Below are 288,358 nucleotides of genomic sequence, written 5' to 3'. Positions count from 1 at the left end.
CTTCTTCTTGTACACAAACTCGCTCGGATCAGTCATTAGCCCGCATGGTTTTTCATACCACTGCTACGCTGACGACACCCAATTAATTCTGTCCTTTCCCAGCTCCCAGGTCGTCGCACGCATCTCTGCTTGTCTAGCGGACATCTCTCAGTGGATGTCTGCTCACCACCTCAAGCTCAACAAGACTGAACTGCTTTTCCTTCCGGGAAAAGACTATCCCACCCTTGACCTAACAATCAACATCGGCACCTCTGTTGTTCCACCGACTCAGACTGCAAGGAATCTGGGTGTGATCCTAGATAACAACCTGTCCTTCACTGCAAACATCACTGCTACAACCCGCTGCTGATACACTCTTTACAACATCAGGAAGATACGTCCCCAGCTGACCCAGAAAGCAGCGCAACTTCTGGTCCAGGCTCTCGTCATCTCACGCCTAGACCACTGCAACTCCCTCCTGGCTGGTCTACCTGCATGTGCCATCCGACCTCTGCAGCTCATCCAGAATGCAGCGGCTCGTCTGGTCTTCAACCTTCCAAAATGTTCCCACACCACTCCGCTCCTCCGCTCACTACACTGGCTCTCGGTAACTGCTAGAATCCACTTCAAGACACTGGTACTTGCATACCATGCTGCGAATGGATCTGGCCCTTCCTACATTCAGGACATGGTTAAACCATACACCCAGCACGTGCACTCCGCTCTGCATCAGCCAAACGGCTCACTGCACCCGCACTGCGAGGGGGACCCAAGTTCCCATCAGCAAAAACACGTCGGTTTGCTATCCTGGCTCCAAAATGGTGGAATGAGCTCCCCATTGACATCAGGACAGCCTACACATCTTCCGGCGCAGACTGAAAACTCATCTCTTTCGACTCCACTTCGAGCGATAGAATTACTAACAAAGAATTGCTAACAAATCACTTATATACTAATAAAGGAATGGCTTATCTAAAGCCAGTTGAGTAGTAGCACTTGCAATGTTTTGGCTCTATGAAACCTGATGTACTTATATGATTCTGTTTTCTTCAAGTTTGTATCTTCCTGGTCGAATGCACTTATTGTAAGTCGCTTTGGTTAAAAGCGTCAGCTAAATGCAATGTAATGTAATGTTCCTGAGTAGTTAGAAATGACAACAAAAAAGCTGGTAATGATTAGAAAATAATTTGGTTAGACCTCCAATTGCCATAATCAGTCACAGACAAATGGGGATTAGATAAAATGATATTTGAGGCTAATATTATCATGGTCCAATTGGACTACTTTGTCATACTATTTCCAGTAGAGCACACATGTCACCAATTTCTGACGCATTGCTCCCCACATGTTGAGGCTGTATTTCTAGTCATGTGTGTTCATATAGAACAAAACACTCTAACACATTTCAGTATCAAACAATGAATAAGGTTTGGGTTAGGGACAGTATCATCCCACAGGCCATAAGACTATTAAACACCTGAACTTTTGAAACAACATCCATAACATTAATCTGGCTGCAATTTAGAAATTATTTATCCAATATATCATATTCCATTCACTTGTATATAGACTCTTATTGCACTATTTTTCTTTACTTGCACTATTTTTCTGTTTTATTGTGTTGCACTGTTGGAGGAGCCTGTGACCTAAGATTTTCATTGTCCTAACTACAATGTAGCTATGTACGTATGACTAATAAAAGCCTTGAACCTTGATCCTCGATAATGGCAATGGGAGAGTTTTAGGTGTTGACACCTTTATCTTTTAAACTGTCGATTACTCTGAAGATTATTTTCATTTGGGGTATGAAATGCCAATCAGAATGGTTTATAGCACAAGAGGCGCTTTCACACCGCAGTACTTTTCCCACAAAAGGTTCATCAGAACTTAGTTCATGAGAACTCTTTAGTTCTCATGAACTAAGTACAGATCGAGTTCACACCGGAATAAATTCCCGGAGGGTGGATTAGGCAAATGAAGCCGCTGACATCACTTCTTCTTCTTTGGGTTTACTGGCAGGCCGCAAACAACTTCACGGCATATACTGCCACCCGGAGTCCCCGGCCGGAAGTCCCCGGAGTTGGGGAATGGCTTCAGTAGAAGCTGCTGGGACTCACAGCAGCTTCTACTGAAGTTCTTCCGAGTAAATCGCCAGAACCTCCTCATTAGGGCTCGAGCTTAAGGGCTTCCCGTCGTCGAAAAAGTCGGGTCGGGGACGATAAAAAAAAATGTTGGGACGAATTTGGGACGAGAGTTAAAATAAAAATACCCTGCTAACTCTCTACGAACGGCGATGAAAATGAAACTGACTGCACGTTTTGTGTAGCACACAGTTATTAAGCCTCCTTGTCAACATAAACACACAAAACATTTAGCAACCCGCGAAACACACACACCCCCGCAAATTCCTGGCCTGCGAATAATGAGAACTCTCCATCGCATTCAGTCCAGAGCAATATGCTGCGCCTCTCCCCATGTAGGGATGGGTACCGAGCCCCAGGGCCGGAATTATTAAAGAACGTGGTACCGTTAAGCTCCGACGTTATGGTACTGGAGACATTTATAAAATGTTATTAATAAAAATATACGTCTCAAGTATTATTGCTACATAAACATTTAGGGATGCTCCGATCGAGATCGGCCGATACTCACTCTCTACCGATCGATCGGTGCTCTCTAAACATGCCGATCGCCAGAGCCGATCGCATGACGTAAAATACATGACACTTTTCTCTGTGAGCGGCAAAACAAGCTCGCCAAAATGGCTTCACCGGTCTGGCATTATTTTAAGGTGTCCGAAAAAGATAGTAAAATAGCGGTATGCAACGTGTGTGAAGCAGAAATCCTGCAGCTCCGCCCGCCGGACCGGTAAGCACAGCGAAACACACACACAGGGAGAACCAGACCGCAGTTAATTTCCTCATATTCCAAATGAGAAATTACGGTAGCAAATCACCCGGTTCTTTACGACCAGAACTATTAACGGGATAAAAACCGGAGGAACCAGGCATGGAGGGAGGTGGCAGAGACAGTGGGTGAAACTGGTAAGTTTTCGCCTGTTTGGGGAGTTTATATATATATATATATATTGCTCGCATAAAATCCCCGGGGCTTTTGCTTTGTATGTCGGGGGCGGGAGATTCATGTGATTGGTTGTTGGTCGCGTTGCTCGCAAAAAATCCCCAAGCTTTCAGACACGCCCAGCTCCAAGATTTTCAAGATTTTTGAAAAGCTGCTGTGTGGACGTACCGTAAGAGTTAGACCTAACACACTTAGCTATTTTATCTACCTCTGGAACAAGCTAAACTAGTTATTATAAATATATTTATTCTTCATTGTCGGGTCACTCATTACTGGATCAGTGAGCTGCATGAGATACTGACAGGCTGTCAGGAGAGAGAGAGAGAGGGGGAGAGAGGAAAAGAGAGCGCTTCCGCTCATTTCTCCCGTGTTATTATCCAAAGTGAATGTAAACTTGAATAATGTACATCATTTGAATGTAATAATTAAGTTGATTGTTGTTTGTGGAAGCTCCAGTGAATGAGCCCCATTAACTGAGTTTTATGCCCCGGCCACACGAGGACGAAAACGGCTAAACGCATAGGATTAACGCAAACGCAAAAAACCTTCCGTCCACATGCAATAGTCATCCGGATAGTGTCTGTCCACACGAGACCGCTCCGTTTAGCTCCAACCGCTGGAGAAGCTGCAGTACATATGCAGGAGCCTGTACGTGGCGCTGTAACTTCGTCCACAAAAGCAGCGAAGAAGTATGGTTGTCATGGTTGCCCTTCTGTTTATTCTCCGCGGTGGGGGCCGAGGGAACCGGGCAGAGTTTCTCGCCAGTCAACGTGAATTAAAGTTTAAATCTTCTGTCAAAATTATAAAAGTGCCGGTCAAAGGTCTTCTTTGTTATTTATTGAGCTTTAAAACAAATGAATAACGACTCTATATAATATAATAATAAAATACACGGAGCCCTGCTCCTCATCTCCACCGCTCCCATGTTTTCTTTTGTGTTGCCATAAGTTTAGTCTCTCTGCGTTTGAGCGCTGGGATAATGCTAATGCGAGGATAATAAAATGGCGGCTTCACAAAACATTTTGGGAGTTTTACGGGGCGTGGTTTGCATTCCGCCCAGCCAATCAGAAATAGGAACATTTTTCTCCCACGAAAGTCCCTGCTCTCTAGCAAAAGGGGGTAAAAAGGTTCTCATGAACTAATTTTAGTTCCGGATTTTTTGGGTGTGAACGCAACATTTCGGAACTATATCGGAACTAAAGTGGGAAAAGTACTGCGGTGTGTGAACGCGCCTAAGGTCTTCAAACTACTTGTTTTAGCCATCCAACAGTCCAAATCTGAAAGATATTGGATTTACTATAAAACAGGAAAGGTGTGACAATTATTTATTATTTGGCTCTCATTCTACATCTATCAGCACTGAATCAGCTATAAGGATAGGAGGGCAATCTTATAGTGATATAGCCTAAATAATTTCCGATTTTGTAGGAAATGTCGTTAATTGTGTCACAAGCACAGACATTTTCTCCAAATGGCTTCACTAAGGCTTTATACCATTATCGGCAACTAGTTAACTGTGTCACAAGATAATTAAATCAATAACCACAAATGCATTCGGTACATGACAACATTGTTGACACATTGCTTGCTTGAGCATATTTCTCTTTCCCTTTCACCACAAAAGTAGAAATGCCAAAAGAATAAATTCAAGGCTAGTCTTACTGTAGTTGGGAAAAGCAATTTGCACTTCTATGGTCACACAAGCTGTAAAACTTTTTTTTTTTTTTTTTAAACTTCCCCATCTGATAAAAAGAGTCATTAGTCAAACACACCTGAAGATGAAACGATACTCCCACAATACCTCTGCTCACAGCCCTGTGTTCAGGCATGAATAGTGTATATGTAATACCAGTTCAACAGCCATTCTCTCCTTAACGGATATGCCATTGGTTCACAGTTAAGGATGATCGTTCACTGTGTCCCTTTTCAACAGGAATGACATCAACTTTAGGAAGTAAAAACATCCATTTGTTGTTAGGTATTACCCTATATTGCCATGCAGGCTGAGTTTTGAACTATTGAACCTAAATATTTTAGGGGCTGCTTAGGAGCAAATGATTTTAACCTGGGTGACCTAGGCTTAATCCTTCAAAAGATGTATTTGTCCAAGTCACAGAGATATGGAAATAATTCACAATGGAAGCTTTATTGACTTTGGATTAACCATTATGAAACCAGGGTAACATTATTCGTGTGTAATGAAGATAAGGAAACATGACTCTGGTGATTTTGTCGAAGGCTTTTGTAGTTTTTGCTTTCTTTCCGTCAACAAGTCGCACAACAAACAGTGCAATAGAGTGCCTTTGTTAGTTAGAGCGAACCTTATCTTCCATTCTAGATACAGTTCATACAAGGAACTTCCATTGAGGTGCTGTCCACCAACACCTCAATGGAAACATGCCACTGCAGTCTTTATGTGATTTGTGCAGTGTATATAGTGAAGATCAGTCTTGTCATATAATTAGATGAATGATCAAAAATGTAAATAGGGGAAAGGTGGGCAGCATATTATCCAGTTTATAGACAGTACCATAAACTATGGAGACATTTAAAGGTTATATTTTACATATTATCATAAATAACAGGATAATCATCAATCAATGTTATCATGAAGAGCTGGATAATCATCTACTAACAGCTGGCCACCAGCTCTCAGTTTATAGGCCTACAACCATGACAACTGTCAGCTGATAGTCTAGTCTCAGCAAGGATGGCCTTTGAAGGATGACCAGAGTGTATCTGTTTTCCTCCATGACAATGCCAGTCATCCAATTCAAGGTTTGAGATTTAAGGAAGCCTTCTCTGCATTTCAACAAGCAGGCTGGAGGAATAATGTATAAATAACTGGTTTATCTTAACATGCTATATTCTCTATTTGGCAAACATAAAACAGCCCGTCGGTCACTTTTAAGTATTAGTTTATATAAGTTTAGTTTTGGTGTATAGCCTGCACACATGTCATGCTGTCAATAGTGTGTTAAAACCCCACCACAAAGCATTCACAGATGTCATTAAAATAAATGCACCTACGAGTTTCTTTCATTTTCACCGGAACGTTTTGTGCTTTATGATTTTCAGAGATTTGGTGTAATTTCCAAAACAACAGTTAATTCAAAGCAAAAAAAGTAGATGGTGATGCATGGACCTGCTTAAATTCCTAAAAAACAAACATGGAGATTAGCACCGCATCCATCTCAAATCTTAACAGGATTAAATAACATAGGAGTTAAATGGGGATAGTAATCTGATTAGTGAACTGGTGAGAAAATGAAAACGCCGAGATGTTGGGTGTAGATCTCACTAATCCCTCGTCCGTCGAAGGGCTAAAGGTGCTCCGCAACACAAGATGTGACTGCTGCTGCTGTTGTTGCAGTGCAGCTGTTACGTTAGTGATATTGAGAAAGGCATTCAAATATACTCATATTGTGTTGACTAATACTTTAAATGGTACCAGACTGCGCTATATTAGATGTAGGCACTGAGTGGATAAGGAAGCAGTCATTGCAAACAGGCAGACATGTGACGTTACAGCTGTTAACCCAAAATACAGACAGCTGCTTACATTGCTAGTGACACTGACTACCTATTATAAACAAACATAAACATGATTTTAATGATTGTATAACTGATTTAAAATATGTGTTTTTGTAGACTTTTAATTTTACTGAATGAATGGGGGTTTCAATACATTACATTCTAAATGTAAACATGGCACAACATTTAACTTCCTCCAAACAAATAAAAATAAATAAATACAAAATATACAAACAAATATATATATGAAACACACACAAAAATACATTAATTGAAGAACAACAAGGTTGATGAAAAAAGTGCCTCTTACTTTGAAAACAGACACAAACACACACACCAGCTTAAACAAAATGTTTCCCGAGATGTTTGTATTCCGGGTGATTTTGCGGATCTGCATATTTACAGAGTTTCGTAAATTGTGCTTTGGTTGAATAGTTTTTTCGAATTCACTGAATTACTAACATAGGACTCAAGTCGGACAGCGCCAGAATGGGACCTCAACGACGCTGCGCTACGCAGCTAGCCGTAATGTTAGCATGTTGTAAGCCCCCCCCCCCCACACACACACACACACACACACACACACACACACAAACACAGAAACAGTAACAAACAAAGACTCTTACCTGAATTGCTTTCGAGTCAGCGTCTCATTCAACGATATCAGAGTTATGAGCAGGTTGTTAGTATCCAAAAAAAACGTGTCGAGAAGCGGGCATCAGCTAGCTTTGCTTGAGGTTAGTTCAATAGGGGTGTGCTAGTTAGCAGTTAGCTAATGCTGCCCCATTAAAGAGCAACTCGAAGCTGGCCCAGTTCGCACATTCTCCTCAGCAGAGCCGTCCTCAAGTTGTTTTACGTTGTCGTCCCCCACACGTAAAAGTATTCAGCTCACATAAAGACAACTAACCGAACGGGATGAAATTTGAAAAAGATGGTCCTTAATTTGTAAGACTTAATGACACGAGCATTCAAAAAAATCCAAAATGTCCACGACATTCAGCAAGGAAATACAAAAGGCAAAAATGCGAGGCAAAGCGAAACCTTTTCATGTAAAGTACGCCGCTCCCAGATGTTTTCACTCATAATTTCGTTTCCTTGTTGCTATGAAAGAGTCGAGTGAAGCTACATTGAGGCTGTTAAGAGCAAACATGGAGCGGTGGGTTTCTTCTCTGCGACCTCTGTGCCTACATGTAGGAGGAGGCTGTCCACCAGAAGTCTCCTCCAGCTGCACCGAGCCCCGCGGTGATGCTTTCACTATCTCTCCCTGACACTTTTAATGAATCCCCGTATCACCCATCCATTTGCTCGACAATATTTTCTTCCTATCTGATTAGGTTAAGGAAGGTAATCATACAGACGAGAAGCAATGGCAAATAAGACATTTTATTAAACAAACCTACAACCATAAAGGTGTTTGCACTATTTACAACAGTCTCACCAGTCAAATGTACATTATTTCATTTAAAAAAAATGTATTTATCAACAGAGAAAGTGTTTTCCCAACGATAAATGTATCTTTCTTTACTATTTCGAAGTACAATTCCAGTTTATGCTATCTTGTGGCGCCCCCTGGTGTTTATATCTCCATTAATGCAGGAGCATTTTAAATAATGCAAACCTTTTTGTGATTATAAACACATTTTCTTAATCAGTTTCTTTAAATATTTCCTACAAGAGCCTAATCCCCTTTAAAGGAGGGAACTTAATGCAACACATGTATTTACACTAAGGTTTTGTAAGCAATTTTGCCCTAGTATGTGCAGTTTTGAGATCCTAGACTGTCTGCATATAAGAATCTCTGAAAGTTAACCATAGTATCCTATCACCGTCTGTCTGAATCTGTATGCTTATTCTAATACATATTTCAGTTTAATGGAAATTTGACAGGACAACAAATTCAAAGATGCAATAACAAGTGTGTTCTGCATATCCACCTACATAAACTATTGGTAATCTATACATTCAAAAAATCATTATCAATTAAAACAATTAAGAAACAATGTATTTTTACAATGGTAACATGCAGCTGTGCACACACAACTATGCCTTTTTCACAGAAGAAATGTTCACATGTCACAGTAGAAAACAGATGGTGTTAATAATTAAATGAATGCTGACTTATTCACATTTAGCTGCTTGTTTTCATAGTCATAGGGTCATAGGTTTGTGCATGGTGTCTTTTGCTTTGGCTTACTAGGACACTTAAATATAACAAAATCATTGTAAATGTAATTATTAACACTAACATAATTGTACATGCAATCATGGGGATCCTACATGATTTACAGTTTATTTGAAAAAATGCAAGCAGGTAGAAATTATCCAGTTTTCAATACACTTCAAGAAAAGTCTTTTTTTAATCTTCATACAAAAAGTACAAAAATATTAAATAGTTTGACAAAAAAACAGTTCTACAGTATATATATATATATCAAATTACAAAGTCTGTGTTTTCTGTGACTTAATCAGTCCTTTGCTCTGAAAGAAGGCGTCCTGGCAGGGGTCACGGCCGAGGAAGGTTTTCAGCATGTCCATGCCGTCCTCAGATCCACCAGCTTCCAGGATCACCCTTCTGTACTCTTTTCCAACCTAATAAATATATTTTAAAGTGAGATGTGTGCTTACAAGAAAATGTATGATATATTGTAATAATCACACCTACCTTTGGATTCATAATGCCTTCCTTTTTAAAACGGCTAAAATAAATGTCCATGGAGTAAACTTCACTCCACAGATAGCTGTAGTACTGTCCATCATATCCTCCAACCAAGTGGCTGAAACTGGCAATCATATTGGTACCTGCAGAGAACAGAGCTTTGTTATTACATAAAATACAGCTGACATTCACAGAATCAATTAAACACAAAGAGCTTTTCTGTCAATTTGAAATGTAACAATGCAAGTATTTATCCTTATAAGAGACAATTGATAAATAAATGCTCTCAATCACTGAGAAAAGTGTTAATGCATTTATTTCTCTAAATATATGCGTAATCTTGCAAATCTACTGTTGCTAAAGTAACTACTGACCTGGTGTAGCAGGAACACCCAGGATGTCCTCGCAGTGCTTTGCAAACACCTCAGCTGTATCAGCATCTGGACAGCTGTGTAGGGACTGATCAACTTTACCAAGGACTACCTGGCGCAGGTTCATCAGTCCTGAAGAGGATAGAAAAGTCAGAGACCCTTGATTTCTCTATAAATGTTCTACACATTTATTTTTTGAATTAACAGAAAACTCCAGTTTCTCACCGGTATTGGCGACTCTAGATGCAATCAGTTTGTCGAGCAGATTGTCTGGGATTGGGCTGCCGTCCTTGTAGTGGCGGGACATTCTCCTCAGAGGCTCCTTCTCCCAAACCCAGTTCTCAAGCATCTGCGACGGCACCTCCACAAAGTCTGTCTCCACCAGGGTTCCACTGAATTCTGAAAAAGTGGTCTGTAATAAACACAGGACAATCTCCATCACTCTAATTAATATACAATACTATATTAAACTCACACAAAGCTGCTGATATTCAAAGTGACCTACCTTAGAACAGATCTCATGCATAACATGACCGAATTCGTGGAAATAAGTCTCCACCTCATGGTGTTGGAGGAGGGAGGGCCAACCTTTTCTGGGCTTGGTAAAATTAGCCACCATGGCCGCCACTGGAAGCCTGCGTTTTCCATCAGGTCCCCTGCAGCCGGGCTGCAGTCCAAAGCACGCTGCATGGCCATACTTCCCCTCCCTGGTGGAAGATGAAGTTACACAGTCAGACAGCAGGCTCAATCAGAGCATTAAAGGTGGGGTGGGTAAGTTTGAGAAACCGGCTCGAGATACACTTTTTGTTATATTCCATAGAATGCTCTTAACATCCCGATAGCAATGAATATCTTAAGTGCTTTGACAAAAAAATGTCATCTGTAGAAGCCGTAATACTGTAAAAAGTACAACCAATCCGTTTAGCCGGCCCTGTCTGTCAGCCTTCCATCTCGTGCACGCACAAATGTATCTCGTGCCGTCATTGGGCGTGCATTGCAGCAGTACTTCAATGACTCGCCAGCAACAGGCGGCCACTTTCACCAGTCTGCTGACGTCATGTGCGCGTTCATGTGTGTTGGAGGAGGTGCTCTGTAAGGAAGTCTGAAGGAAGGGGCGGATTCTTTTCGGCTGCGTATACTTTCAAATTTTAGTGCACTCGAGCCGGTTTCTGAAACTTACCTACCCCACCTTTAATACTAATGACATTACAAAGATTAAGGGCTATTGTCACCGATAGCCTTAATATTTTTGTTATGATTGTGAATGAACTGATTAGAGCTATACGATAGGTTGATCAACAGCAAATGGATCAGCAATTATTTTCCAAATTAAATTAATCCTTTTTCAAGCACAAATGCCCCAGTTAGGGCTTCTGAAAATATGCAATTTAAAAAAAAATTGGATAATGAATGAAATATGTTTGGATTTTAAACTGTTGGTCAGACAAATCAAGACATTTACATAGAATTGGAATGTTCACAATTGTATGACATTATATAGATGATAAAATCAATCAAAGAATCAAAAATATATCAGGACATTAATCGCTACACTTGTTAGCTGCAGTCCTACGGTGACACTTTCTTTACCTCGGATGCAAGTCCATGTAGAACTGGCCGATCTCCTCTCCAGTTTCAGTGTCCCGGGCAGAATAAAGCTTCACATTTTCATGCCACACATTAGCGTGTTCCACCTGTGTGAATGTGAGACCCAGCAGCTCCTGGTAGATACCAAACAGTCCCTCTGTCACCACGTCAAGAGGGAAATACTCAATGAGTTTGTCTTTGTTCACAGCGAACTTGCACTGCTCCACTTGATTCATGTAGTAGGGTAGGTCCCAGGCATTGATCTGTCCATCATACTGGAAGCCCTTCATCAAGCACTCACGCTTCTTCAGTGCAAGAATATATTTCCTCTCTTTGATTCCAATGGGCTTTAGTGTTTCATAGAAGGTATCTGTAGAGTTAGAACAAAAACAAGATAAATAAATGTGCCAAAAAGTTTCAAATCATTTCATTATTGTTTTTTTCTATATGTCTAATTGTAAAGCACAAAGTCTCAGTCCTTTCTCAGATCTTGTTTGTATCTAAAACAATTAAAACTACTATGAATTACTACTATTTAAAAAGATCATCAATTATCTCTGGTTTATATGGATTTGTAATACAATAACAAGCCACTGACAACACTCAGTCAGCCATTTTTCACTTGTGATATATGACGCTGATCATGAAGGCTACATGACACTACATAGGAGAGGCATGAAGTGCAACATTTACAAAGTTACACTCAACAGGCATGAGGTGTAGGGTTTCTGTCTAACAGCTGAGCCCACCCATCTGTCCAATGAAGTTGATCTTTCTAATGCAAAGCTGTTAAAAGATGGTCTCGTCTTAAATTACATGTCTTTTATGTGTGCGTGTGCCTGAGCGGTGCAATGTCAAAGCTGTCATACCTAAGAAGTCAGACACATTGCCTGCATTCTTGGCCATGTTAATCTCCAGCACATAGTTCGCATAGCTAGTGTAACCAAGTAAGTCTGCAACCTTTGCCTTCAGCTGTATCAATTGTTCCAGGATTGCTGTGTTAACCTGAAATACAAGAAAGTGGAAGAAAGAGATATGCAGATCAAATAATGGTTAAAATTGAAAAAATATCTATTTTAGTCCTGGTTGATTTGGCGACACGTGTGGTAACAGCAGGTGCAGCAAAAATATACAGAAGAGCAGCTGGAGTATCTGTTTACAGTGCAGCATAACAAACTCATATTGTTTTAATAAAGGAATCAATCAATTGCTGGCACTCTTCCATGAGAGTTACAGCAAGGGTCTGATTTCAGGCTGCATAAGTAGCTTTCCACACTGCAGCGTCATGTGAGCAGTGTGCAACCTTTCACCTGCAACTGTGAAGGAAACAGCTCACTGAGGTTGCTTGTTATTGTTTTACATTGTGTTTCACCACTTAAATACTTTTAATTGGCAAGCAGCAGCGGGAAATAACTGGTTTACATTAGCAGTCATTTAATACAGCTACGGCTCCTGGAGAGTGAACAGTAAACAGTACAGCAGATATAAATGAGATGGAATAACTAACGGATATACTAGTGCATGCATGACCTCCTCTGGTACCCTTGTGTGTATGTCTGTAATTACTATTTGGGCAAGGCAAAATATATATTTTTTTTGTATGTGAGAGTTTAGAGAGGTTATATTTTTAAACTTTTAGCATAGTACTTGCAAGTGACAGCACTATTTCTGCAGGTGAACAGTATATGGATGAACTGAAGTTGAAACAGACAGTTCTTACTGGGTTCAGGGAGGTGTAGGAAGCACAGATTTGTTATCGAACTCCACTCACGTCTTTACACCTGCTGTGAAAAGCTGTTTCCATCTTCCTCCTGGTCTCAGGGTTATGACACCTCTTCATCAGCGGGAAGTAATGGGGATATTCAAGTGTCACTTTATACCGCCCGTTTGCTGTCTTGTCCAGTCCATCAAGGAAGCTGTCAGCAAGCCCACCTTAACAGAAAGTTAACAACATCAATTTAAATCAAATCCGGCAGTCCCCCAGGCTTAGTGTATTGTGTATAGGCTTACCGAGTTCATTCTCAGAAAAAACAAGAAACGTATTGTCCTCATTCAGATTCTGGTTGAACTCTATGGAGAGTTCACATATAAGCTTGGATTTTCTTTTTATTTCCTTTAGAAAGAAAAGGAGTCATCAGGAATTATGTTTTTATATATTGTTTTCAAGTATGTGACGTGATAGTTGAAGAATTATAAAATTGGGGGTGAAAAAATATAAATACAGCCAAAAATTCAAACCTAAAATGACCAAATTGCTTTCATTATACAAACTCTTCAATGCAATTTATATGGTCAAAATTAAAGTAGCTTTACTAATTAAGTCACTTATTCTTCTTACCTCTTGCATATCTTTAGACAAGTGCAGTCCTTTCCGCTTTCCCAATGTAACAAGTCTGTCTAAGAACCTCTTCTCTTCAGGTGAAGAGTTCTCTTGGAGCTTGTTCTGTGAACAAATATTCACAAAAACACACATCTTATTTACTCACTTGTAATTATGCTGCAAGTGAGCAAGCCACTCATTCACAGAAAAACATATGGCGTGGGCTTCCATGGAAAATATCAGATTCAATTACTTTCCCATGCTAAAAGAGAACCAGTGGTGGAGTCAAATAAGGTTACTGTATACACACTTCAGGCCTTGCCAATTTGTCATTGGCATAGCTACTTGGATAAATGCACCAACCCCTCAACGAGCTTCAAAATCCATGTATTTTACCGTTAACAATACTTTAACACGATTATCGAGTTGACTGGGTGTTTTACTAACCTAACTCCCCTCATGTCGTGATGTGTATGTTCAAGTGGATGTGATATGAGGCGTACCTGCAGCGCTGTGATTCGCTGGAAAACATCTTCCCTCATACTAATCTCCACGTCAAACTCAGACAGTTTCTTGTCGGCCTCTGTGCTCGCTGCCCGAACCTCTTTAGAAGGACAGACGTACTGGGGGAAATCAAGCACATGGAGCGATGCTAAGGGAACAGAACAGACAAAAAGACAGCATTAACATTGTGCCAGATAGGAAAATGCATGAAGTAACCCATTCTGTTTGTAAAATGTAATCTTCTTAAATGTTTTATGTGAGGGACTGCGGATGGAAATGAGCTCAAAGCTAAATCTGGCACTGTTACGCTTGACACATTTGAATGTTTTAAGTGTTCATTACTGTGCATTGTCCCTGCCAAATAAAACGATTACAAAATAAAATAAATGAAAGATGTTATTACATATATTTTGTTGTCAAAAGATCCCATTAAAAGACCAAATCCACACTTTCACACCCACTATGTTTTCAAGCTGAAAACCGAAACCTTCAAAAATCTGTAAAAATAAATTATTGTGTGTTTGTCTGGGACTATTTTCAGCTGGGGTATAATACAAATGTAGTGCTATGGTTAATACGTAGATGTACAGTATATGGGACTGAAGTAGGCTACTTTAGTTCATGGTAATAATGCAAAGTGTCACGTCGTTTAACAATGAGGCCCATTTATGTGTTTTATATAGCTTAAGGACAACAATGGAGCATATTGGCACACGGTTCTTATCAACAAGAAACATGTACATTATCACCAGATGTATACCTCAACACTTACATGCATAATCCAGCTTGGCATGAGCCAAGGCTTTCAGGGTGTTTTCAACTGAAACATTTTCTATCTTTAGAGACCCGATGTCATCATAGACAGCTTTTACTCTGTTTATCAAGCCGTCTGTAGAGGTCCGGATATCATCCGGGGTCAGGTCCCATCTCAAAGCTTGTCTCTTATTTCCTGCCAGGGAGCAGTCTCTGGCAGATATTACAGATCCATTCTGGATGGTGGTTCTCAGCAGAGGATTGGAGACGCTGTAAAACATTAGACATCTCAGTTTACTACGACTTTGAATCAGAATTAGAGTTCAGATTTAATTTAACAGGTGGCACAAGGCCACTGTAAGCAGTTCATTATTCAAGGTCACACTTGAAACGTGCTCTGCATTTTTTCCATGCTAAGAGGGGGCATTTTCCCACTCAGGGTAGAGTTTCATAGCATGACAGCGGAAGCCTTTCGAAACAAGATCATAAATAGTAAGGGCTGCAGCTGTGACAAACCTCTGCCAAGACTTATAAACATTTCAGCGCTTTCCTTTAAAGAGCAGGAGTGAATGGAACATTATTTTACCATCCTTTTTACTATGATTAACAGGTGGTAGGCTAAATGAAATAACAGCAAACATATAGTAAGTTAATGAAGCAAATCACACTGGTGTTAAATAAATAGTCTTAACATATGCAGCATCATACCTGTACACCGCGCGGCACACTATAACTCTTAACGCACACATGCCAACGGTTCATGCGTTCTCCGTGCAAACGAAAACAAAAGCAGAAAAAAAGCCCCTTTCTGTTCCTCTTACTGTGGCTCAGTCCAAACCATTCTGTGCAGGGACAGAGAGAGCAGCAGCTGCAGGCACCCTCTCCTCTGAAATGTGGAAAAGGCTCCTTATTTCCGCTTTTAAGGCGCATGCGCAGAAGATGCGATCAAATCCGACACAGGTCCTCATGACGCGGCGGCACAGACAGCTGGATAAGAGCTCAGGTAGGTGGGCGGGGGGTTCCGAGTGGCATCCTTTGACACGATGTTATTTATAAATGTGATTTATCGTGCTACGTAGGTGATTTAAGGTCCTTTCCTCCCTCTCCTCCTGCATGTTTTGCTTCCCTGACAGCAGGTTGTGATTGTTTCAGCCTCACAATCTGCACAGTGGCGATCAGCGGATATTATCCTGAAGACAGGCTTTATGCAAACAGCTGCATGCGCCAGTGGTTATGTTTTCTCGAATGCATTGGATTTAGGCTATTCAATAATAATGCTTGCATAATGAATAAAAACACACATCGTCTCCTATGATGGTATTACACCACAGCCTCCGCATCACTGCATGTCCGTGTGTCAGTCTATGGTGTCAACACACTGAGGAGGAGTGGCTGAGCCCGACTATATCAGCCTAGCAACGCATGGCATCAGTGTGATGGAGATATGAGGCAGTGTTTGTTTGTTTGTGTCTGCGATGTATTTTCCTCATAGAGTCTGTTTACATTTTGGTTGCTGAGCCAATCTCTGTGGAACTGCTTCGGTCAGACAGATGAAAAACGGCCATCTTTTTAATGGAGCAATCTTTTTTTTGTTGGTGTGTATAGTATACAATAATAATGTAGCTCTCATCCACCTCTGAGTTGTCTTGGAAACAAGAACCATGCACCGACAGCATCATTTCTTATTTTGCCGGAGTTAATAGAATAACTAAATCAACCTGTTAGCAGCAGGACCCCGGGGCAACAATCTGCTATTGAGCCAATATTGTGGTCATTTCATTTGAGTGAGCAGTGGGTGTAAACCATAGACTGGTGTAAACACAGAGCTCCTTGCGTCCCCTGCAGGGTTCACATTAGTCCATGTGTTATGCAAACTTCTTAACCACTGCAATTTATTAATAACCAACAATCATTTGAGTTGTAGTGAATCTTGAAGATTATTTTGAGGCCTATGTTAATGACTATAACAACATAACCCAACACTGTTTAAGAGTTGGTTGGGATTTGACATAATTCAACAAACCATAAAAAACCCATAGGCCTATTTCACCACCACATAACATATATCAGGATTGTGCAGGGTCTTTGACTATGAAATAATGTACCTTGATCAATAATGGAAACCTGTGACTTAGAAAAGGGATCATTTCCGATCCAAAGATCAGTCACTGAGAGCGCACCTGTTCATATTCAGATAGAAATGTGAACCTGTTTATCAAACTAGTAGTAAGATGCAAAAAGGGTGTGGAACATGAGTTTGAAATAATTTATCATGACATTTATTTGTTGCTGGGTTAGGGTGAGGGTTGATAGGGTTTGGATTAGGGTTAGTGAATATTAAGAATCTCAATAGAGATATTGAAGACATTTATTAACTTAAACCCAGAAATATCTAGCAGGTGCTCATTGACAAATCGACCTAGTATCGATTTTGTATCTGACTGTGAGGTTTACTACTAGAGATAACTTCTGTTGACCCTGGATGTTTGCATCTGACCAACAGTTTAACCATAAGTTTATCTTGCATTATTTATCATGTGGCCACTTTTAGCTATTCATTATCTTACCATGTGTTTATGAATAAATACAGTCATTCTTTTGTGGCTGTCTTTTCTGTTCCATCCCAAACAACTTCTTGTGTGCAGCAGTTTCCAGATAAAAATGGCAGTGGAGAAGCGTCTGGCATTCTCTATTGTGCAGTTCCTACGAGATCAAACACATCAGGGCGCTTTGAATTCTGATGAGCAGGAGAGCCTCGAAGGTATAGGCCAACTCGCTGTGCATCTACACTTCACAAATATAGGACAACATGCTTCAGCTTTCAGCAGAGTAATGCTTTTATCTCACTATCCTTATAAAGCGAGAATAAAAGATAAAGAATCACACTAGACTGGGAATTAGGGCATGGTGTTCAGTACTTGTGGTGGTGTGTTTCATCCTATATGAACAGATAGAAAAATATCTCACTCTGAATGAGCAGCCAAGCTCTGACTCACCATCTCACCAGAAAAATACTGTGAAGACCAATTGTTTGGCTGGCAACTTAAAATCTCACAAATGTTATTTATCTGGTCAACATCTTTCTGTGAATGCAGTTGCCATACAGTGTTTGGAGACGACCTTTAAGATCGGCTCCAGTGACTCCCACCTCGCTGTGCCACAGCCTCTGACAGAAATATTCCTCAACTCCCTGCTTAAGGTGGGTGATGCACCATCCATGCTTTAACATATGAAGGAGGTACGATATTTCATCATTATGTATAGCACATACAAACTCAAAGTCAACACTAAGCCTTTCTTATGGCAGACATATATTGTCAATATAACTGTTACTACATCTTTATTTAAGGAGTGCCTGTGCATGCTGGCTCACTGCCATTAGGTAATGGCCAGCATATAGAAATCCTTAATACAATGAGTTACACCTGCTTTCCCTCCTGTTAAGGTCAAAATCTCTTCATTCAGTCACTATTCACTTAGAAGTAATGACTCTTTTATTTGACATTTACTTAGAATGACAATATTACCATACCAGAGACCTCCCCATCTCCAGAAGACATTGAAAGAGCGGAGCAACTTAAAAATGAAGGTAAAGTCAAACGTTATTTGTTACTATAACTCAACTAAAACTTTGCATTCCTCTGTAGCCTTCCTGGTAGCACCACAAAGTGCTTGTGCTCTGTTAAACAAAAATCATACAGAAGAGGTTACTAGGTAACTAGAAGATAAATATAGAGACAGTATGCCTGTAAATGAAATTCTGATGATATCCATGACAACATTGAGACCTTTACCATGAATATATCTTAATGTTGATATCACGTTCATCCCAATATGAATTATTATTTGTACATCAATTGTTGACACATTTGCATCATCTATTTAAAAAAGCCATGACAAAAAGCAAAACTATGATGCATCTATTATAACTTTGGCAAAAAATGCTAAACAACATATTTTTTTCCAACCCTAACCCCTACCCATTTTATTTTCAGGGAACAACCACATGAAAGAAGAGAACTACAGATGTGCAGTGGAGTGCTACACAAAGGCCATTGACCTGGACCTGAGAAACGCTGTGTACTACTGCAACAGGTCTTTACAACTGCAAGCAACAGGATTTACTGTCAATGTTCTGCACCTAACTTGTACTGGTTTACATATTATATACTACAGCACACAAGCACATTTGAACAGGAGAACTAAATTGTTGATTAAATCCCTTCCTTGTGTTATGTATGTACAACGCACAGTTATAAAGTTAAGCATGGGGTCTGAATGTAACCCTCTGCAGGGCGGCGGCTCACAGTAAACTGGGAAACTACACAGAGGCAACTGGTGACTGCGAGAGAGCCATTGGGATTGACCCTACCTACAGCAAAGCGTACGGGAGGATGGGGTGAGTTTCATGTTAGAAAAATCCTTGTTTTAATAACGCCTGTCTCAATGATATTTCAAGGTCTGAGAAAATGCGGTCTGTGTCTTTATTTTGTGGCTGCAGTCTGGCTCTGACAGCCATGAACAAGTATCCAGAGGCAATCTCCTTCTTCAAGAAAGCTTTGGTATTAGATCCAGATAATGATACCTATAAATCCAACCTGAAGATAGCGGAGCAGAAGCAGAAAGAAGCAAGCAGCCCAGTGAGTAAAAGCAAGCTGTCTTTACCTCATTTTATTATTATGTAACATTAGTTATATCCCATCAAAGCTCACATACATATCAGAGCCATGTTTATTTTTGACCTTTTTAATGTGTGCCACAGATAGCTGCTGGATTGGGTTTCGACATGGCTAGTTTAATCAACAACCCTGCCTTCATCAGCATGGTGAGTCTGAATGTATGCACTGCACATAAAGCCTGAGAGGTTAGCGCTGTTTAGCAAACATTTGTCCTGGAGACAGGTGTTGTATGCTTGTGTTGTCTCTGTGAAGGTTAGACCAGATTCTTTTATCCTAATTAGCCCCATGAGTGACAGTTAGCCCATTAATCAACCGGATTATTGTGGAGGGGAGAGCACGGTGCCTGGGTTTCTGACAGTGCGGACTCGTTAAACGATGACACAAGGGAACGTCTGCCAGGACAAGAACGCTTCTACAAGCATACCAGAGTTTACTGCAGCAACAATGACAACATACATCTAAATCATCTGTCTGTATGTACCGCACTAGATAATCAGAAATGAATCGTCCTTTTAATACATCTATGAAAAACTTGATTTTTGTCCACAGGCTGCAAGCGTGATGCAGAACCAACAAGTGCAACAGCTGTGAGTGTCAGAATGAATTGTTGCCTTCAGAGTAAAGTGCAGAAGAAGCATGATTTGACTGCCTGTCTCTGTGTCTCTGGGGGTCAGTATGTCAGGAATGATGTCTAATGCAGTCGGGGGTCCTGCAGCAGGAGTCGGGGGACTGTCGGACATCTCCAGTTTGATTGAAGCGTAAGTACATAAAAATAGATGAAAATACTTTTGCTTGTTTATTATTAACTGTCGAGAGTTTTGAATGAGTTCAGCATATTTAAATATAAGACATTAAAGTAGTTATTCAAAATGTTACAGTCTGTACGACAAATAGCCTATAAAACCACAGGAATCCATTTGAATGGTTCCAGTCTAGTCTAACTATCTACTGGCAACATTTTTACATTTGTGGTACAATCCTGAGAGTGATATAGATCTTCTCATCTAACTCTTGACAATAAAAACAATGTGAACATTTCTGAAACAATGTCATATGAATATCTGATTCCAACGGGGCATGCTGCCCACTGAGGCTCAAAGCCAGTTTGTGGTGTTAGAGTAGGCCTACTTTTCTGCAGCATCAAGTGAAATTTGATGCAGGAGCAATGCACCTCAACAAGCATTTTTCAAAACGATCTTATACACGTTGGTGGAGGCTAAAACAGAATGTAATAACTCCCTAAATTGAGGTGACATGTTCAGACCACAAACCCCTTAGATATTGAGAAGCAGTGGCTCTGTTGATAGTAGCCTACCACGTAGCCCAGCGTCAGAATACTTTTACTTTTGTCAACAAGGTGAGGAAATAAGGCTTTTATCAAAAAGGAATTTCTTCTACTGCATATTAAAAACTAAGATATTTCTCATCTTGCTTTTTGTGAGCTATTGTTTTAAACACAGTTCTCTGGTTGGTCTGTCAGGGGTCAACAGTTTGCGCAGCAGATCCAGCAGCAGAACCCCGAGCTGATCGAGCAGCTGAGGAACCACATCCGGAGCCGCTCGTTCAGCGGCAGCGCGGAGGAGCACTCCTGATCTGATAAGGTCTTTATACTTTTAAACCAAATATTAGCTGCCCGTAGGCTATATAAATATATATATATCATTAACATGTATTATTTTTATATTCCAGTCTCACATTTTTTTCCTCCAAGGAAGGGCAACCATGGCGCGATTACAATCTCTACACCCATTTCTTGAAATCAAATCCCCGGCACAGCTGGAACGAAGAGACAAGGATCGGGTTGAAGGCACTTTACTGTGAATACAAACTCTGAGGCGGAGAGAGGTGAAGACCTAGAGACTGGACCATGAAATGAAGCATCCTATACATGAAGGGCAAAACACACTTGAAACACTTAATCATAAAAAGAGCCAAGAGGCGCATTCACACCGCAGTACTTTTCCCACAAAGGTTCATGAGAACTTAGTTCATGAGAACTCTTTTGTCGCGTTCACACCAAAAAGAGCCGGTACTAAAATGAGTTCATGAGAACCTTTTTACCCCCACGATGCAGGGACTTTCGTGCGGCTCTCTTGTGAGAAAAGAGCTATATTTCTGATTGGCTGGGCGGATTGCAAACTACGCCCCGTAAAACTCCCAAAAAGTTTTGTGAAGCCGCCATTTTATTATCCTCGCATTAGCATTATTAGCATTAGCATTAGCCCAGCGCAGAAACGCAGAGAGACTAATTTATGGCAACACAAAATAAAACATGGGAGCGGTGGAGATGAGGAGGTGTCGGCGTTCTGGCGATTTTCTGGCTTCAGTAGAAGCTGCTGGGAGTCCCAGCAGCTTCTACTGAAGCCAGTCCCCAACGCCGGGGACTTCGGGTGGCAGTATACGCCGTGAAGTGGTTTGCGGCCTGCCAGTAAACCCAAAGCAGAATAAGAAGAAGTGACGTCAGCGGCTTCATTTGCCTAATCCACCCCCAGGGATTTATTCCGGTGTGAACGCGATCTGTATTTAGTTCATGAGAACTAAAGAGTTCTCATGAACCTTTGTGAGAAAAGTACTGCGGTGTGAATGAGCCTATTAAGCTTGCTTTTACATCCTGCTGAAATTGTGTTTTATATGTGCTGAAAATACTGCCCGCTTCATGTTATGAGTTAGGGATCATTCTGTTTATTCATGATACGTAGAGAGTAGGGAGGACTGCAGGACACATTCAGCGTTTGTTCATAGAAAAACACACCAGGTTTATATTGCATCCAGTTCAATATTATTTTTGTAGACGGCATATAGGCTCTACTTGTGTATTGAAAACACGTTGGACTCACATCACTGCTTTTCAACGAGTAGCCTACTACTTAACTGTTGATTAAGACAATGTAATTGTATAGCAGTGTTTGCAGCCTGCATCATGTTGTTATTGCACTTTAGCAAATAATAAATATACCCCCTTTAAGCATATTTAATTGTTCATTAACTAGAGTACTAAGATTGATCATTTTGCATGCTCTTAAATCTGGTATTTGAGATCAGATGCTTTATGGAAACAAATAGGTATGCTAGGGCAGCACAATGTTTTGTCCAAAACATGTGAATAAATGTCTTGAAATTCAGCAACGTGTCACACTCGTGCTTTTTTGTGATTGTTATTCACTCACCGGCCTCTTTATTAGGTAGGCTACACCTTGCCAGTACCTGCTTCAGAACTGCTTTAATTCTTCGTGGCATAGACAGACTCAACAAGGTGCTGGAAACATTCCTCAGAGACTTTGGTCCATATTGAGATGATAGCATCACCCAGTTGCTGCAGATTTGTCGGCTGCACATCCATGATGCAAATCTCCCGTTCCACCACATCCCAAAGGTGCTCTGTAGGATTTAGATCTGCAGACTGTGGAGGCCATTAGAGTACGGTGAACTCGTTGTCCTGTTCAAGAAACCAGTTGGAGATGATTTGAGCTTTGTGACATGGCGTTATCTTCTTTATTCCAGTTTGGTGAGCCTGTGTGAATTGTAACCTCAGTTTCCTGTTCTTAGTTGACAGGATTTCTCCCATAGAACTGCTGCTCACTGGATGTTTTCTCTTTTTTCAGACAATTCTCTGTAAACCCTATGAAGGTTGTGTGTGAAAATCCTAGATCAGCTGTTTCTGAAATATTCAGACCAGCCCATCTGGCACCGACAACCATGCCACGCTCAAAGTCACTGAAATTACCTTTCTGATGCTGTCTGAACTTCACCAGGTCGTCTTCACCATCTCTCCATGCCTAAATGTAGGCTATTGAGTTGCTGCCATGTGATTGGCTGATGAAAAAGTTGTACCTGTGAGTGTATTATTACTTGTGTTAAATCTTTACATAGCGGGTGATACGGTGGCCGCCAACGGCCCAAAACACTTCCATTAGTAGAACGCTTTCCAGCACAATGCTAATATAAAAACACACATTTGCCAAACCAAAACCAAACCACATCTTCTCCACCAACTTGACAACACATTGCAGCATTTAGAAAACAATCACCAACATTCGCACCATTTACAAAATGCGTTGCATAAACAAAGCATTGCAAATACAAAACGCTGCAAGAAGATAAAAAAAACACGGAAACGGAGAAACTAAAAAGTGATGCACACAGCTGGGACCGCAGCACGTGTTGACAGTCACTGCGCATGTTTCGTCAAGTTGCGCTCCTCATCGGCCGTAGTAAATGCATTCAACATATACCTGACCTCCAGAGAATCCTACCACCAACAAGTTTTTTGTAAAATGTCTTAAAAGTAATATATTGGTCAATTTACTTAAATGCTCGGGGCTTAACAGGTTAATGTATTTATCACCTTCATATGTGCGGTAAATATGTGGTTTAAAATGCCCAAAAATCCCTATAACATACATTTTTAAGAAAATATGCTCAGTGCAGTCAACAAAGGTTCCATAGAAAGCCATAGGAAATCAAAGATCACAGAGATTTTATTAACATTTATGCCCATTTACATCATTCATTTCAAAGAAAGTGATTTATATTATACACAATTCATTTTAAAATACAGTATTATCCCATCAGGTTGCAAAAAGAGTGAAATGTGAGCTTCATGTGCAGAATCCCAAGGTTGGTCCATTCATATCTAAAATGCAAAAAAAGCCAAATAAAATGTTCTAGCACTCATTGTTCGTGTATGGGCAGACCACACACACTTGTGCGATGTCATCGTATTCGTAGGTCCTCTTCAGAAATGTGTCTGTAAGTCTCAATCCGGAAATACTCTGAAACAAAAGATGTAAAGATTATAAGAACAGCAAGAACAGCACGAGGATATGAAGCAACACTTTTCCTAAAGGTTTGGATCGTACCTGCAGACCCTGGACGGAGGAGAGGAGGATGAGGGGCAGAGAGAGGAAGGCTCCAGGACTGAGCTTCCCCAGCTGTCGCCCTGACACCCCGCACCAGTGGATGGACCGGGTGTTCATCATCTCCAGCTCCAGGTCCATCGTTCTTTCACTGCAACATGAGAACGCTGTTGGGTCGTGTCTGTTTTCTCAATTATTGTTTGATATGTTGGGCCGGGGATTTTTACCTGCAGTTGGTGATTTTACAGATAATGTCAAAAGGTTCTTCAAGGTTGACGGTGTCAGGAATCATCTCTAAAGACAGTCTGATGTCTCCATACCCTGGAGCCTGCAGAACACAGATAGAAGCATTACAGAAATAAAGACAATACAAATGAAAACATATTACAATAAATCATTTCTTTCTCCTGTGTTGATGACCTCATAAAGATGACCAACGTTTTTTCCCAGGATAATCTTTCAATGCTTCTTAAATAAAAAATTCATTTGTGAAAAGAATTGCAATGGTTTTGTTGTTGTAATACTCAATTCAGCCACAAGAGGCTGACGGTTACGCCACTACTCCATGTTCTACAAAAACACATTCATGTTCTCACTTGAAACATGATCTTTATGAAAATGATTGAAATGTAAGTAACGAAGAAAGACTTTAACCCTAACCTACTAAAATAACCCAGAAGAGGTTCTTTTTTAAATCAGACTTAAAATGGATGCCATATTTGTTCACTGGATGCTCTGAATGTTGGCAATAGTGGACAATAAATAAAAGAATCCTAATACCATTCTTTGCAGCTGACTGGTCTGTAGCCTCCCTCTCTCCCCGAGGTTGGTCTTCCACACGATGTCCAGCTTCCCGATCACCGTCACTCCCTTGATGACTCCAGCTTTCTCTGCATACTCCGGCTTTGGTTTCAGGCAGTACAGGTACTGCCGCGTGTCCATGGGCTGCAGGTAAGACATTTTCCCAAATGTGGACTCTCTAGAAGTTAAAAGATCGGGTTGAGATTTGAGTGTAAAAAGCTGATGTGGTATACCTTAACAAGAAGGAATATAGATGGAAAGCTGATTTTACCCTTCATCTCCCCCTGCCACCGTGTTGAGCTCGGTGACGTTGTACATCATGGAGGGCTCCAAGGAGACCTTCTCCATGAACATGGGAGAGGTGGTGATATTCTGGATCTGAGCCTCCAGGAACACTTCATCTGTCTGCAGCGGAGAAGCCTCTAGTCACTTACTCATATGTGTTGCTCACCATCAAGCACAAACACGTTATCTCCAAGGTGAACTGAGCAACATGTACACTACTCTTGGGTATTAAAAGGGTTAGGCTTGTGGAAACCCTACTGTGCTAAAGGACAGGTCCACGTCTGTTCATGTCTCATTCACACACCCATATGTTCATTTCAACAGCTGTCCTTTTCCTCCTGTACATAATGATATAAATCAAACGATGCCTTCGTAGTCTATACATAGTTATACAAAACTGTGTCTCCCCTCTGGGATTAATACAAGTTGATCTTAAAACAAGTGTGCAACGTTATTAATATAATATGATTCTTGTTTTACTATCCTTCTGTTGCAGCTTGGCAGGAATAATAAGGGTAAAGATGTTAACTATACTATGACTATACTAAATTACCCACATGATTGAACTCAGATGACTGAAGCCTTATATCAGTGTCAAAGTGACACAAAAGGAATGGTTTTAGTCCATTGGATTTAAAAAAAAAAGTATGAACAGGAGGAATGACTATAACCAGCTTTAACTCTGTGAATGTACACATGAGCATGTGAGCAATGTTTTAAGATAACATGTGAACATATCCTTTGAACTACTTTAAGTGTGGTGAGAGTCATAATTAATCACATTTATTTTGACCGAACTAACATTAAACATATAAACATGAATAACATAAATGTAATTGTATTATGTTTGCTCAGTGTACCTTTGAGGACATTGTTAGTGCAGTGCTGAGCAGCGTGAGTACAGTAGGGGTTGCACAACCAGAGTTTCACCAATCCACAGGCCATAAAGAGGTCTCTCAAACATCAACTCGTTTTGTTATTGATAACTAATAACATCTCATTTCAATATGAAAATGCATTTAATATTATTTAAAAAAAAAAAAAAGTGAGATACTTACCTAAACTGATATGACTTGAACTGTTTAACCTACATCTAAGATAATTGGCTCTGGTGTTTGAACAGGATTGTGGGCAACTAGTTGATGCTTTGGAAAAGTATCACTCAGTGGTCCAAACAACGTTCACATTTTGAGTGCAACCTCTACTATACAGTAAGATACAAGGAGAGGGAAGCAGAGATTAATTCATGCCTTTGCAATCCATAACACAGGAAATGAATCAGAGCCTGTTCTGAGTGAGGTCCATGTTAAACCACAGAGCTTAGCCTCTGCTCCATGCACAGCCATCCCAAAGCAAACCTGAAACCTCACGATCTATTACAAATAATCAGATGTTCTTGCTTCATTAACTCAAACATTGTAAAAGAAAAGAAAGAAGAAGAAATGTTGCTTCTGTAACCCATGACCGTAACAACTCACTCGGCCTGTTGCTTTACACCTTTAACCCAGCAATACAACAATGAATATCAAGATTCAAAGACACCCTCATTACCGTCTGCGATGTTATCTTGATACGTAGAAAATAAGAACAATCATAGAGCATCATCATCATTTCCCCAATGATTATACAGTGGATAATCAGAGCAATCCCCGCCCACCACAATTTAACACCACAAACTTCAATTAAAAGTCCAAGCCCTGTGTAGGATGCGTTTGCAAGAAAGCATAAGCTACCAAAGAAAGGGCAAAAGAACAACAATGGAAAGTTCATGTCAAGGTTTAATGTGTCTACAATCTAGAAGGGCTTTTATCATTTTTAGATGACTTTCCATTCTTCCACTTTGCACCTTTCTATTGGCTGCAGAAAGTCTGCTGCACCAAGAGGATTAGAGAAAGCTAATGTTCAGCGATGAGAACAGAGGGAACATTTACCACAGAACTGAGGTCACTCTAATGGAGAAAATAAAATACAAGACATAATAAACAAATGAAGTTACATGCCAAAGATGATGACAATGAATAATAGCACACCGCTAATATAAAAAGCTACTGGTATGAGAATGAGAAAAATGAAAATGCTTGTTGTCTCTGAGGAAAACGCTTGATCTCCAGCTCTTCAAACATTACACAATTATATTTTTTACATTTCTGGAGGTACAAGGGTTTTCCAGGAGACATTCTTATACTAGCTGCCCCCATTAGCATTTAGCAATGATCCTTGCTAAAAATGGAATATGATATGAAGCATGTTGTATTTGCTACAGCTGTCACACAGCACAGTTCTTCTATTTGTAGAATGGTAACAGATATACTCAGCGTATTGACAGGAGCTCTACATGTTATGCTGTGCTGGTATTTGAAAGCGGCTAACTTACCTCTGCATTGTAGAACTTTGTCTTCACATCCAGCGGCTTCAAAACCTGATTGAGAATAGATTGCAAACTGAATGCTGTGGTTTTCTCACACTGTAACTCCATTCGGCAGAACAATAATCAATATCTGTGGGAAAAGGACTAATCAGACTGGAAATATAACGCTAAAGAAGGGAATGGCGTTTGAGCTCTGACACTGGAAATATGTCTTAAGGAAAGGGAATGGCGTTTGGAGAGTTACAAACTGAGAGACTGCAGGACACTAGATCCACAGGGAGGATGGTAATTGCATTCGCCCTGTTGTTGGCCTGTGACATTTCTCAGGTCTCCTCCAAGCTTACACAGGAGTTTTCCAAAGTCTGTCAGCTAATGAGAGCACTCAAATAGAACCCACCTGGAATTTGAAGAACTTCCGAAAATAGAGCTTTTCCCCGTACTGAGTGGTGTAGCTGACGGCGCAAACTAAGCTGGGAATAGGAAGAGAGGAAAGAGACGCTTAGAAGAGAGAAACCTATGTTAGATGGTTGAAGGTGCAAAGGAGGGTACATACTGGAAAACTCACATATGAGTTCCAATTTCTTTGACTTCATGGTGGATAACATCATCTATGCAGGATTCAGGTTTGAGCTCTGCCACGGCAGAGTTTGAGGCGGAGAGGTTGAGCCTCTGTGAGCTGGTCTGTAGGTCAGCCTGCGGGAGGGGACATCACAGGTGGGTCAAACAGGAGGTGGAATGCAACGTGTTGGAGATCTACTTTTACAGTACCTTCACAAGAATGTCCTTCACTACTTGGATGCTGTCATTGTGCACACTTATGTAACTGGAGAAGGTCTCACCCAGGAAAATATTTCTGTGTAATGCAGAGAGGTGGAAAGTCAGATCTTTTAACTTCCAAACAAACAGGAAGTGATTGAATGATTCTCCAACAGTTGATCAGCATGTATTACCCAAAGTTCTGCGGTAATGTGAGCATCTCTCCCAGCATTAAAGCCTCCGCTCCTTTGATGGTGGACGGGTCCTCCCTCATGAGCTGATCAAACAGATCCCCTACGGAGGGAAGAACACACAGTGTGTATATAGCCTCTGTTGATGAATATCGCTCAACATCATTATCCCTGGGCCAGGGAGAAGCAATTTAGCCAACAAACAAATAGGACTAGGAATTTGGTCAAAATGCAATATGGACAATTTCAATATCTCAATCACAGTAAGCACAGTGTTATTTAAAGGCTACATGTGTGTTTAAATATCTGATGGAAGTATTGTAGCGCTGCAGAGAGGTCCCGACATACAAACAACTTAATAAACACCCTTTCTACAAAAGACAAACAATGATGATGATGATGATGATGAATGATACTGTGAAGAAACATTTCAGAAATAATGATTCGCTCTAATATCGCAGAACAAACCACAATTGTAATATAAGTCCAAAAAGTGATTTCTTTTAGATTTGGCCGGTATAAAAAACGTGTGCACACTTATTAGAAGGATGGATGGACAGAGATAGGTAGGTATGTTATTGATCCCACATTGGCCAATGACTTTGTTGCAGCAGCAATGTATTCAGGCATTAACATGTTCAAATCTTTAAAGGTGGACTTAAACGATACCCAAAATAAAAATGTTCTTGATCATTTAGATTTCCACAATATGACAGTAGCAGAAAACATATACATCTGGTAATATATGTTTTTGACAGTTGTGTAAGTAGCAGTTGAGCCAATTACTTATAAATCGCACCAGAGGATTTTTCAAAGATTTTAAATGTGAGTTTGATGTGAATTCAAGGGACAAGTCATACCTAGTAATATCATATAAAGTGTATTCTGTTATACTTCAGAATCAGATCAGAATCAGAAACGGGTTTATTGCCAGGTAGGTTCACACGTACGAGCAAATTGGCTTGATGTCACGGTGCATGAATGTGACCTAAAGATATGTGAAGTTGGTCACAATATTACACACACCTGTACTGGATGCAACATCCACATATTTATGTTATTTGTGCATTCAAATGCAAGTGGTTGCAAATGTATCAATCAAATAAACTTGAATGTGTTTCAATGAGCTGCCAAAATCACAGTGCGTCCAAACCTGTCTGTTGTGGACTGTGTATAAGATAAGATGTAGACACAGCTCTGACACAGCAAGGTTTTATAAGGGATATATTATACAGTATGTTCTTATAAAGGATTGAGCATTCTGTGCACGGCAGGGAGGATCACAGAGAGGAACACAGCACCTCTGAAGATCAGGTTTCAAACAGTCTGAGCCTGAGGGGTGATATTTAGTTCAAATGTCCCATAGATCTTATGCTGTTCCAACTGACTCATTAACACGACTACTACAACAATAATACTATTTCTACTATTGCTTCAACACTAAGAGCATCGGAAAGAGTCTGCAGAGAGTGCAGGAGGTACAGGTGCTGCATGAGAGCAAAGAGTCAAATAGATTGATGTTTCTAATGTCATATTCAACTCATTTATCTTGGTGAACTTGTGACCTAAGATGAGTCCTCACTTCATTTCTACTCTTGTATAAATAGCGACCCCCTTAGAAGGGTCCTAATCATGATTTATGCTGTGTCATGACTTCAGTTACCAGCTAAAACATTTCTCCTGGCTGTCATTCATCAGAGTGGAAATAAGCAGTGAGGCTCTCAGGAGGCCTGCCATCTAAATGTGGGAGAAAGTTCTGAGAGTGTAAATCTATAATAGTGATGGTTTCCAAGAAAGGGAGGAGGTCGTGTGGCTCGGGTCAGTTTGGCGACACGCGAAGCAACACACACGCTGAAGTGATCCCGACCTCCTGCTGGATGCACTCCTCATAGCCTGCGTGCACTCCTCGTAGCCTGCGTGCACTCCTCGTAGCCTGCGTGTACTCCTCGTAGCCTGCGTGCACTCCTCGTAGCCTGGGTGTACTCCTCGTAGCCTGGGTGCACTCCTCGTAGCCTGGGTGTACTCCTCGTAGCCTGCGTGCACTCCTCGTAGCCTGCGTGCACTCCTCGTAGCCTGCGTGCACTCCTCGTAGCCTGCGTGCACTCCTCGTAGCCTGCGTGCACTCCTCGTAGCCTGCGTGCACTCCTCGTAGCCTGCGTGCACTCCTCGTAGCCTGCGTGCACTCCTCGTAGCCTGCGTGCACTCCTCGTAGCCTGCGTGCACTCCTCGTAGCCTGCGTGCACTCCTCGTAGCCTGCGTGCACTGGCGTGCCCACTCCTCATAGCCTGCGTGCACTCCTCATAGTCTGCGTGCACTCCTCATAGCCTGCGTGCACTCCTCATAGCGTGCACTCCTCATAGCCTGCGTGCACTCCTCATAGTCTGCGTGCACTCCTCATAGCCTGCGTGCACTCCTCATAGTCTGCGTGCACTCCTCATAGCCTGCGTGCACTCCTCATAGCGTGCACTCCTCATAGTCTGCGTGCACTCCTCATAGCCTGCGTGCACTCCTCATAGCCTGCGTGTACTCCTCATAGCCTGCGTGTACTCCTCATAGCCTGCGTGCACTCCTCATAGTCTGCGTGCACTCCTCATAGCCTGCGTGCACTCCTCATAGTCTGCGTGCACTCCTCATAGCCTGCGTGCACTCCTCATAGCGTGTACTCCTCATAGCCTGCGTGTACTCCTCATAGCCTGCGTGTACTCCTCGTAGCCTGCGTGTACTCCTCATAGCCTGCGTGTACTCCTCATAGCCTGCGTGTACTCCTCATAGCCTGCGTGTACTCCTCATAGCCTGCGTGTACTCCTCATAGCCTGCGTGTACTCCACATAGCCTGCGTGTACTCCTCATAGCCTGCGTGTACTATATGTACAAATAGTCATCCTGATAGTCAATAGCACAGTTGTATTATGTTTTGTCTATTCTGTACTCAAGTCCAGAGGCAGGTTGTTTCTATGTGTTCCTTGTCTTTGCTTAAGGACACTGAAATATCAACCACAACAAGTGAAAAGTATGAAATTCACTGTAATATAAAAATCAATAGATCGACAGCCCTGTGATCCTCATCGGAGGAAGCGATATAAAACCCCTTAGCTAATGCAGGTATCGTACCTCCTGTTGCCTTTAAATCAGGGGTGTCAAACTCAAGGCCCAGGGGCCAACTCCGGCCCGTGGCTTCATTTTCAAGAGCTTGCAAAGAACATAATATGTTTATTATACGGTTACAGGCCGATTTACAGAAGCACGTTGCCCATAAACTACATGTCCCACAATGCATCTCAAACTTTATATTTTTCTCAGAATTTGACTTTTTTTCAACATGTTACTTTTTTTTCTAAATGTCACTTCCTTTTTCCCAGAATGTGACTTTTCTTTTTAAATCATTTTGTGACATTCTCACTGAAAAGACTTGCAATTATTTGCCCTAAACTTAGACGTAGTTAATTATGAAGTTATTACCCTATCCGAAAATAATCCAATGCAGAGGCAATAATGTAATATATAATACGTTATTTTATATATATTAAATATTTATATACATGTTTTTATAGTCTTAAAGTTACAACCGGCTCTTTGAGTGCAACCATAATGTTAATGTGGCCCGCGATGAAATTGAGTTTGACCCCCCTGGTTGAAATGGTGGGACCACAGAAATAAGCCTGTTATCATTTGCCCTCTTCTGCTATAGATCTGTTAAATGGAGAATTCAATTAGAATGATTGTGTGTGAAGCTACTCAGGCTTACCTGGCAGGTCTCGATCTTCACATGTCACGGGCAGGTTTGTGAAGAGTGTTGGTTTTGTTAATCGCATCACTGTAAAGTAAAGGCACATCGGTTAGTGATTAGACATATTTCGCTCTTATTTGAAAGTAATCTCTACCACTCAGATGAACAGATCCTGGTGAAATGACTAAAGTACTCATCGTAGGGTAATAATAGGCAATTGTCCTAGCAGAGATTATAAGCAGAGAGGCAGATTACAGTCCAACACAAGAAGACAACCAAACAGCTGATACTGTCTTTGGCTGTAACGCAGAGAACAACAATGGTTGCATTGCAATTGATCCATTTAGCGTGGACATGGTTTGTTTTCTAGGGAATCCACACATAATTGAAAGGGTGAATGTTTGACTGTAATTTGATAATCATGAGTTACTGGTCACGTACATTTCAGCAGCTGCCAGCTTATAAAGACACATTTAACAGGATCCATATGCATGATCTGGGTTCAGTATGTATTCTATCTTTTATTCTTAACACACATTTAATGGGTAACAAAACGGAATCAGGTTTATTGGCTAAGTAGTTTCCTGACACATCATTTGACTGTCAGTAACCTTCCAAGTAAGTACTAATAATACATTGACAAAAGTATATACGCTTGCAGACACATATCAAAGATAACAAAGCTACGGAGTATTTCAGGGCGTAATTCACTCATTCATCAGATAACATTATTGCACTTAGCTAAATTAGCTAACAAAAACGTCATAGCTGGTAATACGGTATGACTCTGGCTCTAATACATTGCTACAGAGTGTATCTCGATCTCAGCAATGAGGTCCAATAGCGACAAACACTTCACTAGTTAAAGATACACCTGGCATTGACTACATGGATTGCATGCTATCTGTAAAAGTGTTACTGTATCAGCTCGCGCTATTAGCAGCTGATAGCAACAACAAATGAAAACCAGGCATTGAACTGGGATATTTATGTCCACTTTTTACCTATACAACAACGTCTAGACTCGCTATCTTTAGGATGTTGTAAGAAGCTTAAAATACCTTTTAAGGCGAGGAGGTGTTCCTGTTTCGCTTGACTTACATCCATTTTGACAGAGTGAATTGTCTTTTCGGGAAGAAGTTAGCTCCTATGCTAGCTGGTGAACTTTGACCTTACAGGAAGCGGCTTTCCTTGCTCGTCTTTTAGTTTGGGAGAACCTCAAGATGAAATGCTGCCTCTAGCAGTCAGGGACGGGAACTACAACAACATCTACTTTTGAATAATTCTACTATTATAAAATGTGTAATTAAATAAATATAATCGTTTTAATTACATTTCGTATTTAAATGTTACGTTCATTTTATTGATATGATGTGTTCCAAGGAATGCTATTTGATAGTATATGTTCCATAATGCAACCCAAGAACACATTGTTGCCTTTGGCATGACAAAAGTAAACACTGTATTATCCATTCTTTCATATTATTATTTTCTATTGATATTTCTCTACATCTCTCTCATTTTACACATGCTGTATCACATTAGGCAAGTGCACACAGTTTATTTATAAATTACAACATAGAAATTGAGCTTGGCAGCAGCAATGTAAACAGCATGGAGTTAATTGCTTTTGTTCGCCTTTTTTCTCATACACTCAAAATGTAAGTAATACGTATATTTACACAGAAAAGTGACAACAGTGATGAGCTCAGAGTTTAGGATATGACAGCATGTCAAACTGAAAAAAGTGCTGCTAAATGTAAAAAATTAAACTGTCATTTTGATTGGCTTTGTGTCTCCTTGAGATGCGAAGTTAGGTTATTTTGTTTGTTCCTTTTGGGACTCTTTGTTGCCTGTGTTTTGTTTTTATGTTAACCTTAACTTCTGGCACATGTTTTTATTGTCTTATTGCATCTTATTTTTTAACTTTTTTATTATGAAGCACTGTGAACTTTATTTCTGTGAAAAGTGCTATAATAAATGAACGTATTGTACTTCATTCTGCTGCTCTACACTGACGTCTAGTGGTAAGATCCTGTATTACACCAGGCTTTAACAACACTGCAGTTTAAATAAGTGACTTATTATTTATACCAAAAAAATCCAATCCCTACAAAATCACACTGATAAGACTATTTAATGATTACACTATATACTTATATTATTTAATTTATAACATATACATAAGTTACATCAGATACAATAAAATGCCATAATAATAATAATTGGCCTGAAAATAATCAAACCAGAGTGCAGAAAGCTCTGTCTTGGGTTGATTATATATCTTATCAACCCAATACTATTCATTTAAAAATATTTGGTTTGAAATAACACCCTATGTAACTCAAAAAATGATTCATAATTGAAGTGTAATCATTAGCTACTAACATGCAATTTTTAAGGTGTCATCAATGACTTTTTTTTCAACACAACCATGTGGAAGATAGAGAACTCTAAGCATGTCATCTAATTTAGCAGCCCTTCAGTCTGAATAAAGCTTCCACTGTTCAGCAAATATCGGCAGATCTGGACTCAAGCAGATGATCAGAGAGGGTCGGTCACGCAAGGAGAGTGACACTCAAGAGGCTTCTCATTACTCAAATTTCCCCTCCTCGACTCCTCGGTCCTCGGTCCTCCGGTAGTGACCCGGAAATGAATTTCAGCGCGCCATTTTGAAGGACATCTCATTTCTCTAAATGCACACCGAGGACCGAGGATCGAGCGTTGAGGAGTCTCTCTGGAGGAGCTCTAACCGAGGATACACTGATGGTTCCTCCACGGATGCATTTCCGGGAACGGTGGAGGCGTGACGCACGGGCGGACTTATCTCAGCCAATGACAGCTCTGCATGCATCCCCTGGATATTATTTTAGAAACTGCTTTCATCGCGTCGCGATCTTTCCAGAGAGAACAGCTGTAAGGTCCGTGCAGAAAGCAGAGCAGTGTGTATAATATATATCACTCAGTATAACAGGCCTACTCTCTTTATTTGCTTTAGTTTAGTAGATATCTACAAACAAAGAGTCGATATTTTTCTAAGACCATTGCTTCACATAATAAAATACACAACGGCTTATGCTTTAGGAGCTGTAGGTGTGTGTGGTACAGTGTGTAGGTGTGTGTGTGTGGTACAGTGTGTAGGTGTGTGTGGTACAGTGTGTAGGTGTGTGTTGTACAGTGCGTAAATGCGGCGGACAGACGGGTCTCAGTTGGTTTGGTGTCCTCTGCTTACTTTTAATAGGCTACTTGTAAATACAACTTTTGGCCCGTAATTTCAATTCCCCATTTTAGCGACCAGAGAGAGGGGGGGGGATATATCCAGTCTCTGATTGTGTTACGTTATTATGAGAGTGCTCTCATACTTTAAATTGTATATATTTATATAAATATATTTGTGTGTGTGTGTCCGCATCTGTAGCCTGTTATTGTCTCATTATACCGCACTCTCAATGAATTCAAAGTAAATATGTGGGGGAACAATGTTCAGCTGATCTAACAGAGATACAGCGACAAAACACTCGACAGCTGATGCAGCTGTTGCCACGTAATAATGAACGGACGTCTCTTTAAAATGACCGCTCAGAGGAGAGGAGTTCTCATTTCTTTAAACGTCTGCTGCTTCCCCTCCTCTCTCCTCGGTTTCCCTCCTCGGTCCTCCGCTCGCATCTCCTGTGGGCGGGTCTAAGTCTCGAGGAGGGGAACCGAGGAGGGGAAATTTGAGTATTGAGAAGCCTCTCATGTCTCGAGGAGGGGAACCGAGGAGGGGAGTCGAGGAGGGGAAATTTGAGTATTGAGAAGCCTCTTCAGTGAATGTGTAACCTCATTTGACTTTGAAATGATACATGGAAAAGCAGGAGGACCGTGAAGCTGAGCAGACATTTTGTTGGAGGCATCAAGAATATAATTCCATATATCATTCAGGTGTTTAATGTTTATTTTAATTATCAAATGAATTCAGACCTACTTATGACAAATGCATTATTCTTCTTAAGCAGAGAATAATAAGCGCATGAACAAAGTGTGAATCTACACATCATAAACCAGCACAGTAACTGGAGCACTCAGCACCATGTTGTGTATGATTTTTTTGCCACAGATATTCATATCATTTTCATCCTCCACGAAGGCAGAGACGAAGTTGTGAGATTCCCAGGGCACTTCCTCTGTCTGAGAGGCCAGGACCCGGATGGAGGCCAGGACCTGGGTGTTGTCCATGTCTTTCCTGAAGAGGAACCTTTTGTCTTCAGGAAGCCCCGCAGAATCAGAGGTGATGAAGGCGTCCATCTCACAGCTCTCCTTTGTGATGAACAGTCGGATGTTTCTACCGCTGAGGTTGCTCATCTTGCATGGAGAGTTGAGAAGATTTCCCATATTGTTCTGTGTGATGTGACTGATGTGATTGGTCAGGGCTGCACGTCTGGCTTAAAGCTGTAATGTAAACATATCACTGATATTCTTCATAGGCAGGATTCAAACAAGAGGACATATAACATGTGTAATATATTCAAAAGGACATCCCAGCCCAGATTATACACTTTTCCTGAAAAGTAGTTCAATACTATCACTTAATTATCACTACTTTTTAAAAATCATTTAAATATTATATTATATTATGAGCATGTGACATTTTATTATTTCACAACCACCCTCTCCAGCATTCGATACATTCTTACTGTATTATATTGTGTTTTGTGGGTACAACACAATTATCCGTTTTACAAATGATACAAGAACAGCATTCTTCCAGTGTTTTGATGGAAAAGAAGCATGACAATTCCTTGGTTTGGTTCACGTTTGATGCATAAAAAAACATATATATATATATATATATACTCAAATCAATGAAAAGACATTGGCTACAATGTTGCCATTTAAAAAGAAAAAGTGAATGAATCTGGTTCTTTTAGTTTTGTTTGAGTCATTCAAACTGACAGGCCAAGACATTACATCTTCTGCTTTTCTCTATGTGCATACACTTCTTTCAGTGAGTGTGTTTTTTACACACTCACTGAAAGAAATGTAACACAGATCAAATGACGAAGGTTAAACCTATTATTTTAGTATGTCTAGCTTCTATAAAACACAAGGACGTCATCTTACCTGCTGCTGAAGGCACTGCTCTGTGACCGTCCTCCTGACCTGAGCACAGTGTGTCTTATGATAAAGTCTGATAATATGCAAACCACTGTTAGCACAGCGAGTGTGAGGCAATATATTATATGCACCTGCTTCAAAGAGCAGGGCCACTTTAGTGTCTTTTACACCTACTGTAGCATCGCCTTTGTTTGCAACCCACACTTAATATTACAATTCAACATCCAAGAAGGGTTATTGGTTTGTGGGTATTTCCCCCTCAGTTTTTAGGATCAACTGTATGTCCAGTAACCTGTCCTGAAGGCCATTAAAGGACAAGGCTGGTGTTATGTTAGTCCCTCTTTTAACACTTTCGGACTTTCTTGCCCTTTCTTGGGCATTCAACCCCCAGCCCATTCTGCCTACAGAAGACCAACATCTCTCAAACAAGGCAACAAATAAATAGTTTCAATAAAACAAATTGTTTTCTTAAACAACTGGGCATTTGACCTTTAAGCAAGCATAACTCTAGCAGGAGTAAAGTGCATTTGTTGGGGACTATTTTTTGTTGCGGATTAATACACAATTTGTGTTTTAGTGAGATTTTCTGACAGCAGGACAGTGTGTGTGGGATCATTTAGAGTTAAGATCAAATGAGTATATTGTTTTTGGACAATAATTGAGCTATCTGTCAAATAAGATACAGTGGGGGTGCCAACCAATCAGTTACATTTGTATAAGAAGTGAAGAAGCTTCAGCACTCAATAAGAACAAAGGTAAGCTTTCCAAAAGCTTTTCCTTCTTTGTAATTGAGGTACATTTTTAGAGAGAGCAGAGCTGTAACTTGCTCGATTGTTTGCATATTCAAAGCAAGATGAGGGAGTGCAGTAAAGATAAGAGTGTTACTGTTGGGTTCATGCTGCCTTCCAGCACTCTTCCTCAGCACAATGAGGCCGTGGCTGCTGCTGGTGTCCCTGCTGCTGGTGTCCCTGCTTGTCTCTGACCTTGGAGACGGGGACTGGGTCATGAATCACTACAGTGGGAGTTTATGCAGTAAACTGCTTCAGAAGACTCCCCTGGGACCTGAGATACTCCAGACTCAAACTGAACATGGATGTACGCACAGAAACTGTGTGTATGTTGCTGTGCAGCACAAACAGAGGAGCCCCCCCTCTAAATGGGCACACACCGTCCATGCTGATCATGGAGGACGTTTGTCACATAAGGAATTTAAAGGAATAATCCATAGAATTCATATTCCAGCACTGGTAGGCTTATTTCTATCATAATTCATGCAAATCACAAGAACATATAGCTACATCTGTACTTACTAAAATAATGTCTTTTCCCCTTTGTTACTTCCCCTGTGAATATACTGAATTGTGATCACATCTTCCTGAGCATGTTTGTGATGTCTTTGTTCTGCTGCTCCTTGGTGTGCAGGAGTCATCAACATAACAGTTAAGTCTGCCCAAAATGATCCCGCTAAAAGTATGAAGCTGATAACACAGACAATAATAAGCAGGTTTATATTTCCACTAATTTGACACTCTTGATAATAAGAATATTTTATATATTTTTTGCAGCTATTAAGATTAGTTATGGGAGGGCAAAAATAACAAATGTGTTTGGCTTGGAAAAAAAACCTTCACTGTAAAACTGCCTTCTGGGCTTTAGGGCAGAAAATACCTTGAAGACTTGGAAACTTTAGAAATCTACACAAAGATGACTTAGAATACAAAGTAGACTATACATCTCATGGTTAAAAAGGCATAGAGGTACTGAAAGTGTAACTGCAACAGTTAAGATGAATAACTCCCTCAGCGATTTCCTACTTACTATTAAACCCAGATATCAGATATGTGTGGGCCTAGTGTGCAGAGGGAACCACCGCCATTAAAGAACAAGCTGAGGGACACACTAAAGCACCACAAAAGTATCATTCAAAGACTCAGCCATGCAGCTAGCAGAGTCAATATCACCATACGGTGCATTTGAGACTTTCCCATTTACAACAAAAAAAGCTGAGATTTTCCGTTGAACTTCATATTCATTGTGTTAAGTATATGTTATGCTGTTAGAAATGGATGTTGGTCAAGCTCCCACACTTTTTATAAATGAATTGCAGGCAGACAATGGACATGCAAACAGCTAAATGTACCCACCCTGTAACGGACAAATTCAAAGTAGAGTAAATACATTGTAATTACATAGTGATTATAAAATGTACATTTTCAGAAAGCTATTTAGTCCCTTTCTCAACAATATATTTCAGTTAATGGAAAAAGTATTTGGATAATAATGAAATTATGGCAAACTATTTGTACCATGTCCACCCTGTCATGGAACTTGCTGACAGGGTGGACATTTTTGGCTAATATTAGCATTTAATGAGCACATGGTGGACCTTCAGTTAGCAACATGATTCAGTTAGCAAGGTGACTGTGTACTGTTTAACACATATATTTCGAATTTCTGAAAGGTTTTTATATGAATTGACATTTCACTATGACAGAGTGGACATGTTAAGCTTGACAACATCCAACTACACACATAATATGATTAAAATTACGAAATATAAGTTTAAATACTTACTCTGCAACTAGCCAATGTCTCAGCCTCCATTGAGGAAAGACAAAATGGTGGTAGTAATGTCACTGAGAACATCAGACGTTACCCCTTAATGACAGGGTGGACAGCAATGTCAGGGACACTTGCAAAATGTACAATATTATTATGAAAATAGAATATACATGATCAAAATGACTCGTTTCATCAAATAACTCGTTGTGGACAATAAAACCATACAATTATTTAAAAAATGTAGTATCATTTAATCACTTGGGATGTGTGGGACATGCCAAAATCCCGTACATCCAATGAAAAAATACAGTATACAATGAAGGAAACACATTTCAAGAGATTTCATTGTACTGATGTGTGTAAATGTTTGGCCATTTATAATAAGACCTCAGAGTTTCATTATTCTGCTACATTTTCATGATAACTGAGTGATTCTGATGGGGACACCAAAGTTACTTTATAGTGATATTGACTCAGCAGCTCTTTGAGGAATTGTGCTGAGCTAAATGCTAACTTCAGCACTTGCTAACATGCTATTGGTTAGAAAAATGTACCTGATGATAGTGCCAGATTAAAAGTCGCTCAAAAAGTGGTTGAGCTATTTCAGTATGGACAAACGATGGATGACATTTCCGTCCTCAGAGCCATGCTGCTACAGTAGCTGAAATGTTCACATGGAGGAATCAGTGCACTTTGGTTGTTTTCATCATGGTTCGTTCATTTGTCTGGTGTCAGTTTTGTAACCAACTCTTTATTTCTCTCATGTTTCAGGTTGTTTTTCGCCTTCATGGAAAGGGAAAAAGTGTTCCTGCATTCCAGTTGAGGTCAGATACCCCATCAGCGCTGAATGTTATTAGTGAAAGCAGTCATATTGCCATGGACATAATAAAAGATCCCCCTGATTCAGAGTCTGCACGGACACTGCCTCCTCCCACAGATGCCTCAGGCTGCAATTTTCAAGCTTTCTTACTGGAGAAATCCAAGAGCTGGGCACCCACCACCATTGTTCAAGGGAAGAACATGCTGACAAAGAGATACTGTGCTGCTGCAACTGTGATTATCTCCTGCGGGTTTAAAGAGGGTGAAATAAGATCAGCAGTGAACATCAAGAAAATGTCCAAAGAACAGTTTGCACAACTAGAAATAAGACGAAAGGAGAGCACACAGCGAGGGATGGACATCAAAGTTATCAGGAAGCATGGTGGACAAGTCAGTCAACATGAAGTCTTTCAAGCTGCTACTTTGCAATCTTCAAGGAAAGCCTCAGTTATATCGCAGTTAGAGATAAAGAGAAATTCAGACAGAATGATAAAGACAATTGAACCTTTCAACTTGCAAATAAGTGCAGAGAAGCAACACCCTTTGAAAAGGGCATCTAGTGGATGTGATGGTGATTGGTTTTATGTTGTGAGGCAACTACTGTTGGTATCCAAGGAGAAGAAACAATCCACAAATAAACCACGGAGCGAGATAAAGGCTTCTCATGGTGATAATGGAGAGGATTTCAATGGGAAGATAATAAGAAAACAAGCAGACTTTCAACACCCAGACGGAGAAAGGGAAACAGAACCAGACATCCTCTTATCTGCACATAAATCCGATAATAATAATAATGATGTTGATCACAAACAAATGCTTACAGAGGCGGAAGTCCTAATTGTGTTACTTCTTCCAGACACAGAGAGAAAGACACAAACAGAGCCATCATCGGGGGAAAAACGTATTCTGAACACTGGGTGGAAAACAGTAGAAATAAAGGATCTGGATGACCCCCCGTCCGCGACTGAAGTTATAAAGGAGAACTGTATGATTGAACCAGAGTGCTTGAAAGGAAGCCTGTTTTCATTAGAAATGTATGAGTTTGATAGAACAGAGAGAATAGATATAAAACCAGCAGAAAGTGCAGCTTCAGTGTCTGTATATACTGAGAAACAGAGCAAAGACACAGAAGGGAACATAGGACACACAGAGACACCTCATGAACGTATGGCCATACATCATACTAAACAATCAGAAGAACCAGTCATACCTTCACCTCCCTCACTCACAATGACAGACAGAGTAACTGCAGTAACAGAGCATATGGAGACAGTTACAGCAAACACAGAGATAACACAGACAACATCAAGTACAGAAGTCTTCAATCAAGGCAGCACACAGAAATCAGACATACTGCCACGCTCAGAGACCCGGAGGACAACAACGAGTCCAGAGACCCACACTCAGCCCAGATGTATCAAATGTATGACAAGGATTATGCAAGTAACATCTGTAAAGTCCTTCTCAGGCCTCAGAATGAGAGAGGACATCCTAGCAGACATCAACAAACTCCATGACAGCTCAGGGGCTGAAGTAACTAACAGGCCAGAACCTGAAGATGTCCAAAATGATCCAAAAGTGGACTCATTTGGAAAACCTTTACAAACAATCCACAAACAACCTGCAGACACAATTCCAAAAGTAAGTGAAGTTGCATTATTAGATTTCTATAAAGGAAAACTGTATTGTGTGAGAATTGAGGCGTGTGGCACAGTGGGTTGTGCATTGGTGTTCGAATCAGGTTCAAACCCCACTGCAGTCAGCATGTCGTTGTGTCCCTGAGACACTTCACCCCAAATTGCTCCTGTGGGGATTGTCCACCGTATTGAGTATGTGAGTCGCTTTGGATAAAAGCGTCTAACATGTAGGGGAGAGTGGGGTAAGTTGAGCCATTTTTTAGTTATGCTGTCCTCTAAGCAAGGAGAAATGACACATAGTAAACATGAAAACACACACCTATAATTCAGGATGTCTCCTATCAATGGCAATGATCATAATTAATATTTGATCAAGGGCAGTGAAAATATTACTTCTAAAAAAAAAAAAGTCTTGTGGCTCAACTTGCCCCGGGTTAGGGGTAAGTTGATCCAGGTCAGGGGGTCAATTGAACCACTGTTCAAACCTGGGCATACCTGTTCAAACCTGGGCATACCTACAACACATCTTAAAGGTAACTATAAACAATAAATAACAAACCAAATACAAGCTTAGTTTTCAAATATTTTCAATATAAATTTCGATTGAATTGATTGATTTTTAACATGTTAAAAGGAAAAGTAATTATACAAATCGTGATACAATTTCATACATCTTACCAATCAAACACAGGGTAAATTCAACTTTAAATGTAGCCTACAATGAGCTCTTATTATCAACTTGGCCTACTTTCATTCATTTCTCCATTGAAAAAAACTGGCTCAACTTACCCCAAAGAAAAAATAGCCTAGCATTACAATTCAGAGTCATCTTTAGCTTAATGATTCATATGGTTTAATACGCTGCCAACACATCAACATATATGTGTTTAAACCTGGATACTTTTTTTTGACATGACCGCTGATATAGCTGACATCTAAAACATGTACTTACCAGACCACAATGAGTATCTCTCTTTCACAGGCAATGAGAAATGGGTGGAGCTTGCATAATTTCTGGTCACTTGATTACAGGCGTTCCCTGGTTACAGGGGGTGGTTACATTTACCCACTGGCTCAATTGACCCCCTTCTCCCCTAATGTTGATAGCAGTCTCAAAGATGTCCTCCTATTGTGAAGCTACAGCTAGCTTAGCACAATCAGTGAAACTAGCCGGAAAAAGCTAGCCTAGCTCAATCCAAAACCTTTTTGCCAAACTAAGCTAATCGACTGCCGTCTGGAGCCTAACATTTAAAGGACAGACATACAAGGGGCATTCATTTATTCCTTTAACCCTTGGCCACGAAGCAAATAATCTCATTTCTCAATATGTTGAACTTTAAAAAGAGATTACAATTAGAGGTAATATAGGAATAAATTACACCCAACTGTGCATAATACAACAGGAAGGGGAAATAGATTGTGAATGCTGCAAGAATAATCACATTTTCTGAGGGAAATAGGCATAATATTGGATATACTTTTTAAAACCCATTTGTATGTTAGAGCAAAATAGGTGCATTGATTATAATCTACCACTTAAAAAAAACTAAAGTTATAATAAACTATAGGCTATTAGCCTACTATAAAAAAAAGACTTTGGATAAAAATAATGTGCCATAATCATATTTTACTTTTTTGGTCACATTTCTCTGCATGCACTGATGCAAAGTTTTCCTCCACAGACTACAGATGTGCCGTTGTGCAGAGGTTTAATACAACGCACTGAAGCTGGGAGAAAACACTGCGAGCAAAGATCCATTAGAAGGAGATGGAACATTCCTTCCTCAGAGGAACCCATGGCTGCATTTAGACATGCAGGACTGCAGGAGAAAGACCCTACATCGACCAGAGACCACGGAGACACTCTTCTTAATGATGACCAATATGATCATTTCTATTATTTTGATGGAGTACTGAGAAGAGTTCCAAATGATTACAAAAGACAAAGACGGAGGAAAATGAGCTCTGATAACACGGAGAGCAATGATTTGACAGTGAGAAACAAAGGACTCACTCGCGAGAATCTCATCAATTATGTCAAACGCCTTGCTTTGAGGAATAAGGCCAGTCACATCAAATGGAGGAGAGAAAATACACTAGAGGAGGAAAGATACGCTAAAATGCAGGATACAGAAATACAGCACTAACAAAGCTGATATCTGTTCTTAGCTGCTGGCCAGAACATTAAATATGAAATGTTGATTGAAGAGTCTTTCATCTCAACAGAGTGTAAAGGAATGACTGGGTGAAAATCCGGCTAAGTGGTCTACACTTTGATATTATCGTTAATTACACACAGACACTTAGAAATTGTTTCGTATATTGATAATTCGTTTTTCCAAATAAACTTTGCTTCCTTCTGAAACTGCACATAATATAAACATCATTTCAGGGCTGCACGGGCTTACATTCATCCAGAGAACACACTTTTGGCCAGGTCAGCTGGATACTTTATATGTTTCTCTGTTGCTAATAGGGTTACGCAATTGATCTTGTGTGACAAACATGAACACAGAAGTCATTTCAAACAGTTCAAAGACACTCATCTGTACAAACCATTTATTTGAAATTGACATAAAAACAGCTTTGACGTATTTGCATAATTTATATCTGAAATTCATGACAAGCAAACAATAACTAAGGGAGAAATCTTAATGGCAACATTGGACAGAATGTTTTTACACAAGTCAAAGGAAGTTAATTGAACAGCTTAGGACTTAGCAATGGAATATGTTACATTCAAATCACAGAAATTATTTCAAAAAAAGAAAGACATGAAGTGCCACAGAGAGAAGAGAAGATGCACTGAAGCCTATCCACTGCTACGCTCCTTCAGGAAGGCTGAGAGGCATTTGAGAAGAGAACTGTGAGAGAAGTCAGGGGGTGTGTACTGTAGGATCCCTAGAAATTGATGCTGGCTGTATTTTCATTGTCTGTCAATAGATGGCAGTGCCAGCACTGTAGCATCATTCTTCAGAAATAATATATAACTCTAACTTTTTCCTTTATACATGAGAGACTGGAGGAAACCGGGCAAAATCTACTTTCAAATGTCACCAGTTCAACAGCCAACTACTCTGCTGGTGTTCTATATTCATTTTGGTTTGTTAATAAAGCTGAATATATACACATATACACTTTGTGAGGCTTCAATGCTCTCTGGGCATTTGTATGTACAAGTGACAGAATAAGGAAAATACATTTGAGCTTTTTAAATCCAGAGGAACTTTCCTTCATTTAGTGTGAGTCTAACCAAGACTAAACCGCCCGTGCCTGCATGTGTCACCACAGACATTTACAGAGGGACTATTTGTTCAGCCGGATTACGTCTCAATAGGTCAATCATCGTATTCAAAGATAGCAACTCAACTCGAATTTGAAATGACACGTTGTGCATTAAGCATCATGAAAGCTTCCACACTGCTGAATGTGGTGTCTTGTGAAGAAGTGCACATGTAACATTGACAGTGTGCACCACAGTGTTTACCCTGAACACGGTAAAGCACAAACACACTAACTAAACAAGTTTAAAACACAACTTGAACATGTTTGATGTCAGTCATTTTACCCTGAAGTTAAAACAGTATCACAACACGGACGCAGTGCGGCTCCAAGGTTGTTTGTTTTTTACAATGGTATAAATAATGAAATGTAATTATTATTCATAAGAATAAATATGTCAATAAATAAAATGACCTTTGAAGTTCTCCAAGTGACATGGAGACATTATGGAAACACTAACCTATTGAAAGCTGTTCAGATGGAAACAGCTTGTAAATGTCTTCTACGATGTCGTGTGTGTGCTAACACGGAACATACAAAAGACCTCACGGTAAAGATTGAAAACATTTCTCCAACGTGACTCGGTTGTCTAAAATCTATGAAACCACTTCGCTCTTTTAACAGAATGAAATCTTGATAACTAAATACATTTAGATTATCGGATGGCACTGAAGAGGTAAAAGGTCTGATTAGTAAGGCTGCAAATGGACCATCATAACAACCGTTTCCTAACATTTGTCAGGAAAGGATCATGATCTGGTAACATCTAACCCTAAATCTATAAAACTAAAGCATGATGGTAGTTTTAAATCCTACATGTGCCAGAGGTCAGTGCATCAGAGAGGCACAGTATTAGCGACATAGCTAATGCCACTGCTACAAACCAGTGTATATCCTTGTCTCCAGGTGATCTGTGAGACACACGCCCAGAGACGTGTGAGCGTTCAGTTCCTTTACGCATGTTGCTTCATTAGAGCCTAAAACATGCCAGTGGAAGCTGACACCTTCATGTTAGTCTGCTCTTTTCATTTCACCACAACACATATTCTTCATTTTTCGTTATCACACCTCCGCATTTGGCAAGTAGTCAACATCTTCAGAGCTCTGATAAATACGGCCCGACCTTCACCGTTTTGTGTTTTCCTTTTTAAAAACTACTGGCTTCTGAATACATGGCCGGTCAGCCACAAAGAGGTAAGCCTGTTCGTGAGACACAATGTCCAGCGACAAGGTCTATGTGCTTTTTTAGTTTTTCTTGGATTAAGTACTTTGTGTTTACTTCATCTGCAGAGCCCGGCCCCTCAGGCTCAGGGGGTATCTGCGTGTCTGTAGTAGCCCCTCCTCAGGGCGGCGGAGGCGATGCTCTCAGCGGAGCGCCGCTGGTCCATGCTCAGCAGAGCCTCCAGCAGGTCGTTGATGTCCGCCTTTAGTCCCTGCCTCTGCATCCAGTTCTTCAGCAGTTCATACACTTTGTCCACGGGGGCTCCGTTCTCCGAAATCCGAATGTGGTTGTCGCTGACTCCGATCATTCTGAAGAACTTGTTATGAATCCGCACATCCAGGTACTCGTCGAACAAATCAAAGCTCTTCTTCAGGGATTTCTCCGACCCTATAGATAACAGATCGTGAGGCAGGATGTTAGCTGCTTACACAGAAACTCTTGAAATGTTTACATTGTATTTCTACTTGTTTGAGTTCTCTTACAATAGACGTACACATCATTGTTGACACTAACTCACAATGAAACGCTTTGAAAACTCACACAGCAATTTCTACAATGACACAGTGTTAACATTGTTCCTATACGAGAACAATCGGGACGTTTGAGTTCATTTTCCTTAGGGGGATACATATATGAAGTGTTTAATGGAGGATCAAACACATCTGTTCAGCTATGTCCTTCTTTAATTCAGCATGAGAAGAAGGAACAGCAGAAGAGAGACAGCATGTTCCAACCCCCGGAAGGCTCGGATGCGGCCTGACTGTCATGAGATTAATAATCTATCCAGCAGAACAAATGTGGGATCTTGAAGAGATCCTGTTCATTTCACTTCCTTGTGGAATGACAAGATGCTGCTTTCTGAGTACAGCTGCCTCTTAAGTTGAGTTGTACCGACATGTTCAGAGGGGAGATCTCTCTTTCCTATTACAAGAATCTTATCTCTTACCTAATAGTGGCACCAAGTGTTGTTGCAGAGGATCATCCTACAAAATAAAACACACAAATCAGAACCAGGTGAAGATTCATCACACATCTGGAATCCTTTGATCCCACCGGGGAAATGTACAGATAAAGAGAACAATAAAACAGTAAGAAATGAATAGGCAACCACATGTTAAACAAACAAAAGTCAAATAAGTATACACTCAACAACAACAATAGATAAGTAGCAGTAATATAAAAAACTAAGCAGAAGATAAACATTTATGAATTACAATTTAGAGTTGAACACAAATTATTTGAGATTGGTCTGATGACTTAAGGCGAGACACCCCAGGTGAATAGGGTAATTTTTTTAACTTAAAAGTATCAGCTAGACATTTCTCCAGTTAATTACTTACAATAAGGCAATTGTTTTTTGTATTACAAGTTTTCTGAAATAGCATGTTTAAATATACAAATTATCCATTTTCTCATGAAATATGCACATATTTTAACACATTTCAGGAATCGAAATCTGAACTTTGGATATAGCCAGATTCAAAATTCTTGTTTCATTTTGTAGTTATATTAGTATCTAAGGCTTTTACAGAAGGGATTTTGGATATCTCTTTTTATCACTCCATAAATCAGAAAATACTGTCAACAGCCCTAAAATATCAATTTTCGCCATGTTTTAGGTATACAATGTTGTATAATTCAGGCTATGAATGATATATGAACAAACCCTTCTGTAAAAGCCTTCATAATATTGATAGGAATATAACTGGAAGGTTTGGTGTATGTACGTGCTACTGAAGTGGAAATTTCGAACTCAGAGTAGGAGAAAAAACTAATTTTGAGAAAACGACCTTTAAAGATTGCAGTGAGGCGCTAGCTAAACCCTCCTGTTCTTTGGATGACAGCTTGCGCCTCGACGCACTCCGTGAAGGTATTTCATGTTCGGAGTCATTTGTTTTTTGTATAACCTTGCGTCGTGCAAGTGACAATTGTTGTCGTCTTCTCTGTGAACGTTTTTTCCCCCGTTCTTTTGCTATTTTGAGATTTCAATTTCTAGCGGAAAGCTAACCAGGAAGTGTTTTAGCACACCACGTGACACATCTGAACGAATCACGTTGTCAGAAATTGACACCAGCCAATGAGATTTCGTTTCTTGGTTTAAGACCCCTTTGTGCTTTCACAATTGGTTGCTGATACAAAGGAAATGACCATATTTGGATCCGATGCGATTGTGCAGGAGAGACACAGCTTTCCAGCGATACCTCTGTTGACATGGTGCACACAGCGGTCGCGGTACTTTATGTTACGTTAGAATGCTAACTTTTGGTGAATTTAGGAGAAATCTACAGACGCAAATAGACACACTATAGTAAAATAAACACTTAAATGTGTATTTTGTACGTTTTCCTTCCAAAAGCCTGAAAGAAAACATGTTATGGAATCAAAATAGCACAAAATCTCAAAATTGACCAGTACTTGAAAAACGATGTTTTTGCCTGCCGTTTCTCGCCTTAAAGACGCCTCCATTGGACTCCTTTGTTTACTTCCGGAACATAGTGACATCACTACATAACACTTGTGCTTCTATTGGCTAGCGCTCCAACACATTACACCTGATAGGCTAAGGGCCGGGACATCTCTTAGCAGCAGACCAATCACAACAGAGCTGGCCAGCTAACCAATCAGAGCAGACTGGGCTCTGGTTTCAGACAGAGGGTGAAAAGAGGTGCTGCAGCTAGTGTTAATTTTGTTGACTAAAACTATGACGAAATATGTTCGTCAACGACATTTTTTTCCATGACGAGAACGAGACGATGACGAGACGGCAGTAAACAATAACTGCAACGAAATCATCATGCAATATCGTTGACGAAAAGTGACGAGACAAAAATGTAGTTTACTAAATAAAAACTATGCCAAAATCTCTCTTTACTTTCGTTGACGAAAAATGGGGAGAATATTATCAAAGATAACGTTACATCTCTGATAGTCCGTTTTTCTCCCAGCAGTTCCATTTCCGGTGCAGCGGCAGGGCAGCAGCTGTGTGTCCGTGCTGCGCGCGGCGGTACATTTGAATTACACCGGGCAGCGGCACAATATGAACTGTCAGGAAGACTCGGGTCTAACTCATGGTCTAACTAACCTTATTTAACAGAAAATGAAATGGCAACAACAGGGCTTGGGAGCAGTGGTCGCACTCGCGTTAACCGAATACCCCCGTCAGCGCGAGTGATTGATAAATTGTGCACTCGACGGGTAATAATGGATTATGACGGAAATGTTACGATCCTGTCCGTCAAAATGACTGACAACGAAAAAGTCTAAAGCCACCACTGCTTGGGAGAAAGAAACGATGTGATATTTGGGCCCATTTTCGCAACAATGAGGAGGAGAAAAAAAGCGAATGCATTGTTTTATCAGAAGGGAAGCAATGTGGCCATAACACAGCTGGTACAAACACCACAAACCTGAGCAGATACTCTCTGCAAAGCTGCTTAATCATTCAACCTGCTTTTCATCCAATAAGGACAAGATATAATCTTATTGTGAAATACGTTTGACTAAAATGACAAATGATTGGTTTTGGCTAGACTAGTTTGACTGAAATGTTCTATATAATCTGATCACTAAAAAAGACTCAACAGTTTTCATTGACAAAAAGTAGACTAAAATAATTAGTTTGCTTTGACTAAAATAAGACTAAAATGCTCAGACTTTTAGTCGACTAAAACTTGACTAAATAAAAACAGGATGAAGGTGACTAAATATGACTAAAACTAAAAAGGAAATGTAACACAGGACTAAGACTAAAACTAAATAAAAAAATAGCTGACGAAATTAACACTAGCTGCAGCACAGGCAGTATGAGAACAATAAAGAGCTCTTTGAACATTAAAGTATGGAGACATGTCCCAGTAGAGACACTACATACTGATATACACCTGCAGATGAGCAGAATACAGGGTTCATACACTTTTTCACCAATGATTTTCAATGACTTTTCCATGACCTTTACCTGATTTTCCATGACCAAAACAATTACTCTTTCTCAGCAAGATCAAGGTTTTTGGTTTATTTGAACATGGAACAGGAAAATAAGGTCTGCATATGAAACATGTTGTGCCGATCTAAAACGAATCAAATAGGCTTACTAGCTCCTACACGCTAAAGCAACTCAAATCTCTCACCAGCAAAATACCTCGTCAGTTAAAAGCCATTTTGCGTTTCATTACTTTACGACACAGTATGTATTATCGTTATAGTATTACTATTTTGGCGATTAACTAAAATATACATTATATTTGATGCAACTTTAGTTACATTTCCATTACTTTTCCAAAACTTTGGGGAAAATATTGTTTTCCATAACTTTTCCAGGGCCTGGAATTTGCATTTTGAATTTCCATGACTTTTCCAGGTTTTTAATGACCGTATGAACCCTGACAATATGTCCTCTTTAACATTTATTTTTCGCCCTCACCATGTCTGCAGGGGGCGTCCTGATGGCAGTGGGGGTCTGGTGGGGGGTGTTGGGGGTGTTCTCAGAGGAGGCTGCTGTGGGCATGGCTGACAGGCTGGTCTGAGAGGAGCTGGTGGTGTTTGGTAAACTGTCTCCCAGCCCCCGGTCCTCATCCTCCAGGGGAGGGGAGGCTTTGGTCATCCCGGCCTGGGTCTCCTGCAGCAGGGGCCGCGACTCGGGGCGAGGCTCCTCCCCCTCCAGACCGGCGTTCTGATCGTTCTGTCTCTCCTCCGCCGTGGCTCCACTCTCGTCCTGCACAGGGAAAAGATGACACATTGTATCACAAATAACTTCAGATAGACCTTTATTCATTTCTGTGGGGAAATGCAGGTGCCATAGCAGCAACAGAATAAAGAAGGATTATTGGAATGAAAAAAAGGGTAAACATGTAAGTAAATGTGTGAATACAAATAATAATAAGATACAGTAAACTAATTAGTAGCTGAATTTGCATATACACAGATCAGAATCAGAATACCTTTAAACTTCCCACAGTGGGGACATTTTGATTGCTACAACAAAAAGAGCCAAAGATAGCTTCATATTATTAAGAAGCATGCTTGAAATATTAAAGATAAAAGATATATGATAAGTCATAAAACACGAGTAACGATAAGTATGAATGAATATGAACAAATGAATACACGTATGCAGTATATCTATGTGCAGGTCTTATGAACATACAGCGCCTTTATTGTGATCCGTAATATACATTATCTATATTATTGGAACAGCTTACACACAGAAGAGACACATTAAAAAAAGTTGACATTATAAGAGGAAACAAACCAGAGCCCAACAATAACTTACAATAGGAATCTTCACAATCTCACTGGAATCACAGTGGCTCGTTAAACCTGTTTAAAGAGGACACAGCATTAGTACTTCATCAATAAGCAAACAGGTGACAGCACACAATGTCTAAACTCACATGGTGTGTCACAGGAACGTCTCTTGAGCCACCACACAGCCAGTGCAATAATAATGAAGAGGATGGCCAGGGAAATGCACACAGGAGTAACTGGAGAACAAAACAGAAATAAATATAAGTGAAGATGAAGAGTTAGGTTTAAAAGACCAGGTTAGGCTTAAGGCTCAACATGAACATAGTCATACCAATGTCTGCTGAAGAAGCGGGTGTTGGTGAAGGGGGGGCTGGAGTTCTTTCAGTTGGGGACGGATCCCGTTTTCGGCACTCTGTGTTAGAAAACGGGGTGCACTTCTTCACCTCCTCCTCCCCAGGTTTACACCTGTAAATGAGTAAAAAGACGTATTGGCAGTTGTGGTAAAACATTAAAAAAACATTACCTTTTAAGCTTGTATTTGTATTTGATTGCAAGATGAATTGAATTAACTAAGTGTTTAAGATTAAAACTGAACAATACAGTACGTCCTAAAGAGTCATCCTAATCTCCTACATTGAGTTAAATTCACACACTAGAAGAGTAGAACTGAGAGAAGTAAATGAGACTTACCTGGCACAACGTTTGCAGACTTCGCAGGCCTGATCGGGCACACAGAAGGTTCCGGATTTACACTGGCAGCGGGTGTCTGTGGTGGTGCTGCAGGGGGCCGTTACAATCTCATCTGAGGAGAGGGAAGAGGCCAGAGAGATGAAGACATGGCGGATAAGGGTGTGACATATCATGACACAAATCTATTTCAATTAAACAGATGATATGTATACAGAAATAAACCCAAGTACAAACTTCTTACTCATTACATAACTTCTTTACACAGGTGGTGGAGGCACTCAGAGTAAAGGCAGAAGTACTATGATTAAAATACACCATTCAAAGTAAAAGTCCTGTATTCAAAACTACTAAGGGATGTTCAGGAGTATAATCAGCTAAATGTACTTAAAGTACTAAAAGTACTCAGCATGCAAAAAAGAGCATGTTAACGTTGTAGTTTGTCATCACAGAGCCAATTTTAGTTACTTTTTTGGTTGTATATATTATTAGTACTGTACTGCATCATATCATTTTTATTTATTTATTTTATTTAACCTTTATTTAACCAGATAAAAGCATTGAGATAAAATCTCATTTTCAATGCTGACCTGGCCAAGAAGGCAGCAACGTTACACATAACACGGACATATAAAATACAGAGAACATAACTAAGAAAACAAAAGAGGAAAAAGCAGTCCCTACATTGAGCACATTAGGACAGTAAGAAAGGTGCACTACTTATTGCTGCAAGAGCAGCTGGTGGTAAGGACCTCAGACAACTTAGGCTATTGGGACAAGTGCCCTCAGTTTGAGGCGTGATTGAAGGTCATTCCAAGACCAAGGACCATAATGAAAAAGACTCCTTTTCCCAGCCTCAGTCCGCACAGCAGGAACCTGGACCCGTATCCAGGCTCTGCATCTGAGGTTGTCACAAACTGGAGCAGATATGGCACATATGTACAGTGGAAGCTTTCCTAAAATGGCTTTATACATTACTGCCTCCTACGCATAGTAAGTGAGGACCATCCAGTTAGGCTGTACAGTGTGCAATGATGAGTCCTATAGGGTGCCTTTGATATATAACGCAGTGCAGCGTGGTAGAGTGGGTCAAGTTTGGCCAAAACAGTGGGACAGGCAAATCTATAGATGTATCACCGTAGTCCAGCTGGGACAGGAATAAGCCAGAGACCAACCTTTTACGGGATGAAGTTGAAAAACAACATTTAAGTCTGAAAAGGAAGTCAAGAGTCAATTTCAATTTCTTAGTTAGAACTTCAATGTGGTGTTTGAAGTTCAGATTACTGTCCAACCAAAAGCCCAGATATGTGTAGGTATCGACAAACTCAACAGAGGGTGTCAATGGAGAGGCAAGAGGACACTGACTTGGGAGCAAAAAGCATTGCTTTGGTTTTCAGAATATGGCATTCATTTATTAAGTTAAGAGCATAAAACCCTAGCCTTTCAGATATGATCAAAATCAGAAAGCACCTACACAGGATGACCTTTACAGACTCTTATTATCTTGTTTTGACCTTTAAAGAACTTTGCAGAGTAGTTTTCTAGATAATCATATTTAGCACTTTATTACCCCGTTCACCTACATGACGACATGTTCAGTCATTTTTTCCACAGCTGACATTTTTCCCTGGATACAAAGTCCATCTCCACTTTGCCACCTTCATAAGGACATGTGTCAGCAGCGCTCTGTTTATGAGCTGAGATTTGATTGGGGGAGCTCTGTCTACACATGTTAGACTAAGTATTTCATGTTCCCATCCAGCAAGAGTAAAGAGAGAGCAATAAGAGTAAAGCGGTCGTCTACTCTTCTTAATTCTTAGCATCTGTCCTGTCATTAATTATGAGCGACTATCAGTGTAATGCTCACCTAAATGTAGCTGGGTAGAACAGGCCTGTAGATAGAACAGCTGCTATGCTATGTAATACTATATATGGAATGACTTGATGGCTCACAGCAACAACTTGGATTGAATGAATATAAACACATTTACAGAGCAGGGACTTGTGTGTTGTATAATAGTGTGCTTAATTCCCCTTTTTGGTCCAAATGATGTCCAAAGTACTGACATAGCTATCTCAAAGTGTGTTCCTTAGGTACATATTATAATGAATTATAGGTACTCCTCCTGGTCCCGTCAGTATTTTAGTTTTTTGGGCTGGCTAGTGTCGGCACTCACTGTTTACACCAACAAAGACGCTGCTATGAAGACTCCCAGACTACTCCTTTAGTGCTTCCGCTGCCAAGTTATGGAGACAGTCCATTTGATTGTCCTCATTTTAATGGTTAAATCATAGAACACTAATTTGCTGAACATTTTTCCAATATAAAACAATTTCTTTTGGGAACGTTTTGTTCCTTTCTAACGACGGGGGCTCTTAAGGACAATCTCCTAAATTGCACGGCTGTGAAACTCTAAACCCTGGAGCAAACTCTCATCTCGCAGTGATTGTAGAACACAAACATATTGGACAATAACTGTGAAAATACAAATAAACATTTGGAAATGTGTTTATACTTAAAAAATGTTGAAGTTTCTCACAATGATGCCTTTGATAAAACAAATCATGGCTCGCTGCAAGAAAAAGGGTCTTAGTGTATCATTTGTACAAAGACTTAAATACTAGTTCAACAAAGCTGACGTGTGGATGATATTGTTGAGTGACTAAATCTGCTCATTCCGTCACATTTGTTTGCCATTTAGTTAATTACATCAAGCTAGAAATAAAGTTGTATAAATGTGTGTTGAGTTTCAATGCCAGAGGAACCATTTCACACACTGTTCACACCGTAGCACTTTCTGCTTCCTTGTACTAAAAAAAAGCACATTTCCACATTGGCCACGTTGTACTGATGCACAGAGACACTGCTATTGTGGCTCAGTGAAGTGAAAAATCATGTTTTTCAGTCTTGTCACATAATTATGCGTAGAGATAATTGGGAAGTAACACATGCAGAGGGTAGGCAGTTTATCTTTGGCTTCATTGAGCAAAAAATGGAGATTAAAATACCAGCATAATTGTGATTCAAGTGGTTCCCCTGGGTCTGGAAAGGGCCAAACAAAAAGGCCAGAACTTAAACATATAACCCTAGTCCCAAAGCTCTCTTCTTTTTGTCCTAAGCCCCCACCCATACAGTAACCTGTAGGTTAAACATTATTTTGGCAAAAAATAAACTGGGTACCCTAATTCAAAAGCTAACAAAAGTTCAGATAAAAAAAACTGTCGACTTCAACATAAAATGCTGAAATATGAAACATTATTTTTGCTAAAAACCATCTGCATACCATACATTTAAATAGGTAAAGTCAAATAATAAATAAAATACTCCAATGAAAAAAAGACAAAAGAACCATTTGTTTTAATAAGCCTCGTTTGAATTAGAAAATATTCAGCGTAATTGAAAAAACAAACCCAGAAAACTACACAGAACTGGCAGCTGGTGTTTTGAGGCACACACTATTATATCTTGATTATGCTATTCTTATTCCATTGGCAGGTGCTTTGTGTGCGTCTGTGTGTAGGGGGGGGGGCTCAAAATCAGAGTCAAGTGTCGGTTCAGCCCATCCCGATTAGGAAAAGCTTTCTCTCTGTACTTTGTGTTTAATCTAAGTAGATCATCCAGTCGACCTAATTGGAATGAAAGCTTTGATGAATAACACCATGTTCAGAATAAAAACCAACATTGACTATAAAGTTTGTTTTTAGAGATACAACATGCTAAACTATGGCTTAGAATGTGAAGAAAGCAAAGTTACAATTAGCATAACATAAGTATAGCACATGTTATTCATTCAAACCACTGCAGCCTTGTTAATGCATGTTTCCCCCCCCCCAACAGGAATGCCAGAGCAAGGTCAAATCTGAAATGTCTTTTAATCCCCTTTGCCACGTTACCATTCATTATAACATTGTCGTAAATAAGTTAAAACTGGAGCGAAACACAAAAAGCTCCATTTTAAAAGCCATGGAAAGAGCACACAAGACATCCTATGTAACAGTAGTCTCTTTTCTGTGGCTCCGTCCTTTCATTGGACACAAAGACGCACAGTGAGGGAGACAATGAGACACAGCCACACCCAGTTCAGCCAGGCTAGGACAGACACAAGCAAACCTCCAGAGACAGGTAACATGGCCACATTCAGCCCCGAAACAAAACAACAGAGACACGCCCTGCTGCTCTGGAACATCACAAGATCACATTTTCACGAGTGGATCTGAAGGCGGGGGCGCAGACAAAAAGGTATCAACTTTCCCCAACAATAAATCTTTGAAAAACGGCATAAAGGCAGGGTTATAGGAATTAAAGGGCAAGTCAGTTTTGTGTAATTTAATTTATAATGACATTTTACTTGTTAAGTTAAGTCATTTTCTTGAAAAAAAAGTTGGTCTCATGTTTTGCCAAGTTTTGAGTTGTTTTTCAGACGAACAAACACATCTGAAAACAACAACTACGCCTCTTAGGAACTTGTATTTGGACCCTTTTTTATATTAGATAAGGTTTTTTGGGATCGAACAACCAATAAAAAGATCATTTCCATTTATTGGATGAATAAAATGCGCGAGTTGCTGCCCGATTTCTGTTTGAATTGGTGGAATGTTTGATCCGATGGATTTGATTGGACGGTTGCATTTCCAAATCTTGGTACATTTGAAATAAAAAGCTAAGAGTGTAAAAGAAAGAAAGAAAAGGTGAAAATGAAATCTGTTATATTGTTTCTAACTCATGCATCATACTGATATATGGGCTTCATGTAGGGGGGCAGAGGGTGGTCACCTGAGCGGCAGTGGGTGCAGGGCAGGCAGCGGTTCATCCCGTTGGAGTGCTCCGTGTACGTCTGTCTGTGCTCACAGGACACACACGTTCCCTGCTCCTGCTCTCTCTCACATACTTTCTGCACAAAGGTTCCTGCAAATAATAAAAACAACCAAAAAATCATCTGATTAATAAACCCAAAGTACAAGCATTTAAAGTCCAGTGAATCTTGTTTTTTGCATTGTGACAGAATCAGGCTGCCTTTGAGCTTTGGGCAGAAGCTTGGGGATATGAAAGCTCATAAAACAGATACCAATGTGGCATTCTGGTTTTCTGGTTGTCCGACATTAACTCATGTTTGCCAGGTTGTAATGTCTTGTGTTTTCTATATTTTGTGTTTCTTCTGTTTTGTAATAATGACAAATGCATTTGTAACGCAATCCACATTTACTCCAGCTTTACTGCAGCCGTGTATAAATGACTTGCACTCAAATACAAATGATGACATTATGTTGATGACCACATTTCATGGGGATTAGAAGAAGAGAATTACACTTGTCATGCTTTAAATTCTAATACTCAGTTCATGTATCCCGTGAAGAAAACCACTCGATTGTCATGTGTTCCGAGGGTTTATCTGATGCACCAATGGAACAAAGACACATAGTATACGAAAAATGCAAAAGAGGGCAAAGGGTTGAATTGATGAAGTAACTGTGGATGGTAAAGGTTTTACAGTTAAGTGTGGACAATCGGTAAAGTCATCTTTCAATGTTGTGAATGCAAGACAAAAGAATCACAATACTTCGAATACACACACTACAAATGTTCTCCAGGTTACAACCAAGCAGTGATGCTGTTTGATCAGTTCATACAACACTTCTGTTTCTTTGTACAAACTGCTGATTTTCTAAAGGAGTCATTTCTATTGTTGCCTTAGATTTCACAAATGAGAAAGCAACAAATGTGTAGGCCCAAAGGTCTGCTCAGTGATAGAAAAACACATGATAGAAGATGTAACCTTAAGTCAATCAATATTTGGGGATTTGATGAATGGGCGTGTGTTTTGGAAACAAAGCACTAGTTTATAAAGTGAACCCAAACTAATGCCAGAGTTGATCAAATACAATTATTTCTCAGAAATCAGATTTGCAAATGAAATAACTCAATCAGCTAGAAATGTCATGCAGCAATTACATCTTAGCTAAATATGTGCGTACATTTAGCTAATTCTTTACAACAAGTCATATGTCCTGTAGCTTAACATACTGGGACTTCAAAGTAACCTCCCCTGCATCATTTCCACGTTCGCCTTCACTCCGGTTGGAGTAGTTCCTCGCCATCATGCATTCTTTCCAGACCATGCAGTGGATATTTGCCAGACTCATTTGGTATACAGTTCAGGTTTTGACATTTAACTTTTTCACACAAAAGGCCATTTAAATGTTAGCTCTAGCGCGCTCTCAGTTCCTGACTGGCAGTTGGTGTTTGATGATACAGGAAACAATAAAAACATGTTGATCAAAGGGGGTTTCAAGTTGAAATGTTGCAGCCGGCGTACTTACACAGACCCAGCATTCCACATGTGTTTCGTTGCATGTAACTGGAGCTGCACTGTCTACTGTATATCCCTCTAATGTGGTCTCCTTACCAGCCTGGCAGTTGAGGCAGCAGAGTCCCTGCTGGAGGTACTGCTCGTTCTCCACACATGTTCTGTGCCGTCGGAGGGTGAGGTTTTTGTAATCATCGCCGGACCACTGAGCGGCCGGAGGTTCTGCTGCGTGACAAACCAGCCCGACGAGGAGCGCTGCCACACACACCTGAAACATCAGTGAGAAAAAGAGGGGAACACAAAGACTGCATTAGTTGTGTGTAACCACTGAAACACGTTACATGAAACACAGCAAGCAGGAGAGTTCTTCTTCATAGGGGAGCCTTGTGTGAGCAATCTAAAAGTTAATTCGAACCATCTGATCTGAACATCTGCCGTGGGAAAGCAATTACAGGAGCCGAGCAGCTGGTCAGAAGTGGAGCAAAACCTCCGTGATGCAGAGCTATACACTGACTGCACGCAGCACAACAGGCAACCCTAACCAAATGATTCTATTATCTTTTTTTAAGTAGGAGGCATTTAAAAAGCAGAGGCTCTAAACAGTTGGTGTAACAGAAAGGGAGTCGATAAGGAATCTCAGCGAACACCAGCTTGGTGCCCGTATCAAATGTGATACCAAAAATCTATTCATGCGCTAGATAATAACAGGCTTGTATAGGTGGGGTAGGGAGAAGAATACGGCCCAACACTTTAGTGTGGCCCCCAGGCGCTGGTGTTTATTCACACGCTTTTCACCATGTCAATGTGAGAAGGCCCCATTCATTGGCAAACAACACACTTTAGTGCTCTACTTCAAATGACCCACATTCTCAAAACCCGGCTCTTTGAATGCCACGACATGTGACACCGCCGTGAAGCGCCCCCAACGCAACGCGACACCTCCTGGGTAAATGAGAGGCCTAGATTTGGAGGTTTTGTCTCTCCTGTGTGTCACCCCCCTTCACATCTACCCCTCCACCAGAAAGGAACAGGTTAGGGTGGAGAGGTAGAGAGGGAGAAAGAGAAGGATGGATTCAAAGTGAGAAACTGTAGACAGCTAGCTGAAGATGTTCTGCAGGGAAAAGGTTGTGGGAGAATGGGAGGAATAAAGACTGAGAACGGATAAACAGAGGTGGGGAAAGAGTGGAGAGCGACTCCTGACGCTAGACTTGGCTCTCTGGAGGACCGCCATGCCTTGTTGTTCAAAAGAACTTTCCCCTCTCCCCTTGCCTTCTTCCTCTCCCTGCGCTCACGTCAGACTTTCCAAAGACGCTGAGAGCGAGACGCGGAGGGCAGACGGCCGGCAGAGCAGTCACAATCACACCATTTAGATCTATCCAAACATTCTGGGGAGGGGGAGACAGAAGAGAGAAGGAACAGGGGAGGCAGATCAAATGAGAGGGGAGGACTAACAGCTTGCATGACACAGGGCGAGTATTTAGACTTGAATACACTATGTGTCTGACTGCGGGGTGGGGGAATGTAAAGAGACATGGACTTGGAGAAAGAGTGGGGCCGTGTGAAAAGGCAAGAGAGAGAGCTGTGTCTGAGCACATGCGCAGTGGAAAGAAAGAATGAGCTGCTCTTAAGGTAACCCTACACTTCTACAAAGCACCAGCAGAATATGACGATGCACTGTATGTCCAATAATGTAATCATATAGCAGTTAGAAAAGGTCATAAATCCCTATTGCCAATCAAAAACTCAACATACAGTAAAACTCAGGTGTGTATGACGGTGAAGATTCATAGACAGCATAGAGATGACCTCATTTCAATTCTTTGTTCATTCCAGGGCGGTGATTCAAAACCGTCCCAGGTGCAGCCGCCCTGAAAGCCAACCTGTTGGACTCCGCAGCTAAAGGCAGAAGATACAGCAAGAGAAGCTGGGCTGCAGCTATGAAATATTTGTATAAACTATTCTGCAGACTCATTTATTGACGATTTGTTTGGTCTATAAAATGTAAGAAAAGATGTCCCCATTAACCCATGGCCACATCTTCAAATGTCTCGCTCTTCTATCCAACAGTCCAAAAACCCAACAATATTCAGATTACAATGATATGAAACCTAAAAAAGCAGCAAATCTCCAAAGCTGGAGCCAGGTTGCATTTTTAAATTATTACAAATAATTGACTGTTCATTTTCCATCTAGCAACTAAACATTTCTTAAAAATAAAAACAGACGGTTTCAAGAGGGAGAGTTCTTCTTGGGTTAGGGAGCAATACAAAAGCTCTTTTCACTGTGCTAATGCGAGAAGCTCTCCTGTTTTCATTTGAGTAATAACAGTAAAAGTTGCTTGTGGTATTTCTTAAAAACATGGAAAGGGAACGCCATTAACAAAAACCCAACTTTACTCCGTTTATAGTTGTATAAGACCTTAAAAAGCAGCACATCCTTACATTAAAACAACAATTGGACTATTATGTTTGTGTTGGGCATCTAAATAATTTATCAACTACTTGTTTATTCTCTAAAAAGAAAGAAAACCTTTATATTACAATTAACAGTGGTTAAAATTAGGGCTGCACGATTTGGGGAAATAATCTAATTGCGATTTTTAAGACAGATATTGCGATTCGAATTGCGATATTAGTTTTTTAGCGACCCAATGGAAGTTTATTGTATTATGCGGCCATAACTCCGGCTAGGAAGGTCGTATCAACGTACTCCCGTCTCTAGCACCCCCGCAGCCCGAGCTACGAGTGAAAGAACTAAACTTACATGAAACTTCCGTTGGGTTGCTTTAAAGTCAAGCTTCAGTTTAAGAGTCACCCTGTAATAGAAACACGTGATGGAGCATTACTAACCTGAAAGCTCCATTGGAAGCCATTTGGAAACGGCAGGCACTTTCAAAAACACTTGGCAGGTGATTGGATCAATCTGTCACCTTCTATCATGGGCCACTTCTGATTGGTTAACAATGGCTGGTACATGTGGAGCACAGCACTTCTGATTGGTGTGGATGACTGACGCACAAGAAGAAAACCATTTTTTTTAATTAAAAAAAAAAAAAAGTTTAAAATAAAATCGCAGGCTTTGCGATTTGATAATCGCGATTTCGATTTAAAATCGATTAATCGTTCAGCCCTAGTTAAAATAGTTATTTTTAAAATAGCAGAGAAATGAAAAATAGTAACACTTAGAGAATCCCGTTGTGTGGTATGTCTTAAAAAGACCCCGCCTGCAGACAAGGAAGAAACGCCATCAACATGTGTCCACAACATGATCCTACGGCTGGTAAACTACATGGATATAAATGAACTGTATACACAAACACTCTGGGCAGCCACAGTGCGGCTAGTTTGACCTCTCACTGAGCTAAAGGAGTGACCATAACCTCAATGTCCAAAGCCCTCCAAACCCACAATCCTGGAAACTCTCCAAGCCCTGCTGAAGAGGTTCAGTCCACTTCACAGCCTTTCATCCTGTACAACGAGTGGGCTTGGCTGCAGACTATGTGGTCAAACAGCGTCCTATTGTCGTGCTTCCCATCTGTATTTATGAAAGGTATTCTTGTTTGGATGTTAAACTAATAAAAAGTTGGAATAAAAGAATGACAGAGCTCTGTTTATGCGACAGTAGCTCCCCTCCACTTCCTCTGAACACCCTGAGTTCTTCCCACTTGCCCTGGCACAAACACTGAAAATGCATTTGTGACTAAATGACAGGACATCCTTTCAGCTGACCTGGGTTATCAATGGGCCATTTAGAGGGCTGCGATCACTCCATATCCCTGAGGGAAGTATAGTGAACTTCATTACAGAAAATAAAGGGCACAACATGCAATGAACTCTCGCACACACAATGCAGACACAATGCACACACATACAAACTACAGGCGGTTAGTTCCTTCATATTGGGCAGATGATTTCAATCGTAGCCAACTGATAAGCAACAACATGCTGCACCTCATTAGAACTGTGTACGGACCTGACTCTCCATAACATGCTTTTCTTATTGGTCAATTCTTCAATTACAATTGGACAATTACAGGGCGTTCAGGATAGTAACGATATTGTTCATCCATAATCTCAGTCATCAAGATAAAGAGGAAAGAGTTATTTTTAAGTTTCAATTGAACATGTTACTACGAATGAGGATGACCTGAGGAGGAGGGTAGAACAAAGATAGAAATCACAATACATGTTTTTAGAAAGAGTATTTATCCAGAAACCCATTCACATGCGTTTTATAATTAGATGAAAACATAAAAGCAACACATTCAATTCATTGGAACCAGGTTACGCTTGAATTGTTTCAACATTTTGAAAATAATTGACGACTGAGTTTTTGCGAGAAGAAGAAGAGTTTTTAAAGATTTTAAATGTTATGAGTGAGTTAAGTGCTGATGATGGTAGAATAGATATAGAAAATAATATATGCATCATACTGTAATACATTACATACACGTTCATTCAGTACATTACATCCTTACCTGCGCAGTGATTTGTTGAGTGAGTGAAATGTGATTGAAATCACTGGATTATACTTGGTCAGCAGCTGGAGGCTCCGTCCTTTACACTGAGACTCAACCATCCATTATACGTCTTCATATTACAACGTTGCTTCAGCGCGTAAGAGCCTGAAGCTCTTAACAAACATGTTTTGGACATCGCTGTCATTTCTTTAGCGCGTCATAGTGACTTATATGACTCTTACGTAACCGTTTTTACGTCTGTCCTAACCACAGCTCAATATTTATCAAACACCACGGCCTCTCACAACCACAGGAAAGACCCCCCCCCCCCCCATCTCATAACGGAGGAGGCGGCGGCACTAACTATTTTCAATTCTCTGTGATTATCCCGTCTCTTAAGAAGCACAATTTGTCCAACGCAGCAAGCCGGCACCTTTAAGAAGTAATGGGAACTAAAATCGTCTTATTGAATCAATCATGTCTTATTTAAACTGTCACAGAAGTATTGCGATGGGTCTTTGAACCAAAAGGAACACTACAGATGAAGTTAGTTTTGAACATTAGGTTAGCAGCAGCTATATATTAAACATATGGCCACAGCCCCGCAGCAGAGGTCTCCTTTAATATCATTAGTTTATCAGTGAAAACCAATGTCCAACGTGAGGTTGGTCATTGAACCAGCATGCACCGACTAATGATTCAAGAGGAGATATCAAATCAAATGTGTGCTAAATGAAACTTTAATTTTCTTTTGGCAATATGTAGTGTGCAGTGTTTGAAGAAAGTGTTGTGTAATGTGGAGTTCAGATCCCTCAAAGCTGACCCTGACAAGACGGTGAGAGCGTTTTCCTCCACAGATAAAGCCTGGAGACAGCAGGGGACCATGCACGGCTTTCCTCGAGTGATGGATTACACCGGCATCCTGTCTTACATGATGAGGGAATGTACGACCCAGTGTCAAGAGAAGAAGTCTGAAACTTGCGACGGCACTAAAGCATCCTTCAGTTCAGCCTAGCTCGGACACATTTATCATTATAAGACTCAAGAAAGGATTTATTGTCATATGCACCATTGCTAACACACAGCTTTGGCAAAACAATGTTAAATCCTAGGCTCCTCCAACAATGCAACATCCAATCAAGTGCAAGAAGAAATCTAGATAAGGCTGTGCAAGAGACACAATGGTGCAAGTAACACAGAGGAATAATAAACATAGATGCAAGACAAGAAAGAGGAATAATATAAAAAGAACGAGGATAACTCCCAAGTCAATTTGAAGCAGTTAGGCAAGAAAGAGCTCGCAGTTTGCAAACGGCATTGTTAAACCACAACAACTGCACACACACACACACACGTATATCACACAAGCACAGATACAGTGCATGTGTGGGAGCGTGTGAAAAGCAGCGGCCCCCTCCTCTCAGGGAGCACAGGAAGCTCCAGACAATACAGAGGCTTCATGCGGGGTTTAGCTCCAAACTGTTCCCTCCTCAGAGCGGGCCCGCCACCTGATTGGACCCACAACATATCCGCTACGGCTGGATATTTATAACTCAGGGAAGCGGCAGCTCCACGACACAAATTCTTGAGTTTCCTCAGGAGATATGCTTCACTGATTACACGAGAGTGACAGTGTCAAAAGCAGGTTAGCTGACATTTAGCTTCGTATCAGAGAGAAAACAAGGATGTGCGATGACGGACAGTTGTAATGAATTTCTTTACAGTCGTGGCGGAACCACAAGTTACTGAAACGACTGAGAAGCTGACGTTGACTTTGACCACACGACCATCTTGTTGTGATGTATGAAAGAGAGAGGGCTTCTGGGAGTGTGCAGGGTTTAAAGGTGCAGGTGCAGCGTGACACACACTTTCCAATGTGTTTGTGTTGAGAGGTCGAGTTGGTCTCTAGTGTGGTCTCTAAAGGGTTGGCTGCTGAGCTCACACAAGCGCAAACCATCACCGTGAGTCATACGGCATATTGTTCAGGGACAGAGAAACGTAACGTCAATCCACAAATTGAATTTAGAGATTTGTTTGCAGCAGGGCTTTTAACTTAGCCTTTTCAAATTCTGATTAGGGACCTTCAGAGAGAAGCTGAGCGGCGACTCATACGAGGGGGTGAGAATGAAAAGAGCAGGAACGGATGACTAATGGATTCAAGTATGTGCAGGAATCCATCACCTCGCCCTGGAGACAATCCCATTAGCTCCATTAAAGCTTGTCTTTGTGTTAAAAGGGGAAGACGTGCACGGAGCGACGGCAGCTCTCTATAAACACATCACAGCAGAAATGTAGAATATGTGGCTGCTGAAGCAGGTCAACAAGGACGTAAGTGACCATCAACAGCTGGAATGTATGTCTTTGTAAACAGAACTCCATTCTCCGGACAAAGGTTGAGTTTGTTCGAAGACTTTTCAACTTGTGTTATAATCTGCTCATTCATCCAGGAGAGCAGGACATCAGAGCATAACCCTTAAGCCACTGGGTTTGAGTATTATGAAGCATTTAAGGTGCCACAATTCTCTGCTGTACAGCGTTGAGCTTTCATGATTCGTCTCTTAGTCAATCTGCAGATTATTAATAACCAACTGTTTTGAAAATGAATTAATAGTTCAACAAAAAATGCCAGATTATCATGTTTCTACTTCTTAATCTGAATACTCGCTATTTTTTTAGTGTTGTATTGAAGTATATTGAATATTTTAGGACTGTTATTTGAATAAAAACAAGCAATGTAAAGATATCAACTTGGGCTTTGTAAAATAATAATTGTCCTACTTTCTGACACTTCCTTCATTACTTGCTTAATGGATAATAAACAGGGATAGCTTATTGCAGTGCAATCTTTTTCAGCTCTTAAGGTCTAAATTAGGCCTGCATTTTTATTCTTTCTTTATTTAATCAAATGATTACTTTCTTGATAAAAGGCGTGTTTGTTAAGTCTACAACTCGTCCAAAAGGAGGTCAAATGTGCATTACATTTCTTGTTCTATTCATTGAAGTCTATTAAATGTCTGAAATTGTTTACAAATATATATGACTCACATTTCTCACAGCCCAAAGGGACATCTGCAAATATGTATTGTCTTCCACCAACTCTCCAAAAGCCAGAGATATCGTTCTCAGTGACGTCAAACAGAACCGTAGCCAATCTTCACATGGAGAACGTTGGTACCAAGCAGACGACGATGACGATGGGGTATTATTTGCAAAAGCAAATAAATCAATTATGAAAACAATTGAAGATGAACTGACTCATTGATTCAGCTCTTCTGAAAATGCCCACATTTGCTTTAGCATTACAGGTTAGTAATAGTGACTGTGTGCTACTTGTATGTATGATGGTCTTCTTTAAACTCAAGTATGTGTCAAATGCTTTCACATCATGTACTACCAACTTATCAAAGACACTTCTATATTATTGTACAGACAACAAAGAAGCAAACACTTGATATGGACATACATGTCATAACATGCCCTCCAGTGAGAATTATACTATTGTATTCAAACATTGTAAAATAATAAAAACAGCTGAAAAAAGAGATTAAAAATAGCTTTGCAGCCCTTAGCAGCAAACAAGTCGTTCCTCAATGTCCTCAAAGACGATAGTAAAGTCATGTGATTTGACCCGTCAGATGACTTGTGCACACATGGGAGAGCTGTGAGTCTCAAAGTGGTTCTCAGTGTGTGTGAATTAGTTTGGGTCTAACAACAACTTCATCGGTTTATTCGTAAATCCTCCCCACTTATCTGGAAGCAGGAGCATTCATGTGTGAGCGCTGACTTGGCCCTGTTGGTATGCATTACACGTGAAGGCAGCACCTGAACAGGTGGCACTCCCTAAGTGAGTCAGCAGGTCTTTGATAACTGTGTAATGATTCACGTTAATAATGCCGACAGAAACAGCAGGCTCCTTCACAATAATCCATCTACCAACAATAAGACATCGCTCAGAGTGTCCGTTCTCCAGCATAAATCCCTGACAGGCAAACACAAAAGGGGCACCGCCACCTGGTATCTGACAGCGAGTTTGTTGCACCACATTGCATCATTCAGTGTCTATGCAGCCTCTCGAGGCCACGGGCTCCGTTTCAACTGTTCACATGGTCACAAAGCCAAGCAGCAATAAGCACAAGTTACAGTATTATAGTAGAGTGGCCCATTTGTTGACCACTGCCCGGCCCCCAGAGACAGAGCTTGGCCTCCACTTGTCCCAGATGTCAGACCTGCCCTTGTCTGTGTTGTCCACAGAGACATGGAGGGATATTTCCTGTGTGAACCCACACCCAGACTCACAGTAAGCAATCACAGATAACAATCTAGCGAACATTTGCATGAGCATGACAATCCTCAGAAGTAAATTGATGCCCGTAATATCAGCATATCTGTGTACTCTTAGACAGGAAGTTTACTGGACGCCCAGGCACGTACACTCACAATTTGAAGGGGTGTGGGGGGGATTAGAGAGGGAGGAATGGGGGTGGATATAGGAGGAGGGGGGGGGTGAAGTTTCTCCATAGTCCCTTAGCAACAAGGCCTGCTGGCGAGGCCTCCAGAATGTACTGCAGTTTACAGAAGAGATAAACATTGACTTTGCCACCCGGAGAAGTAAATCTGATTTCAGTAATGGAACACTGCGTGACTTAAAACACAGATCAGACAACGCAGAAAACAAACATTAAAGCTGCAGGGCCATCAGCAGATGTTTGCTTTAACACATAGTAGGCATGATGTGATGAAATGCCACAACACTGCAGCTGAATGCTAACACTGCTGCTCTTATCAACCACAAAAGCAACCAAGCCTTCATTTGCTCTGTCATTTAGAACTGTGATTCATTTCCCATCTCACACTGTAAAGTATTAAAAGGGAACCTTTCCACAAAAAAAGTAATCACATATTGTGCATTAATCCAAAGAACCTTTAATGAATTGGCCTCACTTTGAGGCTTTACACTACAGTATTTATAGTGTCAGGCTTTAGTGCTGCACACAGATGGAAAAAACAACAGGCGAGGAATGAAAAGACGTCTCTGTGAGGGACTGAGAGTGGAATAAAGCTGACTGGAAAAACTGTTGAGAGAACTTAGTGACTTTAATTGACTAACTGGCAAGGTAAGTTATTGGCTTTTCCAGGGTCAAACTGACTACAGCTTTGGACATGTCTCTGTAACCAGTGCCTCTCAACACACTCTTCACACCATTTGATTTAAAGCTAGCTAGAGCAAAAGTTCACTGCACACAGGCATAGCTGCAGTGCACTTATTAATAGTTAGCCTATAGGGCCAGCTACATCCGCCGTGACAGACCCACACAGCCATCAATGTCTGAACAATATGACCACATGATGTCCAACACAGATGGTGGCTGTAATATTAAAGCTGGGGGAATGAATACTGCAGCACATGTAGGCTACTTTAAAACCAGTAACAGGAGACAATAAGCTCCAAATTAGTCTATTCTTTACAGAAATAAACACTTTAATCAACAACAAACACAATGTTGCTTCCTGTGTATGCGCTCTTGGGACAATGCAGGGGCTTGTTTCATCTTCAGCAAGTTCACAGGCCCGGCCGGGATTTGTGCCCCCATGTGAACAGCAGAGCTTCCCAACAAAAGTCAAGGTTTTACTGGCTTAAGTGTCTATTTAATGAGACAGTCGGTTTTTATTTTTATTAGACCCCTTCTGACTTCGCAGCGACAATTAGAATCAACATGTGAATCGCATTATTCGCTAAATAATGCAACTGTAAGTGAAGCGAGTACAACAGAAAACGATACAAGTTAAATACATATTATTGGCATTTAAAAAAAGACAAATTCATAACAGTGAGTTTTCAGAGGGGTGTATTGTCGTGTTTACTTACATAAAGTTTCCCGACCACCGGTTCTAACTTCATCTTGGGAACTTCGAGATGAGAGGAAATCCCGGCGGCGACTTCGCGTTACAAACCAAGCAGTTTAAAGTCTCTAAAAAGCACAATTATAGTAAAAAAACTAAACAACAACACAAGTCCAGCTTTAAAGCTATCCGTCGCCGGGTTTCTTTCATGAGTTTACTCGGCACTGACAAAACTTTAGACAGTTTTTCTGGGAGCTCAGAGAGACACGGTCTGAGCACCACCGCTGACTTTTTTTAGTTGCCCTAGAGCTCGTGCCGCGTCAGAGACAGAGTTTCCATCAGCAAATCACATCGCTTCGCTGCACCTTGAATATTAATGAGCTTCTCAATAGAGAAGTACTCTTTGGCAAAAGTAACAATACTACCAGTTGTGTAAGTAACTAAGTAGCATTTGGCCAAAATATACGCAGGTAATGGACTTTTTACTCCACTATATTTTTTGACAGATGCCCGATGAAAGCCATGCACCTTAAAATGTGTTCCTTTTGAATTTATTTTACCTGATGTTCCTTTATGTTTTAACAACATTCACCCATTACTAAATAAGCAATCTAGAAAGGCTCTTGCATTAGCTGGAAAAGGCATCACCCCGAAGCAGAAACCAGGGCTTTTTCCGAGCTCTAAAAGTAGACTTCGATGTTATAGAAGAAGCAGCAAATGCTGTAGATTTAACCACCACTCAGTATATAAAGCAGTTAAAATCAGCATATTCTTAAACATTTACTGCAGTACATGCAACATACACATTACTGCAGCAGTAATATTTCAAAACATCATAATTACGTACAATGCAATCACAATTATACGTATTTAAGTCCAAACATATTTAAGCATTAATGAAATATGCACTTTATACCCAAAAGACCAATTACTGAATAGACAAGGAGACCAAACAACAATTTTTTGTATAAAACTTTAAAAATGCAAGACAATTTATTTTTGGAATACGTTTTCTATTATTAATCTGAATCTGAAAAGTAACTTAAGTTTGAAATTAAATGTAGAGGAATAAATAAGTTTAAAGTAGCAGAAAGGTTATTACTTAAGTGAAGTACAAGTACCTCTAAATAGACTCTAGCAAACATACTTCCCACCACTAGTTTTAAATGTGAAACAAAACCACATTTCATTGTGCTTTAACAGGTTGCAACTATTTCTGTGGATTGTACATTGAAGCACAGATTTCTTTAACATTGTAATGGTGCTTGAGGTACATTGAGTAATCAGTAACTCACTCAAACAACTAAAGCCATTAACTAGCCTATGCAATATGTGACTAACTAGTAATAACCAACTCATGTGCAACAGGATGAAGCACTTGATTTCCCACAAATACATTACATGTTACTTGTTAGAATACAACTAATACAAACAGTTTCCCAGAGTGAAGACACTTTCTGGGTTTTTGCACTTGAAGAACTCTACAGTATATATAGAGGAGGTCAGCGGCTATTCAGTGACACTATAACATTATTCCACTGTTTGTATTAGACTATATCAAACAGCAAACATCCTCTCAAATGTGGTTCCTGCTGACAAAATCTTATCTAAAGTGGGTCTGAAGCCTGTCTGTCTAGGGAGGAGAAAGCGGAAGTTATTTGGGAAAACCTACACTAGACCATGCCAGGATAATTAGCAAAACAAACCAACAAATAAACAAATGGAGCCAAAGAACTATATAAATAAATACGATGCAAGCCACTGAGTCAGACAGTTTTATGACAAAACAGGATTGAGCAATAATCGGACACGGAGAGTAAATGTCTGTCTCAGTCAGTCACCAGTTTAGAAAAACATGTGTTATGAAATGTCATGAAGACTGGTTAAATATCTTGTGACCAAAGTCATGATATTGAGGGGTGAGGAACGTAGGGGAGGGGATTCATTATAACAATGTTACATTGTTATAATGAATCTGTCTTGACACAATGCCTCGGTGAATGTAAATAAAAACTGTGAATTGGCCATGTGAGGAATGCTGTTTTTCATTAGAGTATCTATAAATGAGAGATGACCTCATTTCCCAGATAAACATCTGATAAAAACCCTGATGTGAGAGTTGTTACACCACTGTGTTGTTTACTCATAGTACACTGCTCAGTGCATCCTAGGTAATCCCATACTCTAAAAAAGGGAAAGAGTGTGAAAAAAAGAAAAGTTATCAGTGTGTTTGGAGCTTAAAAGAAGAAGTGAATACATCACATATTAAAAAACATGCACAAACAATCATTTTAATCTGGAACAAACAATACAACATCCAGTTTCATAACAGCTGCATCCCATCCACTCAAAGTTAAGCATGTATCTCAACTAAAACTCTAGGAAATCTCTATCTGTATCTTCCACTTGGAGCACATCCTGCTCCTCCTGAGGTCACCAAATACGTGCTCAAAAACAGGAAGTGTATGATTGAGTTATTTGCAGGCTTATCCTGAGCAAGTCAGTATTTATGTCCACTGGGTTGATTAGTTCAGATAGTAGACTTGTGCAATAACAATTATCACTGCAAAGTTGTGCAATTTATCGTCTGTATTTTTAGGGAGAATGTTTATGTCTTTACAGATGAAGTTAGTTGCTAAGGAGTGATTTGCATATCCTGTGTTGGAGTAGAGCGATGGTCCTGAGTGTGTTTGTATATGTGTGTATTTATGTTTGTGTACAGCAGATGGTGGTGAGTCGGAGAGTTTGACCTGCAGAGGAAAAGGCAACAAAATAAAAGGAAGGGAAACCTTCCTGAGCGTCAGTAACTCATCTTGTGACGCCTGCTGGGTATTGTTTCGCTTGCTGTTAAGGAAGGTTGAAAAAAAGCCATCAACTACAAGGAGCTGAACAAACTAAACGCAGCACATAAGCCATTAAGTGATTTTCATAAAAAACCCTCAAAAACCCTCAAAAAAGTCCCTTATTGCAATGTACTCTGACTGACGATTTCTTATAATTGATTTAAATTAGATTTTGTGATAAAATTAGAAGAAAATGCATTTCAGTGACATTCAGGCTGTATTCTTAGCAGACAACAGGACAGGAAATGTGTCAAATGTATCTACTTTCTTGGCCTGATGTCTTTGTTTGAGATAAGACATGTGGAACTTCAAAATGATTATTAATTTATCTACCAGGATGTGCCATTTATATGGATTTAAAACACATAATTAAAACTTGTAAACATGTGTTAATATGATTGGACCCCTCCGTACATCCTTTTATGTGAGAGCTCTCAATAACAAACACAACAACAGCCAGAGGGTCACAGCGGCCTGTTTACTGTCGCAAGTGAACAGTCACAGTGTGAATGCTGTGCTGAGGGGGGGGGGGGGGGGGGGGGCTGCAGCCTGACACAGAAGTTGATTAATTTGTTTATGTGTCATCTATGGAGTATTGGAGCATGACATTTATCCAGAACACTTCTCACGCATACAGTCACACATAAAAAAAAAACATACACATGTGTGGGGTTTTAAGTGACTCCAACAAATGGATTGAACCCATCTATTAATAAAAGATCACATGAGTGCTTGTGAACATCAATCATAATTATATTATCACCTGACTCTGCAGTTCCCCAGATGGAGCGTTTTAGCCTCTTTTAGCTCATGTATTGGATTAAAGGCCCTACACGTATTCTATACTATTTTGCTTCACTCACAATCTAAGTGTCCCCAATTCTAACATGCAGATGTTTAACATGTTTCCTGTTTAACATAGTCACCTATAATGGACCATTAAGCAGCCAAATAGGAGAGGTTATATCCCTGCGGACCCAGAGCAAAAAAGGGAGTGCCTACAGTATCAGGCTTACATTTGCCAGATGGTCACAAACTCCAAATGAGTGCTAATGGTGCTCCGTAGCTGCTGGATGTGGACACAGATAGACACATGTTTGGTAGCATGTTTGTCATAGGAACTTAAAGGGTGATAATTATTACAGTGGTATATTACAACTCGTGTCGGCTGCCCTCCAAGTGGCGACACAATTGATTATTTCAGGTTTAATACTAGAGGGAGGAAATGAATTAAACAGGAAAGGGGACAGCCAGAGTAACAGCTCTGTGTGCTTAGAGCTAAATGTGTCAGCCCGTTAATAGGCTCACAGTGGCAATGCTAACATGGCTAAACTCTCACATTCTTGTATACACTGCAAAAAACAGTTTACTTTGTTTTACTTGCCTTCAAGAATTAGATTTGATAGGGCCAGATTATTTTTGATCTGATTCGAAAATTGAGTTTAAGAAAAATGGCAGAATATTGAGTACCAAAGGCAGACTTAAAAGTGACACATTTGGGGAAATCCTTGAAATGTAAGGATTTTTCAATATAGATCAAAGAGCTTGTGAAGGGTAACGTTATTTATGGTTAATACGATGACATCTTAGAGCCAATTGAGAAAAGTTCATTCAAGTCATGTGACAAAAGCAGAAGACATATCGTGTGGGAGTTCCTGGAAAAATAATACATTGTCAAGTGGTGTATTGTCAAATCAGTTCACACATCCTGACACGCACAGATGTGTGTTCTATTTGAATGTCATGAAGGTGTTTGTTTGTGAGTAAGAAACAAGCCCTAAGAGGTTGAAGCAGGGAACAAGTGGCGAAAGAGAAAAGCCTCTTTTGGTTTTGTCCTGTCGAAATCGGGCTGAATATTAACTAAGTGGATTGCGATTGAGTGAAGAATGCTTTGTCTTTGTTGAGACCTTTGCAGTGATGTCACCAGTACTTTCCCTGGCACCACCTGGCCAGGAGAGGCCAGGCGGTTTATTGCAGCACTGAAGCTGTTGCAATGTGGCCTGATTAGTCACCTGATTGTTTTTTTAAAGGCCTTTCAATACAAAAGACAGGCTTCAGTTAGCGGTGCCATAAAGATTAGCTGCTTAGTGAGCTGTGTGTTTGTATGAGCGGCATGCAGGAATGTGTGTGGGTGTCGGTGTCTGATTTTTCTTGTATATATTCTGTGTGATTTAAGGAAAAAAATGGCATGAATAAATAATAAAGACGGATAACTTTAAGTGATTAAAAATAGAGACAGTGAGCCGGGTTTGCAAATGTGTGTGTGTAGAAAGTGAGAGAGGGTGGTGAAAGAAATCCCAAATAGAGAAAGTATGTTGGAAAAAGACTCAGTGGGAATTAAAGGAGGACTGGTGGCAGAACCCACAGCGCTGATGTTAGCTGTCTGATCCACTGAGAGACAGTTGGCAGCAGACGGTCTACCAGCCGCGAAAGGACAGTAATTCAAAGCATGCAACGTGACGCCGTTCCCTGCAAGCTGGGTCTGCAGTCACACACACACACACACACACACACACACACACACACACACACACACACACACACACACACACACACACACACACACACACACACACACACACACACACACACACACACACACACACACACACACACACACACACACACACACACACACACACACACACACACACACACACACACATACACACACACACACACACACACACACACACACACACACACACACACACACACACACACACACACACACACACACACACCAAAGTGTACCCTGTAAAAGTAACAAATGTACTGAGCGCTCCATTCCACGTGATCCAATTATTCACAGTTACAGCACATTTGGGCTGAAGCTAATCTCATAACTAAATGGTAGGCGCCTCTTGAAGAAAACAGATCTTCCAAACAACTTTAAAGAATTTAAGTCAGTAACTTTACTGTTTCTAAGAAGAAAATATGGCCAATAATATTTGCAATTATGCACTTAACAATGATTCAGTGTTTAGGTTAACACATAAATAAACTTTTGTTTCAGTATTTTGATCTTGTCAACACAGTCAAAGCTCTGAGTTAGACATAAAGATACAATTATGATGAAGTTGCCATGGTAACAGGAAAGAAACAGATTTAAGATAAAAATGTAATAGCATAAGGACAGAGGACGGAAACAAAGGAATAACAGTAAATAGTTGGTGAGAGGAAAACAAGATTCCAACTTTTATAGGTTAGTTCTCATGAGCTTCACATGACTTGCATTTAGCCCTTCTCTTGCCCCCCCCCGACCCCCACTCTTTTCTCCCTCTCTACCGAGCGCCCTCCCTCCCTTCTTTCCTCCACCACTTCCCTCCCCGCTGTCCCCCTCCTCTCCATGCAGCACATAGACTTCCTGTGTGTCCTGGCCTGAATGGTATGTGCATGGAGTGGGTGTCTGGGAGGCCTTTCATCCGGCATGGAAAGAAAAGAGAAGTCAAGAGAGAGACTGAAAAAAACAGAAAGCCAGAGAAGAGAGTCATCTTTAATCCGTTTGAGTCAGAGCAGTTGTCCAGGGACAGAGGGGTGGGGCGTACAGACGGGGTGAGAGGGCTCTGTGTGCCAGGGATGTGTGTGGCGTCTGGAGGGGAAGAGAGAGGCCTGCTGGGACAGCCTGCAGCCTTCCTGGGACAGATGACCTCCGATGGGGCATGGTTTGAACAGTCCAGAGATGAGACTAAACCAGAGCAGGTAGAAAAGATTAAAAGCACCTAAGACAAAATGAGGATTGTGTTGCAAGCTGTAATGGAAAAGGAATGGGAATCCTGTAGCCCTGCAGCCTCGTGCTGCACGGCGTTGTCAGACAGGGTGTAGCTGCTGCTGAGTGCCAGGCCTGTTAGACCCCCCCCCACACACACACACACACGCACACGCACACACACACCACACACACACACACACACACACACACACACACACCACACACACACCACACAACACACACACACAACACACACACACACACACACACACACACACACACACACACACACACACACACACACACACACACACACACACCATTTGAAGGGCACAGCTTGGGAGACTGCCTCATGTCATGGAAACAGCCTACAGTTGTGTGTGTGTGTGTGTGTGTGTGTGTGTGTGTGTGTGTGTGTCTGTTCGTGTATGCACCAGAGGCGTGCACATGCGCACAGTGTCAAGACATGCCTAGACAAGATAATGCTTCAAATGAAGAAAGCATACAGTGCCATCTGCTGTTGAGTTTTAATTGTTACTGTCAGTTAAGTTAAATCAAATAATAATTGTATGCTGCATAATAGATGCTTTCTGTTGTCAGACAAATGTATTATAAGTGTTTGTGGTTTATTTGGAGTAATATATGTAGATAACCAAACATTACATTAGAGTATTTATTTGGTCAGATCATCTTAAAATGCACTTCCTGCTGGCTCAGCTAACTTTACATTGATATGATCATTATTTAGAGAACTTGGATGTAAAAATAACATAAAAAACGTATTGAGTGTTGAGTTTTTATAATTAAATACTGAGGTGAAATCTGCATTTTATAATGGGGAACAAGAAAAGTTTTAAAAATGTAATTCCTTGTTGTTGCCCTTAGCTCTCAACCAGAGACTGCAGATTTATCACTTAAGTGACCCTCATTGCTCATTTAGATCACCTGCTTTTTGGCACTTTTATTACGTTTTATTACATGGGTGTTTCATGTCTCATATAAAACTCCTTCATGTGATAAGTGCTGTACTTTCTTATTTGTCCCGTCTTAAAAGTGTCAGATTGAACTAAGAGAAATGATCAGATACACGGTTGTAATGATAGATGCCAATATATATATATTACAAACAGTAGGCCTATGTTATCTATATTTATAACAGATGTTTGTTCTTGTTTTTAAACTAAATATAATTCTTTGAAAATTCAATTATTATATTGGTTGGTTTTGCATTATTATTATTTACCATCAATTCCTCAGATGTGCAGCTGTATTACCAGAAATGTGTGTTTTTAAACATAGCCTGATAATTCTGTTAATAATGTACATTAAGTAGATTTAAGAATGGAAACTAAATGTTTAAAACGCAGATAAACAGTATCTTATGCTTTCACTGCATATTTATTTCAACACAACACAGTATTTAGAGTTTCAAAATTCCAAATATTTGAAAAAATAAACAAGAAAAAGAATTTGGCTATAGTGAAACACCACCAGTGATAAGCATAACTTTTCACTGTCAACATAAACATCCATATAGCATGTCAATTCAACCAAAGGACAGAAAATGCATAAGGTTGTTTTAAATCAAACATATATAATTGCATTGCTCTATATGTAGACATAGCTATTTAAATAATAAAATAATAATAATGATAACCAGCAGTTGTATTTGATAAATAGAGTTATATGAGAATGAGATTGAAAAGGCAGTAGATCTCGTGCTGGAAAGAAAAGCAGAGAAATAGAAGCACAACCAACAAAATTAATAAATAGAGTTTTGAATTAAACTTTCACCACAATAGATGAATTGATATACTTTCACTTAAGTTAACATTGTTTTCAATTTTTTCCCCAAAGCAATGCAGATCTTAAGATAGTACGCTGTGAGAAAAACACTTTACATCACACGTCTCAACAAGCTGAAATAGGCTGGCTTTTCCAAGGACACTGCTTTTGTGTTCAAGTTACACTCAACTTTCTTTCACACACTCACACACATACACTCTCTGAGTCATTGAGTCTATGTAAAGGACACTGAAGGACACACTGAAAATCTGCATGTGACAGATGGTCAAATGGTTTTCAGTCAGCTCAGCGTGGCTGTAACTTCCTGGAGTCAGAGATAACAGGTTTAAATGCTTCAGCATCCTTAGAAAACACCTCTGCAGTGGATACAAGGTGGGTCGCTGTGCATGGCAATGAACAAAACAGCTTGCATATAACATAGAGTTTCTTTGATATGGTGAACAAAATATAATAACATTCTTGCCAGACTTTCTGATGACACCACATGGAGAGGCACAATTAGTTAGAAAGCTGTGTGATTTTTCGGATTTGGGGCACACGTAACTATACAATCTTTATGATTTTGCATGTGTTTTTGTATTAGTTACTATGTGTTTATGTGAGAGAAAATGGTGCCTTGGAACAGAACAAAAATCCACATTTCAGAAAAAAAGTCCATAGTAGGTATGGGAGAATTTGAACAGATACATTGGGGACAAAAAAGCTGAGTTTTTGAAAAAATATTTGGCAGAATAACACCTTGTTGTCCAAGCTTTGAGCCAAAAAAAGGCAATTTAAGAGAAGTTTCATGGCTTTGCCAACATGATTTCCTTCAAAGTCAAAAGTAATCTCCACTCCAGCCCTGTCCATGAAAATCTTTATGAGGTGGCATAAATAAGAACTTTATCACGTTCAAACTTCATTGTAGATCTGTAGCGAGGTATGGATCCTTTTCTGAATGGAAATCACTCAAAAATGTGTAGTGTATGCTGAGCATACAAACAGAGAAGAGGACTAAATTAAAACCTTCTACTGTGATGTGTAAAAACAAGTAGCCTACTATTTAAATTAGTGTAAAGGTCTTCTGAATATTGTGGTGCCATAACGCATCGGCTGTGTCCCATACAACATTTCCATCTCACGTTCCAGTTCTTTTAATGCAACCACAAACTTGGATGTTCAGTAGACCATCAGCTTTTTAACAGGGCGGTTGTCAAGACAAATAGACTTTTTCAAGCTAAATGTCTTCTGAAATTAATTCCTTGTTAGTGGTGGAGTTTTGGTATTTTCCTAAACTGTCAAGGATGGAAGAACCGTGCCTGACTACCTGTCAAACTACTGCCTGTATACAGTTAAACACCCCCCCATGCATTTAAGTGGCTTTGCTCTTTTAGTACTACAATACCTGCCTAATGGTCTCCAAACACAGGTGGAAAGGAGTGTTGTTGCCATTTTATTTGCTCCAAAAAGCTCTGACTCTTCAGAATCTAAATAAAGTAAAAAGCTTGTATTAAATTTGGAGGTTGCCAACATTGTCTGAGCCTTAGTAGAAAGGTCAACTCATGATTCTGAAGAAGTCAGCTCAGTGATGATATATCAGGGGGATATGTTGTGGAGGAATAGCTCAGGAAACTCTTTCAACTCGGATGATTCTTCTTTTGAGACCAGCTACAGTAATACTCTTTTTCCAGGAAAAGCAACGTTTGTTTGGCACCGTAAGCCAAGCTCTGTAGGAGGTCCCATGTACCACACTTTGAGGAGAAATTACTAACATTACAATGGGTCCATATTAGCCTACCTTTAGCCATACTTACATTTTCTAAAAAGGCAATTACTCTACTTCATAAACTCCCTAAATTCGATTAGATGAGACTGAACAAACTAAAATGGATCATTTTGGTGTTTGTAGTTAAACAGTTTTTAGTCAATCAATAGCCTTTTAACACTGTTGATTTTATGCTTGCTAGCTAGCTCATATAGCCCAACACCATGTCAATAAGGAGGGTTATCCGTCGTAGCGATTAGCTTATTCAAACAAAAGACTGTATGCTAGCTAGCTCATTATATAGCCCAAAACATTGTTGCCGAGGAGGCCAAGCTCTCCACTACTGCTAAAGCTTGTTTAGCACCTGTGCTAATGATAAGCAGTAGCATCAAGAGGCTACATTCGATTTCCTCGAGGCTTGCCTTCAGGCAGGATGGTGATCCCAAAATCTTGGATGGCCTGTTTGATTAAGAACAAATATTTGTTAGCTTAAATGATTTGTAAAGTAGAGCGCTTTTATGGAAATATAGTGCCTAAAATAATCACTAGTTCCAGCTTTTGTGAATATTTGACTTTTGGTAAGACAAAACGAGACATTTGAATGTGTTCACTTTGGCTTTGAAATTTGTATTCCACTATTTCCTGGTTCTTTATGGACGAAATTGATAAAATCATTAAGTTATGATTTAGATCATGCCGTCTGTATAAAGTAGCCTCCCTGTGAGTTAGTTTCTTCCAGGTGTTAATGTATTCCAAGCTTTGGCCTTTCTAAACAGTGACCTTTTCAGCTGATAGTGCAGAATCAGTCCCTCCGTATGGAGTTTTTCCTGTGCATGGTGTCCTTTAATCCATACAGACAGCTTGCTGATAGACTAAAGGTTAGCAATATTTACAGTTTGATTATTCGGCAGTCAGGGCTCAGTAAAAACAGATTTTCATGACCTCAAACTATCGAATGACGAGCATATCTCTGTGATAAGATACCTCGAAATATTTCCATGACTACGCATGGACAGTAATCTGCTTTTTCAGCATGAGCCTGCTCGACTCTGCATCCTTCATTTTCAGCTTCGATAGAAACGGTAAGTCTTAGTTAATTAAAGGGATTGTTCGACAGTTTGAGAAATTATATTATTTAAAATGTAAAGAAAATGTTTATACCACTCTCATATTAGGAATGGCATGGATCTTCTTATGTAAATAGGCAGAAAAGCACACAGCTTATTCATCAAAATGCAGAAATATGCCTCAATTACTTGAAAACTAAATCTGCCATCCAAGCATAACCGACATGGTTCTTTCAAATTTTTTCTAACAATAGGATTTCTTTATTTAATATTTAATTTCTGAATGCAGTTTTAAAAGATTTATTGTAACTGATTTCTCCACCGTATTTTGGGCTTTCAGGTGTTTCAAGAACTGAATTCATTAAGTAGATGAAAAGAGACAGCCAACACAGAGTTCAACACAAAGTCACTTTATCATGTTTTTGGGGCAGGTGGAGCAACTCTGCCTGGGGAAGAGGAGAGAAGGGAGTGGGAGTGAGAGTCGGCGGCGTGTCTCCAAATAATGATCTCCAGGTATTTTTCAGATAATCCAAAAAACGGCAGCTCAAATCAAGCCACACATTAAAAGTCAAAATGTAGATACACAAAAAAAAAAAAAGTCCCAGAGGGTCTTGAAAGTACACACCACTTAACCAGCATCAACACGTAGCAGCATATGTAATGTTCACAATGTTTGACTGGTATAAAGTCCCCTATTACACAGAGAGACATTCATTTTCCAACAAAAGAACCAAAAGCTGATCAGTAGACATTATGGGATGTGGTGCACCTCTGGCTGCATTGCATTATACATTGGGATCAATGATCCTCTTCTGCAGCCTTTGCTTTGACATTGTGTTATGCAAGTGTACTTGAAAATGTTCTACGTGTGGGCGTCTTTAAAAAGAATAGTTCTCTTCTTATACAGCCTTACATTGTTTTTCAGCATGTGGACATCATCAGAACATTTTAAATGCTAATTGTAGTCAGTATCTTTGACCTAAATTCTGACAAAATAAATATATCTGGTATCCATGACTTTCAGTTTCCTCCTCTAACTCCAGCATTCTTTTTACAGATACTTTGTAGAAAAAGGAAAAGAAGCATTAGGAGATATGTTAAATGAATGACAACAAAATGACATTACACTAAACATTTTGACAGCCCAGAGGACTGTTTGTGGGTGAGAGCCAGCACATCTGATCCGGGTAAAGTCACAACATCAGTCTGGTTAAAACACACTCCAACCTACACAGAGAATCCTCTTCACACACCATCATCCTTAAATACAGATATCAAACCTGTAAGGAGACATTTCTCAATCAAAGATGGTTGTGAGATCTCGGTCTAAAATGTTTTGTAAGTGCCTCTCAATAACTCAAATACTTCCCCACTCATTTCCTTCTTTGTCTTCCCTTCGTTCTTCATTCCCATCTGTCTGTATGTGCTATTTGGTTTAGCAGAGGTGTTCCTTTAGTAACAGTCCAAACTGAGTTTCCCTGCTGTCCTCTTTGCGCTCCTGCTCCTCTTCCTCACCACAGGTTAGCTAGTACACCTGATCACCAGTGTTCATGCAGTAAAGGTTCGTAATTATTCTGATCTGCTGCTGTAGACCCGCCCTACCCAAGTGGAGTGAATTCAGAGTCCCGTTCTTCTCTGCTGCAGCCATGAGTGGCGGTCCTGGGGGACTGGACCTTTCCGATTTCTTCAAGGGCGCTGGCCAGAGAGTCCAGGTCCCCCGAGTCCTGTTGCTGGGCTTCCCACAGACTCAGAATCACTGAGGAGGGGCTCTCCTGACATGCAAAGTAGCACAGGTTCCTACAAACCAGGGAAACAGAATTATGTATTACAGTGTGGATCACATGGGAGGAGTAACAAAGGAGAGTGCCAGTTAGTGATTCATCAATGAAGTGATTGCCTTGCACTATTTATGATAAGAAGGCCAAAGCCAACACATTTTAAAAGATGTGCTCCAGTGATCAATCTTCCCCCAAGTTTATTTTGTAATAGACTAAACAGACAGATTTCCTGACTTTTAGCCCCATGTATTGAAAACTCAAAAACAGTGGATCTCACATTTACCACAATACAACTCAATCAAGTTGTCATTGAACATTTTCACTTCTTCAACACTCCAGAGCCGAGTCTACAGATCCACTCTGGGGTCACATGGTAGAAAATAGTTGATGTGTGAATCCATGCCAAATAATAATTTTTGCCTTTGATAGTTCCACAAGTTCACTTCAATATAACGTTTACTGCTAGTGCAGTACTTTGTGTTATATAATAGTATTGCCACTCTTACATTAATAAGGAATCTAGCTTCTTCCTTTACCACTGAGAAACCAAACGACCTATAAATCAAAACAATACATAATTGAATGAATAAATAAATATTCCTCATTTGGTGTGTACCCAACATTTAGACTTTTTCATGTTTAGAATTCATGTGCACATACATTTTGCCTTTTTTTTTTTAATATGGTAATTTCTAAATGCCACGCCTGCTTTCTCTATAGAACCCTTGTCTGTCAGTAATATAGTCAGCATAGATCAAGTCAACTCATTTGTCTTGAGTAAAAGCATTGATGAAGTGAAATCCAGTTACAGAGTGTAGCATGGTTTATTGTATAATAAAGTCATGATTTTCTTTATGTGCTGTTGTTATAACGCCTATCCAACAGAGAGCACTGTTTCCTCACAATGAGATTTCCTCTGTTGCCTTTAACCTTGTTTTCTTTTCTATCCCACGTTTCCATCCCTGGTATAAAGATGTTCCCACACATTCAGAGAAATAATGAATCTTAATTAAGTAGAGACATTTACAATAAATGCTTCTTGGTGAAAGAAATACGAAATCCTTTCCCATTCTTCAGTCCAAGATGTTTGTTCTCAGCTTCGGTTTAAATATAATTCCTTAATCACATGTCGCAGTTTCTCAGTGAACCTTTCCCTCTTATGATTCTTGATTTGGCAGGAAAGAGAGCATTTTCTACTTTCAGTACTTCCTACTACTTTCTCGAGTGCTTGAAGGAGCAGACTGCGAGCCCTTGATTATTGACTCCTCTTCTAAAGCACAAATAGAGACCATCCAATTCTAAACACCTAATATCCTCTGCAGCCTACGCAAATACTGACCTGGCACAACCTCTGAAAAGTTTAGCAGGAGTTGAAGGATGCAAAGATGCTGCTAATGAAGAGTGCTAACATGAACACATTTTCTTGCCGGAGGCTGGCCTGTCAGCGGTCTCAGACCTTCATCTCATTTCTGCAAAACACGGCATATTCACTGCACTTACTCTGACTAAAGGTGGCTTTTACATCCCCCCCCCTCGCCCTCCCTCTCTGTGCATGTGTTACTAGATCTATAATGAAATCAGCAGTGTGGCGTGTTACTGAAGGCTGCTTGGTGATGGAAGATTAAGGCTGACACGGTGCCTACATTCTAGATTAAAAATAGTATTCAAAGTGGGAGCAACGTTTTGATAAACGAGAACATCCAGCATTTCTGCTTTTTATTCATTATCCTGTTATAACACCTTAAAGCAACATACAGGCACATTCATATATCTGAGCTTGTCCTCAGTGAAAGGTAAAAGACACCTGCATACAATAACGAAGGATAATCAAATATAGGTTTCAGAGCTCTATAACTCTGACACCTCTCATACCTGTCTATGTGGAGCTTTTGAGCCAGGAGCTGCCAGTCCTTCCCCTTGGCATTAGCAGTGTCAAATGTAGCGCTGATCCGCTGACGGATGGACAGAGGGATTTTAAAAGCCCTTGACCCTGTCTGAGAGGTGATGGTACAGTCTGACTGAGTGAAAAAGGGAACCACTCCCTTTTCATTCTGGCAGCACGGAGAAAAAAGAAAGAGGTGTCAGGGTGATTTTTGAAAATGCTGCTGAAATTCTCAAAATGAAGACAAGGAGTTATCAAGACAATTTGCAATCTATACATGAAAAGCTCCCTGAGACTGAGAGGCTCATTAAGCAAGCCCTTAAATCAAATCAAGAGTTTTTCAGCGTAATAAAATAACCTATTAACAAGCTGCTTGACTGCCCACGTAGCGAGGACACACTGTCTGCCTCTCACTGCTCACCTCCACCACAGACGTGTACACCTGCAGGATCTGCTCTTCGCCTTTCACCTGGCGGACGCTGATCTTGCAGGAGAGCTGGGACGACGAGTGGCTGTATCGCTCCAGAGAGAAGGCACACTGCAGGGGACACTGGCTACTGGCCCACACCTGAGAAAAGGAGAACTCCTGCAGAGCAGCACAGACGGAGAGAGGACAATGAGAGGATTAGATAGAGGAGACAACACACTCATTAAATCAAAGGCATTAGTTATTTGAAAGCTGCTTTGTCACCCACTTTGCCGTGTAAAAAGATTCATTAAGAGCCAATGAGTGGCCTCTTTAACCAATCAATGGTGTTACCTAATCAAGCAGTTTACCCGTCAGACAGAGCACCAACAGGCATTCAGAGCCTCGGGGACCAAAATGTATCCTGCTTACATCTGGAGAAGCCAGTCATTAGTGCGAAAATGTAATAAAATATACATTATGTTACTGACTGTTGCCTGGGAGAAATAATCCAGTTTCTTGATATTACTTTTACATAATAACTGTGGCTATTCTCACATGCAAGCATTAGGTTAATCTTACAGTCCTAAGCCAGCATCATTAGTCACTGAATTAGTCATTACGCCATCCGCTTTTAGTTAAAGAACAGCCAACAGCATTAATTACACTGCCATGTCTTGTCTTTTATGTTTTATTTTCTAACTTCGGATAACATGCCTTGATTAATCGTGTAAATGCCAAAGTCTTAGATCAGGGACTGTAACGTGATTTTGGAATGAAGACACGGATGCCTTAATTGACCCTGTTGCACTTCCCTGCAAAGTGGCAGTTGGAAAAGTAAGGAGCTTTGGAGTAAATGGAATCGAAGAGCCCAATTTTACCTTCCATTACTAACTACTGTGTGACCCAGACGGTGTCACATGAGAGCAGGTCAAAAACACTGCTGTACGGATGAATCATCCTCTTTTCACATCCATCAGAGAGGAGGATGGCTACTTGTGAAAGCCTCCTTGAGAGCAAAGTGGTGTCTGAAGGAAGCCTACAGTCATCTTCTCTGTAGGACCCTCACATGGCAGCTTTTACTCTCCAAAAAGCCTTGTTGGTATTCTGGCAGCACTACGGTGGGCTAATTCTGCTAATAGGATGTCACTGTTGGGATAAACATCACAGGGCAGAGCAGAACATGCAGTGTGTGGACCTCTAGGAAGATAAGTAGGACATGTGTGTGTGTGTGTGTGTGTGTGTCATAATTAGTTTTATAAGGGTGTGTGAGTGAGATAGCTAGCCTTAGCGATCTCCTGCTGTGCCCTTGCTGCTGTCCTTTTGCTTTGATGTGACCATGTTAGGAAAAGGGAAACTGATAGAGGAGAGGAAGCAGAGCAGATGAAGGTGCATGGTTTCTCTGTGACCCTCATTAAGGGGAGCTCCATTTACATCAGAAGTGCACACACTGTAAACTTGATCGCACTTTTACACTTACTGACACCATCCCATCGTAATGAACTTCCTACCTGGCAGGTGGTGAAAGGCTTGATGCTCCAGAGTAGCTGTGGGACGTCCTGGATGGATACCTGCAGGCTGAACGTGTTCCCCCTGAACAGCATCATTTTAGGCTCTTCCAGCAGCCGCCCCCCCCTACTGTGCTCGCCCACCGCCACCTCCTGATCAATGAGGAGGAGGGCAGAGGTTAGGGTCTATATTTTATTATGTTGACACACTCTGAGTATCAAGCCAGGACTCAAAAGTGCTGATAACAGAAATCTGACTCAAAAACACTTCATCTGTTCCACAGTGCGGACATTTTGATTGTTACAGTAAAGGGAGAGTGCAGATAAAAGGAGAAAAAGCGTAGGTTGGTCAAATAAAGAGGAAAGCACACATGAATCAAATAAGTACATATATATATTAGTGCTGTCAAAATTATCGCGTTAACGGCGGTAATTAATTTTTTGAATTAATTGCGTTAAAATATTTAACGCATTTAACGCATGTGCAGAATGGCCCGCCCCATACGTGCCACCAGTGGCAGCACAGACAGCAGTTAGTAAGATTGATTTCAGTAGCCACGGTTTTGAAAACTTTTGTCACGTAGTGATCGTCTTCTCAATAGAACATCTTTGATAACGGCGTGGTGTTGTTGCAGGAAGTCCCGACGGAGAATACTTTTGCTGTAGTACAGGTAACACATAACTGGTACGCAGGTTATGTGCGTAATCTGAAATGCGTACCGTCACTTGTGTCACAAAGCGCATTTGCTTACCGACGTACTTGTGAAGCTTTTCCAGAAGGCGGTTAGATCACCGGACGACAGAGTCGGTCTCCGTGTGCACAGACAGGGCTGCTGTTAACGTCGGTCTGTACAACGGAATTGTGCCAAAACTACGCCAACCGGCGGCGGAGGGAGACTCCCCCCCTTCACTGGAGAACTGCGCTAAAACAGCTGATCACAACGTTCACACTCTGTGGTCACGAAGTACTCCACTAGCCGCCGCCGCCCCCCCCCCTCTGTCGACTTTCCTGAAGTACTCCCCCGTTGATAGAAATCAACACGTAATGAATTAAGACCCCACGGTTTGATGATTGATAGGTGTGTGGGTTGTCTTTCATTTTGACACGCAGAAAAATGTTATAATAAACATATGTTAAATGGATATATCCGCCTTCTTTCATTTATCTTTCCATTCCCACAACAATATACATAAATAAATGGCATATTTTGGACATAGTTCGAATGGTGATTAATCATGATTAATTAATTTTTAAGCTGTGATTAATCTGATTAAAAATTGTAATCGTTTGACAGCCCTAATATATATAGAAAATAATAAGTAGCAGAGTTATTAAGCAAGTAAACATATAGAATGTGCGAAGTATATGAATAATAAACCAATATCCTCTCATAGAAACAGGTCTGGGAACTATTGAAATGGTTAAGCAAGGGTTTTAAGAGTTTTAAAGAAATGTAAGAAATTAAAAGGACTAATTAAATTAATTGTTGACTAATTTTAAATAAAATAATAGTTATAAAAGTTAAGGAAGATTCTCTATATTCTCGGTAGAACTCTAATAGGAATATTGTTGCAAAATTCCAGTATAAAGAAGAGCAAAAAAAGAAAATAAGAAGAGATTTGAAAAATGTGATATTTGTACATTTAATTTAACACTTAACTTTACTTCACATCTGATACTGTACATGCATATCAATTTGCCACTGACCACGACTTGTTTTTTTTATCCAGATTTTGAACCTGAGTATTTTATATATTTTGTATTTGTTCCTTTGTTATCTATTACATTTGCACTCTTCCCACTACGTACTGCGATTACTGCAGAGCAATTTCCCCCCGGGATACATTCTTCTTACTTTGATCTCATCTTATCTATTCTTGCTTTGAGAAACACTGTGACCATGATGCAAAATAAAAAAATCCTTGCTAAACGAAAAATAAAAGCTGTCATTTTGAACCTTTAAAATGCACCCAAAGCAATTAGCCTCTGAAAGTTAAAGTTAACGGTGGCCCTCAGGAGCCACTGCTGCAGCACGAACATAAATGAAAGAAACTGACACACTGCATGGCTGTGAAAATCAGATGAGGGAAAAGAAAGCAGCCTGATTTGTTATTCACACATATTGGTTGTTGTAGACAAAGACAAGACAAAAACAGAGAAAAATATCTCAACAAAAGTCCTTTGTCAATATTATTCTTTTTGCCTTGCAGACCTGGGATATTGTAATTCTCTGAATCAATAGGAAGCAACAACATCTGTGTGCATAATGTACTTGTTTTTGTTTACATTCTCTGTATCTAGGGAATGCAGGTGTGTGGGTGTGTGTCCGGTAGGCTTGGTGTTTTTCTTCTCAGCACAAAGAGAGGAAGGGATGCAAAGCATACTGTCTGTCCAGAAACTGATCAATTCCTGCTTCGAGCTCACAGGGGAAATTAATTGTCGCATAAAGCACAAACAAAAGCCAACACAAAAAGAACAATGAACAAATAACCATGCCTGACTTATGGAGAGGTGGTTCGGACCGGCTCCTGGTGCTTACAAGCTATTTCTCTTTGTTCACATGCAATTCTAGCATTTGAATGAAGCCAGAAGTGAAGTTCGGCCAGTGGCAATTCAGCTATCAGCACGACTTGAGAGAAGCTGAATGTGTTTAATTAAGGCAGGAGACAAATTGCTCTAGCTAAAAACGAATGTGTTGGCTGCAGAACACTGCAAAGAGGAAGGGCATACTTTTCAACAGTATAAAGACAGACTGGTGCTGCACTTGAAAATGTGTCTGTGTTTTAACATGTTGAAATACTGTGCAAATGGAAAGCAATGCAGAAACACATTTAATTAACAGAGAGCAAATTCAATTACGCAAAGAAAGGGCAGAGAAGCAACCTTGGAGCATCTGTTGTCTTTGTAATTAAAAGTCCCTCTTTGTCTGTCTAGTCATCAAGCATCTACCCCTGGCAGTGCTACTGAGCAGTGGAGCAAAGAAAAAACCCAGACAGCCATTCTCTCAGGCAAAACAAGCAGCCGCAAACTCCCAACCTTTGCAATTTAGATTTCTTCAATCAAATATTTATAATCATACTATTTTAGGATTTGGCGGTTAAGTGGATGGCGATGTTGGCCTGTTGGTCAATCCACCATTAAAAGGATTGTCACAGAATGTTCTATATTCACTATTCCCAGATGATGTATCCTAATGACTTTTGTGATCTTCTTCCAGTAGTGCCACCATAAAGGATGACATTTGTGCTTTTGGGGGAAATGTCAGGACAACTTTTGGATGGATTGTCATTAAATCTGGTTCAAACATTGTTGTTCTGCTCAGGATGATTGTAGTCACATGGATGATCTATATCTTTATATTTAGAGCCAGCAACAGGTTTGTTCTATTTAGTTTTTTCTACAGCTCTACTTTTTCTTCAATGTTAAACTGCTAACATTAGCAGGCTAACACCACTGGCTACAATGCAATGAAGGCAGACCCTTAAGCATGTTAGCATGCTGACATTAAAATGTCACATGTCTAAGTACAGCCCATAGACTGAATATGTGAAATGGACATAGTCACCCATTGCTGTAGACCAGTGGTTTTCAAACTGTGGGGCGCGACCCCTGGTGGGTCGCGGAGGTACTGCAGGGGTGTGCGGGAAGATTTCTTTATTTTAATATTTTCTCCTTTTAGCTTTGTGAAGCACCTTGAGATGACGTTGTTTTTAAAGTGTGCTATATAAATCAAATGTATTATTATTATTATTATTATTAATATTATTATTATTCAATTGTAAACAAACACTGCTCGAAAATATTTCATTGGTCAGAGAGCTGTGGGCATAATGCTGCCTTTTGCAACATCCTACTTGTGTGAGATAAGATTTTCTGCTGTTGCTGCCATCAAAACCAAATACAGATCAAAGCTGAACATTGAGAATGAACTGAGAGAGTCTCAAAACAACAGCCCCGCTTTGAGAAGATCTGCGAGGGAAAGCAAGCACACACAAGTCATTGATGAGCTATGTGTGGAATAGGAATGGTAAAGTGATGTGATCGTTTGCAACCTGCAGTAGAAATAGTAGTTCATTAATATATTTTCCATAAAGAAATTTGAATTTAAAAATCTACTACTCTGGGAAGAAGGCCTGCTAGTTTTAATTAGGCCAAATTAATTCACAGTATCTATTACAAACACTTTTGTTCAAGTGTAATCCATAATAAAATATAAAATTATAGTTGGATCTTTATATCTTCTTATTATCAGCAGAGAAAATGTAATGTTTTTACAACAATATACAATGAATCCTACCATCCTATGGGAACCGGGTTGGGGGGTCCCGAAAATATTTCCAATTACCCAAGGGGGGCCCGACTCAAAAAGTTTGGGAACCACTGGCATAATGGAAGTTTTGCCATCGCATCATTTATAAAATAATCGTTATGCTGATTCAAAGACAACTTACATTTTGCGAATGAGTACATAAACTCATTAGGAAATGTTTGTTGAGGTAATATATGGAGTAAGAAGTAGGGTCATTTCCACATAGATTCTATGCAATCACACTTCTGTTTGCAACCCGTGAAGTTGCTGTTCTTTAGAAAAAAGGCAAGCAGAAAAGAGCAATGAATTGGCATGGGGAAGAACTCTTTTCAGACCAGGAGTTGCCGCGTTGTGCAGGTCGAATTTAAGGAATTTACTTTGCATCTTTCATACAGGAAACAGATGTTTGTACTTTTCTCCTGTCAAATATAACAGTATGGTTTTATGAACTATCTCAGCAAAGTAAAAGATTGTTGTTGTAAATCAGTATTTTTGGAAATATTGAAAAATCTGAACTATTAAATTGTAAGCATATAACTTTCCAACTACATTGAGTCATCCACATTTGTCCATTGTTTCCTTCAGTACCGTCCCTCTCTCATCCTACCTGAAATGCATGGGGGGTGTCGTCCACACAGTAGACCCTGAGGGTGAAGCCCAGAGAGTTGTTGCTGTCCGGACTTCCAAACACAGCCAGCCTCAGCCTCTTGGCCGCCTCCTGGTTCAGCGGCTCTCCCACCAGGGCGTAGCACCCCGGGTGCTCCAGCAGCACGTGGCACCTCTGAGTCTCCAGCAGACAGTAGCAGGACGTGCTCTCCTCATCCACCGACATCACTTCCTGTGGAGACAGCATAAGGAGAGACCAGATTTAGTTCTGATGCATGAAGAACATCATCTGAGCCAAAAATAGTTACATTTAGGTTTCATCATAAGAACAGCTTAATAACAGACCGCACCCTACCATACACAGTGGCACTGAGCATACTGATTCATGATTATTAATATTTCAATGAATGCCAAAAAGTGTTTGCAGAGGCCCTAAAAAGGTTTTAGCTTAAAGAGGATATATTCTGCTGATGTTCAGGTTCATATCAGTATGTAGTGTCTCTACTGGGACATGTCTCCATGCTTTAATGTTCAAAAAGCTCTTTATTGTTCTCATACTGCCTGTGCTGCAGAACCTCTTTTCACCCTCTGTCTGAAACCAGAGCCCAGTGTGCTTAGAGATGTCCCATGCCTTATATATCACGTACACTGTGTTGGAGTGCTAGCCAATAGTAGCGCGAGCTACACAGTGATGTCACTATGTTACTGAATAAAACTAAAGAGTCCAAAAGAGGTGTTTCAGGCAGGGGGGGGAGGGGGGAGAAACAATGCAGGGGATTTTAGCCTTTGCAGACTATTTATATAAAAACCTATATACCACACTACAGGAAAGGAAAAACCCCCAAAAGCATAATATGGCATTTTTAACCATCAAGGTGAAAGCTCAACACAATTCAGCTTGTTTTTATGTGAGTCACGTTACTTGTTGCACATTTGATTCATTAATCCATCTTTCTATCTATTATTTATTACCTGTAAAAAAACAGACAAGGTTATTATGAACCAGGCAACAAGGTGCATAATAACTCTGTTTTCTTTTTAAAGAAGTGGCTCTATTGTTTAAAGATATTATTAACACCCTTGCACAGATAGTAACCTGGAAACTATCCCTAAAGCACCGACTCAGGATGAGGAACTGTGCAGAGCTGAACCCCGGCCAAATGAATAATGACACATCAACTAAACAGATGGGGATACAGTAACACTGACAAAACGGATTAGTGGGGTGCAGATGTATCCGATGGCCAATTGCTCCTCATCTTGTACTCAATCCTCCCTAAATCACCTTTGAAACATAACTGTGACCCACGTGTCCCCTCTGCATATGGCCCGGCTGAGCAATGCAGGGTAATTTAGTGGCCCACAGCTTCCTAAACCTGCTCCATTAGCGCTGCAGCAGACATGAAGGATCTCCATGGCATAGCTCTTCCCCGCCAGGCAGCCAGGGAGAAATGATGGAGTCAAACTCTAGCAGTAGAAAAGTGCAGGCTTTAATGGGAATGGCACTGAGAGGCAGACGGAGCGAGGGGGAAGGGGAAGAGAGGGGAGAAAATACTTCCATCCACCATTATATTGCTAATTCCAGAGATTAGGTTTTGAGTAAGCATCCTTCCTGAGATAAAGGGCTCATTATTTCACAGTGACAGAGACGGGTCAGGCCGTTACATTTTCTCGGAGAATATCTCTTCTTTCTTCGAACCCGTCTGTGTCTCTGTCTGTCTGCCCCCCCTCCCCGGCCGACTCTCTCCCCTGCATATAGCCGTCAGTGATGGCTGTTTTGATCGCTCCCTTTTGTGCAACGCGCCTGCTGGCAAATTACGTCTGTGTAAATGTCACACCGAGTGAAAAAACCAGGCTGGGGAGAGAACATCGGCCCTTCCAAGGTTACGCCGGTGGCTCTGGGGTCACCGTTACTCGATGAGGTCCCCGTAGCTTTTTGATGAGGTTAGTTAAACATTAAAAGAGCATCTTAGATATCTCTATTCTCCTGACACGGCACAAGAAAAAAGGGCCGAGAGTCTTTGGATTGAAGTCAGATGTCTGAACAAGTCTCTGAGAAACTGTGATGAGGCTCTACAGGACATAGTTGAAGGACTTTCAGAGGTGTTATTTTACTGAAAGAGCTTGAAGTGAGAAAATAAATCTCACAGGAGCAATCACAGAGATAGAACTATGCTGTATTTAGAGCAGTGGGCACTTAAATATTAAGCACACTTGGCAGTTATTATATATTTTTTAACCTCACACTGCTGTATCAGTTTGGACTAGATACTTAAACCTTTTTGCAGTTAAAAAAATATTTTCTAGATATTAAAAAGCTAGTTCAGGGACATTATTTGAGCTGAAGCTTACTTCTGTTTTAACGAGTAACACTTGTGGATGATTTACCAATGTTTCTATGTTTTAGTAATTATACTGTATGTCCTTGTGTTTTATCTCCGTCTCACTCCCTCACTGTTGCAGAGGTAGTCATTTGTTTCCATTTGACATCAAATGGGTTTTTGATTAAGATGAAAACAACACTGCTAAAGCAGATGGATCTATTTGCTGTGTGTTCTTTTTCTACAACTCACATGCATCCACAATAAAGTCAGTCATGGTGGTCCCAGTATAATAATTACTTTCAAGAATAATTGAGATTATATACTTAAGCAATAGCTCACGACAGGCCGTGGTATATGGTCATTATTATATCACAGTTAAGGGGCGTGGTTCGGCACGACGCAAAGCATATCAAATGTTTACCAAGTGTGGCAATATGAAAAAAATATTACCCAGTCTAATTTAAATAGTTTTTATTTTTAAATAATGACGTTAAAAATAAAATAGTCCCTCCGCTGGCCAATGGAGACCGACGTTGCCACATGGCGGCCATCTTGCCACAGGCAGCTCGCTCATTCATAACATTATGTCTATGGTGCACTATTGAAATAACCGTAGATTGCTCAATTTTCAACCAATTTTCAAACGGTTTGGTTTTTCATAAACATCAAAGATGTAGTTATGATTCTGCATACTTATAATTATAATCATGAACTTTTCAACATGTGTTGTTGTCTCCTGTATCATAGCCATGCTAATAGTGTTTATAATAAACCAAACCGTTTGTAAATCAGTCAAGATTTCAGCGAGTTAAGAGTATTTTTGTGCAGATCACTCACCTTACAACAGCTGTAGCAGTAGTTGTTGACTGTGGCAAGATGGCCGCCGGTGAGCTACGCTGGCGACTCCCCCTTCAGCCATCTAGTGTTTATATCATAGACTGTATAGAGAACCGCAGTGACACATCCTAAAACCCGGAAGTAAACTTCTTCCGGTTCCTTCGTGAAAAAAGCAATGCAAATTCTCCATAGGATTTTGGAAAATAGCTCGAAATAAGGTCTCGCGACGTAACTAGGAGTCTAGTGGAAGGTATCAGTACTACAAGTAAAAACTTTTATTTTTATTATTAATTACGTTGTTTATAAATTAATCTGAGGGCCGCACAAAGAGGAGGTGGGGGCCGCACATAACACACATTTAAGAGAAGGATCACGTTTTGTTCAGCCGGATAATCTCCACATGTCAACCCTACTTTTATAATTTTTGAATCATAAATCTAGTCGCCAAAAGCGAAATGCTAACGTTATGCTATAAACGAACTACAAGCCAGTACAGCAGCAGGGTCGCACGACTTCAACGTCACGCCAACTTAAGATCGTTTCAACTGACTTGCACTGAAACTGCACTTTAAATATATTAACATTTTAAACTGTATACCCCGTTTATCTAGGACCTTTTTGTTTTGTTTTATGTATACATGTCACACTGTGGGAAACGATATTTCTGGATGTATAACACATGTAGAATTTTTTACAATAAAGCTGACTTTGACTTCCGCGTGCTTGCATATTTTAACAAAGCTTTTCATTTGAGCCACACTGAATTGAACTAGAAGTCATGGCTGTGTCAATTACCAGTCTGATATCGTTTTACAAAGATGACAAGAAGAGTGTAGATAGAGGAGAGAACCACTACAAGTCAGGACACGTAAAACAGTGCAGCCTAGATGAAGGTCCCCCATTGGAAATGGGGGACCCTGATGTAAACAAGACGAAAGTCTTTCTCTGGTCTGCATCCCCTTAACAATTGTATGTTTTGAGCTGTACTGTACTGTACCCAATATACAAGCTGTTAATAAACTTTTCAATCAATCAATCAATCAAAGGTGTGCTTACCGGTGTTGTCAGGGCTAGCATGAGGGACAAGGTTTATAGTGTCGGTGAGTAGTGATAGCAAGAGTACCGTTAACCTAGAGTTAATTTATTCACATTAATTCCCATCAACAAATCCATTTTATGTGTCACATGAAATCTTTATTAGGCAAGTTTATTTATATAGCACTTTTCAACACAAGGCAATTCAAAGTGCTTTACAAAAAATGAAAGACATTAAGAAAATGGCATTTAAAATGAGTCATTAAAAAGAAAAGCTAATAAAATAAACATTAAAAGAAAAAATACATGGATAAAAGTTACAGTGCAGTCTAAGATATGAATAGTTTAATTAAAAGCAGCGACAAAAAGAAAAGTCTTCAGCCTGGATTTAAAAGTAGTCAGAGTTGTAGCGGACCTGCAGGTTTCTGGGAGTTTGTTCCAGATATTTGGAGCATAATAACTGAACGCTGCTTTACCATGTTTAGTTCTGACTCTGGGGACAGAAAGCTGACCAGTCCCTGAAGACCTGAGAGATCTGGATGGTTCATAATTTAGCAGATCAGAAATGTATTTTGGGCCTAAACCATTCAAAGCTTTATAAACCAGCAGCAGTATTTTGAAATCTATTCTTTGACACACAGGAAGCCAGTGTAAAGACTTCAGAACAGGAGTGATGTGATCCACTTTCTTAGTGTTAGTGAGGACTCGAGCAGCGGCGTTCTGAATCAGCTGCAGCTTTCTAATAGATTTTTTAGTGAGACCTGTGAAGACACCATTGCAGTAGTCGAGTCTACTGAAGATAAAAGCATGGACAAGTTTTTCCAAATCCTGCTGTGACATTAATCTTTTAATCCTAGATATATTCTTTAGGTGATAGTAGGCTGATTTAGTAACAGTTTTAATGTGACTGTTGAAACTCAGGTCAGAGTCCATGACTACACCTAGATTTCTGGCTTTATCTGTTGTTTTGAACATTGCAGACTGGTAACTGCTAGAATCCACTTCAAGACACTGGTACTTGCTTACCATGCTGCGAATGGATCTGGCCCTTCCTACATCCAGGACATGGTTAAACTGTACACCCCAGCGCGTGCACTACGCTCTGCATCAGCCAAACGACTCGTTGCGCCCTCGCTGCGAGGGGGACCCAAGTTCCCATCGGCGAAAACACGTGGGTTTGCTGTCCTGGCTCCAAGATGGTGGAATGAGCTCCCCATTGACATCAGGACGGCAGATAGCTTGCACATCTTCCGGCGCAAACTGAAAACTCATCTCTTTCGACTCCACTTCGAGCGTTAGAACTATTAACGAAGCACTTTTATACTAATAAAGGACTGGCTTACCTAAAGCCAGTTGAGTAGCACTTGAAATGTTTGGCTCTATGAAACCTGATGTACTTATATGATTCTGTTTTCTTCAAGGTTGTGTCTTCCTGGTCGAATGTACTTATTGTAAGTCGCTTTGGATAAAAGCGTCAGCTAAATGCAATGTAATGTAATGAAGCTCAGCGCTAACTTTTATACGTTCTGACTTGGCTCCAAAAACCATTACCTCAGTTTTATCTTTGTTTAATTGGAGAAAGTTCTGACACATCCAGTCATTGATTTGTTCAATGCACTTACTCAGTGTTTGAATTGGAGCATAGTCTCCTGGTGAAATGGTTACGTAAATGTTTGTGTCATCTGCATAGCTATGGTAACTTATTTTGTTGTTCTTCATTATCTGAGCCAGTGGTAGCATGTAGACGTTAAAGAGAAGAGGCCCCAAGATTACAAATATTACACACCAGAAAACACAGAAATATCCATGAAATAAACATATAGTAGGCTATAAACAATTAAAGGGATAATTGGGATAATTAAATAATAAAACAATCCCACCACCACAGGTATCTACAGGAGAAGAGGGAATTCTCTCCACAAAATGTGAATGCCCACGTGGAGAATGGAAATGCAGTCATGCGGCTGGACGGGTGGCGCAGTGGTCTGTGCATCTGATCATCAGATCAAGGGGGGTGCTGGGGAACTCCAGTTCGAAACCCGCTCCTGCCGCCACTGCGTCAGGCCGTTGTGTCCTTGGGCAAGACACTTCACCCGGATTTGCTCCTGTGGGTAATGTCCACAGTACATGTATGATATCAATGTGTACTTGTAAAAGCGCCTCGATGACTTCGAGGCGTGAAGATGGACGGTGTGGCGCAGTGCGCTGTGCAATGATCATCAGATCAAGGGGTGAAACCCGCCACTGCTGCGTCTGTAAAGCTGTTGTGTCCTTGGGCAAGACACTTCACCTGAACTTGCTCCTGTGGGTATTGTCCACAGTGGTGACCATTGCATGTATGATTATGTGTAATGTGTATTTGTAAAGCGCTTTGAACATCTGGAAAAGCGCTATAATAAATGTAAGGAATTATTATTATTATTAGCCATCTTTGCCATCCACAATTTCAGCTGCACTGACACCCCCTGTCAGTGGAAGAAGCCAAAGGCAGCTAAACGTACACATTCAGTGGAGGAGCTATTTCCTCCAACCAATAAGTCATTCAACCCACTGACAAGAGAGCCCACCTCCGAAGATCGTGACTGGCTGAGGGACAGACTCAGGGGCAGGTTCTCAGGAATTTCTTGGCTTCTCTCCCCCGAGCCAGAAGAGGAACACTTCAGCTTGGAAACACTTACTGTTCCTGAAATTATCAAATCTGTTGGGCATCAGGGACCTGAGGCAATTGTGGCAAGCATGGCATTGTCTGAGGAGCAACAGAGGGCAATTCAGGTGGCTACCACTGGTCAGCGAACCAACCCAAACTGGCATTTGTTCAAGAAAGGAAGGTTGACTGCCAGCAACTTTGGAGCTGTCCTGAGGTCAAAGCGTGTGACTGCTTCCCTTATTGCCAGGGTGCTAGGGTAACAACAGGCCCTTGATGGTGTTTTGTCTGTACAGTGGGGGACTATGAATGAATGTGAGGGCGTCAGGGCATTCACCACTGCAACCCAGATGCAGGTACATGAGTCAGGTTTGTGGCTCTCCCAATCAGGAGTGTTGGGGGCATCTCCAGATGGTCTGGTAGGGTCTTCCGCTGTGCTGGAGGTAAAGTGTCCCTACGGAGCCAGGGAAATGACAATTAGTGAAGCATTGCAAATCAAGGGCTTCTGTGTCAGTAAGGAGGGAGAAACATTCAGCCTGCGTGAGGAACATCCTTACTGGCACCAAGTGCAAGGTCAGCTTCACCTCACTGCAAGAAAGAAGAAGAAATAAAAAAATTGTGAATCGTTTTTAATTTACATTTACTCGCCTTTGCAATGTTGTGGTTGTTAGAGTGTTAGGCTTCCTGTCAGCTCATCTGTTGGGAAGATATAACATATTAGTTTCATGGAAGTCACACCGTCACATATAAGAGCATTAAGACATACAGTACATAGGCTAAAACAAAAACATCTAAAGATATAACCTTGCACTTTGTCTTGTGAACATTTTCACTATTTTGACATTTTTATAGATGAAAAAAATTGAACTAAAGAAATAAATGGTAGATTAATCCATATTGAATAGTTATATTTCTTAATGAATTAAGATATTACTGTATTGATCCCAATTTGGGAAATGTTTGTGTTGCAGCAGCATAACAAGAAAAACAAAATATAAGTTATTATATATACAAAAGTATGTGAGGGATGGAATATTAAATTGAATATAAATGTAAAATGTACATGTGATTTTACGTCCAAGAGAAGCTATGGAGCAGAGAGTTCTCTGCCAGCCAGAGGTGATTTGTTATTAGTTCAATATGTCAAACTGATTTCCCTGACTACAATCTTTAGTTACATGCTGCTTGTACTAATTAGACTTATATAAGCCACACAGGTTTTAATAGGATGTATTCATTATCTTTACTTATGTTGCGGTCTTTTCAGCAGCGCCATCTCTAAAACGGCGATACAGTCACTACCCATCATTTAGATTTCACCGTGACATGGACAAAAATGTAACGTCAGCTTACCTCATAGCACGAATCCAGACTCTCCTTTGGAAAACATTGGCCGGGAAACGATAGAACGAGCACGTTTCATGCAAAGACCTGTTGCTGCAACCCGGAGCAAAGCAACAAACCATTGCGTAGCTAACTAGTAGCGCTAGCTTTAGCTAACATTAGCTAACGAAACGAACTGCCGAGTAAAATTGGAAAACACTGGTAATTAATGATTCTATAATTTGTAAAACTACGGTGTTAAAAACGACAATTTCAAAAATACAGATTCTAATGGTCAGATATAGATATACAGATACTAAAGATAGGCAGGTACTTGCTTTCAAGCAGAACACAGGGGAAAACAAACTTAGCGGGAGTGTTTACGTGTTAGGCGTAATGACGTACAACGGCCTCGACAATTTCTGTAGTCCTATTCAGCCACTCGGTAACAACCATCGTTTTTCAGGCACGTAAACTCTTCAAAAATCACCAATGGGGTCACTGCTGATGTATTTAATGTCGTTGAACAAAACGTGATTTATCTCTTAAATTTGTGTCAACCACAGACCTTATTTCGAGCTATTTTCCAAAACCCTATGGAGAAAATCCATTGCTTTTTGACGAAGGAACCGGAAGTGCTAAAAATGCTAATTTACTTCTGGGTTTTACGACGCGTCACTGCGGTTCTCTATATATAAATGGACGTAGTGTCCGTGACGTCACCCATAGGATTCTGCAGAGTTTCCGAGAAGCCCTTAGTAGGCGGAGTCGGCCACTAACGGCTCGACTGTGACGTCAGAGTCGAATCCCGCCTGCTCCAAATAAGGGCAAAGAGGCGGAGCCGAGGCGGAGCCGAGGCGGGACCTGCTGCCTCCGAACTGGAAGTAAACAGAGCTAGCTCAGGCTAAGAAGCTAAGCTAACATGAAATACATGCATACCAAGTTACTGCTAACAGTGTAGTTCCCCTATATCAGGGATGGGCAAATAGCGGCCCGCGGGCCGCATGCGGCCCCCACCTCCTCTTTGTGCGGCCCTCAGATTAATTTATAAACAACGTAATTAATAATAAAAAATAAAAAAATAAAAGTTTTTAATTGTAGTACTGATACCTTCCACTAGACTCCTAGTTACGTCGCGAGCTGCGTACATGATTTCAAATACCGCGAAATAATCTGTGACGCATTTGTGTGTATTTTGTTTGTTTCCCGGGGAAACCCTCACAAGAAACACCGGCTGTTGTTATGCCTGTTGTGACGTTAAATTGCCTCTTGTAATTATGCCTTTACAAGCATAAAAGTTGTATTTATCATCTGAATTTGGCGAAACAAGTTTAGTATTCTTAAAACAAAGACTTTGTTTATTTGAAATCAGATGAAAACAAACTGTCACGGACCCTGCCGTGTTATCTATGATTACTACGCTTTTCATTCATAATTTCAGCGGGAGGGAGGGGGAGCTGCGCTGAGGAACAGCAGAGTGCGGGCTGACGGGTGTCTGTGTTGACATTCCCCTCATTGTGGAATAAGGGGAATGCAGAGACTGGCTACAAGTGTTTTAGGTTCAAGTTAGACAACTAATGTCTGGGTTAGTGTTCATGACTTCATGTTTATGTCATCTTAATTGTTAATTTCAATACACACACATTTTCCGTGCTTTCCAATAGTTTAAAAATACTTTTATTCCACTGTTTAATAACCTGTTCAATACAAACATGCCACTTGTAAAAATGAAATAAAATTTCTGTGAACTGATATTTGTTTAGTGAGTTTATTAGAGGATGTTCCCTTTGATTGTAAAATGTCAGTGAAGATGTCAGACTTAGTATATTTGTTAATAATTACATATAACACATGGAATTTTTGTGTGTGTTCCAAGTGAATCTGCGGCCCCCTGGTGGCCAGTACATCAATTATGTGGCCCCCACCACCATCAAAGTTGCCCATCCCTGCTCTATATAAACATTACATTCATAATCAAATGAGACAATCTGCAAGAGAATTAGCTATATTTTGTTATTCTTAATGCTTGTCATTTACACGTTGAGAAAAGACGGACTCCACCACCCGGACCTAACGGAGCCGCAGTGGGCTAGCTCCGGGACGCCGGCTGGAGCTAGCCCCCTGCGGCTCCGTTAGCTCCGGCGGCCACCACTGGGATAATTGGGTTCCCTATTAACATTTGCTCCCGTTTAGCATTATGGGCGTCATAGCCATAGACTATAAAAGTCTTACCCAAGGCTGAATCATAAACTAAAATGTATATGTATGTATAAAGGGTTACGTCCTTAGCTGGCTAATAAGTAGCAAGCTAAGCTACCAAGCACACAAACACCTGCGAACGGGGTTAACATGTATACTATTATCATTTTAGACTTCTTGGAAGTTCTGTTAGTACATTCAAGCGCACAGCACAACATTTTAATTGTCTGGTATTTGTAACAATATTCCCTAAAAGGCACAATCACCACGAACACGGCTAAAGGGTCAAGTACAGTAACTACAACTAACTAACGTTGTAGCCTCTATGGTTGTAGCCTAGCAGAGTGGACAAGTTGCTGTTAGCTGACAGTGAGGCATGTACATGTCCATCAAAGTGACCACGCCCTAATTTATGCAAAAGCTTTAAGGCTTAATATTAATTAAACAGATGAGTTGAGAAAAAATTCACCCCCCACACAGTAGTCATGAAGGGGGAATCTAACTATACAGAGAATATGGTTTTTTGAACCACGATGTAAACATGTTTATTTCTGCTGTAAAGTTGGGCATTTTAACATGGGGGTCTATGGAAATTCTTCTGCAGCCTGCTCCTACTGGCCACTAGATGAACTGCAGTGTGTGGCACTTCCGTATTGGCGTCCCGGCTCTTCCCCAGAGTTTGCCGCTTGGTTTATATACCTATGTATTTGACAACTACATACGGCAACTCAAATAGGACACTTGATACAGTGGCGTTTGGCAAAGCAGAAAAAGAAAACAAAAAAAACCCGACAATATTAATCTGAACGAGAGAGATTAGTTATTGTTATTACAACGTGACTTCACTATTATTGAACAACTCCTTTTATTGGGTCCTTTTATTGGGTTAAGTACATTGTCAGAATAAGTGAGAAATGGATTTAACTTCTGTTAGACAGCTATCATACTGTACATACTGAAGAAATATTGACTGTGAATGTATGCAATATGTATGGCATTCATAATTTATATCTAATTACATTAACTGTGAATGTCCTTCATTTGATTTCAAATAAAATCACAAAATATTTTTGTATAGATATTTGAGACGTTTATGACTCGCGCATGCACGATGCAAATCGGGCAGCCGTCTAGGCATCAAGTGTCCTATTTGAGTTGCCGTATGTAGTTGTCAAATATGGCTGACCATCTCGCACATGCGCAATGCAGATCGGGTAGGGATGCGGATCGGGTAGTGACTGTCACTACCCGATCTGCAGCTCTGCCCGATCTGCAGTGCGCATGTGCGAGATGGTCCGCCATATTGGACAACTCCGGACGGCAACCCAAGATGGACACTTGACACAGTGGCTTTTAGCAAAGCTCAAAAATAAAACTCGAGAGAGATGAGTTATTGTTATTACGACGTGACTTCACTATTATTTAACAACTCTTTTTATTGGGTTCTTTTATTTGGGGTTAAGTACATTGTCAGAATAAGTGAGAAATGGATTTAACTTCTGTTAGACAGCTATCATACTGAATACATATTTACTGTGAATGTGTGCAAAAATGTATGGCATATGGCTGTCTAACAGAAGTTACATTCATTTCTCACTTATTCTGACAATGTACTTAACCCCAAATAAAAGAACCCAATAAAAAGAGTTGTTAAATAATAGTGAAGTCACGTTGTAATAACAATAACTCATCTCTCTCGAGTTTTCCTTTTGAGCTTTGCCAAAAGCCACTGTGTCAATGTTGTCCTACTTGGGTTGCCGTCCGGAGTTGTCCAATATGGCGGACCATCTCGCACATGCGCACTGCAGATCGGGCAGAGCTGCAGATCGGGTAGTGACAGTGACAATGAGGTTACTTGTATAGGTTGAGGTTATATATGGAGTCAGATTTGGGTCAATATTCTCGCGCGTAAAACAAGCTACTCACGAGCGGAAAATGTGCTTTTACACGCGCATAAAATGACCCTCGCGCGCAGATTAAACCCCCGCGAGCGGCTCTGCGCTCGCTCGCGAGAGAGACAGCCCTCTTGCTTGCTCGCGGGAGTGTCAGCCTCGCGGAGTCTGTCTACGCGCGCGTGAAAAGTTTCTGGCACTTTGGGGTGGAGCCACTGGACTTTGATTGACAGCTGCCAGGAAACCCGGGGTTGCCAGGTTTGATAAATGCCTGAACTGCCAAGAGCCGAGCAGTGACGGCAGCAAAATCAGTTGGACGAGATTGAATGGTAAAGTTGTCCATAAAAAACTATTATATTCGTAAAGTGTACAGCTAATATATATATATATATATATATATATATATATATATATGATTCTGTTTTCTTCAAGGTTGTGTCTTCCTGGTCGAATGTACTTATTGTAAGTCGCTTTGGATACAAGCGTCAGCTAAATGCAATGTAATGTAATGTAATTTGATATAAAACAATATATTTTTCAGTGGGCTGTGTCCGTCGAAAACTGCTAGCTACTGTCTGCTGTACGCACCTAGATTTTGCTGCCGTCACTGCTCGGCTCTTGGTAGTTCAGGCATTTATCAAACCTGGCAACCCCGGGTTTCCTGGCAGCTGTCAATCAAAGTCCAGTGGCTCCGCCCCAAAGTGCCAGAAACTTTTCACGCGCGCGTAGACAGACTCCGCGAGGCTGACACTCCCGCGAGCAAGCAAGAGGGCTGTCTCTCTCGCGAGCGAGCGCAGAGCCGCTCGCGGGCGCAGAGCCGCTCGCGGGCGCAGAGCCGCTCGCGGGCGCAGAGCCGCTCGCGGGCGCAGAGCCGCTCGCGGGCGCAGAGCCGCTCGCGGGGGTTTAATCTGCGCGCGAGGGTCATTTTATGCGCATGTAAAAGCACATTTTCCGCTCGTGAGTAGCTTGTTTTACGCGCTAGAATATTGACCCAAATCTGACTCCATATTATACTACTAGGCTGTTGCTTGGCGTGGTGAGAATATTGCTCCACTTTCTCCGGTCCCCGAGATTCGGCTCTGGAGAGAGCTTTCGCACCTGTGGCCACTAACGGTCATCATTTCTCTGCTTTGTTTCAAGACCCGCATCAGAAAGCTTTTGAATGGTGGTACTTTTCCAGTTGGTCTACCTGCTCTTCACGTAGCTCTGCATGTCGTCGTTTAGGTGCTTACTGTATATAGATAGGCACTGCTCAATCCACTCCTCCATAGTAAGGTCACCCCGGAGGTCGAAGTTAACCTTAAATGTTTCCATCTTAAGCTTTGTTAGTAGTTAGTTAGTTATTTTCGTAACGGACGTAATGTAACAGTTAACGGTTGTAGCTTTTCTCAGACGCGGAGGGATACATGACTTGTGAAAAGTAATAGGGATAGACCGATATGGCTTTTTCAAGGCCGATACCGATTATTAGTAATCAAGGAGACCGATAACCGATATTTGGAACCAATATACATTTGCAGTAAAATCAGAAAATCTTGGTGTCAAAATGTAGAATAACACAAACTCCAACACAACTCAACACAACTTCTTTGAAATGCATTTAAGCATATATTATGTTTAATGAACTTTTAAACATCTTACAACTGGTTTCCTCTCTGTGCCCTTTTCTTTAGTGCAGCCATCTGCAATGAGTTAGAGAGACAAGAAGTGGGGCTGCAGGCTGACATGCTTAACTAACAATAATGCTTAATTTATTATATCAAAACAATGCCTGTCTATCTAGCATAACATCCCAATAAGCTGCTAGCAACTGCAAAACACTAGTGCTAGCTAATGTTTTGCAAACTATTAAAAGTGAGGCTATTACAGTAGACCTAACGTTAGTCTAGTAGCCTCACTTCTAATATTTTGCTAAACATTTGCTAGATACATGTTAGCTAGCTAATGAGCTTCACATATCAACCTGAAAAACTGCGAGGCTCCACTCGCAGCCCCACCCCCCCTCCGCACCACAGTTACCCCTAGTTTCCACCGGGTCCGTCAACGGCTGCGCCGCGGTTTTGGTCCGGCCTCCTCCGCCGTCATACCCTACCGGGCGCGTTTCACAAGCGTTTCAGAAGCATTACGGAAGCGGAGCGTCGTGCATGCCGGCTCGCAGTTCTTGTTGATTTGGGCATATTTCCTGGACATTTGTACTTCTACAAGAAAGTAACTATAGACTAGTAGTTAAATGGTTTATTTTTTTGTCTGTTTAAATCGTGTTTATTGTTGTTATTTCCTATTTTGTTGTGTTGTAGACTGCAGACATAATTAATAATAATTGTAATAGTCCAGTTAAAAACAACATGAATCAAAGATGGGTTGCTGTATTTTAGTGGTAAAAAAAATGCATTAATCATCATAATTATTCTATATAATTTACACACAGTGCCTGTAAACCGAAGGAGAACGCTGGTGGTGTCCTTGTAAAAAAGATTCGTTGTGTCATATAAAATCAAGTGTTTTTCCACTGCCAATATAAAAACTTCGTCGTCCATTGTGCGTGTCGTTGTGGAGACGATGTAGTGATGTGAAGGGGGGTCTGCAAATTAGTTTATTTGGGGGGGTGGGCCGGATGCTGTCACCGTCCACTTCCTGCCTGACATTACCTTACGGCTGCGTCGTGTCGAAAAATAGACTTCAATCCTATTTCGAGCGGAGCCCAGCGGCGAGACGCTTCTGGGACGCTTCTGAGCCGTAACACGGCGCGTCTGGTGGAATAGCACCCATTGACTAGAGTGGCCGCGATCCTTGCGGACGCCGCAACGCAGCCGCAACGCGCCGCAGACGGACCCGGTGGAAACTAGGGGTACTCCGCTGCTAGATGCTGCACGCACCCCCAACTCTGACTGACTTCCCGCGTCCCTGTGTAACTGGGAAACAGATAGAATTGGATCATAAAATCGTGGTGTTTTTGCAACTTCAGCATAGGGGATTGGGATGTTTATTGAATTTCGGCTTAACACATGTATGTAGGGTTGCCAACTTCCAGAAATGGAGAAACGGGACACATGCATGTGTCCCCCGCGCACGTGCTCGCGAAGATTTTCGGGTTTCTGGCGGATTTAGTTACTTGTTTTTGTTACTTTATTTCGGTTTTAGGGTTAGTGTTAGGTTAGGGTTATGTTATTTAATTATTCTGGGGGAGCCAGCCCCTAGGGTTCGAAAATGGTTTTGGGGGTCAAAACCCTCAAAATGTATAGAAAACTATGCATACCTATAACACAATACAAACAGGTCTTACACCTGCATTAGGCTACTACATCACATTGTACATCAGCATGTTCAAATCGGATAAGTGGGCACTAGGGACATCTGGGCACCTCGATGTACAATTGGCTATTTTGTCCAAAATGTTAAAAAATAAAATATTTGAAAAATGGTATTAAGTAATGCAAAGTATACATGATGTGAACATGCACGGTACATCATTATTAGACTTAATTTTATCCTTCAACCAACCATTTTCCCATCAATCAGCTGACTGACTCTCTCACACACACACACAGGCTACATCCACCTCCTCACCTGCTGCGACCTCGGTGAGAGGAGGACACAGCTCTTTTAGAATATCCCGAACAGTTTTGGGGCCAAGCACATTGGCTGTTATCATCTCAGCCTTTGTTCTTCCACATTGCATTTTCTTTGCAGTGTTCGATTCACTAAACCGCTTATTACTGCAGTCCATGCTGTTGTAACTCAAACCATGCTTAACTGTGTGATACACTGATGTTACCTCACATGCAGCAACTTTGTCTTGTTCTGCAGTTGAACTGCCGAAGAATTTAGTTATATTTGATGCACCTTTATTTTGTGTTGCTCGCTTGTGCATTTCTGTGCCAGCATGCAGTTTCAGGTCGTTTTCTCCACCGTGACCTATTGAAAACTCCCTCCGACACAAGGTGCAGAAGACCCGAGACAGATCTCCACTCACGGGCTTTACCCAACTGTGTTTTTCTTCCCACTGTTTGTTGTAAGACACAAGTCTTTTCTTTTTACAAGGGCCAGGGCCCAGAACCACATCCTCTCTCTCTTCTCCTCTTTCATTATCACCTCCTCCACCGGCAGCGCTCATTTTCCCACACGACTGAACAGGCTGACATGCCACACAAACAATGATGCCGCGCCCGCGGCCCACCGGAGAAAATCTCACACACACACACACGTGCGAGCATTGTGCCTGCCCTGTCAACTGAGCGGTCCTCGCGCCCTTCGCATACAGCACACAAACACACAAACACACAAACACACAGGCACGCAGCCAGACCTATGAGCCAGACACACTGCATTGCGCGCAAACAGAAAAATATTTTTTATTTTTCCCTTTACACGGGAGTCCGGGACAAACAAAGTCCCGTACGGGACACGCCCCTTTTGGCTCAAATACGGGGCGTCCCGGCTAATACGGGACGGTTGGCAACCCTACATGTATGGCTCTGCCGCTCAGCGCTGCTGCTTGCTTCAGTCTGTGTCTGCGTTCTTTCGCACCTGCCTGTAATCTGAGAAGGTCCCGCCTCTCTGGCTGGCTCCCGCCCGGAAAATCTTCAGTAATAGCCTATCAGATAGCGCTGTGGGCGGGACATTGCATCATAATCGACCCGTAAAAAGTAACTACAATTCTACCCGTGATATACGCTCATTATATCACGACTAAGAACCAATCAGATTGCTTGATTTCACTTGTCCGTTTTTTAAAGGTGGGGTAGGTAAGTTTCAGAAACGGCCGAAAAGAATCCGCCCCTTCCTTCAGACTTCCTTACAGAGCCGGCTAAACGGATTGGTTATACTTTTTACAGTATTACGGGTTCCACAGATGACATTTTTTTATGGATTTTTTGTCAAAGCACTTAAGATATTCATTGCTATCGGGATGTTAAGAACATTCCATGGAATATAACAAAGTGTATCTCGAGCCAGTTTCTGAAACTTACCTACCCCACCTTTAAACTCCCTTATGCCTTTATCTACTGTTGTGCCATATAATAAATAAACAGATGGATATGATTGTGCTTTTTCTCTCCTCACAATGTAAATTGTGCTTGTTGCGTTTTATTGTTTTACCAGCTGCAATGCAGAATTCACAGATTCATACAAGAGAAATGCTTTGAAACACCATTATCATTAAACTAGGGAAATAAATGAATGTTTAAATGACTAATAGCAGTAATTTGGATTTGGTCTGACACTTCTTTTGGATGTATGACAGCATGAGGTAGAGCTTGAAAGGGCTACATTTTATACAGAATGACAAATCTGAGCTGGCAACCCTGAAATCGACTCCGTGCTTGCATGACCACACTGCAGGATGGACATTTTCATCAAAGTAAGTGGTAGCAGTTTTATCAGATGGTTTTGATATTCAGGGCACTGGTGGAAGTTGTGTGTTTTCACTTGTTAACATTCTGCACTCATGTTGCAGCCGGGAATTCGGACCTGATAAGTGAAGCTGATGTTAAATAGAAATTGCTCACCTCCCACTTGTTTTCCTGTGTCTGCCTCTTTAGCCGGATGGTCCAATTATCGGCTGCAACCTCCGCACAATGGGCAATGGTCATGGCTATGGGACAGGACAGGTCCAGGCCGGGGGGGCCGTACGTGACTGCGGGGCTCAGGAAAACCTCTGACCCCTCCTCGGACACAGAGCTGCACCACAGAAAAACAGTTAAGTTACATATCAAAACAACAAATGTTAAGAATCCTAAAACTCCTCTTGAATCACTAGACTGTAGGGGTGTAACGGTATCCGTATTCGTCTGAATGCCTTTTTTTATGAAGGGAAAAAAGTCTGTCACTCAGTGCAGTATATATAATCCAGGGGCGGTATTGCGCCTAAAAGCTGTTTGCCTGCCGCCCTTAAACAACAAATGAAGAACAAGAAGAAAACACAACAACAAAACGAACAAAATACAAGAAGAAGAGAAGTTAGTATGGTGATTTCAGATAACACACAGGAGCTAGAACCCACCTGCTTCTTTTAAATCAGCTGTGTGGGAACATTTCGGGTTCCCTGTGGACTACAATAACGATGGAGTGCGAGTGGTGGATCGGACGAGGACGGTGTGTCGGCGTTGTTCGACAGCGGTGCGGTATGCTAATAGAGAACCGCAGTGACGTGTCCTAAAACCCAGAAGTAAGTTAACATTTTTACCACGTCCGGTTCCGTCGATAAAAAGCAATGCAATTTCTCCATAGGATTTTGGAAAATAGCTCGAAATAAGGTCTGTGTTTGACACAAATTGAAGAGACAGATCACGTTTTGTTCTACGACATTAAATACATCAGCAGTGACCCCGCTGGTGATTTTTGAAGAGTTTACGTGTCTGAAAAACGATGGTTGTTAACAAGTGGCTGAATAGGACTACAGAAGTTGTCCAGGCCGTTTTACGTCATTACACCGAACACGTAAAACACTCCCGCTAAGTTTGTTTGCCCTGTTCTGCTTGAAAGCAAGTACCTGCCTCCTGCAAACTTTACGATTTACAATCTGTATGTTTGAATATGGATCTTAAGTTGGCGTGACGTTGAAGCTGTACCCTGCTGTAGTTCCTTTATAGCATAACGTTAGCATTTTGCTTCTTGCGACTAGATTTATGCTTCGAAAATTATAAAAGTAGGATAGACATGTGGATATTATCCGGCTGAACAAAACGTGATCCGTCTCTTAAATGTGTGTCAACCACAGACCTTATTTCGAGCTATTTTCCAAAATCCTATGGAGAAATTGCATTGCGTTTTTGACGAAGGAACCGGAAGGAGTTTACATCCGGGTTTTAGGACGCGTCACTGCGGTTCTCTATGGTAACACACACCAAACATGCTACATCATATCAGAAGGCATCACCCAGATTTGCCAATCACCGGAGCCCGGCGAAAGACAACAGCAGTTCAACAGCTTATCCCCGCAGTTTTTAAGAAGCCAATAGACATGAAAGCCGAGAGACCAAAATAAATAACGGAAGCTATTGGCATATGTTTTTCAACGGCTATGCGCTCTTGAAACACTTTCTTATTATTTATTTTGTAATATTTTCAAGACATTCTTTTTAGTTTTACAGCTTGATGAAACCTTTTTGTTTGACATGAGCCATTATAGATAATATGGCCATCTGAGTGTGTGTGGTACCATTTGTGGTTTGTTTTTAACTGTGTAATAGGCCTACAGTTAATTATTCAAAATGTTAGAGTTCCTTATTTTTATACTGAAACTTGCACTACTGTTCAAAAATAAATACCAACAAACCTGGAATTATGCATTTGGGACTTTTTTTTTAGCTTTTTCTTGTTGTACGGAACCCGTACCGAACCGTGACCCCCAAACCGAGGTACGAACCGAACCGTGAATTATGTGAACTGTTACACCCCTACTAATAATAATAATTCCTTACATTTATTATAGCGCTTTTTCAATGAATCAAAGCGCTTTACATATACACACATTACACATATATCATACATGCAATGGTCAGATACTGTGGACAATACCCACAGGAGCAAGTTCAGGTGAAGTGTCTTGCCCAAGGAGACACCGGCTTTACAGACGCAGCAGCGGCGGGTTTCACCCCTTGATCATTGCACAGCGCCACACCGTCCATCTTCACGCCTCGAGGTCATCGAGGCGCTTTTACAAGTACACATTGGTATTATACATGTACTGTGGACAATACCCACAGGAGCAAATCCGGGTGAAGTGTCTTGCCCAAGGACACAACGGCCTGACGCAGTGGCGGGTTTCGAACTCGTGCCACCCGTCCCCTAGACTGTCAATCAAATGTAGACCACTCCCCTATCCAAGCCCATAAAACTCACTCCCTTCTTTCCCTCCAGAGACTGCAGGCAGAACAAATGAGACCACTGTGAGTTTGCATATGGAGATCTCAATTGTTTGTACCTTAAATCTTTACAATTATGTTGTTATTTGTTAAGCTAGATCCCTATTGATTTGTTCCTACATTGTGAGGAAAAGGGAGCATTATTTAAGGTTCCTATTGTTTCCATTGTCTACCTGACTTGTAATATATTACCTATATTCTTTTATATAGAGAAAATCCTCCACAGTACATCCAGGTCTTACTATCCACAAACCACCGGATTGACTGCAATCAAATGTTAAACAGTCTTTTGCATCCAGTGTTTTAATGTGCACCCCACCTGAGATGTTTAGTGCACCACCACTCCACCAACTTTTTTCAACAAACATTAAAGATGGTCCTTTTCTGTTCCAGCTAAAAAGAGGGTATGAAAATGAGGACGTGATCATCATTATTAATGAATTACTGCTTAAACAAGGATAAAAATAGCAGAGAGTGACTATAAACACAGTAAACTCAAATCCTTGGACACTCATAATGAATCAATCCCTGAGCAGCTGACACACAGACACACAGATAGAGGAAGATTAAAGCACCAAGACTAATGGACAGTGGGGCTGGGGAGGACAGGCCTTAGCACACAGCGTGTAAGCTCCGTGGGTCGATGGAGCTTATGAAGCCTGTTCTGGCCAGCCTGGTGACAGATTAGCTGGGCCAAGCTGCTTTTGGCCAGGGGCCCAATCTTGGCTGGAAGCCCCGAAGACTGAGAGCAATCAATGGGACCACCATCAGTCATGCAGCTGGCCCGGCCGGACCCCTCACACACAGGACACGATGTTGCTGCTGTTGTCACTGGGACGGCATGGATATTTCTCAACATCATTAATGCAACTGCAGCAGGGACAGGCGCTGACATGAAAGCACAGATGCATCACAAATGTGTAAAGTGTGCGTGGACCCACACACAAATACAGGGAACACCCACAGAATGAGAATGAGATAGATGTTAGAATAACTTTTATTATAGGTGACACTTCTCATGTTGACACTGTTCCACCTCACTTCCTAGATAACCAAGGCTGTGTTCAAATGTTATTCTAATACCAAATATATTTTACAAGAAATGATTTAGATGAATAAGAAAATGATCAATTCGACCATCACTTGAGCACCATCATGTTACATTTACTGTTGTGTTTTTTGCCCGTCCAGTAGCCCAAAACTGAAAAATCAGCTTAGAATGATATACAATGGAGAAACACAATAATTGGTCATATTATTTGCCAATTTACTTTCTTTGACAGTGAATGTAGCATAATGTGTATAGTAGTAGAGCAGTGTTTTCAATTGGGACCTAGCTCCTGGTTCATTCTATGTTCCTTACAGGGGTCATGAGCAGTGCTTGAATTGGAATGAAAAAGGTGCCAGTACTCTAAAATCAGCAACTTTTTCAAGTCAATTTTATATATACAGCCCACAAACAAGAATTTGGCTACTATAATGCTGGTGGGTTTGTCTCTTTACTACTGTATATTTTAGAAAGGTTCACTGTACTTAACATTTTTTATGATAGGCAGCGGATATGGCTAAAGCTCAGTAAGGTCAATATTAACTGAAAATATAGCAATCAAAGTCTAGATCTTCTGCTGAAGACACATGAAGCAGAGACCTTTCAGGTGAGAGCCCCTCTGGTGGTGTTCAACATTAATGACAAGGAAACAAAGCTCTGGTCAGAAGCATTTTTTATAAAAAGCTTTAACAAAATTAAGTATTTCTGTACATTTTGAATGCAATCTAACTTTCCAACTCAGAAAACGAAAAACGAAAAAGTGCCAAAAGTCTTCTCACATGGCTGAGCTGCTTTGCAATATACTTCACCACTGAAGAATACAAATATGTATAAAGTAAACTATGATGCAATCTAACTTTCCAACTCAGAAAAATGATAAAGAGCATGAACAAAGAACATGTAAAAACAAATGCAAAATTTGCACAATCTAAAATGAGAAACTGTAACTGCAAGTAACAAAGTCTGAGCCATGGTAAAGAGTTACATTGAACACCAAGCTGATCAGATAACTCCCTGGTTGGTCTGAAGTCCTTCTATCTCCAGGATCTGTACAAATCGGCACATTATGTCAAAAGTCTTCTCACTGGGTGAGCTGCTTTGCAATATACTTCACATTGTTAGAAAAGGCTCCAGAAGGCCTTGGGGACATCAGTATCAGGGGCTGGAGCTGGACAGGCTCTTTCATCAGCACTTCTCCTTCCCTTTGCCAGCCAGGACCTCACATACTGTTCCGGATTGAACTGTCCTAGTGATGGTCCATTACATTTAATGAAAACCAGGCTGGACAGTCGGCTGACAGAGAGAGCATTCCTTTTTGCAGTAAGGATATCGTTCATGCAGCTGAATGCCCGCTCACACTCACTAGTGGAGACAGCGATGGTTCGGACTGCTTTCAGTAGAGGCTCCATGGCAGCAGGTGTACGGGATGCCCTGGTTTCCTTGTATTCGCGAAAGCCCTGAACAGTCTCTCTTCTGTCCACTTTCAGCACTTCGCACAAACGTAGCACCTCTACGTCCCCATACTGTACGTCTAACTCCTCTTCAGGCCAACTTCCAGGATGGATAAATTTCATGTCCTGGATTAGCTGATTGTCCCGGGCCTCCCGGCCATGTAATGGGATTTCTCTTGTGCTGACATGAGAGGAGGTTGTGGAAGTCATTCTGTGTCTCAGATTCTCTACCATACTGCGGAAAAACTGACCTGCATGAATCTGTACAAGCCTGCCATTCTCACGCAGGGCAACACCCTTGAAGGACTTCTCAGCTAGAGCTGTATGAACTGTAGTCATGTGTGGGCCAGGCATGGTGACCATGGATTAAAAAACTCGTATTTCTCGAGTTAAGAGCCTATCTGCTGTAGGCAGTGTCATCTCTCTTTTTTGGAGTTGCCGAGAGAGGTCGCTGAGCTCTGTGAGCGCATCGTACATCAGTCCCAGATTGCTGACAAACGTTGCAGATGTGAGCACATCATCCAGGCCCTTGTACTTTGCTCTGTCTCTGGAATCCCTGCTCGTGTCGTTTGCAGCATTTGTGAAGTGATCATGAAGCATTCGGTAGTTTTCCCAGACTGCTCTGACGCTCCTTTCACTTGAAGCCACCCAGCGGATGGACAAAACACGCCCTATCACCAGGAGACGCTGTCCGACTGCTTGCGCACACTGCGCTAACTGCCTCTGATTTTTGGGGGAGGCATGGAACAAGGAATAGAGTTTGTCAAAAAAGATCTGGAAATGATTGAGCCCTGAGACCTCCTTGACCACATCCCCAACTGCCAGCTCTAGACGATGATTGGAGCAGTGCCACACAAACAGGCTTGGGAATTTACTACACAACTGGGTAGCAACGCCTGTTCTCTTCCCTAGCATGACTGAAGCCCCATCACATGCAAAATAAACGAAACACTGACCTAAAAAGTCCTCGTTAAAATCTCTTCCAAGACACTCCATTAACGCCTTTGTGATGTCATCAGCCGTTGTTCCATCCAACTCGATCAGCTCCCAAAAAAACGTTTCGGGCTCAGCATCAGCTAATGCTGAGCGTAGACACACAACAAGCACCGTTTTACCACTAATAGTGGTAGATTCATCGACCAAAACACAGAGTTTTCTTTGCTTTTCTGTAATGTCTTTTGCCATTTTTTTCTTCAGCTCATGAGCTATGTGGTCGATGATTTCACCACAGGTTTTATTGGAGTGCAAAACCCTGCCCACGTTCAGCCCATTCAGTTTCTGTACATTCAAATCAATTGGCATGTCTGTGAATGGCCGGCTATGTTTGCCAATTGTATATGCCGTTCGAAAAACTCTGATAGTGGTGTCTAATTCAGATTTATGCATAGACTGCACTTGATGTTGAATAGTTTCACGTGAAGCAGATGTAAGGATGTCAGCAGCTTTTACATGGGCTTGTGATTCTTTATGTTCTTTGATTTTTTTTCTCAGGCTAGCTTGATGTTTGCCCTTGTCAACACCGAAATGAGACACTGCACACTCACCCCATTCAGTTGACAGTTTCAGTCCTTGTCCAGTGTGTATTCCCAAAGATTTGACATCTCTGCATATCCGACATCCTAGCTTCTTATCTTTAAGAAGGAGCCATGCATTGGTCTTGCAAAAATATTGCACCTGGTCCGTTGTCCAGCAGTCAGGTGCATCGCTTTGCCCGGTGTTGGTGGTGGCAGTTGCGCCAGCAGCAGCTAACGTTAGAGGCTCTGGAGGAGGCAGCGGAGCTAGTGCTAATGCTAATGCACTAGAACTTGGAGCAGGAGGATCAACCAAAGAAAGCTCCCCATCAGACACAATTTCCAACACAGGCACAGCATTCTCTGTATTTGAAGTTTCTTCCGGCGACAACCGCTGTCTTTTTGCACTTTTATTAATCCACGCTAACATTTTAGAAATGCTAATTTGTGACGTGACTTGCTTTCCTTCTCTCGGGGGCGTGCCTGCTCTGTTCTATCACTCTACATAGCCACCCACTGGGTGGGAGTTGCACTGCATAAACACAACACACGTGCATCTAGGTATGTAAATTGTAAAGCATTAAAACATGGTTTTACTAACAGTTTTCAGTATGTTGTTACTTCGGCATTATTATTATTATTATTATTATTATTTTGAAACGTGTATTACTATTAAATCACGGTCAAATAGGTTAATTTTGACATAGTCGTTTCCACCACAGTATTTGCATGGGGAAGATAAGCCCCGCCCCCTCTCCAGCACGTTCTGTTTGAATGACAGGAGTAAACAGCTGACAGCCGCTGTGAAACTCCAGCGGTTAGAGCGATGAGAATGTCCGTTCGGCACCTCATGACGCATCTACTGAGTACCGGGCGGCTGTATATATATATATGGATGTATAATAAGAACGGCGGGAGAGTGTTGAGTACTGGCACGGTGCATGAGTACCGGAGTACCGCCAGCATGCCGGTACTGAGCAAGAAGTGCCGGTACTCCATGGGTCAGAACCAGAAGTGCCGGTACTGCGTACCGGTGAGTACCGGCCCAATTCCAGCACACACACACACGCACACTCATGACTCATGAGTGTGCGTGTGTGTGTGTGCGTGTGTTTTGTGCTTTCCCAAGGAACAAAACCTGAAACCAAGATTTTTTTTACTCTTATTTTTTTACTTTTTCTGGTGCAGATTTATGTGTATGTAACTTCTTTAATATACTGTTACGTTGTTCAAAAAATAAAAACAACAATGCTTTTCTATCTAAAAATAATACCCCACATGCAGATAACCCCGTGCCCTGCAGCCACAGGCTCTAAGACACCAAGGTAACCTGCTACTGAGACTATGGTAATTATCCAGACTGCCTGTGAGCATAGATTAAAGGTCTGGTTATTTAGCATCTCTGATTGTGGTTATGAGAATAAAGAAGTACCACTTCAGGAAGATAGTTGAAATGTAAATATTAGATTGGGGTTATTAGTTAAATCGTGTCTCTTGTTATTGTGCTGTCTATTGTTACATGTTTTCACACAAAAGCATCAAATGTGGCATTTATTGTTTTTATTTATTTCATTTAGCTAAGAACACAATAATAAGTAACGTATTGACCATGACTCATCAGTGAGAGTCTCTAAAGTTATCACATTGGTATGGAGTTCAACAAAATTACAGGCATAAAACTAAGCTTGGAATTATACTGAATTAATGTATTTGGTTAGAGTGTAAATCCATCCAAAACAAAAAATGATAAAAGGAACATCACTTCCCTGAGTGACACTATGCAGTATAACTTGCCTTCCTGTGTAAAGGATGGTCAAACAACTATTAGCAACTCACGGTTGTCTGCCTTAGGCTTTCCCAGATGTCATCACTTCGTCATTTTATCCTAATACATTTTTTTTTCTAATTGTCAAAATTAGCATTTCAATTGAGTTATGGCCAGAAAAACGGTGTTGTAAAGTAACAGGGACATTGACCTCTGACCACAGAATTATTATCAGTTTATCTTTTAATCCAACTGCATATTTGTGCTAAATTGGAAGAAATTCCCAGAAGGCGATTCTGTGATTTTAAGCCTTCAGTCAATGCTTAGGGAAGCACAGAGGCAAACAAATCAGAATGATGTTGCTCAACTCATTGACCTAAACTTGCACGAGTCACATCCTAAAAGCGATATTTTGTCACAAACGATGATGCTGTCCTCAGACTACCCACTGTCCCCTGCTGCGCTGGAGGAGATCGCACACAGAACCACCTGGTGAAGCCTAGAGGACGAACTAAAGCTCTTTCAAACACCTGAAACCGAGCCAGAGCCGATCAATTCTTATTCTCTGCAGAGGAAAGCCACGTCTTATGTAGATGACCGAGTTTGAATGGAAAGAAAGGATCCAATTTCTCCGATGAACTCTGCGGCTGTCAGAAGATAGGCTGTGACTGACAGCTCAGTGGGGCTCGGGTCCTGCAGCTCCTCAGACGGCAGCCAGAGAAGTAAACAGCATCAGCTTATCAGAGCAGGGCAGCAGCCTGGAGGGCAGCGCCGAGGCTGAACTGGGGAGACTTTGGGCAGAGGGGTGTAACCAGCCCCCTGACTGAGCCCGTCCCCAACCTGAAGGTGACCTTTGATCTGTATCTTTTCCTCAAATGACCCTTGGCACTTAATGTGTGGGTGCTGGTGAAATCGCAGTTGAATTTCACGTGGCACTAAATGTCACTTTTGATTCTCCCTGGGATGTAGAAATTGAAATTCATTGAGAAGCACAGGCTGTTATCCGCGTTGTTAGGGTGATATTTCGCTAGCGGGGTTTCACACAGACATGCTGACACATTGATACCGTCTGCTATAAATCAAGAACATGTCCAAAAACGGACTCCTGCTTGTCAGATACCGTTTGAGGCTCCGTTGCAAACAAGTCACAGGTATTACTCCCCTTTTCAAATGGCTCTTATCTATCATGCCTTTTCCTCCTCAAGTAATAGCTTTGTGAGAATCCTGACATAAGAGTTACAGAAAAAGACTTGAGCTGGCAGGAAACAGTCATCCAAACTTTAGCATACATATCACGTTCAACAGAACCAAAAACATAATCAATATCACCGATCATCGTGACTTTACAAAGTTCACAGTGCACTCTCACCAGTCACGATGGAAGGAGATATTGTCACTGTTTTGTCTACTAACTTAAAACGGGCTACCAGAGGCATGGAGGGCATCTCTCTCTCTGAGACAGTTGCTTAAGGCAGCATCGAAATCTGTCTGCGGCTGCCAATGTATTTATGACACGTCATGTTCCCCCCCGCAGTGCCTGCAAGATGAGAAAGGACCCCTGATGGGTGGGTATATGTTCTGCATCTGTATGTGTGTATGTGTGAGTACATGGGACTGTGTATTCTCCGCTTGAGAGGATCTGTGTGAGCTGTTTGTGTGCATGTTCGGCAAAGAGAGGGAGAGACGAGGTGGCGTGAAGAGGGAAGAGAGATGTGCTGCGATGGTTGAAAGATTAAAAGAGAGTAGTGTGTACTGAGAGTCCTCACATGCTGTCCTCCTGGTTGATGATCATGTACATCTCCCAGGTAGTGTCTTCTGAGATCCCCCCATGAGGCACCAGCAGACTTATCCCTGCAGAGAAGAAGGCATGCAGAAAGTGATCAGCACACAGGTAGAGCGGTGGGAGAATACTTAGATAATAAGAAGTACCAGAGTGTAGGAATACTCTGTAAAGTCCTGCAATCAAAATGTCACCCAAGTAAAAGTACACATATACTTACCAACCTTCATTATGCAGTGCCATTTCAGAATAATATATATGATATGTTTTATAATGATTGATCATGAAAGTGTTCTCAAAGCTGATAAAGGTGCAGCTAGTTTGAATGACTTTGTAGACTGCAGGGTAGCTTGTGGATTCAGGTGGAACTAAAGTTTGATTCAACACTTGATTATATTTCACATCATTCATCCACATCTGTGAAGTAACTAAAGGGATTAAATACATGTAGTGGAGTACAAGTACACCATTTACCTCTGAACTGTAGTCGAGTAGAAGTACAAAGTAGCATCAAATTGAAATACTCAAGTAAAGTACTAGTACCTCAAAATTGTGTTCAAGTACAGAACCTGAGTAAATCTACTTAGTTACTTTACACCACTGACAGCTACACACTGCCCTGCTGTCATGTCTCTTTACTAAAGGTGACAGCCAGAGAGGTGATGGCATGAGGAAAAGGAAGAGGGTCCCGGAGGCCTCGTGAATCAATGCTGCCAAGAGCGTCTTTGTCACAAGCACAAACACTGTGTCTCAGATACACACACTACTGTATGATAAACAATTACTGCCAATGTACACTGCAGTTGATAAAGGCCCTCGAGGGACAGGATGATGAATGTAGGCCGCGAGGAAAAGCTGCCTTAATAATGTGGTACACTGAGCATCACAGGTTTACATAGTGAACATTTACTTTATAGTTTACAGTGTGTTCTTTATAAAGTTACACATTCACTATAGCTAGAACACTTTGTCGTATAATGAAACATGTTGATTGGGTTTGTCAGGATGCACTGGTTGGATAGAAATGTCAAAGCTGTCTAACTTCAGCGCTTCAGTAAATAAGATATTCATGTTCATGTTAGTCGGTCGATCAAAGACATTTCCAAATATTCGCAGCATGCCAACAAGGTCAAAAAACTTCCGAACGCATTACAAGGTTCCCTGTATCATCTTTGCTGCTGTTTCAAACGATGGTAAGATATAGATTTCAGCTTCTCTGCAATTTCTTTAGTTTTAGGTTTAAGGAATGTCAGTTTACACACTGGGTTATATATGGAATGAAGTGTCTTACAGTGGGCTCACCTGTGCTGGGCACCACCAGCCTGCCTCCAGCATAACCAAACACTGCAGTTGCTTTGTGAAGAGGCCTGCTGGGAGTCAGAGAGACTTGTGGAGTGAACAGATTTTTGCCTCTTCTGCCCAGCGTGGTCCCAACTGGAACCCCTCTGTAGTCTGGAGCCAGGCCCCGTGGAAATGTCTGAGGGTGGGACATGACATGGTATTCTGCCCTTTCTGCCACCCCTAGAGAAACAATCAAATACAACGTTTTTGCGGTTAAACTAACACTGTTCATTAGACCCAGAGCAAAAACAGTAGCCTATAGGGCATCACTGTAAACTCAATTTCTCTATTACCACCGGAGTGCAGACACATGTAACAGCAAGATATTAGAGGATTACATTAGAGGTTGAATTCAGTATGGTGTCTGTAAAACCAATCACTCTCCAAATTGATCGTCCCTTAAAACAGCAGTTGTTCAATTATAGCTTAGCAAACAAATTTGTCTTTGGATTTCTCTTCAAGCTAAAGCAGTGCGCATGGATCTGTTGTAAGAAGTAAGTAGCCTAGTAAGAAATACCATGAAAAACAAAACATGTTTTGTCCGAGCTAGGGATGCTCCGATCGATCGGTCACCGATCGAGATCGGCCGATACTCACTCTCTACCGATCGATCGGTGCTCTCTAAACATGCCGATCGCATGACGTAAAATACACGACACTTTTCTCTGTGCGCGGCAAAACAAGCTCGCCAAAATGGCTTCACCGGTCTGACAGTATTTTAAGGTGTCCGAAAAAGACAGTAAAATAGCGGTATGCAACGTGTGTGAAGCAGAAATCCTGCAGCTCCGCCCGCTGTGACGGACCGGTGAGCGGAGCGAAACACACAAGAGTTAGACCTAACACACTTAGCTATTTGATCTACCTCTGGAACAAGCTAAACTAGATATAAATATATTTATTCTTCACTGTCGGGTCACTCATTACTGGATCAGTGAGCTGCATGAGACGATACTGACGGCTGTCAGGAGAGGGAGAGACAGGGAGAGAGAAAAAGAGAGCGCTTCCGCTCATTCATCCCGTGTTATTATTCAAAGTTAATGTAAACTTGAATAATGTACATCATTTGAATGTAATAATTAAGTTGATTGTTGTTTGTGGAAGCTCCAGTGAATGAGCCCCATTAACTGAGTTTTAAACATCACTTTAAATGGAAGATTTAAAGTGATGTTTAAATCTTCCATTTAGGCCCCGCCCACTCGATCGGATCGGCGATCGGTATCGGCCGATACTGATTCCGGCGATCGGCCCCAACATTGGCGATCGGAGCATCCCTAGTCCGAGCTATTAATATATATATATATATATATATATATATATATATATATATATATATATATATATATATATATATATATATGCCTACCAACAAACTGTGAAATAAGAAGACAACATGTTTTCGTTGGCTGCCTTAGTAAGAAAACATGAGATTTGATAAACATTCAGGTTTTCTACAGTACCTTCTCTCTTAGGGAGGAGGGCTTAAAGAAACAGGTGTGAAAAACCAAGCATTTTAGTGTAGGATAAAATCTGATATATTCATACATTTGTTATGAGAATAAGGTGCTTTATAAACATTGAAGCAATAAAACAAGGTCTAGTAAAAAAGTAAAAGTATGAATCCTCAAAATGAGCACAATATTACCTCTCCAGGCAATCTCCCCCAAAACCAAAAACAGAATGTAAGAATTGTAACAAATTAATTAAATAGTGTGTTTATCTGCTATAACGTAAGCTACAATTGTTAGCGTGAATAGCTAAGTAGCTACTAGACTATAGACTGTAATTTGAGATAGTGCTTTGTTTGCCAAACTTAACTTCATCTTCATAGGTGCTTAAAGACATTAAAAGTCATCTGGAGGCGGTGTTTTCAACCAGCTAATGGAGCTCATTTTACTGAAATCAGCTGTTCAGCTATATCTAGTAATAATCTGCCGGCAACAGTTTATATTTTTGCCAGGAAATCTGACGTCTGAAGCCTGCTTTTGTCTGAAATCAAGAAGCTACCGCACACTTAGAGTTGTACATCTGTATCACTGTAAACTGCAGATGTGCGGCGCAAGAGCGGAAAGTTTGACAGGCGTAGCAACAGTAACTAAGAAGGCCGTGGCTTAGCAATGGTCAATTTGTGATGCCCTTCAAGACCATGACCATTTTTCTTTTATGACAGCTTTCTTAGAGATTGCCTCAAAGCAGGTTCAAAGCAAGATGGATTATCCTTCCGAACAGCAACAGCAAACTTAGTTTCTTGCCTTTCCAAAAAGTATTTGAACACCACAGTCAGGGGCTCACAAAACACACATCTATTTGCTGACCTTTGACCTTGAGATTAGGCAATGGGTCAAGCAGTGAGCGCTCAGCCATCAGATCCTTGTCGATGGAGTCCTGGAAACACATAGGGCTGGTGTAGGTGCGCGACACTGTCAGATCTGGTTGCATGGATGAATTCATTAGCAGAGGGTTTGCTGAAAAACACACAAAGAGAGAAAATGCAGATTACTGTCAACAATAAGACATCTTTAAGCAACAATCACAATTGCAGAGAGTGACACTTTACACGGCCTCCATCAACAACAATTAAACCTATAAGGTGTCAAGACAATTAGGTTTTTAACATCCTTCAAGTATTACCATAATTAAATCCCCATGGGAACAGGAACTCCTTACCGAGTAATGTCCCAATTAAAGGGCCAGCGACTGTGATGCAGTAATATACTTAAATCTGATGTTCAAAAATCACTGCCATAGTGATACTGAATCAATTTGTAGATCAACTAGATTTACATATCTACATTCTTTTTTCTAATAAAAAGGTGTTGCTGTGGCTAAAGGCAACCATGTGTATGCAGTGGTGGAAAGTACATTTAATCAAGTACTGTACTTAAGTAACATTTTGAGGTACTTATAATTCACTTGAGTATTTTTATGTTAAGTTACTTTATGCTTTAATTTACAACATTTCGGAGGCAATCTTTGCTTGTACTCCATTCATTTTTTTTAAACAAACTTAGTTACTAGTTTGCAGGTATGGATTTATAATACAGAATATAAATCAACCAATAAAGCATTATGTATTCTTATATGTTAAGCAATTTAGCAGTAAATCAAGTAATTTAAATAATCCCCTCCTTTTAACAAGACGTTAATGCATTATTAATGATGGGTGTGGGAGTGTGGGAGAGAAACTCCCTCTGGAGGGAACATGCACAAAAACCTTTATAAACTAATAGGGCCTCTTTAGGTAAAATACCTGAGTACTTCTTAAACCTCTGTATGTATGTTTTATACATTTCCTTTTGGATCAATTAAGAAACACAGAGGAACATAGAAAGGCTATTACAGATGAGATGAATCTGTTAATTGTAAAGTGAAATTATTTGTGATGAATGACTCGTTGACAGCTGTTTCAGCAAACAGTACATGACGCGGTTAAGAAAACAGCATGATTTCTCTTAATGAGCATAGAGATGGTGTTTGCTGATTTATTTTGTTGGGAATTGGGTGAGCCGTTGTCTCATGATTAAGGACATGATGGCGTAAAATAATTGCAACGATTAATATATAAGTACTGTAGCAGTGTAGAACAGGCTGCAAAGTGTAAGGGGGGGGGCAGGCTGGGATGTATGGAGGCTGTTTTAGAAAGGAGAACAGGGACCATGATTAAAGCTTTCCCTGGCTCCTGCTGTGTTATCAAAATGAACTTTATTATGCCCCGCTGAGAGCTGTTGCTGTGGCGCCCCGTAATGCCAGCGTTGCAAAAATATGCCTCAATCTGCGGTCAAAACACACCACGCTCCTGAGCTCTGTGCCTGGAAACAAGGAGCCATAAATGCTCCATTCAGGATCCGAGTGAATGACATGTTAATACACAAACAAAGGCGTTTTAATCTTGAAACATGAATAATTCATTTAAGTTTAAGTTAGGGCAATATAAAAAAGAGCCAAGAATGTCACAAACCGACACCTCTTAAAATATGGTACCAAAGAAGTCGTAGGTAGTCATAAAAAGCATTTAAAAATTGTTAAAAGAATGACATTGACTTTTGAGTTTTCAGTAAATGTTTATTTCTTGGGGTTTGCTGATGTTTTCATGAAAAGCAATAGATGTATTGTGGAGGCTTTATAATGGATGTTATTGGATGTTTAGTGCACTACAGAAAGAATGTCGAGAGGGCTCGAGTGAACAAATGGGAAAATTAAATCCAGTAATTTTGGCCCCTACAACATTTAAATAATTGATGTAGTTATATCACAGTACAAAGCAAAGTATGCATAATTCATTTTTATAAACATTATTACATAAGAATATACAAAACTGTCGGCTCGCTTGACATTAATGTGAGTACACTTACAGTGTTACAGTGTTCTGCATCTTGTTTTCTTCTCACTTTGATAGTGTGTGTGTGTGTGTTGTATTATTTGGTTTACTTTATATGAGACAAGCTGAAAAATGAGACCCATGTCTGGTCACCCTTCTTCATTTTTGCTTTGTTCTTATGTTTGGAGGAGAATGACACTTCATTTATATTATAATGCCATCTCACTGTACCAGGCAAACTGCAGACTTGAATTGATCTTGCACAGATGTTCAGGGCCTTATGAATCATCCATCTTATTAAAAGTAGTATGAGTGCAGTTGATGTCAAAAGTCTATTTTTCATTTTGTTACTTTATGAAAAGTAAATCAAACCAAATCCCCATACTCTTCTGCACGATCACTTGATACATTACAGCCTGGAGACAAACTGTAATGCTGTATCTTCATGGAAAATCAATCCAAATGCCATTTCATTGGGTGCAGAATCTTTATCTGTCTTTTTTGGTTATTTGAGAATATATTGTGGTCTGTAGTCATTCTATCATTACAGCAGCTCTGAACTCTACTGAATGCCCATTTCTAGTCGTACTGTATTTGAACTGGTCTTTAAAAACCTCTTATTGCAACGTCAAGGACAAAGAACACTTCTTGTATCTTTAGACGGGGAAGAGGCTCTTCAAACGTTTCACATAAACCCATTTCATGTATTTTTTGTTTATTTATTTTCAGAATCAGAATTTCTTTATTTGTCCCGCTACTTGGAAGTGTACGATACCACGTAGTTATTAATGAGAAAAAACATAATAAGTAAAAAAACAAACACGTAGCACATAAGTAAAACATGGTACATATATATTTTTAAAGTGACCATATACAATTTAGAGATAGCTCGTACTGTTTACAGATTGTAAATACATTGAAAGGAAAATAAAACGTGAATTGCACAAGGTTATATTGCACATGCCTGTATATTGCAGAGCTTCTAGATGTATGGATTATTATTAGTATTATTATATTAATGAACATTCTTAAAAGTTAAATAATTATTAAACATTAAATATGGACTGCGATAGATTAATTAAAATGATCACCCATAACTTTGGAGGCTACATGCTGTATGGGTTTCTTTCTCTTATTGTTAATTAAAAACATTTATCTATCATACAGCACATGAGGGGTAGGTGTGAACATGCAAGCAAGACATACAGTTCATAATCGCATATTTCAACTTTATTCTCAAATGTATGGGGTGTGCTTAGTGTAATTATGTAAACACCGGCAAACGCCGTGCATCATTTCATAAATAATTCAATCATCCGACATGTATCTCCACACAAGCAAATTACCCGGAAACGTGCTTTACTTTTCTACACGCCACATTAGTATTTGCATATTCCCAATATATATAGTGTGATATTTAAGACTAAACTCAGGTTGTTAAAGGGAAATTATTATAGGAAGAATTATAAAACCTTATTTTCCATCTGCCCTCTCATGTTTCAACCACTTTTATACATTTGTTGATGTTACTGCTTAGGTATGGTATGTGGTTAAAGCCTATGTTCACAGTGGGATTTAGCCTTTCTTTGCACCATTCTGGGATTTGTTTGTATGTATTTGGTGTGTAATGGGATTTGTAAGACACATAGTAATGGCTCACCTTGACGAGAGGTCTTGAAGCTGAAGGACTGGAAGCCCCCGGTGAGGGCGGAGGAGTCGATGACATCCACCCCGTACTCACTCTGGCTCCTCCGGTACAGAGTGACAGCGATGATCAGCAGCACCACCGTCACCACCCCCGCAGCCAGGCCGGAGTACAGGGCCACGTCGCTGCTGCTCTCCACATCTGGGGAAGGAAGAGTGAGTAAGACAGAGAGTCACATTTTTGAGCAACTTTTCACTCTGCTTAATTAGGAAGCGGGTGGATGTTTTTTCCCAGAATGAACTGAAAATCTGTGTTGCTAAGGAACATCCACTTCATTTAAGATATGAATACTGTTTTAGGAGGCAAGTCTACCTTGGTTTCAAACTACTTTAGCGCCTTTTTTGTTTTCTATTCCTCGCCTGCCCTGCCTCCTGATGCACAGCTTCATTGTTCCATCGTGGAGTGTTAAAGCTACTAATGAGGAACCTCGGAAGGAAGGCGATTATAATCAACCCAGCACCTGACTGTCATTTCAAACACCGCCTGGCTCTGGTGTTGGAGGCACTCTGCGTTCCACTGGGATAATGTGACAAAACCAATTCATTAAATTAGCTCATCGGCAATGATTATGCTCTATCTGGTCCCACCAGTACTGCAGCGTCCAACTCCACAAAGAAAAAGAACGAGTGGGAAATAAAGGGGCTGCTAGCTTGTTCTTGAAAGATAATGAGATCTGCATTGAAACAGGACATGCTGATAAATCCTCTAAGTAGCCTGAAGCTCAAATGAGGAGAAATTTACAAAATACGCAAAGCGGCATTAACAGCTACAGTAGCGGGTTAATTGGGGGCTTGGGAAGTTTTGGCACCCTGGATGCATTTTTTTCTCCATGTTTCTGACAAACAGAAATACATAACTGTATTAAAGGACAAGGAAGGAGGATGTGTGCTTGTGGCTTAGAAGGTGGGAAATATGCAGCGGTAATAAACACATAAATAGCCTATTACCCTGAACGGAAATAATGAATAAAACAATTAAAACACAAACACAAACTACTGGACCCTTGGCTTGAAACGCTTTTCTTGATGTGAAGAAAAATCAGAATACCTTTATTAGTCCCGCAGAGGGGACATTTGCAGCGTTACAGCAGGAAAGAGCCACAGACACATATCATATAATAAACAATATGCTAAAAAAGGATAACAACTAAAAAAGTTACATACATTTCAAAAATACAGATCAAAAACAAATCAAATCTACAAATCAAATCCTGTAGCAGCAAAAATATGGGTATTTCAAGTTAACATTAGATTGTTACAGAGGTGAAACTTAGGTAATATTAACGTTGGAAACAGGTGATTCAGTTGATGAAATTGAATAGCATCCATAAAATAAACACACTGTACAATGTTTATTAAAAAGAGAAAATGTTTTCTCTTTTATATTTGAATGACCGCTGAATCTAAGTAACAAGTGACATGTACCAACACACAGTATGTTATTGTAAATGGAGTGAACATGTGTGCCAAGCGTGGAGAAAACAATACCTAAAAAACACAATCTAAAGCAAGGAGAGTCTACTCTATGACAAGCCTGAAAATAAAATGTTTAAAAAGGCAAAGTATTCCTTATAACATACATGTTGATTACTGAAAACTATGTATTCTACCTGTCCATCAGAATACCTCACCTTTATTTTCAGTGCAGGAGAATGAGTCATGCAGAGTGTTAGTTTTCAAAACCACACCTGTCAGAGGGATCCGTCTCTCTTATATCAAGACCTCAAATCTAAAATATTGTGTCCTAATTCATGGCAGTATGTTCTGGGGCGACTTCAAAATAAGTAGTTTGTGGGTGATGATAGGTCCATGAAGTGTGCCTCATTTGTAATTGCTATCTGACCCGTCTCGAGGTACGATTCACAAAAATGATTGCGCAAATGATATTACAGCTGAAATATGGCCATTACGTTTTGCGGCTGAGTGCAATTATCCATTAGGCAAAGTAAAAATGCGCTGGAGGCCAGGCGACTGAGGGGAGAGTACGCCTCAGGGTGGTGTCGTCAGGAGGGGCTTTTCATTTCCATCCAAACCCCCCAGAGGCAATTAACAGAATGGAAAAAGTAGAATTTTAGGAAAGTAGGGACGAAGAGGAAATAATGAGTTTTTCCGTTTGTATATCAACATTACATTTAATTCATTATTTGTTTATTTTTCATCATGTTCTTTCACAACAACATGTGGGAGGCTTTATTCAATTATTTTCTGATGACACAACTGTAATTGCATCCTGTCAAAAAAACTATGGAGGTGGACTCCTAACTTTGCCTCCGTTACTTTTGCTATGAGTGCTGATATTTGTGTACTGATTTTTGCAGTGAGGATAATTTGAATAGGAAGGGGCCGTTCACTGTGACCGTTAAAGCCCTGCCATCATGATTCTAACACTATAATTCTGTTCAAATGAGTTTTGCTTGCTTTCTCTTCCCTACTGCCACTTCACCATGTTGACAAAAGCTTTGCCGTTTCAGGGTCTCCAATAAAAACGCTGTGCTCGTCAAAGACTCAATGTTACTATCCAACTCCGGCAGATAGGAGGCTGTGTAGCCTAGCAACAGCTTAAGTAAGCAGACCAAGTATAAGTCATATATAAAGGCTGTGATGATGCTAAATATGAGCAGTCAGGCCGTATGAAAACAACCCTGGAGCCAATCGATTTCAAGTATTGTTTTGTCGTTGTACAAACTCAATGATTGCTCAAGTGTTCTGCCAGGCCATGGTTAGAGGCAGTGATATATTTAAAATTACATAATAGTAATGGAAGATGAGAAGACACTCACCCTGTGGCTTAGCATCGTGTAGCAACTTTCGATCTGCAAAGACAGAGAAACATGAGAATTGAGCGTTCCTCTTTGACCTTTTGAATGCTACAAGTCTCAGTTGATTTAATTACTACTTGTGTATGCAACCATGCCTGTGCACACTGTGGTTATGTATGTGGAGAGGATGAATAATGAAGATGGATGAGGATTCTGGTAATGAGCATGATTATAATGACGATCATGATCTAGCCCACACTGCCAAAAACTATGAACGGTAAATCTATAATGACACAGCCCCTGAACACAATGGGAGTGACAGTAATGAGGCAAAACTATATTTTTCTCAGTATTGACTGGGGGGGGGGGGGAAGAGATGGTGATGGGACCCACTCTGTGTGCACAGGCCCCCGGTGCAGTTGTCTGTAGCGAGCGCCCCCCCGTCACACAGCCGGCCTCCATGTTTGGGCTCCGGGGCCGTGCACTCTCGGCTGCGCTGCCTCTCACACTCCGAGCTGCACACCGACCAGTCACTCCACTCAGCCCAGCTGCCGTCCACTGGGGGGGGGGGGGGGCAGATACACATAACATTGTTTTAATCATTTAGATGTGATTGTATATGTTCAAAGACCAACAATAGGATAGATAGGGATGCAAGGACGAGGCAAACACAAAACAATAACATGAGGGTGGGGCCTGCACATGGTCTTATATCATGGTGTAGTGCATAACAAAAATAAACACACTCATTATTATTATTATTTTAACCCTGTTTTAGATGTATTTTCTGTATTAGTCTCACTTGTTTTTTGTTGTTGTTTGTTTTACAAAGGGGAGCAGCCGAGATGGTTTAAGTCTAGGAATGACCTTATCGTGACCCATAACCTGTTATTTACTCTATCGAGATGTTATGCACACACACACACACACACACACACACACACACACACACACACACACACACACACACACACACACACACACACACACACACACACACACACACACACACACACACACACACACCACACACACACACACACACACACACACACACACACACACACACACACACACACACACACACACACACACACACACACACACACACACACACACACACACACACACACACACACACACACACACACACACACACACACACACACACACACACACACACACACACACACACACACACACACACACACACACAACCTTCATGCCAAATTTCAGCCTCCTAATAAAAAAACGTTGGTCGCCAAAGGGTGAAAAGATAGATAATTTAGATGATTTTCAGTCTGGCTTTAGAACACATCATAGCACAGAGACAGCTCTGGTTAAAGTCACAAATGACATTCTAATAGCCTCAGACAAGGGACTTGTCTCTATTCTTGTTTTGCTCGATCTCAGTGCTGCATTTGATACTATCGACCATGATATCTTATTGCAAAGACTAGAGCACTTAGTTGGCATACAGGGAACTGCTTTAGACTGGTTTAGGTCCTTTCTATCTGAACGGTCTCAGTTTGTACGTGTCAACGATGAATCTTCCACGCAAACCAAAGTTAGCCATGGAGTGCCACAGGGCTCAGTGCTCGGACCTATTTTGTTCACATTATATATGCTTCCGTTAGGCAATATTATAAGGAATCATTCTGTAAATGTTCATTGTTATGCGGATGATACTCAACTATATTTATCAATCAAGCCTGATGAAATTAATCATCTAAATAAAATTCAAGACTGCCTTAAGGACTTAAAAACGTGGATGACCTTACATTTTTTTTATGTTAAACACGACCAAAACTGAAGTTATTGTACTTGGCCCGAAGAATCTACGAAACAAATTATCTAAAGATATACTAACTATGGATGGCATTAATTTGGCCTCCAGTGAGACTGTAAGGAATCTTGGTGTTATATTTGATCAGGATTTATCATTTAACGCCCACATAAAATCAATTTCAAGGACCGCCTACTTCCATCTACGTAACATTGCAAAAATCAGGCATATCTTGCCTCAAAACGATGCAGAGAAACTAGTCCATGCATTTGTTACTTCAAGGCTGGATTATTGTAACTCTTTATTATCAGGGTGTACCAAGAAGTCAGTCAAGTCGCTTCAGCTGATTCAAAATGCTGCAGCTCGTGTATTAACCAGAGTTAGGAAAAGGGACCACATTACTCCTGTTCTGGCTGCCTTACACTGGCTCCCTATAGAACACAGGATATAATTTAAAATTCAAAATTCTTCTCGCCTACAAAGCCCTTAATGGGCAGGCGCCATCTTACCTTAAAGAACTCATTATACCCTACTGTCCTATTAGGGCATTGCGTTCCAAGAATGCAGGGTTGTTGGTTGTTCCTAGAGTCTCTAAAAGTACAATGGGAGCCAGAGCCTTTTCTTATCAAGCTCCACATTTGTGGAATCAGCTTCCAGTTTGTGTTCGGACGGCAGACAGCCTATCCGTTTTTAAGAGTGCGCTTAAGACCTTCCTTTTTGATAAAGCTTATAGTTAGGGCTGATTACATTCAGCCCCTAGTTTTGCTGATATAGGCTTAGTTTGTCGGGGGACATCTTACTTCTTCCTTCTCTCTGTCTATACCTGTGTACTCTCATGTTCCGATTAACCCAGCTTCCCCAAATGTCTTTCTTTTTGGTGTCTATATACGCCGGGATCCGGAGACATGGATGATCCTGCGGTCCTGTGTCCTGGATCGCGAGCCCTGGATCTTGAGTCGTGGCTGTGGTCCTGGATCATACACTCTAAAAACAAATGCCTTGGCTCAACAAAGAAAATCAACGCAACAGTTTGCATCGATGTTTATTGAGTTAAGACAACTTCTAATGAAATTGTCTTAAAGCAACAAAGTTATTTGAGTTAGAGGAGAAGGCTTTTCCTCTACAATCAGAGGTGTTTTTAATTACCACTTACTTAATAATTGGTAGCATGAACACGAGTTTTGAAGTTGATTACTCAATAGATTAAGTTGTTCCGACTTGTTTTACCACATGATTTAAAAGGATTTTAAGTTGTATGTACTAAATTACCATCATTGTGAACACACGTTTTTAAGTTGACAACCATTTATAAATTAAGTTGCTCCAAATACATTGTATTCAATAGTTTTTTTTCTTAGCTTTTTCATGTTTTTGCCTTTTTAAAGAAAGAAACTAATTGATTCTACAACACAAATATTAGGCAATTAACTTTTTATTTTGAACTGCAGTTGTTTATTTCAACACATGATGTTTCAATCAGGAGAGAATTCATTCTGTTTGAACATTTATTGACACATGCCATATGATAAGGTGCATGAACACCTGAAATCACAGCTGACTGCAGGAGAGAGGAGAACCATTTTATAGATTGGCTGCAGCACGTTGATTGGCTGCTGGAGAATGAGGTGAAATGTAATAGGTTAAAGAGAACGCCTGTGATGAGCTGATTATATGCAGCTGCGGAGTGAATGTATATACACCCAGTCTTCCTGGAAGAACTTGCGCTGAGCTTCATTTCAATCTTGAAAAAAAAGATAAATAACACAAATTTAAATTTCCCCACAAATAATAAATAAACACATTAGCCATATTACCATGGGAAATGGGGACACAGCAAATACATGGTGCCATCACAACGAAGTTAGAAGCCTTTGCATATTTAAAACCAGTGCCAAATACGTCAAATCTGTAAAGTTTTTGTAAAACTACAGAAACAAGCTCTCAATGGCCACCAATCTGCAGATCACACACATCCATTTCACAAGAGATGTAACAAAGATGTTTGCACTGCCGACAGTGTATTTTATTTCAAGATTTTTAATGACGTCGCTAAACTCCTTGAAAAGGTCCTCTTCCTTTTCTCCAAGGTACACGACAAGGCAGCGGATGGCTATAGTTCTCTGCGTACTTCAATTGTATTGTGCTATTTTTGAAAAAGGAAAAAAAGAGAAATGACCTAAATGAATATATTCTGAATGGGTGACTGCCAACAACTTGCATTTCAATGACAACTCTAAATAACGATCCTACCTCAAGAAGCATGTCTTTGATCTGCTTCACCGAGATTCATTTTTAATAAAAAGCGATATCACAATAGTAACCAAAGTATTTGTACTCTCACAGTAGCCTCTACTACTTTGTATCCTCTCACAGAACTATTCACAGTTCAAAGGCTGCTAAGTTTGCCTATACAGTGCAACTACAAGGCTATCTACTGTATTTGAATGACAAGAGATGACACTCACCTTAAAATGTCCTTTGTATATTTATATTTGTCTGAGCTGTGGGAACTTGTCCAGGCATGTTAAGTGGGAGTGGACTTGAAACCCTTAACTCAAGGTGTAGAACAATGAAGTTATCAAGCCAATTGCATTACTTACTACAACTTGAATTTTGTTTTAAGTCAATTAACGCAGAAATCAGAGTTCAAATTACACACAATATTAAGTTGATGTAATTACCAACATTATTACGTCAACACAACTTATAAATTAATGTTTGCAACTTAAAATGTTTATCTAAATCAATTAACTCACATTTTTATCTTGCAACCATGCATTTAATTAAGTGGAGGTGAAAGGTCGCCTGAATTCGTTTTTAGAGTGTAGGCCCTGGATGGATATCCTCGTGGATTCATCTTCCTATTATACACACATGCATTTCCAAACATTTGGTCTACCTATGTTGCAAATGTATTATCTCTTCAATTTACACACGGCATCTATTGCACGTCTGTCCGTCCTGGGAGAGGGATCCCTCCTCTGTTGCTCTCCCTGAGGTTTCTCCCATGTTCCTTTAAACTGTGGGTTTTCTCTGGAAGTTTTTCCTTGTACGATGTGAGGGTCTAAGGACAGAGGGTGTCGTATGGTCATACTGATATTCTGTACACTGTGAAGACCACTGAGACAAATGTAACATTTGTGATATTGGGCTATATAAATAAACATTGATTGATTGATAAGATTTTTATGGAACACCAACTGAGCAAAATGTCAAAGATGCTCACATAGATTTGAACAATTGCCCTAAATTGAATCATTTAACAGATCCCTGTGAATTATAGCAAAACGCTTTCGAGGTAACAGCTGCACTACTAACTTCACAAGAAAACCATTTTGCTCCTCAGGTGGTGTGTTGCTCTGGAGCTCAAACACACTGCTTATGCTACACTCCATCAAGCCTCCTTTCCACCTCCAGATGCTTTAAAGGTTCCCTTCTTCTTGCTAATCTAAACGCAAATGCACCCTGTTTATTTTCAAACTCACAGAGAATCCTTCAGAAGGAGGCAGTTGGCAAAGGGTAGATAATATTTGGAGTGCACTGCCTTTCGCTGATAACTTTTTTCTCTTAGACCTGATTTCCAATTATACTGGTGTTGTGGTAGAAATCATAAATGTGGGCTTGCCTAGGAAAACACGGGCCGAGCAGATTACAGGGACGTCTTGATGACTAAAACTGCTGAGATTCTGCTGTTTGATTTCTCTTTCCCAAATCCTCTCTTTGCATTCCCCCCCCCTCTCTCTTTTCCCATACATTTTCTCAGTTTTAAGGTCCACTGCTTTACATTTCGGATTCAAATCACTGTCACTATCAGCAGTGGAGACGTGCAATGAATTCCCAGTAAATGTAACTGCTGGAAAGGAGACTACTACTAACTGCGAAGTATACATCAAGCCTTTATACTGATTTCCTACCTAACCGACACGGTTAATTACAGGTATTAAAATCAACTGACAGACGCTTTAAACGCTCTTGAATAATCAATCACAGGACCATTTAGCTGCTATTCCTTTTTGTCACATTTACTGTTTTATCGCGTGGTTATGCATGAGCAAGGAGAGAGACACATTTCCACACGGATGCATTCAAGGACATGCTGACACTGGCAGTCGAGAATCGGCTGCCAAACAGTCTCAAAGAAAACATTATAGGAAACACTTATTTGCTTTCTCGTCAATAATTAGTTATGCTTGAAACTGGGACAAGATGGTTGATTTAGCTTAGCTTAAAGACTGGAAGCAAGGGGAACAACTGTGAGCCTGAGCAAATGTAAAATAATCTGCCTAAATGCATAAATAAATCTCATTTTTTACAAACATGTAATATCTTGTTTGATAAATCTGTACAAAGAGCATTTAAATAAACAATTTGAAACTTTATGGGGAGCTGTGCGCCATACTATTGCTTTGTCAGGATAAGGGTTCACATTTTTGAATTTGACAATTTGTTGTAGTTGTAACACCCTTCGCACAAACACAAACAAAATATATTTCAAAAAGTCAAATATTGAATACAAAAATTGAATTGGCAATACGTATAAGAAATAGCACTACTGAAGGATGAATTAGAGAAAAGGAAATCATATATTTAATGCACCATGTACACAAAAAATATGCATATATATTCAATTGACATAAAATTAGCAACTTAATGTATACAACAAGTTATATTTCATTCCATTTGAGAGCCTCATTGATGGGAGACGAAATGTGTTAACTTTAGACAAAGCCAGGCCCCCCCCCATCTTCCTACTGTTTGCTAAGCTAAGCTATCTGCCTGCTGGCTATAATTTCCTATTAAACAGGCAGATATAGGAGTTGTTTTAATCTTATAATCTCACCCTCAGCAAGAAAGCACACGAGAAATGTTCAGAAAATATTGCACTTTACCTTACATGCAATAAATAATCAAAGTCACAATGTAAACACTTGGTATGTTGCAATACTTAGGAGCACCTCAATATCAAATATCATGTTCATTTGAAGAATGTCATGACTTAAACATAATTATTGAGTGAAACCAGGGATTTTGAGGACAAAAAGCGAAAAACAAATACCACAGCTTGCTTCTACCGGCATGCACAAGAGAAGCCTCTGTCCCTTCCTCACCTGGACACAGAGTGTTGCAGCTGCTCTTCTGTACCGACATGCCCTCACAGAAGGCCCCCCCATTCAGAGGAGCTGGATTTGTGCACGTGCGAGAACGTTTCTGCACACCGCGTCCACATCGCACGTTACAGGGAGACCAGTCTGTCCACGACGACCAACCTCCATTCACTGTGTGCCAGAGGATGAAAGGGAAGGAATGAACACATGCTTCCAAGATTGAAAACTGGCCTACATCCTGTGGTTCACGGTAGATGTTCTGCACCAGAGGGACTGCATCTCAGTGGTTCACTCAAGAGAGCCAAATCATTTCTTATGGGAAAGAAAAAAACTAAGGTGTCTCATCAAATATGATCAATGGATTCTTCCCTACTGTGCACTTCTTTTGATTTGTTGCTTGAAATAATGCGGAATGATTGACTGATAAGCTCATTTGCTGTCTGTCATAGGAAATGCTGGTATTCTGCGATTGTACATCTGTCAGGGACTATTGGGAGTAGTAAGCCTGTCTAGACTTCATTAGCATTAAGGACACGAATGATGGATGGGCCTCAACAATAGCGTGTCAGAAAGAATTAGATGATTTCCTACAGCAGCTAAATGTCCTTCCAGTAAAAATAAAAATAACACAGTGAAAGGTCAGTAAAAATGTGCTCCGAAACAGTCTAATTAACAAGGTATTCTGGTGTGCAACGAGGTGGTGCTAGTATGACATTATAATTTCACTTATTCTCCTTTGTCTCTGCAGAGCTCTCTAAAGGCCGATAAAATGCTGGAGCAGTTTGCTGGCCTGCAGCTGTACAAAGCGAGCAAGGTGTTCAGCTCTGGCAGATAAAAGACAGGGAGTTGTGACAGCCAACGTCACTGCCTCTCCACCATTAATAATTGAGTTCTTGTAAATATTGCGCCTTTGTCTTCTTGTTTTTACACATGAAGGATCATTTGTTCATTACCTGCCCATTAGACTCTCGTGTGAAAAAAGAACACACGCTGTAGTTGTTGAGCAGAGCTTTTTATATTAATGGGGAATATGCCAGTTTGACAGCCTCTTTCTGCAGGGAAAGTTGATATTTTGATGCAGACAAGAAGGCTGTTAGACATTGTGTTGATCAGCTGTAATGCAAATCTAAAGATTCTTTCTATTATGCCACAGACTGAATCTAACCCGACACACATCTTTAAAAAATGTAAAGGTCCCCTATTATACAGTGGCGTTTTCTCCCGGAGGCCAAGGGAAGACAGGCTTCCCCTGTTTTTTCGGATTGTAGTTATAATTTAAATAAATAAATAAAAACACTTTGTTTTGTTTCGATAATTCTCCTTTGCTGTGTGTTGCTGCCGGCCCGTCTCTCCCCCATTCTCATTGAGTATTTTACAAAGAGTGAAACAAACAGCGCCCCTCTAGATGTTATGGTGAAACAGTAGATTGCACTCATTGTTGCGAGAGGAGGCCAGCCGAATCTGGCTTCCCGTGGTGAAAAAAATGGAGGGATTGACCAATCAGATGAGGCTCACGTGATGCCCCTGCCAACCTGTGATTGGTCAGGGCCATGCCTCACAATCCAATCAAATCGCATAAATGTAGTGCTGCAGTGACACGTCCTAAAATCCGGAAGTAAGCTGCGCATATTTCCCTCCATAGGATTTAGGAAAATAGCTCGAAATAAGGTCAGTGGAAAACGAACCTGTTAGATAAATGCAAGTTTTGTTCAGTCGGATAATATCCACATGTCTACCCTAATTTTCTAATCGATAGAAGATAGATAGCGTCACTGCATCACTCTCACCGCCGTTAGAAAGTAGCAAGCAACTGAAGCAAGTGCAATTATGGAGGGTGGAGATTTGGAGTATTTCATCAAAAATAATTGTACTAAACTTCCGCTACAGCAGCAACAACAAATACAATCTGATGACAGGCCGATGCCCAGACTGGAGCTGTGTACAGCGAGGAACAAAGGAGCGAATCGGACGTAAAACGTTAAAGGTCTCCTGATTTAGATTGTGAATGAATGCTTATTAGAGTTTCGGCTGGAGAGTGCTTGCGGACCTGTCGGTTAGATAACAGGCGTGTGTAAATCCTGCATCTGATACAAATGTGTGTAAAATGATACCGGGTGCTGTAATCACTCATCTGGTTACGTTATTACATTGACCACCACACCCCCGACCCAAAAGAAAGGACTTATTATTGGCTTCCCCTAATTGTTTTCCCACGCCACGCTACTGCTATTATACTGTTTTTCATCAATATATTATAGGTCTCAGTTAATTACAAAACATGTCTCTGAAGTGTTTGGCTGAAATACCAAACAGATCATGCATTGCAGCATCCCATAATCCCCTCTGTTTTAGCCCTGTTTCAAAAGAGCTGATTACTGTTAATTTAGATGAAAATAAGAAGCCCCTCCCCACGCCCCTCTGAGAGAGATTTGGTTAAAAAGAACTCAAGAGGCGCATTCACATCGCAGTACTTTTCCCACAAAGGTTCATCAGAACTTAGTTCATGAGAACTCTTTAGTTCTCATGAACTAAGTACAGATCGCGTTCACACCGGAATAAGTCCCTGGGGGAGGATTAGGCAAATGAAATCGCTGACGTCACTTCTTCTTCTTCTGCTTTGCGTTTACTGCCGCCCAAAGTCCCCAGCCGGAAGTCCCCGGAGTTGGGGACTGGCTTCAGTAGAATCTGCTGGGACTCCCAGCAGCTTCTACTGAAGCCTTCCGAGTAAATCGCCAGAACGCCGACACCTCCTCATCTCCACCGCTCCCATGTTTTATGTTGTGTTGCCATAAGTTAGTCTCTCTGCGTTTCTGCGCTGGGCTAATGCTAATGCTAATAATACTAATGCGATTATAATAAAATGGCGGCTTCACAAAACTATTTGGGAGTTTTACGGGGCGTGGTTTGCAATCCGCCCAGCCAATCAGAAATATAGCTATTTTCTCACAAGAGAGCCGCACGAAAGTCCCTGCTCTCTAGTACCTCATTCACACACCAACGCAACTCCGGTTCAAGCTCCGTGCTAGAGCTTTTCAGGTTCAGAACCAGTTCTTCGGTTTAGCTCTGGCTCTTTTCACACCGCCCAGAGTCCGACGGGTAATGCGTCGTTGCGTCATCGTTTGCGTCATGACGTAACCGTTTGCGTGCCTGCTTCATAAAGCCAAACCGCGCAGATTAAATCAGTTGCATTAATTTCTTATGGCTCTATCTGCAGCTTTTCCGGAGTCATTTCTGTGGTTTAGTGATATTCTTATAAAAAAGTGTACTCGTGTCAATAAAGGTTTTTTTAAAACACAACTGCTTCCTAGGTCGGTCTTATTTCTTAAGGTGGACTGAACCATGAGTGTGGAGTAACTTTGTATCTTTCATTTACATGAACTGTAACCTTCACCCAGGTATGTAACAGCTGTTCTCAAATGAACACGTGAAGTAAAGTTTAATATTTATAGTTTTATAGATTTATAATGAGTTATAATGAGAGGTGATCAACGTGAATGCTCAGGTTCCCCCTTAACACGCAGACACGTTGCTTCACCATGAGCAGAAACCTTTATATATACAGTCTATGGCAGAAACACTGAAACTCTGAAACTCTTAAGTTTCTCCATCGTTGTGTACAAACTGGATAAAACGCGGGCTTTTTGTTGTTGTTCAGGAGTTGATCTGTCTCTGCCCCCGCCTCGACGTAAGCGTGACGTATGTGGTGCTTTTGCTCTTGCCGGAAAAAATGTTGGTGCTTGAAACGAACCGGATTCCGGAGCTAAGAGGCTGCTCCGCTGCGGTGTGAAGAGGAAAACCCGGTGCTTTTCAAGCTCCAGCTCCGAACCGGCCCTGAAACACCGTTGGTGTGAATGAGGTATAGCAGGGACTTTCGTGGGGGTAAAAAGGTTCTCATGAACTAAATTTAGTACCGGCTCTTTTTGGTGTGAACACGACAAAAGAGTTCTCATGAACTAAGTTCTCATGAACCTTTGTGGGAAAAGTACTGCGGTGTGAATGCGCCTAATGGAGATTCAGGTGATAATTGTGGGGTACCTTGGTTGCTGATGGCTAATGGTTACACAAGCCAAAAAATCGTTATGACATCATAAAGCGGCCAAAATCTGATCAGCTCATTTTCAGACAGGTTTTTATAGAAATGGATCAGGACAAAAAGTGAGAGAATCTTTGTTCCTGAAACTTTCAGAATGTCTTTCCACAGAGGGGACACATGTTGATGTATAAAAAACATGACAAAGTGGATTTTGCATAATAGGTGACCTTTAAATTGATATCTTACCATAGACTACAACAGTGGCTGTTGCACTGCGTCTCTTAGCCACGATGTTGCTGGCTACGCAGGTGTAGTTTCCAGAATCAGAGAGACGGGCTTCAGATATGATGAGATTATGGTCGCCTCTTGTATCGATGGCACCAGCAGAGTTGAGAGTTTCTTCGTTTTTTAGCCATTCAACCTAAAAACGGCAAAGTATAATGAGTCACTTAAATATGTATAGAAGAAAACAGATTGAATAATGTGATGGATTAAATATCTGATCAGTGCCAACAAATATGTTACTAAGACTGATTGCTGTGGTCTAATATAAAATATATTATGTTTTATTATAGTAGGGTTTTATGACTTACATATCTGCAGTAGCAAGAGATTGTATCTTTAGGCTGTATGCTTTTTGTCACCCCAGAGTTGTGTTCTTGAACACACTGCTCCCTTCTATCATTATTACTGAATGATCTGAGGTAAGTGTGTGTTGCGATCCTTCACCGCAGAACTCTCCCCTTCACAAGAATGAGTCTCATAATAACAGTTCATGTTGAGTGTGTTTTGGGTGAATGTGTGAACGACACTGTTTCCATTTCAGTTTGTTTTGTTTGTATAATGACATAACACTGTTGGTCAGTGGTTACCAACCGTTGATGGTGACACTAATGATGTAGCTTGTACAACCTCATCTTCATCACTCAAAATACTTCATGATGAAATGAATGAATGGATTGTTAAGTGGATGATATTTAACACTATTAATTAGACAAAAGTGGTTAGTTTTGCAACATTCTTTCATAACCAACACACAAACATTGGTCATTACTTCAAACTAACTATTTTCACTGCTTATACCATTTTTTAGTAGTTATTCAACTGTCATCCATAACTTAATCCTTGTATACTTAATATACTATTACCTTTGGCTACTAGCTTAACCAGTCATAGCTTTAAGCCATGACACGTCCAAACTGTTATTCCTTGCTTTTAGCCAACTATTTCCAACCTGTTCATCATTGCTGTTAGCTAAAATGTCCAACTTGCTATACATTACCCCAACTATTTCAGCAAAGTATCCATTACTTCAAACCATTTACAGACATAATAAAGCGTGATTTTATTCCTTAATGGTAAATGCATTCTTTTGTATGGCTTTTAAACATGCCATGTCTCTGGTGGGCTGTGTCACTACATTTATTAAGATAAGTCTTGATGAAATACAGGGTTATTTAAGGTAGTGTGAACACAAACGACCAGTGATGCAGTAGGACACATCTTCTACTCTTTGCCAATTCAGTGCCTGTGTAGTGGGCAAAAGTAATAAGGAATTACAAAATAAAGGATGCTGTATTGATGCTCCTCTCCTCGCATGGCTGGCCCTGTAAATTGCTATTAATGTGCCACTGGCTTGAGCTTTTCATTGAGAGAGACGAGCTGGGGCATGAGGGAGTGGGGTTTGATTTATGGCAATGTATTTGAGGATTAAACTCCGCCCCACTGGTAGCTCCTTGTGTTTGTGCATGGGGTTGTACTCCAGTGTGTTTGTGTGTGTGCACGAGTGTCCATTTGCCAGGGGAATATAACAACAGCCAACAAACTCAGAGATTGCTTTGCTCGTTCGAAGCACCCTGGATGAAAAAATGTAGCTGGGAAATCAATAAATCAGGAGTCATGTTGTCACAATCGTTCTTTTTTTTGCCTTTGATGGCCCAAGAAGTCTTTCATCATGTGCCTTTAATTTAAGTCTTTTCATCATTTGGCTCCACAGCCGTCAAGACAAACAAAGGAACCACACTGGTGGGCTGCATCGGTCATTCCATCATTCTTGGTCTTTAGATGTTTTGCCTTTGACGATTTTACACCTTCAATGCCTAATCAAGCCCTGTGTTGCCATCCATCCTATATTACATTCTCCACAGCTGCTACCATTAATCCACTAAAGCAGTCTGTTCCAACCTTTCATGGGGGAAAGAAAGTGCATTTTAATACAATCATACAAAATGTATTTTGTGATTTCATCATACCAAGTGATATTTTGCTTTTAGGCACTTTGAAGGAATACTTCTATCTATCTGTCTGTCGTCTGTCTGTCTGTCTGTCTGTCTGTCTGTCTGTCTGTCTGTCTGTCTGTCTGTCTGTCTGTCTGTCTGTCTGTCTGTCTGTCTGTCCTACCTACCTACCTACCTACCTACCTACCTACCTACCTACCTACCTACCTACCTACCTACCTACCTACCTACCTACCTACCTACCTACCTACCTATTCTGTAAATCTGTAAATTAAAGTACAACGTTTTTCTTATCTAATTCCCTGCTGCCCTGTTTAGTGTCTGGAGGGTAGGGAGTTAACCTTGACATGTTGGAGGTTTGTGCTTTATCTTCTTCTCTAAAAATAATGCAGCAGCCTCTTTTATGAAAGTCCGACAGAGGTGAGCGCTGTTGTTTTTACCAGGGTCACATTGTTCACAGTCTGTGTATTGTCTGCAGTATTCAAACAGATTCTCCCTAAAAAGGCATCCCTGATGTCACAGAGAGACAATGGTAAGGCTGTTTGAAAACAGGTTTGACCCCAAAACAAGGCTCTGCAGCTCCAGGCTTACATTGCCTTACTTTTATGTATTCACCATTTCTTCACTATTTTAAATTAAAGCAACATGAATGTGTTGCAGTGCTGTAAGAAAAGGAGGTCACATTCATTAAATGGGGATACAGCTATTGGTCACCAACTACTAGATAAGAGAAACTTTTAGAATGATATAAGTTCAGTGTTGTAAGGTCAGTTGTACAACTACAAGAACTGTATCAATGCAAGCACAACTTGCTATCTCTACTCAGTAAATGAAGTTCAAATGACTTGGAAATTACTTCAACTAAAACTTTTTGTTCTGCAGGCAGCAGGTGACATTAAACAACTGTTAGAGAAATGTAAAGTGGGGAATTCACTGAACCCCCAACCCTTTGTTTTCTCAACGTGTATTCAGCTGAGGCACATAATAAAGAAGTTGCAAAATTTTACTTGTAAGAGCCATTTAGGTGTATTATTATTTATAGTTAATATTTATGTTCGGAGAGACAGTTGCATATTCTTTTAATTCAACTTAAATTAATTGGATAATCACAAGTTATAATGACACAGTTTCTGTATAGTATTGTTTGTTCATGGACTGCGCAAGGTTTATGTTTGTTATTGTTACGGCCGAGTTCCATGTGAAAAGCAGAATCTAGTGCTCAAGACCATGAGTATAAAATGACTTCACCATTCTGACGAAGGGGAAGTCTACAAGGTAGTTGAAAATGTTTTTGACTGCACGTGTCCGCACGCCTGATGGTGTTTGTACTTGTGTTTAATGATCTATACTGTATGCAGTTTAAAGTGTTATAAGTCGGTATTGGACGCTTACAGATCTATGGACTATTTAGTGAATAAAACCCTCATACCTGTGACTGTGGCATTCATCGAAGGTATTTGGATGTTTTAAATGCGAGTCAACACTCAAAATCGCCTTGAAGGCTAAGTGGCCTTAGGGCTTTATATTTTGGATCAAGCGGCCAGTACACAACCATTACATTGTGTAAATTCAATATATTTTAAGTGGATAATGTGTCACCTCAGGAAACACTGACTACAACTAAATGCGTTGCCTACAGGGAGAATTCAGAGACAGTTTATTACACTACAAACATTTATTTTCAATGAGAAATCTCATTTCTATCACAAGCTAGCAAGTCAACATAATGAGGTGGATAAGTGTGCAGCTGCTAACTATTTTGCATCATTAATCAGTTAATAAAGCATTGCAGAGAAGGGCTTTTTTACTCATTAACAATGTGCCACAAATAAACGTTTGTTTTTAGTACCTGAGTCTGTGAGCCTACATGTCTCTGTTTTCTTTGTTTAACCTGGCTGCAAGAGGCATCTCTCCTTGGGGACAATAACGTTAAAGTAGAATTGTTGTGCATTAATTTGTGTTACAAATAGACCCGTATGTATGCAGGCTAAAGGTGGTGAACAAAAGAGGGATACATTATGATAATGCAATACAATAAAGTTCAATTTATGCAATCCTTTATTACCCTTGAGTTGAACCAGAAGTTATCGGGAAAAAAAAACGTTTAAATCATTCTAAACTTCATTATGGTCGTTTTATTGCATGGGGATTGAATAGCATTATATATGATATTGTTGGTGAAGGGTCATCCATCCCTTGCAGGTAGAGTTACATCAATTATAAATTACACTTGAGAAAAACTCTGTCACAGACGAAGTTTGAATATCTGTATTAAAGTCAAATGTGTAGGTTTACTTGGGTAGTTACATTATATGTAATGTTATACTTCTACTGTGATATATTTCAGAAGATGAAATGAAATAATATCATGGATAAAGCCTTTAAGTAGTTTAAACTAGCCCTACCTTTATTGGGTGCAACATGTATACATTGTTAAATGTACCGTTCTGCATATATATATATATATATAGTGTGTTTCTTTCATTTTAAGTTTGATTTGATGCCAACAAGGTGCTTTTACAGAAAATAAATATGAAAACTGTAATAATAATAACAGCCAACTAATTTTGAGATAATACATTTACAATAGCAAGTTCAAACATTATATTTACCGGCTTAATTGTGATTGGATCATTACAAAGCAGTACACCTGTAATATCAACACAATAAACAGTGAGCCATGCAGTATAATAATGATTGGCTACAATTCACCCTAATTTCAAATAAAACATTTTTATAAATGTGAATGTAATAATATAAATCACATAAAACCCTCCTGAATGCAGTTAATGTAAAATAAAGTAACAACAAACAAATCACACCTAATTTTAATTATGCAAGAATGATTATTTATTCAGTGTTAAAAGGAATAATAACAAATGGGCAGTTTTACAGATCTACTTAATTCAATTACAAACTCAAGTGTTTACAAAACAGACTATAGGAGGATTTTTGTGTCACCAGAGTATGTTTAGTTGCACAAACATGCACTGTTTAAGAGCATTTTATGTTCTACGCAACCTTGCAAGCACACACTCAAAAGACAACAAGTTTCGAATCAATCCTTTTGAGTTGGTATTGATAGCAAGTGAGCTGTGTTTCTATCGATTACTGCGGCACGGCTCTGCCCTTCACTGAGGACCAATCACTGCCCTCTGAAAGACTGTGGAAGTGTTTAAGATGCAACGTGTTTGTGACACCCTCCGTCCCTGTTAGCTGTATTCATATAAGGATGCGGGCATGTGTTTTCCACCACCACCAAATCATATTATGTTTTCGGCAAAATACTATTTTGATTTAAAATGAATAAGAGGTATATAATATTTTTTCACATATAGGAAGTCCATACAATTGTTACCAGCACCCACATTGGGAAAAGTGGTGAACAAATAACTCTTTTAGATCTTTCACTAAAAGTAAAAGTAGTATACAGTGTACAAATAATCTGTTGCAAATAAAAGTAATAGTTTCAGAGTCAAATGACATACGCGTTGCGTTAGCATGAAGATATACTCAACACATCAGGAGTAAAAGTACTCATTATGAAAGCACATTTCCGAAGAATTTTTATTAGCAGATAAGATTATAAGGTTCAATGTTGGGTCTCAACAGTAGTTTAATCCACAACAATAAATCACCATTTCTTGGTTGTTTTTTATTTATTTATTTAAATAATCTGAATCCTCAAAGTAAATTGGTATCTTATTTCTTAAGCTATGATTGTGGAGGAGTAGAAGTATATACCAGCATACAATGAAAATACTCAAGTGCTAGTGCTTCAAAGTCATACTTCAGTATGGTAATTGAGTTCATGTATTTAGTTACATTCCACCACTGATCGTGAAACTGTAAAAATGTGTACAAAGACAAATAAGTAAAACCAAGAAAAAAGACGTTTCTTGTTCTTCAGTGTGACTGGCAAACTAATTGTCCCTCTGTTCTCTCTGTGATCGCAGCAGTACAATACATGTGAAGTCTCTTTGGTTGTGAGTGTTCATTTTTCGGGGGCCCCTTATCTCAGGGAATTCTTACGCTTAAGTAAATTAAAATAAGGGTTTTTTCAGTCTCATGTTTTGGCTTTGATTTATCTCTCACACACTGTCCCCCGCGCTCTTTTTTTTAATTCAGTTCGCTCTAGGAAGTGTATAAACCCAGAGAGCGATTTGCATTCTGAGTTGGTCCTAGAATCTCCCCTTCGGGGTAAAGCGATAGAGAGATGCACATGCTGATGTGAAGGCAGGGACAGGCCAGACTCATATGAGCCTGATAAGCCAACGCCTGGGGAGAACAGGAAACGGATTTGCTTAATTGGCAAATTTGTTCCACTTAGATAGCAGCAACCAGTGTTGAACTACACCACACCTAACCCAGCCAACCAGCCCTCACGGCAGTCTACTGGTGGGGGGCTACGTGGTGTCAAGGTCGCCATGTTGACCGTCAAACAGCAGCCAATATAAACTGAAGCTAATGAGAACTGATCCACACTGCCCCTCTGAAAGTTTTCACTCTTGTCTTGTTTGGTAGAAGATCATTTTCAGCCAGAGGAGAGATCAAATGAAATAAACTCATGATATTGAAAGCAGCATCTCATGGTCGGCAGGGGGTCCCTGGAACTCGTAGCAGAGTATTATTTTCTGATAGCTTCAAACTTTTTGAAGAGGTTAAAATAAGGAAGCCAACAGTCCTCGAGCAGTTCTGTTGATGTGTTGATCTGTGTCTTAAACTTGACACAAAAAAGTGTGTTCAGTTCAAATCCTTCCAATTCCACCCTGCATCACACCTAAACACTTAATTATTCTGAAAGCCAATGTAACGCCCTACATTTACAATCATTTAAATGGGAAGTGAAGGCGACATGGAGACGATTACAAAGCATTGCAGTAGGTTTTGTTCCATCCGATTAAATTAAGGTTGAGTTTCATTAACAAGCACCCTCCCCCTCTCCCCTCATTGCTGCACCCTCTCCGCCTTCCCTCAGTCATGTATGGCCTTTTCTCAATGCAACATTGACTTTCATGAAATCACATTAAACAAATGAGCCCTCCGAATCTGACAGCAGCATATTCTAGAGGCGGGGGTGGCTAAACCCTTGTTGTGTCCTTGGTTTATCTCCTCACGGTCTCTGGAAATGTTATGTTCATCTCTGAATAATTACATTTTAAGTACTTCAAATGACTTTGGCTGAGAGGCCTGATGATTAATTACACTTGGTATAGAATACTTGGGCGGTTAATGTGGGGCTAATGATTGTAAAACAGTTTTTTTTCTAAAGTTATTTAAGTCCTTTATTTTTCTCCCCCACTAAACTTTTACCCTTACAACGGCAGCCGCAATTTTCACTCCAGTAATTTGGAGCTGGCAACACTCAAAAGCTATTTGCATAGTTTTCTTTCTAACTAGGCTGTATTGTATAATATATTTTCGACAGTTTTCTCCTACAGTCACACTGGATACAATGATTACCCTCCAGGTTGTGATCAATCCCTCCTAAATCAATTACATATAATAATATATCCAAGGCCTGAAAATAGGCCATGTTTTTCCAGACTCATGCTTCAGTGCTATCCACAACACCTACATGTATTTTAAATGAGTATATGGCATTGTATTCAGCTACTGCAACTAATCACTCATTTGCAAGGCTATAAACTCTAGAGTTGTAAATACAAAAGTGTAATTTTCTGACAGTTATGATCCCTGATGGCGCCCTAATTGTTTTCTTAGAGCTACATTAATGATGCAGTCATTATCACGGCCATGATCTTTATCCTCTTGGAATTGAGACTGAATTGCTTTCAAGTAGGCTACAACAATATTCTCCTCACTTTTTAAGATATAACTACTACTATATTCCTTCTCCATATCTCACAATTTTAACAGAGTTTAAACTGTTTTTTGACATACCTGTATAAACTGTCTAAGCTTCAGGCCTACATGAACGTTTTTCATGACAGCAGTTGCTATGAGACATGCTGTCAATTGGAGTGTGCAGCAGCCTGGAGCATTTCATAATCTTGTATTCCCCAATCATTATTACCAGATGTTTCTTGGGTGTCTTTTCTCCATTAAGGGATTTAGTGTATGTCCATATACAACATTGACAGCATTTGAAAGGTCTCATTCTGCTTTCAAATGTGTAATATCTTCAAAAAGTAGATGCTAGCAAGCTAGGCTACCTAGCTTCCATGGTAATGGTGCCTTAGCTTAGCACTGATTCTAACTTGTTGTACTTTTCGTTTATGTTATTTTAACATATGCTGAGTCATTGGCAGCTCTCACACTCAGTTTGGTCTTAGTCCCACATTAGTTTTTCCCGGGTCAAGTTGTTGTGATGAACAATGACCTCTGTAAAACTCACAGCTTCGGCTTTGACCTCGGGGCTCTGTTTTCTTTTTGGTAATTACGTTTTGAGTTTCAATATTGACTGCTTAGCAAGAGGGGATTTAAATTTCAGTTTGCCTTTAAGAAAAATCATTACGTGATTATCTTTCCCTAAACAGAGCAAACAATTTAATAACTTCAACATCACAGTGCATATAATCTGTTTTCTTAGCAGCTCGCTGTCTATAAAAAGCAGAGCCAAGTGAAGAGATTTGGCCATCTTGACTCTTGTCACCAATAAACTGAAGCAGACTTAAGCTGTTTTACTGTGATACATCCTCTGTGGTCGGATTTACAGTGTGCACAGATTATTGCCTCTATCACTGCTGGGACAGATAATATAGCATTCTGTGATTTTCATTAACATCCTATACACAGCAGCCCAGTACACTCTTGTGTGGCTTAGTTACAGCGAGATGCGGATAAAGTTCTTCCCTCTCTCACTGTTAGTGTTGCCTCTGAGAACATGAGGAGAGCAGCGACATAAGGGGATTTCAAGCTGTAAAGTCGGCTCTACAGCGTTTGTGTCTTAAAACAGCATGCTGAGTTGGAACTAATTTCCTTTGCATCGGGACCACTCGGCAACTTTTAAAGTCTGATTCACCATTAGGATCCGTTGCAAATGACAAGACTATGAAAAATCCTAATAAATATTATGACCACAATAAATATGCCTCAGAATACACATGTGGTTCAGCAGATCACACTGCACCATGACCTCAATTCCTTAAACTCAAAATGTGGCTGAGCTACAGCTTCTCTGAGCCAAATTTCACAGAGCTGGTTACAAAAACAGGTTTAACCTCTCAGCAGTCCCTAAAGTCACGAAGAAAGAAAAGTACAGTCATCCCAACTCACGATGAGAGTTTTCTTAATGCCAGTCATACTAGAGAGAGCTGGATTTGTCCCTGCATAATTTACTATCACCATTCTCTTTGTTAGCCAGTTGCATTAATGAATGCATGAGGAGTTGCCTATTTGATGACCACAATGCATCGGGGAGACTAGTGGTACACCGATGCTCCATTTGTGAGAGCTGAATCATTCATCACACACACACACACACACACACACACACACACACACACACACACACACACACACACACACACACACACACACACACACACACACACACCACACACACACACACACCACACACACACACACACACACACACACACACACAACACACACACACACACACACACACACACACACACACACACCACACACACACACACACACACACACACACACACACACACACACACACACACACACACACACACACACACACACACACACAAATAGCAATGTGCTGTTAATAATCAGGAACAATCACAATATCAGATTTTCACTGCAGAATTATTGTGGACAAAGGAATTTAAAATATCAATACGATTATTATCAATAGTACATTTTAATTCTTTTTTTATAATGCTATTGATCAAGTTCATGTTTAACTTTCCTTATTCTGACTGTTAAAATAATTAAGTTTGACATACACAGATAAACATATTGTTGTTGTTTTCTTTCAACTGATCATATATTCAGATATAAACTTATATTTCTTATAATAACAGAACTAATCTAATCAAGGCTTTAGTATCATAACAAATAACAAACTTTTAAGTCAGTGTATGTCGAGACAATTCCACATTTTGGGAGCAATAGCAGCGTTTCGGTCCTGTGCTTTGAAATTAGCTGATGTGGCTGTCATTTTGTTTACGTATGGATCACGGACTGTGCCTTTAAGTAAATGCAAAGCTTCAGATGCTCGAGCACACAGGCTTTGATATTGACATCTCTGCCTGCTAAGCCTTCACATGAAGGCTCACAACATCAGAGTGCTGCACAACAGGACTGTCCGCAAGAGCCTCATTTTAAATTCAAAGTAAAAATTAAAATGGCAATGACAGGCTCTCCCTTTCAAACACACACACACACGCACACAAAAACACTCAGAGGAGGAGGCGAGGGAATGATACTGAGAGTGAAATTAATACATGGCATCTAAATAAGTCATAGCCGTACATACTTTTACCAGAGAACACAGCGAAAAGAGAACACAGTGATGCACATGGTCGGTTGTTACTCCCAGTATATGAATAATATCTCCTTCTTGAGCAGAGCGAGCCTGAGAAAGCTATACAAATTGCATCTTCAGCTCATCAACTGCAGCTTTAAACTGAAGAGATGTGCAGATGCGTCTGGGGCTGCAGAGTAACAAAACAACGTATCATGAATACAGAGTTACACTGTAAGGAAAGCAGACAGACGACTGCTCCTCTCCAGCAACACAGGAGAAAATGTTACTTGTTTGAAGAGCAAGAAGCCCTCACCTCAGCCACAGGCACTCCCTCTGGGGGACGACAGTGCAACACAATCATGCCATTCAGAGGCACCTCTGTGCCTTGGGGGTCCTGCTCAAAGTTCTTCCTCAGGTCTAGAAAAGAGAATAAACAACATGCATTAAAGAACAACCACAACAGCATGAAGACATGTTGTTTCATGTGTGACCTTCCGCTCACACACGAGCATGATGCAATGATTGCTTCTACAAAATCATGCCACCAGCCGGAGAAATAACCTTTTCAAGAACAATAAGGTCAGTGTGGTATCAAAGTGACACGGTGCTTACAGGCAATGCGCACGGTGGCCTTGCGGCTCTTGGAGGTCCCCAGGTGGCTCCAGGCGACACACAGACACCAGTAGTCCTCCGGGCCATGGAAATCCTCCACCTGCTGCCGGGACACGTTGATCATCACCTCGCGGATCTTCAGCCCTGCAGACAAGAAGATTGAGTGCTTAGATAGGCTGTCATTATATCACAGGGCTGATCAATAACAGAGATGTAGATTTGCCGGGACAGGGTGATGAGTGAAATCTGATTATGATAAGATTATCAGCGGTAAACAGATCTAGCATTTGCCGGGGGGAAGAGAAGGAGGGGATTTGGAGATTTTACTTGACACTTTAAACCGTGATGTACTTTATTGTGAATATTTATATCCACATCATTGCTGATATTTTCAAAGACCTTGTTAAAACTTCAGTTCTGGCAAACAGATGGCCGGCCATTCAAAAAGCTGGATGTACTGGAAATTGTTAGTGAGCCCTCATATCCTCTTTCAATCCGAAAAAAACACAATCTATTTGCACAAAAGTAACTAAATGCCATCCGGCGGAGGCATTAACTGAGAGGAGGAACACATCAGCCAGTAATTGTTTTAAGGGAGGGTGAGATTACACATTTTACCTCTATGCAAAACATTTGAAGGGGCTACAGTTTAAGGTGGAAAAGAGTATAGCAAAACAATGCAATAAATACTTCTTCTGAAAACAGATACATTCTAAGACAATCAAATGTTTTCTTTCTGCAGCAGAACATAATGTCATAATGTCCTTATTTAATACATGTATTGTGTGTGTGTGATGCAGCTCGTAATGAGCGAGGCTTGGGACACACATATTCTGGTGACAAGTGATGGGGAATGAAAAGCCTCACATTTCAATTATATATAAGTATGGACAAAAGATGACAAGCACAGACCATTAATGCATTCTGGGGCTTTATTGGGTATCTAGGTAATTGCAGCTTTCAACCAACGTATGTGACGTCCCTCTGTGAGCCAACTTGAATAGATGCATTAGTATACTGTATGAATGCAGTTATGGACAGCAAATATTAGGTGTCTGGTCTCTGACCTTTTCACTTTCCACAGTATACCATTAACAATGCATAGAGGGGGAATGGGAAGCGACAATAACACAAACCATACCCCTCCACAAAGAAATAAATAATAACAGCCTACGGGTAGATTCTGGGGTGGAGATTGAGCAGCTAAACTGGGCAACATGCTTCCATGCATCACTTGATTTGTTGATGATTAAAGCTGGGCTAGTTTAGTTTTTGAGTTTTTAAAACAGAAGATGGTATTTTACAGTAAAAATCATAGGATTTTCCCTCCGTTTACTTTAAAGGGGCCATATTCTGCTAATTTTCAGGTTCATATTTGTATTAAGTGCCTCTGCTGGGACATGTCTCCATGCTTTAATGTTCAAAAAGCTCTTTATTGTTCTCATACTGCCTATGCTGCAGCACCTCTTTTCACCCTCTGTCTGAAACCAGAGCTCAGTCTGCTCTGATTGGTTAGCTGGCCGGCTCTGTTGTGATTGGTCAACCACCATAACGAGATGTCCCGACACTTATCATAGCCTATCATGTTCAATGTGTTGGAGCACTAGCTAATAGAGAGCCGAAGTCCCTCCCTTTCCGGTGATCCACCATGGGACCTTGGAGAGAAACTCATAGATTTGAGCCTTTGAGACCATATACATGCACAACAACCTAAATAACTACAGGAAAGGGAAAACCTCAAAAGCATAAAAAGGCCTCTTTAAAGATATTGGAGCAAAGAACAATGTTAGAACCTGATAATATTTTGTGTCTTATGTGAAGTTAGTTAAAATGATATCATTCTTTAGATTTAGGTACCGTTTGACTTTGCAGCACTGCTGTTTACTGTTGGGAACAGAAAGTGTTTTTATCATGCACTAAAGTCCTGGAGCAGCTCCACTGTCAGATATACAACAGGAGCAGGTGGTGTATCTGTTTAAAATGCAGCCCCTGCAAACCTACACTGTATTGTTTTTTGATTAATAATCACAGGCAGCAGCAACCTCAGTGACATAGATTGCATTTCCTTGTGACTGCTTTACAAGAAAAGACACAGTTTGCGCTGACAGTTGAAGGATTTTAATGTTCTAGCAGCCGTAGTTGTTTGGTTGGCATTAGGAGTAACTTAAAGCGCTGTTGGAAAGTGACTTTCTGTGAATCTCTCATGTGTAGGTAATTGAAATCCTTCTTAGGGATGGCAGACTCCAACATTGACCACTGACACAAACAAATATGCAGAGAATTGATCAAATAATGTGAACCCTTTTGTATGGCTGTTACATGGCAACCTTAGACAGTATCAAAGGGATCCTAACTTTAATTATTAATGATCATATCTAATATAACCTCATTTCCATGGTTATCTTTGAAACTTCTTTTCTCAAGTAAATCTACGAAGGTTGTATTTTACCCTGATTTCTAGTAAAGCTAACAGGTCGTGCTTAACAACTCATCTCACAGCAGCTGTTCAGAAATCAGTGTAAAGCGGAGCCTCTCGTGGCTTCTTAATTACGCAGCCCTACACTTGTAGAGGAGTTGTCTCTCCAAAGGCTTTTGCCGTCTTGCAAACAGCGGCTCAGACAGGGGCCGGGATTAAATAAAACTAATAATATGAAATGAAAGGTTATCAAAGGGTGTCTAATGAAGTAATGTAAAACAGAAATGTTCTCCGTAGTAATCCTCTGCAATGACAGGCTCATCTTTTGTACAATACACACACATAGACACACACATACACCAACTCCATCTCCCCCTTCTTTTCACTGCTACAAATTAGAGACTTAATCAACATGCCTGTGTGATTAAGTGAGAGGGAGGCAGGATTTAACTACAGGATAATAAAAACAAAACATTGCACTCTGGTGACTGGGTACATTTAGACCTTTTTGAATGAATTCAGCTTATTGTTTACATATGAATTGTTATGGTAGAAGCTAACGCTACTTAAAATGATGCATATCTAACATTTAAAGGAGTGGCTATCTGCTAACACAGATCAACATCAGAAGGGTTCATGCACAATTACATTTGCTCAGTTTTAAACAGATTAGTTGCACGGTGCAGGATGAAGCTCAGCAGGCGTTTAGGGGTTATTTTAAACCCATGTTCAGAATTGGAAGTGTGGCACTGTGAATCCACTTGACAGTAAACGCGCCAAGTGAGAGGTCTTTTCAAAATCATCAGCTATCAAAGCTATTTCCTCCCACTGTGTACACGAAGAAAAAGAGAAAAGGCATTTTTAATGCAGTTATGACTTGTAATTTCCCATTGCTTACTCCAATAACATCTATATAATACAAAAATCATTTCCACTCAGACCTTTAACAGTTACACAGCTTTCAATTTGACTCAGTTAGAGCTTTCCATTTCCCACTTTCAAAGTTGGGTTTAATAACAAATCATATTGTATTGTTCAGGTAAAATACAATGTTATTCTAGATGATTTTCAAAGAACAACTGGAATAAATATGAATGCAAATAAGACTTACTCATTTGTGCGACATAAACAGATACATATAGTAGCTTTGCAATGCAGTGAGTCTAGTGCTTCAGTGAGGGTTTATTTCCTTTTTCTGCTTCTGTTCAATACGATTTGGCTGTCTTGTATTTTCTATACTGATTCATTATGTAATTGTGGGTAATAGCGGTGACTTCAGATCTCCTCAAAAAACATTTTGGTGTCTTCTTCTTTTTTATTGTGTAACCAGCAATCTTTCTTCTTCTTGTTATTATTATTTCTTCCTCTTGGGCTGCCAACAGATGTTCTGTTATGACTCCTCAAAGACATGGGGGATGAAGACATTTGTGTCACCAAGAAAAAAGCGGACAGCCTGACTCACACAGTATGAATTGGCCTTCAATTTGAATCACCGTACAAAAATGTTTTCTCAGATCAATGGAAAATTGGTCTTTACTTTAATAAACTAACCATACACCACGTCTTTCTTTACATATATAAATAATATCATTTCTAAAAGTGCTTTTTAACAAGCAATTTCAACAATAGTCTTAATCGCCAAAGAGACTAGCCCCTTTTAACAGTTAGACCCCCAAATCTGTAGGAATGATGGAGAAAACAGAAGAAACGGATGCACAAGTAGCAGTGTGCTGCTCCTGGTGCAATGTATTAGAAAATGACTCAGAGGGTGGGGTAGGCTGCCAATCTGCAGATTCACTCCAAAAGCTTATTTTTCTTTCTGTCACACAGTGGGATCATTTCTGACCATTAAAGAAAACTAAATAAAAAAACTAAAATTGATGCTTTTCATATCAGCTCTTTTCATATATAACAGTGAACAAATAAAAGATGAGCTTGCTGAAACGTAAACACATATATTCAAACACAAATGCATGAAAACCTGTAATAAGTGAGGGCCATAGTATTTCTGCTGAAGGAGAGATAAACAAAGAGAGAAATCGGAAAGACACTCCGACTCCCCGGTTCCTCGCATTAAGCCTAGATCAAAGAGCTAAGTCTCTTCTCCAAGTAGCCTGGAATGACACTGAGTTAGAGATATTATCCAATCACTGCTCGGTCATGTCGATGACATGCGGTCACTTCTTGGCTCTCAGGAACACAAACAGCCACTCAGCTCTTCCATGAGCTGGTCACCTTTCTTCCTCTTTGCCTCTCCTTCCTTCAGGCTCATGCCAGCGGCTCTTGACAGAGCACCACAAAGCCTTGACAACAGCCCTGAAGGTGGAGCAGCTTCCATATGCCCATTCAATCATATCTATGTCTCTATGCAGCCTCTATAAAAAGGAAGAGATATAGCAAAGCTTGTCATCCCACGTTGTTGTTGTTCTCTATTTCTTTCTCTGTCTCTCTTTTGGTCTGCCTGGCACCGGGCCTGCGGTGTGATTTCTTCCGGCTTTGGCCCATTGTTTTGCCTTCGCTCAGTCTATGAAAAGGCCCTTAGGGAGGAAGGCGGTGCCAGCGACAAGTGGTTCCCGATCCAAGCAGAACTCGAGTGGTCCGGCTCAGCTAAACCAGGTCCAGGATGTCTCCATCATACTTAAGATACATCGGATTGGGGATTTTTAGGATCCTGTTTGTGTTAGGGATCCTCCGGGAGGCAGCTGTGTACATAGTGGGTGAGGTGGATGGGTAATAGCTGTAGGAGCGCGTCAGTCTAATGTGAACCCGGCTTTGGGGAAATGTTTGTGAGATGTGACATTGCGGCATGCAGCTAAACATGTGGGGGCTGTGAGGTTTGGCTGAGGGCCAGACGCAGACGAACCCTGCTAGACAAGCGGAACATGCTCCCAGCAACATCTTCAGTCTGGTCCCAGCTGTGTGTGTCATACTTAATCGTGGAACCAAAGGGACGCATTACTCCATGCATAAAAAAATCATGATAATTCAGCCATTAAAATGCTGCGAGTTCTCATTCGTGTCATTCCCCCAGTCGGCTTGTTTATGTTTATCCAAAAAACGCGTGTCTGCTTATTAGGAGCCAGATTTGCATACACAAGTAGTTTCCACTGTGGGCCACTTCATTTGTTTCACTTCCATGTCCTTAACTAATACTTGGTGACACTGAGAGACTCCGAGGCATCTCACGTTCCCTCACCAGTCCCCACATTTTCCTGCTCTGTCCCGAGTTCATACCTGGTTGATGGTATCTCAGCTGGCTGGGATCATACTACACAACAGTGGAGTCAGTGTTTGACAGAGCATCAACAGGAAGAGATATCCACACTCTTTCTATCCTTCCCTATTCAAACGCTTTCCCTCAATCGCTATCTCTTCATTGCTAAAACTGCTGGAGCTGCTATCCTCTTCTTCTCCACAGAACCAACATGGTATCCATTTTCAGCCTATCTTTCACTCTGCCCTCGCCTTCTCCATTTTCCAATGTCCCCTTTCTCCCTTATCCTCTCTTTCTCTTATCTCTCCATCAGGGTATCATCCTTTCAGCTGAAGAATATAGGCACAGATATCCCCTCTGTTCCCCCTTCCTCCTGCTCTTCTTTCACTCCGTCCTTCAATAATCTGAGTTCCATCACTCGTTTCCATCCCTCACCCCCTCTTACAGTATTTCAACCGAGACAAAAATAAAGTTGTCTTCTCTGATAGGTCGCAGTACTCAATGAAGTACGCTGCAGAGCAATCTGGCTTTTGTTTTCCAGATACTGACCTTATTTTATTTCGTTTTTTTAGCATTCGTCCTCAGCAATTAGAAACTTGCAATAGCATCCTGCAATTAGCATACGTTGCATTGATTAGCATTAATTAGCATCATAGCCTTTCCACACATTGGTTCAAAACTGGCTTGGCCGATTTGAACAATTTTGAAGTGATTTTTTTGGGGTATTTCTGAGGATGTTGCATCCATTTTTGTAATTTTCAGGATCCAAAATTGCAGTTTTAACCAGAAAGTGACCATATTTCGACTTCAAGTGGGCCAATTGTTTTTGCAATTTTGAGTCAATTTTAGGAGGACGCTGGATCGATTGGGTTGGACTGATAAGGTATTTATTTTAAATAGTTAGGGTTAACTTCAGCAGGTTAAAAGTTGTAGGTTATTTGTGAATTGTCCAAACAATGTAGAACATGTACATTTTACATTTAAAGATCAATACACTCCGAGTTGAAAATTGGACATTTGAGGTGACAAAGCCATTTTTTAAACATTGTAATTATAAGCTATAATGGTAATAATGCTTATCAACGCAACTTCTCTAAGCTCAATATCTCTTCCTGACATCATTCTGAGGAGTTTGGGTGCAGCTGTTTTCCCGAACAGAGGTTCAAATCTGGGGAGTGATGATTACATGGAGTATCCAGCTGAGATTTGCCTGCATGTGCTTTATCAAAAGGCTTAACAATGGCAAAGGGATAAGGACTCCTAATGTTGGGTTAAAGATGATCTTTTAAATGAATATGAACAAGGCAAACCAGTACATAGATTATTACATACCGTATCAGGGACGTAATGTAAATATTTAGGATGTTAACAGCTTCTGTTATTCTTTATTTCTTTTTCATCTCCCATGAGGCTTTTCCTTTCAGTCTCAGAATGCAGTTTCAGGTATTGTCTTGCATTAGCCTAGAATTCTCAGAAAAAGGAACTGCCTAACAATATTTGTGTGTGGTCTTGAACATGTTCTCTTCTCAACTCCCTCCATATGTGTTTACATATGTACGGCAGCCATTACTGTCAGTCCCGATCAGTCTCCTGTTTCATGGTTCAAGTAAGGCCAGGTACCTTTAGTGCTGCAGCGAGGCCACACAAACAGTAATGTCAGGTTTTGATGCTCATGAAGCCAGGAACTGTGTTTGCTCAACATCATAAGAACAGCTCATGATGGGTAAAACACTTGAGTGCACAATACAGATTTACACATCTTCTCAAACTGTTCTGGGAACCCTCAAGGCAACTTGCAACCCCCGCAAGGAACACTCAGTATTTCTTCTTAAATCAGTCGGAAAATAATTGTATATCTTTCAAATGATAAGAAAATGCAAATTCAATTCCATTTACTTACTTAAATTCCCACTCTGACTTATCAAAAGGAACTGCAGCAAAAAAACATTCTGCAGACTATGACTTTACTTCCCTCTGCTCCTTCGCTCTCTGCTAGTGTTCTCAGTAAAACACAACAATGACAGGCAACTGATCCAGCTAACAACAACAAACTACACTCTGAAGGCAGAACATTCTAGAACAAAATGTTACTTTGCAGTGTAGAAAACACATATCTTATTTTTCACTGTCCAGTGATAACCATGTACCTCCAAATATATTTGGGGGATTAAGGGTTACAGATTAAATGAGTTTATTCCTTGATTTCCCAAACAAAACACACATTTTTAAAACCGATTGGATTTCCTGTTAAAACGCATTGTCATAAAACCATAGGCTGTTTGTTCTTAGCTAATAGAAAGTTGATATTTTGAAGATATGGGGGTTTCAAAAGACAATGATCAAATGTTTTTAATGTAGTTTCCAAAATGAATAGGCTTATCCAACAGCCGCAAATATTTGAAGAAGATGCCTTAGAAGAGTGTTGATGTGACCAAATGTGAGACACATCCACTGTTTACTACTGATCTGAATGTAGTACCAGTACACAAATCATTAAGGCAACACATTAGCCCTATAGGAAGGAAGAACACCACTTTCAGCTCAAAGTTTACATTTATCATTAATATATAAAAAACAAGTTGTTGAGATGTTTAGTCTACGTAAGAGCCTGCCCCCTAATAACTGTTAGAGATTAACATTAAACAAAAAGACAATCCAGAAGCCCATGACATTTTTTTTCGCCCAACAGATTGAGGAACAACATTTTGTAAAACAAGATCTTTTATTGTTGGACTTGGCCTCAATTGTTTCCATTTCAGTATTATGTATTACCTGACACCAGTTAGAGAATATTCCAAGCCAAATATGTCATGTAAAAGCACAACACTTTTTTATATTTGTATAATATATGTCTATATTAGGAAAACATTTCTTTCTTTAGCTAGGTGGAGACAACCGAGCAACACTTTGACATGTTGCCATTATTCTTTCATTTTTACATTTTCATACCCAGAGTGTTGAATGTGTGAGGAGAGGCACAAGCACATAGCAGTTTTATTCAAATGTTCCAGCACATGGCAAGTGTTGGTATTTTGGTGAAGCGGGATCACATACTTTTAAAAATAGACATCCAAAATCCAGGTTTGTATCAGTGTTGGCATTGCACCCAGGCTCAGGGCGTGATTGTGAAAAAATCCATTTAGAGGAAATGTTTCAAACAAAGAAATCCAGGAATATTTAATATATCATATCATCATAACAGTTTTAATTAAACACTTCAAAGCAAGTAGATGTGATTTCAGAGAAAAAAAAAACCTACCGCAGGAAGAAATTAATTGGTACTTTTTACCAGTATCTGTCATCTACAGGTGCGTTATACTGAAAACATGAAACCCTTCCCCTTCTGTTATTGTCATTTAATCCTTAAAACCATCTGAAGGCAGCAGGACAGATAACTGTGATGAATCTGCACCCTCCAATTTGAAAAGTAGAGCACTGGGCTGAGCCACTGCACACATTGATCCGCTGTGTTTGCATTGATTAAATCACCTGCAAACAACAGCAGGCTCCTGCAGACACACAGCCTCTGCACACATCACACTGGCCGCTTGGCATTGTGTTGTGACATCCTGTAGAGGCACTGGACACCAGCAGCTCACAGTGAAAAGCATTGAGACAATTATCACTCATTCTCAGTCTGTCTGTCAGTCTTTCTCTGCCTCTATCTCTCATGGAAAACACAGGATTAGCAGCAGGCGATATTCCCCTGCATCATGGCCTCCTTTTTTGTCATGCAGAAGTGGCATCTCATTTGAATTTTTGAAATACATTTGAAGTTATGATATGATGTGACACAACAGAAAAACAGTAATATAAAACAGCTTGAAATCTGTTATTGTTTCCACTATTTATTTCTATAGTAGGCTACACAATCTATTCAAGGCTACAACAGAGTGTCTAAGATGAGAACAGTAGATCACTGGTAAATTCAACAGAAACGCAATATATTTCTAACTATGCACTTTACATTTCTCCACAATAAATCTTTAAATGCAACTACATCTGCGTTTGGCTGCAGATTTGTTGTGCCTTATTCACATCCACAAACTGCATCATTCAAACATTATTTTCCTACTTGGAGAACCTAGCTACTCTCCTTTCAGGGTTATTTTCAAAATGCCATAGCAAAGGTGACAACAGCAATAGAGTTCTGAGAAAGTTAATGTTTATCAACGCAGCTCTTTGGCTCATGGTGTGCTCAAACTCTTACCTCGCTGTTTCAAAGTTGTTTTTAATCCGTAAAAAGCCTCTTCCTTAGTCAACATATCTATCTTTGTTTTAGATAATGGCCAGATAATCTGTGTATAAAATGAAAGTTTATTATTTATTTATTTATATTGTTCTTTTGTCCCCATTGAGTCAGACAACAGGACCACTCTTTATTTACGCAACATTTGAAGTTACCCCGGATTATTAGTTTAGCACAAAGACTGGAAATGGGGAACAGCTAGCCTACCATTCACCTAGCGCCAACACAACCCTACATCTAGTTTATGAACAATATTTTATTGGGATTTGGTGTTGGAGAATTTCCCTGTTTTGAACCATTCACTTCCAGTCAGGGGCGGCGGGTACTGATGATAGGCTAGGGAAGGCTTCCCAAATATTTTTGTCACATCCTGGTCAAACAAAAATATAATGTATAATGTTTGTGTCTTTGACATTAGCGCTGCTATGCAGCCACCTGTGCCCTGTACTACGAAGCCAGTTCAACAGACCCAGGATATGTTCGAGTTATCTTAACTAACCCTGACAAACGAGATCTCGCTAAGCGGTCCTACGACGCTGGTTATCAACTCGGTAAATCAAGCCAGGGTTGTCACTACCCGATCTGCAGCTCTGCCCGATCTGCAGTGCGCATGTGCGAGATGGTCCGCCATATTGGACAACTCCGGACGGCAACCCAAATAGGGTTTCTCTTTCCAGCTCAGAGCGCGTTCACGTGAAAGGGGCGGGGTTAGCTACATTTGACCAATCACAAACAGGGACAAGTGTACTGACAGCGCAGCGTCATACTTCATTAATGAAAAGTAAACTAATATTAGACAAATATGAACTTTAAACATCCATGACTCAAACATATAATCCAGGATACGAGCCACATAGCTGCACCTGCAAGGTGAATATAGAACAACTGGTTAAAAAATAAATAAACTACCGAGTGTTTGAAAGCGTACAACAGTTTTATGATATCACTGCCCCATCTAAGACACGAGTGGATCTGACTTTAACTACATTTGACTCGAGTGTTTCGTCAACCCAATGTGTTGCTTAAAATAATACTTCTGCATACAGTATGTGACACTGTAAGTGTTGCACGGCCAGATACGGCTGGAGAAGCTGACTCAGATACGGAAATATATGATATATTATGATATTATATGATCGATGATCTGATTGATGATGTGATATGAATGATAAGTGCGACACGTCGGCGTCTTCTCTGCATACGGCAGTTTAAACTGTATTTCCTTTATCCTGTAATATGACTTGATAGATTTAAACCCCGCACACTGAGCTCTGATTGGTCAGCAGGCGGTGCTTTCACTGAGTTGATCTCTTTTCGATAGATGCCGGAGGCGGGCAGCGTCAGGTAAAAAAAGTTTTGTAGCCTTCCCAAACCTGAGCCTCACGCGCCGCCTATGCTTCCAGTAGACTCTGCTATTTATGAAGAAAATACATCATATCAAGAAATATCTAGTCTGTTTGCTAAGCTAAGTTATCTGGATGCTAGATGCAGCTTCATATGGTGGTGCATAGAGATAAGAGTGGCATTCATCATCTCATCTGTTGGCCAGAAAGAAAATGAAAGCATACAGTACTGTATATCACACCTTTCTTTTAACACCTGGCGAAAAACCTCCCAAGGGCTCAAAATAGATTTATGCATCTCACAAAATGTATTTCTTATATCTTCACTGGTTACTCTCAACACAGTGCATCATCCCTCTGCTGATAACATGTATATCATAGACTGTATAATATTGTCATATGAATCCTCACGATGTAATCTGTACCATGATGGAAGCGTCTTTAAAACTGCTTAACTCAAATATAAGAATAAGCTAATAAACAACACGAGACAACGCATCTAATAAACTCAAACTGACAGCAGCCAGCAGTGAGACTGTTCTAATGTCCAACCTTTTATTTCCTATGATATCCCACAACACTTTTGTATATTAATAAATGCAATATATTTCAGTTTGACAGCCGGCCCAGTTAGTGGTTTGAATAGCACAACAACGTATTTATTCATAATAACTTTATAATGATAATACATTGCCATTCATAGCAGCCTACACACTATCCTGCAGAGGTACATGACATCAGTGTCTGGTTGAAATCTTCAGAAGACAGGAAATGATAAGTTTATTATCTAAACTGTTCTGTGGAAAATGTGGACATTGTATAGAGCTCTTGTCTCTGGGCAGAAAGCTGAGGCCATTTTTGGGGTCTTCCTTTTCCTGTAGTATGTAGGTTTTTGTGCATGTAAATGGTCTGCAAAGGCTAAAATCCTTAAGTTCCTTCTAGAGGAAGTTTCTCTCCCACACACTTCCCCCCCCCCCATGCCTGAAATCCATTAAATGGCCTGCTTTGTTTGCTTCCTTAACACAGTGATATCACCATGTAACACTCGCGGTACTATTGGCTAGTGCTCCAACACATACGTGATAGGCTAAAGGGCGGGACATGTCTAAGAGGTTGACCAATCAAAACAGAGCAGACTGGGCTCTGGTTTCAGACAGAGGGTGAACAGAGGTGCTGCAGCACAGGCAGTATGAGAAACATAAAGAGCTTTTTGAAGATTAAAGCATGGAGACATGTCACAGGAGAGGTACTAAATAAATCCTTCAAATTGCAAATATTGATGGTGATGAGCTTTGTTCCAGTATGAGATACACAACAACAACAACAACAAGAATGGGACATTCTTTCAACACCTGACACTGCTTTATCTTATGCTGTCTCAGAACAGCAGTCAAGAGCACCAGCTTGAATTTCTGGTGCAAGTATCTGTCCAACTATTAAGTCTTAAACTTAATAGGAGCAGTAGGCTGCCATATATACAGCACCCAGTGAGCAGTGTGGGTCCAGTGCCTTGCTAAAGGGCACCTTGGCAGTGCCCAGGACGTCAACGGACACCTCTCCAAAGATGACTGTGCATTTCAGCAACACTTCAATAAACTCTCTTTTTCCCAAGAAAAAAACTGCTCAAATCATTTCATGGAAAGTTAAACGGTCAGAATCTCTTGCACAGAAGATGAGTTGCAGGTATGAACAATTCATGCATTACATGGTGTTAAGAATATCTTTTGACTCTGCTTCACATCTTACATCGGGAAAGTTATCGAGAAACCCAACCCGATTCGTCCAGATGGAATAGACCTGAATACTCTGCCAGTTTTTCTCATGCTTAGGGCAACAGCAGTGGAAGCTATTCACAGAGGCTGTAATGGATATTTCCTTTTCTCTGTTTCTACATTTCTTTTCGCTGTCTCCTGGAAGGCACAGCTAAGCTAAGACTGAGTGTGAGGGAAACAACACAAAGCTGAAATATCTCCCTGGCTGAGCTAGCCGCCTCTGGACAGACAGTTTCTGTCCTCTGCTTCAAACCTCCTGGTTAAACAATGTTAGGGCATGTGTTGTTGAGTCTATCTGCATTTAATTCACAGCCTACTGCTTTAATAGCTACAGCCCCCCGCTCGCTGCTGAACCCAGGGGCCATTTTACCACGTGAGTCAGACTATAATAGCTTGTATCAAGGCACAGCTGTTCAAATGCCTCCAATAGATGGAGATGGACGGACAGCCAGGAGTGTTTTCGCTCCGTGTTCATTTTCTCAACATGTAGCATGTTGGCCGCCCACGTATACAGTACAGTTAGTGACAGACTGTGTAGAAACACTCGATGCATCAGGATATATATTTAACGTACAATATTTATGTTTGTGTGCTAAGACGAAAGAAAGAGAGACGATTAAAAAAACTGAAAAGACTGAAGGCAATGGAGAGTGAGTGAACGAATCAGTTAAGGTGAAAATAAGAAAAGGAAAAACAAGTTGCCATTTTTCTCCATAAAACGGGACTGTCATGTACAATCAATGTGCAACCAAGACTAAAGGAACAGTGACGTTAGCGGCTCTGTGAGGCATGGCCGGGCTTTGAGCTGCATACTAACATCAGTCGTCTAGTTTGGAGTGACATTCAGTATTGTTAAAGTCTGTGCATTTCATGAGGAGACCCTTAGTGACATTCGTGGTCATCACTCCTCATACTGAAGGAATTTTGTTTCAAAAGTTTTACAGGCAACTTCACAAAACTTGCCAAACTTCAGAGCTACATTTATTGAGATGCATCACCCTGAGCTCAATACACATGTAAACTCACACTTACATTTTGATGAACTATATTCCTGAGATGGCACATACTGTTATTGCTGCATGAACAGAAATATGAATATGAAAATGTGGACACGTTTGGTAATATGTGTATTTAGGTATAATAAAGCCAGTCAGTGAAATATGCTAATGAGCTTCCCTTACAGTCATCTGAAGGCAGCAGGTATCTATTCCATCTGTAGTCTCAAACTGGAGTGATGTTGCACACTGTCAAGCCACAATCACCCATCTGATTAGTGGTTACATCTTGTGCAACCAGCATCAGAAATTACCTCTCCCTGTCAATTAAAAGTGTTGTTTTGGTTAACTTTATATTTGACAACAGGCGTGTTTGAGACTGGCACTGAAAACAGTTCACACAGCTACAGGAAACATCTCCCTCTAATACTTCCCTCAGGACTTCTCCTTCTGATCCCCTCCAGAGGTGGACCAGGGCCCACACAACTAACAAAAGAGTTTGTGGCATGTTTTAAATGCAAATGGTGGAACTCACTTGCCTCCAATAAGAAAGAGTGAGTTTCCTCCTGTGCGCAGAGCTGCATTCACTTTTAAAACAAAGGCTCTGTGCAGAGAACGTTTTGACAGCAGGATGGACATGATGTAACTGAAACATGGTGCCTCATTAATAACGTTCCCAATACAACACCATAAAGTAGTAATCAGCCCTTATTTGTGTGCATATTTAAGAAATGGCTTTCTTTTGAGTTTTCAGCAGCTGCTGAGCTTGTTACAGGTTTGAATATGCTCAATATGTATCATATCGTTTTTATTGCTGTAATTATTTCTACATAAGTTTCAGCATTTTCAGTTGTTTATTTTAAAGATAATTATGCAGCAAGTATCTGGCTAGCCCAAGTTATCTGTTATGAATATGTTTTTCTTCGTGTAAGAATATTGACATGTGGCGTAAGGGAAAGGTGTCAATTGGTTGCATCTGACAGTCAATGTGTGAGAGTTGGCAGGCGTGTGTCCACCATGTTCACCCTCTTCCCACAGCATGTCTGGGAATGTATGGAGCGATGGGAATATCATTAGTGTTGTCAACCCAAAAGTATAAGACAAAATAAGATCTGTAGAAGAATATGATCAACATTGTTGTTATAATTTATTCTGTGAGGAAAAATAAATGCCATCTTATTTCATCAGTACATTTAGTTATAGTATGCTCATTCTCAGGCTCATATTTGCATTTTCTGCCTCTACTGTGACATGTTTTTACATGAGCTCAGTCTGCTCTGATTGGTTGTTCTGTTGTGGTTGGTCAACCTCTTAGACATGTCCTGCCCCTTAGCCTTTCATGTACAATTTGTTGGAGCGCTAGCCAATAGAAGTGTGAGTGTAACATAGTGATATGCCATATGTTATATACGGAAGTAAACAAAGGAGTCCAATGGAGGCGTTTCAGGCAGGGGGGGAGTGTGTGGGAGAGACACTGTCTGGAGGGAACACAGGGATTGTAGCCTTTGCAGACCATTTACATGCACAGAAACCTATTTAACACCCTGCAGGAAATAGAAAAACCCAACATGCATAACAGGGCCCCTTTAAGACATTTCACTCAAAACTGAGGTCCAATGAAAGCATTGAACGCCCTACAAAAATGCTTTCAAAAAATGTGAAAGCCAGAAGATCACAACAGTCTAAAACAAATTAGACCTGACCTTCTTGGTCCAGTCCTTGAGTATTTGCTGGAGAGGGTAAAATAATAGACAGCAGGATCACCGGCCTTCTGTCTTCTTTTCTTCTATCAGAGTGAAAGGCTTGATGAAGCCACCCTCTCAAATACTCAAGGACAGTTCATCCCCCCCGCACGGGTTTCTGCCTGCAGCCTCGACACCCACTTACTCGCTTCGTCGACGCTGAGAATTCGTATAGCCCACGAGTAGAACCAAGAGACATGTCCTTTATTCCCTGTGCTCTTAAATTGTTCTATAAACGTCCTTTTTATTTTAGGGTTCATTCTCTTAATTTCATGCTTTCACTTTGATGCTGATTGCTATGATGTTAGGAGGCATTTAAGGATTCACTTTTTAAAAACTGTATTTATGCTGCTGTACCCTGCCTTGACAGATTTTAATGAATGAATTGGGATAAATGAAATGAAATAAACATGACGATGACGACAAAAGCTTTTTCTGTAGATAGAAACATACTGTTCATTCATTTAATCTAGACAGGCAGATGGCTTAAACTGTATGTTCATGTGTAAACACTGAATAGATGTGTGTAATTAATGAATATGGTGGTGTGCAAGAGAAAGAAGGTGTTACTCTGGGATGGAGCTGCTAAGCCCAAGTGGTTTTCATCATTTTTCTTTCAACCTTTAGCAATAAAAAAAGGGAATTTTAGCATTTATTTTCTCATAAAGTCATAAAATGATGGCTAGTATTGCTGCTGGCTATTACTTCTCCACTTCAGTTACAATGAAAATGAAAAAAACAAATCAACCTGTAATGGAGAAAGGCCTGAAAGCAAAACTCATCAAAGGTGAATCATTTTAGATTTCCATTCATTTTATGTTAGATGGAAAAGGGATATGAAATCACTCATTTGGTCCTAAAATGAGGCCATGCTTGAACGGACATCTTCCATATGCACACATGATGTGTTAAGCAACAGTAATGTTAACATTTGAAGCTATTTACTGCTTTCAGAGGGAGGCTGCTGGAGAGTGCAGTCACATCCAAGTGTGGGCTGTTAAAGATGGCTGAGTCTAATGTTCTTAAAAATCCACTGATATTGGCATTCATTTGGGGACATTTTGTTAAACACTGTTTCTCTCCTTTCAAGGCATCATCCAATAAAGTAGCTGTAACAATTTCTAGATATTCTTATGTCATGCCAGAGGACCACAGATCACGTACATTTTGTAGTTTATCTTCTTGGTATAGGCACTAAACTGTTGAATTCAATTTTGAATTAGCCACATCCTGTGTCTGATTTCAATGGTAAGCACTGAAATCTCACTTGTATCTTATATATCTTACAATACCAAATATCATTATATTGAATAGTTAACCCTGGATTCCTGCACAAAGAAAAAAAAAACAGACTTACCATGAATACTGCATTCATTCCATTGCTCCATTAGGTTTTATTAGGTTAATAAACTGTTACAATCAAAAAGCCTCACCCTGAAATGAAAAAGTAAAAATGCAACTAACTGAGGCTCTTGCAGTGATTTGTGTTTGAGCCAAATGTATTATGGTAACATTTACACCTGCAATAACTGATGCAGAAGAAACACATGTGATAAACACTTCTATTGTGAGGTGATGACCTCCGGCAAACAATTGTTTTCATCTCAGTTTCTCTGTCAGGATTACAGAAGTGCTATTGGCCTGATTATCGTGACACTTAGAAGTGTAAGGGAAGGCTGAGGCATGGGCCACGGCAGAACTAATTACATGTTGGAGCAGATCCTGACCAAGGAGAGTAAATCAAATGTGTTTAAATCTTAAACTGACCCTCTTGTGCTTTTCCGTCTCTTGTAGTGTGTTATATCAGTTTGTATTCATGTCAATTATCTGCAAAGAGTAACATCCCAAAGTTCACGCCAGAGGGAGATCCCTGCCTGAAATCCCTCAATTGGACTCCTTTGTTTACTTCAGTAACATAGTGACATCACTATGTAACATTTGTGCTTCGAAAAGAAAGACAAAATAAGTACTTTTTGTACATTAAAGCATGTAAACATATCACAATGGAGGCACGAAATACAAATATTAATATAGCCCGTTTATCATTTCAAGATAGGGTATTGGTGATACATTCATGTGCTGTTTAGGGCTGTACCCGAATATCCAAATATTCGGTCGTTGGCCTACTATTCGGTTTTCAATTTCGTTATTCGGATATATATATATATTTTTTTTTTTCCCCTAAATGTATGCTATCAATAAAGGTGAATTGCCACATTCTTATACTATATTTATACTTTTTAATTGCACTGTTAAAATGTGGAAATATATACATCTCAGCTTGGGCGCCTGACATCGCTTTCAATAGCTAGATCTGATCGATATGGACATAAACGCGAGTGAAGTCTAATTTGACAGGAGAGAGGTCGCAGCTCTGCATGATCACCTGCAGCGGTGAGCGGAGCAAAACACACACTTCAGGTTAGAAAATCACACTTAGCTATTTTAATTGCCTCTCAAACTACCTAAACTATATAGATATGTTTATTTTTACTGTCGGGTCACTCATTACTGGATCCGTGAGCTGCATGATACTGACGGTCTGTCTGTCTGGAGAGGGAGAGAGCGCTCCGTTTATTATTCCTGTGATATTATAAGTTACTGTACACTTTTTAATAATGTACTATAATATATATATATATATATATATATATATATATATATATATATATATATATACTAACTATAATTAGTTTGTTTAATATCGAATCATATCAATTTGTTTTAAAGCTCAATAAATAACAAGGAAGATATACATTTTGATTGAGTCAATTTTTATGATTTAAAAGACATATATTAAAAAACAAAAACTGCTATGCTAAGGTCGGAAAGATATTGCTGTCACTGGTTTCAAGACATGTTTCAAGGAGAGGATACAATGCATAGAGTCTAACTTTAAATAATATACATGGTACATGATTGGCAGGAGGATAGAGACGTGAGTTTATGGAGGCAGCCTCTACCAGTGTCTCAAACATCACAACATGTTTTTGTATGCCATCATTAAATTGTAACTTTGCAAGAGTTGGCTGTCTGTCTGTAACATTGTCACCTTATCTTTGAGCACCGACACTACAGTAACAGTATGAAGTGTTGGTAAACAGGAAGCACACCTCAGAATAGAATACACAAAACTTACCGGGAACTTTTACAGTCTAACACTTCAACTGGATACTGAGGTATTCATGCTTGCGGAACCACTCACAAATCCATCCTTCGAGAGTTTTTAGTCTATTTGGAAATCTTTCAAACGTAGGTCAAGGTTACAATAAACAAAGCTATTACTTGCACTTGATTTTTTCACATATTCCAAGAGCTAGTGATGAACACATTCTCGTCGGATGAGATGCTAGTACAAGTTGAATTTCAAGAGCTCTCCTTTTCAGCTTTCATTGTTATCTCTTAGTCCTTCCCCTCTGTATTTCACTTCCCTTTTGTCTGTCCCAGTGGAATCAGATATGAAAGGTGATAAGGAGCCAGAAGGAAGCAGAGCTATGGATGAGGACCGGGAGCAGTAAAAATGTAGCGGTCCATTGTTAACTCTGGAGGGTGATATTGATTGGTGCTGTGTTAAGTGTAGCATCAACACTGTAATTGCGGCCAAGGCAGGCTCGTAAACATGTTGCCTCCATCCTGACCTGCTTCTGCAACTCATCATTTCATTAAATTATGAATATCTGACCTTCACTGCAGACCTAGTCCTTGTTAGTTGTGTAGCTAATATGTTTTCTGCTCACATGGATACTAGATAAAACCACAATAAAACATTATTATTTAAGAAATCTTGCTATACTTTTTTTACAATCCTTTTTTATACTTAAAGGAAAAATAAGGTATAATTTCGTTTTTGTATTATTTTCTTTCTGCCAATATGCTGTATACCAAAGTGCATTCATGAGATACTTAATACCCACTGTGACATGATGCAATAAAAAACAGACAAAAGGGAATTCAGAAAAAAAGGGAAATTTTTCTTTGTGGTTTTAATTCGAAGTTAAAATAACAACAACTGCATTTCAGCAAGTTGCATCAGTAGAAGACACCATACAGAGTTCAAAGTCAAATCCTGAAATTGAACAAGTGTGTCCCTTTCATGGTCTAAAAGTTGTCATTTCAGTCTCAGATCAAATGTGACACTCAGTGCAGAAATGAGGCTAATATATTTGCAGGGTTGGACGTAGCCGCAGGCATTGTCATAAAGCCCCCATTTGCAAAGTTCATTCTTAAGACTTCAGTCCTTCCTATCAGAGATGGGAATGAAGCGTCATAACTCAAAGTGTCAGGAAAAAGGCTTGATGGGAATGTAAATACAAGTTGGAAAATGTATGTTTTTCTGTAAAGCCCAGGCACTTCTACAGATAGACCTTAAAGGACCACCTGCCCGTTTGCCCTTCTATTAGAGAAGGGCCCTTTTTTTCAAATCAACACATATTTAATCTCGGGTCTGACTAGCGTGTGTAGTCTAAACCCGCTTACGGTATTGCAGGATATGCATTCTGATTGGCTGTGTGATTCACCCATTGTGACCTGGTTCATTTACTGTCATGTAGCCGTGTTTTAACCAAACCTCATTGGTTTGTTTTTAATATATACATTTAAATACCCCTTTAACACTGTCACAAAAGTTGTCAAACCAGGCATATATTTATTTCATTAGTAACAAGAAGTGCAGGCATGCCCTTTGATTAATGTTTAGCTCCTGCCCCTCTAACCTGTTCAGCTGGTGCCTGGTATGTATGTGTGTCAGTGAGTGTGTGCTGTACCTGTCCCCATATCAGTGTGCTCCTGAGACAGGTGCTGGCTCTGGTGGACCCATTCTCCGTTGCACTTGAAGAAGATCTGGAGAGCGGGCCGGGCTTGGCACCGGAGCTTGATGGGGGTGCTCTTGATGATGTAAGCATCAACCGGCTCCTCCAGGAAGTGAGGCAGGGTCCCGGACTGGCCATGCTGCAGGGCTTCCCCTCGAGGGCCTGGAGAATAAACGAGAAAGAGCTTAGGCTCAAAAGGAACAGAAAAGGAATTGAGTGGTAATTATTTATCCACAACAGCAAGATGGCTGATTTAAACCATCTCGGATTCCTTTCCTGCCAACTAACCCTGCAGTGAAATGTTGTTTTCGACACACACAGAAACACCTCACAACTAGCCCACTCTCTGTCTTCCCCCAGCCTCCCCCATCCCTCACTGTCTCTCTCCCCCCTGCAACCAGACCCAACTAGCAGCCATTACTCCTTACAGCGACGCCTCCCTCAAACAAATTGTTTTGGAACACAACGTGAGAAATAACACAACAACACAACATCACCCGCCCCCACCCGCCGTCTATTCTCTGCCACAGCATTGCAATACAATAATTTACAGAAAGCACTGAACAACAAATCTTCCAGAGACACACCATGTTCAATATTTTATTTTCACAAGGAGCTAGGGTACACTAGATTTTGCACATTTGCAAAACATTTATGATAACAAATACAATCTTTGTTTGTTTTTTAATTAGTGTATGTGTGCTTATAACTTAATTTTTTGACATGTGAGGTGTCAGCGTTCTGAAGCATTGGGTAAGAGTGATCTCATTGCACAGTTGGTTCAATATTTTTCTTTTCATGGTTACAAATAGCCACAGTAAAGCTATGGTTACAAATAGCCACAGTAAAGCTATGGTTACAAATAGCCACAGTAAAGCTATGGTTACAAATAGCCACAGTAAAAACAAAAAAAACCAGTTCTGTTGGATGGTAACAAGAAGATTTCTATGGAATTTTTCAAGGGATAGTGGAAGCGACAGGACCTGAAAAGTGTAGCATTTCTTAATCACAATGTGATCCTGCTTTAGCTATGTGTATACCTTTGTTTTGACAACCTCTGTGCAATAGAAAGGTGTGACATGACCAGAAACAAAACAAAAAGTAGTGCAAATCATTGGAATAGATATCGAATTGAAATTCAACGAGAGAGACTTCCGTATGCTGCTCAGACAGATCTGCTGTCCATAAAGACTCCTTTGATCTCTCAGATGTTGGTGTTCACTAGAGACGCTTCATTCATTTGAAGAATTCACCGACAACACATTGGCATCACATTTAACATGCATTACTCCCTTCTTCTCCCCCTGTCTGAGGTGTGTTCCAGTCAGCGCACGTTTTGCTACTTCTGAGGCCCCGAAAGTGTAATTACACTCCGTCTAATCCCCTAGTTTGCTGGAACCTCTTTCATGCAAGTGTGAAGGGTTTAGTGAGGCAAACCGTCCCGCGCTCGCCCCCCCGATCCCAACTCCCCACTGCATGCTCCTCCACAGTGATGGGTGTACCTCCGAAAACCCCATCAGGATTAGAGAACCCACTCTCTCTTTCTCTCTCCAGCTAATCTAATCCTCCTACCTTTCCTGGTGGATGTCTGCTGATTGAGGAGAATAGATAAAAGACAAACTCAGTGCTCCTCTCAACGCGACATGTTCTCCCCCCCGTTCCTGGAACCCGGGCTGAACAAAGAGACATGCTTTTCATTTCAAAATGACTAGCCCCAGGCAAGCTTTTCTTGTAAAGAGAGCGCTCCAATTTGTTTTGCGCACGGAGCAATGACATGGTGTGTTTGTGTTTGGATAGATGCAAAACATAGACGTGAGTGCGCACCCCGACTATGATAGATGGGAACATGAACACACAGCTGTCAAACAAAACTCCAACCCTCCAAGTAATGACTCATTTGTTAAAAGATCAGGTATTATTTCAATGCTTACCAACATGACAGTTTAATTACACGGCTGCTAATACCTTAAATAACAACGTCAACAGGGGCAAGGTTTAGTAAAGCATTACCGGCTTTATTTCAGAGGTACCTGTCTGTTCATTTTTTATTTAGCAGGTGGGATAGAATTGCAGCAGACATATTAAGCGGGACACAAGGAAAGACACTCTGGTGTGATTTAACCTCAGGCTGGTGGTGGGACATGTGACTCAAGGGGGAAACACAAGCACTTAACTGGAAGAGCGTTCTCTCTTAAATGGATGAATATAGATCACAAAGTGCAACAGCAGGCAGGGTCTATAAGGATGCCCCCCGGCTGTGCACCTCGTAGTAAGCACACACATGGAAATGAGCTGACTGACACTGTTATTGGTTCTCGCTCATGTTCCCAGGAAGGGCCGAACAACAATATGTCTCCTCAATATGCTGCTCCGCTGTCATTCAATATGCCCCCCCCTAACCGTTTTCACAGTGATCTACAGCCATTGCCTCCGCCCGGCAATAACACACGTGGGGCACAGATACATCGAGCCCAGTTTGAGGGGAACACAAGATATCACTGCCAAAGGGCTGAGTGATGGCTCTATCAAACATCCGCTCTCTGCCTGTGTCGCACACAAACAAACTTTAGCCCTGGAAGAAACACACAGGCTGCTAACTTGTACTTTACATGAGTAATGCATTTGTTGCACTTCTACTCCACTAGAATTCAGAGGTAAATCGTGTAATTTCACTCCACTACATTTAGATGAATGATGTGAAATATAATCAAGTGTTAAATCAGACTTTAGTTCCACCTGGAGTAAATCCACAAGCTACCCTGCAGAATACAAAGCCATTCAAACTAGCTGCACCTTCACCAGCTTTGAGAACACTTTCATGATCAATCATTATAAAACATATCATATATATTATTCTGAAATGGACCAATCTGCACAACGACTACTTTTACTGTCGCTACTTTAACTATATTTTGATGAGAATAATTTTCTACTTTTACTTGAGGAACATTTTGAATGCAGGACTTTTACTTGTAACCGAGTATTCAAACACTGGTACTTTTACTTTTCCCTCAGTACAATATCTGAGTACTGTGTTGCAACCTTAAATGAAACGTTGGAATTTCCTCAAGTGCGGCAAAAGCTCCATCTCCTCACATGCAAAATTAAAAGCAATGGGTCTCTTCTGTCAGTTCAATGTTTTCATAGCTTTTAGTGGGAATTCTAAAAGAAATGAAGGGGAAGGAGCCCCTAGCTGACTGGACTAAATTGGTAAAGCCTTTGGGTGGTAGCACATGCTGCTTCACACAGAGAAGGATGACTTTTTCTCCAGCACACTCGTTGTGATCAGGAGAGCCAGGCAGAGGTTTGCCAAATGTTGCATCCTGCAACATCATATCCTGGCCTCCACACTGCTGTCCTGTTTCAATCTCAAACACCAGCAGATCCTGTCCAGAGTGTTCTCTTCCTGATGCTCTTTGTTCTTTACACAAGCAACTAGGGGACTGAAGCAAAGCCCACATCATAACATGTGCAGATGGACAATGTTTTAAATCTTCCAGCTTTGATTCAAGATCATGGCCAAATGAAGTTCATACAGTGAAGCAATGACAATCACAAAATTACAAAACAAGGAAATGCTGTGGATCTTACAAGTCAAGATGTCAAAAGTAACACACACATCCAGTATTGGTGAAGAAACAGAGCAACAAAACTGCTTCTCGGGTCCTATTGATGATGATAAGCTCTTGAAGGCAGCACCAACCTGGACAACAAGACTTTGAATGGCTCTCATACAGCGAGTGGCTCCACTTCCTGTGAAGCAGAACTGATTGCAAAAGGATCCTCTTTGTTAAGAGGCTGTTGCCCTCTGAACCTGAACCCCCCCCGCCTCTGCTGCGCATTACAGGAAGTAATTGTTCACACCTCTTTAACACACAAATCCTTTGTATGCATGGAATATTGAACACAAGCTCAATCTGATTGTCCTTTTGACAATTTGTACAGAACAATTAGTGCTGGGTTAATATGGGTCACTGTTGTTTGTGCAGGACCTGGTTCACAACTGCAGCTTTGTGTCACTCCCCTAACAGGGACGCCATCTTTCAACATCATTAAAATACCTTGTTATGGGTTGTTACAATTGACATTTAACACAATTACAGTAAAGGATAAGTTCCCTTTATTTGGTCAGATTTGTCTTGGCAAATAGCACTTTGTGATCATGTTAATAATCTAATATCTGCACTTTAGTTTAGTATGCATTTTAAAGAGGCCCTCCCTTTTATGCTTTCCCCTTTCCTGTAGCATGTTCTATAGGATTTAGTGCATGTGAATGGTCTGCAGAGGCTAACATTCCTGTGTTCCCTCCAGAGGGAGTTTCTCTCCCACACACACCCCCCCTGCCTGAAACGTCTCAATTGGACTCCTTTGTTTACTTTTGTAACATAGTGACATCACTATCTAACACTCTCGCTTCTATTGGCTAGCGCAAAAACATTGTACCTAATAGGCTAAGGGTTGGGAAATCTCTAAGTGGCTGACCAATCACAACAGAGCCGGGTCAGCTAACCAATCAGAGCAGACTGGGCTCTGGTTTCAGACAGAGGGTGAAAAGAGGTGCTGCAGCCCAGACAGTATGAGAACAATAAAGAGCTTTTTGAACATTAAAGCATGGAGACGGTTGATGTCCCAGTAGAGGAGCAAAATGCAAATACAGTTTAAACTAAAACAAATAGCATAGGGCCCCTTTCATTTCTAGCTATTTGAGAGTAGGACTTGATAGATTACATTTTAAGGATCTTCTTCAAACAGATAGTAGTTTTTCACAAAATGGTGTCCTGCTTTGGGAACAAAATGATTATTTTACTGTTTGACCATAAAGTAAACAACTGTTCTCAATGTCAGGAGATTGCTGTAAACAAAATATATTTCAAATATGTTCAATGTTTCGTAACTCTGTATACATTTCTGGCTCCAAACCACTCAGTACGGTACCTGTTGTTACATCCTCCCTGCACTACACCATGTGTGATGATTGGGTTGATTCATCAAAGAGTTATCAAATATAGAAATGTCCTTGCACCTGCAGCATCGCCACTCCCTTCACTTCTCCGGTTTTTATTGCTAGTTCACTTTTTTGTGCTACATTTCCATTTAAGTTGGTCTTCATGAACCCTGTTTAATGAGCCATATTGAATTCAACCTCCCACTATCACAGTGTCAAAATGACATTTGAGTTCAAACTTGGAACAGTCGTGAGACACCAACATGATCTCCCTCTAAAACTGTATGTTAATTACCAGCATGCACTGACAGTGTGTGTAAGTGTGTGTGTTCGTGTGAAAGAAAGAAAGGAAACACTGAGTGGGAGAGAATATATTGCTTTAATAAAGTGCAACATTTTCTTAATGTGTGTTATCCAATAATCAGTGGCTTCAAGCCCAAAATCATTCTCATCTTCTGCGTTATTCTTACAGATTAGGCATTCGGCATACTTTAATATCCTAAATGTGCTGCAGTTTTGCAATAATAGTAACATACACACATGCCGTGCATCTCACTGCTATTTAAATTACCCCGAAATATATGAAACATTTAAAAAAGGGAAAATACTGCACAGGAAAGTTCTCAAACTGCTTTAAACCACCCGACAGCATTCAGTATTAATAAGCAGGAAGCAGCTGCTTAGCCATGAATTAGCAAACGGATCATCTAATTAATTCCTAGTTTGTTCATTAAGAGCCAATGGCATAATTGTTTGTTAATTACCTCACCATGTTGACATTTCCGTAACAGGTTTGAGAAATAAGGTGGTTAACAGGGGGACGCAGTCTGCCCATTTTATTTGCTGCTATGTGCTTTAGTTTTTGTGTAAACACTGACTTTGGGGCTAATGTGTCTGTGTAAATACAAGAATAAATACAGCTTGGAAATGGTCAATGCAGCATTCATTATATATGCCCGAATGTGAGGGGTTCATAGATACTATTGACGCAGATCTGTGCAGCAGATGGATGGTCTCGATAGAGGATCAGAGGTGAAACTAGCAGAGGAGATGGGGGTGGAAGGAGATTGGTGAAGCAGATGATAGGTGGGTGTTGAAGTTAGTAAGAAGCACTGGGGGAGCATCTGTTCATTTCAACTGAGCAACGGCAGGAAGACAAGAAATGTTTTCAGCCGTTCTCAGGAAGTGCTTATAAACCTGTGTCCAAAAAAGATAAGCAATTCTATTTTTTTTGTTTTTCTCTGCCAACTTTTGTCCACTGAAGGATCACAAACCTACGATGCACAGCCCCCCCACACACCCACATCCCTCTGCAGAGATTTCTGAATGACAGATTAACCACAGGGGAAAGATAGAGTGGCAGAGATGGGATTTCTTTGATCTCCCGGCACAAAAGCAAATGGGGCGAGAAAGGCGGCACCTCACAGAAAGCCTGATAGTGTACGGTGTTTTGCAGACCTTAGCCACTATTCAACCACATCCACCTGGGGCTAGAGGTGTCGCCCTGACAAGCTGACGGGTAATAAACTGCTCAGCAACAATGCCTTATGCACACAGACTTCACGGTTTAGTGGAAGCGCAGCTAGGTATCCGTGTTATTCCAGAAGCTTGCCAAACTATAGGATTCAATTGGAAATCCTGATGATAACCAGGCCAGATTGGAAGCCATTATTTAATCACATCCCTGTTTCCTTTCAGGTTATTCTCCTCCCTGTCCCCGGAAAAGTCTATCATCGCATCTGTCAGACTGCAGAACGCCCGGAGCTCTTAATCTACTCTCTTACTTGTAATTTCTTTGCAACGAGTCTCACAAGCAATTCATTTCTGCTCTGCCTCTCGGAAGCGAAAACAGCCTGGCCCGAGCTGAGATGCCAGAGCGCTTTGTTCAAATATTGATGCAAACCTCTCATCTGTCATCTCAGGACACAACAGACATGAACGTGCACACAATGAGCGTGTGTGTGCCACCACTGAGGCAGTCCCAGGCAAACACGGTTTCCCTTAAACACATGCAGATGTTGTCCAAACAAAACTAGGACAGACAAATGTTGGCTCTTTGCTCTCGTCAGATTTTCCCCCTGTATTGATTCAATGCATTTCTGCTCAAAAAGATGTCCAACAAATCAGACCATTTTCTTTATCTCTTCTTTTCTTCACACTTAAAGTAACAGTCGCACGGGGGAGCTGCTCAGTGCGACCGAGCTCTTATCTGTTAGGCAGCAGCCCCACTGCAGTAGCGGGGGGGGGGGGGGCAGGAGTCTTGTCTATGGACACCTGGATGGTGGAAAATAAAGGATTAAGCACTACACTTCACCATCAAGATGTATCCTGTGTATCTGAGGTAGGGGTGCGCTAAGTGTTTAAGTATATCATTTCAGGCTTCTGTGGTCTTAGCATTAGTGGGAGGAGACTTTAAGACAGATTGTCAAGGCATGAACAATAGACATGGAGTTATACTTGGATTTGGTGTATTAAGGGTAATGCTACATGATTTTGTGCAAAATGGCTGCTTGCAAAATGTGACAGGTTGAGAGAGGAGAACAGAACAGAGTTGCCTTTTTATTTTTCCTGTTTTCCTTTGTTTCCTCCCTCAGGCAACATACAGGGCTATTTTATTGCTGGAGGTTGTTGGGGCCATATGAGAATACTGAGAGGAGAATACAGCACTTTCACCGCCTGTGTTTTTTTCTCCAGATGAACAATATAATTGAATCATTGTTTTTATTCACAGATGAGTCTCAAATCCTTTTGCCCCAGTAAATATGATTTTAAGTAGGGTTAGTGAATGAATAATGCAGCAGTTTATACAGCAACTGTTCTAATCAAAACACAATATCCCATATCATCATTTGCGACATTGGTATTGATGTATTTTAGTCATTTACATGTAAAATAATGCAGGAAATAACACAGCAAACAAAGGGGAAATATTTTAATAGTTAGTTGTTACTTCTTAATTTCTTCAGTTTTCATTATAGAGCTGGATTTTTTTTTAAAACGTCCCAACTTTGTGTGCGTGTACACAAACTAGAGAATGGGTGTGTGTTTTGTACAGTGTGCGTGAATGGGTCTGTGTGAGTGTGCATCACCTACAGACACCCAGGTGGTATATGTCTTCATCCGTGTTGTGACAGCTTGCCAGCCTGGTTTTGGCAGGCGGGAGATAGTGCTTCCCTCAGCTCTCCCAATAATCAAAGAGTAAACAAGCTGAAGCAAAAGTGGGTAACCTGGATGTCAAACTGACAAAAAGAGTCTACCATCTCTGCCCCGTAAACCACTGCTTAGTAAGATTTTGCTTGCACTGATATAAGGGGGGAAAAAGCTCATCCAAATAAATGCTGCACACATTTGAATATGCCGTTCATATTCAGTATGTGTAATAATTCACTAGAATACATGAGTGTAAACTAAAAATATGACAAATAAGATTTAGCGTCATGTTTTGAAGTGCACAGAGCAGGGATTATCCTAGAAATCCACTTAAACTTGTGACTTTTCTTAATTTATAATGACTGGGCGTCAGTGATGGACAGCACCCATTTAAACAGAGACGGATACATAACCAACAGTAATGTCTTGTTATCTGTCAGTTGAGATTTCCCCATCCAAGTTATGCTTGATATTGTTTATGGTTAGCCATAGTCACCCAGTTTATTTACTATAAATATAATATATATAAGGTAAATTACCATTACTAAGCATTATTAGTGGTAAGATCTGCCATTTTTTCGAAGTATTCAAATTCAGAGGCTGCGTGTACTAGTTACTAAAGTGACAAATACAGTATGTAGTGTTATCTCTTGGATATCAGCCAACCAGCCTCATTGTTGTAATGTTGAACCTCGAAAGCAATTAGCACTGCTAGTTCACAATGAAAGAATGAAACAATGTCTTCGTCTCACACGATAGTGCTGACTGGGATTGTTCATCAAAACACAAGATTTTCTTCTGAATTTTTGGCAGGATCAGTACTAAATATTCAAGGGAGTGATAAAACAAGAAGGGGCAGCTAAAGGGATCTGTCAGGCACACCTCCAACTCCTTAGCAAGCGAACCACACTCCCTTTATTGTACTCTGTTGTTGTGTGAAAACAACTTGTGCCGTGCACAGCATGATATCAGGTCTGGTGGAAAAAGGCCAATAGACCATTTCCACAGCAGACCTTTTGACATAAGCACAGGTACAATGAAAAATATTAAGGATTACTTAGTTCTATTAAGTAACAAAATAAGTTTTAGCAGTGAGATAACATGCACACTATCAGGAGTGGAAAGCAGCTATCAGAATTGTTATTAAATACAACTGAGCTTTTTCTGAAGGTCTGTTAATGCTTAAATGGTTTCTGTACCCTGGGGGTTAGGGTCATTCTGAAGGCTTTGCCCACTCAAACCTTGGATGTAATATTGGTGTAATATGGAATAAGTAATGGTGTAATGTGGGTGTAACATGTGCTGGGTCTAATCACACTGTAATATACAGTAGGTGTAATATAGGTTTAATAATACATACAATGTGCATCACACCTCTTGAGATACAGAGGGTTGGTTGGAGAATCAAGGTCATATTTGAAAATAAATCATGACATTTATTATTTTAGCCATCATAGAAAAACATCTATTAATACATTTTCCAAAAAGTTTATATACGCTAGCCCATTTATAGTTTATAAATGTTTAATTTTGAATTCTGGGGCCTGTAGTAATAAAGCTTTCATCTTCTTGCTACCAGAACAAATGGGTGCCATCAAATAAATCAGTACTGAAATCTTATGGAACTATTTTTGACACTGGATGTGTGACTTGACTTACCATTAAGATTTTCAAATATGCTACAAGGTGGCCTCAAGAGGGGACCATTTACCAGATACTCCAGACTCCTCTACAACACATTCTAATCTCACATTTGTATTCATAGAGGGATAATGCTCCTCAAAAGTAGACTTTTCTTTACCCACATTGGTGAAACCATTATCAACAACAAAATGACTACTATTCTACAGCCCGCAACTTAAATCATCTGCACCCCGAAGATGAGTGCGTGTGATATCTGTGAGCCTCAAAACTAAAGAAGATTTGATTTTTTATCACTTAGTTTGTCCTTATCGCATGAACCATCAATTTAATTCTGAGTAATGATGCAGCTTTGGAGTGGCTTTATTAACACGTTATATGCAGCGCCATTATTGCCTCATCTATTCTCTGGTTTCCTCTGGTGTCGAGCAAAAAGCTAGCATCCGTTGATTGACAGTGATAGCAGACAAAAGAAGATAATTGCTTACTTACTCTTTCCCATATAGCCTCTGATCCATTTTCTCTTTTCTGACAGTGAAGAGACAGCAACATAATTAAAGGCATTGTGTGGCATATACAATCTTGGCTGCGATCACACTGGAAACCTGACAGCTCACTCTAATGTGAGTGTTCTTTGTAAGGGGCTCAATAAATAAGTAAAACCCTAGAAAACAATCTTCTCACTCTTTCTTTTCGCACATTTCCCCCTCCCACTTCTTCTTAAGAGCTTTAGCACAGACCACAAATAAGAGAGGGACTCTATTATGGAAGGATTTTATGAATAAATTACTGCAGGGAGGCCATATGTGAGAAAAGATTTAGAGTGCCAAACTTTATCTTACATGGTGCTGTTGTCATCTTATTAAATGTTGGGCAGGATAAAAATGAGATTCAATAAAAAAAGTTAATTTCCTGCAGATGACAAGGCGCACAGGTTTTCTATTAATATCATTAATCATTTGTCGTTATGTTGATTATGGAAGGCGAAATCCTCGACCATATTTCTTCTCTTTGGTTTAATGTTTAGTTTTAAGATAATGCCTACAAATGTATTGTAGGTTAAGCAGCACAATACATATTTTGTAGCTTGCCTGAAGTTTGAACAGAGATTTCTTTAACAGCAGCAACAACAGGGAAAACCTCAGAAATGACAACCCTCATTCACCAAAGTCCTATAGGATTTATACTCTTCGGACCATGAATATACAATATGTAACAAACATTATAGCAATCATTCATAATTCATTGAGAACTGTCACTAAAGCACTACTCAGCCTCGTAATGGCACTGGAGGAAAGTCAAACAACACCAAAGTCAATGGGAATCTTCCTCTAACCTAAGTTATAATGTCAAGTCATCCACTGTGGAGTGTTACCTTGGGTACTCACGAAAGTGATATCATCAGGATTATTTTACACTCAGGCTTTTATCACAAAACTAATTCAAAGTACTGTGTTTAAAAGGCAGGAAAGGTCTGATGAAACACGTCTGAGTTGCATGGCAACTACAAGTCAGAAAGTTTGAACCTGTTTGATTGATTCAAATCAAACCACAACTCCCCCGACTTAGTGAAACTGCAACGATAAATCAGTTGATTTGTAAAGCACTGTATTGCTAATTGTTCTTTCCCCACTTAGCCTCTGCAGTCTGTCCTTTAAAAGACTCATGACTGATGAGTGAGCCGCTGAGCCAGTTAGCAGCCGTCATACTCCAATCCTTTAAGTCAAAAAATTTTTTTCAGAATGAATTGTGCTGTTCAAGAATATATCATTGTTCAACCTGACACTCTGATTGCGGCGCATTATATTCCACAGTTTAACTCCCAGCTTTAAGGTAGAGATTAAGAGCTATCTGCGGCTTCAAGTTCATCTCCAAGGCGTCGTGAAAGCCTTAAACATTTTCAAAGACTTATCTATCATTTGAAAACGCTCTTTATATCATACAAGGTGCTAGCTTCCGCCAATATCATAGTGACTCGTTCAACTTCACTTTCCTTATGGAGAATTAAGAAATCCTGGCTGAAAGATGGTTCATATCATCCCATACTACCCAGTAAAGACTCACTAATGGTATATTATTCCTAGTTATAGAGTAACATTGACAAATAAAGGATGAAAGAAACATGACACTATGGCTTTGACGGAGATAAAGAAAATGGAGGGTAGCCAAAAGCCCATTAGGATAGCAGGCATTGGTCTCCTGACATATACAATTCATGACAATCAAACACCTGTACAGTGCTTTTCCGTGTCTCCAAGCACCCTTGCATATATCAAACGGAAAATATCTCTAATGGCCTCTGAAAAATGCAAGAAAAGTGAGTAAATGTATCCAGCTTTTCTCTCACCGAGCACTATTCTCTCACCTCATCTCTGATGTTTTTAGTAAGCAGGGGCCAGCGGTTCAAAGCAGCGCATCGAGAGCCCAGCCCTGCAGTTTATGTCCCAGTGGAGGTTTTCAAACGTTACTTTTAACTGCCCCAGTAATGCAATCTGAGTGGAAGTATGTGATCCAGCTAAAAAGCCCTGCACCAAATGGAATGTGATTAAGATAACATGAATAATAAACAAGAGAACAAAGTTGAGGTAAAGGTTGTATTCAAATCAGATAGTATATAGTCTGGTGCTATTTAACTAGCTCATCCAGAGACACAAGGATATATGATCTTTTGTTCCAAGCAGCACAGAAAAAAGTCCCCTGCTTCACTGTGCAATACATCACCAATGAACAATTTATCATTTTACTCCTTAATAACTTAGAGTCCCAGTTTACTGTAGCAAGGATTCCTAATGAATTCTTAAAGAAATGGGAAAAAAGCAGCAAAACAACAAGAATTCAGATCTTTCAAGGCTGAATACCCTAATTTGTCAAGCTTAGGACACGGCGAAAGTATGCACACACAAATCTCTTTGCTGTTGTCACACAAATTATGCTTCACTTCAAATAACCAAGGGAATGAGCGAGCCAGTGCTCAGCACCTTGTGGCACACTGTGTCCCAGATTCCTCCTTACGTAACCTGAATATTTGCACACCGTAAAAAATACTCACGACAAATAAAATACAAAACGAAGGCACATTCATTGCTCAGTGTCTCAGGTAGTGCTGCAGCTACCTACAGTATGCATAGGAAAGGCTTGCTATCTCCGAAATGATGAGTAAAGATATAGCTATAGACTAGAGCTGCCATAAGGAGGGACTGCAATCTATATGAGGATAATGCCGTCTAGCCCCAGACAAGGGCCATCAGTCTGCTCGTTAGAAATCCTATTGGACTTTAATTAACAGGTTAATGCCACTATAAAGTCGCTGCGAGAGCCCCCCATCACAGGCAATCACCCCTCAGTTAGAAGAGCTGACAGCCTGGAGTTCCAACCCTTTGCTGAAAAGTTAAACCACCACCTTTCAATCTCAGGGAAACCACCACTTTGTGTGTGTGTGTGTGTGTGTGTGTGTGTGTGTGTGTGTGTGTGTGTGTGTGTGTGTGTGTGTGAGAATGTAAAGCAGGACGCTGCTGGAGCAGGGATGTATGTTTTCTTCTCCCGCATAAATGAAAGTGCAAGCAATGTTTGAACAATAGCATGTAAGAAAATCCTGGGCAATATTTATATTCATTATCGTGATATGAGACTAGATTGTCTTATCTTTTTTGATATTCTAATGAGTATCTTGCTCTGGTTTTAAAGGCTGCTTTACAGTAAAGTAATCACAGTATCTGCATTTACCAGACTGACAGGAGTTTTGCTATCTGCCTTTACCCACGTAGTTATTATATCCCCATTACTGATGAATATTTATAAAAAATCATTGTATACATATTTTGTAAAAGCATCAATGGTTAACCGTACAATATTGTTTCAATATTGAAGCTTTTTGTTAAAAATGGTTTGTCTCATATGTCACATTATTTATTTTCCCATTACCTAGCCCTAAGTTAAATAAGATTGTGGTGGTGCAAGGTGACTTTATGCTGCCGTTTTTTGGTGTGGAACTATTTTATCTGCAAAATAGAGTTGATGAAAAAAGGTGTGGGGAAAGGTGAGCATATCTATGAGTGATCATGATTAAATGTGGCAGTGGCTATCTGCAGTGCGAATTCATCAGGGTGAAAGAGGTGACACAGATCAAAGCCCCGAGGGGGGGGGGGGTGACTTTTTTTTAATATATCAGCTTTAAATGTTTTTTAGGATATAGGAAAGGAATCAGCGAATAATGTATTTAATATTGCTGCTTCATAGGAATATAAAGAGGACATCAGATAATGGCTTAAAAAAAATTATAATTATGAAAGAAATGAAAAGCCTGTGATGATCACAACATCTAAAATGAATATTGTTTTGATGGTCAAGGACTATCTACCTAATGGGTACCTGGAGTGCTGCCGTGGATACAGAATAACGGAGGAGTCACAGGAGGTCAAGGTGAGACTGCCACTGAGTCTTAATACATGAGAGAGGGTCCGTGGTGGGCCGACCTGTGTGGTTCCTGTTTATACAGCTTGTCGAGTGTGTGTGTGCGTTCCTCTGTGCATATGCATGTGCCCCAATGCATTATGCGCAGGTAGACTCACAGGGTGAAGAATATCTGTGACCTGGTTTATTGAGTAGAGTGAGGAAGGCAGAATGTGTCTACGTGTTCATGTATGTAAGTCAGCAAAAGTGTGCGCACTTTGTCTGAACACGTTTTCCCATTAATGAAGGTATTCATCAAATACCCAGGATTATGGCTAATCCCGAACATCGACTGATCCCACTATGCTATGTGAGCAGGCTAAATGTCATGAAATTAGAATTGGAATTAAATGTGTTTCAAGGATAAATTCGTTTTTAATTAAAGATTATTGTATGACATTTGTGCGGCTGAACTGCAGACTGTACAGGGGCGAGGAAGATGAGCGACATGTTCCACAGAACGTCTGGCCTCTGGATCAATATCAATTTCCCTCTGCTATACATAAACATCAGACCACAGCTTAATCCTCATGCTTTATTAGAATCTATCAAACCTATTCAAACACACATTATTCATACAGTTAACCACCACTGCTTCATATGACAGCAATTAGAATATTCATTAGATATAAATCTCTTTAGCCCAATCGATGAACTTTGAGCCAAAGGGATCTCTGTCGACATCTGAGTCAAAATCCATTGGATACAAAGGATCCAATTGCATGCGCTTTGCGACTTCTCCAACCCCCCCCCCCCCAGCATCAATCAATAGAGCAGCTCTGCTAGTGGATTTAGCTGCTTGTTAGCAGGCCTGAAACAACTGTCTTACCCTGTGTCTTGTGATGTCCCCCACCCCACCCCCACATTCACTTTCGTCCAGTTTTCGAGCCCACTTTTAGGTTCATTGTGTGCTTATCAGCCTGGAGTGCTCAGGTGAGTGAACACAGCCCCACATCCACTTAGGCTTTTCAATCTCACGGTGAGACGGTCAAATCAGGAGAGTGCACAAGATTAAATCGATGCCTGGCCAGTTGACTGCTTGACGCAGCATTCTCTTCCACACCATTTCCTTGGATATGCCATCTATCACTCACAGCCCAAACAGTCCTCCTCCTTTGTCTCCGTTCTCTTCTTCTCTTTTTTCCCGGCATAATGGGTTCCCACCGTCCACGACAAAGCGTGGTCTCACCAGATGTGACATGCTCGCTGTCCCGGAGTTCATAATATCTGTATACAGAGTGATTCCTGTGCTGAAGCTGGTGGCGGGATGACAAACTGTCTTGCAATATTGTGACATAGCAACAATCTAATTTACAGTTTTTTCCCAGAGGTCAGCCCAACAGACCGGGTCCAAACATCTATCAGATAAATCGGCTTTAGGGCGCCTGCAATCCACTTACTGACTCCACCTTCTGCCTGCTGCCCTGCCAGTTAAGTGACTAGATTGTGCTACAGTTGAAGTAGACAGGAGACACAGCAGATCTGTTCTCTTGAAGTTCAAGCCTTTGAAATATAAAAAATGCTGGCATGTAATCAAGACATACACGCATGTCACAAGCCTGGGGGGTTCTTAAAGCATGCATACTGTAGTCAGGTTTGAATGATAGATTGGTTTCATAGCTCAACCACAGTACACATGCACCTTTCTGTTCCTGCTGCTTTTGGTGCTGACAACCTACAGGTGTCAGCAACTTCAACCCCTAATAAGCATCCTCATCTCATTGATGTCCCAGTATAGACACAAAATAAGCTCCTTGAGGAAAAAGATACAAGACTCATATGCCTTAGATTGTCTTGGAAATGCACCCTTATTGAAGTGGCAGAATAATGGGGGAAGCTGAGGCTAAATGTACGAGGAGATTGCTATTGTTTAGCTGTTGGCTGTTTCTTTCTAATAGCAATCAACTGAACAGCTGCTTTGTTCTTCAAATCCTTTTATCAGCAAAAGCAGAATGCTGACTTTTTCAAAGATCATTGACATCATTTTAAGAGTGTCTTGGAAACGAATGGCAGTGTGATAGCTGAGCACATCTTTAATCCATTGTGGGAAGTTCTCTACTCTACACACTGTAAAATATGTGATTTATGTTGCAATTGGAAACTAAGCTTGTAATGTATTTAAAAAAACACATTTTATGTTCATACTGTGAGCCCTGCTCATCCCTCAGATTTTTTTTGCGCACTCCCCCCCACATTAAAATCTAATATACTGCATTTTGTCATATATTCACTGTATTTTCTCTTGAGTGTATTGTTTATTCATATTCTGTGTGAAATACTATAGTTTCTAATATATTTGTTCTAATCATTCCATTTTCTCATCATTCTCTTACAACTTATTTCCCTATACTTTGTTTATTGTTGCCCCACTATGCACCAAATCAAATTCCTTCCTTCTACCCGGTTCTGAAATAATCTCCTTTAGTGTTAAAGCTCTGAGTCATATTTGTGTTACTGTATTGCGGAGCATTATCTCCAGAGATAGAGTCACAGTTACACCCTCTCCAAGGCACCTTTTCCACACACACACACACACACACACACACACACACACACACACACACACACACACACACACACACACACACACACACACACACACACACACACACACACACACACACACACACACACACACACACACACACACACACACACACACACACACACACACACACACACACACACACACACACACACACACACACACACACACACACACACACACACACACACACACACACACACACACACACACACACACACACACACACACACACACACACACACACACACACACACACACACACACACACACACCTGTCATTAACGGGTCCTTTAACAAAAGCAAACCGAGCGAGAGTCTGTCACATGTCCATGTTTCCCCACTCTCCTCAAACACAGCAATTAGGAGCGATACGCTGAGTCACTTCAGCGGCTTCGTTGACCTTTCCCTGCCCCCCCCCCCCGCTCCACCTGCTCCAACATCTTCACTAGAGCTCCCTAACCAGGGAGCAGGGCTGTACTGATGCACAGCTGATTCCTATGCTGCATGATGGCTGAGACTATAACATATAGTCACTTTCTTCCTAGCAAAGTGTTTGCATGTGAGGAGCCTGAAGACATTTAAATCCAGGTTCTGCTTCTTAGTAACTAACACGTGTCCAGTCCTTACCCACGCAGATTCCAATGTACTTTTCTAGACATACTCCTCGTCATGCAGGGGACAACTTTAATAACTTTAGCATCATTTAGTTTATATGTTGCGGACAGAGGCAAAACAAGGCATCATACATGTCATGGTAGAGGCATCTTGAACTTATTATTATGTGCAGATACTGTGCGGGTGCTACGTTCGATTGACTTTATACTTACTACCAGAATACTGTAAAACACAAGCTCAACACACCTCTGTTTCAACTCATTTTCAGATTGCCTATTACATCTTGCACTTGACAGTTCAAGAAGAGCAGACGGTTTTAATGAAAGCTTTTTGAATTTATTTAAAAACACATTTCTGTTTTCATAAAACCCTGTGGTGGTCCTCCTTCTAGGTGTTCTCATTCAGTCCAACACGTTTGCTTTAAGTCCAGATTGAGTTGAACTACACAGGCAGAGGCTCCAAACTGAGTTTAAACTTTTCCAACTGAGCACAGTTGATAACCCGGTCTCTGATGATGATTTATGAATCAGCAGAACATCACTTAACAACGTGTACTTTTCGAGTAATGTGTTATAAGTGTAGTTTACATTTTCAAATGTACAACAAAAAGCATAATGTTAAATATATAATATGATGCTGCCCAACCTTTTATAATCAGTTTGAAAGAAATGAAGTAATTGTTGCCACTGAATAAAGGCCAGGGCAAAGACAGCAGGTCTGGGTTAGAATGACTGTTTCATTTGCACTATTTTTATTTTTGTATTATTATTATTTTTGTTTTGTTTTTGTCTTATATTCTATATGTTGCATTGTTAGAGGAGTGCGGGACATACTATTTGCATTGCCATAACTACACTGTAGCTACTGTGCATATAATAAAACCCTGGAATCTTGAATGACATTTATATCAATAAAGTATGAGGTGAAAAATAATCTCCTGCTTTTTCTTCCAATTAGGGTTACGCTCCCATTTGAAACATTGACTTTAGTTGAATGGTTTAGGTCACCACATTCCACATAACTGTATTAGGTTAGTTGAAAGCACTAATATTAAGTTTAACCTAATATATTTTATTTAAACGTTTTATCATTGCTTTCAACTAGCCCAATACAGTTATGTGAAATCTGTTGACATAATACATTTCATTAAAGTAAACATTTAAGTTTGTTCAGTGCAGTGTGTGACCCCTACTTCCCCTCTAGTAATGTTCATACAGTCCAACCATTGCCTGCGAGAAAAATCAACGACAGAAATATATACAGTAGCTAACTGTTCTGGCCATAATTTCATTCCACAGCGATTTAGTTCTTGCTCCCTCCTGCTGTAATACAATGATACGCAGGGAGGAGTCTCTGAATTACAGGCCACACCTGGAGCAGTTGGCAAATAAACACATGAGAGAAGTAAATGTATCAGTGTGTCTTTAGTGTCGGTGAGCGTATCCCCTGACTCTGAGCTGTGACAGTAGGCAGAATAAGAGAGTGTTTTATGGCATCTCATTGAGACACCCTTGACGGTGACACCTCTCTATACTATTCCTGCCGCCAGATCCTTAGCTCTATCCCCCTTTCACTGCCTTTCAGCTCTAATTCTTTCCTGGCTCTCCTGTACTCTCTAAATCATACCCCCTTTTTTCGTCCCTCATCTTTTCCTATCCATCTTTCCCAATCATCTTCTTCCATATTGCTCTCTATCCTCACAAATCTTCCACTCTACCCATCCGAGCACTTCCTCTATCTCACTTGATATCACCCCCCCCACCGTCTCTCTTTTAGTCGTAGCACTGGGTACGATGATGGTGCACTCTGCCACTATGTTCATTTTGCCATTTTGCCAGTGGCTCTGTTTGTATCAGAATATCAGAAATACATTTTGGGAAATACTGTAGGAAAAACAGGAGTGGCGCTTTTCCGGATGAGTAAGACTCCTTTCATCCCTCGGTCTAGGCTTTGCAGAAAGACAAACAACATTTACAAAACAGTTATCCAGAGGACAACAAGAAAAGGTAATTTTATGTTAATATTCTGCAAGCCCAAGGCAACAAATTCAAAACACACTCTTACAAGCAGAGTACTCTAATAATGTGCTTAAGTAAAAGTAGAAATACCAAAGTGTAGGAATACTCCGTTACAAAAGTGCTGTACTTACAGTAAATGTTACTCAAGTAAAAGTAGATGTGTTGATGTCATTGATGTATTGACGTGTTTATCAAGCTGGTAAAGGTGGAACTAATTGCAACTAATTGTGACTTTTCTTAAGTCTTTTGTGAGTGTTGATCCTTTTGTTTATCATTAACCTAAAGTAAAACAACTAAAGGTACTACATAAATGTAGTGGAGTAAAAGTACAATATTTAACTCTGAATTGTCGGGGAGTAGAAGTACAACGTCGCGAAAAATGGAAATACTCAAGGAAATTACAACTACCTCAAAATGTTACTTATGTACAGTACTCGAGTACATCTACTAACTTAACACCACTGCTAATGAGAATATTTAAAAAATAAACACAATGGATTACATGTGTGTACGAGTCATTAAACAAATAAACTAATGAACACAGGGTTTGCGAGCTATCAGGACATTTTTCTCATATTTCTTTTCTTTCCAAACACCAAATTCTGGTTGTATTCTTTTCACGCAGCATCGCTTTGGAGTCTGTCCACTTATTGATCAGCATGGAGACTAGAGGGGGGGGGCTGTCTGTATGGCATGTCTGACTAAAGTGTAATTAAAGCTGAGGCAGATGATGTGTAGCACGGACACCTCCCCCCCTGCTTAAAGGGCTATTTGAGGAAATGCTGCAGCTCAATATGATCAAACTGGGGCTTTGGGTGTGTAAGTAGAAGTTTGAGCACAACAGATTTGGGTTTTAATGCAACATTTAGTGCCAAGCGGGGGGGGGGGAACAGATTCTAGAACATCAGCAATATTCGAGGAACATTAAGCTGTACGTTTTAAATAATAACTACATTTGATTTGATGGCCTTCTAGAGTCTCTTTTACTTTCCAAAACTCGTGTTAAAGTTTATAAGACCATCTGTTTCAGGAAAAAAAGCGAGGGAGGGAGTAAATCAACAACGCAGAGTAGACAGGAGACTACTGGAGGGTGTGTGTGTTTTATGACCGAATATTCTTTCCTCTTCAAAAGCCTGTGAGGGGAGTCAACGTGTGGAAGAATTCAGAATACAATCCCTCTTAGGGATCATGACAATCAAGGAGCAGTGTGTGCAGGATTTGGATATATTTGAATGGCTTAAAAAAAAGCTGACATCACTGTAGGAGGAATACAGCGGCTATAACGAGTGCGGGTGCATTTTCGGCCAAATAGCGATTGGAAAATTAGCAGACGAGTGCGACCCTTTTCTCGGGTTACACTACATTAACCATGAACGCATCTGAGGGTGATTCACTCAGAAACTGTGATACGGGCCGCACGGTGGTGGGCAGATGTCACACGTTGTTAGAAGTACACAAATGTCGTCCACCACACACACACACACACACACACACACACACACACACACACACACACACACACACACACACACACACACACACACACACACACACACACACACACACACACACACACACACACACACACACACACACACACACACACACACACACACACACACACACACACACACACACACACACACACACACACACACACACACACACACACACACACACACACACACACACACACACACACACACACACACACACACACACACACACACACACACACACACACACACACACACACACACACACTTTTTCATGGGCCATTTCATTCACTTGATCTTGTGACATGGCGATGATCTCCATTTTGTCATTTTTTAAATTGTAATTGCCCTGAGTAGCTTGAAACGCTGACACGGGGGGGGCAGACCATTGGAGAGAGAAAATGATAGATATAGTTAGCAGAGAAACAGACAGATGAACAGGAGATTTGGGCAGCTCATAGATAGAGGGAGAGAAGGGAATTCATCGCTCAGTAATGCTCCATTTTCTTTTTCAAGAGGTGGATGATGTCTCCGATTTTCATTGTCTCCTCTTACCCCTCTATCTCTCCGCGACGGAGCTCAGATCATTATTCCCCGGCTCTCTGCTCTGTAATTACAAGCCTCTGAACAAAACCACTTCAAGTCCATCAGTTTCCTTCATCATAATTCCTGTCTGAGCTGTTTCACTAACGTTCACCGGGGGGCTCGCTGTTTGTCCACGCTCTGGGTCATATGTGTCACTTCCTTTTTCTGTTGACACTGTCAATACTTTTCCATTAAGGGATTTTCATATATGTGCGTTACCTGGCTGTGTCTTTAATTAACCCTCTGCTGTCCCTGCCTGTTCACTAAAGAGTGTTCAGGGAGCGATACTTAACCACGCAGGTCAAGCGTGTTATTTGTATAGCTGTAGACGGACACTATACTTAATTATAATCACTTGGGTTTGGTCTGGAAGTTGGAGAGCATCCATTGTCCTTGCAGGAAATGAAATAAATCATTTCAGGCTGTATACTTGCTGCAATTTAGCAATCTAAGCCGGTTCGTTAATGGCGCACCACAACTGGACTTGTAAATGTCTGAACTGTGATGTAAATTCCACCTGATGTTCGTACTACATTTTGGATTTTAAAAGACAATTACAATCAAATCGTAATCGAAACAATAAAGAGATGGGACAATACTCAATATACACAAAAAGGAGGTGGTGATGCAGCAGCTGGTGTTTCACTACAACACTGAGGTAAATGCAGCTGAACAAATACTGCTTTGTGATCGCACACGTCATTGATTTTTTAAAGTTTAAATTATAATTTACTAAACCACAAATCACCTTCTTCTGTCTGTTTGCTGTTACAAATGATCACATGTTCTAATTATGATTCAAAAGAGTCTTAGATCTTGTTTGGATTATTCACAAATTATTTGGAATTAGGGTGTAAAACAATGCAATTGTTTAAATACCATATGCACTATACTTTTCCTGCTTTACAGAGCTTGAGAAACTGTTCAGGAAAGCCAGTCACAAATTGTTGAACCATAGTTGTTCCTTCTTCTATGAACATCCAATAAACTCTCGCTAAAGTGACACATACAGTGACATCTGCTGCTTGGTGTGTTTGGGGTCCTGGAAAAGGATCATTGTTGAGTGTACCTGTCCAACGTCAGGCTGCATTTCTATTTAATGGCTCTGTTTCAATTAGCATGTGCAGTTAAGCTCTAAGGAATCTTAACATCACACCTTCTGACTGTCTATATCTGATCTGTAGTGATTGTTATTTGCTGTTTAACCCTCCTGTTGTCTTCGGGTCAAATCTGACCGATGTACTACTTTGTTTTACATTTGATTGCATTAAGGCTTCATGATATCCTTCACAGAAGACATTTGAACATATAAAATTGCTGATTATCACTTTCATTGAATTTTGGATGATTTAGTCAACTTTGTAACACCATGGTGTTCCCGGTCACACACACACACACACACACACACACACACACACACACACACACACACACACACACACACACACACACACACACACACACACACACACACACACACACACACACACACACACACACACACACACACACACACACACACACACACACACACACACACACACACACACACACACACACACACACACACACACACACACACACACACACACACACACACACACACACACACACACACACACACACACACACACACACACACACACACACACACACACACACATTTCCCGCTCTTATGTGCCCATCCCCCCACATGGATCACACCTGGCACATGCAATACATGTTCAGTGTCTATTCTTTGTATATTTACTGCAGTTGTTCATGTATGCCAGTAGTCTGATACAATATGTACAGTTTGAAAGGGTGTTAAATGACATTTGGTGATGATTAATGGTTTTTGTGTTAATGTAATAGCAGTTTAAACAGGACCGGTCAAATTTGACCGCAAACACCAAAGTAAGGTGGAGGAAACAAAGACAATAGAAGGGTTAATAAAGAGCTTTTCATCTTTACAATATGTGCATAGCAAGGGATCAGAGTGTTGTACACAGCAACTTTAGTTCATAGATGTGGAAATAAATATGCTTTTATTAAACTGACATGAACACATAAAACAATATATTAAAGAGGGGTGTATGCTTTTATCTTTCCTGACACCATACACATTATTTCATGCATTATTTGTCTTTGCTTTCAAGTAGTTTTGTGCACACTTCTGCAGAATATATATATATTTTCATTTCTCGATCATAGCAAATCCCTGGTGGGTGAATCTTATTTGTGATGAATACAATTGGAGGAAATGCAGTTGAATTGCCTATAGTACAAAGACAGTTGAATCTTAAGTGTCTCCCTGATGATCAATTATGTTGGAACCCAAATCAATATATATTTATGAATCTTTGAGAGAAGTGCTTGATAGATTGTGAATGATGGGTAACGGTTACATATTGAACATAAGTGTGCCACGGTTTGTCAATCTGAAATAAATTAACAAGCGTCTGACACTGTGGCAAAGAGGCTGCCATTCATCAGCATCATAGATTAAATGCGATTAAAGGCTATATTGGTATTCATAGCATATTGACATTTGAATAATATGGTCAATAACATTGTCGGTGAATATGCTTATTAGTGTTCGACCACATTGAGCGGTTACAAATCAAGACTTAACCGAATTAAAACGGCGGATTAAAGCTTACTTATTAACATTCTCACTGTTAGTTCAGATTGCAATCAGTGGAGGAATATAGGCCATCATTCACTGCAGGGAACGTCTAAAACAAAAGGATGTTAAGGAAACATTCATGCTAATGTATGCACAATTTCTAATTCTCACACGAAGTGCAGTCCTGATTCTAGCTGTAATGTGTCGATACACTTTGTCAAGAAGATGAGTTCACTTTTGATTGCTTGGAAATGTCAAAGAAAATTGCTTTGAATGTGAAAGTATGCCCCATCTCCTATAAATATCTCCGCAGATTGCAAGGTTACAACCTGAGCTTTCAAATGTTTTCAGTTTGATTGCAAAATTCAACAATGTAACAGCGGCTTTGATCTTAGTGGATGAGTATATGATGAAGTCAAGGCGATACTTTCCATTTCTGCCGTCAAAATGCTTTCATTAAAATCCAACGACAACTATAATACCCTCATTTGGAACTGAATACTGAATTATGGCTAATTAATACATTCCGCAGTCTATTAGTAAGGAATAAAAGATCTGTGTTTGATATAGCAGTTCATCACAGTCATATTGATCCACATTCGCTGCAATCATGATCAAAAGTAGCACATTTCCTCCGTGCAATCGAATCCAATTAACAGCTTGAGGCTGCAGACACACACTTAAGAAGGCTAACATTGTGCAGGAGCCTTTCAATATTACTCTGATACCAAGGCAGAGGCTGAACCGCAGCACAGGAGTAATAAGTGTTTGTCTCATTGCGGCGATAACAGTTCAGAGGGCAGACCTTGTTTGCTACATTGATATATATTGATGCATTCTGCTGCTTGTGACACAGAAACCCAACATTTAAGAAGCTGCACTTTCCCTTATAAGTCAACACGTTTTGAATTGCAAATACCTTGAATAATGTTGCTTGAAAAAACAAAACAATGTCAGCTATTCTGATGAAAAAGAACCTTTTCTGCCTTGAAATGAACCTCCCAGGCCTTGTACTGCAAGCAAATACCCAACCAAAAGCTTTATGTCTTATATCACGGTCAGGCTAATCTTTAGAAGGCTAATCTAAATATGGCAGGAATGAGTATGGCAGTACAGGCAGTAATAATGTGGGCGATGCAGAACTCTGCTTCGCCTGCTATGACCTCGCTGCGATGTGAAAATGAAACCATAGAAAATATATTTTCTGATGCAATTATGTTTGGCAAAATGATCCTACTGTGCTGAATATGTCTGCTCATTAAAAAACTGTAAGAAGATCATTTGTAGAATTTTTATTTCACAACCAGATTTGACAAAATAAAATCTGACATCTGCCTCCAACAAAGACCTATTTAATTATACTAACATTTGAAATGTAACTACTCTTAACATCTTTCTTCTTTACCTCTTGATGTTTTTTTTTATCATATTGTAATGTGGGAACAATAAACTCGTAATAAAAGTACGGTAATCTTAATAGTTTAAAATATAAATACAATCAAACTATTTTTTGCTGTATGAGTGTGTATTTTTATGTTTTTCAGTACTGTACATCTGTGTCCATTGTTTGTGTGTGTGTGTGTGTGTGTGTGTGTGTGTGTGTGTGTGTGTGTGTGTGTGTGTGTGTGTGTGTGTGTGTGTGTGTGTGTGTGCGTGAGCGTGTGTGTGGGCTGGGTTCAGGGTTCATTAAAGTGTTTAGCTAGGTGTGGGTGTTGTTTCTTGTTTTGTTGTTGTCGCCTTTTCTTGTATTTTGTTTAGTAATATACTTGTTTTCCAGACACAGGACTTGTTGTTGTATATATTTTCTCTTTTTTATGTAAACCAGATTGACTTTTGACTTGTGAGAAATGTTGTATAAAATAAATTGCCCTTTGGGGTGGATTTTCTTTTATCCGAGTGGTGTTAAATGTTGGGATTTATGGTCAGCTGCTTTCCCTTGTGACTAATGTCTGGATACACTCATCTTAAACCCTGTGTAGAGGTGGTCAAATAAAAGCAAAGCATTGTGGGTGCATTGACACTCAGATGTATGCGTTAAGCGAGACACATGCCAAGCAATCTGATGTTTTTTGACACCACTCATAAGAAATTGGTGTCTGTAAATGATTTAAATGCCTTTCACATTTATTTTCCAGCCGGCTGTACGTGTATGTTCCTTTGAATTAAAGAAAAACAAAAAGCGCAGATACAATTGTGACTGCATATTTTAGCCCTTGGAAAAAAACACAAAGCTATGTGTTATTTTGAAGTCTGTTTATGACAGAATTTCACATCTCACTTCCAGTACTTCCCAAACAACCTGAGGGAACAGGGAGTTAAAAGAAGGATGCCAAATAATTCTGTTGGAAAATAAAATGTGAGCAGCAGCTTGGCTGCGGACCACCTCACTCCCCTGTCAGGCGGCTCACACATCCCCAACCTGAGTCTGGGTCCGGCCAGATTGTCAGGAGCAAAGTATCATGGGAGGCCAAGAGGCACATCTCACCAGTGGCAGAGGTGACATCTGTAAAGTGTCATAATGAGATCTTTTAGAGTGCCAATGAGGTCCCTGAGAAGCTCCATGAGTGATGCCCACAGCTGGTCATTATGGGCTGCAGGATCATGAACAGCTCTTCGAAAAAGGCCCTCAGATCTCAGGTAGTCCTCAGCTGAATCCACGCTCAGGTTTTCATGAAACTCCCATTAATTAATCTTAAGGACTCGGCTACTTCAAGGCCTATGGTGTGGTCGCTGCTTGAATGAACATTTGCTTTATTTACAAGGACTTTTATGATGTGCTCCATAATGCTGCCACTGATCCGGGCTGTGACCCGACACGACTGCGCAGACACAGCCTTGAGGTCCGTATAAAAGGCACCCGGCATATCTGTTTCATTACAAACTGCAGCTCTTGTCTGCATGGACCTATGGTCATCAGTTATGAGGAGTGACTTTATCTCTCAGGTGCCAAGGATAACAACGCCATGGAGACATTGGATGGTGACCCATGTGTTGATGGAGGCAGGGCTGATGAGGGCAAAAAAAAAGAAGAAGATGTGTGTGTGTGACAGAGAGAGAGAAAAGGAAAAGGGAGCAAGTGACAGAGCGATGGAGGAAATACTATTAAAGGTAATGAATGTCACTCTGTCATTCCTCCTGTATGATCCACATGCCTTTGCCAATTATCCTGACAGCCAGAGGTCCGCTCTCTCTCTCTCCTCCCCACCAGGGATCCGCTGGGTTCCAGTGCCAAACGCTGGCCTTGTTATAGGAATCACCAGGGACAATGGCTCCTACCAGAGATCATCACTTTATAGATAAGAGCTGCAGCTTCTGTATACTCTTCCAAGAGCAGAGAGCAGGGGAGCGTTTGATGTGGACGGAGAATCTGAGGGTCACCCACCGCCGGTGTTTACAGACAAGAGGAAGGACAAATAGCGGAGTCCTCTGTCGCCACTTGTTGACCGAGTTTTCTGAGTAATGAACAGAAAAAGGCCATAACCCATAACACATTACTAACAGCATCACCGGAATGAATTGAAAGATAATTAAAACATGATCCATCCCCTGTAATTTAGTGAAACATTTCATCAACACTGCGTGGAGTGCTAATTGCAAACAAAATATCCATAAACGTCTGGCCTCCAAACAATTAAAATTGAAGTAAATTAATACACCTATACTTCGAAACACTGATGAATATTCTGAGCCTCGGGCCCTGAAAATAAATAAATGATTAAGGTTTCACAACACTTCAGGAAATTAATCTCGAGAGTGCTTTTTCACCTAAAACATGCAATGAATTGGACTCCTAATGAAGCTCAGAAGAGGCGAACAGCATATGGTTACTAATGTCTGATCACAATACAAACATAAGCTCTGAGGAAGGAGAACACACAGTATGCCCTTCTTATAAACACACATCTATTTCAGGAATCACCTGAGGAAATACTTATTGCGTTAACAATGAACTGCAACAAATTATTTTGCTGCAAATATATTACTTAAGAAGTTATCTGCAACACAGGAGGCTCATTGGATGAATCTAAATATTCTAAGCATTTCTTAAAGATAGTAAAAGGATCCCTAGAGTGACGCATGGGTACAAATAGTGCTGCGTACCTGGACTCACATTCAGGTTCAGGTCCGGACTCAAGTCCAGAGGTTCAGGTTCAGGTCCGGACTTATAAGTCCGGACCTGAACCCATGGCTTGTGTCAAGTTGTGTGAGTAACTAAAATGAACTTATTGTGAGCTAATTATCAATTGAAAATTAACTCATAATCAACTCAAATTCAAACTCGTCAGGTTTATTGTGCTCCCTTCCAACTTGTGTCTACATTTCTCTACAAAGTACAAATGTAAAAAAAACACTTTTTGCCACTTAGTCTACAAATGACTTATGACAGCAACTACAGTGAACTACTACAAAGTTCAAACATTTATTTCATTTACCAAACTAAAGTAACCAAACAGTCCCTGAGCTGACTGAGCCTAAATCCCTAAAACGTTGCTGAAAGGTAGAGTGTATAGTAGACTATACGCATTACACTGTTACACACCTACTATACAGTATAGGCTACACTGTAATGACTGACAGTACAGTCAGTGTACTGTACTGTCTGTACACCATGTATTTTCTACAACTCTACATGTGTACATTATACAGTGTATACTACATACATACATACATACATACATACGTACATACATACTTTTAGAAATTAAAATCAATGTTGATATGGCGTAATTTTGAATTAAATACACTATTTAATTTAAATCAGTTTTATTCTGAAAAAAACCGGAAGTTCACACTATTAACTTAATACTTTTATTCTGAAAATTATTCACTTCCGGTTAGCATTAGCATGTGGCGAAATGCTACGTTTTCAAACCGTGAATCGAAGGTGAAATGACATATGATGTTGTACACTGAGCACACTGGGATTAGCACTCATTTATTGAGGCTGAATAACGTTTATCAGGGAATGTTTAAATAACCACAGACACCAGAATATACGTAAGTGCTAGTTTTTTTTGCGAGTCCAAGTACCGGTTCCCGACGTTCCGGTTTTAACCGGACTTGAACCGAAACTTTTTACAAGTCCAGTACCGGTTCGGCGTACCGGTACGCAGCACTAGATACAAACAATACATATACTGTTTATACCCCAGTGTGGGTCAATATAACCAGACACAAGACTGGGTTAACTTACCCAGTAGTGTTGGATAGAAAATCACTCAAGAAAAGGGTTGTTTTGATCCGGTAAGCAATCAGATATAAAAATGTTGCCAAATTTGACAAGGAAGTACACTCTTCAAAGGAGACATTCATCTTGCTCTTGTCAGATCTTTTGCAGTCACAAAGTAACACAATCTGACCAGTCGCACTCACAGACAGACATGGAGAGACTAACACAACATTAAAGCGTGGAATCTTATCTGCTGGAGCTAATGCTAGCATGGTAAACTGAAAAGATGGGCAACTCGAAAGCTTTGAGTCCTGTACCTCTTAGTCGCTGAAAGCTAAAAGCTCGCTAATATGTGTGCTATTAAGACATGTGCATTAAACACAGTAGGTTATCAGGTCAGATAAATCTGTTGCTTGTGACTTTCTAAGAAACGTGACCAACAACAAAGAGGAACAAAATGTAACCCACATTAGAGGTTACATTGAAATGAAGTGTTTCATGTATTATAAATGCTGCATTGGGCCAGTTGTGGTACTATCAAACTGCTGAACACTCACAATGAAGTTTTTAGCTGTGCACTTTATCTGGTTAAGCTAACGCTTATGTCCAATTCATCTGATTAAGTCTCCCTATAATCTCTCTATTAGCAGAAAGGACAATTCTTTGTCTTTTGATTGCAGGAAATGCCACCATTTAATGGATCATTTGAAGTACAAAGTAGTATTAGAGGCTTATTTTCCAAATGAAAGTTTATTTAGATGAATATGTTCTATCGGTAGAGACCAGCACAAGCTATGGTACAGAAGTTGGAAAAGAGAGGAGCATGAGGGGGAGTGTTGGCTTCCTCTGCCCTCTTTCTGGACGCTTCCTACTCAGTTTGGAGATAAAGTCACAGCTTTGATCTTCAAACAGTCTGTTGGAGATGGAATTGGATCGCTCAGTTATTATCACCACACAAGAGCTGGAAGTTAAATATATTTTTCTACTTTTCTAATCTTTTATCTTTCGATTTTGCAGTGCCGCAGTGTTATACAAAACAAGAAGGGCTCAATAATTCACTACACAAACCTCATTGAAGGGCAAAAAAAAAAGTGTTGACATATTTTGTAAAATTAATACATCTTAAATAATTGAAACTAACTGACAAATAAATGTTTGTGTTTACCTCTGTATAAATGAGAGCCTAACGATATTGCCCTTTATTAGAAAGCCTTTTAAATTGTTGAGGTGTCATTTAAAAAAAAAAACAAACATAACTTTTCTCCTCTTCTGTGGCTTGTAAGCAACTGTGGATGTTAATTAGTGAAAAGCACAATATCGAGAGCAGAGGCAAAGGCAAATTAGCATTTAAATCATTTTCATTGCTATTGGATGAATCAGAAATCCTCCTGATGTGACTGTGTGATGTGCTGCCATTCTGCGAGGGGCTTGATCTGACGGGGAGCCGGGGAGTCAGCCAGGCTGCCTGTGGACCCCCACGGAGTCCATCTGTGTGACCATCCTGCAGGGATCCATATGGGGCCCGCTGATAGCAGCGAGAGGGCGACTGCATGTGGCCAAAACATGTGGTCAACACATAAATGAGGACGCACAGCGCATAGAGGAAACCGATGAGAAGCCTCAGTGATACACTTTGAGAAGCAAACAATACGAGAGGGCAAGAGGTACGGTCAAAGGAAAGGAAACGATTATGTTTTTAACAGGGTAGAATCTTGAGGAAAAATTAAAGGTCTCCTATTATACTATTTGTAGGCCTATATTATAGGTCTCAGATATATCAACATATATAAAAAACATGTCTCACCAATTCTAGCCATGCCTCATATCCCTCTATTTCAGCACTGTTAGAGAAGTGCTGATTCTGGGCCCGTAGCTTTAAAAAAAAAAAAGAGGGGGGGGGAGCTTATGCAGGAAAATTCTACTCAGCTAAATGCTGCCGTGAATAAACGCCATATCATGTTCAAAACCACATCAAGGATTATTTTGTTTACCACAAGGTGAGTGAGTACCTGTTTATATCCTGCTTTTTTACAAATACTCTCTCCAGTAAAGGTTAGCTCTGAGTGTTAGCGATGCTTGCTAATGTAAACACAGACCATATTACTTCCAAAACACGTTGCGCATTGTTTCTGATAGGGCCGTGGGTGTAAAGCCCGCCCACATTTCCGATATTTCGTCATATCTGACGCAAATCTGGATCAGCTCCGTTGTACCCCCATTTTTAGAGATGTGGGTACGGAGGAAAAGAGAGAGGGTTTTGTTTTCTGACACTTTGTGAGTTCCCTGACACACCGGGGACACATATTTAAATACATCAAAAAGTCAATTTTGCAAGCAAAGAAATTACCTTACTTTTTGTACTTTTTATAGAATAAACGACCAATGCAAAAAAGAGATAATTCAAAAGTAATATTTCAGCTTCAAGAGTGACACGAGCAGGTCCTCAGAGACTTGTTAAGGTGTATTCCAATCTGTCCTGGAGGCCTTTCATGATCCGGATATCAATCTGACATAACATCTCTATTATACATCTGCTTTCCCATACTTTAGTTATTAAATGTGTCACTCTAAATGTCTGGAAATTAAGACACAAAGCAATGCAATATGTGTTTTGCAATTTAATTTAAAAAAAATGATTTTGCCCAAAAGGAACTGTACCCCTTTGCCTTTCCTCCCCTGTGTTCCACCTCCCATTTCTACAGGTGATATATAACAGGTTGCGTGTTTGGACAAGGCTTCTTTGGAACCCTCACATCCCATGCAAAAACCAAGGCCCAAGCTGCGGCCAAATTAAATGATGCAATGGTTCATGTAAATCAATGGCTTACTGACTCACAGCTATATCTGAATGTTAAGAAGACAGTCTGTATGTTTTTTAGCAAGACCAACACTGTATCACACTGAACCCAAGGTCTATGTGTCTGGGAGGTCATTCAAACAGTTACACATTTTAAATATCTAGGCATTGTCCTTGACACTACTCTATCCTTCAAAAAACAAGTGAGAAAGGTAATGCAAATAACTAAATACAATTTAGCAAACTTTAGGTATATAAGGAACTGTTTGACAACACCTGTAGCAAAACTCTACATGACTGCCATGATCCTTCCCCACCTAACATACTGTATGACCAGCTGGACCCAGGCGAATAGCACAACATGAAGGCCTATCCTGTCACTTCACAAACAAACTCTCAAAGTTTTGGACAGAAAGCCTAAGCTATACCACCATTGCAAAATCCTGGACAAACATAACCTGCTCAGCTGGGAACATCTTTTAAAAACACACTGATGCATGTCTCATTTTTAAAATTCTAAACGGCAAGGCACCCCCACCACTCTGCACTTTTATACAGCAGAACAACTCAAACAGCAGAACCACAAGGTCTGCCCTAAGAGGGGACTGTGTAGTCCCTCTTAGGTCCAGCTCCTTTGGCAAACAGTGTTTCTCTGTGAGGGCACCAACACTCTGGAACACAATACCAATACAGATAAGGAATAACACCTCCTATCATACATTTAACCACAATTATAAGAACTGGCTTTTAAACAATCAAAAATGTGAACACTTTTAACTGTATCAAGGTATGATGATATTTCATCTGTTTGCATGTGTGTTTGTTCCTCTCTATTGTTGTACTGATGTTTATTTATTGTTGTACTGATGGTGTCTGCTGTACTCTATTTAATTATGTTTTTATTTTCTAGTCTTGTGGTCATTTAACATCTTGCCAAGGACAACAGTTGAAAATTAGCCTGCTGGCTAATACTGGCTCATTTACAGCAATGTGAATTAATGTGCACTGTCCTTTAAATAAATAAACAAACAAACAAACAAACAAACAAACAGCAGTCCCACTTCCAACCAAGAAATGCCCGCAGCGTTCACTCAGCAAACTTTAATAAATGAAATAATACAACTTTAGTCATAAATCAATAAATGTACTCTTTACACATCCACAACTACATTTCACACTTTGGAGGTGGTAAAAATAGATCTGCTGCAAAGTTTGCAGTGTGAAGAAAAAAAAAAGTGTGATCCTGTTACATCAAGCTGAAATACTCAGTTTCCTTTACTTATTAACAGTGTTGTGCTAGTTACTGAAAACCAGTAACTAGTTACCATTACTAGTTACTTCATTTCAAAAGTAACTCAGTTATTTTACTGATTACTTACACCAAAAAGTAATGCGTTACTGTGAAAAGTAACGTTTTAGTTACTTAAAAAAAGGGCTCCCATTAATGCCCTTATAGCCAGGGCTACACATAACTGGTGCGGAGGTGCGCATGCGGTGCTCTAAAAAGAGCACCGGGTCATTTGAAACAAAGCGCATTTGCGTACCAACATTGAGAGAGGGAGAGAGAGAAGAGAGAAGAGAAAATAGAAAATAGAGGAGAGAGAGAGAGGAGAGAGAGAGAGAGAGAGAGAAAGAAAGATATTTGCGAGTTGCATATGAACCATGATATGAACTCAGGGCCGGCCGGTAGCACTGGCTAGATGTTCGCCTAGGGCGCTAGATCTGGGGAGGTGCTGCGCTGGCAGCTCTGGGAGGGAAACAAACATTTTGACCGTTGGGGCTCATCCTAATTTTCGGCCTTGATGTAACAATGTTCATAATTAAGTAAATGTAACACCCTTTTCACCCCGGTTACACGTTTCATTTGCCCTGTAGGCCTACGATGGGCGCTGTAAGTGATGAAAATGGGGGATGTTGGCTTATCTGGCGCCCGCAGCCAAAATGCGAGGGAGAGAGGGAGGGTGCACCGGTACCAGCGCTGTTGTTATTATAATCTGGTGCCGTGCTAGCTGCTCTAACGGATATAAGAAGAAGATGTTTCTACAATAATGTGGAGGGAGAGTCCTCTCCAGTCAGACTGAGAGGCTGATAAGTTAACTACAGCTCAGTGAGATAAAGGACTCTTGAGTGTTTAGATAGTTCACTTTAGTCTAAGTTCAAACGGTTTGGTCACAATTTATGTAAACACATATTTCCAAGGCACTCCTTTATAATTATTGGGATAAACAGGTTTTAAATCATTCCAATGTATACTATAGGACAGTGACCAAAAATATCCTTTAAAACTGGAGATAAAAAAAAAAAGCATAAATAAATAAATGTTAAGGTAAAATAAGATATGAATGAACAACACAAATAAAATAAGTTTCATTTGTTATTGGCTATGGTAGGTTATTGGTTATGTTCACATACTTATTTGATTACATCCACTTGTCTAAGATGACAACAGAGACTTTCGACCCAAAACCAGCTGTTGACTTGTGGATGCAAGCAGCTAATCGCAGACTCAACCAGAGAGGAAGTAGTAGGCCTACATCATCAGCTACCATGTCTGACAGAGAGGAAGACAGTGAGGAGAACAGTCAGGAGGGTAGTAATGACAGCTTGTAGGATTACTGGTCGTGCTAATGTTGTCTTGTGTTCACCACTGCATGTGTGTTCTGTGTTCACCTCTGCATGTGTGTTCAGTGCCGTGTGTCTGGCAAATAAAGTCAAGACCCCCTCAAAAGTTACGGTTTATTTCATTTTAAGGATGAGCACCAAGCAACATCTCCAGGTGCTCCTTTGAGAACCAGGGCAAAAAAGTTATGTGCACCCCTGCTTATAGCCTTCATTTCAGTACTGTTATTGCATTGGAGAATAATACAATCTGTTGATCAACTTGACATGCATTATATGCAATCTGGATTGCATCGATATTAGCTGGCTTTCCATTTTTGTATATTCTTTCTCCAGGTAGTTGGAAAAAGTGTTCCGTCCCATATGCCGTGTGCCGCCCGGACATGCTATCATGCTAACTAGCTCCCTGAAAGCGGGTGACTCCACTGTAGCAATAGCCTGCATGTGTTCTACAACATACCGTGCAATGGCTTTATTGACTTTTCCCTGGCTAGCAGTCCCTTGGTTAAAATCCAGCCGCTGTTGCTTAGGTGGAGGTGGAGTGGCGTCGGCTGAGTCTCTGTGGTCTTAGTTACTAGCTTCGTCCCAGCATACAGTCTACACGCAGGGGTGCCCAACCAGTCGATCGCGATCGACCGGTCGATCGCGAGGAGATTCCCAGTCGATCGCGAGATGTGTCTAAAAATAGAACAACAACATTCTGTTTTATCGTTAATGTCCTGTAACATAATATTCCTGTGCCAGAATAATGCACTTGAACGCATCAAAGCTTTGTGATTGGCCGGCGTGACCCCATGTGTCGGGGCGTGGCTGGTGGGCAGTGGGCACTATAATTTCGCTGACGTTGTTGTCCGACCGTGTCAACAGGAGTGACAGTCCGCACACACACAAGACCGCAATTATGGCAGAAGCAAAAAAGCCAAAGATATATCATTTTCACTCCGAGTGGGAGGATGATTATTTTTGTATCTATTTCAATTCAAAGTCCATCTGTCTCTCATCTGCAATGCGAGCGTGGCTTTATCGAAGAAGGGTAATTTAGGAGCGGCATTTCAAAACAGTGCACAAACGCTACGAGACGGAATTCCCTCCTAATTCTGCCCTACGCTCCAAAAGGGGAGGGGCCTGAAAGGACAGCTAAATGCACAGCAGTCCATTTTCACCAGGGCCAACAACAAGAGCAAGGCTGCTACCATAGCATCTTATCGTGTCAGTCACGTTCTTGCGAAACACATGAAGTCTTTCAAAGACGGCGAAGTTGTGAAAGAAGCATTCATGGAAGCTGCTGACGCGCTTTTGGGGGACAGTAAAAATAACAGAAGCATTTCAACAGGTTTTTTGATATAATAAAAACTCAAGTTAGATACCGTTATTAATCAGCTGTAAGTTTTAGTTTGTTTGAACTTATTCATTATAATTATTGTACAAAATGGTATAAGAATGCAAACATTAAGATCTGTTCTGTTTAAATTGATTATAGTCTATTATCAATTCAGGTTAAGAAACTAGTGTTGCGTGCATCCTATTTTAAAGGCATTTATTTTTATATTCAACAAAAACATTGTTTGATTCTATTAATTTTGTCTTTTTTATTGCACTTTGGCAGCAGATTCCTGTGTAGCTTCAGATCTGAGTTTTCTTATTAGTAAGCCTCATTTATACTTTTGAAGCAACACTATTTTTATATAATGGCAAAGAAAGGGTTCAGAGTGTTTTCTTTTTTTCCTGTGTCATATGTGGCAGCACTGTTCAATGTTTCTTGAAAACATTACCCACTGTAGTGACGTGTGAATAAACTCCAACTCTGTATCAACAACACTGTTGTGTAACTTCAGTTAAATACTTGTATGTGTGTAGATTAGAAAGAGGTAAGATAAAGGATCTGCAGTATTTTATGAAGTATTAATCGTACAAAGGTCAGTTTTATACAAGTAGAAGTGTGTATTTACCTGGTAGCAGGCTGTCAGTAATGGCTACGCCTCTCTATTTGGACTGGTAGATCTCGGCAGACTGGCAACTTTAAAAGTAGCTCTCGGTTCAAAAAAGGTTGGGCACCCCTGGTCTACAGCATACAGTCCCAGCGTGTTGTTTTTGCAGATGTTTTAAGAGATTTTAATTACTGGTTTGGGCAGTAGATAGGATCTTTGACCCGCCAAGACACAACTTACATTTAACTAAAACGTTCTTTTCTTTGTGCTCGACAAAAGTGAAATAGTGAGAATATCTCCAGGTGGAGAAACTAGACTTGAGCTCCGCCGCCGCCATGATAGTCTTGTTAGTAAACAACACAAACACGCCCACAGCGCGTCTCCACATGTGACACAGGAAGTATCTAAGTACATTTACTCAAGTACTGTACTTAGCCTAAGTACAGTTCTCATCTCTGTTCGCCTGGCTGTTGACTATATAAAAAAACGAACGGAGTAACGCACCATGTAGTAATGGTAACTGAGTTACTGAATTTAAAAAGTAATGCGTTAGAGCTAGTTACTGCCAAAAATACTTTGTAACGCGTTAGTCCCAACACTGCTTATTAATGATGAGAGACAACTACTACTAACACATATACCATAAGAAGCTACCGCAAGGGTAATATTACAGTAAAGAGTTAAATACTTAAGAGAAAACTTAGATTAAAGCACCGGAACACTATGAACCTGTCCTTAATTACCTCTTGATGCATGTCTCTTTCCATATGAATTTGAAGACAAGAGCTCCTTTTGCACTTCGGTACCTGAGAGCTGAAAAATAGGCATCACCAAAGAACCAAAAGGTGGATGCCAGAAGTGCTCCTTCTGTCCTAGAGTGCTCAGTAATAGAATAAAAGCCTGGTCTTGTGCTGAGCACAACATCAAATAAGACACACAGCCAGGCACTTTATAGGTTTTGGAAAAAAAGCTGAAAGCAAAGTGCATCTCACACATGGAACAGTAAAATATGTACTACTGAGGTTACGTCAGAACTAAAATGGAGAGAAGATGGAATTCCTAGGACCAGAAATGCATAACAATTACGGTAGAATTATGTTTGAATACAAATTCCTTTCTTTATTATTTCACCTTGCTCCATTTTCAAGTCAGGCTTTTTCAGTGCTGTGCTCACGCCAGCTTCTGTGTAGATTGCTGGCCAGCTCGAGGAGACTTAATGCTGGAGGAAGTGTTGTTGTTCAGGAGCTGGGTGGCCTGGCACTGAGTGCTGCAGGCAGGTACTGTATGAGCGTACTCTGACAGCACGTTTCCACACGGCTCTGCCAGGTCCATCTGGATTCAGCCCACCGCTGTCCGGAGTAATTATTTCTCCTGAGCGTCGCCTCTAATGCTTGCCACGTTGCCTGCCATACAGAACACGCGATGTGGCCGGATATATGTGTGCAAACAGCTTTATACCCAAGGTGGAAGTCGGCTAAACCGTGTGTGTGTGTGTGTGTGTTTTACATTTTTATTTCAGGTTGCACTGAGTGAACAAAGCCATTCAACTGTTTGGCCTGCTGTGCCGCACTTCATCTCAATTTATAGAAGCAATTAGGTTGTTTTTGTTTCCCCTCTTTTATGTAACCACCAGAGTTTAAAGAGAGTGAAAATTATGTTTGGCAAAATGAATAGCATAAATGCTCAACCGGCTAAGATCAAATGTCTTATTAGGTTGGACTAAATTAGTTATGTATGACTTTTTTTCCTTCATGCTCAGTTCCCTTTTAATGAGCAACTCTATTCCATTTTCATTCTGCATGCAATTATCCTAAAAAAGAGATATGATCTTCTCTCAATGAGTCGCTCAATCTTCAGAACACAACACAATGACCTCACTGCATTCCTTTCTGGGTTCAAATCAAGATGAATTCACAGATACCAACTCCTCCTCATTTGAGCATCATGATCATCATTCTAACCAGAAGTCTGCATACATACAGCACTAACGTATGCACATTTACTACAAGCCCAATGGTGTAAGGATGCACAGGTAAATCATCCAAGCAGTTAGAAAAAGCAAATAGCAGCGTGCCATTGACCCAGCAGAGTACACACATTCTGTCAGTCATTCTCTCCGCTTTACTCCCTTTCTCTCCCCCCGAGGCTATTTCCTATCAAAGGAGGAAACGGGGAGTTTCCTATGCAAATGCCATAAGGGAGGAGAGTATCTGCGTATCTCCTTCACAGGCTCACTCATTACCTCTTGCATCATTGAAGAGAAGGAATACATATGAAACACAGAGGAGTCAAAGAGCAAGTCACCACTGAGTACCTCCTGTGGTCTGTACTGTTTTTGCCAAACTTGACAGAACGCTGGGGTTGGTGGGGTTGCATACTGGCAAGGCTTCTCTTTTCCTCCCGCTCCCTCTGAGCGCAGGCCAGGGTCCTCCTGGGCCTGCTCTATTGTGCCGGAGGAAAATTGCCAATCCGGGGCTACTCTGATTGAACACTGAAAGAAGGAGTTTTATAAAGGAGCTGATTTGCTATTCATTACCTCTCACTCACTCGTTTTCTTTCTCCCACACTCTTCCGTTTTCCACTGGCTCACTGTGCCACACTCCAACTTCCTTTCTTCACTTTCTCTCCAGCTCTCTTTATACTGTGTTCACCCTTTCCCTTCCTGCTGATCTCCTCCCTCGGAGACCCCATGGTTAGCCTGGATATAATGTGGCTTTCTCTGTTTTCCCACTGCTGTGTGTGAAATCACTGATGGTTAGTTTGTCCATACAGCAAATAGTGCAATTACGTCCTAGTTTTCCAAAGGATCAGCACACACCTGCCTAGATTATCAAGTGAAGGCTGTGTTTGGAATATTCAAACCCTAAAACAGGCTTGGATGTGACAGAGGAAATGAAGCAGCCATGGCAAAGATAAATAAATGAGGAGTTTACATAGAGGAAGAACAAAAGGAGCTCCCTTGCTGGTTTGTTTGATTGACACTACCTCAAATAGCTGTGGATTTAACGACATTTCAGAGCATTTTCTCCACTAAGAATAAGATTAGTTCTTGTGATCAATGATCCGACTGATACTTGAATGAAAGGTTATAGTTTTTCCTCTCGGGGATAGAACAAGGGTATGTTCTCCCCAGGTTTTCTCCAGGTGCTCTGCAGGGTGTTCCCTGCTTATCGACCAGTGTGTGCCGGTTTAGGCCTAGCATGAAAAGGATAAGAGAGAATGGGAAATCGATGGACGGATGAACAAGATATAGCCCAAGCAGTAAATCCCAGATTACACATTACTGTGGTATCAAGCTATTCCTCACAACAGAAATACTCCCCAAAACTCTACTGAACATTTCAAAATATCATGTTTTAGATTTAGATTTGAAGGTAATTAAGTGATTAGCAGGAATGACGGAAGTCAGAGAAGTCACTCTGCAACACTGCGAATAATATTGCATAGCTTCTAAACTACTGTAGCATGCTAATGCTAGCTTTGGTTCGTCACTATAGTTTAACAACTTCTGCTAATGTTCTCATATTTCTTTTTTTTTACATTTTGTTTCAAGATTTTACCTTATTTCGTTTCGTAGCTGCTAACACATGTTTTCGTTTTCAACCCCGTAAGCTTGGTAGCTAATGGGACAACAAGGTAATACAAATGATTAAGAAGACATTTATATCATGAATCCTGTCTCTTAAGTGTCTATAAACCATTATTTCCCCCCACTGTATTGAAAAAATGAATCATTTTACAAATTATCAAAAGATAAATCCAAGAAAGATATGACCAATTCCTGTTATGCCTGGAAGTGCAGTTCTCCCAGGAACTGCCCTCTTAATGTTACAATAAGGCTTTCCCTTTCTATTTGATCCCTGTCCACATCAGTGCTACCGGAGATTCATTCCGTTTGATGGATTGACTTTCCAGTTGCCACCTCAGGTCTGTCATCCCTCTTCAGGAGAGCCTTAGAGCCCCGTCCCTCTGAGCAGTGTCCAGAGCACTGAGCTGCTGTACCATGTGTCCATATGAAGGTACTACTAAACAGAAAAATGCCGCCTTCCATTTCTTTCCACTTCTAACTGAAATAAGGGCATTTGTTATGGTTTCTTAGTGAGACAGAGTCTAGCGTTTAGGTTGCAGTGATAAGGAACTAAACATAATCACATTATACATCCCCTCCTCCACAATCCCAAGCCAAAGATTAAGTATCTTAGATCCAAAGAATCCCGCGAAAGCAGCTGGAATTCTTTAACTACAGTGAATTAAACACTACAATTAAAAAGATTATTTGCAACATAATTACTAAAAGTGCAATGGTACAAGAAAAGTAATATTATTCACCGTTTTAGTTGCCAAGGGGTCAACAAAAGGCTGCAAATCGCAGTCTTTAAGCATTATGGAAATGTCTTCATGAATACGTTTGGTGAAATGACATTCATGGCTTAATTGTCTAGCCTATTTGATCTGGAAAAATATCAAACTAGTGCTTTAAAATTGAAGTGTTTTTATAAGAATTTAAGGTTTTTCAAGTTTTAACCAATATTTCTGATGAGATTAAGAAAGACTCGTAGAAAGACCTGCACAAAACAAAAGACAACCACAGGATCATTGTGTGACACATCTCATGACATCTCATGTCATGATCTGAATCTATTCAAACATATTTTGATGATATTTTGAAAGTAATGTTTTTGATTTCAATGTTGTTCTGGCTTTCATGCTCTTGGTTTAGCACATAGATTGGTTTTTCCCAACTGGCAATCATGTAACTTGTTATAGGGTTACATGTTTTGACACTACAGCCTCCATCTGTCCCAAATCATGGCATAGTGTTCAGTGTTAGTTCTACTCTGCAATCAAGAGGCAGCCCTGAACTAAAACAGTTAAAATAGTGGGTCATGTCTCATTGTTCTTCTATTTTAGACCAAAATGTACCTTTGCTCTATGCCCTGGATAACATCTGAGCCGTAAAGCTTGAAAGAGGTAGAGCAGTGGAGAAAGCTTCTGGCTGTAATCCTAATTTAAAGACTTAGTCAAATATGTCATTGTTGAAGTTAGAGCTGCCAGAGCTCAGTGTCTGTCCCATGGGGTTCTATTTACTGACAGGCCATAGTTCCTTGTCTAAATGTAAGCACTGATCACTCCCAGTGGAGAATGTTTCAGCCATTTTCTAAAGATGGTGATATTTTCTCAACCTCCTCCAACAGTAGTGGAACTGCTGGTGCTTGTTAGAGGTGAAAGAAGTATTCAGCTCCCACTTACGTACAATTACTAAGTCCACACTTTAAAGAAATAGTCTTTTCAAAATAAAAGTCCTGCAAAGAAAAGCGTATTTAAGTAAATGTAAGTAAATAAAATCAGCAAAATGTAGTTAAAGTATTAAACGTAACAGTTCCATAGGCCAACATTTAAAATGGAATCCCCCCCAAATCAAAACAAATCAAAATGATTTAAATAAATTACTTAAATGTTCATAGATGCCAATTAGTTATCTTTCTGTTGGTTACTTGACTAAGATGTTCTTGTACAAACTGTTGGCTATTTTAATTTATAACAAAATGTCATATTTTATAAACTCTTTCAGAAATCTTAATTTGTTAAGTTACTAAAGCCTTAAAATAAATGTAATACAGAACAAGTAGTAGAGTTTAAGTATAAAGTGGTATGAAAACAAAGACAAGAGGCTGAAATGTACACTGAGTTCCATTCCCCCACGCTGCTCATCAACACTCTTCTTATAGCATTAACTCTAACTCCCTCAGAAAGGTCACTTCTAAGAGGAAACTCTACCCACAACATTTCTAAAAGAGCTATTTGATTTAGTCCAAATATCTCATCCGTCTTCCATTTCCCATTAATTAGTGGCTCCGTTAAAGCCTACTTTTACAACATTATTGATCAAAGTGTTGAGTGAAGTGCTTTCAGCCGCCGTGATGGAAAGTCCTTGGTGTTTGTTACCCGACCCCTTCGTGCTACATTTGATACTGTCGACCACTATGTTCTGCTGAAATGTCTATGGTTCAGTGGTTATATATATATTTGGTAATTTATGGTAATAAAATCTATTGGCTTTTTTAGGTTCTCTTTTTAGATCCATTTGCTTTTCTATTCATGGGATGCCCCTGCGGCAAAATATTCAGTCATCAGTTGTCATTGTCATGTAAATGACTCACAGCTATTTCTCTCTGTTGGTATCAATGACAGAAAGCAGATTGACTCACTTTGACAAAACCCTTCTTCAGAATGAAAAAAATAATCAAATTGCTTACAGTTAAAAGCTGAAAAACCTGGACAAATGATTTGAGGTCTCGATATTGCTAGTGAGCAACATTTCTGAGCCCATTATCCCTTAATGTCACCTTTCATGTCTTCTGAGAGGATGACAAGATGGGTACTGGTTCATGACAGCGCTGTGAAAACTGAGAGAGTGATGATTGAGGGTGAGAGAGCCTTCTCTGTTACGACTGTTCTGCAGACATTTAGACATTTCAATCACAATCCTAAATGTCTGTTAAAAAGGCCTCTTTGTAAACTAGCTTTCATGTTCCATTCATACTTTGTTTGTCATTTATTTCTTGGTAAATAATGCAAATAAAAGCTTTATATAGAAAAATGAACTTAGTTACTAATTACATTGACCTACCTTATATATACGTTATGGAACGGTGCAGTTGTTCCCCTATAACGTTCTTTAACTTTCTATACAATATACCATTGTGGAATGCAGAGGTGAACTCCAGATAGCAAATGTCAACATGTTTAATAGCATAATTGGCTAAAAAACCTTTCAGCATCTACGCTGCAATTCTAACCATCAAATGATCGTTCAGTCCACTTATAAAAAAACACCACATCATGTGTGGGTGAGGTAATTACCTCTCTGGCTTCAAGAGCCTACTCAAGGATAGCACACCTATGTGAACGTGCAAAAAAGCCTGAATGAAGTATAATGATCAAATATTGCAAGACCTTTAGCCCGCCATCAAGGACTAATTAACTATCCTTTCTACTTTAGTAGATGCACACAATATAACTGCACACATCTAGAAATAGTCCCAAGAGAGGGAAGCCTACACAGAATCCTTGTGTCCACGTGTGCCTGGATCTGAACACTATGTGAGAACTTGTGGGTGTGAAATAAAATACCTGAGATGAAATTGATATCATATGAAATGTCTCGAAAAGCGGGAAAAGCAAATTACGATGCCCAGAAGGCCTCCTGCTCCCATTCCCCCCGTATCACACGCATCACAGATCCATTGAATTAAAATTCAATAAGATCTAGGCTGTTTCCCAAAGCGTTTTGGACCAGTGAGCTGTGATATCACCCCTATTCTCCAATCAAATCCTGGTACTATTCTCTAGCTGCTATTCCAACCAATCAAAACAGCTGAAAATTAATTTGTGATTTTCAATATGAGGCACTCGTAACTGTTTAAATACTTGAATTCTATAACATGTGTTGGTGGTGAATAATACATGTGCAGCTCAAACGGCACCATTTTATGGATTTAACATGAAAAGTATTTAATAAACATTCCATTGAATAAACAAGGGGACGGTGTATGGGAAAGCCTTTTTGTTTTCAGAGCTTTGTATTCTGCCTCTCCTCCTGGTCTTTAGCCCACACTCCCATCATTTGAAATGGGATGCAGTGAATGACTTTGTTCCAGGCTCTCATTATGCAGGCAGCAAAGATATGCACTCTTTGTCCCATGAAAACTATTAGATTAATTAATGGGTGAACATATTTCTCCCTTCCCTCCATCCTTGCAATCAGCTTTCTAGGTCCATTCTCTGCTCAGTGAACTGATTCATTCCCTCTATCATGACAGGCCTTTACTCCTTCTTACAAAATAAGACCTGCAGCTAATTCTGATTGACTTGATAGATTTGTACAATTCAAATGCTGGCAGCTTAATGAGGGCAAGCTATAATCAAAAGGGGAAAAGAAAAACTTTTCAAGCCTGTTCCTGCCTCCGGAATATTTCACTCAAGGAATTGCTCCTTGTCAGTTTTTCCCAGATATCATCCAGCGAGCAATTACAGAGAATGTACAGCGAACGATGCATCATTCGTTCCAGCATGCTGACGGTCGGTGAAAAACAGGAGTGTTTACTGAGTAGGGGTGCCATTTACCATGGTAAATATGTGCGTCTTCGGCCAGTGAAGGGTTGATGGTTTTGCAGCAGCGTGACATGTGATATACGGCTGTATGCAGGAAGAGGGCTGATCAAGGCCACCTCTATCACTCAACCAGATAATCTCTGCACCGGGAAGAACAAATGATGGTTGCTAGCAAGCCCCAATAGCCTGTCTCACATCTTCATTCGTTTACTGCGATGGTATTTTCCCTCTCCTCTTTAGTAATTCTTGAGCTTTTCCCTGGATATAAGGCAATAACATATCTGCTCATACTGCTGATGAATTATAAAATACAGCTGTGTGAAAGTTGTTGCAATAATACATTTAATTAACGTAAATGTTTCAGTTTTTTCAGTGCACCTGCAGGACTATTGAAGTAAAGTGTGTATGCCTATATGAAGGTTATCAGAGATGCTTTGTTCTTCCTGAATGATGTTTAAATTGTGCCACAGAGACGCAGGTGTCAGAGAAGGCGAGACAGTGATTTAACTGAAGGCGTCTCCAAAAGCAGAAAACACAAGGGGGTCAAGAATAGTCCCCCAGGGCAATTTACAGGCCTCTGTTATGGTCGCGAAATGAGAATAGAAGAGTAAATTGCCAACCCGTCAGCCCGATGATAAGAAAGAGCCTCACCTTCTGTTCATACGCAGACAAAAGCAATGCACATACCCCTCAAAGGCCTGGGTAAACAGAGACTGATATTCTGGGTAGATTGAGATGGATCCGACAAAACCAATCGCTGACCAGGGCGGCTGAATGTCTTTTCTCAAATATAGAGCGTATTGGTGGCTTTGATATTCATAAGGTGGTTTAGAAAAGGTTGGAAAGTCAGATGCGTTCTGTGATATATTACAGAAGTGTGATGTGAGGTGGCAATAGGCAAGAAAAGAGCAAAGAGGGCAAGGAAATGATGACACAGAGGGAAAGATGAGTGTTTATTCTTTATTGTTATGGACTTGCATAGAGCATGTGCGTGCACATTAACTGACTCACACATTGTGAAAAGTCTAATTGGGTTAGTGTAGTTTGTGAGTCGTACATAAACCACGCAAGAAAACATGGACCTCCCTAATCAAGCCGTCACATAACATACTCTTTACATCTACATGCTGAGAGTGCCAGTGTTTGCAGGGCGCTTTCTTTACAGGACATAATGAGTCAGAGATATGGGGAAAATAGAACAAAAAAATAGAACTGAGATAAAGGGACAGAGTGAGTAAGAGAGAGAATCCCAAGTCCCCCGCTGGCAGGACCTTTTCATGTAGTCTGAGCAACCACGGGGCCAAAAAGAAACTTTGATGACAAACATTTGCTACAGTCCATTTGGAGCTCAGAGTCTGTGGTGTGTGAGAGAGTGTGTGCATTTTGTGTAATGTAATGTGGAGGACAGAAGCAGGTCACACAGACACATGCCTCATTCCACTCGCAGCAGACCCAAAGGATTACATTTAACGAGCTGTCGGACGCTTGTCCTTTGCGGCCCTAGTTAAGACCATCATGCAAAATCTCCGTTTGACTGCTGCCTGCCGTGACTAATTGACTTATTTTGCAGGCCTAAGCAGTACTGAAAGCTCTCATATTTCAAATGTATCTCTTTTTGAAGCAACATCAGGCAACTTCAGTGTGAGCAGAACGATGCACCCTGCCTTGAATAACAAGAGAACCAAACGACTGTGACTGGAGAGACAAGAAACAGCATGTTCCGCTTTGTCTTCATTTACTTCTTTATTAGATTTATGAAAAAAGAACTCACTACTTCATGTTATTCAGGATATACACTGTATATCTTATCTGATCCCACCAGTCATAATCCGCCCTGACAGATATGTCTTCATCGTCTTTGTTTTGTTTTCATTTTCTACACTGTATTTGATCAAGATTAAACAGGTTTGAAGCATGCTTCTTTCAGCCCAGGAGCAGTAATGACTGCATCCATCTGGCTCTACCCTGAACTGGACTAATACCCAAACAGATTGACTTGCTTGTTTTTCTACTGTCATCTTATCGCAAAAGATCAGCCTCCTCATTCCCTCTTCATACAAACCTGTCATAGTGTATACGTTCAGGCTGAGAGGGGTCAGGACATGCAAACATCCCCGGGGCAAAGACTCAGGCTTTTAAAAAGATATCCTATTGACTTCAATGCAGTTTCATTTGTCTGATACTGGAAAAGGTTGGTATTAACAAAGAAGTGAAGGGTTGCACTTTCACATTTAACTCGGTTTGGATGGGAAACTTTAACTACTCGTCTTTGTTAGCGAGTGAAGAAGTGAGAAGGAGTCAATCCACACCGCCACCCCTCTCAACGACATAAAACACACACATCCCCTCCAGTGCCAAACCATCTCTCCCTCTCGCACATAGAAATACAGAACAAATGCCCAAGGCTGTACACTGCCACACTGCTCTGCAGATTCAACATGGCTGGACCAATACATTTGTGTTAGCTGGTGGCGAAAAGCAAGAATGGTCTTTTATTAGATCAGTATTGTGTCTGCGAACATAAAATCTGACAAGTAAATGGAAAAACATGGATCATGTCTAGGGAAAAATCAATAATAAAGACTAGGATATAGCGACCAGTGTTGCGTGGATGCAGAGGGCTTTGTGTCTTGTCTCTGCTGGCAGATTATCACTACACATTTCTTATTGCTTTAATAGAGCCATGATCCGACATGAATAAGATACAAGCACATCCACAAAAACATCAAATGGTCACATACTCCACATACACCAAATCCCATCCGTTCTGCCCTGCCCCTTCTCTCTAGTTAGGCATGTACTGATGGATGGACTGTCTAGCGGATGTACACCATGCTGCGCTCCCTACAACAGCATGACGTGGTCCAGATGCAAGGCAATCAAGTAAAACAGTTTGAGTGGAGGGCAAGAGCGCTATCCCCACACCCACTCACACAGTGAACTGGCCTTAAGAGGAATGGAAGAGGAAGAGGATGAAAAACAGAGTGGGATGGAAAGGTTATTAAAGCATCTGTGGTGAATATAAAGGTTGAATAATAGAGAACATGTAGAAGAGGAAAACACAAGATTGACTGAAGAACAACAGCTTTGGAGAGAGAGGGAAGAGCAGCTAATGACACAAGATTGGCATAAAGAGGAAGAAGGAACACATAGGAGATGGGATTGAAGTGAGGGGAGGACTTTTATGGTAGAGAAGAAAAGTGATATTGGAGGAGAAGTGATAAGAGCTTTCAGTTATTGCATGAAAAGCTGCATTTCTGATGGCCATTTTAATAAGTTGTTATGTTCCACTCAAGCAGAAACCTCCTGCTCTCAAAAGCAAAGCCAATGCAAAGTCTATGTTCTGAACCGCGGGTTAAAAGTCGTCTTCCATACAGCATGATGCCAATTTGGGAATGATGGCTCTTTTAGAGTTAAATAGACACAATTGTAATTGACAGGCCACTAGCAGAGGGCGTGGTCCGGTTTGGGAACTCTCCGTGTTTTTGTCGTATCATTTCAAACCTTTTACAGTGTGTTTTCAGTTCATGAAAGTTGGAACATAAACAACATTGTTGTCCAATTGTGTATGTACAATCTACTGTGGATGTCCGGCTAATGTCTTTTTTTTTTTACAACACACAGCATTTTTCACCAACAATAAAATGTGACAACCAGCAAAAACACAATAAAATACTGCTGGTGTTGGTGGTTCCTTTGTGTTTATCTGGTGTCTGAGGCATGCTTTTCTGTGCCTCAGTACTGAATTGTGTTGGCAACAGAATTAGACAGAAAGTAAATGGGCTGTTGTTTGCAGTATTACTACTGTTTCCTCCCAAGGGCAAGGACTACCTTCAGTGCTAAGGTATTTTCTTTGTCTTTAGGAGCTGTTTTCAAACTAGCTCCACTCTGTTCTTCGCAGTCAGCTGGGCAGCTCCCCCAGCAAAATGAGCCATGCAACATTCATCTAGCATGGCTCTGTTGTTTTGTTGCTGACTTTGCTACGTATTGTTCCAGCTTCTGGTTCTCATAATAATTACTTGTAAAATAAAAAGAAGTGAAAAGGACAGTAGCACTATTTCCATGTACTGGGGCTATAGCCTGCAAGCCCAAGGATCATCCATTGACTATTGAGGGTTTTTTTTAATTGTTTTTTTTTTTGGACGATGCGTAGCTGATGTAAAGACAAAATAGTTAACTATTTTTCTGTTCTATTTTTTTGACCAATAGCAACAAGCCACTAGGCATTGCTTCCCTTCGATGGATCGGACAGCTCCACAGTCTATAATAGAGGCTATATTAGCCGTTCTGTACCATCCACTTTTATCTAACGTCTGCTATCTGAGTACCAACTGTTCTGTTAACGACAGAGGAATGGATTAAAGACAGCTGTAAGACAGGAACTGACCGCTCATACATGTTTTGAATGAACAGAATCACATTGTCTTGTCACAGGCTTGTTAAATGACAGTTTGCTCAGGGTTTTTTTCCCCCTTCTTGTTTATTGAATGACGTGATGTACACTCCTGAGAACAAAATGCCAGGGTTGAGTAAATGGCACGGGTGGAGGAAATAGAAATAAGCGTAGGGAGTAATAATCACTGATTAAAACCAGCATATTCCAGGCCATTACATAGTATTTAACCTGCTGGGTGCATTCATTCCGTGCCAAGCTTCTACCAACACATATATTTTACTTCAGTGTGATCAAGCATATCTTCTTTGTGAAAGTCATTTAATACAGAATGGAAATTGTGTTCATTTATTATGTAGTCCATCTCCAATGCTGAACTGGACCTGGTGGAATCGTATTTAACTGTTTCAAAGAAGTATAGAAAAAAAATACCATCCTCCAATCATCATTGGATCAAACAAAGTGGATCAAACAAAGTTGATCAAAGTGCAAAAATAGAGCCTAAAGCAAGTACACTCCATGATAGACCTGTAATATTGCAATCCAATTGCTCCAACAGTCAACATGATGGTGGACTTTGGTGTGATGCAATATATTTACCCTGGTCATTCCTCCCAGCCTACTTTCATCTATAATTTAGGTATACGTTTCTAGTTTGGATGGACCATTTTCTGTGTGGACTGACGATCTCACTGAAACAGATCTGCTACATGATTACACATTCTTGCCTGGGGTTAGCCACAGGGCCTATTTTGTTGTTGTGTTTCATGTTACATTTCCGATAGTCATTTTTGTTCTGGCCAGAGCATCGTTTTATCCTCTAACATTATCACTTCTAGAGTAGCTGTTTCAAATCTTACTGTCATTCACATTGAGAGGTGCAACATTTGCTATGTTCCATCAAGATCTCTCCAAAATAATGTGACAGCCACAGCTTGGGAATCTGTTTGACAAAGTATATACGTTTCAATCCTTTCCCTGTCCTCCTTGTAATGATCAGCCTCAGTTGCATAGCCCTCCTTTGCTTCTTCCATTTAAGTGTTTTTCCCATCTGTTTGTGAGTGGAGATGTCGACCAAATGCGAGCCACTCTTTGTCGCTTTTACCTCTCTTCCTCCCGCTTTCAGCCCTCTTATGCTCTTGTCTTCCGTTGCCTTTAAGCTGGCAGAGTGTGACTGGTAGCTTCTGTGATTGCAGTGTGTGTCCCCTTGGACTGAAGCAGACGCTGCCATTGCTCCGGGAGGGGAAGCTCATTTAGGCTCTTCACTCATGAGAGAACAGTGGGCTGTCCTATTTGTGCCTCTGTGTGTGTGTGTGTGTGTGTGTGTGTGTGTGGTGTGTGTGTGTGTGTGTGTGTGTGCCTTACTCAGTGTGCATATGACAGATGAGCTGTACAGACAGTAAAAGGCAAGAAACATTAGTGTCTACAGATTATACGCAGGTGGTACACCAGTCATGTTCATTCTAGTTGGCATCGTGCTCATGAGTAACGGAACATGTCAATGTAAAGACTTGGTGTGTAAGTGAGAAATTAAGAGAGACTAGAAAGACTGAGACTAGAAAGAGACTAGCAAATGCTGGTAAAGGATTGCACTCCACATCATGTTGACAGTGAGCCTGACAGTTCATTAATCCGACAAAATCCCTCCAAAGTTACTCAAGTGTGGATTCTATTTTCAAATTTCCTATTAGTTCCTCTTTGTGGATTAAGCACTGGAGTTCACGAGTGAGTGCCCAGCCCCAGCCCGGCCCGGCACATATAATTGGCTTGTAATGGATTTGGGGTCTTCTTTGCATCAGTGATACGGATAGATCCAAGGCAAATCGTCTGCTTTCCAGTCTCTTCTCGCACACAGCTCATGTCGAGGCCTCTGGTTTTGTATAATTCTCCTTTCTTTGCTGCACATTGTCATTTATATTTCTCTGTAGCTGCGGCATCAATAGCTGGAGGACTGTGGCAGGGGAACGTGACACGGCTGTAGATGAAACATGTCAGGTGTCATGCAGCCTTAGGGCCGCTGTCACCATCAAGACCCCTGATTCACATTCTGAAACCCTCCTCCCTCCATTTCTAACCCTGTGGTCCTCTCTTTATTTCTTTCTCTCTTGATTTTCATCTTGTCCTTGATCCCCCTTCATCAGATCACTTGCTACAAAATGAAGACTCGTGTTCCAATGCATACACAATCGCAGACTCAGATGGAACCACCAAACAGTCTTTCACCTTTAAATGTCTGAAAACCTAACTAATTATGCTTTTGCCCAGAAACAGGAGGATTATCTGGCCAGGTATTTTAGCAAGTATAATTACATAGATTTTAAATAGGGTATTTTCAGTTTTTTTATTGAAATGTAATTCCATTGAAAATGACTTTATTGCTCTTTTATGATAATGTAAGGCACAGTATTGACATGTTTACAAAGGAAGAAACAACAAAGTGATAAAAATAATTGATTAAATAATATCTGACAATGGTTTTACAATAACAACACTGGAATTGACATTGATTTGTGTCCTCTTTAAAGATAAATTGACTCCTTATAAACACGTTATTTATAAAACATAGCACAATGGTTTGAAGGCTGAGACTATTACTTCAGATTCATTTACTGCATCATTTACTACAGACAGGGATAATTAAAGGAGAGAAAATGAAGTATGAACAGATTGATGCACACTAGCATGCAATTGATTCAGGTTAAGGGAATTACATAGAAAATCAATGTTATCATCATACTAACTTTATCAATAAAGCGGCCCATATTCTGCTGATGTTCAGGTGGTATATCAGTATGTAGTGTCTCTACTTTAAAGAGTCACTCTCCTGCTGATGTGCCAGGTGTATATCAGTATTTAGTGTCTCTTACTTAAAGAGTCCTCTCCTCTCCTGCTGATGTTCAGGGTGTATATCAGTTATGTAGTGTCCCTCTACTTTAAAGAGTCATCTCCTGACTGATGTTCAGAGTGTATATCAGTATGTAGTTGGTCTCTTCTACTTTAAAGAGTCCTCTCTCTGCTGATGTGCAGGGTGTATATCAAGTATGTAGTGTCTCTACTTAAAGAGGCCTCTCCTGCCCCCCCCCCTTTGGGGAAATGGTCAGGTGTATATCAGCTATGTAGTGTCCTCTACTTAAAGGAGTCCTCTTCCTGCTGATGTTTCAGGTGTAGATCAGTATGTAGTGTCTCTACTTTAAAGAGTCCTCTCCTGCTGATGTTCAGGTGTATATCAGTATGTAGTGTCTCTACTTTAAAGAGTCCTCTCCTGCTGATGTTCAGGTGTATATCAGTATGTAGTGTCTCTACTTTAAAGAGTCCTCTCCTGCTGATGTTCAGGTGTATCAGTATGTAGTGTCTCTACTTTAAAGAGTCCTCTCCTGCTGATGTTCAGGTGTATATCAGTATGTAGTGTCTCTACTTTAAAGAGTCCTCTCCTGCTGATGTTCAGGTGTATATCAGTATGTAGTGTCTCTACTTTAAAGAGTCCTCTCTCTGCTGATGTTCAGGTGTATATCAGTATGTAGTGTCTCTACTTTAAAGAGTCCTCTCCTGCTGATGTTCAGGTGTATATCAGTATGTAGTGTCTCTACTTTAAAGAGTCCTCTCCTGCTGATGTTCAGGTGTATATCAGTATGTATGTCTCTTGTCTCTACTTTAAAGAGTCCTCTCCTGCTGATGTTCAGGTGTATAGTGTCTCTACTTAAAGAGTCTCTCCTGCTGATGTTCAGGTGTATAATCAGTATGTAGTGTCTCTACTTTAAAGAGTCCTCTCCTGCTGATGTTCAGGTGTAATATCAGTATGTAGTGTCGTCTACTTTAAAAGAGTCCTCTCCTGCTGATGTTCAGTGTATATCAGTATGTAGTGTCCTCTACTTTAAAAGAGTCCTCTCCTGCTGATGTTCAGTGTTATATCAGTATGTAGTGTCTCTACTTTTAAAGCAGTCCTCTCCTGCGTGATGTTTCAGGTGTATATCAGTATGTAGTGGTCCTCTACTTTAAAGAGTCCTCTCCTGCTGATTGTTCAGGTGATATCAGTATGTAGTGTCTCTACTTTAAAGAGTCCTCTCCTTGCTGATGTTCAGGTGTATATCAGTATGTAGTGTCTCTACTTTAAAGAGTCCTCTCCTGCTGATGTTCAGGTGTATATCAGTATGTAGTGTCTCTACTTTAAAGAGTCCTTCTCCTGCTGATGTTCAGGTGTATATCATATGTAGTGTCTCTACTTTAAAGAGTCCTCTCCTGCTGATGTTCAGGTGTATATCAGTATGTAGTGTCTCTACTTTAAAGAGTCCTCTCCTGCTGATGTTCAGGTGTATATCAGTATGTAGTGTCTCTACTTAAAGAGTCCTCTCCTGCTGATGTTCAGGTGTATATCAGTATGTAGTGTCTCTACTTTAAAGAGTCCTCTCCTGCTGATGTTCAGGTGTATATCAGTATGTAGTGTCTCTACTTTAAAGAGTCCTCTCCTGCTGATGTTCAGGTGTATATCAGTATGTAGTGTCTCTACTTTAAAGAGTCCTCTCCTGCTGATGTTCAGGTGTATATCAGTATGTAGTGTCTCTACTTTAAAGAGTCCTCTCCTGCTGATGTTCAGGTGTATATCAGTATGTAGTGTCTCTACTTTAAAGAGTCCTCTCCTGCTGATGTTCAGGTGTATATCAGTATGTAGTGTCTCTACTTTAAAGAGTCCTCTCCTGCTGATGTTCAGGTGTATATCAGTATGTAGTGGTCCTCTACTTTAAGAGTCCTCTCCTCCTGCTGATGTTCAGGTGTATATCGTAATGTAGGTCTCTACTACTACTTTAAAGAGTCCTCCTCCTGCTGGAAATGTTCAGGGGTGTAATATCAGTATGGTAGTGTCTCATACTTTAAAAGAGTCCTCTCCTGCTGATGTTCAGGTGTATAGTCAAGTGATGTAGTGTCTCTACTTTAAAGAGTGCCTCTCTCCTGCTGATGTTCAGGTGGTATCAGTATGTAGTGTCTCTACAGTTAAAGAGGTCCTCTCCTGCTGATGTTCAGGGTGTTTCAAGTGCTAACTCCCTTCCGGGTTTTCGGACTCGTTCCTGCACCCACTCTATAGAATAGCGAGTAGTCACATCACTATGTCACACTCACTCTTTTATTGGCTAGCTATTGCGTTAACCGTATAAACAAAGGAGTCCAACCATGATTTAGCCTTTAAATATAACATTTACATGCACCAACAACTATACAAAACACCTACAGGAAAGGGAAAAAGCCTATATGTCCACCAAACATTAAGTGAGTCAGAGTTGGAGAGAGTTGTTTTTCACATTCAGGGAACAGCAGCCGTCACACACTATACGCTGCTGGTCAGTGTTATAGTCGTATGGGGATTAGTTTTGCCTCCCTGAATCAATCCCCAGCTGGTACTCTAACCCTGGCCTCGCCCTGGCTAACAGACCCCAGCACATGATTTTTGATAGGATGACATCACTATCATGGGACTTCACAAAACAGCGGATAATGTGCTCCAGAACCATTGTGGGCTCTGAAAGGCTCTGAAAGGCAATGATAGCCACTCAGCCTTACCCTGGCAAAGGAGGCTGGACAGATTGAGGGTCACACTGACTGAAGCGTGAACTCAAGTATGTAGATTTGCCAGAGCACAGACCTGAATCTCACTGCCTGAATCTTTACTTATTAAATTCACACTGCTATCACATCCATCTGGTATGCAATATGGAGTTGACCACAGGGCCTTACTATACCTGTTTTATTTATAAAGTATGAATAAGGAAAGCGAAGGAGGGGAGGTATGAAAGTAGGACTGTATATTTCCCAGTGTACTACACTAAGAAACTGTAGCACAAACCCAAGCAATTCTGGTATCTTCCTCTTCTGGAAACTAGATGGGAAAATATATGGGAAGCCTTTACAGCGCGATTTAATATAAGACCATAATAACTCGTGCAATTTAATTGAATCATTATTCCATTGTTCTGTAAGGTTGGTTAGTTTACTAGGTGGAACACACACACACACACACACACACACACACACACACACACACACACACACACACACACACACACACACACACCACACCACACGACACACACACACACACCCACACACACACAAACACACGCACACACACACACACACACCACACACACACACACAACACACACACACACCACCACACACACACACACACAAACACACACACACACACAACACCACACACACACACACACACACACCACACACACACACACACCACACACACACACACTACACACACCAGTGTAATGGAGTGTGCAATCAAGCTAACAAGGTTTGAGTCGGCCATCTCACAGCTGATGGTCCCAAGCCCATTATCACATCATTATGATGTGGTCATTCAAGGGTGCTTGCTAACATTCATTTAGGATGCACTGCCAAGTTGATATGCACTTTGCACAGTCTCTGTGTGTGTGTGTGGTGTGTGTGTTGTGTTGTGTGTGGTGTGTGTGTGTTGTGTGTGTGTGTGTGTGTGTGTGTGTGTGTGTGTGCGTAGTGTGTATGTGTGTGTGCAGAAATGTCCACACTCAGTAACTTAGTGATCCAGAGTACAGGCTGCAGATGGAGTAAAGTAATGAACTCTGCTGCAGTGTGAAAGGTGTTTATTGTGGAAAAAGGTGCTAGAATTGGCAGGGACAGTTTAGACCAAGTTATGCAGGGACAGATACAGTACGTGTGATGATAGCACGCATCTGTTATTGCCTGACACATCCCAGTGGATATAACTGCTGTTGTCATACATACATTTAGGGATATGTAATCGAGATGGTGGTGTGCCATGTTGGGCGTTAATTGTTCCATAACTTTAAACATATGTATCTTGCATATACAGTTGCAAGAAAAAGTATGTGAACCCTTTGGATTCTCCACACATAGCGTTGTGTGTTCCTTCCAAACAACTCAACTTTGGTTTCATCTGTCCACAGAATATGTTGCCAGTAGTGCTGTGGAACATCCAGGTGCTCTTTTGCAAACTTCAAACGTGCAGCAATGTTTTTTCTGGACAGCAGTGGCTTCCTCCGTGGTGTCCTCCCATGAACTCCATTCTTGTTCAGTGTTTTACGTATCGTAGATTCGTCAACAGAGATGTTAGCATGTGCCAGAGATTTCTTTAAGTCTCTAGCTGACACTCTAGGATACTTCTTCACCTCATTGAGCAATTCTGCGCTGTGCTCTTGCAGTCATCTTTACAGGACGGCCACTCCTAGGGAGAGTAGCACAGTGCTGAACTTCTCCATTTATAGACACTTTGTCTTACCGTGGACTGATGAACATCAAGGCTTTTAGAGATACTTTTGTAACCCTTTCCAGCTTTATGCAAGTCAACAATTCTTAATCGTATCTTCTGAGAGCTCTTTGGTGCGAGGCATGGTTCACATCTGGCAATGCTTCTTAAGAATAGCAGATTCAAAACTGGTGTGTATTTTTTATAGGGCAGGGCAGCTTTAACCAACACCTCCAATCTCGTCTCATTGATTGGACTCCAGGTTGGCTGACTCCTGACTCCAATTAGCTCTTGAAGAAGTCTTTAGCCTAGGGGTTCACATACTTTTTCCACCCTGCACTGTGAATGTTTACATGGTGTGTTCAATAAAAACATGAAAACATAAAATTGTTTGTGTGGGTATTAGTTTAAGCAGACTGTGTTTGTCTATTGTTGTGACTTAGATGAAGATCAGAACACATTTTATGACCAACTTATGCAGAAATCCAGGTCATTCCAAAGGGTTCACTTGCAACTGTACAACAACCATGTTTGCTTAACAAAGCAAATGAGCAATATTCATAACATCATGTCCCTCCTATCTGGATTTAAAGTTAATTTGACTAGACAAGTTATTGACTATTTTCTGCCTGTCTTCCCATATTACATCAACTGCACCTTTATTTTGGAAATGATTATTGGTCTAGGGAATGCTGCACAGAGCACTTTGAAGCTCTGCCAGGGACGCACTAAACATCCCTTCAATGAGATGCATACTGGTGATAGAGATCTATGTAAATCACGGTGTGTCCAACAAATACAGATAAGCAAATTCCAACCTTCAAAGTCATGGAAGTCAATGAAAAAGCTGTTAACAATCCTCGAATAAGTCTACTACAGTTGTTTCTCCGAAGGAAATCTGTTGTGTACATTGAGTTAGTATTTGTTTTGATTAGAGAGCAGGATTGATGACTGGTGGAGTGCCAATGTTGGTTAAGCAGTTTTACAAAGTAGCCATATGTGTAATGAGGAAGCATCTTGCTGTACTCTTCATTATTTTCCCCTCTTATGTAAAAAAAAACATGATTATATCCTTGAAATCTTGAGATGAAACCTGTAATTGCAAGCTGCTACAGTTGATTAGAAATTCATCATGTCAAGCAAAATCAATTATAAAATGTACATATTCTTATCTTCACATGCTTTCCAGTAAACATTGGGGGGTGTACGGATTTATCAGTCAAACATGGATATCTGCCGGTTTTCACCTTGTGTTGACTGCAATTGGACTATCAGCAAATAAGAGTGACATTCACAGATGGCAGTGACCGATGGTTATCTGTCCCATCAATTTTGTGCGGGCTTAATGATTTAGTTATTTGCAGTCAGGCTCGGACAACAGATTTGGAAAAGAAAACACTGGCAGGACAGGACTCTGACATGATGTGGGTGCCACTGCACACACATTGTGGTTTGTTTACAGATGAAAATGGAAAAAATAAAAATGTTGACTGGTGGAAGTAATACATTGCCACACTGGGATAGTCTCCTCTGTGTTCCACCATCTGTTTGGTGGCAGCCCTGGTATACATGCTAGCTGGGTCACAAACTGATGCTCCATCTGGCTGCTGTTTGCACATGGGAAGCAGCATGTTCTGTCGACAGAACCAGAATGGTTCCCCTGACAGTTTTTTGTTCCCCCTTTATTCACTTTACAAACCGCAGCCAGCTGCTCTCACCCTCTCCTTGCACTGCACTCTCATCAGCAGCTGCTGGGATGTAGTGGTGTGGAATGGGCTTACTCGGATTGTGACTTGAACAGCCTTGTAGACCACCGTACATCCAGTTTTATAGTCTTCACAAAACAAATAAGGGCTCAGACTGGCCTGTGCTACTTATATCCACAAATAAAAAATCCATATAAGAACAAATAAAAGACTCTTAAGAACTGCTTAATGTGTACACCTGATTGAGTCCATGTAGGGCTGCACGATATATCGTGTCGTGACGATATCGCCTTATGCGCGATATTCACATCGCAGGACGTGTGATTTCTTCTTCTTTTTTTTTAGGACGGTGTGATATTAAAGGTCCCCATGTCATGGCCATTTCCACTGATCATAATTCCATTGTTGAGGTCTACTAGAATATATTTACATTGTTCAATGTTCCAAACTCACATTGGTTTCGCATACAGCATCTCTGTATAGTATGTGTATTCAGCAGTATTCACTCTCTCCATTAAACGGCTCGTTGCAGCTCTTGCCCCCCCCCCCCCCTCCCTGTGAGCCCAGTGTGCTCCGATTGGTCGGGACCAGTCGGGACGTTGTGAATCGCGCTGAGCTCCGTGGAGGTGTTATTTCCTTGTTTAGCGATACACAGCGAAACACAGCCAAACTCACCCTGAGCACACACAAAGTCACAGCCGAAGTAAAAACAATAAGTGTGGCTTGATATTGAGTAAGAAAAAGGTTGATAAACGCTGTGAGAATGGGTCTGCAGAGAGAATGGGTCTGCAGAGAGAATGGGTCTGCAGAGAGAATGGGTCGCAGAGAGAATGGTCTGCAGAGAGAATTTCCGCCGTGATCCCAACTGTCTGTTATCAACCTGCAGCCAGGGAGGAGAGATCAGCAGAGCTGCCTGCCACTGAGTGTGTGATGAAGTCCGTGGATTAGGTCAATTTGGACCAATCAGCGGGGGCTTAACGTAACGGCTCCGCGGACCAGTAACGTAAACGGCTCCACGGATTTGGTCCATTTCGTCCGGGGACGACACTGACATCATGAGTACCCCGAGGCGTTTTGGGGAGGTATTTTCTGTGTTAGAGTTTTTACTCCTACAGGTGTACTTTGAGGGTTTTTACTCTGCCACCTTTTACATGCATAAAAACCTTCATAACACACAAGGGGAGACGGGTACTAACCGGAAAAGCATGACATGTCACCTTTAAGTAGGCAAATGAACTCAACAACCAAATATTTTGCTGCTTGCTACAAAAGTGAGTGAGCAACATGCAGGCTCTGCATGCACAGCAAACCACCAATCACAATCATTCTTGATCAGATCACAGACAGCAGGATAACCGAGCTAGCTCAGCTTGTTGCTCTGATAACTTAAGATCCAGAAGTCCGTGATTAAATCCTTCACCCGGTTAAATATTGTTAAAAAAATACCAATTTGCAGACAAAAAAAACTGTCTTTTTTTCAATTCCTGTATTTTTTCATATCGCAATATATATCGTAGGGGAATAAAATATCGCAATGTCAGTGTTTTCCAATATTGTGCAGCCCTAGTCCAATGTGTATCCACTTTAGCTCTGTTTTGGTCCCTACCAGCCACTGTGAAACATGTCAGTGTTGAACTTCTTTATCCATCTGCGGTTTGTGAGCAAGAATAGTAAAGAACTGTGGGTTTAGCAGATCTTCTTCTGTTCAAAATAAAACAAAATGTGATTGACTTGAGTGAAGTAACCACAGTCAAAGTGCAGCATTTGCTGAGGAAGCTAAAGAGTTTCACAGGGTTGAAGAATACAAGGTTTTCCATCTTTAATTCTGACACAACTCTCTCGTGGCATATCCTTTGTAATTTAAAGTTATTATCAAACATATTGATCTAATGCAGCTTTAAGGTCCACATTGCTAAGGCCTTAAGTTTGTGTTAAGCCACTCACAAACTGTGAAGAACTGGAGAGCAGCTTTTTACCACATATACAAAAGAACTACGAAACAATATGACCCGAGGGCTCACGGCTCCTCTTGCACTGACGGCAATTGAATCAGATCTGGTCAGAGCCCAGATTTGAATGATGCAGTGAGCGCCTGTGGCCAGAGACCAGTGAAATAAAACACACATGGTTCAAGTCAGACAGCTTTGTACCAGGTTGTGTTTACTGCTTGTTTAACAAGAAAACAAATTTGCTCAATAATCTATGCTTTGCTGTTTAAGATTTTACATCAGTGCGAATGTTATTTGAAGCTGCTGGTTATCCATGATTAAAAAATAACAGAAATAGCAACTTTTTGTATATAGACACAATGACTGAACCTTTAAACTTCCGCAATTTCCCTGCTATACACAAGGGGAGTTAGTCTGCATGTAAAATATGTTTGAAAATTGTTGAACAATAACAGACATTCCGGACACTTCCATTGTCCATTTTGTATTTGTTCCCCTAACTGAGGTCTTATAGCACAAAGTCTCAGTGTACCCTTTTTTTCCTTACACAGATGGATCCATTAGTCGAGGAAAATGACAAACTGGGTTTGAAACTTTAGTTCCGCCACAACAGATGAGAGTCAGACTTCAGCTCTGTCTTGCAAAACTAAATAATGCAAAATGACCTGAAATGATCCGTTACAGACAAAACACAAGGGATCATTTGTAGCCATTGGTTTCCTGCATCATTATTTTTCAACTTGTATCCCATGTGTATACCTGCTACCCTTTCTACCCAAACAGACCTCAATTAGGGCCAGAAGTCACAGCCAGAGCAGGAGGCAATCCAGTGAGAGTTCACGTTATATGTTTGATAAAGGCAAATGATGAAGCAGAGTAGTGCAGATGTAAACAGTGTACCATGGAGAATCATTTATAAGCCAAGGTCAATAGTTCCCTCAGTTTGGGATTACTATTGTGCTCATTACCATTAACGCAAGGTCAAAAGTTAAGTTAAAGTTCTACTTTAGGAATTCATCATTGCAATATTTGACATGGATTCAAATGTATTTTCATCACTAACAGTTTTATATATAAATGTAGCTGTGAAATTAAAGGGGTCGAATATACAATTTTCGAATAATCTGTACATGAAATGTACATTTAAATATGAAAGTAAAAGGCATATCTTTAACACTGCATCATTCTTAAGCACACAATGCCAGGTATTGAAGGTGCAAACTTTCCATGGGAATAAAAGTGATTGTTGAGGCATTAACAGGAATACAATAGAATTTGATAATCCAATAATTGTTAAAGGTCACATGTCATGGCCATTCCACTGATCATAATTCCATTGTTGAGGTCTACTAGAATAGATTTACATTGTTCAATGTTCCAAACTCACATTGGTTTCACATACAGCATCTCTGTATATCATCATCTCATCATCATCTTTTATTTAAAGAGACTCTTGGTCCATTATTACAAAACATACAACACTCAAATATAAATTAAAAAGGCAGTTATACCAATGTTTCCACAGAGGTGACTGGTATCGTACAGCACTGAAACACGGAATTTGACAGCAGCATAATGACAGATTATGAGAAACATTCAATCGACAGATGAATTTGTACATTCGATTTCTCAAAAGAGCATGGAACGTGTTGACTCGTGCGTTACAGAACATTTCACTTGCACTGCACCACCTTGGTTTTTCTAAGCAGTATACGCAACACAGTCACTTATATGCAACCTGGAGCTTCCGGAGGCTCGCCTTATTATACTTGACCCACAAGGGGGCAGTATAGAGAGGAGTGCAATAAGCTCTAAAGAGGTTCACCTTAACCTTATCTGAACACCAAAGAGAATTTTCCTAGCCAACATGTTGGCTTGCATATATAAGACACGCCGCTGTCTATACATGTCTCCTCATCATCAGCCATTTCATCTGTGATGACGTGTCCCAGATACTTAGTGTTACAGCAAACAGACAGCACCTGTCCTGGACAGGTAGAATGTTGGAAACAAAGGTTCTTATCCCCTTTTTGCTCTGCAGATCATTACAGCGCTCTTCTTAGCATTGTATTTAACGTCAAATTTGACTCCGTAATCAGAAACAAACATTAGCAACTGTTGAAAACCAGCACTGCTGGAGAAACAATTAGCATTCATCGGCATACATAAGATGGTTTACAATCACATTACCAATCACACACCTGTTTTACAGACACTTAAATCATCTGATAAGATCATTCATATAGATATTAAAAAGGCATGGTGAGAGGAGCCCCCCCTGGCGGACTCATTACCAAACACCAAATGGCGCAGAGACTGCATTCCCCATTTGATCCGCATGCTCTGGTTGGCATACCAATAAGCCAGGGATCCTAATTATACTGTTAGGCACACCCCTTTGTCTCAATTTTAAAAACAGTTTATGGTGGTTAACTCGGTCAAAAGCCTTAGAGGCATCAATGAAACCAATCAGAACAGTGGAATTCTGTCTTCTATATGTTTCTACCATTTCTTTCAAAGCATAGATGCATAGCTCAGTACCATGCTTAGCCTTGAAGCCAAACTGGTTATCTGAGGTACATAAATAGGAACATAGTCTATCTAACAAAATTCTTTCCAAGACTTTGGATAACACACTGGCTAGAGCAATTGGTCTATAGTTATCCAAGCTCCCTACCTTGCCCGCTTTGTCCTTAATGACAGGCACCAAAGTAACAGTCAACATGGAGTCTGGCAACCTACCATGAGTCATGAGGCCGGTAAAACAAATGGCAAGAAGAACTGCAACCTTCGGGCTTGCCAGTTTAAGGTGCTCTGCAGTGATTCGGTCAGAGCCGCATGCTTTATATAGTATGTGTATTCAGCAGTATTCACTTTCTCCACTAAACGGCTCGTTGTAGCTCTTGCCTCCCCCCCTCCCTGTGAGCCCAGTGTGCTCCGATTGGTCGGGACCAGTCGGGACTTTGTGAATCGCGCTGAGCTCCGTGGAGGTGTTATTTCCTTGTTTAGCGACACACAGCGAAACACAGCCAAACTCACCCTGAGCACACACAAAGTCACAGCCGAAGTAAAAACAATAAGTGTGGCTTGATATTGAGTTAGAAAAGGGTTGATAAACGCTGTGAGAATGGGTCTGCAGAGAGAATGGGTCTGCAGAGAGAATGGGTCTGCAGAGAGAAATTCTCCGCGATCCCAACTGTCTGTTATCAGCCTGCAGCCAGGGAGGAGAGATCAGCAGAGCTGCCTGCACTGAGTGTGTGAGGAAGTCCGTGGGTTGGTCAATTTGGACCAATCAGCGGGGGCTTAACGTAACGGCTCCGCGAACGTAACGTAACGGCTCCACGGATTGGTCCATTTAGTTCCGGGGACGACATGACATCATGATGTACCCGGAAGAATCAAATGGACAGTGACGTATCTCCAACGAGGCGTTTTGGGCAGGTATTTTCTGTTTTAGAGTTTTACTCGCTACATGGTGTACTTTGAGGGTTTTGACTCTGCACACCGTTTACATGCATAAAAACCTTCATAACACACAAGGGGACGGGTACTGACCGGAAAAGCATGACATGTCATTTGTCATGCTATAATTGTAGAGAAAATGCTGTTTTCAGCGTGTGAAATATGGAGATTTTCTACCGTTACTTCCGCCCCATTCTGTGATTACAGCATAGTTGTACATTAACACAGTGTTTCTCAAACTTTTTCATACCAAGGACCACTTAACCAATAAAAAAACACTCGCGGACCACCTAACTCCACAAATATCAAAAAACACAGTTTTTCTTTAACAGATTACAAATCGCTTGAAAATGGTACAAACAAGTGGCAACATGTGTGATGAAGGTGTTGCGCTGGGCTATATCATGCAATTGAAAGTGAAACGTAACCTCACTCCATTGCGGAGATATTCCCGCGAGAGTGCGGAAAACTGAAATGTATTTATTTATTTCAAATGTGAAATTTTACGAATATACTCACGGACCACTAGGGGGCGCTCACGGACCACCAGTGGTCCGCGGACCACACTTTGAGAAGCACTGCATTAACATAACATACCACAGAATGATTTGAGACACTTTTTTTGTGAAGGTTATATGTATGTGGCTGTGTAACAGATTCATGAGAAGCTGCAGTCTGCTGGGCAGGGAGCCATTTTCTATTTGCTGATTTAGCTTCAGCAGCAGCAGACCAACAGCCTGTCACGCTCCAATGTTCCTGCATTTGTATGTTTATTTATCCATAAGTATATGTGTATATTTGTGCGAGTGTGTGCTTGTAGGGCCAGAACAGAGCCAGGCAGAACCGTGGCATTTTGTTTGGCTCATCCTCCCTTTCTCTTATTGACCCATCACTGAGTCCTCTGCAGCGCCGCCCTCACTCCCTGACACCACACAGATAATGGCTTTTCTGGAAACTCTGAGCCTTAGCCATCTCTACAGAGCTGTAATTATACCACTAATGTACCAATTTTCAACACATTCCTCTAAGGTATTCATGTTTTACTTTTGATGACCAGAAAAAAACAATCATTGAGAAAATATGCAGAGGTTTTGAATTGATTTCCTGTGTATTTAAAGCCTGATGAAAAAGGAATAGAAAAAGCACATGGCTGTTCTTTGTTACCATAGAGATTGTATTAAAAAATAAAAACCTTGGAGGTCCTTGCCCATGATATTTTAATTTTTCAAAAATTAATGATATTCCCTCTGTGGCTGCATATTCATTTCTCTTTGAGAGTAGTGCGAGTGATGCAATGTTTCTGACTTTGATGTGCCTTAGAAGACAGTTGTCTTGCGGCCGTTTGATCCAGGTAAGAAACATTATTACATCTACACTGCACGTCTTTCAGGTTTTTACCAAACTTTATTTGTTTCTTTAACAGATGAAACCTATAATTATATGCAAACTATCTTTCCTTTTCCCTGAATGCTTTGTTACAGTTGCACGCACTGGGACTTTGGATAGCATCAATCTAGATTCCATTATGTTCTCCATCTTGCCGGTCCCAGTGGTGGAGCGAACACCGGCCTCCCAATCTGCACCGGTTAAATTAGGAAGTAGCATTTTGATAAATGGCCCATTTGTTAGCAACCACATTAAACCAGCATTAGATTACCCTTGCCTTACCCCCAACCTAAACACACACGCATCAACAACTGATTTAATTTATCACTTAGTCATAGTAACATTTATAGTTAGCATTTTTACTCTTTCATTATTAATCGAATATGTAGCAATGTTCGCCCTGTGGCTGGGTTCCTTTTTCCTCCTCACCCTTGCCTTATCACATTCCTACTTCTTAAACTTTATTTCAACTTCCTCTCCCTCTTTGTTATTCTCCTCTCCAGCCATTTTATCTTTTATCACCTTTTTTTGGTTTTCCGTCTTTTATCCCCCCTGAAAAGGTGGACTTTGAAAGAGAGACCGAGTGCAACGCTATTCCTCAGTGCAGGGTTTTGCAGTGGTTATTACCATATGATTATTAGTGATGGACAATTGGCCTCAAAGATGTTTCATTATGAAAGAGCTCGCTGGGATCTCATTAGCACTCTCAGTATCAGGGCTGCTGCTCAAGCCTGCTCTGCTCAGGGGAATTACATTTCGATCACCAGGGCTGGAGTTAACAAGGCAACATTAACGGAATGTGAAGCTGCAACAGCCAAAAAGAGACAAATTAGTAACCTCCAAGAGTGTCAGAGGTGCTCTATTCATATAAATAAATAACAAGAGTGATGCTGGCTCTAAAGGCTATTACATTAACTTACAGTAAAGCCTGGTTTACCAGGACACTTTGGCAAGGATTGCAGCCCCTGACGCTGGAGGCATTTGTTTTTCTTTTTGCCTGACAGGAGCATCCATCAAAAAATGTAATTTAATTTCTTTTCAGCTGTTGATAAAGTTGCTGACTAGTGCCAGTCCTCCCCCTAGGATCAATAGCTGTTTATACAAATAACATTGGAGAGCACAATACACCCGTTGCGTTGCTGGAGGTGACTCTCTTCAAGGTCGGCTGCAGCACTTTACACTGGCCGCTTGTTTCCATCCTGTATTGCAGAAACACTTTTATTAAGCACATAAAGCTTAAAGAGTTGTACCATAGGCCGGCTGCAGAGATCACTGCATGCTCTGGCTCCATAATTGAACGCAGTAATTGTTAACGCGTAACCCTCTTAGCATTACAGGACCTTTACGTTGCAGCCCACAATTTATTATGCTTTTACACAACAAGCAGTACAGCGTGCTTGAGGAAATTAGATCTGTTAAAAGCTTATTGACCTTAACGCACTTTAAAAAATATTCACTGTTCACTGTTTGTCACACGTCAGAACCGTCGACTGGGGTTAATAACTTCTGGCACGTCAACATTTCAAGCCGTTACACCTCACTTACTGTATGCGCTGTACTAACGTCATAACATGAAGCAACATGAAGCATGAACAATGGTTCAAAACTCCCAGACCTCCAGGGGAACATGTTATTTCTGCAACACAGTTTTTAAGACCCATCTTTGGTTTGAATGAAGTCACCTTAATCCTTGCTCTTTGGAAGGCGCTATAATCACAACCCATACACTGCTTTACCCAAAACCTTTTGAAGAGACAAACAAAACATAAAAGAACAAATGTTCCCAACATGAGAGAGACTTCAAAGAAACAAAAAAGGGGAGTGAAGAGAGACAGCAATTAAAACAGTAAGGTGTGATGATGGAAAGCCGAGCAAAAAGAAAAACAGACAACATGAATGAAGAGAAGTCACTATACACTACTGGCTTTGTATTAGCTGCTCTATCAAAGCTGCTCCACTATAGAGCATGTCTTTGAACAGAGGTGAGTTTAACACACCTGAGGTGAGACTGTGGTCGTGTCTGTGTGCAGGCTGAGATATTTTTACTTAGTGAGTGGAGTATTACATGACCTGACTATAATGTTTAAACTCTCTTTTATAGTCTGCTCCTGATCTCTTACAATGATCGGTGAATCACCTCCATAATACCTATTGCTGATATCACACTTTTCTTTGACTCCTAGGATATTCAGTATGAAGGATTTAAACACTCATAGATAAACTCAGCAGATATGTGATACGTCTTAAAGACAGCCAGCTCTCTGCCTCAGTTAATGCTTTCTTCATACTCCCACATGTTGCAGAGTGTGTGTAAAATGATATGTCAAGGTGTGTCAGTGGGTTCAATTAGACATTAGCCTGCTGTAATAGATCTTCATGGCTACATTAGGGAGGTGGACAGAAGTTGTGGACACAGCTTGAAAATATTTGTATGACAAACATTGAAAAACCGTTTATATGTACACATCCAACAGTTACAGAACAACTTTAGCATGAGTTTTCTGGCCACCTGGTAGAAGTAAACCATGTTCACTCACTGTCATTTAGCTCGGCTATTGTTCTTTAACTCTGAGAATGGCTGCACAAATGATTGCATCACATCGCAGTTAAGACAAGTGCAATATCCTATTCCAAAAGAAGAGGAGAAATGAGTAAAAAATCGAAATGAAGTATTTTGGTGCTGCAGAGAAGCCCTGTCCATTTTTCTACAGACTTAATACAAATCCTTGTTTGGTCCAGATCCTTTTGAATAATCACAACATGATCACTTCAAAATACTTTTTAAAGATAATGTGAGAAATGTTTCAAAAATGTGAATTGCCTCTAATCCAATCATGTCAGAATTATAAATGAATGACAAAAAGAATGCTTCACTATGGTAACCAGCTTGTGTCTGCCTGCTTCTGAAATGTTTCAGAGGAAGCAGCTGCCTGCAGAAGGTAAACCAGCATTTAGGGCAGGACAGCTAAACAATGATATAAGCTCTGTAAGTATTACGAGCGAGCCCTTTCAACACGTCACAATGTCATCAAGTATGTTAAATTGATTATAGACTATTTAAATAATAATCAAAACATCATTGATTTAAAGTATTTTTGGCTGGTAAATGTTTCACTCTATGACCTGTGAGAGCGATACATTCTGATGAGTTTGTGTAAATCCTGTTTTTAAATTTTAATAGCAATCACAGGGAAGGCTTTTCAAAGTGCCTGATGTATCACTTCCTGTTTGCCGATACTAATGGTTGAAAAAGCAGGAATAACTCCTGATAAACAGAACATATATATGTGTATTTTCCATAAAGTACATATTTTAAGTATCTATATGAATAATTTAAGTCATTAATCAAGTACAATTATATTTGTTTTGTGTCCTATATGCTTCAAAGATTTTGGTTAGACCAAAAAAGCAATTTGAAGACCTCTTTCTAATATTTGATATAACTTATTCATTGAAGCCCCAGTGATACTGTCTTCACTTTGCTCATATGAAAGCATACAAAAATATATTCCGGATCAAACTCGCATTCTGGAGCTTTACTATTCAGCAGAGGTTTGACATCCGTCAGCCGAAACCTCCCACACATTTTCTCTGAAATGTTTTCCAGTTCAGCAGATAGAAAACAATTCCACCTGCATGGGAACTGTATGCCCCTTCTCCCACCTTTACCACAACACCTCCTCCTCTTCCTCCCCCTCCTTTCTCGTTTTCACAGTTCAAGCACATCCGCAGGCTGCTGAGACCCAACCCTGGGGTTTGCGGCTCTCCACTCAATATTTCCTCATCAGAAAGAAGTGGCAGGCTAAAAGAAGTGAGGGGAGAGTGCAGCGACAGGCATGTGGACATTAATGACTGGCTGCTTCAAGTGCTACTGGCCATATCTCAAACTTTGAGCCCTACACCTCCGTTACACAGAGGTTCACATAAGCAGTTAAGTGTGTTTTCCACTACCTGACTGCTGCTCTCCTGTAGTACTCCAGTAGGAAATGGGATTAATTAATAGCATTGATTGAGTAGTGATTCTTGTACCTTCCCAAGGTCACAATGCACACTTGATAGATAACAATCGGCATGCAGTGCACTTCTGAATGATCGGAGATTCTCGGCTGATTCAATAGACTGTAAAGGGTGTAGCAATGTGGAATAGATGTGGGAAGAATAGTAATAATAATATCAAAAGCAGACAATGCATGAAAGAAAGAACATTGTCATGATTAGAGAACAGCTACAAAAACATAGTGCCAGCTGAGGAAGAACATGAAGACATCCTTCATACATCCCTTAATAAGTAATATAAAAACAAAAACATGCTTAATAGACATGAACACCGTTTGATCTGTTCCTATAATCAGTTCACCTTACACCAGAATCCACACATTCTGAAAAGGGTTTTTCAGAGAGCGCGTACTGTATACCATTCATAAAACATTAAGGCAGCTTTTACTTATTTAATAATTGAACATGTTCCCTTTCACAAGAAAGGGATATGAAGCTTCGAGGAATGTGCAGAGCCATTTCTAGCTTTGTTGAGGACTATAAAAGAAAGATAGGGAACAGAAACAGATGGAAAAGAGAAGATAGCTAAAACTCGAATGACATGTCAAGAGAATTCTTCAGTGTGCTCCTCTGCATCTGTCACACTGAGCTCTGCCTTCTCAATACTCCTCTGTAAAGTGCTGTGTTCTGTAGGGTATACTAAGTAAGACCCAAGATATCTCGTCATTTTGCCCAAATTGTTACTTACTTGTTTGAATTTAATATCAAAGTAAACGTCTATATTATCATTTGTATTCTTAGAATAAAGTGCTAAAAAACAATAGAGATTTGGATTATTCAAGTCCACTAGCTTTTCCTTATTGGTAGATACTAACTAAGTACATTTACTCAAGTACTGTACATTGTTTAGGTACTTGTACTTTACCTGAGTATTTTCAGTTTATGCTTTACACTTCTACTCCAATACATTTTGAAAACCATTATCTACTTTTTACTCCACTACATTTATTTGGAGGCTTTAGTAACTAGTTACTTTTTAAATTTAGATTATTAGCCAATTTAAATTATAAATCAATTATTAACTGAATGTTGACATATAATTATAAGATAAAAAATATCCAGTAGGAATATATCAAGCAATTTAAATTAGCTCTACATAAACCAGCTGTGACAAACACACTAACCCATCAATAGTCATATCTAAATATATTTCTGAAATGGGCCATTAAACATAACAAATACTTTTTCTCTTGGTACTTAAAGTATATTTTGATGACAACACTTGTGTACTTTTACTTAATGAAGGTTTTTAACGGAGGAGTCTTACTTCTTGTGCTTCTTTCACCCCTGCATTTCTCTAATACTAACTGCAATGCAACACTTAAACGGACGTTTTTTATGACTTCGTTCTTCGTGATGACGTTGTCATTAACTTTGCCTTCCATCTCAACTACGACTAATAGCAGATGTGACCTAATGTAATGCTTTTGATTATTGTATGGGCTGCAGTATTTGAGTGTGAGTGTGTGTGTGTGTGTGTGTGTGTGTGTGTGTGTGTGTGTGTGTGTGTGTGTGTGTGTGTGTGTGTGTGTGTGTGTGTGTGTGTGTGTGTGTGTGTGTGTCTTCCAGGTTCAGTCAGGGAGATGGCGGCCTATTTTCAGTAACTGATGAAATGGGAAAATAGAGCGCTTGATTACCCCTGACACCGCTGGAACGGAGCTCCTGCCAATGAAGGTTATTGGGTCTATACACGCGTGGTCAAATATAGGACACAATTATCATCTAGTTTTGAAGTCTTCACCCTGATGCAATGACACCTGTGATAAAATATTTACATGATCAGGTGTGCCCCTGTAACCTCCATCACATCAGTCCCGTTAAAACCTGAATCATCATTAGCAGAAGGGTCATTAACGTCTTTAATTATCATCACCACTGTCAGTCATTAATGTCACTATCTACCTTGTCATTGTCATCATTTGCTTTGAATACCAATTTCCATTTGATATCCTTCACCCAAATTATTTGAATCCCAGAGAAACATAAATATTGCACCTACAATTTACTCTCACTGTTTTACGATTCAAAGTAGCGTGCCAGACATACAGTGAAGGCCGTAGCCGCCCTGAACAAAACACTCCCCAGAGGCCGCAGTACTGATGCTTTTTCTACTGTGTAATGAATACAAAAACAGAGTGCTACAGCTGTCCCCAGGCCAGTAAAACCCTCGAAGAATCCCTACACCGTGCCCCCCTCCCCACCGCTGCCGTCTCCCAACAGGAAAAGGGAGTTAACACATACATTTTATTACTAACAACACCTGTCCAAGTCCGCAGCCATTACGATGCATCAGCCAAATGAAATCCAGTGTAATTGGAAACATTGCCTTTGTTCTGTGAAGTGTAAAGGCGCCTGTCGAAGACAAGTCAACAAACAATATGCAAACACAAATATACAGTGCAGCCTCCTGACCCACGGTGTACACACACACACACACACACACACACACACACACACACACACACACACACACACACACACACACACACACACACACACACACACACACACACACACACACACACACACACACACACACACACACACACACACACACACACACACACACACACACACACACACACACACACACACACACACACACACACACACACACACACACACACACACACACACACACACACACACACACACACACACACACACACACACACACACACACACACACACACACACACACACACACACACACACACACACACACACACACACACACACACACACACACACCCTCCAAGGTAATGAGGAATAGGTTGGACTGTATTTTTTTAAGGCCTAAAACACAAGCTGCCGCCTGCTCTTTGATACCAAAATGTAATTACCTTTTGAAGCTTTGCCTCCCACTTTTAACTGAAGGATGTGAGAGAAGCCGACTCAAATGCGTGTTTCATGTGCTTCTGAACTGACACTCCAATTACCAAGAAACTTTGTATAAAACCTTAAACAATGGTGCTCTAAAATCCTCTCTTATAGAACCAACTGTCCTTTTCACTGCTTTTCCCTCTAATATACTTTGATATCTAATATCTCCTAAAATTAGGATGTGACTCAAACTGCATTAATGTGACACATCGCTCCCCTTAAGCTTTGGAAACATTTCAGATTTCCTCTGCTTCACGGCACCGTGGCATCAAAGTCATAAAAGAAAAGAAGTTGCTTTCCTTAAGGTGAGGAGTTTAATATGTTGCCGGTTGTCTTTTCAAATGCTCATAGTCGTTTTTCAGAGAGTTGTGATGGAAAACCTATGTCTGAATAAATGTAAACAGATTATCACTCTGATACGAATACTGTAGTTCTTGTTGCATATCATAAGTCTCTGTTACCTAAAATATGGCAAAGATTTTAACGTCACTCCTTTATGCTCCAGGTAGAATGTTCTGCCTGCGGACATAGGGGTCAGTGCGAATAATTTATGTACACTAGGGATGTAACGAAACCAAAAACTCACGGTACGATAATATCGCGATAACAAGTCTACGGTACGGTATTTATCGCGATATTGAATAATAAAGGGGAAAACAAAATTCTATTTTTTTTTCAATAAAATATTTTTTTACTCGAAAAATGTTTCTTTATTACATAATAAATCTGATTTGTACAGCATTTTAGTAGGATAGCAGTATTTTAAAGTGTCAACAACAAAGTGACAGTAACAGACTGGAGCAAGAAAACCAGTGTTTTTGTACCTACTAGTACTACCAAACAAAGTAGGCATTTTCTTTGTGCCACTGCATCTCACAAATAAACATTTAATAATCAGACCCTGCAATAAAATAAATCAAGTTTCACTTTAGTTTTTCAAGTAACTCAACTCAAACTCACTAAGTCACTCACTCGGCATCATCAGACAGGTTAGGAATATGAGAATGTCCACATTTCCAGGTATTTATAAGCTGGGATGTTTGGGCATTTACAATATCCCCTGCTCTGGAAAAAACTCTCTCGCTTGGCACTGATGTTGCTGGGACAGCAGTGGTCGCGTTAACCGAATATTTTATTTATCAATGACTGAAAAATCTGAAAGCAATCAGACAGATTAGAACAAACTCGGAACAGCGCCAACGTTTCCCCGCAGCGAGGCTCTGGTGCTATGCCGTGTTATGCATGCCCTCCAAAAGGAAATGATATAGTTTCCAAACCGTACAGATCAACACATGTCTGGGAGGTTTTGCTTTACGCTGTGCGCGCTCCCGCGAGGTGCATGGACACACGCCCCCCCCCCCGTTGACAGTTCACGAGCGTGCTCTCTCGTGAACTGTTCAGACCCGACGGGTAATAAGGGACATGACGGATATTTTACGATCCTGTCTGTCAAAATGACGGACAGCGAAAAAGTCTAACGCCACCTCTGTGGGACGGAGAGATATGCTTTGGCCATGGGTGACAGCAGTGGGTCAAACTGTGCATTGTCTCTCCACCACTTCAAAAAAAATACAGTTGTTGCCAAGAAGGTGAGGCTTATTGACAGAGATATAAATATACTGTTGGTACTTGTCAATGTCTCTAGGTATGTAGGCTACATGTAGCCCTGTAAATACGATGTCCTTTTGTGTTATCTGTTGTTTTATGTTCATGTTGTAACCTACTTGCTGCCATGTTGGACAGGTCTCTCTTGAAAAAGAGATCGATGATCTCAATGGGACCATCTGGTTAAATAAAGGTTTAAAACAAAAAAAAGTGTTTTGTCAGTCTCACGACGGTATTAGGACGTGTATTTACCGCGATACCGCGATATTCGGTATATCGTTACATCCCTAATGTACACTGTGTTTTATTTCCACTAACAAGACAACCAAATTAACATTACAAACTGAATATCACAAGTTTTACCTCCTCATTGAAAGAGCTATTCCATTAGGTCTGGCACCTTGTAACTCTTTGGCATCTTTCTACTGAAATTAGACAGTGCTAATATTAATTAGCACTTAGCTTATCACACATGTTTTTGTTTACATCAGTTTGCAAACATCTAAATCTATTTTTCACAGATCGAAAGCAGAGAGTGAAATGTGACAAACAGCTTGAGATGAAGAAATTAAAAACAATTCTATGTAGGCCTATGTATCTATACGTAATCCAAGTATGTTACACATTTGATCAATCCATGCTAACCATGTGGCTCTCTGGATGGAAATTCCGGCGGTCTATTAGTCGGTCACCACTGGTCTAAATTGTCTCAACAACTATTCGTTGTATTGCTGTGACATGACTCAAATTTATTTTTTACAATACAATATCTGCATAATCATGACATTAATATTAGCCTCAGCTACTACATTAAGTGCTAATTACCTAATTTGAGGATGCTAAAACTGTAAAGTAAGATACTGTATATATAGGTATACAAGCGTCTTTGTGTGTGCTGTCTTGAAAAGTGCTGTATAAATTACATTTATTATTATTATGAGCCCGAAAGTTCTAAATACACAGAACAAAAATGCTACCAACAGGGAGAAATCCAAGAATAAAGGAGTTAAAATAAGCAAGCAGTCATTACATGCGCATTAACATCAAGCTTAACAGCGTAACAGATACACTGACATGTTGGAATTGGATTGGATTCAATGGGTTGAAGATCAGAGGACTTAAGATGGTCTGTTCTTGTTGGCGTTTGGTGAGAGAAAGGCTGTCAGCAAAACCCATGGTCTGTGTTTTATTGGGAACACTCAAGACTAATATGGAGATGATTACTGGAATATGAAATGAAAGCAGTATTTCCTCACCATAAAGTGTGTCTGCTCTGATCAGCATTTCACCAGTTTAAACATGAAGGTTACTCTGTCTGAGCCCACTTGTATAAAGCAATGAGAGGCTGTGATTTTAGCACAACATCCAGTGTAATGCTAAGATAAGGAAAGCCAATGAGTTTGTGTTGAGTGCAAAACGTGTTTTACAGCAAGCCAGTGTTTCCCAAGGCTGAACGCCTCTTTTTTGTCCCAATGAATCACTTAAACTCGGAGATTGTTGGAGCAGAACTAATGGTTGTTGCACAACTGGGTTATTGAATTTTGAATTAATTAATTTTTTTAAATGTAAGTCTTCCAGTTCCCATATTCTGTTATCATGTATTTAACGTATAGACACTTCCATGTTCTTAGTTTCAATCATCAAGACGTAAGGCCATGAGGCAGATTTGAGTCAATTCATTCCATCAGACATTTTTTTACTACTTTCTTCAAGTCAAGTTTCATGTTTGTGGTAAAAGTTATAAGTAATAGCTGACACAATTCATTTAAATATGATGTTGTATTTGTTTTTTATAATGTTTTTTGAATGAATTGCGATTATATGTATTTAAATTTCAGATGCATTTTCAAAATACATGAATATAACCATAATTAGGACCAATAATATATTCAACTTAGGTTTAGCTCTACAACTTGTCAAACACTGATTTAATGAGGATGATGACATAAGTATAATTCAAATTTTGGGTTAGGATTTTATTATCGAACCAGTTGTTTCGCATGTTTAAGAGTCGACCCTAAAACATGAAATGCTTCCCATGTGTTCAGTGTGATGCTGCAGGAGAGAGCAGGGGTGGTGAATAATAGACGTGTCATAATTATAGGTAAGATGCATTGAGAAAGAAAGTCAGTATGGTGAGCATTTATAAATAAAAATACTTTCGGCAAGTTGCGCAGAACTCAAGCATTTCAATGCCAAACTGAGACGGGCCTACAGTCTCACTAGAATATACTTAGAGATCATACACAAAACCAAAGTGTTATTCAGGAGAGTCAGAGATACCGCAGGGACGCCTATAACAGTGTCTCCTTGAACAGAAAGCAAACAGTCTGTAACAAACACACAGTGCACTTTTAGAGCAGTACACTGCACAACTCAAATTGTGGCTATTATTTTGTTAACCCTGACACTTGTAAAATACTGAATTATTATCAGCACGTGTTTACTTTGAATGAATGTGTGGGATTAGGAAAAAGCTTAACTAAGAAGACATTGCTTTTCAGATGTTCCTTCTTGAATAATAACAATAAAAACAATTATTTATCTTTGGGAACCTACAGTACCTGTAAGTCGACTCAGTCATGCACATGTATGATTAATTCTATGGTACAGTTACTTACGATGACTTCTTGTATATATTCATTGAGCTCACAGAAACTTTTTACAAGCTATATCCTACCCAAATGTTTTGATAGGAAGCATAATTACACCCTCATTCAGCATGTATAAAATGCCACAGGACTACTCATAGAAGCAGAATATTAATGAACATAAATACAAATGAGAATCATTTTTCAGGTACAGAAGTGACTGAGCAACTACTTCAATCTCCCAGTTTTTCATTTCCACAGGGCTGCTGACAGAGACTTTTGAAAAGTTACCCAATCCCCCGTCTTTCTCCACCAGGTCCTGAAACAACTCTAACCAATAAACAAGACTTCAAACCAGAGGAATTAGTTTCTCCATGGTGTAGGAGTACATCGCAGAAATCTACAAAGCTGCTCTTTGCTCTCTGCGGTTGCTCAAATGGCAGGATGAAAACAACAGCGCTCAAATTAAGACAAAGTGCAAACCTGCCTAGAGATGAGAGCTGAGAACTTTGACACTGGTGTTTTAAAAAAAAAGAACAGAAGGAGAGAAGCAGGCAGGGAGAGGTGTAGAGGGCTGCCAGTGAAATGCCTGCAGGACAGAGCCCTTACTCATCATCGCAAAAGTAAGACAACAAATACAGGAGGAGGAAAAGCGGAGAATGCAGAGGGCAGCTCGTGGTCTCCCACACTCATCAGCCAGCAGTGGGAGGGGGGTTGTGTGTGGTTGGTCCACAGGGAATCACAAGCACGGGTCAGATCAATGTGCGCCCTTAACGGAGATCAGAGCTTACCAACTCCCCTCGGCGTTGGCATTTCTGAGTGAACAGCAATTTCCCACCTCCACAAGAGTGAATAACATCAAGAGTAATGAAACTAGAAAGCTTTGTTGTAAATGGAAATCTGAAGACAATATTTAATAATGTAATGTAGGTAAGAAACTCCAACTGTAATATGTGCTTCGGGAATTAATCTGGTAAGATATGAAGATATTAAAGAAACATTCAATAAACAAATTCAAATATTATTATACTGAAGGTTTTTTTTCCTTTAGTCAGTTGCACTTATTAAATGTGTTAATATACAGTATGCAGTGCAGCATCAACTTGAAAATAAAACGTATTCCAACAATATAAGCCTGCGACCCTATCAACACCTGCTGAATGACATCTCTTCACTTCAGAACCCTAAATATCAGAAACATATAGTTATTTAATGTCTCACGGCTGCTTAGAAAGTTGTTGCGGTGCGCTAGAAAATGTGCCAAATAAACATTGGGTTTTAACTTTCATACAACCCGGGTTCAATGGGGCCAAAGAGGCTAATGTTCAGGTTATTTATGTGTACCCGTAGATTTAGGTTGCAGATAAAAAGACAATGGATCCATCCTGACACACATTCTAAAAACAACACAGACAAATCTGTAATAAAAGTACACCCTGCGTCATATCTACAAACATTTAACAAAAACTAGTACAAACTTTGGCATTCGAAGATAATACATAAATAAAAAGGCATCTGTGTGACATTGCTACGACTTATTCCTTTGTACGATAGCTGCCGGAAACATTTGAATGTGTGGCATGCAGCTGCATTGAGAAATTGGCTACCATTTCTTTTTCCTTTCAAATGTTTTTGTGTGAGTATGTGTAACTTTATGCAACTCATGACCTATTGGCACTTGACCCAGTAGGGAGGGTGGTTTTGGTGTAAAAGTTTTTTTCCCTTTCTGTTTTGTTTCTAAGGGAGCTGTATGTTATGTTTACGTTGTATTTATATGTATGTGTATTATATACCATGTTGTTCTGTGTTTCTGTCTTAAATAAGTTAATGTAATCACACAAAAAAACACCAATCCTTTTTGTCCAATAGTAAAGTCAATTGCTGCTTTTCAGTCAAAATGTGTTGCCCGTTTTCCGGGAAATACATTTAAAAAGCAGAGTTTAGTTTGTGATTCAAGTTCAGTCTAAAAATACAATGTGTGAATAAAACACACAAAGAGAGAGACCTTTTTTCACTTCCGAGGCTACACTCAAGCGTTTGAGACTGCAATGACTGATATTGATGTCCTTCTCCACTGACAGAAGGAAATCATTCCCTTTGCAAACATTGGAACCTCCCACTAACGTCCTGACGTTGAGATACATGTGCGAAAATCAATAGAACGTTTTCTAAGAATTGACCACGATGACTGCAATGACAAACACAGGAAAGGATGCCATCTGTCAGGAGGCATTCAATCATGAAACGAGCCCTGAGCGTACTGACATTCATTTCTGCTCTTCCTGATGACATTTCCCTATGCTGTGTTTCTCGCTATGAATGCAGCTTTTAGGAAGGTAATTGATTTTACATTGTGGAGGTTTTTGAATATGAAGAACATATTGGTTTTTCGATGACAAACTGCACAGACCATCATCATTTATATCTTATATTCCAGTAGTTTCAAATTATGATATGTAAGAATTGTTAATGAATAACTTATTGTCTATAGTCTAAGAATAAATATTTGACTTACATATATTAAAGCCCATAAAAAACATACACTTAAACACATTTCTAAATGTCTACAAATGTAATACTTTGGTGCTACAAATTACTATCTCATAAGCAATAATATCTCATAAGATACATTTGCTGGGCATACATTTGACTGTTATATGTTCCTACAGAACATACTTCCCTGTCTATATGATAATGGCTGAGTCCAGTGCACCTCCTGGAAAGAAAACATGCCAGGTGGTATTTTAGGCCCAATTACCCATATGTTTGGGACAAGTGACCTTTCCACGCCGGTGCACTGTCTGAAGGTCCAGGTAGCAACAGCTAGCGGCCATCACAACAGGTTTATTGAAGTGTTTATTCTTAGCCTTTCCCCAAAGGTTAGGCTGAGCTCCACACATCACTACACATCAGTGTTCTAATGTGTGTCACAGGTCCACAATAAGAGAGAGCAGATGGCGGAGATTCATCATTTCATCTTTTTATCTCGGATAAAATATTAGTGTACCATCATCCATGACATACTTATGATCCCAATTTGCTTCATTTCTATTCCAAATGAGACTTTATAACTGCATATAATTCATTGGTGGTTCATCAGGGTTTCAGAGGCAATTACCCAGCGATGGGACCCTCGTCCTAAATCTGGACCATGCTACTTTTCATTAAATAGCATATGGTCTCCTGTGGCGGCTAAATACACTTGGTATGAAACTACTGAGACAGTCACACTACAGTGACATTACTTTCAATCTTAGCACAAAGCTGAATATTTTTCCAAGGGCCAGGGTATGCATAATCATGAATAAACATTCACCAAGAAAAGGATTAAATAAGGTGGTTAGATATCAGTTCCTCCACCAGCTACGGCTCTACAGTCGATGCTGCAATGCAGCAGCAAGACGTTTACTGAGCTCTGACTTACTCTTTACAAGAAGAAATCACTGTTTTCTTCTTACTACCACTCCCCCTGCGAGTACAAGGAACGGGTTGATGCAACAATTTTAGAGCAATCTCAGAAGGGAGACGTCTACCAGAAATACAAAAAAGGCTGAGGTGCAAGAGCATGTGTAACATTTCTTAGACAAGTGGAAGGTAATGATGCGTACGGCCTGTCAGGATATGGGGAAATATAACTAAGATTGATGCAAACTGTCGATATAAAAATGCCTAACAAATTAAACCACAAACGTGTTGTTTGTTCGTGCCCCTTTTTTGATCTGACACCACTATCGGCAGGAAAACATCATCTGTCTGGGCTTTGCAAAACTGTTACAAATCCATGATGGGAAATAAAAACCTTTAATGAGTCGCTGGTTCAAGGTTAGGAGGTAAACTCGGCTACTTCTCCAAGATTAAGGGCGCTTAGTTACTTTTTATTATTATTATTCAACTAATTCAATACAAATAACTAAATTAGTTAGAGCGGGGGGGCAGACAACATATCCCTCCCTTAACTATCATGTCATAATAACAGCTAATAATAATCTCATATTAACACAACTTTTATTTATTTGTTCTCATGGTTACAAGAGAAAAATAAATTGTAAAGATTTTGGAACAATTATGGTCCATCTCAAAATCAAACATGTCTCGTGTTGGTTGTGAACAGGAGAGACGTTTCTAGTGTTAAAGATGTTTTTGACACATCCTTCCCAGCCTCCTTCCTACACAGGGCCGAGTCGCTAAACAACAATGTAACTCGGCTACATTTACTCCATCCTAATTGATGTAACCAATATAGGTCTTATTTATCCCAAATATGTTGTTTTGCTGAAACGACTGATGCCGTTGTTCTCCTTGCGGGTTGTTTCCTGGATCAATGTAATTAAAAATATGTTAGAGCCTAGAAGGAGTGGTGTTGTTTTCCATTACACTTACAGTAAGAAGTTGTTGTTTTTTACAGGGACAGCCTCATTCCAACTTGCATAAGAATGATCCCCATGAGCACCGAGCAGTGGGGGAGCGTATAGATTGTAAATGTGTGAAGAAGAAAAAAAAGGGCACTGGAGTCATCTCTGTACTTCAAGTCAGCAAAAACACTAGCTTTTAGTTAGAGGAGAGAAAGTGGAGTTGCCTCTCACTTTCCCAATCCTAAGCAAATGTAGTTAGAAGCCTAAAGCCGGATATGACTTAATTTAGTATACTTAATTAAACCATTATAAATGCAAGAGCAAATAAGTGACAAGAATTAAAGTAGTTATTTTCCAAAGCAATTAATTAGTCTAAAAGGGATTATACAATGTGCTCCAAATAAGTTCATTGAGTTGAAGGTCCAATTTGAGAAACAGTGAAACCTCTGAACGCTGTTTTAATATGTCCCCTTCCTCTGGTGGGCTCAAAGCCGTCTGCATCATGTTTACCATTAATGGTACTCTTGATCAAAGACAGTCCCCTTTACTGAGCCCTGATTTCTGCATGGATACGGAGGTTCACAGGGGCAAGAAGCAGAGACATTGGAGATTGTGGATGTATTATAGGGGTACAAGAATCCCACCGCCGCAGTCCTCATTTTAGAAACACTAGCAAAAGGTTAATGCTCTGCTTCCTGCTGAGGAGCGAGAGGGAGGGAAATAAAGAGCAGGCGGATCAAAGCTTTTAGGCATACATTTCTGTGAATTTAAAGTTCATACATATGTCTGGAAAATGATGTCTGATATAACAGGACTGGATCTGACAGGATAAGCACAAAAGAAGGTGAGGTAGAAATGATCATCTAAATATAAATGCCTCTGCATATTATGTATGCATATTATATTATTAACATTCATTACTCTCTTCAAAACACAGAAAATACAATTTCATAATATTCAACTACTCAAGACATATAGAGTTAGCCTAATTACAGTATGAAATTGATCCAACGATTATTGATCAACTATGCCTTGGGATAAAAGGTAAAGGATCAGCAGAGGAATCTGGGCCTCTGCCTTTTTATTTATACATTTTATAAATACCGTTGTGTGCTGCCTGCAATGGAAGAACAATTACAGTATTTATTATTTTTGTAGAAATTAGCTACATTTCTTAGAATTTCTGCAATGCATCAAACATTTTATTTGATTGCAAATATACATCATAAAACTTCAACAAAAGTGTCCAATTTAGGATGAAGAACAAAAACAATGAATGGTGTTCATTGAGTGAGGTTAATGCTCCCTTCATCCTCTGACATGTTGCTTTGGATGAACTGCATTACATTTGCACATTAGTGTGTCTCATTCAGAAGTGTCATGTTAATGCTGCCTTCCCTGTCCCCATTCCCACAGGAATCTGTCACTTCCTCCCGTGCCCACTTGTCGGCCCTGTTCTGTTTTCCCACCCTGACAGTCTTCAGATCAGCCACCTGCCTGCACACCTGTTCCTCGTCTTATTATGTCCCTATAAGGTATTCCTACTACAGCTTCCTGCCAGTATCCTGTTGGCTGCCTCCTGCCTACAGCCCCACTGCAGGCCTGTTATGGCTGGAGCTGCTCTGCTGTTATACCTCTTGTTTTTCAGGCAACCTGGAAGCGCTCCTTCCATCAGCCCTTTATTTCCTGGCACCTGTTGGCCAGCCATTCAAAGCCCCGCCAGGTCCACCCACACTCTCTCTGTCAACTACAGCGGCGTGTGTCAGCAGCCTTTTGAACAGCCAATATTTCTGATTCGTTTATCAATCTTTATTTTACTTATTTGCAATAAACTTTGTTCTGAGAGTACGTACATGTAGTTGTTGTGTCAGTCACACTTGCTTCCCCTGCCAGGGCCGTAACAAGGCCTGTAACAAGTTGTAATTTCTTACTAAATTGCCTGTGAAACGTATGTCTGTATGAGTCCTCTTTGCGTGTAAGGCTGAGTGTATCAAAGCACAGGGAAGGAGGCCTCTAGAGGTGTTAGCAGGAACCACAGTACACTTTAACTTAGTATACTAAGATGCTTTTCTTAAATATGTAACCTGAAACTAAAAAACAGAACATTTTGCTCAGCAGTACTCCCTCTACAATTTGCTAGGAGTCCGTCCAAATTGCTGGCTTCTTTTTAGGTAATACACCCAACTACCCTTTTCTACAATAGTAGTCCGTCCAAGAACTTGGGTAAAATGACTTCTAAACTCAGTAAATACTGCCACAATTGTGCAAACTGAAACATAGGCTGTAGTCCTGCCTGGATGATGAAAACACTTCATCTACATTAATTCAAAAAGACTTAAACCCCCTTTGGATAGAAGCTCAGAAGCTCTTAAGGACCAATGCAGCCAGATGGATTCATGTTATATACAGATGCTTTCCTTTAAATAGTGATGTGAGGCTCTCTATGAATATATAAGTGGAAGGGAAAAGTTATCAAATTGGAGTTGTTTAATGACCTGCTCTCAGTCCAGTGGAAGAAACTAGAATCTGAGGCTCTGACAAAGCATTGAGTTTGTTCTGCATGCATAGTAGCTTCCTCAATCCTGAAAAGAAAACGTCAAAGCACCAACCATGCAAAATAAGGTGTGGCCATGATGAAAAAGAATTCATAATGACCGCCTTGCCTCTGCTCTACGCTGCTTGTAATCAATGTCAGCCTCATAATGAGCAAAGACACGTCCTCAAGAGGAGGTGAAATGAGGAAAGATCCAGTTGCCACAGATTGATCCATGTTCGCTGGTTATTATTATTAGCAGCTCAGATGTGAGATGATGACTTAGACATGAGCTCTGCTGTTTGACTTGCCAGCAGCTCTCGCCCTCAGCCAGATTTGAAGGATGACAACACGTTTGCAGTTACACATCCCCTCGCTGCCATCTGTTTTTAACAACATCTGCATAAGCTCCAGAGAAGAGCAGGGAGGTGCTAAGAGAACGGGGACGTTTCAGGCAAGTCTTCGCTAATTTATGAGGTGGTGCATGATTTTGGCAGTTCTAAATAAAATAGCAATATGTTATTTACTATTTTATCATGCTGGCATAATTTGTGGACATGTTAAATGTTTTGGAAGTCGTTTTTGAAAACACGCGTAAATATTTTTGGTCATATATTTAATTATATTTTCAGGTTATGTTCTCGTACATATGTGATACAGTTTTTCATCACTATGTTTGGTTGCATTTGATAACTTACAAACCTTGTAAGTTCACAGTGGACGAATGGTGTACATCTATCCACAGGCTATGCATTAAATGCATCATTTTGACATGAAGACAACAGAGTCATTAAAAATGACTTTAATCAGAACATATACAAATTATCTTTGAAAATATTTTTTCAAATGTCATAAATACTTCTTAAAAACAAATACATAATTGAAAAATGTAGATATTGTATTTCCAGTGTATGGCTTCAAATTTCAGTAAAATATTCCACGAAACATCCTTCCAGTGTCAGCATCTGCACAAACATCCACTTTCAACCCATTCAGCACAGTGAAGGTCAAACACCCAACTGTAGCTGCGATATTAAGAAAACACATTTAACAGTAGAAGGGAATGAAACATCTGAATTTTAATGTGTTATGGGTCTATTTCTTTCTGTGATTTCTAGGGATGTAACGATATATCGGATATCGCGGTAAATACATGTCTCAATACCGTCATGAGACTGACAAAATGTACCGCAATTTTTTTTTTTTTTTAAATAATCTTTATTTAACCAGATGGTCCCATTGAGATCATCGATCTCTTTTTCAAGGGAGACCTGTCCAACACGGCAGCAAGTAGGTTACAACATGAACATAAAACAACAGATAACAATAAAGGACATCGTATTTACAGGGCTACATGTACATACCTAGAGACATTGACAAGTACCAACAGTATATTTATATCTCTGTCAATAAGCCTCACCTTCTTGGCAAAAACTGTATTGTTTTTGAAGTGGTGGAGAGACAATGCACAGTTTGACCCACTGCTGTCACCCATGGCCAAAGCATATCTCTCTGTCCCAGCAACATCAGTACCAAGCAAGAGAGTTGTTTCCACAGCAGGGGATTTTGCAAACGCCCAAACATCCCAGCTTCTACCTGGAAATGTGGACATGCTCATATTCCTAAAAGATAACCTTGATGATGCTGAGTGAGTGAGTTAGAGTTGAGTTACTTGAAAAACTAAAGTGAAACTTGATTTATTCTATTGCAGGGTCTGATTATTATATTGTTGACACTTTAACATACTACTATCCTACTAAAATGCTGTACAAATCAGATTTATTATTGAATGAAAAAAAAATAGAAGTAAAAAAAAAAAAAATGTTTTCTTTATTTTTTCAATATCGCAATAAATATCGTACCGTGGACTTTTTATCGCGATATTATCGTACCGTGAGTTTTGGGTATCGTTACATCCCTTGTGATTTCCTGTGTGAAATACATGAAAGCAAATAATTGCATGTTTTGCTCTCTATAATATTACAGTAAATAGCCATACAAACACATGTCCTATTGTATGTTGAGCGTGTTCCAACTCAATAGAGTGGTGCAGTGACGCGTCCTAAAACAGGAAGTGAGTTAGCATTTTACCATTACCGGTTCCTTCATCTCAGAGCCAATGGGATTTCTCCATAGGATTTGGGAAAATAGCTGGAAATGTGGTTGACACACATTTAAGAGACGGATCACGTTTTCAGACATGTGGAGATTATCCGGCTGAACAAAATGTGCATTTATCAAACAGGTTAGTTTCCCACAGATATTATTTCGAGCTATTTTCCCAAACCCTATGGAGAAATCCCATTGCTTTTTTGTCGAGGGAACCCATGCACAGCTAACTTCCGGGTTTTAGGATGCGTCACTGCACCACTCTATAGCAACTCCAACTAATATTGTTTCCTAGTTGACAATGTCTTTGTTTGGAAGTAAAAGGACTGAACTACCATACAGCCTGTTCCTGTGGGCATATTTAAAAAATAAGGCTACATTTATATAATGGTTACACACCAATGCTGCTATATAATAGGCCCTTCGATAAAGATGTTTAAATAAATCTAATGCATCCAAATATACTATTTCCAAAGGCTCCAATCTCAACCCAACTGAAGGAAAAACTGTATGTGTAAAATAAGTCTTAGAAGGACTGTATTTTGAGAACTTTTCTTTGGAAACTGTCCTCACTACAAAACCATTCAAAAAGGAAGGGTTTGTCATCTGTACAAATGCATAAAACAAATTGGGTTTAATTCTATCGGACTACTAGTCTTTATTTGAGAGTAATGACTATGCTCTCTCGGTAGGAAAAAAAAGAGAAATACAATGTTAATTTGCCCTCACTTAGACAAACTTGTACGATAGAAACTGTAGTATACAACAATTTATAAATGAATGCTGTTAAACTACAATATTGAGCTGTATATCTCCAACTCTCCGCTTTAAGAAATACTCTGAAACACTGTAGAGCGTAGAGATGAAGCACAGAGCCACAGGGCAGCAGGCCTCTCCCTACAACAAGACACTCGTCTCAGGCCATTAGCACTTTAATCATGTGGGGCGCATTATAATAAAAAAACACATAATAAAAGCCAGCTCTGGTGAAGCATTGTAAAGTAAGTATACAATATTATGTCACAAGTTGGGGAAGTAAATGAAGGAATGAATAACGGATAGAAAGAAACACAGCAGGTGGGGCAAAGATGAAGAATGGTGGTAAACAAAAAGTCTGGTGATCACTTGACAACCGACGTTCTCACTTTGTACTGTTATACACACACTGTCAAATCTAGCTGATTCAGTAAATCAACACTGCACAGACTGCCCGATAAACATTAATATGTGCAGCATCTTGCATTTGCTCAATGGTGATAAAGCATTAAGAAAGAAACAAAAAGGTATTTTGACCTACAGTCTGAACCCATTTTCAAGAGATGAAAGAGAGATGAATTGAGAAGAATGGGTAATGATATAGGATGGAAAGGCCATAACAAACAGATGCAGAAAAATCAATAGCATCTACAACCACCATTAGACCACATGAGATGTATTGGCCTCCATAAAGTACACTGGAGAGAATCGCCCAATCACACACAAAGGCACAGGCAGTCAGACACAATCCAATATAAATACATTTATATAGTATCTTGGCAATCACTGTGTAGCATATGTAATCATTAATTTAATGTAAGGCATAAAATAGAAAGCCTGCCTGTACACATTTAATTTTTATTCTGCACTGCTTTAGAACAAGGAAGCTTTTGTAAAATGTGAATTTCTATTAGATTTGTGCACAAGCTGTTTTTCATAATCTCGGTAAGTAAGGAAGACAATTTCTCCTCACAGTTAACAACATAGCTTTAAAGTATAGTCTATATTCCCCCGTGCTTCTCTCAAGCCCAATGAAACCAGAGCTTCCAAATGTATTATACTATATATTATATTACACAATACGCACGGGCAACAAATTACAATGTGGGAAATGATTAGACAGTTGTAAGCTCTGGACCATGAATAGTGCTTCTGGGAAAAATGACTGTCAAAATGGATATATGGATATGGGCAAACATGAGCATACTGCCATAGCATATACCTGTGTTTGTGGAAAATAACTTCAACTGAAGACAATAAACAGCAAACAGTGTTCTTAATGTTTTTAAGTCTCAAGATATTCTTTAAAGAGAAAGAACAATCCTCATTAAAACATCCAAGTCCTAAAATAAGAAAGTCAGGGCTGTGGTTCATCTTCAGGGGAGAATGAAATGTTTATAACTAAGGTCACAACAACGCAGACAGGACGTTTCAAGATGTGTTGGACGAAAGTCATGGAAAGAGACCAACAGATAATATGATATACAAGATGATATCGCTATCTTGACTCTTTAGACACAGGAAATAGACAGGCATTATCTTTGAATATACAAACATATATATTTTTTATATTTTTGGTTATTTTGTAGTTAAAGATGACTCTTTTGTGCTCTTTACTCTATAATCTGTATTATGGAGTGGTAATACGAGCAAGAATGACTTCCCAGAGTCCTTGTCGTGCCTCAGGCCTGAGTCCCAGAAAGGCACTCGTAAATCAGAATCTCATAGATATATTGTTAACATGAGAAGATAATTCAGTCATCTTGCCGAAGATTGCCTGGGTCATATGAGGTAGAACTGCAGATGCACAAAAGGAACATACTGTAAGTAGACGAGTCATTTAAAGCGTTGGAAGAGCTGGGTAAACGATATCTATGGCTATTGATTAAATTGAAGCCCTTCACATTACATTATGGACTCTACCCCATCTAGAGGAGATGCTAAGAGTGAACAGAATCCCTTAGAGATGGGTCACAACATCATTGCTTTATGTTCTGCCTTGGGAGTGTTCTCCATTAGCCCTGAAAAACAAACCCGCTGTTCTGGTAGGTTATCATACACCTTGTAGGTCAGCAGAGAAGCAGCTGAATGTCAGCGGTGCATTCTCTCAGTGTGTGAGGGCTGCACCAAACACTGTATTCAACACACAACAAAGTCATAAAGCAGACCCAGCCTAACAAAGAAAAATAGACACACACACAGCGGCACATTATACGCTCAGAGACAGTGTACTTAAAGCTCAAAAAGATGGCAAATCCTCTAATCTTTTGCAACGGTCAAGTGTCCGCTGTGCAATGTCTGACACTGACTGCCTTAGCATACAGAAAAGGTCTCTATCATTGGAGTAAAATGTGAACATTTGTACTCATCTTCTTTTATTAATACAAACAATATTTTCCCCATTCTATTTGATCTGCTTTGTGCATATTTTTACCTTAAAGGTCCCATGTCATGCTTTTCCGGTTATTACCCGTCCCCTTGTGTTATGAAGGTTTTTCTGCATGTGAACGGTCTGCAGAGTCACAAACCCTCAAAGTACACCCTGTAGGGAGTAAAACTCTAATACAGAGAAGACCTGTCTGTGCTGCCCCAGAACGCCTCGTTGGACATTTCTCTTTTTCCATTGTTTGCTTCCTGGGTTCTGTGACGTGTGAACTCCCACATCAACAACAAATGACCGGATTGGCCCAAATGGACCAATCCGCGGAGCACCTCACACACCAGGATCCCTTGGCTAACTAACAGGGAGTCCCATTGACTTGCATATCTCCCTGAACGCTGGTAATAGACGAGTTGGGATCGCGGAGAAATGCTCTCCACAGCAGACCCATTCTCACAGCGTTATAAACCTTTTTCTTTCTTAATATCAAGCCACACTTATTGTTTTTACTTCGGCTGTGAGTGTTTGTGTGCTCAGGATGAGTTTCGCTGTGTCTTGCTGTATCGCCGACCCGGAAACCTGTCCGCTCCTCGCAGCAACTCACAGCGAGCCTCGCAACGTCCCGACCAATCAGAGCACACTGGGCTCACAGGGACGGGGGGGGCAGGAGCTCCAACAAGTCGTTTAGGACAGAGAGTGAATACCTGGGGCCTCATTTATAACGCCGTGCGTAGGATTCACGTGGGAAGGTTGCTTACGTAGTAGAAATCCAAAAAATAGGTACAGAAATGTTCCGACATTTTCCGATTCACCAAACATTGCGCATCGGCGAGGAAAGTGCGTACAGCACTTCCTACGCCGGTTTCCCTTTATAAATCACAATTGACTCGAAATGCGGTGCAGCTTTTGCGGGCTTCACGTAACGCCCAGATTTGCCTATAAATAGTCAAAGAAACGCCCATTCATTCATTCATTCTGACTGACTTTATGAAGAAGATCGCAGGAAATGACGACAGAACAGCTAAAAAAGACATCTCACACCGTGTCAGATTTTGGTTATTTTGGGGAGGAGGAGATAAATCATATTGTCTGGTGGATGCAGTTTGAACCAGAGTAGCAGCATGGAGGTCGGATCGTCACCAAAATAAATAAATAAATGGCCCGAAAAAGGTTAATGACAAAAACAATACACATAGCCTTCCTCAGGCAGTGTGTTTGTGCCGGGGACAGGAGACCCCCCCTTGATGAGAAACTGTAAGAAATGATCGGGGAATCCCTCCAGAGTGGAGTCATGACGACTGGATCTGAATTATGTTTTTGTATTTGGTGGTTTGTGTTCCAGCTGTCGATCAGCTGTGCGCAGCGTCTCCACTGCAGCCTGTGCAGCAACCCCTCCCCCCGCAGCAACTCTATATCCACCAGTTAAAGGAAATACAACTAATGTGTTGTGTTATATTAGCTGTACAATTTACCACATATGGTGTTCTTAGCTTCCATACCTCCTGTGGAATGCAATGGCGTCAGTTTAAAGTAATTATGTCCTCCTGCTTACCGCATCATTTATGAGAAAACATTTCATAACATTAACACAACATATTCGAGGTGGTTTTAATAACATATCCGTATTTATTTATTTCTCCATGTTATGTTTTTGTGTGCACTGAGGAGTCTCAAACAGGCGTTTGTTTAATCATTTTAAGATTGGCTTTAATCAATGTTTGAAAATGAATTCTTCATATGATAAATGAGAGGTAACATTTTATTTATGGTATTATTTCCACATATTTCTCTCCATTCTTCCTTCTGCTAACGCGGTGTCGCAGTTTCTTGTCTCTCCCGTTGTTGTGCTTAGTGCGTACGCATGGGTTAGAGCAGGGGTGCCCAACCAGTCGATCGCGATCGACCGGTCGATCGCAGGGAGATTCCCAGTCGATCGCGAGATGTGTCTCAAAATAGAACAATAACATTCTGTTTTATCGTTAATGTTGTATAACATAATCTTCCCGTGCCAGAATAATGCACTTGAACGCATCAAAGCTTTGTGATTGGCCGGCGTGACCCCATGTGTCGGGGCGTGGCTGGTGAGCAGTGGGCACTATTTCGCTGACGTTGTCCGTGTCAACAGGAGTGACAGTCCGCAATTATGGCAGAAGCAAAAAAGCCCAAAATATATCATTTTCACTCCGAGTGGGAGGATGATTATTTGTGTATCTATTCCACTTCAAAGTCCATCTGTCTCATCTGCAATGTGAGCGTGGCTTTATCGAAGAAGGGTAATTTAGGAGCGGCATTTCAAAACGGTGCACAAACGCTACGAGACGGAATTCCCTCCTAATTCTGCCCAACGCTCCCAAAAGGGGAGGGGCCTGAAAGGACAGCTAAATGCACAGCAGTCCATTTCCACCAGGCCCAACAACAAGAGCAAGGCTGCTACCAGAGCATCTTATCGTGTCAGTCACGTTCTTGCCAAACACATGAAGTCTTTCAAAGACGGCGAAGTTGTGAAAGAAGCTTTCCTGGAGGCTGCGACGCGCTTTTTGGGGACAGTAAAAATAACAGTAGCATTTCAACAGGTTTTTGATATAATAAAAACTCAAGTTAGATACCGTTATTAATCAGCTGTAAGTTTTTGTTTGTTTAAACTTATTCATTACAATTATTGTACGCAATGGTATAAGAATGCAAACATTAAGATCCGTTCTGTTTAAATTGATTATAGTCTATTATCAATTCAGGTTAAGAAACTAGTGTTGCTTGCATCCTATTTTAAAGGCATTTATTTTTATACTCTACTAAAATGCAACAAAAAAAGGATTTGATTCTATTAATTTTGTCTTTTTTATTGCACTTTGGCAGCAGATTCCTGTGTAGCTTCAGATCTGAGTTGTCTTATTAGTAAGCCTCATTTATACTTTTGAAGCAACACTATTTTTATATAATGGCAAAGAAAGGGTTCAGAGTCTTTTCTTTTTTTCCTGTGTCATATGTGGCAGCACTTTTCAATGTTTCTTGAAAACATTACCCACTGTAGTGACGTGTGAATAAACACCAACTCTGTATCAACAACACTGTTGTGTAACTTCAGTTGAATACTTGTATGTGTGTAGATTAGAAAGAGGTAAGATAAAGGATCTGCAGTATTTTATGAAGTATTCATTGTACAAAGGTCAGTTTTATACAAGTGGAAGTGTGTATTTACCTGGTAGTAGGCTGTCAGTAACTACGCCTCTCTATTTGGACTGGTAGATCTCGGCAGACTGGCAACTTTAAAAGTAGCTCTCGGTTAAAAAAAGGTTGGGCACCCCTGGGTTAGAGTTTGCGTGGAGGACCGCACGTTTTCCCGTCAAGTTAGTATTTTATTAAATCGCACACATTGCGTAGAAACTGGCGTACGCCATTTTTTGAGCGTATATCCCTTTATAAATGAGGCCCCTGGTGAATACACATACTGTGCTATACAGACAGGGGCGGATCTACCGGGGTGGCATGGGGTGGCAACTGCCACCCTAAACAATAGCCTTGCCACCCCAGCTGCCACCCCAGCTGCCACCCCAGCTGCCACCCCAGTTGGCATCTTTGTTTTGAAAGAAAAGTTGTGGCTCATCGGACATTTATGAGAGAAAGTCTCTAATGTCCGAGTGCAAGTGAATGCAGCACAAGATGCACATCATGTAACCCCTCCCCCGGTACTGGCGCGAGAGTGGAAATATGATTGGTGGCGAATTCATTTGAACGGTACGGCGCAAAACGAGAAGCCTTTCGGACCCAAGCACTGAAGGAATGAGGTAGTTGCGGTCTACAATGAGAGAAGAGACTGTCAGTTTGGCTGCACTCAGCATTGAATCAAAACGCACTACAGCTGTTGATCTTAATACATTTGTGAGGCGTTTTGCTGAACAAAATAGTAATCGCCGCATTCAGCTGTAATAGACATGCCAACTTGATGCTCTGCTCACGGATGACTCGATGAGAATAACAAACTGTTAAGATGATGACCTTGTATGCGTGTATATATTTTTTTCTTTGAGGGGGTCTGCCCCCAAAAAACAGTTTTAAGTCCTGAGAAAGTAAAATAAGCCGGTGTGTAAAACTACACTGCCCAGCCAACAGAAAGTAACCACTTTGATTTAACTAGGCCAGTAGGTAAGGACCTTCCACTGGATAATAACTGCAGAGATGTTTTAGCTGAATACACGTTTTTTAACCCTAACTGATGCAGTTAGTCACTTCTTTAATGTTTGTTCTTTCTGATGTAAAGTCAAGGTTGTAACTGTATATCAATAATGATATAATTACTTGTTTTTCAAATTTGAAGGAGGGTGAGCAAGCATCTTGATGAACATTCATCATTAACTCCTCCAAAAAATATAGTTTATTCAATAATAAATGAATATGTGAATCATAACAGTTCTTCACTATATCTGTAAAGCGTCTTTGAGCACCTGTAAAAACGCTAACAAATTAAATCTATTATTATTATTATTTATTAACAGTGATTGACAGCTGATAATATGATTGTTAATAGTATCATATTCATTCAGACAAACATCGATGAGACAGTTAATTAATGTACTTATTGCAGCAGTCTGTATATATTTGGTTCCCCTGCTGGTCTAAGAGTGAGACAAACTCATTCAGTTATTGTTCAGTTAAAATTAATTAAATTACGTCTGCCACCTTATATGTAAGGCTTTACTGATGTGCCACAATAATATCACCTATGTGATTGAGTTAAAATATTAATATTGTGGCTTTCCAAGTTAACATTGATTGTAGGGGTGTAACGGTTCACAAACATTTCGGTTCGGTACGTACCTCGTTTTTAGGTCACGGTTCGGTACGTTTTCGGTACAGCAGAAAAAATTATCACAAAACATTAAAAACATTTTTTTTATTATTATTAAACTGTGACTAATGTATTCAAATAAATACAAAATATAGTAAAATAAACATTAAGGTGCAGCATTTCGATGAACTGAAATAATCTGTATTTGAACTGTACTAGTACCTAAGCAGCCAGCTTGACATTATGACTTACTTGTCATTGTATTTTGTTGTTTAAAGAAAGATGAACTTGTCCACATTGCTTTCTGAAATGGCAGATCTGCTGGCACTATGTCTCCTGCTGTGGAGAACACCCTCTCTAGGGACAGAGGTAGCAGATACAGCCAGGTAGCGCTTTGCTAACATGGCAACATAAGGATATTTGGCGTTTGTAATAGCTTTGGCTTGGTCTGAACTTTCTGCGAGTGGTGGAGGCTTACATGCTAGTGGGAGTTGGGTTTGCACTTCAGTCTTTTTTCTTTTGGTACCGGTGATATTCACGTTCGGTGATGCCTTTTCAAATGAGTGTGATGTATTGCCAGCCGCGTAACCAATGTTAGTTGAACAATACCGACAAACAGCTTTGGTTCGGTCCACCTGTCTTTGTCCGTCATCCTTGTACGTAACTGCGAAACCAAAATGTTCCCAAACAGGAGACTTCAATGATGCTGGAGGATTTTCAGCTCAACTTTATCTGCGTTCGCCATTTCGACAGTTCCTCAAATTACTGACTACATTTGAACGCATCCCTGTGACCAGCTCTCATAGTATGCCGGGCCCTTCGGTTCGGTACACACGTGTACCGAACCGAAGGGCCCGTACCGAATAATTTCAGTACGGGTACGTGTACCGTTACACCCCTAATTGATTGATATGATTGCGATTTAAATCAGCATATACTTCTGTCAGGGGATGCCACCCCTCAAAATCTCCTGCCACCCTCTTGCCACCCCATGGATATTTGTCTAGATCCGCCCCTGTATACAGAGATGCTGTATGAGAAACCAATGTGAGTTTGGAACATTGCACAATTTAAATCTATTCTAGTAGACCTCAACAATGGAAATATGATCAGTAGAAATGACCATGTCATGGGACCTTTAACATCTTGCGTTGATATAAATATTTGTAATCCAAGTTATTTTTATCTGCTTATTTCATATTTTTATGTTTATATAAATATTTAGTTTTGCCAATTGAAAATGTTCACTTTAACTTCCTATGTTTATATAAATATTGTTTTTTTATTTTATTTCATCCATCCATCCATCTTCTCCCGCTTATCCGTGGTCGGGTCGCGGGGGTAGCAGTTCCAGCAGAGAGCCCCAAACTTTCTTTTCCCTGGCGACATCAACCAGCTCTGACTGGGGGATCCCAAGGCGCTCCCAGGCCAGCGAAGAGATATAATCCCTCCACCTGGTCCTAGGTCTACCCCTTGGTCTCTTCCCAGCTGGACGTGCCTGGAACACCTCCCTAGGGAGGCGCCCAGGTGGCATCCTAACTAGGTGCCCGAACCACCTCAACTGGCTCCTTTCGACGCGAAGGAGGAGCGGCTCAACTCCGAGTCCCTCCCGGATGACCGAACTTCTCACCTTATCCCTAAGGGAGACGCCAGCCACCCTGCGGAGAAAATCAATCTCGGCCGCTTGTTTCCGCGATCTCGTTCTTTCGGTCATGACCCATCCTTCATGACCATAGGTGAGGGTAGGAACGCAAATGGCCCGGTAGACAGAGAGCTTTGCCTTCTGGCTCAGCTCCCTTTTCGTCACAACGGTGCGGTAAAGCGACTGCAGTACCGCTCCCGCTGCTCCGATTCTCCGGCCCATCTCATGCTCCATTGTTCCCTCACTCGAGAACAAGACCCCGAGATACTTGAACTCCTTCACTTGGGGTAAGGACTCATTCCCTACTTGGAGTGGACAGTCCATCGGTTTCCTGCTGAGAACCATTTTTTTTTTTTATTTCACATTATTAATAAATCTTTCTATGTTTGTATACATATTTTTATTCTATTTTAATGTATCTGCTTATTGAACATTTTTATTTTAACTTCCAATGTGTATATAAATGTTTTTATTCTATAGGCGTATTTCAAATGTTTACTTTAACGTCCTATGTATGTGGTTTTCACTAGGGATATCCCGATCACCTTTTTTTGCTCCCGATCCGATTCCGATCATTTGATTTTGACAATCTGCCGATACCGATTTTTCCCGATCCGATCTTTATGCAATGCATTAAGAGAAAAAAAAGGAAAAAAGCATTCAAATTGTCCCTTAAGGTTATTTTTTTTATTTAAATGACAGTACCCAACTATCCATTCTATCCAACATGGATATAGCTTCTTTTTTTCACAGCAGCATTGGATCAAAACAAAATAAAGCTTATCAGTGGTCCACCACAAAATAACCATGTAAACAAATTGAGTGCAGATAGTGCAGTAACAAAACAAAAATAACTCTACTGGAAAGAGGTAGCTTGACCAGCTTCACAAGTTCACATTCAGTCACAAATAATAAAATAAAAATGTGGCTTAGTGCAGAATTCTAGCCATAAGACTAACTAGTCTAGTATTAATGCAATGAACAACAGCAGCTCAACATAACATGAATAAACAAAGTATTATATTTCCATCTTACTGGAGTAACACAATTCAATAGTAATCAGCAGAGAACCACTTCAACACGTGTGTTTCGGTGTATTCACGACATTAATTTTGTTATTCTACAGTATTGTTGTTTTATAGTTATTTGTTAATGTAACCCAATTTGTGTTCTTTGAAATTGAAAAGGATATCGCATTGTGTTTGTTACTTTCGTTGCAGTTGTATATGTCTTAAGTGTAATTTGGCTTGGCTTCCTATTTGTGGACATGCTTTTATTTTGAAGGAGAGGTAGCGCTGTTGACAGGAAGTTTTTGTTGCTTTGGAAACAACGTGACGGAGATTAACAGAGAAAAGTAATATCTACATATTCTTTCACACACACATACGGGTATTGGGCCGAGGGCGATACCGTACTTCCGGTATCCGCCATTTCACATGAGGTGCAAGCAGAATATCATAGTCTATTGCCTTAATCAATATCTAGTCAACTCTAAAAAATACCACATATATGCATTGGCATGATAATATTATTGTGACAAGTGGGGTATTCACCTGGTGTTTCCAGAAATTAGACGTAGATGCTGCCAAAATCGACGAAGGCCACTTTCGAGGGTCGTTTTGCATACATCTGCAGGCAGTCTGTAAGGGCAATCCGACAACCCACACAGCTCTAGTTTACGCTGGTAACGACCTAGAGCACACCCCTCAAGTCCAGAGATGTAATCCGAAGACATGCAGCGATTTCTTCGGTCGTTAATTCAGAAAAAAAAACCTAGTGCGCTCTGCCTGGCTACGTTAGCTAGCTGTTTATATTAGCACCTCCAGGATATTTGCACCTCCAGGAAAATGGCGTATTTATATATATATATGGCGCGCGTTGCATTGTGGGTAGCTCGTGACGTCACTGTGTGTGAAAGAATAAAGACGGAGAAAGTAAACGATAATTAATTTATGGTTAAGTGTTAGCACCCCCCGAAGAGGCACAAGCTCTTACGTTGATATTGGAGATTTCAATAAATTCAATTTGAAAAAAAAACGGGGAAAAAAATGAAAAAACAAACAAAACGAATTTCCGAATAACGAAATTGAAACCCGAATAGTACTCCAACGAACGAATATTCGGATATTCGGGTACAGCCCTAGTGTACTCCCCGTGTTGTTGTTGTTGGTGTTTGTTTCTCAGGTGGCGTAGAGATTGGTCGTGTTGAACGTAGCTCAGTTCTTTCCACCACGCGGAACCTCCTTCTTGCAAACATTGCATCTGGCTGTTACACTGCCTTCGCTTGTTGCCAGATTTGAGAGAAATAAGCAACCAGGTCTATGAAAACAAGCCCAAAAGAAGCAACACATACAGTACGTATGATGTTGTGTAATTTTAAACCAAAACTAAGGCCTCAGGATGACTTTAAGACGTGAACATGGTCATTTTTGTTTTGTAACATTAAATAAAAATTGTTTTAAAAAAAATTATACATTTTTTTAAAAAAGATTCCTGATCCCCGATCTTTTTCTCCCGATTCCGATCTTTTAAAAATCACGTGATCGGCTCCGATCCCCGATCACGTGATCGGATCGGGACATCTCTAGTTTTCACTGTCACAAAACCTAGGATTAATACAATATTCTGATACACCATGACATCCATTTACTGGCAAATATGTCGCTGTGACAAAATATTAAAAAAAACAAACAAAGAATGTGTTTAATATGCAAGAGTATGTTTTCCATTCTGACTGAGAGAATTATTTTGATTGTTGGCATTCATTGGCTGAGCGCAGGGGGTCTGTTATCGACTGACTCTGGATCAGGTCGCTGCAGCCTGCAGGCTATTAGAGAGCCAGCGTTCAGGCTCCTGCCCTGCCATCCCTTAATTGGTCCCCTCAGATGCCCAACACACACAAACTTCACTATCGCACTGGAAGATTGCACTGAGGAGAGAAAAGAGTATCCCTGTGAGCGCGCCGCTTGGCATCGATTAGCTCACTCTATCACTTCAGTTTCTTCTTCACGTTTTTTCATCTCATTTCTTTTCACCTACAGATTACAATCAGCTGGGGTGGTCTTTGAGTAATACAAGTCGAGATAAAGAGGAGGAGATAGAGGAGAAAATGGCTGGAACAAATGGAAGATGACTCAGGACTGCCTACTGGGTAATTGGGTTTTATCCTCTCATTTGATCAGGCCTTGTTTTGGATTACAGCTATACAACACACACATACATACACTGGAAAAAAGAGAAGGATACCTCCACATTAGCAGATCCAAAGATAACTGATTAGGAGTGGGAGAATGAGACTGCAGTCTAATTACAATACACTACAGGATAAAAAAGCTTGACCATTTTATGCGGGAAATGCGATGCTTTTCACACTCACCAAATCTGGTATCAATGCATTTGACACAGTCAGTAAACACAATGCACACAAATGTCAACACGAGATACTGCGACACAATAGCTTGTCTTTTCTATTTCCACATTATAATTCAAGGCATGGGTATTTCAACCAGACATTTCAATTTCAGATGCTTCTACAATTCAGTGCTTTGAATATGGATCTTGTCAGTACATGTGTACGCTCGGGTTGGAGACCACGACAGGGGGACAATTGCAGGATTCATTCAGCAGAAATACTGTAGATATCTCGACCCTCACACCTATTTCTACCGTGACGTTTAACAACCAAGTGGTGCTGTTACAAAAGTAATTTATTCTCAAACTACATAACTCAGGTTTATTGAATCATTTATTAGGGTCAATGTGGATGTGACAAATAAGAGGTTAAGCTAAATGTTTTATTTAAAAAAATTAGGGATGCATTGATTTATCAGGCAAACATTGGTGCTGTCCGTTATTCGACTTGCCTTTGGTCTATAAGCAATTAAGATAAAATTGCCGATGGCAGTGGAAGGTGTTGTGTTTCATCAATTGTGTGCCTGTTTAATGTTGTTCTAGTTAGGCTCCTTGCAGTCAGACTCAATGCACCAGCACGGACAGTGAAAGACTGTTCAGCTGTTTTACATCTTGAAAAGTACACCGAGCTGCAACGAGGCATACATTGTCTTAAAGTAGGTAATAGAGTGGTGCAGTGACGAGTCCAACCCGGAAGTGAGTTAGCATTTTACCACTACCGGTTCCCTCATCTCAGAGCCAATGGGATTTCTCCATAGGATTTGGGAAAATATCTGGAAATAAGGTCTGTGGTTGAGACACATTGAAGAGACGGATCACGTTTTGTTCTACGACATTAAATACATCAGCAGTGACCCCACTGGTGATTTCTGAAGAGTCTACGTGTCTGAAAAACGATGGTTGTTACCAAGTGGCTGAATAGGACTACAGTTGTGGAGGACGTTGTACGTCATTACGCCGAACACGTAAACACTCCTCTAAGTTAGTTTTCCCTGTTCTGCTTGAAAGGAAGTACCTGCGCTCTTGCAAACAAAAAACAAATGCTTCAACTTGTACAATTTTGAATCTGTATTTTTGAATAAGGATCTTAAGTTGGCGTGACGTTGAAGTTGTGCGACACTGCTGTACTCGGCTGTACTCGTTTATAGCATAACATCAGCATTTTGCTTCTGGCAATTAGATTTATGATTTGAAAATGATCAAAGTAGGGTAGACATGTGGAGATTATTCGGCTGAATAAAGCGTGCATTCAAACAGGTTCGACCTTATTTCGAGCTATTTTCCAAAATCCTATGGAGAAATCTCATTGCTTTTTTGTCGAGGGAAGCCATGCGCAGCTTACTTCCGGGTGAATACGTCATCCCTGCACCACTAGGTAATTGTAGAGGACTAAAGAAAAGCTAAAAATGGTTATGCAGCAAAACAAATATTTATCTGAAGGAAGGTCATATTAAATGTTTGAATGAATTCAATATAGTGTAATGAAGTACTGAAAGACTTTGAAAACAGTTCAGTTTCTTAAAAAAATATGTCTTCTCTAGCACAGAAAGGGGTTTAAAAAAAACACTGGCATCCCAGAAGGTAATGATGCCACTCTGTTCCCATAGCCTTTTCAAGTAACCTTGGTTTGTAAACTCTAAATGATCATAAGGATATATACACTGTATGCAACTCCCTTGAATATCGACATGAAAGACCAATTTGTACAGAAAATGTACTGTATTTATTCCCTCCACTTACAAGAAATGTGGTTTAAATATTGAATGAATGAAGTCTGAACGTCACTAAGCTATGTCGTGGGGTTGTTTCAGAATTGACTTGATGCAAAAGGTAATATTTCACACAGTATGGCCATTTTAAATAGTTTTTGGATTAGGATCGGTCGAGTTCCATAGCGTGGAGGCATACTGCGACTTAACACAAATAATACATTGTTGTTTGGTGTCTTTAGAGTAATTGTTGATGATAAAAATACATCAAAACATTAGTAATATTCACATAAAACCATATTTGTAAGGTACATAAGAGTAGATGCAGTAGCAGCATCTTTCATCAGCTCTGGGCTTGTGTTGGTCCAAACCAGCTAAGATGAAATGAAGCAGAAATAGGCAAAGCTAGTTATTGATTCTGCTGTCTGTGAGGTGAAACAAAAGTAGTCTTTAAATGAATGTAGCCACATCGATGCACAGAATAGATGTTATCTATCTTAATGACAAAGGGGAGTCCTTGGTTGAAGGGGAACCTCATCAAAGTTACACATGCATAACCTTGCAGCGGTGCTCACAGAGCAGAAGAGAACACACAACCTTATAAATGGATAAGCATTTCAATTCAAATCTTCAAGTCATTAACCAGTGTCAATACACAACAGAAAAGGAATTCAACACAGCTCAGGAAGAATGTAAATAAATGGGGTATTTATTTTATTCATACTTTTTCCCTATTTTTGTTTTAAAATGCCTAATTCATTCTCATTTAAATGTAAATAAGTAGCACAAATAAAAATGTTGGTTTCCCATTCAAATTCATATTAAGCAAATGTGACCAACCAGCAAGCAAAGACTGCAGGAGGTTAGGCAGCTATAAATAAATAAAGAACAATGTGGACAAAGCAATATGTAAGGACTATATTTAGTTCAGAAGGATTAAGAATAGGTGAAATACAAAAGTAAAGTGATTATTTCAAAGGCCTTATTATGCATGTTGGGGTTTTGCCTCTCCTGTAGTGTGTTCTATAGGTTTTAGTGCATGTAAACGGTCTGCAAAGGCTAAAATCCCTGTGTTCCCTCCAGAGGCAGTTTCTCTCCAACACACTCCCCCCCTGCCTGAAACTCCTCCATTGGACTTTTTTGTTTACTTCAGGAGCATAGTGACATCACTATGTCACACTTGCGCTTCTATTTGCTGGCACTCCAACACATTTTATGTGATAGTCTAAAGGCCCGGACACACCAAGCCGATTTTGGCCGACGATGAGCGTTGACCCGCCCTACTCAGATTGGTGTGTCTCGCACCGTCGTGTCTTTTCAGCTGTGCCGACACCTTTTCGGCGGAAAGGCAGTCGGCAAAAGAAATCACTCTGATTGGCTGTTCAGCTAGCGAATCAGTGCATGAGAGGCGAAACGGAAGTGAGGGACCCAAACAAACTATTAAGAAAGCAAATCTGAGATTTCATTTAACTCCAGCTCTCGACACAGGTTCGGGAAAGCCCCGTGAGCTTCTCGCTGTAGAGTGAAAATGGAACGCACACGTTATTTGTTGTTTGTTTATATCACGCAGTCTGTTCTTCTTCACTCGGTTATCACACAGTCTGTCTTCTGGTTGTTGCCTATTTTGAATGACGAATACACACTACCGCCACCTGCTGGTTAGGAGAGTTATTGCCACTCACGCATGCGCAGTTCGTACGTGCTTCTTGGCTGTCGGCTGAAGTCTTTGCGGTGTGTTCCAGTGCGACACATGGCCAAGACGCAGAGACGTGAGGCAACGCAACAGTCGGGGTCCGGCTGTGTCAGTTCTTTGGTGTCAGCTTGGTGTGTCCGGGCCTTAAGGGGCGGGACATCTCTAAGCAGTTGATAAATCACAACAGAACCGGCAGCTAACCAATCAGAGCAGACTGGGCTGAAAAGAGGTGCTGCAGCACAGGCAGTATGAGAAAAATAAAGAGCTTTTTGAACATTAAAGCATGGAGACATGTCCCAGTAGAGGCAGACAATACTGATATACACCTGAAAATGAGAAGAATATTTCAACTCTAAAATATAAAGTTTGTCAAACACTCTGTAAGAAGTGAGAACGTGACTCCTCTGTTTAGAACGTACAAAATAAACGACAAACGTCCTTGTGATATGATCCCTGGTCTGGGTCAGTGGTCAGGGCTGGAGTAATGGAGTTGGAGCATTAGAAAGAAACTGCAGTTCAGACTTAAGAGTGACATTTTACCACTGAAAGAAAAAAGAAATGGTCCTGGCACAGTGATTGCCAAGTAAGGGAAGGACAGCTGACCAGTGTTGGCTGATGGGAGACTGTAAGGGTCAAAAGGGGATTGATGTAGGACTGCGAAGCGAACATTACAGCAGTCAGGCTGGAGACGAGCTGCACAGACTGTTTAGTGGACTCTGAACTTGTGATCATTAAAGACGCTGCCCTTTTCAAATAAAATGCATCTTTTCACTGCCGAACTGAAATAAAAAGAAGGCGACAGCAAAGGTAAACAACCAGAGAACAGCTGCTGCGAGGCACAGGGTGGCTTTAAATATCTCCCTCACAGTTCCCATGGAGTTTACTGTGTTTGTGTTTTACCCTTACCACTCAAATGCTCTGACCAAAGCTCTGTCCAAGAAAAAACTGCAGATTTAATACCCTCAGCGTGGTGAAATCTTTTATTCTATACATGGTGGTTGCAGTATACATGGTCATTTGACACAATTAATATGAATATGCCCCCTGACATAATACATTAAAACTGGTATTGAATTACAAGGTGGATGATTAATAAGCATGTTTACACATTATCTTAGCTTCATTAACCTCTGTGTTGTTTATTTGTTGAATGTAATTTTATTTTTTAACAATGAGAATTATATTCTTGTTTCAATTTGAGAATGTGCTAATAGGAAGTCTTAATGGGGGAAACATTGATTTTAAGATTGGATGTACTGACTCGTTATTATTCCTTTATCTGAATATAGTCACTTTTAATTAAGATCCCGCTTTCTTCCCAAGTGTTTTTAAGATCAGACTTTCTTTAATCCTACGTGGCGGATCTGACAAAAAGCTTTCTTCCCTTGTGGGATGACTTCGATTGATCATTTTAGAAGCCAGGCAACAATAAGCTATTGTTTTGTAGGCATTCTTTGAATACTTGTTGACTCGTGAAATATGGATTAAGGGAAATGTATTGGTCTTTAATATCGTCTATTCACTGTGATTCAGAATCAGAGTTGAGGCGAATGTATTTTTAGCCTAGCACTTCTCAAAGACTGTGCTTCTGAATTGTCCCCCTTTGTCTGCATGTTTCTCTTTTGAAAAACACAGGAGTCATCTTATGAAACCAATGGAATGGCACTTTCTGTTTGATAATATGAATGACAAAGCTTTGGTGGTTTTACAACACACCCATGACTGCAGAGAGTTTTTATGTAGACTTCACACACAGAGAGGGACTCTTAAACCCCCATCTTGCATCTCTGACACTAGCAGAGGCACCAAATAGCCATTGGGAACAGACAGGGCTGCATGAAACATAGACAGACTTAGTACTTTTCTGTAGCTTGTGGGGGTGTATTCGGATTTTCTTGAACTGGAAAGGGAGAGCAAGCCTTTCTTGAATTCCCAAAAAGAGGTTTAGATACAATAAAGGTGGACTCACCACCCAAACAGCTAACCAACCATTAACAAGCCAATCTTTAATGACAACAATTTCCACAGATATGTACCATCACACCTTACTAGCATGAAACCATTAAAGATGAACAACGTCAAAGCTACCACTGTTAATGACTGCAACATCATGTGCAGCCATGACAGTATGTGTTTCATGAAATAGATCAGTGGTGCCCAACCTTTTTTCCCAAGAGCCCCCCCAAATGACTCCTGTTGGAAGTTGTGCCCCCCCCCGACACACACACAATGGGGGGGGGGGGGGAGGGGGGGCACAACAGCGGTAATTAAAGTTTAAAAGTCTCAAAAATGCTACAACTGCTGTCACAAACTGGAAGAATGTGAAGTATTTTGTTAAAGGAGGATGAAAGCGTAATTAAGGAGCACTATTGGAGTGACTTTGATGGTTATTGGACTCAGGATTAATTCATTTGGATTCCGGCTGTATGAAGAAATGAAAGGACGGCGCAAGTGGAAACAATTCACAAAGGGATTAAACTGTTGCTCAAAGCCGGATTTTGCCGATGTGTTTATGTGGATTAAAAAGTCGTAAATAATCTACAAAATGGAGGAGACCGATCTGATCGGAGCAACTGTGACAAATAATCCAACTGAAACCGGCATGGACAATGACTATGTTTTAAAAATGCGCTTATCCAGACAAGCCTGGTTTGGACACTTTATGGGCAGAAGAAACATTTATATTAAAGAAAGAATTATACATTTCTGTCTTTTTATGCCTTTAATACTAACTTGAATATTGTAATGTAGAGACAAGGCTTTTAGTGACAATCATGTATTGCCTTATATGTAAAAAAAAAAAAAGTCTAAATATGATATTTGGCCTCAAATCATCTGAGGCCTGGCACCCCCCTGCGATCTGTGGCGCCCCCCGCCCCCCAGGTTGAGAACCACTGAAGTAGATGGTATAAGGACTTTATTGGTTCTGAAGCACACTTAAAATGAAATCAATTGCATGTTAGCCTCTATGGATTTCTTACAATTCTCATTTTTAGTGTTTTATTAGTATTGTCACGTATTACGGTCTATGTTGGGGTCTCTCATGGCACAATATAAAAAAACAAGAAAAACATCAATTCCGATTGAATACTGTCTGTCCTTTTTCTGATTTACTTTCATCGTACTATTTTCTCACTCGACACAAAATATGGTGCATGAACATGTTCGCTCTGGCATGTCAAAACACTGTAGCGCCCACATAAACAAACACCCAACCACTACTTTAATCCAAAAGTCATTAAATATGCATTTGCTTTTGATTACACTTGAAATTAATTCATCAGGGAGCGCAGTGACAGGTGCTCGCTGTTACTGACAAACTGCTGTGGCAGTTACTGATAACATGAGATACTTAAGTATTCTGTACTGTAACCCTCCTATCCGTCTTTCCCTCTCTCCTTCTGCTTTTTGCTTCAAACATTCCCTGCTTCCTCGTTCTGCTCCTGCGAGCTCTCCTTTCCCCTTCAGTCAGGTGAGGTGAGGAATGATACCAGAACCAAAACATTTGTCACAGCAACAATCCACCGAAGCTAAATTACATCCAAGTGAATTTCAAGGAAGTGGACAACAAGAAAGGATGGTTGGGCGCGGTATTTATGAAATAAAAGCGCTTTAGAGAAAACAAAAGTGCTAGAGGTATGGACTGGGAGAGGGGGGGGGGGGGGGAGTAGAGGTGGGTGGGGGTGGGGGTGTTTGGCATTGAAGTGAAAGGTGTATGGTGTGAATCTCCCCTTTGTGGCAATGCCCTTGAGTTAACCAGTGAGGCATTGAATGGTGCATTGTGGATGGGCAGTTATCTCCAAGGCTTCCCGTTCAGTGTTATTAGAAAACACATGACAGCAATGGTAGCTCTTATCGAACAGAAAGCTTCAAGGCTGTGGAGACAAGGTTGAGAGGGAAATCTGCAGTAGGCGAGTGAAATGGTAACATTTGACACCCTGTCATTCTCTACGCAATTTGGCAATCAGATACCACATACCACATTACAGTGAACGCATGCATGCCCTCAGTACCCATGCAACATATATAAGGGATGCTGAATAAGAAAGTATTATCGCTAGGCAGTATGTACCCATTAATAAATGCTAGAGATGCCTAGAGCTGATCCTAATCTTTGGTAACAAAGCCAATCTGGGCATGTTTTAAATCATCGGTATCAAATGCCAATCTTTTGTTTATTTGTTGAATGTAATTTTATTTTAATTGCTGAGCATCAACATTTTGTACTACATCTTTTGTCTGTCAGTCAGCGTGCAAAACATTTAAGGAGCAGCTCCTCATTTTTAGCTGTCACTGACCACAGCTATCGCCGGTTACAATGACAAATGTAACTGGCAGCAGCTCAGCCAAAGGTCATTTGTGAGGGAAGAACCTCCACTGAACAGAGCGATACGTCTTTTCTAGTGAAGCATTTCGGCTGATCACATCATGTTAATGTCAGGAGTTTCATAGTCAGCTGTATTTGTGAAAGGAAAGATATTTGAAATCAACAATACATTTTTATTTTATTTAGGATACATTACCTGAAATTAAAACATGCCAAAATACTGACTAGCTGCATCAACTAACCTAGAAAGACATAACTTGATGTTAAACGGGGAAAGGAACCGGAGTAATCCATACATGGAGCATGAATATGAAGTTACATCAACACATTTGAAATGAAAACTTTGCTTTTTATTCGAGCAAACAGAAGGATTTTGTTCCAATCAATCCCACCTCTTATGGGAATACCAAGTACAAAAGCACTTCTATTAACCAGATTCCAAAGTCTCAATATCCCATAGACAAAACACAATAGCTTTTTGATTGCTCTGTCCAACACAGACTCTCATCACACTTTATCAGTTTAGCATGTATGTTTACTCCCAAGAAACATCTTTTCCCCCAATCCCGTCCCCATATTTGATTTTTTAGCTTTCTGCTTCCACTGTCGACGATATTCCCTAGCCTGGTTTGCCGGCTGAGATCCCTCTGAATGTGGAGAGGAGCTGATGGGAGAGGGGGTTGGTGAGTTGGATAGAGAAATGGATTCCCTTTGAATAATGCAATAGTGAAACTGGGCAATATGACCACCATGCGATTTCCTACAGAACAGAAACAACTGTGGATACCAGCCCATCTGTGCATGTGAATTCATCTCGTATGAAATGTCAGTTAAATCAAAGTGAGAGCTTGAGAAAGAGTCTGGCAGCCATTTTTTGGGGATAAATAAAACATGGCAGAGATGACTCCATTGCCCTTTATTCCTCTCTCACTCTCTTTGTCTGTTGTATCTTGAGTTTTTTTCCACTTATGGTCCAGCCAAGAAGCGTTTTTCAGCAGCAGTGTCGTGTTTTTCCCAAGAACTTTGCATGAAATTCAGGATGCAGGAAGGTTAGAGTGGGATTATCCAACCCAACCTACTGGACCATGATGTAAGGTCGATCAAGCGTCTGTTATCTGCTTTGCGTGTGAATGGAGAGTGTTGGCTGGCTCCAAGCTGACCCGTGACATGGCTAACAGCGTTGTCATGTCAGTGTCACAGCATGAGGTACATGTATTGATTTACCCCCGATAGCCTTATAGTCTATAAGGATCTCAATGATGTTTCTAAATAAAGCCGTTTATCCAATTAGTTCGTACGATTAAAGAAACGTATGTTGAAGGCTGGTATTATTCTGTATTCGTTCCTGATGCTTTTATACAAGTTTTTTTTTTCAATCAATCTAAAATCCACATGCAATTTTAAATTGGCTTCAGTTGAAATGTGACCATCAATCATGAATAGCTCTTTTCAAACAGCAATGACTTACAAAGACATGCATTAACACTTAACAGTCAAAAGGAACTCAAGGAGAAAACCTCACAAAACTACCGTCCTCCTGGCTACACTCAAATGTGACACAAAATACAAGCATGTAGAAACATATCCACCGTGGCACTTCTTCACCCTTTCACTCCCAACAATCTGTCTCTACTAATCACACTGAGACTCCCTTATTATGTTTAATCTGCTGCTTAACATTCGATCAGCCTCTCCATGAATCCACCTGTAGGCACAGATTCTAGGCTTCTCCTCTGGGGTAGGTTTGTTCTCGTCATCTCGAGTTCTCACAGTGTGCTAAGCTTTCAAATGTATGCTTGCAGCGCTGTGATAGGAACCCCTCCATGCAAGACATCAAGAATACATTTGGATTACTGCATTTTAAACTAGCTTTTGATTGAGAAATACATGTACAACAGCATGGTTATGTTGCTTGAGAACTTCATTCATATTTCAACCATGCTTCCTGTTTTAGCTTCGCCAGTATGTTTTTCATTATTTGGGCTGTTTTTGGTGGAGTTTGCCTTTTTCATTTGATTCCTGCATAAAGTATTTGACTGTTGACATCCATATTATTGCACAACATAAATATTTATTTCACAGCCTGGCAGAGAGCCATCACAGACACCACTTTAAACCTGGCAGATGTATAACAACATCCTAACTATGCAGCTTGTGAAAACGACATTGTGCATGCAAAAGCGCATTCCAGTTTTGTGCTGCACTCGCAACATTTTTGTTTCTGCCAAGAAAAGGTTACTCCTTTTAAATACCGTGGGACATTTTACATGGAAATGCTGGTCTTGTAAATACAATGTACGGTTGATTTTCAAAGGTTATTTTCAACGGCTTTTAGACTCACTTTGTATAAATAAATGACAAAAACCCTCCTGATCTACATGCAAAGTTGGCCTGAAGATACATATGCATAATCTAATATTTATGCTATGCAAATTTAAAAGTTGAAGCTAATTTCAGAACTTGGGATGCAAAAACTAAAACCTTGGGGCTACTTAACTAATTGACTTGCAAATGCATCTTTGTTTGACTGCCATGTGAGCTAAATGGATGTCAATAGGTCAGAAGAGCTTCACCTGAAGAAAAGGAAAATATTACAGGATGATCTTTATACTGACCGAATAAAAAACAGTTTTAGATATTGCACAACATTTCTGTTATCAGATAAATAAATCATGTATGTGCATCACCACAGAAACACACTGAGGTTCTATTTCATGTAAAACAATAGTTTAGGCTAAAGAAATGAGCAAAATAGGACATACAGTCACACCTAGGTTTTGAAGGGGAAGCAAGGGACAAGTCCCAGGCAACATTTTGAACAGCTGCATTTGACCCCTTAATAAAAACACAGATTTTGCAACCTTTTAAAAAAAAGATATCTACTACAATCTTCCCATATACACGCATGCCTCCAGGAAAGAAGATGGCAGTATGAACCTCAAAGCATTGGTCGTAATCTGCCATAAAACGTAAAGATGAAGGAGAGATGTAAAAGCTCCGCTGCTTTAAGAGGAGTCCTGGGGGAGGAATGGAGTAAACACGGCAGAAGCTACTCTAATTACAGCCACAAATTAACGAGAGAATAAGATAACCTCAAAATGCGGAGATCTATAGTATATATATATATATAATGCATAAAATCCACGGTTGGGAATAAAAATGATAATCTGAGTTTTTAAAATTCAAGTCATAATATTATGAGAAGAATCTGTTTTTTCAAGAATAAAGTCATAATAGCCGTTGCTTCAGGGCTGATGTGCATGTTTGAGTTTTTCCTTACAATTCATGGTTTCTGTAGCCTACAGTTATTTGACTTATTTTAAGACTTTGTCTATCTTGTGACCAGTAGCCCTGTGTTATTGTCTTTGTGTCGCCCTCACTTATAGACACCTTTGCTCTGTTGTCTCCAGACTCAAGGATGCTTTGCAATGAAAAGCCTGAGGAAGCGTCTTTGTGCTGCTCTCAACCGGAGTAGGTCAAGTCTACATTTATGTGGAAGACAAGTCAAATAATAGTTACTGACTTGCTAACGGTGTCTCACCCAGACGTACATTAACAGTACTGTATCTGTGGAGATGGGAGCAGAGTTTCTGTAAAATGACAACCTTTATTTCTCAAAATCTCCCTAATATGAGCCCTTTGAGTCCATGGGTTTAGCAATGAATTAAAACAAATTAAAGTGTCATGGACATGAATACCACATGCACATCCAATGAGGATCCATCCCCAAACAGAAGGTAAGAGGACAGAAGAGTGAGTCATGCCTGTGGTGTGTGTGTGTGTGTGTGTGTGTGTGTGTGTGTGTGTGTGTGTGTGTGTGTGTGTGTGTGTGTGTGTGTGTGTGTGTGTGTGTGTGTGTGTGTGTGTGTGTGTGTGTGTGTGTGTGTGTGTGTGTGTCGCAGTGGATAGAGCCTTGGTGTTGGGATCAGGGGGTCACAGGTTCAAACCCCACTGCAGTCAGCATGTCGTTGTGTCCCTGAGACACTTCACCCCAAATTGCTCCTGTGGGGATTGCCCACAGTATTGAGTATGTACGTCGCTTTGGATAAAAGCGTCTAACAAGTAACGTGTGTGTGCGTGTGTGTACACTCAGCAGAGATACCATTAAATGAGGAAAGTTGATCCAGGGGAGAATAAATATTTGTAAGAAATACTGAATGCCTTACATTTATTTATTTTAGATATTAGTTTTGTTGAATTGTCACCTGGTGTCAATTGACATAAATACAGACATGTCCACCATAAATGGAGGCACACCGGTGCATACAAACCTTAGCATCATGTTGACAACAACAATGCATTTGCTCAAACTTACAACTAAAATAATGTATTTTTGAATGAACCCCTTGCAAAAGTGGGGACATGGCTAAAACATGAAATGGTACAGTATGATCTTCCTCTCCATACCATTTCTAACGTGGCAAAGGGCACCAAAGCATATATGTTGTCTGAGCAAAACGGCTCCCAAAACTAATTTTACATTTCAAATTTGCGTAAATCACAATGTGTTAAAACTCGACTCAGTTTTAATCTTTTTAAACCATCCAACAAGACAACACTTTGGACAACTCAAATGCGGTATCTTGTGACACGTTACAAATAAAAACGTGTCATTCAAATGCAAGCTAAAACACGTCTTACTTTTGAGATACAACCACACGCGGGCACACACAAACTGTCCACACCGGTTGGACTATCACTTTTCAGAAGCCAGACACCAAAAGCCCAGCTTCAAACAGCTTCTCGGGGGCACACACGCCTCTTTTCTCGAGTTTAGTCTCGGAGACTGAAGCCCCACATGGGGTGAACACCGTCCGCTTAAAGAGTGTTTGTGTCGGCTTACCTCTGGCTAACGTGGCCGGGACTCGCGAACCGAGAAGTACGAGGATGCCAAAACTCAGGTAGCATCCTCCCGAAAACTGTCCCATCACTGCCCGCGTCTCCCTCCCCGCCGGGTCGGGGGCCACTGGGCTCGGGTGTCCATCTTCTGTCGCCTGCGCGAGGCACCCCCGAACGCGGTACCGTGGCCCCGTGGGGGGTCGCTGCGTCCAGGTGTGAGGGACTGCTTACTGTCCGCCAGGAGAGAATCGCAGTGCGGAGGGAAAGAGCAGCAAAGTGGCGCGGAGATCCGAGTCCGCTCTCTGCTGTGTGAGAGTGTGGGAGAGCCCGACAGTTCCCAGGCTGTCTGAGAGGGGGAGCGAGAAAGAGAGGGAGACGGGTCGCATCCAAACCCCAGTGGACCTGTTGAACAATTACAAAAGTGTGCGCATGTGCCTCGTTTGTGCAGAAACAAAACAGGCGGTTCGAGACCGATTATACTCAGGGCGGGCGGGGGGGACATGCTGGAGCCAGTTATTTAATGAATATTATTTATTTATTTTTCTACCTCTTATATCTGCACGGCTTTCCACTTATTATACCAATACTGCACATATGTTTTAGTGAATCTTGAGCATAACCTAGGAGCATGTTCCATGATTGCTGTCCAATTACTTTAGGCAGAGAGTAGCTCAGTCGACTTCTCTCCAAATGTTCATTTAGGGTCACTACAGAGGACAGCTTTTCAAAATGTGTTTTCTTGTATATGCATGGGTTTTGATGGCATAGTTGCACCATCAGCCACTACATAGGACCCTATTGCATCATTCCATACACTGCCACTCAGTGGAAAGTCAGTGTAAGTGCATGATACATGTCTCTAAACCAGCGTTTCGCCAAGTGTGGAGCGCGCCCCACTGGTGGGGCGCAGAGATGTGATAGGTGGGTCGCGAAATACAAATACAACTTCTTCTTTTTTTCACACTGGTGGAATATCAAAACAACGGCCCGTCCGGGGTGCAAAACGCATCAATGAAAGCGACCCTCTACCACACAAAACAACATCTGTAAATAACCCAATTTGTGTTCTTTGAAATTGAAAAGGATATTGCATTGTGTTTGTTACTTTCGTTGCAGTTGTATGTCTTAAGTGTAATTTGGCATGCTTTTATTTTGAAGGCGAGTTTACGCTGTTGACAGTTGTTGTTGCTATGGAAACAAGAAACGTTTCACAGCGGGCGGAACTTGTCATAAAGTCCGCGATAATAAAGCCCACCCATTTAGAGGGAAGATATGATTGGTCAATTGTACTGTCATTTGACATTACTCTCTCGTTCAGTTACTATAGCTGGCCCTCTGTGAATTCATAGCTGGACATCCAATCAGCTCCTGTCTTCACCTCACAGAGACGAGCTTCTTTCATTTAACCCTTCACATTCAAACAGAAACTGAATAGGCAGATTCAAAGGATTTATTTCTTTGGAAATTGTATTTTAAATACAATTTAATCAAGTTATTATTGGTAAAACTAATAACAAATATTACTAAAAACATATTTAAAAAAGATATATAAAGAAAAATATAATTTGTTTTAATGTTTTTAAATATTATTTTGTAGAATATCTTAGGCCCTCAGAGACAGGCTCGCCACTGGTAAACATCTCTCATACACACATGTGAAACGCTCTCACAGATACACACAACAGCGTTGCAGTCGGGAAGAAAAGCAATGTGGAGCGAGAGAGAGAGAGAGAGAGAGAGAGAGAGCACACCTTTATCTATTTAATAAAGTTGTAAAAAATAAAGTAAGAAATAATTCCAATGTGTACTATAGGACAGTAAAAAGTTTAAAAGGGGAGGGATTAGTCAAATATGCATAAATAAAAAGAAAGAATGCTAACTAGGTAACATAAGATAAGAATAAACAAGTTTAAATGATTTGTTGTGATCATATTCTAAAGATGTTTGGATTATTGAAAAGTATACAGTTCCCTTTCATCTGAGTATTGAGAGCTGTATCCATAAATTAATGTTGGGCTCAAAGTAGGGCTGCTCGATTATGGCAAAAATCATAATCTCGATTATTTGGGTCAATAATTGATATCACGATTATTAAAAACGATTAACTATTTACTTTGAAAACATCAATTTATTGAAGAAAATCATTTGAAAAGTATGTTTTTAACAGTTGATTACCCTGAACTTTAAGTATAATTCAACTGAAAAACCTATTTTAAAAAAATAAAATCGTTTTATTTAGATTATGTTGTTTTCATAATCGTTGCAAGCCAAAATCGTAATTGCGATTAAAATACGATTAATTGAGCAGCCCTAGCTCAAAGTGCACCAGATTGATGCATTTAACTTCAACATTTAAAAAAAATCTTCCTGGGGGTGTATGCCCCCGGACCCCCCTAGAGTGTGTGAGGTCCACCCCCAAATAAAGCAGGTTAAAATAATTAAATTGCATACATTTTATTTTAGTAAACAGTATGAAAACGGGTCCCACAGACCCAAACAGCACACAAAGGTTAAATGTAGCATATAATAATGTTAAAATGTGCTAAATATATACACTGCAATAAACAAAAAAAAGAGGAGTAAAAGTAGCTCACGACCTGTTTTATTTGTTGAAAGTATAGCTCTCCTCCTAAAAAAGGTTGGAGATCCCTGTAGAACGATACATTTGACAATTTTAAGCTTGGCCTACCATTTTATTGGAGCGATGAGGAACAGGTGGGGAATGACAGAAAAAGTTTGAGAACCACTGCTCTAAACCAAGATGGACGACAGAAAGCCAGATGGACCAAATCACTCGTCGATATCTTGCCAATCCTTTTATGGAAAGCGCCCCCTGTAGGTATAACAATGTTGGTGACATCAAGTAACAACTAAGTAATCATATAATTCATACATTGTGACGGGTGGCGCAGTGGTCTGTGCATCTGATCATCAGATCAAGGGGGGTGCTGTGGGTAATGTCCACAGTACATGTATGATACTAATGTGTACTTGTAAAAGCGCCTCGATGACTTCGAGGTATGAAGATGGACGGTGTGGCGCAGTGCGCTGTGCAATGATCATCAGATCAAGGGGTGAAACCCGCCACTGCTGCGTCTGTAAAGCCGGTGTGTCCTTGGGCAAGACACTTCACCTGAACTTGCTCCTGTGGGTATTGTCCACAGTACGTGACCATTTTTGATATGTGTAATGTGTATTTGTAAAGCGCTTTCAGCATCTGGAAAAGCGCTATAATAAATGTAAGGAATTATTATTGTCAAAGTATTGATTTTATGTTTGCAGGAAATTATGATTAATCACCTGTCCACTAAAGTGGAAATCATGCAACACTGGCTATTTTCAACTACAATTCATACTGCTACTGTTGTTCTTGAAAATACTTCATTTGCAATATCTTTTTGGGCCGTAAATCGATATACTTATGTTATTATAATGTCATTTTAAGTTTGCACATCTTTATTTATAATTTGTTCCAAATGTAAATGTCTTCAGTTCACACTTTAACGCATACTGTCCACCTGAGTGGACATATAACATTTTTTGTAATACATTTGAAAAACCTAGATAAGAATAAACTAAAGTTAAAATCTTGTTTTTCATGCCCCAATAAAAACACTTGGTAAACAATTTCTGACTGAGGTTTTCATAATTCATGCATGAAAGGAATGATTTAATTAGTCCTATAGCTTTATTGGACTGATCAGGCTGAAGGAATACACAAGTGGTGGTGGAGGAGACAATTGGATCCTTTAAGTAACAAAACGTACACGTAAATAAGTAATCAAAGTATTAATTTTCTTTAAAATATACCAATAAAAGCTCTGTAGGTAATTATATATACCTCTGAGAGTCTGGAGTGTTCTCTGTAAATATACAAATATACTCTGTGGAATACTTTCAGAGGGATATAATATTGTGCAACATGTGTTATAATACTGAAGTAAAGCCATTATACAGTACATAGGCTGAAAATTCCCCCATAAGCGAAAGTCTAAACCGTGCTTTAGTACAACGTACATTAGCTACTTTTACTTTAAAGATACTATGCAGGCATAATGTCATAGTTACACAGTATTTAAATTAGGTAATTAGCTGAGCCAGAGCTCTTTTTTTAAATAGGCCTATTTTTGACCTGTTCAATTGGCTGTAAAATAATGCACTTCTCATCATATTTGTCATGAGTGGGTAAATCAGGAAACCAAAAAACAAATGCAGACAAACACACACAAGGCAGCAGGTAGGATAAAAGTAAATGTACAGGAGGCAATGGTCAGGAACATGTATCAACGAGATGGCAGTCCCAACATTAAAACAAATGCAAGAGCAGGTGAGCAGGCCAGGAACAGCTGGCTCAATGAAGAGGCTGTGGAGAACATAACACTGACACTCTGGAACGAACTGGGGAGAAGGGGCTGGGAGGGGAAAAGAGACACATGTGAGCAGCTGGATGTGGTAAACATCCGAGTGGGACAGGTGGAAAAGCCTGAGGCCATCTGGTGGACAGGTGGATAATTGCAAATTCAGCAAAGGGTCAGAATTAAGGTGGCCTATGGAAGACAATAATGTGATATAATGATAACAGGTATAACATATTAATTTGTAAAGGAACTAGCTATCCAAAATGTAGTTCTCCCTGGATGGTTAAAATATTCAAATAGAGTGCTTAAGCTCAGTGATTACACTTACTTTTCACCACTGCATATTATTTGGTAACGTAGTTTAATCAATAACAATGCACGGTATTCTCTAAATTAATCATTAAAGAAAATGTGAGTTTCGCTTTCAAATTAGTGTGCAGTAAAATACAATATTTCCATTAGAAATGTAGTGGAGTTTATGAAGTAACATTAAATGCATATACTCCAGGAGGAAATTATCCCTGCTTCAGTAAATGTTGCCACTGCTGATTTCACATGAGAATAGAGTGAAGAGTCTTTCTTTTATCGACAGCTATCTGCTATTGAAACCTATTCAGATAACAGTATAGTCCTCAAAGACTGTAAACGTATCCATTTATACTGAATCATTTTCAAGCTATCAGCAGCACATGTTAGACACACATTCGGTACCATCCAGAATGTGTGTCTATTCTTTTTTGTAATGTAAATCACTGCAGTTTGACCTTCTGTGACATAATTACCCTATTGACCAGACATTCAGTGCTTCATTTCCCAGAGTTCTTGCCAGGGGTCATCCCGTCAGGCAAGGTTAACTACTTGATCATATTTAAGGGAGCCATAAACTGCACATCAAATGTTTGGGACGGCCTTAAGGCTATTGAGCTACTTGACAGATCAAAAGAAAGACTCTGCAGATGCTCTTCTTTTGTTGAATTATATAATTATTTTCAAAACATAAAGATTCGTAGAGTGAAACATTCACTTGCTATTACACTGTAAACCCTTTTAGCAGAAGTAGCAGGATTTATGTCAGCAGAAAAACAACAACCTAAATGTGTGTAATAAATAATATGTAATATCAAATAGGAAGAAATAAATGCCGCTGCAGGGTGCTGAATAGTGCATCACACTGCTATATTCTCCCTGAAAGGCCACAGGAAGGGTTCAAGTGTTCCATTGTGAGAAATAATGTTGTGGGTCACTTAAGTGTGACGTCAAAACCGCAGCTTTTTGTATGTAACTAATTAAGCCTCAGGAATAACAAAACATTGACTTTGGAACAAACAAATAATAAAGAAAAAAATACCCTTCTTCTTCTTGACAAGATAAAAGCATTTTTCAGCCTTCAAAGATGTTTTTGCTCAAATTCTGTGAGCAAAGAAGGCAGTTCATAACTGTTTCTTTCATTATAGTGGGGCTTTGTTATTTTAAAATAAAAAATGAATCCTAACAATGTCTCTGATATATTTTGTTGCAATTTTGTCCAGCAGTGGCGACTATCTTGTTCTTAATTATAATTTCTGAACACTTCTAATGAAAACGTGTTGTTTTACAGTTATTTAGCTTCAGTAAAAAAGAGATGACTGAAACCATGCTAGTTTACAGTTTGTGCAGAAAAAACAACACATATTTATTGATTTTTTTGAAAGAGTGGGAAGGTAAGAATGGTTGGCA

General features: G+C 40.3%; 5 protein-coding genes across 9 annotated transcripts; 1 reads left to right on the top strand and 4 right to left on the bottom strand.

The window, feature by feature from the left end:
* Positions 1 to 8,574: 8,574 nt before the first annotated feature.
* Positions 8,575 to 15,698, bottom strand: nln (neurolysin (metallopeptidase M3 family)). Of its 2 annotated transcripts, none has more exons than XM_034240067.1 (13): positions 15,607 to 15,698; positions 14,805 to 15,055; positions 14,032 to 14,180; positions 13,547 to 13,651; positions 13,219 to 13,321; positions 12,980 to 13,140; positions 12,078 to 12,213; positions 11,212 to 11,578; positions 10,127 to 10,328; positions 9,847 to 10,033; positions 9,625 to 9,753; positions 9,257 to 9,393; positions 8,575 to 9,183 (listed from the first exon to the last, which is right to left on the bottom strand). In XM_034240067.1, exons 1-13 carry the CDS (start codon positions 15,624 to 15,626, stop codon positions 9,031 to 9,033), a joined length of 2,100 nt encoding a protein of 699 aa, XP_034095958.1. In that variant the 5' UTR covers positions 15,627 to 15,698; the 3' UTR covers positions 8,575 to 9,030. The 2 variants fall into 2 exon arrangements, with proteins under 2 accessions (XP_034095958.1, XP_034095957.1); XM_034240066.1 differs by having other exon boundaries at positions 15,494 to 15,696.
* Positions 15,654 to 21,563, top strand: sgtb (small glutamine-rich tetratricopeptide repeat (TPR)-containing, beta). 3 transcript variants are annotated; one of them, XM_034240068.1, is made up of 12 exons: positions 15,654 to 15,788; positions 17,431 to 17,546; positions 17,881 to 17,984; positions 18,299 to 18,374; positions 18,781 to 18,880; positions 19,080 to 19,184; positions 19,287 to 19,425; positions 19,548 to 19,610; positions 20,014 to 20,051; positions 20,139 to 20,222; positions 20,945 to 21,065; positions 21,154 to 21,563. In XM_034240068.1, the coding sequence occupies exons 2-11, from the start codon at positions 17,447 to 17,449 to the stop codon at positions 21,054 to 21,056; spliced, it is 921 nt and encodes a 306-aa protein (XP_034095959.1). In that variant the 5' UTR covers positions 15,654 to 15,788; positions 17,431 to 17,446; the 3' UTR covers positions 21,057 to 21,065; positions 21,154 to 21,563. The 3 variants fall into 3 exon arrangements, with proteins under 3 accessions (XP_034095959.1, XP_034095961.1, XP_034095960.1); XM_034240070.1 differs by having other exon boundaries at positions 21,176 to 21,386; XM_034240069.1 differs by having other exon boundaries at positions 15,664 to 15,788; positions 17,434 to 17,546.
* A 2,356-nt stretch (positions 21,564 to 23,919) lies between these two features.
* On the bottom strand, positions 23,920 to 33,646 carry trappc13 (trafficking protein particle complex 13). 2 transcript variants are annotated; one of them, XM_034240072.1, is made up of 13 exons: positions 33,510 to 33,646; positions 32,467 to 32,535; positions 28,725 to 28,824; positions 28,543 to 28,627; positions 28,340 to 28,467; positions 28,172 to 28,244; positions 27,781 to 27,825; positions 27,338 to 27,355; positions 25,393 to 25,526; positions 25,101 to 25,299; positions 24,548 to 24,648; positions 24,324 to 24,471; positions 23,920 to 24,236 (listed from the first exon to the last, which is right to left on the bottom strand). In XM_034240072.1, the coding sequence occupies exons 1-13, from the start codon at positions 33,553 to 33,555 to the stop codon at positions 24,129 to 24,131; spliced, it is 1,254 nt and encodes a 417-aa protein (XP_034095963.1). In that variant the 5' UTR covers positions 33,556 to 33,646; the 3' UTR covers positions 23,920 to 24,128. The 2 variants fall into 2 exon arrangements, with proteins under 2 accessions (XP_034095963.1, XP_034095964.1); XM_034240073.1 differs by lacking the exon at positions 27,338 to 27,355.
* An 11,456-nt stretch (positions 33,647 to 45,102) lies between these two features.
* tnfrsfa (tumor necrosis factor receptor superfamily, member a) lies at positions 45,103 to 69,889 on the bottom strand. The gene is made up of 10 exons (XM_034240065.1): positions 69,626 to 69,889; positions 59,400 to 59,568; positions 57,770 to 57,901; positions 52,999 to 53,110; positions 52,640 to 52,773; positions 52,455 to 52,544; positions 52,334 to 52,380; positions 51,485 to 51,775; positions 48,011 to 48,047; positions 45,103 to 47,451 (listed from the first exon to the last, which is right to left on the bottom strand). Exons 1-10 carry the CDS (start codon positions 69,656 to 69,658, stop codon positions 47,150 to 47,152), a joined length of 1,347 nt encoding a protein of 448 aa, XP_034095956.1. The 5' UTR covers positions 69,659 to 69,889; the 3' UTR covers positions 45,103 to 47,149.
* Positions 69,890 to 81,166: 11,277 nt separating this feature from the next.
* unc5da (unc-5 netrin receptor Da) lies at positions 81,167 to 282,671 on the bottom strand. The gene is made up of 18 exons (XM_034240064.1): positions 282,289 to 282,671; positions 171,739 to 171,945; positions 151,245 to 151,388; positions 150,946 to 151,049; positions 140,229 to 140,403; positions 135,953 to 136,120; positions 129,452 to 129,616; positions 129,080 to 129,112; positions 126,256 to 126,441; positions 122,593 to 122,742; positions 120,242 to 120,460; positions 118,926 to 119,010; positions 109,027 to 109,198; positions 91,264 to 91,494; positions 86,350 to 86,499; positions 84,854 to 85,018; positions 84,423 to 84,601; positions 81,167 to 82,569 (listed from the first exon to the last, which is right to left on the bottom strand). Exons 1-18 carry the CDS (start codon positions 282,371 to 282,373, stop codon positions 82,371 to 82,373), a joined length of 2,817 nt encoding a protein of 938 aa, XP_034095955.1. The 5' UTR covers positions 282,374 to 282,671; the 3' UTR covers positions 81,167 to 82,370.
* Positions 282,672 to 288,358: the final 5,687 nt, after the last annotated feature.

Source organism: Gymnodraco acuticeps, unplaced genomic scaffold, assembly GCF_902827175.1.
Source record: "Gymnodraco acuticeps unplaced genomic scaffold, fGymAcu1.1, whole genome shotgun sequence".
In the NCBI taxonomy this organism is placed as follows: domain Eukaryota; kingdom Metazoa; phylum Chordata; class Actinopteri; order Perciformes; family Bathydraconidae; genus Gymnodraco; species Gymnodraco acuticeps.
Note: the sequence above shows the minus strand (reverse complement) of the source record. Positions and strands in the feature narration are given on the sequence as shown.

Bases quoted from the DNA above. Each gene is read 5' to 3' on its own strand.
- nln (XM_034240066.1), bottom strand. From the start codon at position 15,534: ATGTGTGCGTTAAGAGTTATAGTGTGCCGCGCGGTGTACAG. The intron at 12,214-12,979 runs GTGAGTGGAGTT...CTTGTATTTCAG, and splicing joins TTCACAGCAGGTGTAAAGAC to GTTAACACAGCAATCCTGGA. The intron at 9,394-9,624 runs GTCAGTAGTTAC...TGTTCTCTGCAG, and splicing joins GGGTGTTCCTGCTACACCAG to GTACCAATATGATTGCCAGT.
- sgtb (XM_034240068.1), top strand. From the start codon at position 17,447: ATGGCAGTGGAGAAGCGTCTGGCATTCTCTATTGTGCAGTTCCTACGA. The intron at 17,547-17,880 runs GTATAGGCCAAC...CTGTGAATGCAG, and splicing joins TGAGCAGGAGAGCCTCGAAG to TTGCCATACAGTGTTTGGAG. The intron at 20,223-20,944 runs GTAAGTACATAA...TTGGTCTGTCAG, and splicing joins ATCTCCAGTTTGATTGAAGC to GGGTCAACAGTTTGCGCAGC.
- trappc13 (XM_034240072.1), bottom strand. From the start codon at position 33,555: ATGGATGTAAGTCAAGCGAAACAGGAACACCTCCTCGCCTTAAAAG. The intron at 28,245-28,339 runs GTGAGTTTTCCA...TCCTATTCCCAG, and splicing joins AAAGAAATTGGAACTCATAT to CTTAGTTTGCGCCGTCAGCT. The intron at 24,472-24,547 runs GTAAAAATCCCC...CTCATGTTGCAG, and splicing joins TGTAAAATCACCAACTGCAG to TGAAAGAACGATGGACCTGG.
- tnfrsfa (XM_034240065.1), bottom strand. From the start codon at position 69,658: ATGAAGTTAGAACCGGTGGTCGGGAAACTTTAT. The intron at 52,381-52,454 runs GTGAGTTTAGAC...CTCTTTAAACAG, and splicing joins ACGTTCCTGTGACACACCAT to GTTTAACGAGCCACTGTGAT. The intron at 48,048-51,484 runs GTGAGGGCGAAA...TTTATTTTGTAG, and splicing joins GGACGCCCCCTGCAGACATG to GATGATCCTCTGCAACAACA.
- unc5da (XM_034240064.1), bottom strand. From the start codon at position 282,373: ATGGGACAGTTTTCGGGAGGATGCTACCTGAGTTTTGGCATCCTCGTA. The intron at 85,019-86,349 runs GTAGGAAGTTCA...GCTGCTCTGCAG, and splicing joins AGCCTTTCACCACCTGCCAG to GAGTTCTCCTTTTCTCAGGT. The intron at 82,570-84,422 runs GTATGAGAGGTG...CCTGGTTTGTAG, and splicing joins CAAAAGCTCCACATAGACAG to GAACCTGTGCTACTTTGCAT.